General features: G+C 44.3%; 3 protein-coding genes and 3 long non-coding RNA genes across 25 annotated transcripts; 4 read left to right on the forward strand and 2 right to left on the reverse strand.

Annotated features, from left to right (window-relative positions):
* Positions 1-14,373: 14,373 nt before the first annotated feature.
* RIOK1 (RIO kinase 1) lies at positions 14,374-38,326 on the reverse strand. 4 transcript variants are annotated; one of them, XM_039549701.1, is made up of 18 exons: positions 38,147-38,287; positions 37,072-37,265; positions 35,813-35,903; positions 34,776-34,845; positions 34,061-34,103; positions 33,289-33,381; positions 32,456-32,568; positions 32,248-32,328; positions 31,656-31,742; positions 30,958-31,095; positions 29,944-30,047; positions 28,189-28,295; positions 27,518-27,583; positions 25,801-25,920; positions 25,463-25,516; positions 24,252-24,398; positions 15,856-16,014; positions 14,374-14,718 (listed from the first exon to the last, which is right to left on the reverse strand). In XM_039549701.1, exons 1-18 carry the CDS (start codon positions 38,163-38,165, stop codon positions 14,641-14,643), a joined length of 1,764 nt encoding a protein of 587 aa, XP_039405635.1. In that variant the 5' UTR covers positions 38,166-38,287; the 3' UTR covers positions 14,374-14,640. The 4 variants fall into 4 exon arrangements, with proteins under 4 accessions (XP_039405635.1, XP_039405633.1, XP_019143433.1 ...); XM_039549699.1 differs by having other exon boundaries at positions 14,377-14,718; positions 37,072-37,276; positions 38,147-38,326; XM_019287888.2 differs by having other exon boundaries at positions 14,665-14,718; positions 15,878-16,014; positions 37,072-37,276; positions 38,147-38,326.
* Positions 38,327-39,284: 958 nt separating this feature from the next.
* On the forward strand, positions 39,285-44,197 carry LOC109145072. 2 transcript variants are annotated; one of them, XR_002046267.3, is made up of 3 exons: positions 39,285-39,769; positions 40,198-40,308; positions 43,237-44,197. It is a non-coding gene; the product is annotated as an uncharacterized LOC109145072 (long non-coding RNA). The 2 variants fall into 2 exon arrangements; XR_005601438.1 differs by having other exon boundaries at positions 40,198-40,294.
* A 5,071-nt stretch (positions 44,198-49,268) lies between these two features.
* SSR1 (signal sequence receptor subunit 1) lies at positions 49,269-62,414 on the forward strand. 2 transcript variants are annotated; one of them, XM_039549053.1, is made up of 9 exons: positions 49,269-49,515; positions 51,531-51,649; positions 53,903-53,990; positions 54,169-54,431; positions 55,194-55,270; positions 56,977-57,055; positions 57,809-57,902; positions 58,461-58,475; positions 60,283-62,414. In XM_039549053.1, exons 1-9 carry the CDS (start codon positions 49,431-49,433, stop codon positions 60,348-60,350), a joined length of 888 nt encoding a protein of 295 aa, XP_039404987.1. In that variant the 5' UTR covers positions 49,269-49,430; the 3' UTR covers positions 60,351-62,414. The 2 variants fall into 2 exon arrangements, with proteins under 2 accessions (XP_039404987.1, XP_039404988.1); XM_039549054.1 differs by lacking the exon at positions 58,461-58,475 and having other exon boundaries at positions 49,270-49,515.
* Positions 62,415-73,281: 10,867 nt separating this feature from the next.
* RREB1 (ras responsive element binding protein 1) lies at positions 73,282-195,599 on the reverse strand. 5 transcript variants are annotated; one of them, XM_039549049.1, is made up of 13 exons: positions 195,456-195,595; positions 195,162-195,361; positions 149,959-150,328; positions 138,469-138,588; positions 136,915-137,117; positions 132,435-132,524; positions 130,911-131,074; positions 112,414-112,558; positions 111,124-111,263; positions 97,452-97,641; positions 93,136-95,875; positions 79,150-79,893; positions 73,282-77,026 (listed from the first exon to the last, which is right to left on the reverse strand). In XM_039549049.1, exons 3-13 carry the CDS (start codon positions 149,987-149,989, stop codon positions 76,521-76,523), a joined length of 5,073 nt encoding a protein of 1,690 aa, XP_039404983.1. In that variant the 5' UTR covers positions 149,990-150,328; positions 195,162-195,361; positions 195,456-195,595; the 3' UTR covers positions 73,282-76,520. The 5 variants fall into 5 exon arrangements, with proteins under 5 accessions (XP_039404983.1, XP_039404982.1, XP_039404985.1 ...); XM_039549048.1 differs by lacking the exon at positions 149,959-150,328; XM_039549051.1 differs by lacking the exons at positions 195,162-195,361; positions 195,456-195,595 and adding an exon at positions 195,085-195,103.
* Positions 195,600-195,821: 222 nt separating this feature from the next.
* On the forward strand, positions 195,822-216,001 carry LOC104691377. Of its 3 annotated transcripts, XR_005601619.1 has the most exons (5): positions 195,822-195,963; positions 205,572-205,653; positions 206,463-206,555; positions 208,403-208,692; positions 214,598-216,001. It is a non-coding gene; the product is annotated as an uncharacterized LOC104691377 (long non-coding RNA). The 3 variants fall into 3 exon arrangements; XR_002046261.3 differs by lacking the exon at positions 214,598-216,001 and having other exon boundaries at positions 195,822-196,947; positions 208,403-214,115; XR_752142.4 differs by lacking the exon at positions 214,598-216,001 and having other exon boundaries at positions 208,403-214,115.
* A 19,376-nt stretch (positions 216,002-235,377) lies between these two features.
* LOC104691376 lies at positions 235,378-276,616 on the forward strand. Of its 9 annotated transcripts, none has more exons than XR_005601495.1 (9): positions 235,378-235,467; positions 242,879-243,020; positions 256,791-256,912; positions 257,026-257,089; positions 259,953-260,150; positions 265,884-266,118; positions 268,116-270,324; positions 271,613-271,847; positions 276,142-276,616. It is a non-coding gene; the product is annotated as an uncharacterized LOC104691376 (long non-coding RNA). The 9 variants fall into 9 exon arrangements; XR_005601499.1 differs by having other exon boundaries at positions 268,116-269,792; positions 270,187-271,847; XR_002046255.3 differs by having other exon boundaries at positions 268,116-271,847.
* The last annotated feature ends 11,742 nt before the right edge of the window (positions 276,617-288,358 follow it).

Consider the following 288,358-nt stretch of genomic DNA (forward strand, 5'->3'; position numbering starts at 1 on the left):
AGATGGATGGAGAAACATTTCAGGTGCCGCCGTTTAAAGGGTTCATGCATATACAGAAGGTTTTGGAAAAAAGAGAGGAAGGTCATACGACTCAGTGTCAGGATGGAAGCCAGTTTTGTTAGAAGGCACCAAGCTGGGCTCTGTAAACACGTGTGGTCTAGTATGGTTTATGGTCAGGAGGGAATCTGGAGCAGCCTGAGAGCAAGATAAGGGAGGAATGTGTGAGCAGATATAGAGACAGGGGTCAGGAAGGGCATCACTTGTGAAAACAAGAGGCTCCAAACTCAGTGCAGAGAGACAGGAAAACCTGGAGAGAGGGGGTGTGAGGGGGCAGCATGGCAGGAAGGAAGGTTGACTTCAGCAATGGATGCACTTAGGATAATCCATGATGCGAAGCAAGGACTTACAAAAATACCATTTTGCTTTTTTCCTACAAGTTTTAAATACAGATGATTTCTGCTGAAAGAATACATTTTGTCATTTTTTTAAGGGATTCAAGAAAAAATTTCTGTGTATGAGTTACTGACCTTACCTCTCCAGACCTATTGACATTATCTTTCTCTTTAATACATGCAAGAAGAGGCCTGGTCACTTCTTCAAGAAAGGAGCAACACAACATATTTCTGCATACAATGTACCTGTTCTCTATGAATGTTATAAATTTTTTTTAGCAGAGGGCAGTTTGGCCCTATAGTAAGGATTTACTTCAGTAGAACTGTGGTACAGAGTGAGCCTTGGCAGCAGAGCCTTGTAAGGCAACGTGGAGATTGAGGAGCAGTGCAGGCAAGGATAGGGCTCAAAGTGGGCTTTACTGCTGCTTAAAACCCAGCAGGTTTACAGAGACCCAGGATCCCATGGCTCCCACAGCCTGCAAACACGTGGCTTGTGCCTCCAGCACAAGAGAGCAGGGAAATTCATGCAGCTGTGGACTGCCAGCCCTGCAACTGCAGGAATCTCAGTTTGCTTCAGGTAAAGGATATTTTTTCCACATCTTCCTCTCAACTGTGAAAGCCCTGAGACACTGTCAGGAGGTCAGCAAACCACTGCCTTGCAGGAAAACAGCAAACACAAAAAACAGATGGATGTGCCAGCACGAGATGGCTGAAAGAGACGTAACAGAGACCATTTTCTAAGTATGCTCTATCCTGCATACAGCCATAGCTTAAAACAGTGGGCTACTTTTCACAGAGATTAAATTTTAAAGCCAGAAGGAACTGGTTTGATAATACAATTGGTCCCTGTCACAGGGCAAAGTATGCAATCTTATCTTGTAAATCTAATCTTTTATCAAACCTACATTTTGTGGCTGAGTTAAAGCATAACTTTTGGAAAGATAGGCAATTCCACTTTTACTTTGGATGACTGTATGATGGGTGGTTAAGGGCTTCAAGAGTGAAAGATCATCTTCAAAGGATCATTTTGGACCACAGGTCTATGAAGCTGACAGTTTGACTTCCCCTTATTCCTGGATTAGCAAATAGTGCAAGAGCACTTCAGTCCTGCCCTGCTATGGGAGAACTGGCACCTTGCATGGGACCAGCTAGGAAAGCTTAGGTGAGAAAAAAAGAGACATGACAAAGGGATACTGAGGTGGAAAGCCTGTCTATCTCTCCAGCCACATTACTTGATCTGACAAAAGACTTTTAGTCAAAAAACCAAACCTTTCTTCTCTTTTACCCTTAAATCATCCCAGATACCACAGTTCTACTCCTGCATCTTGCATTTCACCTCAGAAAATAGCATACTCAAAAAAATGTCTTTCAACAAAAGAGAAAACCCCAGCAGAATAACAAAGCATATTACACCCCCATTATGTGGCTCACAGCCAGGTAGGATGGTCTCAAGATCTGTTATTAAGCAGAAAAAATAAACATTTGATCCTATAGATGCAAAATGATGGACTCAAACAAACAGCAAGCACTCATGTGCATGCTGTCCATCTCCTGACTCACACGTGCAACACCGGAATGTGTTACTTCCATAAAATATGCCTTTTATCTTCCTGCAGCTAAGAGCAGATCTGTGGTTAGGAATTTTTCAGGCATGCTTCGTTCAAGTGGTGCTGCCTCAACAGAGAGCTGCTGTGCCTTTCCCCTCCCCTCGCAACCCTGCCAGCCAGCATATCCTGAGGGAGGCCTGGCACACTGGGGAACTGGCTCTTGCCAAACTTACCTCCTAAAAAGAGAAGGGCTAACATGAGGCATGGCCAAAACCAAGAAATCCTCATGGTGGTCCTCCTGCAGCATGATCCCTTTGCCTCCAGGAGCTCTGACTGAAACAAGCAGGATTTTCCATTGCATTCATCATCCCATCATTGGGAAAGAAACTCCTATCTTTCCTGAGCTCCAAAATGAGCTAGAAATAGCTCATTGTGGATGCACAGTCAGCCTCTTGAGGGCCAAGGGTGATGTGAAGAATTAAGTGTTTGACCTGGTCTCCTTTGATTGGTACAAGAAAAGGAAATTAATTTCATCCCCTGAAAGAGCACGCTGTGCTTATGGTACCTTGGAGGACTTAGAAGATTAGCTGTTGTCTGGCACCAGCTAGGCATTCTTATATCTAAATCTCTTGACTTAGACTAACAAATGTAAGTGTCCATCCACATTACAGGCAGAATTTTTAGTTCTTCCACTTATGCACAGTAGAACCAAGGTCTCCTGAGGTGCAAAAGAACTGCAGACTAATTTTAGTGACTGGCGCATAAGCTCAGTATGTACAAACATGCTGCCTGGAGAAATATTTGATTTATGATGAAATAGGTTTATTTCTAACATAGAAGAATTCAGCACAGAAACTCCTTTCTGGATTATGGAGTTGCTGTATTTCTAAACTGCAGTCTCATCAAGACAATTACCTTCTTTTTACAGCATGTTCCATTCATGGTCCCTTCTGTTGTACCTGTTGTCCTCACACATGTCCTAAATAACTAGGAAATACAGGCAGGCCTCCACCCCCCGACATATGAAATGAAATTATCCCAGTCCTCAATAAGCTTGTTTGATTTCCACCTAATTAAAGGATATGAGAAGAGGGTAAGGATCTGGCCCTCTGCCCCCTCTTGCATCACCTGGGAGAGCTGAGGCCCCTGCCCTGTTCCCCAGGCTCCTGCAACTTGCTTGGAAGGTCCAAGGAGGACAGTGGTTCCTCTCTGCAACCTGTGATCATGGATGCTAATCTGAAAATCACCAGATTAGAGAAATGTTCAATTCCACCCACTGAGCCAAACACATCTTGCATTTAAATCTGTTGATATCAGTGGCTGTGCACAAGGGATGGATTTGCTGCACTGGATAGCAGAAATTGCTGTTTTCAAATATTGTGTGGGTTTATCTCCTTTATGTCTATATTGTCCTGGCTCTGCTGGCCTCGGCCCACCTCCCTTCATGTGATTGCTGGAGCAACACTATTGACCATCATTCCCATGTGGAATAGTGAGGCTAGGAAGGTACATCAGTGTGGAAAGTAGAAAGCTTAGGTGAGCACATGCAATGGGGAAAGGAGCACAGAGGCTTCACATTTTGCCCAGACTTTCTGTTCATCTGGAGAGCTCCAGCACTCTCCCTCCAGCAGTGGTCTTCAGAACAAACCATTGCTCATGAAGAGTAAGTTTGGATAATGCCCTGAGGAATATGATTGTAACAGTGCTAAGAATCATCTGTTTTTCAAGAGACAGAAGGAATAATTTTCCTTTTCTCCTCTATGTTAATGAGAAGTGATCTGAAACAGTCAATGGTCTAGAAATCCATCTTTTGAAAGGAATCTTCCAAATCCTCTGGTAGGTGGTATTTGAGAATCAACAGAGTAAGTTTGCAGAGAATAGAAAAGCAGGTTGCACATAGAAATTTTTGTGTATTCCAAGCCTTTGCCTTAAAGCACAGGCTGTCCACAGGTATTTCCATCACACGTTTAGTTGTGAAGGACTTTCACACTGACCAGCCAAGAGTTTTTTGTCTCAGAGTATAACCACCTTTATGAGAAACCACATCAATATGCCAGCCAAACTCCCCCAGTACAGGCTGTTTCCCACTGACTCTTTCCATAGCCACACTTTATCTGAGCTTTTCAAAGGCAAGGCCCTTGTCCCGGGCCAGGAGGGGAGAATTTGCCTCTCACAGGCATCCCTGATGCAGCTCCCATGGAGCTGCCCTAGCACGGAGCACTGGGTGTGGGAGGCAGGCCGCTTGCACCCTCCCATCCCCTCACTATCAATAAAGCATCCTTCACGCTGAGCTGCAGGCAGGAACATGCCCCCTGCATGGCTGCCCGCCTTGGTTCTGCCACCAGTGGCAGCAAGGAATTATGAGTCAGCCTGCAGAGAGCAGGAGGGGCTGTTTTTACAGGTCTAGCACGCTGCAATTATAGAAGGGACCACAATAAAGGTTGAAAATAAACCCACATGGCCAACCACCAGTGGAGAGGCAGTGCTTTGCAGCATGGATCCAGTCAGCTTTCCACTTTTCAAACTCAAGGAAATGCCCACTTCCCTTGGCAGCTACAGGTCCGTTCTGCCGCAGTGTTGCACCAGTGAGCCAGGAACATATGCCACTTCTATTTGCACACCCTCCAGCTCCTCCCTGACATTCACTTGCCTTCCAGACTGAAAATGACTGTCCAGACTGGCAATCACACTGCCAACAACAAAAAGAGAGAGAGAGAGGGGTGGAAAAACCAAAAAAGCCTGTGGTGGTATAAAACAGACCCTGCAGCAATGGGGCTGGATAGGAGCAATGCCTGCACTGCCAGACAGTGTGGTGCTAGGAGCGGGTGGGATTGCATGCATTCATCAGTGGGACGTAGGGAGATTGAGAAGATACAACTTTTATAGGGGATATAAAACCCCACATATGCTCTGGGCAATCAGGCAAGTAGAAACTGGAGCCTGTGTGCTGTGCACATGGCAGACATTAAGCTGGCTCCAGCAAACACAGAGCAGGCAGACAGGAAAGCATTTAGGCTTTTTTAGGTGGGAACTGGCAGCAGTGCCAGGGAGAAGAGGGTAAGCTCCAGACAAAGAGGTGAGAGAGGTCAGCCTGGGAAGACTCCTCTGCTGCATCTTGTCCATGTGCGAGCACTGGCAGGAGACCTGACAGGGAGAAAGTAAAGGAACTGAATCTAGAGGCTCTGAACATATCCCTGCCCACAGCAGAGGCTGAGCTCATCCAAACAAAAAGAAACTGGGACAATTCAGCACTTGGGGATCTAAGGCTGGCAGCATTGACAAGAAGAGTAGGACTTCAGGATAATTCAAGGGGTTGTGATCTTTTACTCCACTTTCCCTCATCCTTGTACTATTTTCATTCAGAAAAAATGAATAATCTGTCATTTTAGTTCTTCCACCTTGTTTCCAGGAAACTGTTCCTCTGTTTAAGAGGAAGCTTTCCAAAGATGCCTTAGTGATTCCCATTTGTTTTCTCTAGGTTTTATAGTTACTCAGGCAGCTACTTTAGAAAAGCTTTGCTTGGAAACCAGGGATATGGAACCAGATGAAAGTTAGGAGCACAAAAATCTTCAGTTACAGACATTTGCCAAAGCCCGGTAAAGTGCTGAACTTCCTTCCACTGGGATAAACTGTTCACCAAGGAAATCTTACCTCTCCCTTCTTTTCTTCATAAAGGAAAACAGGGGGAGAAATGTACAGTACCTGACACAAGTGTGTTTAAACACTTGAATTCTGCAAATTCAGCCCATGATTTCACCCAGTCCAAACCAAACTGATTGCTTCTCATTAAGCCCCTTGTCAGTATATGCAGTGTGATAAGGTATTAGCATTATCATAGAATGACAGACCTGTTTATATTGTAAAGGACCTCTTAGATCATGAAGTCCAACCATGAACCTAGCACTGCCAAATCCAGACCTTATTTCCTTTAAAGAAGCAGCCACTCTTAGCCAGTTGCCCAGGGATGCTCTTATTACATTACTACTATAAAAAATAATTTCACTTAATCTGAAATGACAAAAAGAGATTGTTCCTGCTATGAGGTTATGCTGTGTTTAATGCAATATAATTAAAAATCTTTCCAAATGTCCTGCATGCCTATTAAAGCACTCTAATTGTACCTGCTAGTAGAGCGCTTTTGCAGAGAACTCATTTGGTATCACCAAAGTTGTGGGAAATTGAGGCCCTTTTCTGGCCATTAGTGGGAGTAGCTGCAGTCCCAGTGATTAATGCAGCTATTAAGTTACAAAGAAAACTCTTCATCTGGCTGTCCTCTGACTCAGCCAAAACCAAACTTGCTTTATCTCTCCTTCTCCAGTCCAGGCCCCCTCCCTCCCTCCTTTTCCACATCAACAAAGGAAAATGTGGGACAAGATGAAAGAGCTGGGCCAGGGCTTTCATTAGCATACCAGGCCAAGGAAAAAAAGGTAAGAAGCTCAGGGAAGGACTCAGTGCCCAATTCATGTCTCGTAACCAATGCCAGGGAGTTCTGTGTGAAGCAACATGGTTGGTGTGTTGCGTTTAATGACATTAAATGTTGCTGCCTCCTGCCAGTTCCAAATGTCATCCTTCAACATGGTTCTCAGACAAGCTCTGCCTTTAATCCTGCCTTCCTTCTGACTCAAAAAGTGCATGCTGTAATCGGCACAGAAAGAGAGCTCGTAAACCCATCCTGCTGAATACGTCTGTCGAAAGCTTTTTATTTTAAGCCACTTTATCAAACTGCCTGTCACGTGATCTTAGCTTTATTAATGTCTCTTCCTAAACCTGCTTAAACATGTATTTTACTATGCCATGTAAAAAGGCAGCACTTTATCAGGAGGTTTACGGTGCATACAGAATAATTTACAGCAGCTGAGGAGTGGGCCAAAATACATTTATAGTTCCACTATGTGTGCTTTTTAATGCACTGTGTATTCAACCTCAAAAGACAATATAATCCAAGCAAACAATACTGATAATGAGCACTGACTAGCATCTTTTGTATCACAGAAGGATCTCAACCGCGCTAGACACGGTCCCTTGCCTGCAAAGATTACAAGTGACACAGCAGATAAAAGAGGGAAGGAGGGAAAATCCACACCATCGCTGCAACATCCAGTAAGATTTTCCTTGTTAAGCTGGACAGATAAGTGTCTGCTACAAGAATATTTTCACTAATATGTTACATTTTTGTATGGATGAACACATTCTTTTACAACCATTCCTGACCTGCTACACTCTTGGCTCGCCCAAATAAAAGCAGCAGTATCTTCCATTTCAGGAATGGATTGGGCATAGTAGTGTCTCCAGGTGATGGCAGGAGAGTCCAGTCCTTTTTGCTACAAGGCCCAAGACTGTGGCTCACCCTTCAGGATGTTGCTTCTATGAGCCCAGTCCTACTCTTACCTCTTGCCTCCTTTTTCCCGAATGGAACAAAAAGACAAGAGACAGTTTCCAGCATATGCTTGTGCCTGCTGGATTGGATGATTTATTTAATCCCTTCCCTTATCTGAAAACCTTCTTATCTGGCTGGGGAAGATGCTGAGCAATCCTTCTCTGTGTGCCCAACTCCCACTCATGCCCAGATGAACCACAGTGAGATCACACATAACAACATGGGATAGTGATAGTATTTCTTCCCCCCACCAAGTTTTGCTTATCACACACCTACTAAGCTTCTGTCCTCTTCTGGAAAGAGGTTCCTACAACACAAAGGGCACACCAAACTTGGTTAAGCCTTTCTACAATGCAAGAAATAGTACTATAAAATTTGTGAATGGGGGAGTAAGTCCTGCCATGTCTTGCTCTTCCTATCTGCTCTGCTCTTGCCATTGATATGGAGCAAAACGGGCTGCTGTGGCTACACAGGGCCTCATGAAAGAGCACAGGCAGGAATGAGCTACACTGCCCCCCACTCTCCTTACTGTCACAGGTGTTGGGGGAAGCCTCTAGCTTCTCTAGCCTCTAGACATCTATCTATCTGTTTATCTATCTATCCATCCATCCATCCATGTATCAGAATTGCCTGCGGATTTTCTCACCCCGCTGATGACATCCCTCCATGGCCATGCTTCTGCATTCACTTTGCCTTCCCCCAGGGATGACATCTCTCCTGGTAACTGGCAAAAGCTCCTTGCTTTTCTATAATTCTTTAATTATCATGGCAGTAGTCTTCAAGTAACTGACTTTGCTCCTGCAGTAATTACACCGTACGGGTATTTATGGGTGTATAGGACAACAGATCCACCGGAGTACCTATAAAAATTAGGATTTATACTCCACCCAAACGATGACTTCAGTAATCACATATGTACATCATCTCCCAGTTCAGAGAGGCTTTCCACAGATGTCCTCGTGTTGCTCCTGGAGGCTTCATTTTCCCAGCAGACCAGTGGTTGGAATGCCTGACACATTTGCTAGTGTTGCATTTGCTGCTGGTGAGCATTGGTTCCCTGTGACTGAAATGAAGTCCAGTCCAATCAATCATCATCATCATTATTAACTGATTTCCCTATCCCATCCCTTCCCCAGAGACTGAAAAACCAACCAGCCAAGCAGAGGGGTACCCGGCATCCTGCAGCACAGCCTCTTCCAGCAGAAACCTGACCTTTCTACGGGACGCAGAACTGCAGATGACATTCGCTTCCATGCTTGCTTGAGGAATGCTCATCTTCTCAGCAGCTGCACAATGTCCATGTGTGGAGCACAGGCTCTTCTGGCATCATCAGATTTAGCAAAGGTCAGATGCACATTCATACCCAAAAAAAATGCAGCAGACATGAACCTATTTCATGCATCCCCCTCCCCCCTACTTAGAGCTTGCAGACAGACATCTCCATGCTAAGTGCATGCCCACAAAGAGTCATAATCAGGTCAGAAATGTCATTGTGGGACAGCGCCTTGTGCACTAACTTAGAATGGAAATAATTAAGAAATGTCTGTTACTTTCTTTCCAAAATGTTAACACTCTCACGCTACGTGCTACACATTTGCGTGTGTTTTTCTCTTTCAGGATACTTCCATATTTGTACCAGCACTGCTGGATTTTGTAAATATGTTAACATTATTTGTATTATCTTCACTTCTCAGCCAGAAAAAATATCAAAAGGGATTTTTTCTTAATGGTCAAAATAGTCAAAGCTGGATATGTTCAACATAGTAGACTCACGAGGTTTACATTAATCAGTTGTGGTTGGAAGGAGGACATTTATGGCACATTTTTACACAGAACAATTTTCACTGAAAGAGATGAAAAATAGTTGTTGGGTTTTTTTTCTTGCAGAGTCTCAAAAGTTGGAAAAATACCATCTGTTTTCATTAAAATTAAGAAACATGCTATTTTCTGACCTCGTTCTGTATTGACTTTTTTCTGAGGAACCTCTTTGATCATAGTCATTTTATACTTAATTTCAAATCAGTACAGCCAAGGCCAGTACTTCTCTGCATAACAAAACTTGTATTAATCCCTGCATTGATACCCACACTCATACTTGACAGGCCATATTCTTTTTGTGCCACTAGTTGCGGACTGTATCTAGTACTACTATCCAAGTACTAGTTAAGCAACACGTCAGGGAATATTGGTAATACTCATGCCAAATGCTTTCCCATGTACCTACCTGACACACACTCTGCTGCCAACAAACATGGTAACACATTAAGCCCGTCTGAGAGGTAGTCAGATAACTATGAGAAAATAAGAGAAAAGGGAGATGGGATTCCTGCTGTATCTCAGCTTGTCCCTGTGGGGTTTCCCCATTTACAAGGCCTTGAAGGATTGCTGCCTTCAAATCATCAAGATCAAATGCATCCAAATGAATTTGCCCTGCTAATTCACGCCTGAGTACTCACAAAAATGTTTTGGCTTTTTTTAAAATTCCTATTTTGAAATCCCTTGCACAGGCTTCAGAAGAGGCAGCCCTCTGCACATCTTCCTGCCACCTCCCAATAACTCACTACCAAAAAGAAACCACCAGAAAAAAACTGGTGCTCAGATGTTTCAGAGAATTAGAATTTTCCATCTTTTATGAAAAGAATTAAAGGAAAAACCACTATCCAGAAGGACCATAAAAATAGTCCCTTTTTTCTTCAGCTGGCTTTAATCTCTCCCTCACTTTCAGCAAGGACAACTCCCAGTGGTGGTCCCAGATCAGATGCCGTACATGAAGCAGCTGCATTTCAGAGCACAGTAAATCACTTGCAGATATCCAAATTGGCCACAGATGCAGAGCCAACTCATCCAGCAATGTACAGGACAGTAATGCTCAGGAAGCAACTTTGGTTTCATCAACTAAGGTAGCTTGGGTGACGCCTTTGCCTGAAGCACTGCCCTGGCTTTCTGTTGCAGCCAAAGAAAAAAGCTGCTGAGTATGGACAAATCAAGGAACAGATTAAAAAGTAGCTGAGCTGACACATGTTCTTTGTATATCATCTTCTTTCAATGTACGATTCAATCCCAACTCCTCAGGCATCAAATGGTGGGCTGGGGATGTGACTTATTTTCTCCTCCATTATTAAAGAAAAATCCACAATGTGGTTTTTGAAAGGATCAGCTGGAAGTGATACATGCCCACGCAAAACACAGAAAGCACCTCACTCCAAATTGCATAAACATTCAAGAGAACATCTATTTTTTTACCTGTGCTTTTTGATATTGCTTCACAAATTACATATGCAGACAATGGCTCCATGTTCTCTTACAACAGACAACTAAATTTTTGCCAATACACCTGCACAGAGCTAATGGGAAAGGTGCTTGAATCTTCACAGTATCAAAGTATCCTATGTGCCACTACTCTTGCATTTCCCTGGACATGATAAGAGTACATGTGTAGCACCTCAGAAATTAAAAAGTTTCTTTAATACCAAAAGCAGGGAATGGAGGTATTACACATCTTTCAGAAGCTCCTGCTCTGGCTGATCACAGTCATGCTACAACCTCCAAACCATCAAGAAGACACACTAGTGATTTGCAAAGAGCTTGACATCCACAACTAGTTTTTAAAGTATGTAAATCGGGGGTGGGGGAGAAAGGAGTTGGACAGTTGTTTCAACTTTTGGTGTTTGATGAACATGATGAGCAATTGCAAATACCATTGTAGTTCAAGGGCAGGGGAGCTGCTGGAAAGACAACAGTACCTTTTTGAACAGTCTGAGGCATCTACCAGGGCACAGTATGGAGATTTATGTTAACAGGGGCTTTCACTATGCCATCCGCACATGGTTTGGTCTAACCCCTCCCTCGAACCTGCTGCAAGCTGCAGGAGAAGCCCCTTGACTCCCATACCCAGTGGGTCAGTACCACAGAAAAAACAAGTCAAAACAACTTTCAGAGAACAAAGGGAATGTAAAAGTCAAGAGATAGAGAGCTAGAGCAGGGGTTGGTGCATCCCACTTCTGGAGGAACAGCCACAGGTGGTACCAAATGACCAGAGCCGGCACTGGGTGAGGGATTTGAGATTCAAAGGGGTGATGGTGCCAGAGGCAGAAATGGAAGCCCAGCAAAGCCTCTGCTCTCCTGCCTTGAGCATGACAGCAGAGGAAGCAGTTAACACCACATAGGTTTCGCTTTACTAAAAAGATTTTTGTTTTGTTTTGGTTTTAAATCAACATGCCTGCACCTGTCAGGGAGAAACCATCAACTCAGTACAATCACAGAGATCTAGAGGGCAGATCCTCCAGGATCATCCATCACACCCTGCTCCGGAGGAGTTGAAAAAGTTGTAATAAACACAATGCAAGCAAGCAAAGGCTGGAAGAAGAGATCAAAGGGTTTACCCAGCATGCCTCGCTGTGGGAATGGGGAGTGCAGCTGTGTACATGAAAGGGTTACACCCAAAAAATGAAGATGATTGCCAAGCAGGGTGGAAAGAAAATCTGTTTACAATTGCAAAGCCTCATGCTTCCGTCATCAGGTGTTAAAGAGCAGGAATCATTCCCTGCTAAAATTTCCAATTAGCTTCCTTGACTTTTTTAAGCATGTAGTTTCCTTTCTTATTATTTGTTTGGAAAATTCTTTTCTAGAGTACTGTTCCCATGCAAACCAAGAATTAAAAAAACAAACCCCAAAAAACTCTGATGTCATTAGGATGAGCCGTTTGCCAGCTCAGACAGGATCATAATGGAAAAGAACCCAAAACTCTCAACCATTTTCTCTGATTCAGGTTCAACTGTTCAGCTTCGCCTGTAACAAAAATAGTGATAACTTCCTGTGTCCTTATAGAGGGTCCAATTCATGTAATAATTTGAAGTTTCATCACCCCCTCCCTCCAAAAAAAAGTAATTTAAAAAGTAAGGCAAGCTACTTGTTGTTTCCTCTCTTCCAGAGCAAGTGCAAGTTCTGAATATGCCTTTATGTTTTCAAAGAAGTGGTCAACTTGAAAATAAAATTTTAAAAATTGAAAGAAAGAGGAACATCGAAGTACTTTGAAAAACAAGAATTCAGACAGCCACTGACATAGTGATAGACAATATTTTGAGGTCTGAAAAGCTTAAGATTGGGTCTTCCAGAAGAAGGTGTTCAGTACTGCAAAGATGAGTTAAAAAGAAGAAAAAGAATAGAACTGACAGGGAGTCTTTGCAGGCCAGTACGTCACTGAAGATGAGGCAGGGCCTTTGCTGACCCTTCAGGCTGTTTGCTGGGAGGGAACTCAAACTCTTCCTGTTAAGAGATAAGGCTAAGAAAATCATCATCAAACAGCTGCATTGAAATGCTGCTAATAATACAGCATTCTGCTTTCCTGGGATGGTTTAAAAGCTTGCCATATTTTTATTGGACTTTCCAATGATGTCAGTTCAAGGCAGGGCTTAGACAAGTAATTGCTAAAGGGTGAGTCTAAAAAGGGTATAATTACTGAAGGGAGTGTCTGATGTGGGAAAGTGGCATTCCAGCTGGAAGGAGAGATGGGTTGGTCTCTCCTGGGTCCCAATGAACTCCCAGATAGCACATGCGTATTCCCAGCCCCATGCAGTCAGTTACATCCATGCAATGCTACTGACCTCAGTTATTCTTTAGCAATTACTTGGGCAGCAGCAATTGCGTGTCCAGTGCTATTCACTGTCACCATGCTGGGAATGCAAGCACATCTTGAACCCTTAAGATACGTAACCCTCAAGTTATTGCATCAGGCGAGGGTTGCAAAACAGACAATTGCTGACTTCAGTAAGGTTGTATGGGTGGAACTGAGAATAAAATTTGGCCCATAGCATTGGGAAGGGTTTCACTGTAAATTGCAAGAGGGATGGGGAGGAATCCTCCTTTTGAAATGGAAGCACTACATCCCCTGCTGTCCATCTCCTGCCCACAAAAGTTGCTCATCCTCTTCTTAAAAATGAGAGGAATTCCAGGTGTCACTCTATATATCCATCCTCCTTTAAACCACTCCTTCACACTCCCTCTCCCACAAATGCTGACAAGCTACTAAATTGGCCTGTAAATAGTCTGTACCAAAACTCCCTCATAGCCCTAAACCATGTAGCTGCTCCTACACCCAGGACCATCGAGCCATTTCCTTCATTCCACTTTTGGGTCTTGCCATTGACAAGGCCTGGAAGAGCTCTGCAGCTTTTTCTCTCAGACAAGGCATTGCAGTCAAACTGCCCCAAAATGTACAACCACAAGACACTGGGCATCACAGCCTCATCCAAGGCACGAGCAGTTCAATCTCCTTGTCTGGTACAGCCTGATGAACCCTGCCAGATCCAATAGCCTGGGAGCTACTCAATGATGCAAGGATACAGCTACCCTGGAAGTAAAACCACTCCCATCAAGCTACAGTTTTGACATGCCTGCTCTTAGCTGCCTTCCTACATGAATTTCTGTGTCTTTTGTCTGTACCACCCTCCAAATACAAAACAAACTCCCAGAAGGAATCACCCACTGGAGGCTTTTGCAAGAGCTGCTGTGTTGCTCTGGGAGCTTACATCCCTTCATGGCCCTGGCTAATGTAACTCTGAGGTAGAAAAACGCATCAGCAAAGAGCTGGCTCGAGTCTGACGGTGCTGTTGGGGTGCACTTGCACCCTAAAGGCAGGCATGGCTGAGAGCATGGCACACACTGATCAATGACCCTATGCAACCTCCACCTTCACATTGAAGGATTTCAGTTGTGTCATTTTTCTCCTTCACTTTTCTCCTTTCCTTTCAGTACAAAACCACAGGTTCTCCTGGCTGCCCTCCCCATTACAGCTACTTTCAGACTTAATCAAATGCACTTCACTTTCATTTAAGCCTTGCTACCAAACTGATTTAATTTCTCCTAGCTCCCGTCTCTAACACTTCACCATCCCAACCCGTACAAAGCAAGAGAATATCCCATCACCCAGCCTCACCAACTGTCAAAAAATTGTGCTCATTAAACATCTCCCAGAGCAATACACAGAGCAATGGAAACAGCACCAATATTGTTGAAATATTTCATTTATTTCCTGGTCACAGAATATTCTGACTTGGAAGGGACCCACAAGGATCATTGAGTCAAACTGTTTAGTGCATGGTCCTTACACGGATTGATTCCACAATTTTGGTGTTGTTAGCACCATGCTCTGACCAACTAAAATAATCTCAGGTTGTTAATCCTATACAAACTGTAATCCTTTAATTCTGCACAGCCCAACCCACAGGCAGCCACAGGACACTTAATGTAATTGGTGGGCTTCCTATAAAAGGGCCTGGCTGGTCACAGAAAGCCAACATCTCATTTCTATTTATTGAAGTTGAAATCACTTTGCAGTAGCATCTGTGGGCATTGCTACTGGTTTCCCTGCATGAAAAAAATGATGAGAGTGTTCCTGGTTCACCTGTGGGAGAGAAAATAAAATAAGTTTGACAAGGATTTTCCAGGGTCTTGGGAAAGTTTTATATTGAAATACTTGGAAAGCCAACGCTGAAGGCAAGTTCAGATTGGTTTTTGACTCCTTTACGCAATAACAAATTTTGTCTGTCTTTTCTTCACACTCAAATAAATAAATAGTTCCATTACAGGCTGGAGCCTGTTCAACTTTGAGGGAAGACCAGGACTGGCTTTTCTCTCCACCATGTGTATAATGTTGAATGACATCTTAATGCAATCACTTTGGATGGCTGAAAAGGGATCTTCACAAATAGAGTATTTTCTAACGTTTCATGGCTATAAGCAGTAATCCTTAGAAGCTCAGGGAAAGGAAAAAAAGCACACAATAGATTCTTCTGAACTCTTATTTTAAATGCTTTTAAAACAACTTTAAAATGCTTTTAAAACAACTTTTTCTTCTACTCCACCAACACTAATGTGCCAGAACACCAAAAATGTGACATGATCAATAAACCCCTTCTTCAGCTGAAAACTCTTCAGCCCCATTTTAAGCCAGGCTCAAAGCTCCATTTCTTTCAGTTGCACCAGGAGTTGAGCCTTCAGCAGGACTGAGCCCTTGGTCTGGTCCCTACCCATCCCCAGTAATGACTTGCACCCTGTGCTGCACCGATGCACCTGATGTCACGAAGGCAAGTCACTGCAAATCTGCCACCTCAGCTACATACCCCCACAGGGAGTGGCTTTTCAAACAAGTCAAAACTGCCCTGAGAAGAGCCTCCAACTCTCCCTGCTGTTCCTTTGTTCTTCCCAGTCTGTCACTGGTGTGTAGACTTCAGTGAAGGTGAGGAGACAAGGCAAGCTTGGATCAATAAGGCAGGGGGATGGGAAAGTACTCAGAGCATGGTGCACAGATTGGTCACAACATCCAGAACAAGCAGTGGTGCAAAAGAGGCTGAAGAACCACAAAGTGACAACCCCTTCTCCTCTTCAATTGCTCTTTCCCCTCTACTTTTGTCTCTCCAGACCACTGCTCCTTCACTTGAGCCACCACCAGAAGAACGAGCGTTTCCCATATTCACCACTGTTAGAGCGCAGCAAGCTGTATGAACAGTGTGTTTCACACAGTATGGTACCACTTCCTTACATTTCCTCGAGGGCTCAGATACCTGTCAGACCTCAGGTCTCCAGTGCACAGTCCACATAAGGGCCTGTTCATAGCCCAAAGAGACACAGTGTTCTCCAACACATGCCCGCTTAACACTCCACAAGCTTGTGCCGGACCAAGGACCACAGAATGAGAAACCTGACAAGGAGAGAGAACAGACAATTCCTTAAGTTCCTTTTCTAACCAGAAGCAAAAGCGTTAAAAGTAACATCTTATGTCAAGCACACAAATTAGACTTTCTTTTAAACAGCAGCAAGCAGCAAACCCTCTGCTCTCCATTTCTCGTCGCTGTCAGCCTTCACCTCATCCTGCCAACTCGCAGGCTCTCTCGGGTCTCTGTGCTTCCCAAATGCAAACCCTGGCATGCAGACCAAAGCTGGTCCTCTTACCACCTCAGAGCAAACCTTACCCCAAACAACTCTATGCACCAAACCTCACCTGAGCACTCAATCCTTACTAGATCTGGTGGGAAGCCTGCTTACCCAGCCCTCCCTGTCCAAACCTTGACTCCAACCTGCTTTGACTATTTATAGGTCCACAGCAACCTTACCAATATGACAACTTTAACTTAGATACCATACAAACCCCAGTCTGCGCAGTGAAGAATCCAGAAAGATATTACACCTTTTCAGACTTGCTGTCCACATCCCTAACCAAAGCACTGGTGGCAAACCTGCAATATCTCCCTGCTCAGAATTCAGCATCAAACATCCACTCAGACTTCAACAAGCTGCCCATCCTGAGTCTCATCCATCTTTCAGGTAACCCACAGCCAGGGCTAAAGACAGAGAGGAATGAACAGGTAATTTCATTTCTGGATCCTGGAAGTACCACAAAACGAGGCTGATTCTGGATAGTTCCAGCTTGGCAAGCTGCTGGCTCCATGTGATCATGGGTGTAGATTATGCAGTGAAGGGGCTGCAGAACCAGCTTTGTTTCTTGCTTGTTTAGGTGCCAGCTGGTGCTGATCATATATCCCAGAATGATGTCTGGGGAATACAGGACTTTCCTGTTTCAGAGTAAGGCTAGGTGCAGAACTGGGGTTAACACTCAGGGCTGGAGGCACTAAAAAGCCAGATCTGTCCCCAGACCATGATGGGTGGGGGACTGCAGTCAGCTACAGAGAATCAGCCCTGCCTGAGTCTGGGAGCAGGGTGACAGCACAGAGCACAGGGCTCATGTTTGGCTTCAAGGGTTGAGGCTCAGACTGGGCAAAGGGATGAAAAGAATGTTGAAGAGCAGGGATGCCAAGTAAATGCTCTGAATCTCTAGAAGGTACCTATGAATCAGGCTTTCTGTTCTCATGTCCCCATCACTGGCCTTCATGCCAGCCCTTAACCTAGTCCTAATGCCAGGAGAAGGGTCACTGTCCATCCTTCATCCTGTTCTGCAGCAGCCTGCTGCAACCACAGCCTTGCTGTCTTTGGGGAGGGGAAAAAAAGAAAGAGAAAAAAAGGAAACAAGAAGCACAGAAAACCCCCAAGCAATACCCGCCAGCTGCAAGTCCCAGCCTTGTGGCCTTTGCTGCAGACATGGATCTCTGGGCTAGATTAGAGAGATAGACTTAAACCCTTAAACCTACTGCTGCAGGCTAGGTCTAGCATTCACTGTTGCTTAGGAGAGGTTACAGTTCCAGGCAGGCTGCAGAGGTTGGAGGCAGGTTGTTGCATGTCAGGAAGAAGGGCCAGGCTTTTTCTTAATGTCAATCCTTCAAAAAGAAACAGCACTGGTGGGGAGGTGGGGGAGGGGAAGAAAAAAAAAAAGAGCAGCTGTCAACAACTCAAACTGTGTTTAGGGCTAGTGATTGTGGCAAAATGGTTGCTACCTATTGCATTATACAAAAGATAGATGTTTATGCCTGTGAATTTGGACAGCTGAAGAATGACATTCTTAATATTTTTTAGATTCTCACCATAAGCCTTCATCATATGTACAGGGGGAAAGAAGTCTCCTTGGTGTTGTCATGTGCCATCTAGAACCTCTTCCTAAACCCAGCCTTAACACCATTGTTGCAGGCCTGGCCTGGCCCAGAACAAATTATGCCCCTATGTCCTCAAGGTATTAAACTTTGTCCAAGAACTACAAATTCAGGGGAAAAAAAACCAAATTAAGTCTAGGTGCATGTGCAAATCCATCAAAATTTATAGAAAGTTATGTAGATAATTGAAACACAATTAGCACTTTTCATATATTAAGGGAGCCTTGGCACTTTCCAACATAGTCTGAGCATGAACTTACTTCTCCCTCTAGAGGATATGAAGATCAGCACAAGGAACATAAGGTTATGTCAGGACCAGAAAAGTAACGAGATGCTAAGGCAAAGGGTCAGCATTTTTGCTTTGAAAGTCCACTAGCAGTTTAGAAGGACGAAAATTACAACTGTAAAAACAATGAGTCATTAAGTTATGTGTTTATTTTTACAGTGATGCCCTAGAAAGTTCAAAATAAATTCTGAGTTAACTTTCTGCATTGAAACACTCTGTGAAGCTGTTTACCAGGGAAGGTAAAAGTTCATTGAGAGTGACAAAGCAGTTTCTTTAGGTCCTCCTTCACCCACTAAGTGTCCAAAAATCTTTTCCTTTCTTTAATGGGAAGAGGTGAGGACAGGCAGGTTCCCATAACCAGACAAGGGACCCCTAGCACACTTTCCCACCCCAGTGGTCCCCCATCATCCTGCAAGTGCACCCCAGGGAACAAGCCCAGGCTGAAGAGCACTCAGAGACAAAGCACCTGCCCTGTTCTGTGCCTCGGCATCATGTTTACAATATAAGCTGCCTGTACAGTTTTGCAGGGGAAAACTGAGTAAAGATTCAGCTGGACAACCCAGGTAAGCAACTTGGTATTCTGGAATCCAACTCTCACAGCTCTCCATCATCAGTTCCTCCACTACCCGTGACCAAACCTGCAGGATGCATTGGTCCTCAGAAAACGTCGGCCTTGCTTCTTTTGTATCTCAAAGGAGCACAGGTGTGACCCTTGCCTGAGCACACAGGCCAAAAGCAAGCACCCTGCCACAGCTGGCTGTGCACTGTTGCATTGTTTAATCAAAATATTTCAGCATGGAAATCAAATCCCTCTGAGCAGATGTATCCTTACAAAGCTGGTTTTACTGGCTTCGTCACGGGGAAACCGAATCCACAAAACTCCGCCTTCCAATGCTTCTGCTGTGACATATAATAAAATACATAGTGTGGGAAAAGCAACAAATTAATGCCAGCCTGGCACAGACCTCAGACCCGAGAGGAAGCCTAGTGCCCAGTGCTCAGAGTGCAAACCAGCCATATGGCACTGCAAAGGGTGTGGGGGGGCTGAACCCCCCCAAAAATTCCACCACCTCACCAATGAACTTTTTTGGAACTTAACATATATTGCCTAGCAGTATCTCCCTCCCAGTCCTCTCCCACTGAATCCCAGGGAATGACTGCAAAGAAGGGACTACTTGGAAAGGCCCTGGAAGATAAGATTAATTGCTTTTGTACATTTTTATCTTTGATAGCAGAGGTGTAAATATTCCCACTCCACATACTTAAGCTTCTTAATGTCACTAAATCTTCTGGCTGCAAATTCCCAGAAATGCATTTTTCCAAGCATTTGACCTGTGCCTGACAATTTGATGTCTTTCATATGTTCAGCCTGTTTTAAAAAATATATATATATGTATATATATAATGATTATGATAATAATAATAATAATAAAAATTAACACCATCTCAGATTAGACAGCTGGTTTCAAGCCCATTCTTAGCTGCACTGGTGCAAACACTACAGGCAGCATTCTGCCACAACCCACCCACAGTCTGCCCTCTGCATAAAGCACCTTCTCCTGCCTTTTTTAAGCCAATCCTCCTCCACTAGTTTAAGACAAAAAGGAGTATCAAAGCAGTTGAAAGTTCTGTTTTTGCAGCTGTAAAAATTCCTCCTGATTGCCTGACAGAACTGGACTCCAATCCATTTTCAGAGAAGACAGAAAACAAAACAGCTGTAGTTTGAAAAGCACACCAGACAATTATCAGAAGCCCTGCTTGCAAAAACATTCCCAAAGCCTCAGTGACAAAGTGAGCAAGTTTATGTCACGGCCTCAGTAAAGACATTCTCATTCAAAATGGGTGGGAAAATAGTGATCTGGGTGTTCCACCTTACCACTGGAACACCCAGTGAGCAGTGGAGCAGAGGAGGAACACTTCTGCAGTCAACAGAACGGAATTCTCAGTCTTAGGGGTAGGTATTCACACCTGCACAGCTCAGTCTCACTGCTGCTGTGACATCTCAGGGTCATCTCCTGGCTCCACAGCCCACCAGTACCCCACAGACCACTTCTCCAGGGTCTGTTTGCTTGTGCTGTGACATCAGGTGAGCTCCACGATGGAGATTCTTGCAATAGTCCACAAGAGACCCAAGAGCCCTACCAGCAAGTACAGTCTTGGGGAGTGGAAGAAGAGGGGGTGGGCAGGAAAAATATGGAAGTTAAAGGGGAAGCATTACCTTTGAGCTGGTTTTGTCCCATTGTTTTTATCCATAGAATTGGTATTCCTGCCCTGGTAATACTACTCTGTCTGCCCAGGTGCCAGCAGCAGGGCACAGCATAAACATGCTGCCATGGCAAACAGAGTGGGCCTTGTAGGGTCCTCAACTCTGGGGAAGAAATGAGCATAACTGAGTATCTGTGCTACTTTGAAGCTTTTTCTTTAGCACAGGATCCAAAGTCATGCCATTCCATCCTCATCCTCCCCAGACCCAATCAGACTGGTGCCTTTTGGTAGTTACGTGTAGCATTCTTCAACAGGTGTTCTTTTGCTTCAGGGATCACCAGGAGGATGCTTCATCTCATGGCTCTGGCCCAAAAAGCTCCCCATTCTGTGGACTGACTGTGTCAGTCCTGCAGTGGCCAGGACACACAAACTGCACTCACAGCCCACCTTGACAAGCACACACCCCACTGGAACAGCCATCTCCAGGCCATCTGCTCTTGCACATGGGCTTTTCTGGCTGTGCTTCACCTTAGGTCCCCTACACACACTCTGACTATGTACATCTGTCCTAGAGCAAACACTGGAGGCAGGTAGCTCCTGCTTTGAACAGCCTGCACAGTCCTGCTGCACATCACTGCAAGCAAGGTTCCAATCCGGAATGACAGATCCAGGACCACCTTCCTGCTACAGGACAGCCAGAGCTAGGCAAACTCGATCAGGCTGTGGTGCACGGCCTGGAGGGAAGATAAGGTTACGTGGGCTGGGACATTTCCTCTTCCCTCAAGCACAGATGATGGCAGCCTCCTTTCTCTGAAGTGTCTCCTCAGGTAAAGGAGATAAACACCACCCCGTGGGACACGCTCTGTCTCTGGGGCCTCCAAGCTCTTTGCCAAGAACTAGCACCTATCCCTGTCTTCAGAGCAGCCAGACCCATAGAGAAGGTGGTTGTCTCTTGTGTCTGACAGCCCCTGACTCCCACTGATCAGCCATGGACCAGTTTCCTGGTGGAGTCATCCGCTGCTGAGCTACACAAATAAAGCACACGCAGCTTCGCAGTCACTCGTGCTTACCCCACTTCACCAAAAGCACCACGGTCTGCCCAGTGCACAACTGGTTCCTGGGGAAAGGCAACAACTCGGACACAATTCCCCACTCCACCCACACCCCCTAGGCCCCACACAAAGTTCCTGGTGCACGTACCCTCATGACTCACGGCTGCTGCAGCAGACGCGCACACCACAGCCCTGTCAGCCAGCAGGGAGAATCCCCGATCCAATGGGACTTCAAGGACACAGTGCACAAAGCTGTTACTGGTTCAGTCACCTTCAGCACTGCACTGATGAACACAACCAGCCAGGCTCAGGGCAGCCATCAGCCAGGACACCTCTGCCTGGATATGTCTGTACACAAGCTCCCAGGACGGCAAGGAAAAGCAGGAAATAAAGTGTCCATGCTTCTGGCAGCATCTAAGCCCTTGGTGCTATGAGAAAGAGCCATCACCAGTACTCCCTCACCTCTGGATATAGGTCTTGCACATCCTCCTCCCTTCACTACCAAGTTAGAGGCTGGCCCCTCTCTTGCACCCCATGTAATGCCAATTTCCACAATGCACCTATTTCATCTCAGTGTCCCAACAAACATCCCCATTTGCTGAGAAAATACCAGTCTTCTTGCTCCAGTAATACTGTCTACACTTACATGCATACTGTACATGAAAGTGCTATCAATCCCTGTGAGGATAGAGAAAGGGAGCAGAGAGGGATCTGGAAGCACTGATTGGTTCCTCTCCTACGAGATCTCTAGCCAAAGGCACCAAAGAGGTTCTGAAGGTCAAACTGGGGATTGCAGCCACGTGTGCAATTGGCCATCAATGGTGATGCAAGCACAAGGAGGCAGCAAAGGCACGATGCCTGCAGGGTTATCTGACAGCTTGCAGAAGACAGCTAGCTCAATTTGCTTCCCTACTGTGAAGCAGGCATGGAGAGTAAGAACACAGGAACAAATCAGTGTGAGTTTAGCAAAAAGCCAAACCTGCACAGGTAAAGAAGTTCAGCAGCACAAGTGTTAAACTCATTCTTTCCCATCAAGAAACCCATGTCATACACTCTGATCAAACAATTACACCATGTTATTAACAAAACCACCCTCACAATTTATATTGTATGTATATAAATAAAGCATTTTTAATTTTTTAATAAAGAAAAAAAGATGGTAACTGACTAATCCACAACACATCAACCCTTTCTCTGAGCCAAAGCTGATTTTATTTGCCTTTCTTCATTTTTGCAGTCTTTTCTTTCCTCTTCTTCACATGTTTTGGGATTTTGGTTTTTCTCTTTTCTCTTTGGGCTTCTTTAACCATCTTTTTCCTTTCCTATAAAGAATCAAACACCATTCATTTAAAGCCAGAAGGGCATGAAGAATTTTGAGCAAGTCAGTCAATTGTTACATTAACAAGTTAATTAACACACGACATAAAAATAAGGTTATCAAGATAAAGAAATAAAAAAAATCAATAGGAATGGTGAGGGGAAAGGAAAAAGGAAATACAGGTTGGGAATAGAGCCCAGACCTGCACACTGGTAATGACAAGGCAAACTTCAAACTAGTTAAAACCTCAGTTTCATGCAACCTTTGAAGAAAGTGAACAAGAGGCACTCTTAAACCATGCTACTTACACCTAAGATTACAATAGGTTGTCTGGTCTAGGTTTTCTGCTACCCACAGGACTATTATAGCATGTTTTTTTATGTGTCATGCAAAAATATTGACCCAGTAAGTGCTGGTAACTCAGAGCAAGCTGATCATCACCAGGACTGGAAGGAAAGAATGCCATGCTACTGCAACACACTGTAAATTTGTGCAGACACAGAAGGGACGAGACTCAACTAGAAAACAAGTCAGCAAAATGGAAGGGGCAGGTAGAAGTAATTGCTACTAATCAGTTGTTGAACCTACAGCTAAATACACAGGTTACAAAAAACCCCTCATCCTAAACAAAAAGAAGTCCAAATGAAAACCTATCAGTTAGGATGAGAAGTGGCCAAGACTTTCCTGCTTCGTATCTGAAAGGCAGCAGGCTCTAGACTGGCAGTGTGTAGTAGAGTCCTGCATTTTTATTTGACAGATATGAAATATATTATCTTACCTTTTCTAGGAAGAGAAAACTAAAATGCAGTGCCCCAACTCTTGAACCCCTTAAGCCCAGCAAGTTTCACCCTCCTTTTTTTTTTTGCACAGCACCTTTTTAGGCTGCCAAAAGGCTCTCACCCATGAGCAATACTCAGCAGGAAAGCCTCAGCAAAACTGAGCATACTGTTCTGCAATTTAGAAAATGAAACCTAAACAAACAAACAAACAAAAAAGGCAAACAAACAAATGAACAAAAAAAAACCCCAGACCCTAACCATAATCCTTTTGCTGCATCTCTTGCCCACAGCAAAGCTAGCCAGTCTGTATTAATGGTACTGCAAAAGCCACTGTGGTACCAACACTGCCACCAATTCTCCAGTTCTACAGATCAAGTGGTCTCAGCTGTCTGGGCATAAGGAGGTTGGTCAGGGACTACAACCACAAACCTGAACACCAGAGCCTGGAAGAGTAGCCAGAGGGACTGAAAAGCTGCCCAGGCTTCCCTGAATTCTACTTTGCGTAGCCCTGTAATTCCCTGTAGAGATCTCCCTTCTAGCCTTGCCTAGGCTACAGAGAGCTGTGCTCCACACTGCTCTACATAAAACCACCATTAATAAAGCATCCCCAATGAAATTCACTGTCTCTACTCTTGTTCTCCAGAACAGAAGTCCACAGCTTGTTTCAGACAAGAAGAAGCAAGAGCCACTAAGTTTGGATTTTTTTGTGTCACAGAAGCAAAGCTGGGAAAAAATAAACAATACCTGACCATCTGACCTTTTTGTCCATGCTAATTTCAGCAGGTTTATCTTTGGGATGTACAGATTCTTTACAGCCCGAATCAGAGTCCTCTGAGCTGCCACCATCATCATCATCATCAGAGTCTGTTTCTGAATTATCTGCCTTTTCAAGAAGTGCAGGAATCTGCAAGACATCAAGAATTACATCAAATCAAAACCAAGAAACCTAATGACAATATACACACACACATATATGCACTATGTGTATATATATACTCATAAAAAACAAAACAGAATCTGCTGCAAAGAAACCCTCGAGCAATCTGATGCCATCTCCCTTAAGACAGCCCTCACTGAATCTCAAGATAAAGAATGAAAAGTAGGTTAAGCCAAACTAAGAACAAGGATTCCAGAATGTACAACACAGATTCTTTTAGGTCAGGGCTCAAAGCACAGCTGTTATTTGCACTCCCAAACTAATTTCCCTAAGTTAAACAGCAATTTGCTAGCATATGTGGAAGCCTATTTTTAATTATCCTTGGATCATACCCAAATCTACCTTGGGGGCACTGTATGTATTCTACATTTCAAACACAAATACCTGCACTGGAACACTCACTTATTCTTAAACAAGCCTGGAGACTATGCTACAGCCTGATCCCATCCATATTTATATTTCCATTTTGAATCAAGAGTCTACACCACTGCTAGAGAACATTCACAAAGTAAGGAGGGGGAATCCACACAGGGCTTCTGCCTTGAATGACATGGCTCCAACTGATCTGTATCCAACTTCTCATCCAATGTACTTTACAGAAGTGTCACTGTCAAGTACTTGAAATAAAATAAGACATAATATCTTATGCCTTATACTGGAGGACTGTTCTTTATGCAGTATTACAACAAAGATACCCTGAACATACCAAAACTTGCAGTCGTGCAACAATTTAAATCAATTACATTTTACATAACCAGAAAACACTTTCCCTCATCTCCAACTTAACTTTAGAGACCATGGCCACAGCAAGGACTGTAATTTCATTCTCAAGCAACCCAGCATCAGCCACAGTGCAGGAAAGCAATTTCTGTGTTGTGCAGACACACTGCCATGCCAGACCCATCCTGGACACAAATGGTCACTCTACAGACAAGAGGCTTCTTTCTGCCAGGACCAGGCATTCTCTGAACTACCTGTAAGCACTTTCATGAAAATGGCTAAAATGAAGGGTTTCAAAAGGACCCTCTCACCTTCTGAACACCAGACAAATCCTTCTTCAGTCCTGTCACAGTCTGGTAGAGAATCTGCTCCAAGGGAGAGAGGAAGAAATTACATTGTCAAATTATGTCTTAATTCTTTGTGCCCAGAGAAAATTACTATCTAAAAATAAATTCAAAGAAATAAAGACCAGGATAGAATCCACAATGTTAGTATTAGTACTAACCAGACAATTTTAAATTATAATATAGATTTAGTACTCCACACCTTGGTAGCAAAGCTTCTGGTTTTCTTTGTTGCTAACAGTTTCCAGTAAGAAAAATTCATATTCCCTCTCTTTTTTTTGCAGGGCCTCAGCATGCCTACTCACATTATCTTGCTGAACATTCAAGGCCATATCCTCTTCTTTCAATTTCATCATTATGTCCACATCCCTCTCATAGTTTTTAACTTCAGTCAGAGTTCGAGGTATGTAGGCCTTCTTAAATACCTAGCACAGTGAAAGGAAACACAGACTTACTAATTTACATATAGTGTCATGATGATTTTCTCTCCTAATTATGCATCCTTAGGAGAATAATCACAACCAGAGAAACAATAAATGAACATGGCAGTCATCCACTACCATTTGAACTGCAGACTTATTTTTTGTTTGTACTTTTTTTTTCTGTAGGAGCAGACTTAATGTGCAACCTACACATTATTGATGGATCTCAACTAATACGGCTCCTTCCTTTGTGAAGCCAGCCCTCTCACAAAATTCTCCAACCATCTCTCAGCCTACTTGACTCCTAAGGTTTTGTATCCTAAAAATTTTTCTAATGTTTTTATTGTAATGTTCACAGTGCCTTCAGCAGGCAACTCCATTGAAATGCACTGCTAGAACTTAATCTCTTTATGTAACAATACCTGCTTCAACCTACAGACCAACTCAAAAAAGGTTCTTGCAGCAATAGAGTAAAAAACTAACTGCAGTATCAACAACATACTTGGAATTTGTCACATTTGAAACGATCTTTCAGCAAGCTTACAACCCTACCAGATCAGAGAGAAGTGTTTTGCTTCTCTGTTTCATGGTATCAGTTCAATCCCAGAACATCATCTTCATGACCATCACTGCTCATCTAAGAGCTGTGCACAAAGCACGGGTCCCCACTTCCACAGAGCTGCCCTTACAGCTCTACTCTTTTGCGAGGGGAGCGACACAAATTAGCCATGGTCACGTGGAAAGTCTAAGAGAAATGAACTGAACTTAGATGCTATGAAACCACCTCTCTGACAGGTCAGTACCTCATGTAAGCAAAGGAGTAACTTGCTTGCAGAAGATGGGCTTGCTACCAAACACTAGCATCTGACTCTCTAGCGCAGTAGTTTTATGCTGAAGGTACACTGGGAAACAAAAACCATCTTTCCTTGGTCAAGTCTGAAGCAGTTAGTAAAACCTGCTGAGCTCCAAGACAAAAAAATCTTGGATAAATCAAGTAGTGTTGAGTGAGGTTTTTGTTGGTTGTTGGGTTTGGGTTTTTTTAAACTGTTCTGGAACAGATAGTTAAGACTAAGGTAGAAATGGTTGTATCTTTACATTAAGTATTTCCAGAACACTAACAGCTTTCTGTAATGGACTTGAGATGGCTTCACTTAATGTAAAAGCAGGGGAAGAACTGAATTAGACTGGGACTGGAGCTAGGTAGGCAATTTGGCCAACGCACATATCCAAATAGCCTGCTTCTGTATCACTGGTCCAAAACCACTCTGGTCCAAAACCACTGGCATAATCAGATCTCTCTCTGATTTTTTGTTAACTAAACCTGAACTGGAAGATACATCAAGGGATCTAGCTACGAGCAAACCAAATCTGGTTTAGGAAATGGAGTATTTGCCTTCTAACAGCTTATCACTGTCAACTTTTACACATGGTGCCCCTTAATACTTCACATCTCAACTAGGTCAAGACATCTCAGTATCACGAACAATGTTTTGTTTATCATCAGCTGTACATTTTTCCAAAGAAAAACAGAACATTTTTCAGTGTTTACAGACATAAGGTCTGTAAATACTAATTTCATAGCAGGAACAGAAATCCTCACTTCCTCATCCACTTTATCTTGACTGGATCTTTCCTCCTCTGTTCTTTTCGATGCTATTTCCATTGCCTAAAGAAATACAAAACAATACAAAAAAAGTTATCACTCTTTAGAATCGCACCACTAAGTCTTTAGAATCACATCCAACTATTCCCATCTGCGTTTCTCCCTGTGCTCCACTGTCACTCACACGCACTCCAGCTTTCCCTATGGGAATGCCGCCAGCGACACCTATTGGTAACCAGCACACTTAGAGCTGCAGATCAGGCCTGTAACAGAGGGATAACACACTTGCTGCTCCCCCACACCAAACTGTGGCAGGCCCAACATGGCTACAGCACATACAACACCACTCTCCAATAAGCATGGTTATATTTCCTCAGAGCTTCTCCTTGCCAGAAAGAAAGAGCTAACTTAAAGCATCCTGGTTCTTACAGCACCTCAAACAGACATTTAAGTCTTCATTAGACTTTCTGAGAAAACATGCAATCGAAGTAGTGTCACCCTACAATGGTATAAATGGAAAAGACCTATGTGCATTTTTGAAGCACTAGCACAACAATGTCATGTGCTGGCTTCCTTACAGTAGGAGGTAGAGTAAATGAGGTGAAGGAGCTTGAACTAGATCAGATTTTATTGTCTTCCTACTAACCAACAAGGCCATGAGGTCTTACCTTAGACAGGTAGTCATCAATGTTCTCACTTGTGATAGAAGGATCAGTAATAAATTCAAACAGCTCCCTCACAGTCATCACTGCAACATTGTGCTTCTGGAAAAAGTCTGCCAGGAAACAAGGGCAGAGAAAAAACCCATAAGTAATTCCATCTAACATATGCAGCTCTGATGTTAAAGTGACAATTCCAGCAAGCCAACAACTCTGATGACTCGGGAAAGTCTCAGCAGCACGTTCTACATCATACTGAGTTTAGTTACCAGATGCTTGGCTATCTGAAATGAAACTGTTCATCTTCCAGATGCAACAAATACTGAAAGGAGAAAAACTGCATAAATATAAAAGCCAAATCAATTTCAGCAGGATCCAGACTTAACGGAGTAGGGACTAAGTAAAGAATTTAAGACAGGTGTAGTATTTGCAATGACTAAAATGAAAAAAAAATATGTATTTCAAATAAGCAATGGAGACCTCAAACTTTTGCTAGAGAGAAACAAGTGTCCACTGAAATACAGTGCAGCCTAATTATGATCCACCCAAAAGGGAAGACACATTCATGTCCTGGAACATTCCTCACTACTACACTCAGGACTGGTTTCTTAAATCAATTATGACCAAACTTGTAGGCTCCATTTCTGCTCTGAAAAAGAGCAGCGAGTGACACTGAGGACTGTTTAACAAGTATTTCCTACTAAAATTCCCTGAAGATCTCTCACTCTGAGAAATTAATCATAGAAAGATTAGAAAAGGACTCAGTTTGGAGGCAGCTCTCTGTGCCCATGGAACCATGAGTCTCTGCAAAGATTGCACCTAGAGCAGAACCAGGTGTTTCTTAGAGTCTCTGGGGAAGGTTTAGACAGAGAAGGTTGCAGTGACAGAAGACAAGCAAAACAACACCAAAACCAATGCAACTCACTGAGACACTAGAATATCTAGAGAGAGTGAGTCAAAAGACATGAATAAAGAGCAAGGGTGCAACTAGCTGAGCCAGAAATGAGTTACTAGAAATTCATGAACTGACAAGGAATAAGGAAAAACCAGCATACTGGGTACCAAGACACATAGCATCAAAATGCACACAGTTCTTTGCACAGACTCTCAAGAGTCTCTGTAAAATAAGCAAAAAGTCAATGTGAAAAGAAAGGGGGGACAAAAGCAGCCTACAATGAGAGATTTTTTTTGTCCTCAGGGACACACCCTACCAGGAGGTGTGTACCTGTTACACAACACATACACCCACGCATGAAGATCAAATCCTCAAGAGAAAAACACCATTAAACTTATCAAACTACTATGACAAGTGATAATATATCTAATTAATTACTCTATGCCTTGATCCTCTCAGCTGCCCTGGACAAGTAAGTGCAGGGAACTTCGTAACACAGAACAACTTCTTGCCAGCTGAGGAATTCCATATGTGGATTCAGCTCACAGAGGGAAATACATCAGTATGTCTGCACAGTACTTTAAGTAAGGGAAGTTAAGATTGGGGTGAGCACTGCTGCACACTGGGACTGATCTTAGATCTATTCTGAGATCCAGCCACGTGACTCATTTCAGACAGGTGATTTCTGGCAAAATAGGCTGCACTACTCTGAACTCAGCACAGTACACTACTCCCTGAGGAAGTCACGAGAACATAGAAGTAGTGTAACTTCTACAGTCAGTTATACCTGAAAGAACATAAGGTGAACCGAGTTCATCCTGCTAAACAAACCAGCTGTCAGAAGAAGGGTTGAAGCACAGCTCCCTCACCGTTAACATTGGCACAATCCTTCCGCAGGAACTCCAGTGCATGAGGGTGGTCGTGCTCCACAGACTGAGATACATCAATGATGTACACGTCCCCACCATGGTACCTGCAAGGAAATCCCACACAGAGCTACACCAACCCCATCACATTACTGAGGGGCAGGGAACAAAGCATGCTTCAAACTTCAGAACCAGCAAAAAAAAATCTTAACTTCCTTCTCCAGCACACACCTTGTATGTTAGCACCAGGGTGGCTTTTTTCACTCAATCCCTACCCTCCCCTACACAAGTTGTATAACTGAACTTTTTAAAAAAATTGTCTCCTCATGAACAAAAAAAAAAGCAGAGAGGCACGTGAAAAAGAAAAATCAAGAAAAAAGTTATAAAAATGATACCTTACTAATTTTTGCCTGAGTTGACAGGTTTTTTTCTCTTTGTGAGGGGGTTTTGTGATGTGGGTTTGTTGTGTGTTTGGGTTTTTTTTGGTTGGTTGGTTGGTGTTGAGGTCCCTCCCCCTGCCATGTGGTCCTGGGAGAGGGGCCCTGGGGGACAGACAGGGGGTTTCCCTGCCCCTGGTCAGCCTCGTTCCCCATTGGTTGTTTTGTGCTCCCCTGCGTGGGCAAGGACCCTCGGGTCCTGTGATTGCTGCAGTTCCTGGGCAGATCCCGGCCATGTGGCTGGAGAAATAAACATCTCTGAAACATCTAGCAAGAATTGGTCCATAGATATTTCTTTCCCACGGGCCTCCTTGTCTGATACACATGTTGCAGTGCTCCCACTGTAACAGGTTGGGTTTTTTGTATTTGTGGCTGGTTTTTGTTTGTTTGCCTGTTGGGTTTATTTCACAGAGAAAGCTCAGATCTGGATTAAAAGCTACATAATTAATTAGGTAAGTTACGAAACCCAGTAATGACAAGGACCCCACCCTCCCTGAAAGGTACATCAGTACTCTCACACAGAGGTTGCCAGTGCATACATTTTAGATGTCACAACTCAGAGCAAGGATTGAAAACATACAGCATATTAAATTCACTGAGATCTGCGTGAACAAGTCTGGCATCTTGGTACATTCTTCTCATGTACTGGATGATCTGTAGGTAGAGCTCCCGGACTTTGGAGTCAGATAACTGAGCATTCTTCAGCAGAGGAGCAGGCCTTGAAATTACAGAAAAAGTAACAAAAAGTAAATACTTTTTCCTTCTTCATACCAGCCGCAAATGCTTTAATTGCTGCGCCAGATCCTTTCACTCCCTGAGTATGTCAGGCAAGTCAGCCTGAGCAACCAAATGCAAGGAGCCAGCAGGAAGGACAGCAAAACTTTGCTACACACTTGCCAAAGATTATGGAGCTCTATTCCCAAGCGGAGCTAATTTGGACCATGCTACATTAATATTGCTAACTACAAACCAATGACCTATCTTCATGTATGATTAGCAAGCCTTTCCAGCATTCACCTCTGGTTAAGCCACTTTATGAATTAATTTTGCACACAACTGAGGCTTCAAAATCACACAGATTGCCTGCGGTAGTAGCTGACAAATGTCTGGGACCATTCCACAGGTCACAGGCAGATGTTAACTTTACAGGCCTAAAGTAACTGTAGGTAAATTCAGAGGGTTGGTTTGTTTGGTTTTAATAAATCTTTGGGAAAAAGCTATTACTAAATTAAAAAAACCCCAACCAAACAAAAAAATTTATTTTCTAAGGATACTTACCTATCACCTTTACCAATAAAGCCCATGACAAGCACATGACTCCTTAGCATAATTGGCTCTGGGCAAGGTATCTGGGCCGTATTCAACCTGAAACACAGGAACAAAGCCACAAAAAAAATAAAACCAAACTCTGTTTGCTTTGCACTAGTGCATAGAGGAGCTCTGTAGCTTTGAACATAATACACAGTGAGAACTCAGGAAATGCACACAAAAAGCCACAACCATTCTGACCCTTTTCTAAGCATTCCTGTGTCAAAGAACCTTTACACAGTTCAGGTTAATCCTAGATTAACCTATATCACACAGCGCGCTGCTGCTCAGCAGCAGCTATTTCCAGTTTTTCCTTGCTGTTCAGTCATGTCAGACAGAGTTCAGACACTGAAGAGCTTAGAGCACTAGCAGCAAAACAAAAGAAGATCTTTATTCTTCCTTCCCCTTTTGTCCCTCTCCCATCATGAAGCTTAAGACACTTTTCTGAGCACTCCAGAGACCCTAAAGGGTAGTGATAGCCACAGTCTAGCAATGAGTACCTCCTATAAATGTGAAACTTTCGGTAACCTCTGTATGATGAAATAAAAACTGGAAAAATCACCTTATTAAATTCCTCATTTCTTTTTCGGCCCACGTCTTCACCATTTTTCTTGGGTTGCCTTTGCAGTATCCATGACGAAATCTTTAAGTAAAGAAACAAAAGATAACAGGGACTCCTAGCCTATCAATGCAGCATGAGCACCAGTGATTTTAACACCTTTCAAAACAATCCCTCTTCCCCAGTAAAATCAGGCAGAAGTCAAACTCACCTGAATTCACCACTCACATACTTATCCCGATCTTTAAACATCAGAATAGAGGTTTTGTAAATCTTTATTGCTCTGTTCTCTCCATTTGCAGTACTGGCATGATATACATTGGCCTATCAGATTAAAAAGGGAAGAAATAACATTAAGGACAAGCCCTTTAAAGTGACATAATCTTCTCTCTTCTTCTCATTCTGACACCTGGAAAAGATCTGATCTCACCCCAGCCTGTGCATGGCACCCAGCTGAAGGAGACTGCACACAAGGCAATCCTTTTTCCATGAAAGACAGCTTACAGGAAGTACGTAAGATGGGGCAGGGGTGCAACAATGGCCACAGAATAAAATCAACATTGCACAGGAAAATTCTGCCTCATCCACACTTGGGAGACTGAAACAAGCCCTTGTGTGAAGGGTTAACTTGAGCCTGTGCACTATTCAGGCCCTAAAGCATGGACCAAATGTCTCACATTTCTGCCTCTACACAGGGGGGAAGTCTGTCTTTAATCAGAATTCCCTGGGTTTGTATGTTTTTTCAGGCACTATTTAATACTGTGGCCATACATAACTTTGCCAAAACTTTTGGTTGAAAGTTGCAATTAACAACATCCACTAATTTAAGATAATATTAAAGCATTCTTAGAGATCTTCCATACTTGGGAAACTTGGTTTCCCTTAACGTAAATAAATTTTTTCTTAAGATAACTTCCTACCAATCAAGCAACACAAAAACGTAGAACTAAACCCTAGTATTACACTACATCTTCTGAGCACCATAAACTTCCACCCAGCCTGCTGAAAAAAAAATCCTACTACATTATTTGCAATAAAACTTACTTCTTTCCCCGTGCTGATGCAGCCATTGATTTCTGATATGATACCTCTAGAGAGCATCTTGAACAGAATGATTCGGGTCCTTGGATCCAACACCTCAAATTTAACACAGAAAACTCAGCAGAGGACAAAACCTAGTAATAGTGTCCAGTCTTGGTATCATATTAAAGAGTCCTTGGCATCAGACTATTCTCAAGGATCGAATAATAATCTGAACAGCAACTACTCAGAATTTTGCCATGAATCTAGAATGATACTTCACTCTTTCTTCCAAAATTACTAATTTTTTTTCTTTCTTTTAAACTGAGCATATGTTGTTGAGCTAACCCTAGAAGAGACAAAGAAAACATTTTCCACTCATAGTTGCATTTAATGTTTTAAAATAAGATTTTTCTTGGGATATGGACACCATAACTGAAATAGAACAGCCATGTGGGCTTGGACCAGTAATAGTTCAGTCTTGTTAAAAAAGAAAACAAAAGAAAATGGAAAACCCAGCATTTTTTCTTGTTCTTTGGAATAAAAGCTTAAGATGGAATTCTGCATTGCACACATGAACAAATCACAATGTTAAAGACAAAAATGAGCTCTAAAATGTTTATGGAACCAAAGCTAACCTTCAAATATGAAAGAAAGAAAGAAACAACAGGTCTCTTCAGGATAACGTGGGAATCAGAATCCCAAAACTCTGTTCCTGCTCTGTTTTATCATTGATTCCAAAATTCTACAGTATTTGCTCTGGTCAAAAGAAAACTTTGATGAACAAAGGACTTACCTGTTCTACTGTTGCTCTGTCTGACTTGTCTTTGACTCGGTACCTAGCAGAAGTGAAAATAAAATGTTACAATCCCACATATGAGCTCGGTACTTTGACAGCATTTGACAAACTGCGACATTCTGTGTCAGATGACAGCCTCAAGAAGTAAGGCTTTCAGTTCATACAGAAGCAAAGGTTTCTCCTGCAGCACAGGGATGGAAAGGAAAAAAACCAACAAACCACCACCATAAACATCAGAGCCCATCACTTTTGTAGATTATCTTCTTGCCTCTTCTGAATTATGCTCATTCAGGAGGAAACTGTATCTGTCTTTACAACTTAGGGCTATAAGCTGCAGGCCAAAAAAAAAATTCTTAAGAAGAAATACTTTTCCCTCACCAAATCATCAGGAGGACCCTTTAAAAGGCCTCCAATACCTTTTTAGCTCAGCTGCTTAAGGATTTCTGTTTAGAAAAAAAGAGTATCAAAGGGTCTGTTCTAGGGGAATGACACCATCACTTCTGTCTTACTATATTACACCAACACAATCAGATGTGCTACCAGTGACAGAAGAAGCAACTTTGGATGGTCTTTTGAAGACCAAAGGGCAAACTGCATGTAGACTGCTTCTAAACCTCATTTTTCTTAACAAACTTATTCAAACAAAGAAATAAGAACAACACTTCTGGGTTCAAAGTATTTCAGTGAAAATAGAACCAAAAGTAATACTTACATGTCTGCTTCCTTCTGTCTAGACTTTTCTGTGACTCTGTTTATAACGGAGTCATCAAAATTTAGCTTATCTGAAAAACACGTAAGAAGAAATGAAAAAAACCCCAAAACCCAAAGAAGTTTCCTACACACCAGGGTTAACCTAGCGCTTCACTCAGTTTACATTTCAAGGTAGGACTGTAAGGTAACAACACAGATGAGTGAGACAGTTCCAAGGACTTGGAAATGTGATGCCAGTAATGCCTTTTGGATAACATCTCTCCATTTAATTTGTCTGTTCTTCTCTTATAACAGTCAAATGCCACTTTTCTTAACACAATAAGCACAGCCTCCCAGATTCTCTCCAACAATGCATTTAAATGGTGTTTGATTAAAGGCTAAATTTATAAAAGCTGCTGTATTTGGCTACAAATACCAGCAACCTTCATTCTAGCACCACTTTGCTATAAAGAAAAACACAACCTCTGATTGCTACCTTGACAAAAGGTGCCAATCACAGCTACTCCTAGTCCTGACAGGCTTTGCTGAGCAGCCATTTCCATCTCAGGGTAAAAATCAAACCACACCAGCTGGGACAGCAGCCTCTTCACTTTGCACAGGAACTCTGCCCCTGGGAGAGAACTGCTGCATAATGTACCCCCAAATACTACAGGAGACTGCAGTCGTCTAGAAAATCGTAGCAGCTGTGGGAATGACCAACATCACAACAGAGAGTTGGTACCCTCCATCCAACCAAACATCTTGTTTCTACAGAGAATCTCGGGAACAAAGACTTCATGTTGTCTGGAGAAGTCAAGGGGAAAGAAAAATCCCCAACCAACCAGCCATGTGGTTCTGAAGGTGGAGAGAGAGGGGTATGACAGCCAGTTTGTGGAGACTAAAGGCAACTTCAAGTACACAAAAGCCATTTTTAACCTCTCTGGCAATGGTTAGCTCACCCATTCCAGTGAGTTCTGGCTTAACATAAATGCAATTAGTCTGAGAATGACACAGAGTAGTAACTGTTTCAGTAACAGATGACAATGCAATTATACTCACCTAAATTAATTTTGTGTTCAAATTTTCTTAAAACCTTGCCTGCAGGGGTTGACAGTTTTGCTGAAGAGCAATTAGGGGTCTGTCTATTTGCCTGAAACAAAGGATTTACTAACATAAGTCACCTTCTGTACACAGCCCTTTGAAATTCAGACCATAAAAGTGGAAAAGTCATCTCAAGTGCCTATGCCTAAAGCTATGAGAAGAAAACCACATGGGGTAAGGAAACAAGTATGGATTAACACCAGATTTTACTTAAATCAAGAAAAAAAAATACAGGTAACACATCAGTTAAAATTCTAAAAGTGCTCCAAAACAGGGTTACTTTTAGTCTAGAAACCTACAAGTCTCTCATACAGCACTTTTTTTGTCTGTAAAAGGAAGAGAACAGAAGACAGAAACAAAACAAGAGAAAAAAATGCAGAGCTAATGAACAGAGAAAACTTTCCAAGATTCTATCTTTTCCTACATGTAGTCCTCTCCAAACACAACTAACACCTGAACATGATTTCACCATCATTGAACAGCATAAACCTCTAAATAAAGGCAAGAATATACCACCCAGGATAAGCACTGCCAGACATGCTATGCTATGATCAGCACCACTCTGATTTATCTCAACTGTTCTGCTAAGCTGGTATCAATAAGAAAAATGAGGTTTTGAATCTCTAGTGTCCAAGCTGATGTGAGAACTAGCATCCTTCTTACCTTCACATGTGCTTTTCATTATGCACAATGCCAGAGTTTCTGTGCCAACACCATACACTCTAAATTAACTCACTTCTAGCACCTCCCTCCATTTCCTATGCTTGTTTTTTTTCTTTGCCTGCTTCACTATTAAGTCAAAAATAGAACCAGTTTCACCCTGGATATGACTAGCAGATAGTCTTAAAATTAAATAGAAAGCCTGGGGAAGATGGTCAGAAACACAGAGGACAAATACCAAAAAGAAAGGAACATCTGAAGAGATCAGGTTGAGCAAAGAAAGAAAAGCTGAGAAAGGTAAGGAACAGAAGGAAACTGCAGTGACAAAGAGAATCCAGCAACAGGGTTTGAGACGATAAAATCAAATGGACCTCTGGCTACAACATACATACACATATGGCATGTCAGAGGAACAGACTCAAAGGGAGAGGATTCTCTCAAGGAAAAAAGTCTGCTTGCATTTATCCTCAGTGTGACACTAAAATGAACAAAGCCTTCAGGTCAACCCCATTAGCTCTTGGGCACCCTCAAGGCTCACAGAATAGCCTTCAACATACCTGTGGATTGCACCCACCAGCAGCACTGTGGCGCTTCGTGAGTCTTCCCACTTCATCATCCCAGTCCCAGTCCTCATCTTCTTCTTCATCATCGTTGTCATTGTCACCATCTCCTTCCTCAGCGTTAACTTCTTCACATGTGCATAACCGGCAGCTCTCAGGGACCCCACCCTCTTTACATGTCTCTGTGTCTTCTGCAGATTCACTTAAAAGAAACACAGATGTCTCTGTAACTAAAAATGATTGTTACAGTCACCAAAAATACATTTAGCCTCACAAATGACTTCACATTTTCACTCGTGTTTTAATTCACTGCATCCAGTTCTAAGGCCCTCTATTCAGCGAGGACATTGAGAAGCTGGAGCAGGTCCAGAGCAGGGCAATGAAGCTGTTGAAGGGTCTGGAGCACAAGTCCTATGAGGAGCAGCTGAGGGAGCTGGGGTTGTTTAGCCTGGAGAAAAGGAGGCTCAGGGGAGACCTTATCACTCTCTACAACTCCCCGAAAAGAGGCTGTAGCCACGTGGGGGTCAGTCTCCTCTCCCAGCCAACAAGTGACAGGACAGGAGGACATGTCCTAAAGTTGCAAAGTTGCACCAGGGGAAGTTTAGGCTGGAATTTGGAAGAATTTCTTCACAGAAAAGGTGATTAGACATTGGAATGGGCTGCCCAGGGAGGTAGTGGAGTCACCGTCCCTGGAGGTTTCTAAGGAAAGACTGGACGTGGTACTTAGTGCCATGGTCTGGTTGGCACCGTGGTGTTGGGTCACAGCTCGGACTCGATGATCTCAGAGATCCTTTCCAACCTAGCTGGTGCTATAATTCTCTCATGTCAGTAGCGAGTCACGGTTTTCTGCCAGGACAATTATGTCCCAAAGCAGCACACCTAACGGAAAAGGGAAGCCGAGAAACACACGCAGCCTTTTCTCTCACCTTCTCCTGTAACCGGGCAGCACCACCCGCTCTCCCCTCCCGCTGCCGGGCGAGTCCCAGCGCTGCTCCCCGCCCCGCTCCGCGTGTTCGCCCGGCCGCGCCCGGGGCCCGGCCCCGCCACTCCGGGCCCCTCAGCGCACCCTCACCTGTCCGAGCAGTCCGCATCGTCGAACTGCCCGGGCACGACCTGGCTCATCACCAGCGCCCGGTAATCCATGGCGGCGGCGGGCAGGAGGCAGGAATCAGTAGCAGGAATCACTGGCAGGAATCAGGAGCCGGGATGCTCGCGGGACGCAGGCGCCGGCCCGGCCCGGCCGCTACGGCGCCGCCAGAGGGACCAAAAGCAGCGCGGGCGAGCGCGGCTGGGACGGACTCGGCCCAGCTCCGGTCCCCGCCCGCTTCCCTGGCTCCTGCACGGGGACAGCCTGACGCCGGCACACGGGAAAGCCGCGGAGGGACTTTTTCCAAGGACTTGTAGCGGGGGATGGCTTTACAGTGAAAGAGAATAGGGTTAGATTAGATATTAAGAAGAAGTTCTTTATTGTGAGGGTGGTGAGGCACTGGAACAGGTTTTCCAGAGAAGCTGTGGATGCCTCATCCCTGGAAGTGTTCAAGGCCAGGTTGGATGGGGCTTTGAGCGACCTGGTCTAGTGGAAGGTGTCCCTGCCTATGGCAGAGGGGATGGAACTGGATGATCTTTAATGTCCCTTGCAACCCAAAGCATTCTGTCATTCTATGAATTCCCAGCAGCTGCCGATACATCAATACTGTGGTATACTTGTATCATATTAAATAATATAGCCTTAAAAATACTGCCTCTTCAAGCCCTCTTCTCTTGACTGGGAATGACCATTCCTGCCACAGATTCATGGTTGTTTTCTCTAACACACTAGTGATGATCTGTGTCCTCGGTAGTAGATACTGAGAAGAATTTTATTTAGTACACTCTGAAATATTAAATTCCAACCTTTATTGAAATAAAGCTCTAATTGAAGCCAAAGGCATTCCAAAATATCAAGCCTGGCTAGAGCCATCTTAGCTCCTAACACCCCTTACATTGAAAAACATTATAATCTGTTTATATACCATGATAACGTAGGAGTAAGAAAATAAAAGCGAGGGCCGGGCTTTTGCTATCTGGTACATAATGGTAAAATTTTAAAATGAAGTCTCTTTTTTTTGTAGATGTTTTCCCATTATCCAAGTGGTATGTGTAAAAGCTATAAAAAACCTGGGTTTGTGCAGAAAACGTGGATGCTTGTACTGAGATACCTTTAAAAAATATTTAATACAATAGGTATAATTTGCATCTGCAACACTTCCATAAAGTCAGCTCATTGAGAGTCTCTGTGCTTATTTTCCCCAATACACAGCCACCAACAGAAATCGGATTAAGATCACCTGTTTACTGATCTTTTTCCTAGAAGCAGGTGTTGGAGGACTCTTAATCCATGTGGGTTAATCCATGTGGGTAGAGAAAGTGCCATTCTACAGGTTTATTTCACTCTCTAATAACTTATTCAGTGCTCTTAAGTAAACATACCCATTTGTTGTAATGACAGGGGACTGTTTGAAACATAATACTGCCAGACAATTTCCACATTCATATTGATTCCTTCTATGCTTCAGGCTTCCACATGATTTTTTCTACAACCTTGGAGTGCAGCACACCTTTTTTGTCCCAGGCTTCAAGAGCTCCTTTGGAAGCAAGCGCAAACTGTTCTACAAACAATTCATCTGTAACAGGATTAAGAGAAACAGTCCACTAGGTAATGGTGATACTTTCAGAAGGAGAATGGGAAAAAAGGTGTCAGAGATTTAGCAGTTATCAGCCCTAATCCATGGGAGGACAGACATCTATCAGACTATGTATCTAGCTTGGACCACTGTAGCTCCATGTTCCCTGCCACATGAGACGGTCCTCAGAAAACTACTACCTCCCTTACTCTACCTATGGCTGCATTATTATATTTCCTGAAGATTAAGAGTCAAAATGTTTGCTCACACTCGGAGATGCACTAATTCTGTACTTAACACGACATATTATGTAGGACAGGTATACATTCTGGTTCACACTGAAGCTGGGAAACTGGGTACAGAGACCATAGTCAGAATCCCTGGAAGAACTGCAGTATTGCTCCTTCCTGGAGGAAGTGACTTGAGAAGACCACTAACAGCTTCCTTTTTATATTTGCAGGACGAAATGTAGAACCCAATGGTGAGAAAAGACAGTGCCTGCCAGCTCTGTGAAGCAACCTGTGTTTCTGAGCCCATCTTGGAAAATCTGAGCTGCAGTATGTTCCTGTTGGTGAGGCTAAACATGAGAGTGATTTCAAGTGCCATGTGCTAGGATGAGCATGTTGTAATGACACTTATCTATCACACTTCCCTCCCCTGCCAAAGTGCCAGGCAGTGCTTTGTAGTTCACAGTGCTGTCTAACAGATCTTTAGCTGGTGCAAAATCAACAGACTTTGTTGGATTTTGAGGTCAGCTCTTACTGGCATGGCATGAGTGAAGCACATGAACAATAGGGATTGTACAGAGCATGGGGAGACATGAGAGGGGGGAACAAAGCATATGGTCAAGGGAGTTAGATGATTGACAGAAAAACCCATCTGAAAATGGAAAGCAGCATCTATATCCTGAGCAGTTGTTACAGCAACACAGCAAGTGACCAGGATCCTCTCTATCTCATGCACTGTGATTGATATTCCAATATTCTAGGCTATATTTCCACTTTATACAAGACATTGGTTTAAATGGAATAGGCACACATATTTATGAAAGAGAAATTAGCTAATAGGATACTTCAGTACTGCTGTGAACATTCAGGTAGTTCCATCATACTTTTGATAGAGGACTAGCGATGAAAAAGGATACGCACTGAGGAGGTCAAGCGATACACTCATTAAGTTCAAAACAAAACACCTATTTTCCTCAGCTGTATTATCTCCATGAATATTCTTTGAAACCACTCTAAAAAAACTTAATTCTTCTTTTGATTGCATATGAATTTCAGGATACCTCTCAGAAAACGAGAGTCCCTAAGCCATAGAAATACTTGCTGTAGAACCAACATACCTTTCTGCATAGTCGATTGGAAGGAGTCTTTGGGCGTGGATACATTTTTCCCAGAGTAGAAATCCCTAGGCAAGGAAGAACAACCACATCAAAGGAGAAGGTTGGGCTGGCAAAAAGAAAACGATACTAAAAAAGAATTGCAGGAGCCTGGGAGATGTTTCATTGCCAGAATAATTATCAGTTAAACCCGTTGTAGGTCCTCATGAAGAGCCACTTGCAGAAATGTGGAGTCACTGCTGGATTGTATTATTAAAGGATCCTCCATAACAGACATGTCTTATTTTCTCCCTCAACACTCTGTCTCTCTATTCAAGACACACTCAGGTTTGGATACTGAGAAGCAGTTTCCTGGAGAAGATAATTTGAACTTGGCTAGCAAAACTCCCTTTGCAGAAGGAGCCATGGTCTTTGAATGGAGGATTGAATGATGAAAATACCCTTCTCTGATAAAATTAGTAGCAGTGCTTTTTTGCACTTATATTGCAAAATTTTCTATGTGAGTGCTGGGCCTCACAGATGTGTAACATAAAAGAGAAGAGCTAAGAATACCAAATGCAGGTGCTGGAGTTGTGCCTTGAATTAACTGAGTAATGAATGTAGGGAGTAATGCATTTGCATTGCAGTTTCCATTCTGATTACAAATTATTTAAAATTTTAATTGATATTTAAATTAAATTATGTTTATTACAGTAATTACAAATTTAAATTAAAATTAAAAATTAAAGAAGTTACAAATTACATGCTTTTGGTAGGCAGCCACTGGACAACAAATAAAGCCTCCAAACAACTGGAGAGAGAATAACATGAATATATCATCTGATTCTTTCCATGAGAACTCAGTGCACATACCAGGCCTGATACAGCCAAAAAGAGAAGTGAAAATAGGTATAAAGAACAGTGTAATACAGTACAACAAAAGAGGAAGTACTCTGAGAGGGTTTCCACCAGAATCTGAGATGCTTTTTCTTTTTTATAATTTTCTTTTTTTTCAGTTACAGGTGGTGTAAGAAAAAAAGCAAACCAAAACATTTAAACATGGTGGATCAAACTCTACTCCTGTTTATTACTAAATTTATTAAAGTATCTAGGAAATTCCATTTAAAAATGTATAGCCTTCTTCCAACAGACATTTCAAACATGGTTTTTGCCTTCTTTTGTCTTCAGGGAGTAAAATCTCCCTTTTATCAGCCTTCTCAAAATTCAGTAAATAGAGCAATTCACAGAGCCTGAAAGACTTTTCTAGTTCTTACTTCTTTAATGTAAACATTTATTTTTCTTCATTTTCTACAATCAAATAGGTTAGCCAATAGTTGAATTTTGATTTCTTGGTGGTTTTTGTTTCCTTTTTAAAATTCTTGCTTTAAAATCAGAGATTACTGTAAATTAGGCCAACATCTGACAATTACACTCTTTAGACTTGTCACTGCACTGGAACTTGATGCAGGTGCAAGGACTGTAGGCAGTGTAGAAGGGTGAACTTCTTAATTTTCATCATTTTGTAATTTGGTCCACATTGACTTATCTTCACAGATGGAAAATTTCCACTGAAGTTGGTGAAAAAATAGCTTGCATAAACTGGACAGAGGGTGTCACCTCTTGTTTTGCAACAGTAGAATGACACTACTCCACCACTACAGTAACAGTACGGGTGAAGTTTACTCAAATTCATCCTCATTTGCTTTTCCATCTGCTCTGAACAGAATGCTGTCAAGCCATGTGACCTCGCCTTCTTCTAATTAATTGATGATAGAAAGTGTTGTTCGCCCCAGGAAATGCTGAAAGTTGGTAAGGACTCTTTACTCCAGCATTTTGGGACATCATTTGCTCCCAAGGAAGAATAAAAACAGGGAGATTAAATGAAGGGATAAAGAGGATCCCTGTAAAGGGATTCTCTCCACTCACAGAATGGGGAGCCCCTCACAGCTCCTTATACACAATCTTATCGTCCTTCCCCCTCTTTATATATAGCGTGATTTAGGTGGAGAGTGGAGTAAGAGTCATATACATAGCAGGATGTTCTTCACAAAGCTTGTTAGCACATGCAGGGATGTGTGTTTTAATCTTTAAACCACCCTCAATTCACCAAGAGTTAGTTACTTTTTGACCATTGTGTCCTTCAAAGTTTCAGTGACACAACTTTGTTTCTCTCCTCAGAGCCAGAACAGGACCATCCTATCTCCACAAGCCTCCTCCTTCATCCAGCTCAGCCTTTCTCACTGCCAGCTACACAGATATCCATCCTCAAAGATAACATGGAATGCACATAGTGTATCCACAGGTAGTAAACCTTAGCCCTTGCCTGACTCCTTGGTCATCATCCTACAGTGCTGAGGGAGGAAAAGGAGAACACACAGAGAAATGGCTCCTGTCCTTGCAAACAAAATTCCAGGGAGAAAGGGATGACAAGTTGGCAGAAAGTCAAGAGCCACTATCTAAATATAACAAGCTGGCTCCTTGGCTTAAAATCCTGCAAGCAGAATTTGAAAATGAGCAAGCTGAGATGAGGAAAACACAACAGATTTGTGAGATCGGAAGGGAGAACCAAAAGCTGCAGCAACAGAGGGTGAAAGACCAATGACAAAACCACATCCTGCAGCTTGAAACCAATGGAAAGAGATATGATATAGTCAGGGAACTAGAGACAGCTACAACATAATTCAGTCTGATACTGTAAGCACCAAAAGTATCTATAATGCACAATCCTAGCTGCCATGTGCAGCAGTTCCCAGTTGCCAGGTGCAGCAGTTCCCCTTCCCTTCTAGGGACAAACTCCCACAGATTCCAGCTGAGGGTTCTCTCCAAAAAGCTACTTTAAGAACTTTAAAGGTGAGATAGCACTCCTGAATCCTTTATTGGATTTGAGTCCTGTAGATGCTGAAAAGGTTAGCAGAAAAATTTTCCTGCTTTTTACAGCTGCTTGTGAGAGTCTCCTTTCTCACGCAGGCTAGCAGTAAACAGTGTAGAAGGTTTTGTAAACCAAGACTTTATCTCACAGGTGCAAACTTGTTATGCACAGTCTTCTTTTCCACACTGAAGAAAATATTTTGAAATAGGCATCGTAGCATTCAGCCAATCACTCTGGGAGGTGTATGGTCAAGCACCCAATGATGTCATTTCTCTATTGTAAACCAAGTTACATAAACGAACTGATAATTAATTAAATAATGCCACTTATCCTGGACTTGAATTCCATGTCATTCTTCGCGCCGTCCCTGTGGACAACAGTGACAGAGTCCAAGTGTGGAATTCTGTCTTACACAGATATTTATGCAATAATCTAATTTCAAGCACTGATGAAACACTTTGCAATTTATTATTTCAAGTAAATGAGGAAATAAAAAGTTAAGATAATGAACTTTTTTTTACTTCTTCAAGGGGAAAAGGAATGAAAGGATCAGAATGTAAATGTTGCATAGTTTGTTACCTTCTCTCTTTCTTCAGCTTGCAGCAGCTTACAGACAGTTTTGTCTGTATCTTGCATGGGTTAGGAAACATTCAAAACTGGACACAATATTCTAGATGCACTCCAATAAGAGACGTAAAAGTCACTCACAAAGAAAACAGATCTGCTTTGTTCATTTCCCATAGCATGAAGAGTAACATCTAGAAATTAATCTTCAATTTTCTTATTTTTTTCTTTAACATTGACAACTCTACCATAGCCATAGGTGCCTTTCTTATTCATTGATTACTCCATATGCACTTACATGTACACATTACTGGCTATGTTTTATTTCCCTATTGTACTTTAGGCTTAAAATAGAATTTTGCTTTCACCACATGTGACAATACTCACAATGATAAAACCAGGAGATTGGAGGTTGTTTGGATACACTCAATGCTGCTACCAGATACTGCTGTAGTATACAGAGTTCACTCCCTGGGTGAGAAAGACTGGATTTATGAAATAGCCAACCTATCACTGAATAAGTAGCAATAGTTAACTTGCAGTGTAGAATAAAAATAGCTTTTTATCTTTTCATGTCAACAACTTTGTTTCTGCTCTTCACGCAGAGGGAAGATAAAAAATCTGGTGGCTAAAAATACTCTGTATGCTTTAAGCTGCATATATTGCAAAACCATCACCCCAACCCAAGTGTTGCACAGTCTTAAGCTGGGCAGCCTTGGACAAGGCCAAAGGGAGCTCTGAATTTCCTTTCCTGTTGCCACCATATGGAGCATATGGAATCCATCAATCTGATTAAGCAGCCATGGTTAGCAATGACAAATTTATCTAGACTATTAGAGTTTTCATTTGATTTTTTCCATTTCTCAAAAAATACCATCTAATTATTTGGTCAAGTTTGTGGAACACAATTTTCCATATATTTCTGTGAGATAGATCTCCAGGCAAGTATCTCTCTCCTTTTTTTTTTCCTTAGATAAAATACAGAATTTGTGTGTGGTTGAGACAATTTTCTGCAATAGGGTAGCTAAAATTCCTTCCTGAAAAAAACCTTGGGAAAGCACTGACCTTCAAAGAACCACCACAATTCAGGCAAAAATTTAGCAGATCTCATTAAGAGCTCCTGTGAACACTGGTTTGTCTCCTGTACTACCATCCAGTCAGAAGCAGCTGACAGGACTTCCAGGGATGAGGTTGCTGTATGACCCCTTTCTGCCTGCATCAATTTCAAAAAGGTTGATTCCCCACAGTTATAATCAGTGGTGAGAAAGAATAATGTCAGTTTGACAGGTCTAAGTGGGAGATTCTCACTGGAATTATTAATAGCTACCACATACAGTAACTGTTTGTAATTTTGAAAAATACTATAGAAATTAAAATGAAAAAAAAAAGCCTCAGAATTCGATAAATATAGAATTATTTTTCTAAACTACAAAAAGTAATGAAGAGATAAATCTTGGTGACTTTTTTTTTTTTGAAAGTGTAATATTATCTCTCCTGATTTCAACAGGCACGACATAATATGGAAGGGTACAAAATCACCAACTATTAGAAGAAAATTTTAGAGCTTTTGACAGTTTCTGAAAGCAAAAAAATTGATCTTGTCTGTGAGCCCAAGAAAAGTTTTAGAAAAAATAGCAAGCAAAAATAACAAGCTACCTTTTTGGGGCGCATTGGATTAGGGGGGTTACTTATCAAAACTATTGCATTGACCTGAACCTGAAGAGAACCGAGAAGGATGCAGTTCTTGGCACGTGGTAGCAACTGCAAGGTATTAACACCTAGAGCAATGTCCACAGAAAAACAACTGAGAAAAAAACCCCCACCAAACACTTTGCTAATATGTAAAATTCCAGGGAAACTCAGGGAGCAAGTGAGAAAGTGATCCTCCTGATTGTACCAACAAAATTTCCTTCTACATTACAAGCAAGATGTCTGTCCTAGTCAGATTATATTGCAGATAGCTTTTTCCTGACATATCTTGGTATGCCATCCAAAAGTGAGAAACAGGATGCAGACAGCAGGTTAGGACTGTATGACACTGCTCCTAAAAGTGCTTTGCTGAATTCATCTCTCATAGAAGGCACTGAGTAAATTATGAAGAGGCAGTCCAACTGATTCTTGAACCCTTGGCCATGCCAAAAGCAAGTATTGATAGCAAAAATAATAAGTCTCTACATAAACAGTTATTTGTCTTTTGCTGGTATCTTCAAAGAGGGAACAACACATCTGGGAGATTCATTTAAGAAGTTTAAAATGGAAATGTAAGGTAAACATTACTTACAGATCACATACTAGGAATGCTCACCCTTTTTGTAAGACACATGATGAAACTGAAGGCATATTTCCTCGTAACACTTTTACATGTAATTTCTAACTGAAAACCTTCTTTTAAATGCAAGGATACAATGCCTGTACATGACTGCAATCACATTCCCAGGAGCAACATGAACTCTGAGTGAACACCAGTCTTCTCAGCATTAGCATCCAACATAACAGATGTCAAAGCTCAACATCACAATAGTGGCAAATATTGTCAACATTTTTTATTATGCCTGTGAATGAACACACAGAGCAGTCCTTGCAAAAAGAAAGGAAAAAAAAATCTCTGCAGCTTGTTTCAGGTTTTCATACAGACTTCTCTTTCAAATTATAACTTGTTTAATATGGGTAGAGTACTTAGCACAAAAGAAATGCAGCCTAATATGCTTTTAGGCACAGTTGTAATATTGGAGTCAGTCTTGGCTGGGTGTGTTGCCGAAGCTAGTCAAGGTACCGCAATTATTTTCAGATGCACTGTTAATTAACACCCTTCCATGCCCCAACAACATACAAACCCAGTGAGAGCACCATACAGGTTAATTAATTAGCAACGTCAAGAACAATTAACTCAGATGGAAAAGCAGCACTTAAAGTACATAGTCACTGTGTAGAAGACACAAAATGTTTCAGATCCTGCAGTGCTATATAGGAAACCTCCTACAGCATGCCAGTAATTTTTTACTTTCCTGAAGAAAAAATAATTAGCTGCTTTTCCCCCCCCAAAAAATTCCTGCAAAACAACCAAACCATGACTAGGATAAAGACATCACAACCTGGTGAAAGACCCTTACAGAAAAAGTAATATTATACCATTGGGTGCATATTATCTGACTAGAAATACTGTTATCAGTAGCAATGAATGTTTTCTGGTTTTCATAATCACGTCACTTTCAGTCAATACTTAACAGCATTTCAGTAACATTTTCAGCAGGTTAAAATAAGATTAATCTTAGCTAGAATGGTTACTTCTGATAATTTTTTAGTGTAATTTGCAGGTTCAAAAGCAAATGAGTGAAAATGAAAAATGAAAGCCTCAAGACTACATTTACCATTGCCATTACAGCAAGCTGCATATGCCCAAATGACAAATTAAAGTTAACTCAACATATAGAATGTATCTTAACACTACTCTTGTTTCATTTTACCCTGGATGCAAATTGTTGAATAAACTGTGGGAGAAAAGAGAAAGCATGGAGGCTGGTTTGGGCTTTGGCACTTTTATTTTCACTGAATGTTTTGATTGTAGGGCTTGGGAAAGCTTTGCATTTTAACATCCCTTACACTGCATTTAACAAAAGGTCTACTGAGATAAAGGCAATGTATCTATCATATTCATTCCCTATAATGCTTTGGGAAACTTTCAATTAAACCATCAAATATATGACTCAAATTCAGTTATTCTAAAGCAATGTGGAATTATGTGAGATTTCAATAGCACCTTTGTTTCAGCAAACAAATTGTTATGCTTTATCCTTGGTCTTTCTGGAGGTATGTTAGTCTACTTCCCACGGAATCACAGAATATTCTAGTTGGAAGGGACCCACTGTCGTCCAGAAAAAATTGGACTTATTACCTGGTATGCAATAAGCCAATAATTACACACTTGAGAGAGACATTGATCATTAATTTCAGAGTTGCACCAGCCTGGGTGCTCAGTGGTATTCCACAAATCAAGCATGCCAACTATCAAAACCTTCCACTATTTACACATTTTAACAAAGACATTAATGTTCACTATCTACAAGTTACATATTTCTCTTATTAATCAGTATTTTATCTTTTATAGGTTAATGAGTCTCTCGCTACTCATGCTAACTGATTGCCATGCTCAGTCTTTATTTTGGAGCCAGGGTGTCTCTGGGGTCGGTGGTCCGTGAGTCGGTGGCCGTGATCTCCACCTGCGGGAATTCTCTTTTATCCAGTCAGAGCTGATTTAGTACAGTTGCTGAGTTGGGTTTATTAGTTTCTTCCTTATCTTGGGAGTTCTGCCAAATGTCCTTGTGGCCCGTAAATTCTGCATTCTTTGTGTCCACTCTTAGTGCTACATCCTTCTTCCCAAGCTCTCCCTAGGTCTAAGATTATTGTAGCACGTCAAACCCTAAATCTCAGCAAGGCACTTCTACCGACAAGTAATTTGTCTTTCTAACACCAGGACATCACACAGACCTTGCTTGTTAGCTGCTGCTTCACAGATTACATCTTCAAATTCCACATTTTGCAACGCCACGAGGATCGTCGAAGTCCAACTCCTGGCGCTGCGCAGGACCAAGGATAATCTGAAGCGCTTGGGAGCGCTGTCCAAAAGCCCCTCGCGGGAGAGGCTCGGTGCTAGGAGCACTTCCCTCGCCCCGGGGCCGCGCTCCGGGATTGCAGGAAGCGCCCGCCCCTGCCGAGCGCTCACGTGGCCGCCGCGCCTCCTGCCCGGCGGAGCCACGTCCGCGGGGGCGGAGCGGGGCGGGCGCGGCCCCGGATGGAGCAGAGGGGGGAGGCGGCTCCAGCTGCCTCTCCAGCTCCAGCGCCCGCCGCCGCCGCCATTTAGCCATCCCGCCGCGGCAGCCAGCGCCGGGACAGGGTGCGCGGGAGGGGTTTGCTCGCCGCGGCCGCCGCCATCATCATCGCCATGAGCCGCCTGTCGCAGCTGCTGCTGCTCGCTCTGCTCGTCTTCCCCGCCGCGCTGCTGCTCGGGGGCGCCCGCGGCGGCCCAGGTGAGGGCGGGCGGCCGTCACTGCCCGGGCACGGGCAGCGGGGCTGGTGGGTGTGTGTGGGGTGATCCCCGTGGCGCACCGGGCAGGGGGAGCCGCCCCCGCCGGGCCTGCGGAAGCTCCGCCGAGAGGCGGCGGCGGGCGCCGCTCATTCATCGCCCCGGCCGCCCGCGCACGTGGCCGCCGGCGCTCCGCGGCCCGGCCCGGTACCTGCGGGGCCCCGGTGCGTGCGAGGCCGCGCTCCGGCCCCTCCCGGCGTAGCGACCCTCGGTGTCGGGCGGGGCCCTGCGGGCGCCGGCCTCGGGCCCGGCCGTGACAGCGGCCCGGGAGAGCCGGAGAGCCCCGCCTGGGCTGGTGGCAGCGGGTTTGTCCTTCTCCCCGCTCGCCGGCGGTGCTGGTTCCCAGATTCCCTAACAGATGCGCTGGCTGCCACTCTGCCTTCCCACCTCGTCTGCCGCCACCCCCCAGGTGCCCTTGGCGACACCGAGGAGTGCTAATCTCTGTTTACGCTGTGGCGTTATTTGATTCATGATCTGGAAATTGCCTCCCTACTACTAAGTTTGGGAGGGCAGGAGGGGTGGGGAAGGCTGCTCGCCCGGCTCTTGCGGTGGGCTGCAGCACACGCCGTGTGCGAGTCCCCTCCCAGAGCTCTCCGTTCCCGCTATTGCCACATCATCAGCCCCTCTGACATCCATCGGAAAGACCGTAAGGGGTCTGAGGGTGTGCTGGGCAGCTGATCGCGAAGGGTGCCTGTGGCTTAACTCTACCCTGTTAATTTTTAATTTTAAAAACCCCTACCTTTACGTGTAAAAATTTTTATAGAAATTACATTTTTTTATACACTTACAGGTTTAAAAGATCAGCAAATAAACATGGTAGTTAAGGCTTAGGTTAAGCATTGCACGTGGTTGAGTAAAAGTCTTTGAGTGTGCCTCCTAAAGACGCTTGAAAGGAGGGGTTGTGCTTGCTCTTTCTAGCACTGACTAACAGTTCTTAAGTCCTTGGATATACTTGTCCTGCTCAAGGATTAGTTTTTCTCATGACACTTTTTAAATATTTATTTTAAATTTTGTATTTATAGCAGCTAGGTCTTTTTTCAGAGCTATATAAATCAGTTACCCATTAATTTCTACTCTTTCATATTCAGAAAATGTTATGTTTATTAAAAAAAAACCCAAACCTGTAGTTTTGTGCACATGTTTTAGATCTCAGCCTTTCTTGCATGTGCTCTGAACTGCAAATGGACAGAACTTTGTCCCATGGCCAATATTTTTATTAATCATATTTGCCCAGTGTTTGAATGCATGAGGCTTGGCGCCACAAAAGCAAAGAGGCAGTGGGCTATCGGATTGCACTTGTCTTGGAGCCTTGTTCTAGTTCAGGTTTCCACTAGCGTTGTGGTTCTGTTGGATATATGGATATATATGATCTTGAGGACGTCATCCTAAAAAAGACATTCTTTGTTTCAAAACTTGAACGAAAATAAGTACAAAAAACCAGTAACTTTTTAGCTACCTTCCAAAGTGTTTTGTTATCAGCATGCTAATACCGTGTTAGACTTGCTAGTCATAGAAGAAACAGTACTTACTAAATTGATTCCCTGGCAATAGCAATGTCTTATTTTCTCTTTTGTAATTGCAAAATTTGAATGTTTTCATGCGTTAATGTGTTCAAAAATTGAACAATAGCTTTTAAGGTAAATTGGTTGCCTTCTGCAAATTTAGGCGTTGCTGTGTGAATGCTGAACTTTTTGTCATCCAGCTGTAAATTTTTTGGTTTTAAACTTAGTGGCAGATAAATAAGTGAAAAAGTTGTTAGAGAAAGAATAAGGCTGAAAGATCAACACAGACATCCTTTGAATTGGAGGTTTTTGTGACTGAGGCTTCAAAACACTGTATTGGACAGGTTTTTAAGAAGTTCCTCAAACATTAGTTTGAGAATTATACTTCAGCATCAGTTTTCTGTTTATTAACTAGGCATTTAAAAGACTTTCTTGTATTTGCATTTTGTTTTGGTAGGCTCAGGTTTATTAGTTGCAGCTCAGGATGCTACAGAAGATGAGGAAGCTGTGGAAGATACTGTAGTTGAAGATGAAGATGATGAAGCTGAAGTTGAAGAAGATGAACCAACAGACTTGGTAATTGTACATGAATGTTACTTCAAAAGTATGAATTAGACAAGAAGTGCTTGGAGCTGGATAACTCAAATAAGAGTTTACTAACATTGCTTTTTTCAGATAGCTATTTCCATGTATCTGGTTAAGCTTCTGTTCAGTTTGAAGTGTTGGAAGGATTTATCTTTTCTTTCTGAATTACCAGTTGAAAAACCGCATGAGGACAACCTGATTTCTGACTACCAAAACTGTAGGTCACAAAAAAACCACCAAGTAAGAGAACCAGATTCTCATAGGAGCCCTCTGTAGTCATTTTGCATCTTCAGCTGCACCTCAGTAAACTGAGAAGAGGATAGAACTACTTAATTCTACTGTCTTTGATATTTATTTCTTAGGGGCAAGAGAGTCTTGGTTCTTAGTTAAGCTCAGTATGAATTCTGAAACCCTTGTTTTGTAGCCCATTGTCACTTGCTACTCTCTTAACTCTTAGGCTTGTGGCCATGTTGCTGTTCAGAGTCACTTGCTTCAGCTTGACAAATGTTTAAAAAGTTTCTTTGTGCTAGGTTTCCCTCAGCAGAGTCTCAGATGTCCATTTCCAGGAAATAGCAATTTAATAATTGAGTGTTTCCACAGTAGGGACACTCAGGCGGCCCAGAATGAAATCCCTGGGCTGGTACACCCTTACAACCTGTGTACCCATTCTTCACGAGCCTGGCACACACGTCTTGTTTAATGGTAATTTTTGTTCTGGGATCTTCCTGTTCCTTGTTGAATTATTTCTGTAGTTGTATTTATCTGAATGGGGTGCATCTTCTGCTGACAGTTGTGGCTTCCTAATCTCTCAGTTTGCACTGATCTCAGAGCCTCCCTTCACATACCTAAGCAATGGTTCAAGATTAGTTCAGCCTTTCAAGGTGAAAGTCTGCAGCTTGCAGCCTAAGGCTTTAGCAACCTTAGTTACTCATACTAAGCAAAACTAATCAGGCAAGACAATTTAAAAGAATTCAGCTAACTAAATTTACAACACAATTTCAAAAAATTACAAACAAAAAAAAATTTCGAACGAAAAAGTGAAATGTTTGACACAGTTTTGTGATCTGCAGTTGAGTGTTGGGCTTGCTAGACACTTCCTGTACTTGGATTGGTGCAAAATTTTCTCAAATCTCTGATGTAAATTAAGGAAGTTTGGGACAATATTTAGGAGAAGACATGCATAATAAAAATGCAGATTTGGTAAAGTGTTACTTGATTCTATCAGATTTTCCTGATGTTGTTAAGTTGGTGAGCTTATGGTTGACCAGCTTTGGTAAGTGGTAGAAGGTGTACTGTGTCAGTACTGACAGAATATTATTAAATAACCTCTTGGTTGTAATGTGCTTTATATTAAATAGTAAGTAGTCTGTGTGTTGGGTACAAAACATGATGCTTTTTAGGCAGTTTCTTTTATTTGTCACTGAAATAAAAGATAGTTTTTCATAGCATCTTGGAGTCAAGATGCTGCATGCTCAGCTCTGGTTCCCCAGTTCATGGTATGTGTTTGACTGATCCAGTAGGATTTCCACTGCTTCAGGAGGTTGTTTAAGCACTGAAATCAAATGATCCAACTGACTTGTAAGCAATTAGCTGAGACTGTTCACTACTGCGTCAGCCTTGTTTTTGTTTGGTGGGGGCAGTGATGATCCCGTGATCCCCAAGTGGAAAATAAGCCCTTAATGCTTGCATTTGCTAAATTAAAAAGTGAATCATCTCAAGGTGAACTTGAACAAGTGAATCCATGGACTTATGTAGTACCAACAGCCTAACCATTTGCAGGCATACATACACTCAACTAATTAAAACTGAATAGAAAGCTGCCATAAACACTCCCTGTAGTGAAAGTAACTCATTTGTCTTATGCCTGTCTGTATTTTGGAAATGCTTGTTTTCTAAGTAGAGATAGCCTAGATGTGAACACTTAACATTTAGATTCTGTTCTTTTCCTTCCACCCCCAAACAGAAGCCTTACTGATGCTTTTTGATTATAAACCCTTCAATAGAGCTAAATGTAGTTCAGATTAGTCACTGTGTCAAATATAACAAGTAGAAAGATAAGTGCTGAAAAGGATGCTCATCACATCTAGAGGGACAATAGACTATGTGCTAATTCTGCAAGAACAGGATTTGGTATAAATACTTGCCCCTGTTTGCATGCTTTGACACATGGGATTCTCATGAACCAAGCATGGTTTTTGCTTCACTGTTTGTTATAGGATTTTTCAAAAAAGTCTCTTGTCTTAGACAGAAGAAAAGGAGGAAGAAGACTTGTCAGGAGAACCTAAAGCCTCACCTAGTGCTGATACAACCATCTTATTTGTGAAAGGTGAAGGTAAGAGTCCTCTGCTAATCTACCATCCTCTTTATTGTTGCTTAGACTACATCAATGTGTGCCTAAAACAGTGAAGCTTTAAACTACAGAGTCTGTTCTAGATGCTCTCTGTTTAGAATTGGCTGTGTGTGGTGCATGATGTTTCTAATGGTTGAATATTTTTTTGTGTGTGTTTCAGACTTTCCAGCGAACAACATTGTAAAATTTTTGGTGGGCTTCACCAATAAGGGTACAGAGGATTTCATTGTCGAGTCTCTGGACGCTTCTTTCCGGTACCCTCAAGACTACCAGTTTTACATCCAGAACTTCACAGCTCTCTCTCTGAACACAGTAGTTCCACCACAGAGACAAGCCACGTTTGAGTACTCCTTCATCCCTGCTGAGCCTATGGGTGGTCGTCCTTTCGGTCTGGTTATCAATCTCAACTACAGAGATGTAAATGTAAGCCTGATGCTCTAATTTGAATCTTTTTAGTTGATGTGGAGGTGTCAGGAAGGAACTACTTAGTCAAGTACCTCTCCAGAAAGTGAATGCCTCTGTAGTATTTAAGCAAAGCAGTAGATATATAAGCACAGTAAGTGACTGCCTACATGCACTTAAAGTTGTATCAGCAGTGGAAGCTGGAGTGCCTTAGAACTGTATTGTAGTGGGATACATTCGTAAAAAACCCACTCAGCCAACCAAAATATCAGCTTTCTTTAGGATAACTTAAATTTCACTGTGCTTTTTAGATTGGGCTTTGCTAACAAACCCAGCAATCAACATGAATGCCACCTGCAAACTTCACTTAAGGCAAATAAATGGCCAGTAGTTGCAGTCTGGGAAAAGGCTACACAAAAGCATAGATGGGGCTCAATTTTATTCTTTTCTCTTTAAGTGCAGGTTAAGGATTAACAGACTTCTGTACCTTTGTGTTTTGGTAGCCCTAATAAGAACCCTTTGTATGTAATACCTCTTGTTATAGGAGGTATCGTACTGAAGCCTGGATGTGACCATCTTGATATCATCAATACTGTTCTTTGTACTTGGAACAAAACATTTGTGCTTTGTGTTGAGTTAAACTAGCACAATTTATAAACTTGAGAAAGTCTCATGCAGGAGTTGCTCCTTTCTAGAAGTTCTCCAAGAACATGGAAAAAGGTAAACTTTTGTGTATGTGTTGAAGAAATTAATTTAAAATGTTATGTGCAAACTTTGTTCTAGGGCAATGTGTTTCAAGATGCTGTCTTCAATCAAACTGTTACAATTATTGAGAAAGAAGATGGGCTGGATGGAGAAACGTAAGGAGGCTGGAGATCCAGGTTTAGTTGGTGCACTGGTAGAACAGGTTATTGGTGGTGCCAATGAAAATAGTTTTTGTATTGTCATTTTATTGAATGTTAGGTCTGCTGTGTTTTGCTGATGGTGTAGCAGCATTTGACAGACTGAAAATATGAACTTTTCCCAAAATTAAGATCTCTGTTATTAGTGGGGATCTTCAGGATTGGTACTGTGTCAGTGAGAAGTTAACAGATGTGCTTTAGCTCAGAGGGCTTAAGCCTGGAATAGGACCTGGTGTTATACAGCTACATAGCAATTCAAAGCTGTTAAACTTTTGTTATGCTACTGTGCTTTTTCCTAAGAGTTAAAAGATGCGGGGAGTCCATAGTATCAGGCTGTGGGTCCTGCTGTCAGGACTGGAATAGCTTTCTTCTGGAACACTGCACTGTAATCTAAGATTACATAAACTAAAAGATGTATTTGGAGTATGAGATAGAGGAACTCGGTCTTTTTTTGTTGTACTAACTGCTGTCTGTAGTAGGTACCTTTCAGGAGTGATTTTTTTTTTTTAGAGACTTAAGTAGATCTGACATACCAAATATCTTTCAGGCGTATGCTGTGCTAAAATGCTTTTAAATTTTGTAACTCTGAAATGGAATTTTAAGTGAACCTGTGAGTTAAAATAGTTAGTCTTCAGAAATACTTGTAGAGAACGCTGAATATCTGGATTGTCCTGCTGCAGGTAGAAATTGCCTGTTGAGCAAGCTTCCTGTTAAGGTCAGCCAAAAGAAATAGCTGTTGCAGTAATTCGTATTTCTCGAATAGAATAGTATAAATGAAAGAACAATTGGTCACGTGGAAATGTGTGATATGCTGAAAAAAGGAGCTTTCAAAACAATTCAAATACTAGAATCAGTTTGTGTGAATATCCTGGGAACAGATAATTACCCTATAACAGGGATTTCAGTTAGGTATCTTCTTCAGTTTGACTCCATAATTTCCTTTATCGTAAATGAGAGTTCAGATGTTCAGCTTGGAATAAGTTCTTTACCTGCAAATTCCTTAATCCCCAAATAAATTTTTGCTATAACTTAGGTTTGCCTCTTGCTAAGTATCAACAGATACTTCCGGTAAAATTCTTCAAAACAAACCAGAATGCACAGACTAAAAAAAATTATTTAATAGGTAGAATTCTAACTATGGAACACAGAGCAAAGTAAGCTAGGTCTTTCAAATGTCAAGGTCTGTTGCAAATTAATAGTGTCCTAGCAGTACTTGCTTTGCAATAGCATGCTAAAAGTATATGAGAGATTTTTAAGGGTTTTGTAAGTGATTAAAGCTGTCACAAACACAAATATTGCCTGTGACCCAGTATCTTGAAACTTCATGGTAGTGCAAAAGAATTCTTGAAGTTACTAAATTTCAATATTTATTTATTTATTATAACGTTTTCCTGATTTATACAACATTTTTCAAGTGTTCTGCTGTTCAGAATTAAACTTAAGATTACAGTTTCTGAAAGCCAAGTCAGAATAATTACATAATAGTTGTTAGCACTTTAGTTTCAAATTCCTTGGGTATTTTCCCCATTTGCCCCCTACAAAAGTTCCTGGGAAAAATTAAGTGGACATAGGGCCAAAGCTAGGCTTAATTTCTATGCCCCTTCATAAACTGTCTTCAAAACTTGACATTTTTAGTTAATGGTTTCCTGAACTGTTTTTTAAAGGATCTTCATGTACATGTTCCTCGCTGGACTCGGTCTGCTGGTCATTGTTGGCCTACATCAGTTACTAGAGTCCAGGAAGGTGGGTAGTGTGTTTTTTCTGTGTACTTGTTGATACAAGGCCTTTCTGATGTGAAAGGAAAGCAATTCAGTGACTGCTTCTGGCATATGATGGTACAGGTAGAAGATTTATTTTTAGAACCAGTGAGTTCTTAAAAAATGTTCCTAATGGAAGCTACTCTGATTGCTGAGCTCATGCCCTTTGGGGCTGCTCTTTGGCTCCACACTGAAGTGGTTGAATTGAAGTACCTTCTAATCACTGCATGTATGTGTCTACTGATTCAATACTTACTGGGTAGATTTTCCCTATGCTCTCTGTTTCTGCCTATTAGTTTAATCCAGGTCAGAATTTGGGGGAAAACAGCTGTCAGTCTTTTATTTAGTTCCTAGCAAGTCTTTGCCATAGTGCTGATTATTTTGCAAGGTCAGGTTACATATGAAAATGTTGTGCTAATCTGAGAAAGCAAAATAAAACTGGTCATCACAAAGTTTGATTAATCATCAGCAAAAGGTATAATAAACTTGCCCAGGTGTGCATGAAATCTCGGTGCCTTTATGTGGAATAAGTGTTGTGAGGTGTTAGAAATAGTAATGTAAATCTTAGGGGAATAAATTGCTAATGGAAAAGATGTCTCTCTGCATTGACTAGCCTTAAGTTTTTGCCTTAGTGAAATAATTGTAATTGACTAAATGTAGCATTTTTAGTTATTTCTAATACTTGTGCTATCCAAGTCTTACTTAAAAGAAAAATCTTTCTTGTTTCTTGAATTTTCAGAGGAAAAGACCAGTACAGAAAGTAGAGATGGGAACATCAAACCAGAACGATGTTGATATGAGCTGGATTCCCCAAGAAACTTTAAATCAAATAAGTAAGTAGTCTGCCTTTCACAAACTAGACCATAACAAACTTACTTGATCAGTTAATTGTAACTGAGTAAGTAGCAGGTACGAATTTCTTAGAACAGCATATATCTTCTAGGGAATAGAAAATTGTCTCAAGCACTGTGCTTAAGGATTAGATTATTACTTTAGCAGTCTATTCCTTGTAGAACAAACTTCATTGGTTGATAAAATAATTACTCTTGGTGACTTTACAATTTGTTCTGTAGAATATTTTTCAACAGTATAAAATCTCTACCCAAAATCTGGATCACAAAGGAGGTTTAAATAGGAGAAAATAGCTGTCATCTCAAAGTTTCTGTAAGTTGTTTGGAAGTTTACCTATAGACCAAAGTCTTAAATAAGCATCAGAAGTGTGTTTTAACTAAAGCCACATTAATACTTGTTGTTAATGTCCTTCACAAATCCAAAAGTTCTGTTTGATACCTGAAATGCCAGTGGTAAAACCCTGTATCTGATTTCCTTAGACTGTGGATATTTCTAACTTCTCTTACTCTTTCTTCTCTTTTGCTTTCCCATGGCTTCAGTGCAGAGTAGAAGAGGTGAGGCAGACTCTCGTGAATTGAAGAGTGAAAAGTGCTTTATATGTTGTCCCTGTAATAATTAGGTGTGGCTAGAAGTACAGCTTCCTGCATGCTGTGACTGGTGATGTAGCATGAGCAGTAAAAGATTGCAGAACAGATGCACACAATGGTACACGTTTTATATACTTCTAAATTTATGTTTTCATCTATTTTATGCATATATTTCTGGTTATGTTGTAGAAACAGAGTTTCAGTAGAATATTGCTGAAGTATTGTTGTCTTTTCTCACAGTTCCCAGGAATCTTTTTCTAAAAGGCAGATGTTTATCTTGCCTTCCCCACTTACCTTGGTGTAGTATCAGGCTGATAAGCTCCTATCATCAGTAGCAGTGACTGGTATGAGGTGAGAAAGCCTCAATAAAAAGTGCATCCTATATGAGATGCAAAGAGAAGTGCTTTGAAAACCCTTTGTAGGAGCTACCTTTACTTCGCAAAGGCTGCTGTATTAATCAAATAAGTGAATTCTGAGCTTCATTTGGTGTAGAAGGGCTAGAGCACCTGCTCTAACATGAAGTTGTGCCAGGGGTTGATGACTTTGCTTTTTTAAATTCCTTCACCCTTTTTAAGTACACTTACACAGCACAGGTATGAAGGTTAGTGCTTTACTTGAGAAGATAAAAGCTTTCTTGTACATTTCCTTCTGTGAGACACAAGAATAGCATAAAACCCAGACACTGAAATTTGAAAAGCCTCAATCTAGCAAGAAAAACTGAAGGTCTAAATGTTACTTTTCTCTAAAGAGCAAGCTGTCTTTAAAAGGGTTCAAATCCTGGTAATGTTTGGGCCCTGCCACCATCCCTTTCTTAAGCCAAACAGGTATTCATATCTTAATACTTGAAATTTAGGAAAAACTAACGATTAAGTTGTTCTTAATTGTGGTTTTCTCAGCTCCAGGTTAGTTTCAATTAGAACTCTACACTAGAACTTTAAAATACATGACCTTCAAGATCTCAGATATTCCTGACTTTTTTGTTATTGACACTTCATACTGTACTGATTGGCCTGTAAGGGCATGATGGCTGCTCCTTGTGTCTGCAGATACTCTAAACAGGGAGGTTATTGGAGATTGTTCTGTTTAAGAAAGTTAGTCACCAGATGCACTTAGCAATCACTTTAGCTCTTCATGCAAAGTATTGAAGCTTCTCTGTAATAATCATAGAACCATAGAATGGTTTGGGTTGGAAGGGGCCTTGAAGATCATCCGGTCAAATGTGGATGCTTTCTGGAAAAGTGTGGTTTTTCACAACAGAGACACTTTTCTTCTGCTGTTAGTTGTATGAATGTGGAAATATTACATGTGAGACAAAGCTGTCTAAAGAAGAGTCAATCCTCTATTCTTCAGTCGGGTAAACTCAAGGCAGTAGTCATCAAAATAATTAATTTAACTTTCTAGAAGTGTAACTACTGAACATGAAAATTTTCTAAGCGGCAGAGCCTGCAGTACCACATAGGGATGGCATAGGGTCTTGGGTTTGGGTTTTTGTGCATTTTAGTAACTGGCAAACAGAACAAACCTTACCCTGGTGTTGCATGTTACAGAACAGAAACATATTTTTTGTTACCTTGTATTTAGGGTGCTAATAGTTAAAAAGCCTTAACAAGTTGTTTGAACTCGCTTCTCTGTGGTGATGCATTGCACTTGAAGGGCAGCTTGTCTTGTGTTTAGGAGGAGGAAAATACATGCTCGTGTAACAATTGCAATTGATGCAACTATCTCTTTTTTTCTTTTTTCTTTTTTTTTTTCCTTTTTTTTTCTTTTAATCTAGATAAAGCTTCACCGAGGAGGTTGCCCTACAAGAGGGCACAGAAGAGACCAGTGGGCTCTGATGAGTAATGTTAACTAGTGCAACAGTTGAACCTTTACTAATTCTGCCTGTTTGGTGTTTTTGGATTGGAGTAGTGCAGAGAACCCATATCACCATAAGGAAAATACTGCTAAACATTTGGACTGAACAGATTAACTGAATGGTGTTAATATTACTGAAAATGCACTTCTCTTTTAATTTTTTTTTTTAATTGTTGGGGGGAGGTAGCCATTAAGATTTGTGCCTGCGTGTGTAAGCGGTTGGTCTTCACAGAAACATGTTACCTGAAATGTGCCTTTAGAGTTCTTTGTAATGCTGGCTTGTCATTTGTACATGTCATTGAAGGATTTTTCTTCTCTCCCTAATCTGAATGTCTGGTGACTTCAATCTGTCTTGATTGTATCATATCTGTGTCAGAACCTGAATGCATTGTTCTTATTCAGTAAGTGACGTTACTCTTTACAAGGTGCACACACTGAAGTTTGTGTGTGTGGTCCTGTCTCAGTGGCCAGGCACTGATCATCTCAACTTCTGCATAGTTTTCATTCTAAAGGCACAATTGGGTATAGCTGCTTGTAGTGGTAGATATTTTGCTGCTGTTTTGATCTGGGCATGCAGTGACCTAAAAATCTGAACTTAGCTGCATAGATGTTAGGAGGGCTCTTGCACAGCAGCAGAACTTATGAAGCATGGAATTTGTGTGCTGAATTGGTATTACTACATAAATTTCTTTTTTATACCCAATTTGTTAAATGGTTAGTTATTGAGTCGTGCCAGCAGCTTAGGTATTCAGATTATAGTGGTAGTTCTGCAATGTTTACTCAAGAAACTGTTGAACAAGCCAGAGCAACTTTTCAGTGAGTTCTTGGTTCACTCTTCTAAGAACTGGAATGTCATATGTATCGAAACGTCAATTTATTTTTTTTTAAAGCTTTACAAGGATTTGCTGTACACACTTGAAGCCAACTGTTTTTCAAATTCAGTTTCAAGTAATTCTTTTTATTGGCAGACTATTTAATTCACCCTTTACAGTTTTTAAATCTGAGGCATCTTTACACTGGTCAGTAAATTGGTCTGAGGCTTTTTTTCCACTTTGTCTTTCTTAACTAGTAACACTGATGCATATTCATCACTAGTTGCATGTTGGTTCAGTACTCAAGCAGAAAAGCTGTATGAAAAATCAAAACAAGATTTCCTTTTGTGACTTACATGATTACCAGGTACTGAGGTATTGGTCCACATCCACTGTGCTCAGGAATTAACTGACAGGGAAAAGAGCCAATATGCAGAACATCAGTTTGCTTGGACAAGGCTTGAATTGTTTGCATCTCAGCTGCCTCTCTTGCAGTGTCTGAGTGTTATCTGAAAGCTTGTTGAGTTCAGGAAGAGGCATAGATTTGAGGCCTCTGTTGTCTTCTTTTCCTCCCTTTTCTGATCCCTGCCTGTGAAAATGCCCCTTCAGTTCTATACTTGCTCTGCAGGGACTGAACTTCTGAGCCAATGAATGCTGAGTGATCCTTCCAGATCCTTCCACAGTGTGTTTGAAGCATCCAGGCTCTGTGCTGGCACTATTTTGTTACACACTTTGCCAGAATGAATTGTGAAGATGTTCTTGACTCATACTGCTATGGAAGAGATGCGTTGTTCAACTTCCTGAAAATACAGCTAGTCCAGGCAGAATATTTTTCACAGTTAAGGTTGCATAATTGTCATTCAGATCATTTAGGAAACAGTTGAATGCTGCCCTCATAAGGGGTATCTGCACTCAAATTGTGTGGAACAGCTTTATTTGCCTTTAGTGATATAATCTGACTGGTTCTGTGGTAGATTTGCAGACTTGTATTCCACTTTGCATTGATTCAACAGTGTGTTTATGGATTAAATGCTTCCTATGCTAAACCCCCCTAGCAATTGCAGCACCTGATGCGCTGAACTTGGAAGTTCCCTCTCTTGGATTATGTGTCTAACCTGGCATCAGGAGAGGGTTTTTTCACCTTCTTGTAATAGGTCATCTTGAACTGTATACTCTTAATTCTTCCCAAGTTTTAAAGGTACTCTTTGAGGGGGTGCTGATGGTACAGTGATACACCAGGAAAAAAGACAAAGGATCACAACAGAGGATATTAATTTATAATACCCTAGTTTTATTTGTACTAATAAGAAGTAAGCATTTGAAGGCTGAGCTCTCTTCTCTCCACTCAGAGGTTGACTTCCAAATGCTTAAGTTCTAAGCATGAAAGAAGAGAGGAGGCAGCTTGCAGTGGGAAAGTCCAGTTGTACCTGAGGCTGTCTTTCTGATGGTACAACTTGGCATTCACTGTAGGTGGTTCATAGTGACTTTCTTAGCCAGAAGCAGTTCATAAGAACAGGGGCCAGTAGACCACTACTGCTCATGGTGAATGTCATAAAATTTTTTAATTACTTGTTTCTCATTAATTTGCTGTAGTGGAAATTCCAGTGTGCAGGGTAAGTGAACTTTGGCATCTCTGATATTATTTCTGGTGAGTAAGCCAGTCTACTACACTCAGTTTTCTTAAACTGGGGGAATGTAGTTGTTGCTTTATCCTATTGGTAAGAAACTTTTATTTTGGTACTTGAATTTTCTACTCAGTTTTTGAACAGGCATAGCTTAGTGTCACAGGTATGTTACTGGATATCATTATTATCAGCTAAGTAGGTTATAGTTTTGCTACTTAAAGATGAGACAGCAGCAATTCTTCCTATCTATGCCACCCCTTTCCATGTGGCAGCACAAGCCATTTGTATAATCCAGCATTTTTACCAGTTCTCAGCCAGCTTACTGCACTGCCACACAACTGCTCCTGGGAGCTTCTGACAAGAGTGAGAACTGTGAAAGGAGATGTGGGCTACGGTTTCTTCTTTATTAGTAAGAGATGTTAAAATGTTTTTAGAGAGCAAATGAGCTATGGGCTTAAAGTGAAGGACCTCTGTGAATTCCTTTCTCACTGCTCCTTAACTTACTCAAAAAATTGTGAAAACCTAAAAATTTGACTCTTGGGGTAGGAAAACCAGCTTTAGAGTTCACATCTACAGAGGCAGCAGAGCATTAGTTTAGGCTACCCTTGAACTGCATGTGATACCTGTAGCCCTTGGTATGCTGTCTGCTTTCTGGCAGCAGTTCATTTTTTTCCCCAGCATCAGAGAAAAAAGAGTGGCTGCTGTCAGACTAAAGGATTGAAGTTTATTCTCCATGTGCAAAAATATTAAGTTGTAGGCTGTGGAGCTGGATGGAACAGACCAGAGATGGCAGTGTTTCTGCTTGTTCTAAAACATTTATGCCAAACATGTTGCTTAGCTTGGAACAGGTCTAATCAAAAGTATCATTTACTGGTTATTCCTAGAATGCATGGTGTTAAACAAAATGTTGCAGGTTAAAGCTCTGAATCCAGGGAAGCCAAATACTAAAGTAGACTGGTTGTGCTGTTTTCAGTGTGCTTGATGTACTGAGCAGTAGAGAGTCTGTTCTCTTTTCTCCTCCAAAGGAAGGACAGTACCTACCTCATAGGAGTGACATAAGGGCTGTTTCAAGAGTGTTTTGAAGTTTTTTGAGACTTGCACAATACACTTCTGTGGAGATAGTAAGACACAGCACTAGTGTAAATGGTTGGCAGCTGTACACATAGATCCATGCTATAGTAATTTAATCCCCTCACTGACCAGTGTTTGCAGCTTTACATTCTGACATTTCTAAAACATGCAGAGCAGTTGCAGTGAACATACAGAGGAGAGCAAAGCCAGAAAGATCTCTTGATTTCTGCAAAAGTTTGTAGATGGGCTAAGTAATATTCTCCTGACATTTTCCCATTTATCTCTAAATTTTCCCAGGGACTTTTTCTAATCAGTTGATACAGATGATTGTTTGTGTAGCTACAATCAACAGTCAATTTAAGAATGACTGATTGTTTCGGATGATTAAGTTCAGATGATGTACTGCAACTGAAGTGTTAAATTATCATTTAATTTCTTACCTGCTGACTTGCATTTATAAGTGAGATCAGATCTCTTGAAAACAGCTGCAGGTTTTTTTGTAAAGTATACTTGATTTTTTTTTTTCCTTAGCATTGTGTAGCTTTTTTTTTTTTTTTTAAATAAAGCATGAGTATGGCACCGAGAAAAAAGGCCTTTTCCTTGATAAGCAACCCATAGAAACAAATATGCAAAGTGTGAAAACATGCCATTCTTAAAAATCTGCATTTCTACATGTGTAGTTGGAATGGAAATAATATTGAGCAAGTACTTTGTGATGCTTTGGACAGTGGACTAATAATTAAGATTAGAATTCTTTATAAGAATAAAGGAGGGCCCTGGGAAAATGTTCAGTAAATTCTTGAATCCTGATGGGTTAGAAGTGAGCCATAGTGCCCTACATTCCTAGAAAGAATAACCTCATTAGACCCATGGCAGTGTAAAAAGGATTTGTTAGGATGCTTAATGGTTGCTGAAGCACAAGGTTACAACAAGGCCAAGTCCTCGTAGCTTTTACGTGCATGCTCTTGTGTGACCAAGCACACACTCACATTCCATGCAGTAACTCTGAAAACAGCAGTTCCAGCAGGTGTTCTGCATCCAAACAGAAGGAGGTAAGACTTGTTGGGGTAAAAAAAAGCTGACAAAAAACAAAACAGAAAAGGCTTGAACATAGAGGATGCTGGGAGCCCTGTATTTGTGAACTGTATCTGTGGGTAAAAAAGGGAAAAATTAAAGGCAGATGTGTTGGTGTATTTTTAGGTCCCAGAACACATAAAAATAACTAAAATTTGAAGCCTGCCTCATCTTCCCCTGAAAAGGTCAAGTTAGATAGATTTCAATAGCTGGCTTAAAAAGAAGAGATACCAAGGCCAAGATGAGGTCTTAGATTTTTTATTTTTTTTTTTTTTTTTAAATCTGGCTGTTTTTTCTGTCCCCTCATCTAAGTAGTCTTGGCTATAAATTTCTATTAAGATACAGTAAAATTTCAGCATTACAACATTGCAGTCCCTTAGCTGGTAAGGAAAAGCTGAAATTTACCCTGCCTTTCTTCATCACTCTCCCTGTGTTCAGCCTACATGGAAATCACAACTTACCCTGCCTTGAGTTTTCGCTGTGCCACTTAAATTCACATCGTGAACCCATGACTTGAGAGCCTGTCCCTTTCACACAGCAAAGGGAATGCTTGGAGTTGGTGCACTTGGTCTCACAATGGTCTGAACAGATTTTTCAAGAGGACCCCACAGTCTATGTTCTAGTAAAGAGGGCTCAGTCCTGCCCTGCAGGGCCTGGATGGGGCTACACCGAGTGTTTTCCATAGAGATGAGGCTGCAGCGGCGGAGCATATGTGATTAGGGCATTTACCCCTAGGTTCACTAGATGGAAATTACTACAGCCAGCAATTCCCAGATCTGCCAGCTGAGGGATCTCCCAAGCCTGTGACAGCTGCTGCTTGTAACAGACAAGCACAAAGAGAGCTTTAGCCCCTTCTCACAGAGTGGCATCTAGAGGGAGGGCCAGAGCAACTGTGTCTGGCCTTTCTAAATCATTCTGTGCTGTGTCTTGGCCACTGAAGTAAGTCTGAGCACTGCACTTTTCTGTGCTGTTCAGAAAATAATTGACAGATGGGCAGCTCGAACTCAGGAAAGCTGTAAATGCTGGTGTCTGGTATTTGCTTCCAAAGAAATGCAGGGTTGTAGCCACCTGCAGGGTCAGCTGAAGGTACTCTGCCACCTGGTGTTTGGTCCCACAGACAGTTTTCCTTAGAAGTTAAATTAAATTTGATCTTTTAACCCTGTGTGCACTTTGAGCATATTCAGACACAGGTTCCCATTCAGCATTTCCATGCAAGCTGAATCAAAGAGCCTGGATTGTTCAGAACACAGAAGGAACTCCCTTGCCAGAGCCTGGATCCACAGCACTGCAGAAGCAAGAGAGGACCATGCCATGACAGTGGGCTTGATCCCAGTCTCAGCTGCCAAGTTTTCCACCCATAAGTTCCCAAGAGTGAAAGGACGAACAAACACCCTGTTTTCTTCAGCAGGAGGGAAGTTAAAAGTACCCTATTGCAGGTTTCCATTGGAAAGGAAAAGCTAGAATTTAAATAGCATCTGTTGACTGTTGAGCCCAGTATGGCAAACATTGCCACTGAAATAACAGGTTATATTTAGAAGCAAGCCAAATACCCTAAAACACTTGATTTGGAAGCATGTCATATTTTCCTTAGAGCCAGTATTTGAGGCTTGGTTGTTTGTAATAGTGGTTCATTCATAGAGAGTGGAGTTAACTTCTCACAGCTGGATGTGACATTTTTCCCAACTAATCCTAACTTTTTGCTGCTATAAAGCAAGCTGGAAACCAGGAAACACATCTTACTGTTACGCAGCACAGGAAAGAAAAAGGAGAGAAAAAAAAAAAACAGGATTTAGTTTGTATTTTAAAAACTACACTATGCAGGGACCATCTCCTTTCCAGCATCGTAGTAGCCTGGCAGATCACAGCTCCCCAGGATTCCATTAGCACCACCCCAGCTAAAGGTGCACTGAGGGTGACGCACGAGGCACCAGTTGCAGTCATGCAGCCAGAACAATCACTCAGGAGTTTTTCTTCGTGCTCATACAGGGCAAGACATTCCCTCAGGGTGTTCCTGAGGCTGAATTCCTGCTCCCATGCAAAGCATCTTGCTGGGTGTCATTTACTGCTCCTTTAGTGACTTGCAGCACTCCTCGTTACTCCTTTCTTTTCAGTGGCAATTCCCAAGGACCCGTCACCCCATCATTCCCATTTTGCTGAATTTATAGACTTGAATGGAGCCAGATGTCACTGATGCACTGCAGTAGGAATAAGTACAGGCCACCAAGGACCTGCTGACAAACTGCAAAACATCCCTTAGCTGCAGCTGAGTAAAACACTGCCTGAAGGAACTGGTGAAGAAGCTGCTATCACTTTTAATTATTGTTCAAATCAAGTACCTTCTTTTTTAGGCAGGTGTTTTGCAGTTGCTAAAGAGACTCTTATGGTTTAGAAAAAGTTAAAAACTGTCAAAGAGGTGCCTTCACCAAAAGTAATAACCAAATGCATTAAAGGCAGCATGTGGCTCTGCATCCTGTGCCAAAATGTGTTGCCATGGGGTGCGCAGGTTGCTCACTTCTCCAGATCCCTCCCTTTCCCTCACCTACAGCCCTAGTGAGTTCTGGGTCTTGGGTAGCTGTGCTAGGCAGCCTCTGTGGTTTCAACTCCAGGATACTGACAGAGAGTGATGTAGACACAAGATCAAAAATCAGCCTCGCTGTGTTGTGGTGCAGACTGTGGACTGCAGTGTGTACATAGGCGGGTTGATACTTTGATTTTCTCTGGCTGTGGAGTATCATGGGCCTGATGCATGTAACCTTGGAGCCTGTAAAGCATTGGTCATACAGGCATCTTGAAGGCAGCAGATTAAATGGTGTTAAATGTCCTGCTTGCCAGCAAAAAGGGACTTTTCAGGAAAAGCATGCAAATCTAGGAGTGCTGGATCCAATGCAGCAGCAGTGCATGCAGTAGGACATGGCAGGACATGTGCTGCCCACTCCCCAGCTGCTGCCCCCTCCCCAGCTGCTGCCCGGGAGCCCCGTGCATCAGGTAGGGCTGTGCTTTGGTAGAATTAGAGGAAAACAGCAATGACAGAGGTTACAGTCTCTGTTTACAGACAGGTTTTTCCCTTCACTTTCCCCTTCCCAAGCACAGGCTATGTGGTAAAGCTTGAATTGCAAACACTTGGGAGGAATAGTGGTCAAAGCAAGCCTGCATCTCACAACTAGCACTGCCATCACCCCAGAATAAAGTACAAATACTTCTTTTGGGTGCAGATTCATTGGAAGTCAGATGCTGCTCATTGAAAACAACAAACCTAGGCTGTAGGATCAGACTACAGGAGAGGGGAGGGAAGGCTAACACACCAATTGCTTTAGTTACCCAAATATGACTCCATGTCTGGGGGTGGGGACTGATAGTCCTGTGTGCACATGTTCACAGGAACATTTGTTTCTGCTGTTCCTCGTACCCCGGTGCTCGGGTCAGGCCCCGTCACAGAGCCACCGACCCCTCTGGCTGACATTCTGTCCCAACCTTGGCACATTTTTATGAGCAGCAGGGCCGTGCTCCACGTGTGGTTCCAGGCTAAAAATTACTGACAGAAAGTCAGCCCACAGCGGCACTGGCCTTCACCACATTAACCTCTGCCTCTGAGATTGTGAAAACAGATCAGGCCTTTCATGATGAAAAGCCTTTTCTCTGGCAGATTTCTCTTATTTACAGCCTCCCATTAACTGATGTTCGTAAACTGCTTCACAGCCCTCTGCTGAAAGGCTCTAGAGAAGTTCAAGTGCTTTCTCAACAGTGTATTCCAAACACCCATCGTCCAGAGTTTCCTCATACACTCCTGGCAGTTTTCCCTGCCAAACAAGAGACAGATCTGGCACAGGAGAAATAAACAAGCACAGCAAAGGAGAAAGCTATTTTCAGTTCCTACTAGTTGGAGGATTGCTACAACATTTTCTACTGCATTACGCAGTGAGGTTGGGTGAGTCAGAGAAGTCTTCCCACTTACTACTGTTTAATATATGAAAAACTCCTGCTTCATCTTTGTGGGAATTTTTTTTTTTATTCTGAGAGGGGTCTTGAGAAATTAAAGTAGGAGGCAATACTAGAATTTTTGAAAAGCCTCAACAATGCTTCTCAACTCCATTTAGTTTCACTTCTCCAGGGTGATTTCAGACACATCTTGAAATGAAGGCATCAAAGCGCCTTACCTGGAAATGCTCTGAAGGTTTACATCTCCCTAGAGAGTTCAGTCAAACTTGTCATCTGTCAGGCAGCCCATTAACAGTGGCACATGTGTGCAGGTAACATGTCACTTACCTGAGGTGGCACTTGCATACAACGACAGCAAGGTCGATGCTCCTGTGTCTTGGGCATCTCATTCTGTGCAGTGCCCTGCCAAGCAGTCTGTGTCTTCACTGCTGCCTCTGAGCAGCCCAACTGCCCTCTGTCTCGCCACCCTTTTCCCCCCAGGTACTAATTGGCTCCTTCTTTTGAAAAAGATACTCCTGGAAAAACAGCCTCATAAACATCGTTTTGCAATACAGACCTCAATGTTGCTCACAAACACTTTTCCTCTTGCCCACAACCCAACCTTCACCTCCCCTCCCCCCTCCCATTTTAAATAAACCTCCCTGTCCAGGTGGAGCCACTGATGAGGCCTGGCAGCTCACAGGGATAGTGCTCTTGCAGCTTCTGCACCTTTTGTAGTGATGCAGCTGCTGACAAATCCTAAAAACACCAAATAATTCTGTCCCAGAGCACTCCTCCCTGTGCTATTCTTCCCCTGCCCTTTCCCTTCCCCCCAGTCTTCTAACAGTTCCAAGAAATATATGCACACCACTGGAGAAATAAGTCCCTAACTTCTCATAGGGCCACGGGCAGACACCATCTGCATCTGACACCAGCTCATCATGTGGGAGAAACCTTGGGCTTACTTGGCATAAATCATCCCTTCAGGACTGGTGAGAAGAGATTAAATCACCTAAAAATGCATTCCCTGAAACTGCATTGCAAAAACAATCCTCAGCTGAGGGGACAAGGAAGGACAGCATGGAGGCGGCGTTGAGAGAGGTCAAGAGCTCTGAACTTGCTGAGAGCAAGACCTAAAGTGCAGGAGGCGCTTTAGGTTCTGGCAGAGGCTTCATGAACAAACCACTGTTCCTGTTAATGTTCTTACTTCAAAACCAGGGGAACACACTGCGACTGTACATACCCTCAGCAGAGCTGTTGGCTCAGGAGCCCTGGCTGTGCTGACCCTCATTTTAGGGTTGTTTCCATTTTTTCTAACCCTGTGATCCAGCATGGCACTAATTGCCCAAGACTAGGGAAATGCTCTGATCCGCCACAAATCTGCAGGTACCAGCAGTCACCAGTTTCCAGACAGGGCCCACAGAATGCTCCTGGATGTTTGTTTCCCCTGTTCCCTGAGTGTGCATGTGAGGACCTGGAGCAAGGAGGGCAGCTCCAGTGTGGGGCTGGTGGCCAAGCCCAGGAACTCCAGAGCACACCCAGGACTCAAAGTCCAAGGATCACTGTAGTGAAATGGTGCTTCCAGCCTGCAGAGCACACACAGCCAGGTGACCCAGCATGTCCCCAGCTCAGACACCACACAACCTGGGATGCAGATATGTATGCACATCATGCCATCCCACTAAGAGGTTAGACCTTTTCTCACACATGCTCTTCCCCCTTCCCAACCTCAGACCATTTTTTATGAAACATTCAGCTCCTCCCTGACATGAAGGAGATTTTAAAAATCTAAGTCAATTCCCTTATTCCCAAACAGATTGGAGCCCAAATCCCAGCATCTCCCTCACTGCCCCTTTGGCTGTTGCAGTGTTGGTGCAGCCTCTCCCCTGCACAGTAATTACTGCCAAGGTAGGGGATGAAAGGGGGAAGTTCTTTAACGCAGCTCCGCGGCTGGAGGGCTCAGCTGACTCACAACACATGAAGATGCTGGTGCGTTGTACAGGTTTTAGTCACTTCCCTCCCTGATGTTGGCTACTCCAGTACTCAGGTTCTGGGAAGTGCTGGTGTGGCCCCTTTTTCCACAGTCCAGCAGTTAAGAGATGTTCCAATTGAACAATCTAATGCATTTCTCCAATCTTTTCAATTTTTGCATTTTCAGAATGGGTGATGAAAAATGGTGCCTCTTTGACATACAGAAAGTGCTGGTTATTCTGTGCTGGGGTCTTGAGTCTCCCTTTTGCAGATAATCCTAGACTTCAGGGTTTCCAAAAGTGACATTTTCAATCCCATTATAATTACAGAAGTGCTGAAAGAAAATGGCATGTATGATTCCCCAAACTGGAGACTTGTGAAGAAAGAAAGGTTTCAAGTAAACTTTTGCCCCTGGCTGCCTTTGCTGGTTGAATTGTGACCAAGTTTGTTTGAGAAAGGCTTTTTTTCCACAGAACAAACCAAAACTGTTCTGTTAAGTGTCAACAGCAAATCATTTCTCATTGCACTCACTTTCTGAAGATCTCGGTGTAGGTGTACAGCCCTCCTATCCTGCAAATGCTGGCTAATTTGAGACAGATGCATGATGAAAAACAAATACCTTTCTTTCTTTCTCTTTACTTGTTTGCATTTTAGCAAACATGCAAAAGATGCTCCAACCAGGCTCCACAGTTTGCTTTGGGGAAGCCAGTTTTCACCCAGTCCTGCTATCTGCTGCCCATTCCCACAGCTTCATGTTCCACACTTGGGAAAAAAACACCTTCCTGGTGCTCCTTGCTGCCAAGGCATCCCTGTGGTGGCAGAGGACTTGGGTCTTCCCCAAACCTTTATGCTCTGGGCGAGCATGTGGCCTCCACACCTGAAACACTGCTGTGGATCTCTCATGTGTTCGTGTCAGGAATTAACCTCAGCTTCAGCCCTGCCAAGATGGGAAAAAAAGCTTTAGGGAATGAGGCGAGGAAGCAGCAAGTTGGAGGAGACACACGGAGACACCACCACCACCTCCCCACCTCTCTGTTAACCTGATGTTTCTGGGCAGCTCTAGCTATTGCTGCCATGGGTGTTAGTGCAGGGAGGAGTGGAGACAGGAAGAGGGAGAAGGAAATGCCAGCAAGGAGTGAAGTTCAGCTGGCCTGCAGGGTGTTACCCTATCCAAGGCAGGGAGAGCAGGGAAATTCCCAACTCGGCAATAGTCAGTCAAATTGAGGTAGGAGGAGAAAAGGGCTGGGCAAAGCAATTATACCCTTCCATGGCAAAGAACTAAGTGCTTTCTAAGTCATCCATTTCGTAAGTAATTAGTCACCATCACTTCCTAGCCACATAAACTCATCCCATTTGATTTTACACCTCCTGACAGGTCCCCAGGCCACTTGGACGAGAACTTCCCATCAGTCTCACGAGAGGAGAGGCGATTCAGGTCAGTGGGTGGGAGAGGGAAAATTATTTTCTCCAGGATTCCTCCCTCAGAAATGATGTTTCCAGCCCATGAGCCCACCCAGAGAGCCTTCAGAGCCCCATTTCACCAGATACCCTCAGTCTGGGGCAGAACTGGCTGCCTGACAGCTTCTGTTTTAACCTGTCCCTCTCTGGGGGTGAGGGACCAAGGTCCTCACCAGAGTAAGTGCTGTGAGGAATTTTGACCTCTATTGGGAAGGTGCAGGAGGCTTGAGGGAGTAAAGCGGCAGCAGTTCCCCCTCCTGAGTCTGTCTCTCATTCTGAACCTGGTTCACTTCCCTGCCAGAAAGCACCATCGCAGCAGGACTTAGCAAGATGTGGATGCTTCAGCTTCACTGCAATTCCCTGGCCTCCAGAGCTGGATACAACTCAGATGATTCTCTGGCTCACTGTCCTGTGAAATGCATTTTATTTATAGGAAGGCATACAAAATGCAGCTAAGGCAGCTCTGACAAGCTACAACAAAGGATTTGTCTCTTTTTTTGACACATGCACGTGGCTTTGAATACATCCTGAAGAGTCTGCGGCCATAAACATTTATGCAAGAAGAAAACTATGGTAGCAGAAACCTACTTAATTTTTTTAAAAAATTGACTGCTACACTGCATGCTGGGAGGATGCTCACCTATGTGACCATGGGGCTACAATTAATTTAAAAAGGAAAGAGAATCCTGACCCTGCCTGTGCAGGAAAATCAGCACTTTTCTGCAGCCTTCGGTTGCTGTGTTGAGAACCTGCACCGGGAGAAAAGCAGCGTCTCCAAGGGGCCTGGCTACCAGAAAATGGTGGTCAAAGTGAACACGAATTTTCAGAGCGCTGCAATCATCTCCAGCTCAAACTCAGATCAGCTGAAGGAAGAGAAAAAGTGATCCATTGGCAAAGATAAGCTCCAGCTTGCACGTCGTCCTTCAGCAGAGCTAAGGCTGAGAACAAGTCACCACAAACCCACAAGAAGAGCCACGTCCATTTCATAACCTGTAATTTTTAAATATAACATTTTATTGCTTAGATGGTTTGATACAGAACAAGTTTTACTTTTTATTTTGAATTTGGAAGTACTGTACAACTGAAAAAAAAGAGGAATAAAAGTACCAAAACAATGTGTGATTCTCTGTTCATGTGGCATAAACCAGTCTTGTACACAATTCGTAGCAGCAGTTTAAGTTCCCTTTAGAAAAATATGAATTCTACACATTTATTACTGTTTCCTGCATGGGATGAAATCACTAGGATTAAACTTCCTTCGTGGAGAGAGAAGAGAGAGAAAGGAGACACACAGAGAGGAGAGAGAAGATGAATCATTCTGAAAATGGAATCAGACTGTCACATAGCCCCCTAAAGTTATTTCACAACAGCCTCAAACAAGGTTCTCTCTTTTTTTTTTTCTTTTTTTTCCTTTATTTTTTTTTTGCGCTTTCACAGTCAAGTGCTTAATGTAGTGATTGAATTATCTCCATGTTAAGTCCATTGCAACTCAGGCAAAAGAATTTTAGAAGATTTTTTTTTGTTTTCTTTTTGTTTTGTTTTTGTTTTTTTTTTGTTTGTTTTTTGTAAAAGCCCTGAGAGAGGAAAAAAAAATAAAAAGATTCAAACGAAAATCGTATAGAGACAAATTAGCTGAACATGCAAACTAAAGCCTAAGATTCACCCATAGTTTAAACACATTATAAATTTCACAGTTTAATATTGGGGGAGGAGGGGAAACAAAAAAAACCCCAACAACAGCAACAGTTCTCAGTCAAACTCAACTAATAAAAATGTCAATAAAATGTGGCAAGACCTTATACTCTACTAGGATATAGATAAAGGCTAAATAAAGCTTTAAATCAATAGTGATTATTGCTAGCAGATGTCCCGGCAGGCTGCTGGGAATTAATTACTTGCTACATTGTTCTGCAGCATATAGTTTAGTAATGGCTTCTCCCCCACAGTATTGCGCAGTTTAGTGTGGAGAGTTGCAAAAAATAAAAACCAAAAACAACAAAACAACAATGCCAAAAATAAACAAACAAAAAATTACAAAAACCAAAAAATACCCCAAATAATAATAATAATTATTATTATAATTATAATAGTAATAACAATTTAAGGGATGCGTGAACTGGTTTTAATTAAGTAGAATGCACCTGGGTAGAGTTTCAAATGAATCATTGGTTGTGATTGATTTATCTATATCTGGCATTAGCTTCGTTTCTGAACTGGTTCAAACATCCCTATTTAAAATTCAAAAAAAAAAAACCCAAAACACAGAAAAATAGAAATCACATATACCTCAACCATTTTTTCTTATTCTATTTGCAAGAATATTACTCAAGAACGCTTCTCTTCCTTTGAATTCTGGACAGTGAGATTTCAGTCTCCAGAAATTTTTCCGAGAATTTTTAATATATAGCTATATATAGATATATATATTATATAATATAGACTGGGTCCGAGGCCCACTTCCTCCATGTCTGGTGAGAGCAGGAAAAGCGATTCTGCGGTGGGAAGGAGGGAGGGTCACAGTGCGGGCTGGGCTGGGGGCTGCAGTGGTGGAATAGCACAGTGAGGCTCCGGCAATGCTATTATGGCTCTGTCTGTCCCAGAGGTCATGACTGAAGGACAATTAACAAACAACAATAACGACAACAACAACAAGGACAACAAAAATGCTGGGCACTCCTAAAAATGCGCAGCTACAGTAGGATACATTTCGCTTAACCCCTTCAATATTGGTGGCTGGAGTGTCACCTGTTGCCGGCAACAGGAGCCAAAGGGAGAAATTCCAGCTGCCAGCATTAAAGGGGTTAAATTACTGATATGAAATTTAGACACACACCTCAAGTCTTCAAGCATCAACCCCAAAATCTCAGGAAGAATTTCTTTCTTCTTTTTTTTTTTTAAATTTATTTTATTTACTTTTAACATGTCGTATATCTGTAGTTTCATTACCAGTAGTATTTTCTTGCTCTAGAACACGACAGAAGCAAGACGAGGGCAAGGCTCGCATTTCTCTCTTGCTTTCGACTGGAAGACGGAATAACTTTGCTCTGTGAGTGACGCGGGCTGTCGCCAACGTGACGGCAGCGAGGTCACTGCGGCACTCGCGGTGCCTCTCTCACGCACCCGGGGCCCCGCGCGGCCCCGCTGTCGCACACTCGCACCCACACCCACACACACCCGCCAGGAGGGAGATGTGCCCCCGCACGGGGGACGATACCTCGCTGGCCTCCACGGGACGCTCCGGTCGGAGGAAGGGGTTCATGTAAAGTACAGTAGAAGAGCTGCAACAACAGGAGGAGGAGCTGGTGAAAGCGATGAGTCAAGAACACTCCGAGACGGGATCCAAGCTGTGCTACGCATCTCCGTGGGCAAATATTGCCCATTGGCTTCTGCTGACTGCAGAGACAAGTGAACTGATGGATTTATAAAATAATAATAAAATAATAATAATAATAATATACTGAAGCAAATCAAACATATGTAACAGCGGGTGCATAATTTCCATAGGTTACGTTGCTATGTAACTCTTCTCTGTATACACGCTCAGTCCGTGACGGCCAGAAAAAACCCCTAGGATTTAGAAGACCACTTCTAATGCTGAAAAGTGGAAACAAGCATGAGGTTGAAATTCATTTGTGTTTCCTGCTTTTGGCTTGAACCACTTTGAACACCTTCAACTGCCACGTTGTTCAGGCCTGGAACAGGCTTAATGCTCCACTATGTGGCAAATGCAAGAACATCTACTGAGAAAAAAAACCAATAAATCAACGTCTCCTCTGCATCTCCTCTGACTAGTTCGTATGAAATTCACATCATTTTTCTTCCAGTTATTGGCTATGGTATCCAAGGGCCTCCCACCCCACTGCCCCATTTCCAGCTCAGAGAACAAACACAGCGACTATCACAGATATACAAGAACAAGCTCACGCACACCAATACAAAAGGTAACATTAATGCTTAAATGAAAAAGGGTCCTCTCCAAATAATTCTTTAAAATATTAAAATCATTTTTGAAAAAATCTATAATACCAAAAGATCTAATAAAGTAGTAAGGCACTCAAATCAGTATATACTGTAGTCTCTTGCATTTTTATACTGAAAGGCATATGGCACCATGTCCAGTCTGCCATACTCTCCCCGTAGCTGTTAAGGTCGCTCTTCCAAAACCAGACTCCAGAAACCTTGCTCTGCTAGCTTCAGTTTGCCTGCTGAGACAGGTCCAACCTCCTAGCAAGTCATTCCACCCCCAAGAGCTGAGGTGCACTGTCTGCAGAGGCCAGGATGTGATTCATGGGAGACGGCGCGTTGTGCATCTCCAGCAAGTCTTGGATGAAACCTGAGGGCCTCTCATGCTCGGAGCCGCCCCGTGGTTCCTGGTCTTCTGCCATCTGTTTCTGCGCGCTCTTGGTGGGCTCGGCGAGGCAGGCGCTGCTCCTCTCCTCTTCACAGGGCGAGTCCATGACCGTGCCGGCCAGGGGCTCGTTCCGGCTCCCCACGAGGGACGAGTTGCTACCGATGCCCCCCGCGGAGTCGCACTCGCTTTCAGAGATGGGGTTGGCGCCGCTGTGGCTGGACTCATTCTCACTGTCTTCTCCGCACCTCGACTGCGTCTCCTCCTTGTCGCTCTCCTTACTGTGGTTTCGGGCATTTTTGACTTTCTGGTGGATGCGCTGGTGACGGACCAGGCTGTGCTTCAGAGTGAAGGTCCGTTCGCAGGTTTGACACTTGTAAGGTCTCTCACCTGGAAAAGAATTACAACAGAGAGTCAGCTGTGAGGTCACACAAGTGCCTCCCTCTTGTTTCAAGCAGTGTAGAACACTTTGCGCTTTGGAAATTCAGCACCTACATCAAATATCACATTTATGCAGATTTTTTGCCTCTGTACTAGCACACTAGCTGATGGAGTGCAAGCAGGAATACAGGTAAATGCCTATGGCACAAATGGAGTATCAAACCTAAGTGTCTTGAGATAGCTACAAGCTTGGCAAAGCCCTGCACTAAGCAGGGAGGAAGACCTTAAGCACCAGGTGCTCACTAGCATCCTGTCTAATTTAGTCAGCAACTTTTCCGGAAAAAGTTTACAGTGGATCTCTGGAACTCAAAAGCCTTTATGAAACCAGCCTACCATGTGGGCTCCCTGCTGCACGTCAGCCCCAGACACATGTGGAGAGAGATGTCTGTTTCCTAAGCAGAACTCACTGGAAAACAGTGACCACGGCCCCACAGACAAAATTCTCCCAAAATACTAACCACGCACAGTGCCCCAAGGTCCTGTCTGCCCTGAAGAACCAAAGGTCCCACACCCAACCTGTCCTCCCTTTCCAACTGTGCCTCTTAAAGATTCTTCAGTGCTGCAATTCCATCGAGACACCATCTTGTGCCAATGAGCATCAGAATGAGACGTGTGTCTCATTCAGTGTGTCCCAAATGTTCCTCTTCTGAGTAAATAAATCCCAAAACCTTACAGGTATCTTTTAAAAACCTCACACATTAATACTGAAGTATAAGCAATGTGCAAGAATTTCCCAATATAGTTGAACAAGTGGGAAGGACACAAGGAGAAGTCAACCCACAGCATTTGTACAAAATTCTTAGCTGAAAATACATTGATCTGACAGTGGGGGTAGGTCATTAGTTACATTAATTAAATTTGAAGAAAGTACTGTGCCAGGTTCCTATTCCACACCTATTCTATGTTAAAACATCCTTCAGTGTCAAGTAAGAAAGAGAAACAAACAGGAAAAAAACATACTGACAAAGCCCACATAACCCAGCATGCAATGAAAACAATTAAAACAGAGAGTATGGGTACATCCATGGGCACACACTGGCGGTAAAGCTCAGTACTTTAGGTATCAGCATTTTCCCAAAGCTTCTGCACTTGTATGAAAATAGGCACATGAATGAGACCCGTCCCCTGTTTCACTTGTGGAACTAGAGCCAGAAGAAAACAGGTCAGTTTTGCACTCAACAGGTGAGTATTTATGATTTAGAAGGGTTGAAGTCTAGTTCAGGCATTATTCTTACGTTAGTTTGCTAAACATTTCTGTCAATTACAGCACAAATATTTGGTTAATGGCAAAGATCTTGTCTTCAGTAGAGAGCACCTTCAAAAGACACAAAATATCAAAATGCACAGGTTTTCCCACATCAGAGCAGCTTGCAGGCAGGTGAAATATATAATTAGTAAGGATGAAGGATTAATTCACCTTTGAGCTGGTTCACGGCTTCATCTCATTTGCAAGGCACTGCTGCCATCTGCCTATCACACAAAGCAATCCCACTGCCCAGTCAAGTCACTGGGCAAGTGTTTCACTACCTGTGTTCCACCTTCCCTGCCCAAGTGCCCACTGTATCTCTGCCTTCCACCCAAGCAGAAGGTCCCACATATCACCAGCACGTTACCCATATCAGGCTCAGATCATCAGACAAAACCAGACTCTTTCTCTCTCTCTCTCTCTCTTTAAATGTTCACTTGGAGGTGAAGCCTCATCATACGCTAACAGGTTTCTCCACTGCTGGTCAAAATATTGGGAAGAGGTAAAGCCACACGCACAGTAAGAAGGGAATCAGAAGCTGCCCAAGGATCTCCACACTTGCCCTTGCTTCTGAACTCTGCAAGCAATCATGGGGAAAAACAGTTTGGGAGCTGAAAATAAGGCAGTAGTTGCAACTCCTGCTCCCTCCATAGGCTTTGTGTGCAGCATGGGGGACTGGGGCAGAGAAGACACCTTGCAGATACCTTTAGGACTAAAAGCAGTGTCTCCAACCTCAAGTGCCAGCAGCAATGGTGCACCTCCAGAGCACACACCTCAGTCTGGTGGGACACCTCATGGTCTGCTCTGCCCTCAAGCCTCCTCTTACCTGTATGAGACCGCATATGTCGCGTCAGATCTTGCAGAGACCAGAAACGCTTGTTGCACACAGTACAGACTTTCTTTCTTTTGTCTGCTTTTGCAGTACTCTTAGCCCCATCAGTCTTTGGTTTGTCATCACTGCTCTTCTCAGTGGACTTTCTCTCTGTGCCTTCCCCCTCAGAGACGCTTTCGCTCTCTTCATTCTCCTTTCCTGTTGCCTCAAAGTCCACAGGAGACTCCACTACCTTCAAGTCCAACGGAGACTCTTCCTGCTCAAGACCAGAGTCCTGCATCGAGGGAGCTCCTGCATCATCCTGAATGCTTTTGCTTTCATCCTCACTGCTCCTTTCATCCTTTCTGTCCTCACGAATGTGGGCCTTTTTGTGACGGCTAAGAGTGCCAGCAAACTTGAAGGTTTTGCCACAAATGTCACAGGCATGTTTCCTTTCAGTCTGAGAACTGCTGCCTGCGCTCTGGTCACTCTCTGCCAGCTTGAAGTCCATTAATTTGCTGGCAAAATTGAGGTCAAGACTTTTGTTACTTACAGAATCTTCCTCAGGGCCCTCTTCATATCCATCCACTTTTTCTTCAGCATCCTCTTCTGACAGAAGGGAGTCAGCCTTCTGCTCCTCCTTGGGGCCGCGCTCACTCTCTGGTAGCTCTGTCATTTCCTCTGACTGCTCCTTCTCTCCGTAGGTCAGGTTCAAGACTTGGTTTCCTGCAGCTAGTGTCTCTGCATCAGCCTGGCTCTCTGCAAGGAAGCACAGAGAAACTTTCAGTGGGATGCTCTCTGATAATTCCCAACTACCAGCAGCGAGCCTGCACACAGACCCAGGATGCTTCTGATCAAGCATCCCAACATCTGTTTCTCTTGCCTGTGACCTAGGCTAGTAACTTACAGCTGAAAAGAGATATCAAAACACCACAGAACCCAATTAACAAGATGATACAAAATCTTTCACAAAATGCTTTCTTTTCCAAAGGAGACTCACAATCTCAGCAGCTTCTTGAAATAATTTTTAATATAATCACATTTAGCTAGAGAACACAACATGCTGAGACACCAAAGAAGAGCTGAGGTCACTATCACAAATAGACCATTCCAGAGACACATGGATGTATTACTAATAAACTATGTCAGTGTATGTGTATATACTAAGTGTATGAAACATATGAACATAGATTGAAATAATATACACCCCACATATTTACCAAATGAACTTTTGTGTAGCAGGAAATGCTTTTCAAAGGAAATGTAAAGGCCTCATGCAACCAACTGGTACAATTAAATGTGAATGGTTAGTGCAGACATAAATACAGAAGTTGGCGTAAAAAGCTGGGTATACACCATAGAAGTGGAAGATGTGGATGTTCATCCACACCTGAGTCTCTGAAATGCCACTTGGAATCAAAACAGAAAGCCAAGAGGCAGTAACAGGCTTTGCTGTTTCACAGTTACCCCACACGAAGGCAAAAATGACCTAAGCTGTGGTACTTAATGGTGTCCTCTGCTTACTTACCTGTCTGCAGCATTAATGTTGCTGAAGATGTAACATATATCCAAAAAACTAAAACAGATAAGGTGCTTAAGGAGAACAGAAGGCTGGAGCTGTACCCCTTCCAAGCTCTACACAAATATTGTGTTTTAAATAGGAAATAAGCTGGACTGGCTCTGGAGGCCAAAGCTGCCGCTGATGCATGCATGTAACTGCATCCCCAGTGCCACTTCCCACAAATTGTTCCAGGACATGAACTTCACAGGCTGTGCTTTCTGAAAGCTGAAACTTTCCTTTAAGTCCTCTACCCCACCTCCTTCTTACTGACAGCAGGCAGCACAGGGAGCCCACAACCTACCCTGCATTTCAACACTCATCTGGCAAGCCCAATAGCTGCTGAGTAACTACAGGGATTTAGAAACTCTAGGAGAGCAGTGCAAGTTCTCTGACACAGTACAACATGTGCTTGTCTCCGAACTGCCTAGATTTCCTATTGCAGGCGTTTTTTCCTAAGCAAGGAGTAAAAACAGAAGATAAGAAGATGGTTCTCAGGCACTTACTAGTTTGAATGTACTCTTGCAACATGACTTACACTGACCCCATCTCCTCTCACTGGTGGTAATAAATGGCCATTAAACAAATGTCAAAGTGTAGCAGTGTTTCTGGTGATAGTGAACCATCACTTAATAGTGTGCAATTCTTAATATGCTTTTTCTTGGGGGAGTCAAACAGAGAAGTGACCTATCACAAAAAATAATCTCACCTTTTAATCAAAACAGATCTGTTTACATAGACAGTGGATTACACAAAGTTCACTGCTCATCTAATTATCTGCCTGTTAAAACACACGAGCAAGCCCTGATCTGTGTGTAAGGCTACAGAATGTGAGGATGGGGATCTCTGAAAGCAGATGTAGGCTGCCCTGTCTCATCCCCTGTGAGGTCAGGAAATGCTCCCCTGACAGGATGTGTGTTTGGCCAAAGAAAGGCTGCCAGCACAGCGCAGAGGGGGCTCATTAGGGAGAGGGGCAGGAAACCACATGAGCTCTGTTAGGATGGAGATGAGTGAAGAGCATGAGGAAACCAAGATGGGAGAAAGCTATTCTTAATAGTACCCAGAGAGATGTTCTGTAACTCTTTATTGACCAAACAGAAAACAGTGGATACAGAGGGAGTTTTTTTCCTGGTTTTTCAACGTGAAACATCAGAAGCAAAGTGAGTGAGGAGAATATCCGTAAGTGGCACTCAAGGTAAGAGCAAGCCAAAACCAGTATGTCTTAAAACTCTCAAAACAGAAGTCCCAACTTTGACATTCAACATCATGCATGATTTTCCCATTTTTCCTTAACTTTTTCTTCTTCTTCTGCTTCTAGTATTTTCAAAAATAGATTATTTTTCTTAGAGTATACTCATTCTTCAGTGAATTTTACTTGAACTCTATCTCCTTCTTTCCTCTCCTCTGTGTCCTGGGCCTCTTCCCAGCTGTTATTCTGTTCCTGCATGCCTGGCCTGCAACTACATTTTCCTGTGCACAAGAGACAACACTTCAAGGGATAGGTGGTCCACGGCTAAGTGATATATTGGCACAGGCAAACAGATGAGGTCGACATCAAGAAAAACAAACTCTTAAGTTTAAAAAGTGTGCCTTCACAAAGTGCAAAGCCCACTCCAGACCCTGGGAACACGAATGTACACAGGCCTTCTCTTCTGAAGCTTTTCTGGGCCTGGCCCCCCTGAAGGAACACATTCAAAACTCACATAGTGACGTGGCCAGTGACATGCTGACACGTGTATGTGCTTGGGGGAGTGCTCTTCCTCCTCACCTGCACAAACCAGACCTGCCCTCTTCCTGGTTGAGAAGGGAGTTTCACAGGCCCCTCAGGAAACTTCATGCATGTACTGCACATAAAACAGCAGTTCCTGACTAGCTGAGCTGCTCTGTGGTTATCCCTAAGCTGTGCACTTGGTTCTGCAGCTAGTGAAAAAGTGAGCTGCTTTGTCCAAATCCTGGTTATTTGGGGACGGGTGAGAATCAGCCCAGTTCTGCTTCTGATGAACTGAAATAGCAGTAGGGGAGCTGAGAAGGTGTGTGGTAAACAAAATAGTCATGAGGGACTTCTTCTGCAGTGCAAGGAATGGCTGCAAGGGTAGTCTTGCACTGGGCAGCTGCTTCATGCACGCCAGCAGAGGTTAGGCCTGGCCTGCACTACTGTTTTCTTCCTGCTTACATGGCCATTGCAGCAACAGAAACCCTGCTGGCCACACAGCTCCAGCAGGCTTGTATCTTAAACAAGGAGGAGGATTTTGAATGAGCCTTCAAATCTGGGCAAACATCCCTCCAACGAGACTGAGCTCCTCTCAGATGGGTAATTCCCATCTCCAGAATTTGGCTGATTTATGTTGCAGAGCAGTCACTTGATTCCAGGCAGTGAAAGAAACAGGATGCATGGGAAAGGCCTGCTGTTTCTTTTGCCCCTTTCCCATCTTTCACTTGCTAAGGCTGTAAAATGCTTTCCAGTCCATTTGTTATCCCACAGAATTTACACTTGGTGAATCAAGAGGACAAGAGTGGAGAAACCCACTTGTAAAGGCTCCCACCCACTGCCACTTCTTCAGCAACCATGGGAGCAGAATATGTTACCCTGTCATGTTCAACCAGAGTTTGTGTCACTCCCCCAAAATGAAGAGAAGATGAGGCTATTTCAAGATCTCAATTCTGACACCAGAGTCAAAAAAGATGTGCAGAATAAAGGAGAAAGAGGAGAAGAGCAGGGAGGTAAGAACACTGGGAAGAAGGCAACACAAAACAACCACTGGTAACTCAGCTGCTGCCTCATCAGCTCCTGGGAAAAAAAGAACTTCTCATGAGATGTATTCATAAGCTAAACCTCAAGGACTCCATCTGAGAATCCAAAAACTTTTCTGTTTGCATGAAAGAAACCACTATACAGATGTAGCTGAAATCATTTTTCCTTCGAACTGTGGAAAGAAAAGACTGTTTTGCTGAAACCTATCTACAAATCAAGTGGCAGTCTTTGGTCAGCCCTGTCAGAAGAATCCACTTCGTCTTTTATTGGGGTCAAGAAAGATGAGGGAACTGCTTTCCTACACGTGCAAACCAAATTACAAAAAGGGACACCAAATGTGAAAAATTTCAGATAAAAGAGCAGATACTGATCCAGGTGGGGAGCTTGCTGGCTTAATTCTTTTTTTCCAGTGGTTTTCTTTTTTCCTGGAACTATGGTGAAATACAGAGTAGAGCTTGAGATGTTATGAAGTTATTAGACAAAACAGGATGCAATGAAAAACATTTTGTTGGTAAAGCAAGTGTTTATTGACAAAGACTCCTCACATCCCAAGAGAAGTGTTAGAAAACCCATCACATATATAATCCTCGAAACTGGAGCAAAGAGAGCACTGGAAATGGTGTCGTACAAGCAGTTGGCATTATCAGTCAGATGAGCTGATGATTTACTATTTTCCCTACATTAACTGAAATAACCCTATCTTGTTTTATATTTTACAGTCAAGGCAGCCACCGCTAGGTGGCAGCAGTTGTAGTAAATTTGGGATTTTTTGGACCCACACACAGTGCTCCTTCTACTTCCATCCATGAACTGGAGAACATCTTTTAAACCTGCAGAGTCAACTTAAAAATTTTGGGTGTTATCTTCGTCCATTTTTATTGTAAATATTCTAAATACTAAAATTCAGCCACCTTCATTACATCAACTGCTAACACTCAAGTTAAATATTTAATCAGCCCACAGTTGAGAGAGCATTGGCTGTATCTCCATGCCTTGTGAAATGAAAATATTCAAGCTAGAAAAGGACTATTTACAGTAAATGGAACTGAATGTATCTGGGGAAAAAGAAAAAAACAATGCTGGGAAAAAAACACTTTTTGTCTTTAACACACAGTATGATTCCCCAGTATCTTCAACAGAGCAGCTAAAGTCACGAAGAAAAGTTTTCAGGACTAGATCTGACTGCACCTACCATGGGGGAACCTGCATTGAAGAGAGTGGGGGGGAAAACCCACACTTTGAGCTCATGGTGAAGCACAACAGAAATGCAGTGTGATGTAGAGCTGACAATACAACCAGCAGGCTATACAACATCTCTTCAGTATCTTCATACAACAGCTCTAGCACTCAGGCCATCCCCCAACAGCAAGTAACTCTTGCTTTACCCTGAGCTGTGGCTCTAGAGCAGCTGTTAAACTTTGCCTGACACTGAAAACACAATTTCAAGCCCTTTGTCCTCCAAGAAATACCCACAAATGTAGTTCAGAGGTACACAGAGATATAACAAGTTTGGAAAAAGTCCCCCACTATACCCAGGGCTCACATGACTTCTGGAGGGATCACAGTGTGGCAGATATCTAGAGCAAAGATGAATTCTGCTAAATGCTAATCAGAAAATTCACTGTTGAATATACTCACTTTGTAAATATTTTCCTAGGTAGCACAGAACAGTTGTGTTCAACCCTCTCACATCAGGGGCAAATCTCTTTATGAACGGGATCTTTCCTTAGTGAGTTCTTTATTATGTAAGAGATAATCCCTTACCCCATTCCTATCCCACATCTCTGTCAACTGTATTTTGTTGCTAGAAGGGAGCATTCAGACAGCCCTAAGGAGACAAAGGCAGGGCTGCTTTAACATGATGAAAGCGGGCAATTCATTAAGCTGCTCCACATTTTCCTCATACGCCTCTGCCGGGACAGCTCTCCCTCGGTCTGACTGCTGTGAGCTGGGTGAAATGCGCTCAGTTTGCTTCAGGCACTTTAGACCATTCCCTTCCTCTCCATGCAGCAAGGATATGAGCAAGCCCCATCACTTACACAGCCTCCTCATCTCTGAAGCCTATTCAAAACCACCATCCTGTTTTTGTTTTGGTTTAAAACAAGACCAAAAGAAACCCTCTGTAAACTTGTTCCCAGTGACACTTTATTGAACTGCACTTCCTGTCTTACACCTCATCCTAAAGCTTTGCTTCATTTATGGCTGACCAAACACCATCCAAGCATCTCCCTTCATTCCCTTTTCTTCTGGCATCCAGTGAAATCCAGATGAGTACTCAGTTCCAAGGATGGCCCTCAAAAGGACTCTGCATGTGAGCCCAAGCATGCTGCTTTATCCACCTTTTAAAGCCAGCACCCAAAAAACCCACCCCATTTTAAACTTAGCCACAGTTTCAAATCCTTAATTTACTTCCATGGATTTGGAAATCCCTTTTTCTTGGATAGTGGAGGGAGACCACAAGTCCAAAGCTGCTGAATGATTCTGAACCGTGATTAACCACTGCTTGGTGAAGCCAGTTATGAACGCTAAGCTGGGCTATGAAGTGCACATGGTAACTGTAACTGTGTGCACTATCGGATCTGGGCTCCCTCCTTCCTGCCTAAAGCTGCTATTTGAAGGCACGAAGCACTGACAGCAAATCCAATTTCAACAGCATCTATCCCACTGCCTCCCAGAAGATGCTGCCAGCTCCACACCTCAGCTGCACCAATGCGCTCCTTTAGGGTTGTACCGCCAGCCAGATCCGGGAACTGATCTCATGACTGCCAGTCCCTCCCCTTGCCCTTTTAATTTTTTTGGGCAGCTGGGTCAGCTACAGCTGCAGGGATGAACAGTTGGGAACAGGTCGAGCCAGTACTGCCAATAAGTGCTTTGTGTTATCCAACCATGGCCCAAGGCCCTGTCTGCCAGGGGCAGGTCGAACCACTCTGATCAGCCCGGCGCCAGCTGCTGAGAACAACATCTACCTTGCACCCAAGTCCTACCCACCCTACGTGCTGCACCAGCGCTTGTCTGAGTGCCTTTACAGATGTTTGCCTCCTCACCCCACCTGAGGTGAGCTGTTCTAGGACCCCTCTGACTACAAAAAAGTCTTCAATTGACTCAAGTAGGACATTTCAGTTTTATTCTGCCGTGTAAATGGTCAGAAGTGAGCACTTGCAGAGCCCCTTCTGCAGACTTTTGTTCTCAGAGGGGATCATGTCATAACACGAGTCTTCCTCTCTCACGCTGTAGCCATCTGTTGTCTGCATAGGCAGGATGGGCTCACGTGACACCGAGGATACCGAGCTACAGCCCTCTGAAGTTACAGACTGCTAACGTGGTAACGAGGCAACTTAGTCTCCTCATGATAGGCAAGATCAAACCATGTTGTAACAGGTCCCCAGCATGGCAGATTGCAATGCCAGACTAGTACTGAGACCTGTTCTACCACATCTGAATCACTGCAAGGCAACCTGCTGTATTAAAAGAAGCAGAAAGGATGAGAGAGGCTGGCAAGACAGCAGACTTTCCCAAACAAACTGGTGCAGGGAGATGTAAGAGGAAAATCCTGTGCACACTCTGTGCAATCTGATCAGCAGCTACCCTGAGGTTGAGAGTAATAACTCATTTGTAATTTTAACCACCCTGATGCACAGAGCCAACTTCTTGCTGCTTTTAGGTTTGTTACTTCAACAAACCTCCCATGGAACCAACTCAAAGTGACACAAAGTGACGCTGTCTGTACTGGAGGTGTGAATAACTTAACAGCAACAGCTCCCTTGTGCAAGCAGTTTTCAGGCAAGGGACATGTACCACCATCTGCTGAGCTTCCTTCTTGCACCCATCCCATTTGGTCAGCACAGTAAACCCTGAGTGACTGTGCTCACCCTTGGTTTTGTGTCAGCTCCTCCTTTCTGGCAAAATGCCACTCACTTGCCTACAACAAAGCCTTGCACGATCTGACAGCCAATCTCTTTTGCTATTGTCAAGACAGAGGGGGCAGTATGATGGCAGGTGGGCCTCAATGCAGATTAACGCACGGTAAAACAATCTAAACCGTGCCTATGTGATGCTGAGTATAGTACTGGCACGTACATTCAGGCAGGAGGACCCAAAGCCATCGCTGATGTCTCCCCAGGATCACTGCCCTGGCCTGCAGCAGCAGTCAAATTAAAACCAGACTGCATCAGCAGGTTCAGAGAACAACTGGAAGGACCTGCAGACAGCAGCTCCAGAAACAGGTTGTAGAGCGAGCAGGCAGGGATGTGCCCTCAAACCCACAACCCTAATGAAGCACTTGTGGATGCTGACAGAACTTTAAGAACAGGCCAGAGGAAGTGGCTGCGTCCACATGCTCACACTAAAGAGCACATCCTACTGCTACCACTGGAGACAGGAGTACCACTGCTCCAACGTGGGAGGGCACTTCTCACAGCCTTATGCTTTGCTTGTCTGCAGCGTTCAGCCCAACCAAATACAACTTGGCCTTGGTGCTCTGAACAGCTGTGAAAAACTGTGTGTGCCACTGTGAGATCCAACATCCTCTTCCTTAGGCAGAGGGATAAGCACACTTTTCCTCACTGGCAACTCCAGGTTTGTGCAAATTCTGCTAGATTTGGTAGAAATGACACCACGTTTTTGACAGGGCAAGGGCTTCTGGCCTGACACAGGATAAAATGTATGAATACCGTCTTTGTGTGTAATAAGAAACTTCCTTGGTTTTCTTCCTTTTCCTCTGTTACTGCTTGGTGACCAACCACAATATCCTGACAGCAAGCTCCTCAACAGCAGGCTCTCTCTGGTAATGCCTATCACCTATGTGAATTGGACACAATTCCCATCAAAGCCACAGGGCATCTCTCCACTGACTTCAGTGGAATCAAGGCCCATATGCTGAATAAGCAATAAATCATCTTCCCTTAGGAGAAAGCTTTTCATGTCTGTAATTCATTTAAATGACTAGAACAGGGAAGGGACGGAACACAAGAAAAGTTGAAAGAAAAGCCAGGATCATGCAGTGCAATGAGGAAAGCTATCCTGCAAGACATGTTTGTGATGAAGAAAGAGATTGAGAGGATAGTTACTTGTAAAAGGAGATCAGCTCCTGTCACACCTTCTACCTCACACCCAAAACCTCTGAAAACACACATACACACCACCCACCCTCTGCCACAGCCAGCAGCCTCTTTGATACAACACTGTGGGTATCTCTCTCACTTTCATCTTCTTAAAGTTGGTTCTGTTCTAGTTAACATCTCAACCCGTACCAGGGATTCCCCACATCTCACAGACATCTCAGGAGCTGCTTCTTTCTCTTAATTTTCTTCCAGTGTCAACACAACTTTTTAGATGCATCATGGTACTGCTTTTTTGTAGGCTTTCAAGTCACTCTTTCCTCTTAGATGCCTGCTAATTCAACCATAAATTTATGGCTACAAATATCACCATTTTTTGCACTTCTACCTGGCTTCATTCACAATGCAAATACAGAACTTCAAAGTCCAGCAGAAATCTTTTTGCTTCATGATAGCCCAATTCCTTTCCACATTTCTTTTCAAGCACGCAATGACAGGATTAGCTGAGCATTAATTACTTGAAACTCAACCTGCATCTCAGGTCACAATTTTCTCATATTTTCAGCATTTAAAATGTTTGTATCAATCAAGTATTTGTCATACAGACCAATACTTGCAACAGATAAAATATTCTTCCTTCCACACAGATGTCCCAGCTGGAGGTCTCAAAACCTAAAGAAAAATTCCACTTACTGTGCAAACTCCAATCCTCCCACCCCGAGTTGCAATGCTTTCCAAAAATGTCACCTTTAAAGGCACAAAACCAGAACATTCAAAAAAGCAGTTTCCTCTGCCTTCTGTATTTGTCCCTTAAAGGCAACTGCTCTTCGGATAAAATACACTTACTCACTGGAAGGTAACTTAAAAAGTCAATGTGATTTGATTTTTTCATTAAATTTTTCCATATGAATAGTCATGGCCTGTATTAAAATACATCTGTGCCTAAATATTGACTGTACATTTTGGTTAACAGCACAGCAGGACTAGCCTAGTCTGGACATTTCATAGTAGCCAGTCATTTGAAGGGTGTCTTTTTCAGTATAAAGAGTCATCTGAATAATCACAACATGTAAGATCAGTCCTTAAGGTATCTCCTGCCACTGCTGTCCTGCAGAAACACATTATTCACCCTGGTAACTACAAATGTTGCAAAGTAAAGACGTTGACAATATCACGTAAAAGGAAAGAATAAAAATGCCTCCAAGTTCTTTTTTTTATGAGACTTGTGACTTCCATCCAACAGAAGACATTCAGGTTCATGGGCTAGGTGTAACAGTATTCTATTTATTTATTCCTTTATTTTGTTTATAGATATTTCTTTGTATGGTTTGTTCCTGTTGTAGCAGCAAAACAAAACCAAACCAAACCAAAAAACCTCCCCTGCCATTAAATCTCAGTTTTCAGAAAATTTAATCTTGGGCTGAGTAAGACCTGCCAGTATCCCTCTGAAAATATTCAAGTGATTCTTTGCAAACAAACATATTAGGTTATCTGTAACAAACTAGTGGTTAAAAAAGATCATCATTGTAATTTTATATTGAACCTAGCCTGATCCGCATCCTATAAAGGAGCAAAATCAACTGCGTCACCTGCGGGGCACATCTTAGTCACTGTTCTGAGAAATTAAAAAGTCAAGAGCAGGAGGGAAGAGCAAAGAAAAAAGGCAAACTGAGTTGAACACAGAAAAGTAAATTATACAATAAAGACATCAAGAGAAAAAGTGTTAAAAGCCAGTGTTCGAGCATGTTCAAACAAAACACAGCTACTGTGTTAGGCACTGTATAAAACCAAGCTATGCCAAATTCCCAGTGTCCCCCCAGAGCTCACCATTAAAATAAAAACCACTGAGGAAGGTGTATGCTTCTTCAGGGAAATGCTTTTGAATAAAAAAACCAAACACACAGTGGTGCTGAGGCAAGGATAAGCAGGGTAAAAGGTCCCACAGGAGATACCTCTGGTTGCGTAAGGGATGTGGGTTACTGGTAGCATGTGCATTTTTGCACTTTCACAAAAGGGAAATATGATCTTGACACCACATGGAAGGCAGCCTCTGTGTTGAGATTTTATTGAACATGAAAGACACACTTGCAAAAATCTTTTTATGTCTGTATGAATACAGCAGTTCAAAACTCATAATATACAGATAACACCTAAATGCTCAAAATTATGTAACTTTTTCTCATCCTAACTTGGACCACTTACATGAATTATCTCAATAACAACTTCTCTACAAATGGACATAGAAGAGCTAGTTGCTGCTTTTTAGCTCAAACAACTGCTTTGGGGTTTTTCTGATAGCAGTGTTACATAGTCAGCTTGCCTGCTGTGATTGCCTATGGATCACATATCCAACCACTTGCAGTTTGGAAGCAGACCACCAGGACTCTCATCTATCCCATTCACGTCAGCCTGTTAGTCCTTTCTCTACCCAGGTCAGGGAGCAGCCATCAAGCACAAACAATAATAAAGTTCCCCTTTTCTCTTTACAATAAGATTAGTGAACAGATTTTTTTCTTAACTCCTTTTACAAAACAGAGCTAACAAGTCACTGCCTGTGCAATAGGTGGGGACAGGAACGCTGCGCTGCACTACAACACCGCCGATTTCTCCACAAGAAAACCAATGTGCAACGTGCCCATCCAGAAGAGAAAGCCAACAAACTGCTGCATCTACCACAGAGCTGCCACACTCCTTGCATGCCACCAGCACCTGACATCGACCACAAAAACACAGGGCTTGCTCCACCTGGATGCATCCTCAGGCCTGCTTTGGCACCCCCTCCCTTGGCCTAAATTTCCTCCACCTTCCCAGCTTACCTCTCCCGTCTCCCCTCCAGCAGGCCTCATCGATACTGCTGCCACAGGGGAGCCCCTGGAAAACTCCCAGTTTAGAATGAGAAGACTCTTGCTATCTGAAGGCAGATGCCCCAAGGCCAGCCAAAACTTGCTGTGGGGTGGTCTACCAGCAACAAGTCTCTCTCAACACTGAGACAATGACTAGAAAAGAGCTCAGTATTATCACTGCCAGAGCACACCAACTGGAATCTATTGCCAACTGATGCAGTATCACCAAAAATCCTGTATCTGTGGCAATTGCAGCACAGGCTTTCTAAAAGGACAGTGTCTCCTTCCAAGCCTGGTGGTCATAAGGGAGACAAGTTTTACCAGTATAATTCATGGCTGAGTGCATTTTCCTGTCTTCATTAAGGGTTTACACCAGTGCTGCTACCTTGGAAGCCTGCCATCAATAAGCAGGTCAAACCTCTTCGTCTGGGAAAAGCCTCTCCATTGTTTTCTGTCTCATGAACAGTTCTTCAGTAACTATATTTTTTGTTTGGAGACCAGGGTGTTGGAAAACAATTGAGATACGAGTAAAGAGCTCTCCTTCACCACAAAGTAAACTGTATGCTTAATAAGCTGAAATAATTTGGTCTCTGTGGACCATAAAACAATAGCCTCACTGTTGCACTCACACCTTGCAAGTTATGTCCTCGCATCACCCAAATTAAACTGTAATAGGGACTGCTCCACAGCTCAAATTCCCTTTAAACCTCTTAGCTAACCTCTTTTACCTCTTCAGGTTTCCCTCTTTAGCACAGACATGAATCAATTGTTTCAGGAAACCTCATTTTCTTGAAAAAAAAAACCCAAAAACCCCGAAACTTTTGTAAGGCTATACTCAAATCCCCTATGTTTCTTATAAAAAATCCCTAATTTTTATTCTTTATGTCAGGAGTTGAAATGCATAATGAAGTAAATAGTATCAACAACTGTGACTGACTTAAAAGGGTGCAACAGCAAGTAGAGCTTTGTCCTCTCCCTCTAGAGCAGGATGAGAATCTACTAATTACTTTATTACAGTGTGGGTGGAAGAATGAGTGAACTTCAAATCAGCACAGAATTCAATGCAGTATTTCCTTTATAGTGAAGAATGAAAAATAACCCCAGACCTAGAATAAATCTCCCTACCCAGTTTCTCCTTTTGTTTACACCAGGTCTGAGGTTAGTTATACAGCGGTACAAGGCTAGAGATTCCATACACATCTCCACATCTTAGGGCATGTGCCCACCTTTAGTTGTCTATCTGTGAGCAGAAACTTTCCCTAGAGGCAAGCTATTACATAATGCTCAGGATGAGCAGTTTCTCGCATCCTTCTTTGATCTGTCAAATAAAAGCCACCGCAAGAAAATAAAAATGCTAAGCACTATATTATTTTATTTTCCTGCCACAGTTCTACACTTACTGTCTCTCATTGTTAGAGATCTCTTTATCATTACCGATGCAGCCAAAAACAGCCATCAGAGGCAGACAAACAAACCATGTAAGGCATGATGAAATATTCAACACACATGTTCCCCTTCAAGACAAGACAGTAATAACAGAACAACTGAAACCTGAGTCTCTTTCCAGCAACACTAAGTTATGCCACTGAAGTCAAATGAGTATTAACAGTTTTATCTGCCCCCTCATACTCAAAGACACAGAGATTATTCCATTTCTGAAAAATCTACCACCACCACTATGCAGCAAAAGCTAAGCGATTAGCAAAATAATAATGAAGAATACAAATCAGACGTCAGAAAAAGGAAGATTCTCAGGGGCTACAACCTACTGTGAGCACAGAGCACTCTTACCTGTGTGAGTGAGCATGTGCCGCTGCAGGGCATGTGCCCATGGAAAGACTTGAGGACAGTAAGGACAGGTGATATTTTGCAGGCAGTCTGAGTACACATTCTTCTTCCCTCTCAGCAGCTTATCCTTGGCAGTTTCCTTCTCATCCTCACTTGTTCCATTTCTGCCACTTTCTTCCTTGAAATTGTCAGTGGACTGCAGAAATGGGCTAAATTTGTTAGTGTCTGTGGTAGCCAGCATCTTCTCTATGCTGGCAAATTCCCCACTTGACTCCAGATCCACACTACTGCTAAGTTTAGGCTTATTTTTCGTTCCTTTCTTTCTACCTCTTTTCTTAGTCAACCCAGCATCAGGAACGGGAGACTGCTCTGGATCACAAGCCTGAGACAGGTCACTGGGCAGGCTGGAGTCTCTCTGAACGGTGGCCACGATTGTCACTTTAGCTTTGGCATTCCCTGATTTATCACACCCAGTGGAGCTGCTCATTGCCTTGGGACTGGCATCTGCAGCCTCTGTTTTCAGCAAAGTGGGAGCAGAAGACACAGATGAAATGATCTGTGCGATGGAAGCCAATGGTGGCAGCTCTTTAGTTACTGAAGGCTTTGGCAAGAGAGGTGGTGGTGGTGGTTTAGGCCTCAGGGGTCTCAGCAAGGCAGAATTGCCAGGGAGAGCCGGGGAAATGATCGGGACAGTCAAATGCAACGAACCTTTCAGTGGCTGGGGATGTCTGACACCCCGATTTGTCTCTGAGTTCCCACTGGCACCAAAAACCAAAGGACACTGCAGACAGTTATAGGCCTTATCACTGTTCCCAGACGCAGCCAACTCTTGATTCCTGGCTTCACAGGGGGCATCATCTTTATCCTTCTTCAGGATTTTGGGGATGGACAGGTCGATAGGCTCCATGGAACAGTCGTAAAGGGACAGAGATGAGCCGAACAGGTTCTCCTGCTTCACTTGCACAGCACTCAGGCTTTTGCTCTTCTGAGAGAAATCCAATGGCTCATCAAAATCCATGGGGAAGTTGCCCACAGGTTCACGTTTGATGGAAATGTGAGATGATGTTCCCAGCAAGAAGCCGTTTTGTGGCTCCAGGAAAGGTGTCATGGGCTTGTGGTCCATGTAAGTGCTGTCCTCCAATAATGAAGGGTCTGTCTGGCTTTCCTGGGCATTGCAGTCCACCATTAAGATGTAATTCTCAATCTCCTTTTCTTGCACATGCAAGTGCTGCTTGAGGATGTGGTGAATGCAATTCCTCTTGGCTGAAAAGGCCGTGCCACACTCCTTGCACTCGAATGGCTTCTTCTTCTGGCAGCCGCTGTGTGTCCTCATGTGAATGCGGAGGGCTCGGTAGTGCTTCAGATCCTCTCCACACAGCTTGCACACCGTGTCTGGGGAGCAGAAGGCATCCACCATCTCTGCAGCATTGCTGGTGACATATTCAATGTTCTTCTCGATATCCTTCCTGGTCGTTTTGAGGTGCTTCTTTCGCAGGTGCCTCTCACAATTGGCTTTCACTGTGAATGGGTAGTGGCAGATTTTACAGATGTAAGGCCTCTCCCCGCTGTGCGTCCGCAGGTGCCGGATCAGCGCTGCCTTGTCAGCTGCGATGTAGTCACAGATGTTGCACTGATATGGGGAAATACCTAAGTGAGAACGGATGTGAGCTCTCAGGACACCAGAGAAGGCAAACACCTGGTCACAGAAACGGCAGGGGTACAAAACTTTCCTCATGGTTGGGGTCTTCTTGTTCGCTGCCCCTGCGATGATGGCTTTGAGGTCTCCCTCTGTGACTTCTTGCTTGATCTTCGCTTCCATACTCAGAGGCAGGAGAGCTTCAATGATGCTGTCCTGCTCCAGCTGGGTCTTCATCTCATGCTGAGTTAAAGGCTCTACTTTGGGTTGGAGGAGCAACTGCGAGGAAGGACTTGATTTGGCTCCTGGTTGGGGGAGATGAGAGTTGGAGGCAGACTCCACCGAGTTCTTGATCAGCCTCAGAGGGGGAGGTGGGAGACTTGGGCTGATGCAGCCGGGGGAGGCTTGCTGGGCACTGATAAGAGGAGGAGGTGTAGAGGTTGCGACAACTGTTCGGGGCGTTACCAAAGGCTTTGGCTTCAGTGGTGGCATATGCTTGAAAATTGACTGCACAGGAACAGAAGGTGCCTTAGAAAGTGGAGGAAGACTGATTTGAGGAGGAGCAGAAGAAGCCATCTTCAAGATCTGCTGAATGTCTGCTAGCTCAATGGCAGACTCATTGGAGATGGGTTTCACCACAATACTGCTGTCAGGCTGGATAATAAAACCCTTCTGGAAAGGCTGCAGCGAGAGAAGCTTTATGCTTTCTTTTGTAGGGGGAAGGACTGAAAATGACCCTCCCATGGAGGCAGCTTCCAGAGGAGAGAGGCTGAGCAGACTGGTGCTGCCGGGTTCCTGAGGTAGGTTACTCTTCAGTGCTCTGAGCCGCATTTCTTGGACCTCATCTTGTATATTGTCCTCCTGCTTGACAGGCTTGATGTCTTTGGTGTACTGTAGGCCCAAGGATGCCATGAAGGCTTTCTGGTCTGGGTTCTCACTGGGTGGGGTCATGGACTGTGGCTTGTGCTTGTCTTTTCCCTGATCTACCACATGAGTTTCTGTGTGCAGTTTGAGTGCCGAAAGCATGGGGAATGCCTTGTTACACATCTCGCAAATAAATCGATGGAAGTCACTGATGCACCTTCGCAAATTTGTTTCACACCAGACCTGCAAGACATGCAAAAATATTTAGAGTAGGAATCTCAAACTGGAAAGGCATCAAATGCTGCTGCAAAACAAAAACATTTCACTCTCTCTTCCACTAAGTTAAGGGGTTTAGAGCAGCCACCACCTACCTAGCATGGAGATATTCCTGCTCCATAGCCTTTGGTCTCCAAATGGGTATATCTGAATTAAGGGCTGATTCTCCAAAAGTTCCCCTCTATAAAGGTAAACTCCTTCAGAAGGCTGTTCAGACTCTCAAATTCTCTTCCATCCTAAACTTCCCTATCAGAAACTTCTCTTGTGTCACTGACAGGACAGGAACCTCAGTACACTACACAGCAAGGAAGCTGGGCAGTAGACTATCTCGTTTAGCTCTATTACAAAGAAGCCAGAAGGAGAGCAACAAAAGGGAAAAAAAAAAAAAAAAGCATCCAAGAAGGCAAAACAATATAAACCAACCAAAATAAAATCCTCCAAAAGCAGATCAGTGAAACTCAGAGACTAAAGCAGAGTGGTTTTGGTTAGGGAAGTCTGATTACATTTATTCTCCCAAGAAAAATACTAGTAGAGGGCTGGCAAGATCTTTATAGGCTCTAAATACTTCGTAAGTCTTCTCTCTCAGTGAAAGCAAAATTATTACAAAAGGAAAATACCAACATTCAAATCCCTTAATAACTTTAAATGTCTGTCATTAATTACAAAAGAAATAAACTTTATTTAAGAAGTGCTTTCTTTTGATTTTTTAAGTTTTATACCAAAACTTTTAACAGACTGACAGAATGACCTACATGCTCCCCTGGACCAGCAGCAAATATCAAATCTACCACCTTGCAGTCAGAAGAGTTGGAAATCAATGCTTTAATCCCAGAAGAGTAAGAAAAGTGCAGAAACCAAGCATGGTCCTGGTGGATTGTGCTGTTAATTTTTTTTTAATAGAAATGCAGCTTCATCCAGACCCAAACTAATTAAGGCAGGCAAGGTTTGACAGAGGGACAAATCATACCACCCAACAGAAAGCTTTACAGCTCTCAGAAAAATATTTACAGACTACCTCCCTGACTTTCCCCAGTCACTGTACCTCAAAGGTGCAAAACCCTCAAACCTTACATGAGGAACACTGTGGAGTGTTTTGTGAGGAAATCACTGAAGATGTCACTGTTTAGTTAGTAAGGCAACTGCTCAAAGTTTTTTGTAATAAAAACTTTCACACCCTAACTACATCCTTGTTAGAGTAAACTAAAATAAATAATGTCTTCCTAACCATGTGTACTCCCTATTGATTTCAGACGTAGGATTTTTTGGGTAGACTCAAAGGGGCAAGACCAAAGTCTTCCTTTAAAATCTTTTTATGCATCTTTATACTGATAGTTATCCACTGGAATGGTGAAAAAAAAACCCCAGTGCCAATATTCTTTAGATTTAAAAAGAAAAAGTAAAAGCATAAAGTGTTCGAAGCCTACACAAACAGTGGTGATGTGCTTTCCACAAAATATTCTACACGCAGGACAAATCTTTGGATGAGTTCATCAGATAAGCACTGTAGCACCTCATACCTTAGGCTATGAAGAACAGAGAGTACCTGAGAAATGCGGGGGAACTTCCTACAGGAGAAGTCTGTGAATCCCAAGTCATGGAAGCCTGCTGGAATCGAAGGGTTGTTCTGAATGAAAGGCTTCCCCATGGGATCTCTGGGAAGCTGCTTGTGGATAACTGCATTATGGCGCAGTAAGCCCCGATGAGTTCGAAAGGTAATACAACAGATGTCACACCTGGAAAGGAAAGGAAGAAAACAGAAATCACTTACTGACTGCTGCAAGCTTAAGAACTAGCATTCTGCTTGCACTGGGACATCCTCTTTCCTCTCATCCTATGATACCAAGAACCTGCTAAATGCAAAACAAAGCCACAGTGCATTAAAACCTATCACCACAAAAGGCCATTTCGGTCACAGTCACTTTCTACCAGTTTCTGGCTAGTAAGTCCACTGGAAGTTTAAAGAATATGAGAACTGACAATCTCACATGGGCAGATGGTAGAACGGCAGCTGAGACCACAGCCTTGCGAAAACCTTTTCAGTGTCCAACCAAAAATATTTCAATGGCATTACACCATTTCATTTTTACTGAAAAGTACTATTAAAATAAATAACATTTTCTAAAAAAACAGTGACATGGAGAGGCTAAATCTCACCTAAGCAGCAAACAAATGTAAAAATAGCACCTTTTATAACCACTGCTTAAAACATACTAGTGCACACCACTGAAATACCTGTGCGTGAATCTTCCTCACACTGCCTTTCCATAAACTGTCACTGATTTTTCAAAGCTGTTATGAGGGACAGACTGTTTTAAAAGGAAAACAAGTGCTCCTTAAAGGGGAGAAAGGTTCAGAGGAGGAAGACCTCAAACAGGTTCAACACTTACGACACTTTTACACCCCCTTCACAGTCAGGTAGCCCTGAAGGAAAATGCAGAAGCACCGTCTTTTCCTACCCACACTTTATTGCTGTGATTTCTTGTTCCTAAGTTCTCAAATCCCAAATCCAGCTAAACAAGGGCTTCTCACATAAAACATGGCATTAAACAATCAAAGCTATGCTGCAGGCAGTAAGGGCTATGCAGCAACATTTGGCCAATACGTCCACGAAGCCTATTGCCTTTTAAATATTTGGAATGTGAGCTCTGCAGCGTGACAGGTCACGTCCACTCTGCATTCAGTAAGTGACACACAGTTTCACCCAACCTCAATTTCCTTGTGGTCAAGGTCCAGCTCCCAACCAAATCGTGGGTTCCCCAGAAGCAAAAAACACCAGTGGATATGAGGCAGTCAGATTTTGTCAGCAAGAATATTATAAGCACTAGGAGTTTTTCACATCTGCCCCTGGCCTTAGTTCTCCCCATACTGTCTTTGCTCTCTACATCAAGGAGTAGTACATGTGCCTACTCATTAAAAAAACATCCTGCAATTAGAAATTACTTCTGACAAAATCCTGAAACCACCCCCTCCCTGTCCTGTCCCTAACAAACTCCCATTGTTGTTCATTTTATCACTACATAAACTCCCACAGCCATTTTTTTATTCCCTGAAAATGAAGAGATAACCAAATCAACCACAAAGCAACTGGACTCACAGTCCCTGAGTGGTGAAAGAAGTAAGTGTGAAGTGTATATAACACGGCCATTGTTATCGCAGTACCCAGAAAGCCTGCACATAAATATTATGCGCTGAAGGTTTAATCTGTTTTAACTCTCCTGTCAATTCACTTGCATCCTACCTTTATAATTATTGCTGACACAGTTCCTGCATTCCATTAAATACTGAACCAATGCCATTTACAAAGCTAATGTTTACTTAAAGAGGTATGCCAAATGTGACAACAGTCTTGGGGCGGGGGGTGGGTGGCCAACACATAGTACTTCTCCAGCATCAGGATCTACAGCTCTCCTCCAGCTCACCTGGCAGCACCTATTCTGTGATGCAAAGCTTTCATCTTCAGTGAAAACAAAAACACAACCACCAAAACCACTGGGGGACAGAGAGCATTAAAAAGTTATGAGACAAACTTGCAGGCTACTGAAATAAATTGTTTTTAGAGGTGATGAAAATGCCTTGCATGAAAACAAGCAGCGCTCCTGACATGTTCCTCCTGGTATGTCAATATACAAACAAGGAGGGCTCAGAAACAATTCTCCTGCACCACTGGAAGCATTGCAGGCTGTTCTGCAAAGGGACACAGACCGCCACCTCGGCGCATCCTGAAGCACCTCTGCGGTCCCAATGTGCCTTCCCTGGGGCCAGGAACCCAGCGCAGCAGCTGTATCCCCTTGTGTGTCAGAGGGCAGGCACAGCTACCAGTGATGGCACCACAGAGTAACTGGGAGCACTGGCTCCCGCCACTGTATCCCCAAGATCTGGGCTGAGCAGGAACCAGTGCTCCTTGTCAAGCAGCCAGATATCCCCCACAACAGGGAGGTGTGCCTTGTTCATCCTGCACTCCCCCTCACCTCCCTCTTGCAACATGCTGATTTTCAGCACTGCTTGATTTAGGGCTCCCACAAAAGCTGCACTTGAGAGTTAATCTTTCAGAGCAAACACCCACGTGAAAGTCCTTCACAGTACACCTGTATCAACTGCTAGCCTCAGGAGTAAAACTTTGCAATTCGAAAATGGTGCATTCCATGCAAAGGGAACTGCCTCCTCTCCCCCAAACAAAAAGTAACATATCTTATAAAAAGAATATAAGCTTTCTCTCTTTTATTAACCATATTTATTTTTCTCTTTCTTCCTTAGTCTTCTTGTATTCTCCTTGCTGCGAGCAAAGAAGCAGCAAACAAAAAGAGAAATTGGGAGAAAGATTAAGCTCTTTTTCCATTAGGTCAGAAAGAAGCACCTGGCTGAAAAAAGAAACATCCAGATAAATCATGCCTGTCATCTCAAGTTGCAGGCTCTTCAGGGCATATAAATGCACCGCACCCTGCCTCAGCACCTTGCCCTGGTGGCACAGCTTACAGAACCCCATGGGAGCTGGAGCATGGGAAGGAGCTGTGGATGCCCTGCCTTTCTCTGTGGTCCAGGCATGAACCCCTAGCACCTCCAAGAAAAGCTTACAGGTACTACGTGTCAAAACCTAACTAGTTAAGGCAAGCATCACGCTGCATTGACTAAGGCTTGTGTTAATTTAAAATGGAGTAAGCTGCCATGCCTAACAGTGCTTTAACTGGAAGCGTTAGGTTTTTTTAAGGAAGTCTAACTATTAATTTCTCTGTTTTGTCATCATTACTCTTTTCCATCTTTGGGTAGTGTCACTGCCTACAGTATTTTTAAATCTAGACCGCAGTCTAAGAAGAACAAGAGAAAGGAATCCTAGGTGATACGAACGTGTTTTCATCTTGTTTAAACTGCTTTAAAAAAAAAAAAATTAGTAACTGTGGAAAGTCTGAAAAGTCCAGCATATCAAATAAAGCATCTGAAACATATGGTAATAGTTTGCTCATGATGAACTTTAAAAACACAAAACAAAACACCAGAAAAGCCTGCCTCTCCTTAAAATTTCACAAGTCTGCTCATGTGCAGTTCCAAGTCAAACATGGATGACACAGCTGCAGAGAACACTGATGGAACAGCTTCTGAGGTTGTTAGCAGAACGGGCCGAGCAATGGCTCAACACCTGTGCAGAGATAAAAGCACTCCACTTGCAAGGTAATTTTCCAGATGTATCTAATAAAAGCTGCTGTGTTATCATGTGACTGCTGGTCTTGGCCACAGTCTTCCATTTTTTTATAAATATGATTCCAGAGTAGGGAGAAAAAAGCTGCTCAGTTCCAAGCACAGAGGTTCGGAAACAAAGTGTTTCCAGGAGCTAAGGCCTCTTTAAAATTACTTTAATTCTCAATTGCCTTTATGTTTTGGAGTTGCTCATATTTGTAACAATGCAAATGTAATACCAGGGCTCTGGCTTGCTGGCAGAGGTGTAAAAAACAAGCAAGTAAGGAAACAGAACTCCTAAAACACAAAAGCAGAACCAAAATGTAACAATGGAATCACCAGGCTGCCCTTGGTGCTCAGGCCATGTATCACACCAGGCAGGTCTGATAAATTATTACTACACCAGTGCAGCTTTTTCTTTTTTTTTTCTTTTTTAAATGCAGACAAGGTCTCTGTGTAAAAACACACCATTAAAAAGCTTTCTCCTAAAATAAGTTAGTATTCTTGAAATCGGTAATGCTAATTAGTATATAAAAGCATTTTAACAGGCTTTAAGAAATAGTCAGTGCTTTGCAAAGCTTGTTCAAAGGGGCAAGGCAGGATTTGCTACACTTTTGGTAAGTGGCACCTTCTGCAAGAAAAGTTTACATAAGCTGTGCCTGTTGCCTTGCACTACACTCTCCTCTGAGACAACTCCAATTTGTCAGCAGAGGAAATAGGTTTTCTTGTTAAGAAATGGAAAGACATTTTAGAAAGGAAATGCAGAGCTGAATTTTAAGCAAAATTAATCAGTCTTGATTTTGATTAAGAGTAGTGCAGACAAATATTCAATCCTTCTAGACTTTATATTTCAGTAGTCAAGATGCAAATGCCAAATATTTGTATATATCATTATGTTACCAAGAAATTAAACAAACACTATGCTCTGCATTACCTGAGACTGTTGGTGGGAAAGTGACATTTACCATTATTCTACTTGCACTTCTGAAACCACACGGACTAAAAATCTGTTTTCACCCATGCAGCTCAGTACTACAAAGTTGCCCATATTGTGGATGTTAACAAATAAAACCAGTGTTAATTTCTAGGCCTTATCTAAAATAAAAAAGCTTTGTACCACTTTGTTCCTTTCGTGTCTGTGTTCTTTAGCAACTTCCACAAACAGAAGCAAGGAAAACAAAAAAAGAATGAAACATATCCTGAGACAGAAGTCATTAATACACAATGAAGTTATGAAGTTGACTAATGCCTCCCACTGAAATCCCCAGCCGGTACCATGTGTTTTCTACCTCTGTTGTTATTCTCCTTTCTCTCTCACATTATTTGCAAAATTCATGTGGCTCTCATGAGCAAAGAAATTCCTATGCTGACCTAAAAATAATACAACTGAGTAGAAGAGAAAGATGGGTGATTCCCTGATGATGACTCATTGTCCACACCGGCAGTGGGAGCAGGCTTCCAGCCTCCACACTGGCAATGTCCAGCTGCAGGGGAACCTGACAAGGACGGAGAGATGGAGAAAGGAAAGTTTTAACACAAGGGCTGTCGCCACCTATGAAAGAAAAGCCATCAGGTTACATACATACTCCCCTTCAGGAAAGGATTCCTTTGCTTCTCTTTCACTTCTGGGGCAAGGCAAAGTGAGAGAGATGAGAAAGAGCCAACTGGTTTCTGCTCCTGTGCAACCCCACCCAGGTCCAAATACTCATCTCCTTTTGGATAAAAAAACCAAAAAACAACCCTTCCTGGCCTCCACACCCAGGGCCCTAGGAAATAACATCCAACAGTCACACTAATCTCTCCCATTTGCTGCAGATGAGTGATGGAAAAGCAGCAGTGCTGTGAACCCCGCTCCTGCCTCCCTCCCAGGAATCCCTGTAGGCCCTCCTGCTGCCCTGCAATGCCCATTCCTGCCTCCCTCCCTGGCAGCATCACAGCGTGTCTGACCCCGAAGGACCGGCTGCTCTCCCATCTCGACCTTGCCCACCGCTATGGGGCTGTGCTAGAACCGCAGGCAGCACCAGGAGCCAACTCCCTGCCAGCTGCAGAGGCTCCCCTTCCCTTCCCTTGTGCCTAAGGGGATGGACACAGCCCGCTAGATGTTCAGTAAATGCTGCTTCACAGCCTCAGCAAAGGAGGGACTTTTCTTCTAACTTTTCCCCTCTTCCACTGCCCCACTGGCGGTCTGATTTTGTTACCAATGTCTCCTGTCACTCTCTTTAATCCTCTCCCTCAAAGAAGGCACCCTTGGGTGCAGCCAAGGCTGAACCCCCTGTACCAACCTTTCTATTAATAGAGGGATGCACAGCGTTATGTGCATTCCTACAGCTGCGCTGTGGTCCAGGCGAGAAAAATATCCCGTAGGAGCCAGGACAGATCCAATATAAACCAGGGTGATGTTGTGCTTCAGAAATTTGTCAGCATGCTACAGAGCCAGTGTCCACACCAGTGACTCCCACCGTCAAAGTAACTCCAGTGAAATTAACTGCTGTAAAGTTTAATAAAAAGGCACAAGCCATGCTGTGTCATGTTTTAACTTCCTTTGTGTGTGAGCAAAGAAAAATGAGTAAGAACTTCTTCCTAACACTGTAATGAATTGCATTTACCAGCAACACTTCAACAGAGCCAGATTTAAACACCTCTGCCCTGGTGGAACAGTGGCTTACTCTACCATTTACTTCAACAAAATTAACATGCAACTAAGACAAAATAATGGGAAAATGGGAGATGGCCTGCAGACACTCACACGAACTAGTCATTTTCTCATAATGACTTTTTTACTTAATAAAGGTCAAAGTTTTAAAAACCAGAAGTGTCAACAAACTGGCTGGACAGAATCACAGAGAAACAGCTGAAGATCAACTTAAATAACAATGAAGGGTTTAATAGTTAGGGCAAACATACCTGGGGGAAAAAAAAACCTGACCAGTACAGTCCTCTGCACTACCAAAATTAGAAGCTGCACAACATCCAGAATAAAAGTTGTTATTTGTGCACACAAACTCAAGTGAACCTTCTGGTATTCATTCAAGGTAAGAAATGAAAAGCTCGTCTTATCTTCTAACACATCTTTCAAATATGGAAGCCAAGTACTTGTGTAATGTCAACATTAACAGCAAGTTAAAAAAGAAATCTATGTGTCTACCATGTTAAAAAAAAATATACCACCACTTTTCCTGAGTTACAGAAGGACAAATACATCTCCAGGGGTTTCTCTATCCTATAAGCATCCACTGATCACAACAGGGCTCACAAACTGGTGCAGCTGAATCTGGACTGCAGTCCCTTGCCCTTATCTACATTTGCAGGTTAAGATATGCTCAGCATGCAGACATGACTGCCAACACACTGAGCAGCAACCAGCACTTTGAGAGAGACTGCATATAAACAAATCCTGCTCCTTAGGATCAGGCAGGCGTGCTAATAACCTATTTTGGCTCAGCCCCTTCTCCCTCCTGCATGCCCTTTTACAAGCAGCTTTCTGCTACAGTCAGCTTTGCATTTCCCCACTTTCTATTCTGGCAGCCAAGCTAAGATACTCAACACCATGTGACACACCACAGTTTCACATGAGAGCATCACTCTCTGTGTCCATTCACCAGCCAGTATTTTTATCCGGCTGCTCTGGATTCCCAGTTTCCTCACACAATGAGCTCCCTGATGTGAGCTGACCACTTCTAGGCCAGTGTTTGACTCGCGCTGCTCTTCAGTTGTTTCCCAGCTCTCTTTTCTGAACAGAAACTTCAGAAAGCACGTAACATGCAGCTCTGTTCTGCTTTTGCAAGACAACCCACTGATTCTACTTCTCCATTTACTCAGTGAAAGGATGCATTCACCAGCTTGCTTGCACACCCTCTCCTCTGCCTTACCAAGAATTGCATTCTACGACAGCACATTTCTGGTCATAGCATTTACCAGAGCTGATTTCATCGTCATCAGCTGTCTCATGGAATTGCTCCTGCACTGAAAATGCCAGCAAGAGATTAGGATTTGGTTCCTAGTTTCTATCAGCAAGACACTGAACAACCAGCTTGAGAGCAGAGCAGAGCAGGAGAGTTGCTCAAATCAGCAATGTCACACAGCTGCCCCTTGTCACCTCCATCTTTGGCTACAACAAGTTTCGTAGCATTAACTGTGTTAGTACTCAGTAACTCCAGAGCAATTTCTACCTAAACTATCCTTGCTGGTACAATCTCAGTGACGAAAAAGGGAAGTATTGGGGCCAAAATACAGTATGCCAAAAGCAGAGGTCAAGGAAGTCCATGAACATGTCTATGTTGGAGTGCTCTCCATCCCTCTCAACAATTTGTGTAGGATACAACAACCTCAGAACTATCCATCTTCATTAAAAGAGCGCAGTGTTTTTTATTTTGAAGTGCTAACAAGGAATGAGGCTATGTGCACATCAACAGTTGTGACAGAGAGAAAAAGCAATATATAACTTCATAATGCTGAATGAAGATGACTCGTCATTCATGCTTCAAGTTGCTTCCAATAACAGCAGTGTCAACTACTAGAAAGAAGCTTCCTCTCCCCATCATGAACCCATAGTTTTGTCTCACAGTAAAATTAATTGCAAGCAACATCTAGTTTTCAAACACCTTCACTCTTGCAAGTTTGTAGCATCACTAACACTCTCTTCCCACAAAAGGCTGGTCACATGTAGACAGCAATGTGCTTCAGAAAAAGGAAGCCACAAGGATTATTCCCTACTATATAAGGAGAGAACAGATAGAAAGTGAATTCCTAAACTGCTTAGATAGGCATTCACAAAAACGGGAATAACACTCAAGGGTCTTTTTCTGGCTGTTTCCTTTTTTTCCTTTTGACATTCCGTACAATGTACTTTTACACTGTCACACTGCTGCTCGAAAACAACTTAACCTTGTACTAGTCTTTTCTCCTGGTGCTAATGACTGAAATCACCTCCATACACTTTAAATCTCCACTTCTTTTCGTGACTATTTTATCTCCCTAAAGCCAGTGTGCAGAACTGCCTTGAAGAACAGTAACTGGGCAATAAACATGCCCTATTGTAAGTAGCTGGTATCTTTTTCACCCAAAACCCACTTCCTTTTGTCTTGACTTAAATGGGGCTGCTCATGTGCATTGGCTAAAATGATTTAATATTGGGACACAGGTCCGGGTGCCTGGCAGCATCCCACCATACACTGAAGAATGTGGATGTGCTGGCAAAGCGGGAAACCTGGTGACCAGCTTGCCTGAATTGCAAGCTGCATGTAGCAGACATCTTCAATTTACCCACAGAGTCCAGAAGAACATTCCTATGGCATTTAAGTTGTCCACTCCATGTCAGTGAAGCCAGGTAACACCAAGAAATAATGATAGCAATTTCTATCTGCAAGTGTTTGCAAAACCATGACCTCACAGTGGTTACCCTGGCAAAACTAGAGGGAGACGACCACAGATACCGATGGTCAGAGTGTCCTGACACTTTTCCTTCCAGGGCCTGAGTTCTTCTGTTGCTGTGCCTGTTATTGATCTGTGAGCTGTTCAAAACAATAGCTTTCCATGGCAGCACTCAACCTCTACACAATTTCAGCAAAACTTGGGCAGGCTGCTCTGAAGAACAAGGTAGGCTGTGAACAGCTTTTGGTTTCCTTTGTTTGGAGGTTTTACAGAAGCACATAACCCTGGGGGAAGAGAACTGCTTTTGCTGTCCTTGTGAAAATATGCCCAGAATTTGCAAGTTACAAAGCTCAACATATTATATCACTGTTTGGACAGGCTCTATAGAAGGTCAAAAAACTTAATCTCCCCTGAATCCATTCATGGCAATAGGCATCTACTGGTTCTGCTCATCAGGTCAGCTCAGTGACATAGGCAGACAGTGGCTTTCACACTGCAATGTCTACTTGTTTCTTATATCTTACAAAGATATAGCAAAACCAAATCTTGTAACTCGAGGAAATGCCACACTGAACCAAATGTGATCAGAAAGCCTCATAATGTTTATTAAGAGGCAGCCTTCTACCACATTCAAACTGCACAACTACCCTGGCTGAGACTGATGCTGGAATGAGTCTAAGAAAGGAGGTAACTGCAACAGCATCACCAGCTCCCTCCTCCTCTCCTTAGGAAGATGCCCAGGCATGAGAGGAAGCATAAATGTCTCCTTGCTGCTGAGAGGCACGAAAAATTAAAAATACTTTAGCTCTACGGTACAGTGCACTGCACTAAACCTCCTGGAGGAGGAGGAGAGGAAATATAAACGGTATGCTCTGGCTACACTGAGAGAGAGAGCAATTTTACAGTGCATGTACTTTTTTTTAAAACCCACACGTTTTACTTTAAGCCTGTTCCATTATATTTGCCAAAGGAAAGAGGAGAAACTCAACACAGCATCTGGAGAGGTTTCTCCCCGGGAAATCCTCACATCTCCTCTGCTTACACTGCTGACGTTGCTCAGAGCTGTCAGGCAACCTTTACAAGCACAGTTTCACGTTTGACAGCAACCCTGCACCACAAAAGTTTCCAGAAGAACTACCCTGCTCCATAAGGTTTCTCATTTTCCCTATTGGCTGTGCAGCGTTTCAGCTCTCTGCTAATTATATCAACACTCACATACAAACTCACCAAAATAGACAGTGTCCTGAGGCCCCAGCTGCAGGGAAGCAGACTTCTTTAAATAATCCAGGTAGAAAGGCCAAGGGGGTCAGAAAGCACCCCTGGGCCACCTCCCACTGCTAATGGGCATTGCAGACAACCTCGCTGGGGCCAGCTCATGTCATTAATTAGGGTGCAGGACCCAGGGCTTCAAAGGGACAGCGACTGACCAGGGGGTGTGATGCCATGAAGGAGATGCAGCGCCACAGCCCATTGTCAATGGGACAAAGGGCCCTATTATTGCTCGCAAGAGCAGGGCAGTTCTTACCGTAATTAGGAGACAAAGATGCACGATTTAGGATTTTACATAATCAAGAGATACTCTCCCAATCGGGAGCCCCTTTCACACAATCAGTGGATTAAGTATTGTTTATTCTGCTGCAAGTAAACAATGAGGTGCTCCCTGCTCGGGGTTTTACATGAAAAAGCAGTTCTGGGCAAGACAATGGTGAATGTCTTTTCATCTGACTTTGAACAGCTAACCCTGTGATTTAAAGTTGTTCATTTGACAGTATCTGGAAGGGTGATGGCCCACCCTGTAAATTAGCTGCTCACATACTGATCCGAGGGCTGCCAGACAGCCTTACCTTTTCTGCTACTTAGCAGAGGGTGGCCGGGACAGACAGACTCAGACAGCTCTGGGGGCAAGAGGCTGTATTTACACAACACCACTAAAATGGCAGGATTAAAGGACCACAGGGAAGCCAGGCAGAAGCTCCTGCCCACCCTGGCACCTTGCCACAGCCGAGGATGCATCCCTGAAGGGAGGTTGGTGCCACCATCAAGGCAGTGCACACTGGTGCACTGCTTCAGAGCTGGTCTGCAATCCTTTTTATAGGAACTACTGGGGGAGCAAAAAGGAATTGCATGTTTGACCTGTGCCCTTACACCAAAAGGCCTGACTAGGCAGAGTGAGCATCACTTATTTTTGACCATGACAAAACAGTCTGTGCTGGGCTGCTGCCTACTGCAGTAGCTCCAAAAGAAAGACCAGACCCACAGTATCTGACCCTGGGATACACATCCAATACCGTCCTCACAGGTCCTGATCAAGTGACTCTGCTTTTACAATATGGGCAATAAAAGGAGACTGGGGGTGTTACGCTCTCTGCCCTTTGCTCACAACACAGTTACTGTGCTTTTTTGTTTGTTTGAACTTTAACAAGAGTTATTTCCCCTTGTTTTCTACAATAAGGCAACAACAGGATTTGATGAAAGCCTTCTAACATTCTGCAGTCTGCTCCCCTGCCACAGGTACACCTGTATACACAGGTCTCCTGCTCTACTACTCTAGCAAAATATTCTCTTTTCTTCATCTCTTTCACTCAAAAAAACCACCCTTAATCCTTACCAAAAGGACTTCAATCACTTGAACTCAGGACTGAGGATGGCATGCTACATTCTCTGTACCTTGTTGAATCCTACAAACAGTCTTGCATAACCCTGGGAACCAGGGGATTACAGTCCGTGCTGGCCAAGGATTTTAACCCATTTCATTTGGGATGAGTCACCTTAACAGCGGTCCAAACTGCTCTGCTTACTAGAAGACTTTTTGTTAGGTTGGGCCAGGCAGACAGTGTCATTTGACATGTCTAGACTAGGACAAAAGGCATGTTTTAAACCAGATGGGCAGGGTAAGTTGCACCTTAATATACCAGCTGTCCAGGGAGGACCACATCTTCCTTGTCCTGTCTTCACTGACACGTCTTAAATTGCTGAAGCAAATACCTGACAAAAAGCTCTTACTATCATCTAGACAATTCTATAAAGACAAGCATCCCAGCGTCACTCTTAAATCATACCCACGGAGCTTTGACAATTGTGACTTTGATTTAGGGACATGTTCTAGTCTTTGCTGCTCAACAAACGAAGGGTAGCAAAATCCATTTCAGAAGAATATTACCCATAAGCAAGTCTAATACCAGAGCAAAAGCTGCATAAAGAGGAACAGCGTGTTTGCACTGCCACTGTGTCTTGCTGCCTTGACACAGCAGACTTGGCAAAGCTGCCAAGCTAGAAGGATGTCTATTCCATTATCTTATATCCATCATGCAAAGCAAGAAAATCCACCTCTCCACTCAGGTCCATGGAATACAACTTTGCAAAGAGGTCCTATCTTCAGAGAAGCTTCAAAATGAGGGTAATGCCAGGATAAACCTAATATGTCAGCTGCTTTCTCTAAAGCATGAAGTGTAAGGCAAAATTGTCCCAGACTCCATTTTGTGGGGGTTGCAGAGCTCTTACTGGAGAACAACTGTTTCAGCTTCGATCAACAATGAAAATTTACCTCATTTACTTCAGAAACAGCAAAGTGTGTTTAATTAACTACTATTGACTGGTCCAAGCTTTCAACTTTTCCCATTAACTACAACATTAACAATGACCTTAAAAAGTATTTTACATGTATTTACCAAGGTTTTCTAAATAAAAATTTTTAAAAGGGAAAAATTAATAGCATTAATCCCATTTAACAGAATGGGATGCCTCTGCTCCATGCCATTCTTTTAAGAACCTGTATCCAGGAGTGAGTGTTGACACTTCAAGATTCTGAATTCTTCACCCTTTCAAAACAATCATTAGTCCAATGTCCCAAAATAAGTTTAAAACATTGACAAGCTTCTGTAAACGAACAATCTCCTTTCCTAAAGTAGCGGCTTTTCTACATGTTTCAACTAGATTTAAAATATTTCTTTTATATCTTCATGGATCTGGCTCTACATTTTTCTATGGTAAAAAACAGGAAATAAAAAAGTTTCAGAAGTCTCAGAGGCAATTACTTGAATCAAAACACAACATTCAAGCACCTTCCCAAACAATTAATAAATAATTTTTCCTTGTTAAGAAAAGCTCATGTAAGCCAACATTCACATCATTCCCTAACCTCAAAAGGCAGAAAAGCATAAAACATTTTATTGAAAGTCGAAACCAGAAACTCATCTACCTTCACTCACTCCAATGACTGAAAAACTCTATCCAGCTGCTTTCTTCTCCACAAACAGAATAATCTCATAGGATTACTATAATAATTATTACAGAATAATCTCACTGGAATACTTTTATCAAGTTTTTTTTATCAAGTTTTAAGCATCTTCAGTTTAACTTGTTAGAATTTTGCAATGTTGGCATTTTACAGTTTTATGTAACAGTGATGGGTTTCAAGGGGAGGAAGAGGGGCTTTAATTTTTTCTAAAAACATTTCCAGCTATTAACTGGCAAGATTTCCTGTATTTACAAAAAGTAATAGAATTAAGCCCTACAGCACCCTGGCGACACAAGATGAGGCAAAACATTTAAAAACCTGCTCAAAAACACCAAGGGGGGCAGTTAACAGTGCAGGGGGCTGAGGGGCTCCTGCCCCTCCCCAGCAGGCTTCTTCAGGCCATCTGGTGAGCAGAGACACTCTGGGTACTATCTCTTACCTCAATGAATTATCTGGATGTGTCTCCATGTGGGACTCCAGCCCATACTTGCAAAAAAAGTCTTTGAAACACACTGGACAATGATAAACTTCATCGTCAGCCTTCTTATCTCCTTCACCGGAGTGGCCATCCTCGACAACCTTCAGAAAAAAGGGAAAAAAACCTCACTAGTCCAACTTGTAAGCAACAAACCGAACTTGCAATCTATTTGAAGTTTTCCTCTTAAAAAAAAGTTGCAGGCTTCATCAGTAACCTTGCTGCAAGCCAACACAAATGACTCATTCCTCAGGACAGCGGGTAAGCGACACAGCCTCTGCACATGTGAAAGAACATGCATGACAGAAAAGGAGGCTCAGTAGGGGATAAAGTGTGCAGCTGAGTCACAGATATATCAGTTCTAATGAGGAACTGTGATTTGAACAACTTATAAACCCATGTGTTTATATACCACTGAACTAGCATTCCTCCCCCTTCAGAAAGCCAGGGGAGCTGTCAGCCTAAATTATTTATGCCACTGAGATACTGCCAACTGCTAAGTCAAGTGGTTCAGGGAGAAGCAATGAACTTCTGCATGTTTTCTGTACTTCTCTTCTGATTACAGGGAGAAAAGCATGCACAGAGCGAGGGATAGTACGCTAAATGGAACTGCTACTAGCTTGCCACTTAGTAAGTGGGAAGAGTCGAGTTAAGTTTAGCAGACAACATACATTTTGTGCAAATGACTGAGATGTGTTAAAATATTTCATAAACAAAGCCCTAATGGAAACATCTAGCCTTCAAATAAGTGTTTTCTGGTCGCTCATGCAACTCCAGTAATGGAGGATTTACGCTACTGTGAAAGGGAAATGTACTGTAGATTTTTTTTTTCCCTCCAGATCAAGACAAAAGCAGACTTCAGCTGCTGCTGCTTTTGAAGTAAACATTGTTTTTTTAAAAGTTTAAATCACCATCCTCCAAGAATACTACAAAATAAATGGGAGAAAATAAAAAAGCTAAGGGAAAAGCTGCAGCAGCAAAGGAATAGTTCATCCTCTTATCATCCAACAATAATTACTTATAAATCATAAGCAAATCCAAAAATTTAAACAATAAAGAATTTTAAGAATTGAATTATTTCAATCTCTGGTATTAGAAATTCATTTTCCATCTCAAGACAACCGTGTTGGCTACACAGGACAAGCGTGGCTCATATACAGAGCTGTAACAAGTCTGTGCTGACTGCACAAACTCAACAGCTGACAATTTAGGAGGCAACCAGGAACATCTTTTGCTTCATGCCCCATAAAGAACCTTTTTTGCAGGTGTCCTCTCCTCTCTGTCCAGCTCAGCATCGTGACTGAACTTGCGTTTCGAAGAGAATCGCCTGCGCTTCAGTGGCGAGGGGGGAGTGGTGCTCGCTGTGCTGTTCGGATCCTTCTCATGAATCTTCATGTGCCTGAGCAGGAGAGGGAAGAAGACACCGTCAGGAGGCAAATCCAGGGAGGGAAGTCCATATAAATTTTAATGCCAACACCACTTCTACGGTTTGCCTTTAAAGGATACCATCAGAGATCCCATAAACCGGCCTGAACCTCTGAAACACAGCTGGGGCGCAATCCGGCACTGGCCCTTTGCAGTGCCTGGCCTGTGAGGGGCCGCAGCGGGGAGCCCACAAGCTTTCCCCTGTGTCCCAACCCACACCACGACACTTGCCTTGCTACCATCTATTTCATGAGCACCATGCCCATCCCCCATGAGCCACAAGGACCTGGTTCTGCCTAAAGCTGCTCTCTGTGCAAAAAAAGTACCCCATCTTCAACTGGCTCTCTGTGTAGAGTTTGAGACTGTACCTCAAATAGATCTGTATATGCCAACATCAGAGCAACATTTCTTAAATATATTTGTTTCCTTCTCATCCTTAACACAATGGTGCACCCCAATATCGAATTTCAAGCGCAGCTTTGAAGTCAGGATTATCTGGTCACACTGCTACACTGCATTAGGTATGGCTTGCAAAACTCAGTACTGCCAAGGCACATTCACAAACCTGCTTTCCCAGGAAAACAACTGTTTCTTGTCACAAAGACACAGGAAAAGGGAGTGGGACAACTACTCAGGAAGCAGTCTCATGAATATCTGTATACTTGACCCACCTGCCTCTTGGTTCTCCATATTTGCAACCTGAGAAAGTCACAGTCACCTAGTTCCCTTCAGTTAGATGGAAGGTATTGCTGCAGTGCTTCTTCTTCTGGGAACTCAAAGCTCAAATTTAAATTTTCTTGGTTTTTTCTTTTTATGTAAATGTAGGGCCTTTAACCTCATTGAACCTTCAAATTTATAGTGCTATTGAAAAAAAAAAAAAATCAAACGTATGCTCCTAGATACAATGGAATTTTTTAGCTTCTAATAGGTAGAAATTTGAATGCAGGCAGCAGTCGCCATTTGTTCATATGACTGACTTCAAAGAAACACAATGGAGACAATGTTAATGGCACTTGGGCACATCTTTCAGAAGTCACATCCACAACCGCTCAGGACAGTGCCATCTAACATGACTGAACATGACTGAACATTTATCATGTTCTAACGTGAGTGAATGTTGTAACCCAGATGAGTCTTGCACATCCTCGTAACTGCTTGGATGTTATGACATAAAATCTGTTTTAGTTTTGGATGCCAAGGGCATGATGCTTTGAGATAACACACTGGACCAAACTGATCCACAGCAGACCCCACTGGTGCTGCCAGGAAGACTGTCTCATTACACAATGCTTTTTATTAATGTTTCTTTCACGATCTCAAGCTTTATAACAAAAAAAAAGGGCGGCATCTGAATCACTGTCTCAAACCACAGACTGAGGTGTTGTGCAGGAACAGCCTCAAGCCAGAAGCACCACAGGTACTAGAACCTGTGCAAGATTAAAATGGCTGTTCAGCTACTGCCTGCTTTCAGCATCCGTCAAGGCTGGGGCTGCTTGGAGGATCAGGTCCACATGAGGAAAAAACCTGCAGTTTCCCCAGATGCGCAGTAATTCTCACTTGTCGCACAAATGGTGGATGGACACTGGTGACACCTGTCAGTCACATCTATGTGCAGATGTGCCCAGCAGGTTGGACACAGAATCATGGAAATGTTGCTGAAATTGTCTGACCTCTTTCCCTGCTGATCACCGAGCTGGGAGGAAAAGGACTGCTGAAGCTCTGAGCGTTTGGCTCTCTCCAGGTTTGCCAGAACCCAGAGAAAAGCTGGGGTGCTGACACAGCATACAGAGTGCTGTGCACTCCCCTGCCTTGGCCCTCTGGTAGCTCTGGCACCACAGGCACCAAAGCAACTGATTTATCCACATGAATCCAGTGCTACTTGGTCTCACAAAACCTGCAGGAAGGTATCTATAGATACTCTACTGCCTCATTTTCTTTAATCTTGTTTTTTTTTTTCCCTGTGGCACTGATCTAACTTCTGGTGCTAGTTAGAGCTTCTTTCATGGGTGATAAAACAACAGCATGAGCTGCAGTTGCCTGTATTACACAAGAATAAGGGAGAAGAAACCAGTTATTTGTTCAACCGGTTTCTGTCCACAATGATAGAAGAGAAAATTCAGAAAGCACAGGGGAACAAAAGTCAAAATATTCAACTGCACAGGCAAAGCAAAACCTGGAAAGTGGATTGCTGGTCTGTGTTTTTATTTCTTTTTGGTAAAGACTGCCTTCCGGTTTCACTGATCTCTTGCAAGTAAAGACAGAGGGTTTTGCTGTGCCTGTCTGTCTCTGCACCCCAGGCACCCACACTAGGCCTGACTGCCTAACTCTCTGGAAGCTCAGCCGATGTACAGCTAACTCTGCTTGGACGGTTACTTTTCAGATAGCTAGAGAGCAAAATCAGTCAAGCTAAATCCCATTCATCCAGAAAACAAACAAACAACAAAAAAACTGCTATGCATTGGGCATGGGATTTTTTCTTCCCATTTTCTTTTAAGTCTCTTTTCAACCATTAACAAGTATGCACAACTCCTGTTTAGCAGCTACCTATGCAGAACGGCTTCCTTAGGGCTAAGGTCTCTCCTCCTGCTGTTTCTCCACCTGTTGAACTCTGCTTGTTTTGATGGAGCTGGCTCCTGCTTGAGAGGAGTGTGATGCCACATCCACAGCATACCAACAGGATAAACCCTTGGGACCTCCAGGTTAGTGCCAGCCCAACCTAGCACCTCTGCCTGGCATGACCTAATGCATGCAAACACACTGGCTCCTGCAAGTCCCAAAAGCAGTTCAGCAGTTCGTGTTTGCAATGTGAAGTATGCCAATAAGGCAGGGCTTGCTAACCTGGCAGCACCATAGTGGTGGGGGTTTTGCTATTTCTGGTGTCAGTCATTGGCTGCCCCAACTGCTTGCAGTTCTTCTTCCTGCAACGTTGTGTGCTTTTGCCATGCCCTAAAAGCCAGAGCAGAATCTGTACCACAGCAAGGAATGTGATGATTCCTTCATGTGTGAGTTTTTCATATTTGAAAGGAAGCAGCCTAAGCTATTGAGCTATAAACAGGAAGACACCCTGACTGCACCTTTGACTTTTGCTGTGTAGGTCAAACATCACAGTCACTGTGATAGCTCTATGCATGTGATCATTAAGGAAAAATAGGAATATTCCGAAACCAAAGCAGCAGGTTCCAGAGTTCTCAAGGAGAGTCTCAACCTGCCCACATTACAGCCAGCAGGTTGTTCCTTTGGCAGGTTAAGCAAGTCTCACTGCATCAAGTTAAGGGTGGAGAGGAAAAAGATTACTAGAGCTACAGCCCAAGATAAGCGGGAAGATAGGGCCAAGAAGTACAAAGGATAGACACAATTTTCATCTCTCTCTTTTACTTTGCAACATGGATGTCATTCTGCCTCGAGACAACATTTATCACCCAACACGGGTTGAACTTCAGCAAATGCCAAGTCACATCCACAACCTTTCTTTTAAACACTCCCTTCACTGAGGCTTCTTCTACTTAAAAAGTTCCTAACCATAATTAAGATGGGGGGGGGAGGGGGGGAAGTAGTTGTGTTGCCTTACTCCTTTAGAAGAGTTTGCCTTGATTAGATCTTGTATCTAACACTGAAAATGTTCAACCTCACTGTTTAGCCTGCCAAGATACAAGAAGAACAGGAACAAAGCTGTGTTTAGAAGTTATTTTCCCATTGTGACTACAACAACATATTTTGGCCTGACAACACTGGCATACTTAGAATGCAAAAGACAGGCTCATAAGTCAGGCTGGCTTTCACCATCTTACAGTGATAAAGAAAAATGATATGACATTCATCAGTTCCAAAAAATAAACAACAATTTAAGTGACAATGTAGTTCAAAAAAAAGAAGGGCAAAATAAGGGCATGCACAGAAATGCTCATATTCAACTGCAGATGCAAGTTACAGTAACGTGCCAGCAGCTCCAAAGCGACCACTACTGCAGCTCAGAAGACAGCCAAAATCACAGCAGATGAAACTTGGCTTTTTTTTCCTAAATTAAATCAATGAATAGCAGCTCTGAGCCATTCCACAGAGCAACCCAAGTATAGCAGACGACCTCAGGAAGGTACAGAGCAGCCCTGAAATCCACACCTCATATAGTAGTTATTAGTCTCCCCAGCATGCATGCAAGTACACATACACTTGGGACAGTACTGAGGGTGCAACACTAAAATCCAACCACGATACACAGGATGACAGGAAAGAGATAAAAGCTTGAGCCTAGTATTACGGAGGAATCCTGCGCACTAAGTGCTTAGCTAGCCTTGATTAACCTCTCAGAGAAAGTGGTGGAACTCTACTTACAAGTAGACCAGAGAAAGAACCAGAAAAATTTGCAAAAAATAAACCCAAAATGAAAAGAAGAAACAAAGTCTTTTCCAAACATGGTCTGATCCACCTCTGAACTAAACTCTTAATGTTTAAGGACTGCTATGCAAAAAAAAGGAAATACCATGTTATACACTACGTTTTTTGCAGCACAGCTGTATGAGGAAAAGCCCTCCTCATAATCTCTTCCCTCCCCCTCACACACAAAGAATTTCACAGGTGAGCCAAGAGGATCCAACTGTGCTAAGACTGTGTGCCAGTCAGCCCTCCCAACAACATCACATTTTTTCAAGTGCTTGACTGCCTTTCATTCCATCCTCCCCCTGAGAATCACCTTCCGCTTCCCCTCACAACTTTCCTCTCCCCTCTCAGGGTCACATGAACAGGATGACTAAGATGATACTGCACAACAATTCCCCTGCCTTCTTTCCTTTTTTTTTTTTCTTTTTTTAAGACAAATGGGTAGAAAAAGTTTCCAGCCCCACACTGTAATGCAGAGCATGATTTCAGAAGGGCGACTATTCCACCAGAACAGCAGCAAGTGAATATTTTGCTACCTTACATTGAAGAGACTTCTGTAGTAATAGGCAAAAATGCAGAACTCAAGTGCCTTTTTCCTTTTTCTCTTGTGGATGGTGTTGGAACAGTGTCTGTGGGAGGTGACTCATGGGGAGGGCGGGGGAGCATGTGTCCTGCTGAAGTGACACGCAGCTCCTGCTGGTCTTTACCACATCTCTAAAAAGGGCTGATGTATTTTCTTAATGCCAAAGGGATTTGCATGTTGATCATATAAGCTTTCTGGAGGTCTCGAAACAGGGCAGCCTACAGCTTCAATGCCAAAACCAGAATGTGGGCAGGTTTTGACTGGCTGGTTCAAGGCTAGAATGAGCAGGCAAAGCATCCTGAAGGAGGCAACTGCTCCTTGCTCCGGGTCCCACTGAATTATGAACAAAACCAGGAGCTTCTGCTTTGCATGCAGATAACCTGATCAGCACCACTCTGGCTCTTGGATAGAAATCATCCCTCAGCACGCATGGGAATCCCTCATCTCTTAATTCTGGGGAGAAAAAAGTACACTGTAGCTGCACCTTGAGTTTCCATGGCTCCTGATGTTCTTCAGGTCCCAAAGAAAAAAGGCCTGTCTGGCTTGGAGGCCCAGGCAAAAGGAAGGTATGGAACAATACGGTGCATTTGCAGCCCCTGAGCAGGGTTCAGGGTTAAGCCTCTCCCTTATAACTATGGCAGCACAAGCACTGCTGGCTTTCAGTCAAGAGAGGTTTGTGCCAGGTAGGTCTGATTAGAAGGAGCAGCATGTCCAGAGGGGGAGCAGCAAGCAATTTCACTGAGGCCTGGTTGGGAAAGTCCCAGCATCTAAATCAAGATTAATTCTTGAGCCCAGAATCCAGTGTATGTATAAACACCCTCCTCCTCTCTCACGTCTGTGAAAACGCAGTGGGGAGGCCAATGAATCCAGACATTATCAGTCCACAGAGATCATCTGACAGTATCGAGTTCAGGTTCTGGCTTCATATCCCACTTATTATTATAAGTTTCTCCACTTTACCACTAGATGTACTCTATACTGTATCACACATGATTATTCCTCATCTCCCTCGTGATTTCTAGGCAGTTTGGTATCAAATACAAGTGGAAAATCCTCATACATCTGATGCTTATCTGAAGACAAGGAAGCCACACATCCAATCATTCAAATCAAAGAATAAAAATTAGTGCTTTCCATCCTTCACCTTATTTACAAACACTTTGCTTTTCCCCTTACAACAAAGAGAATTACTCAATTTCCCAAGCTAGTCTGGGAAGGACTGAGCTGGTCAGTACGATTTAGCTGATTCAATTGCTTTATGTCTTTCATTGTTTTGTGTCTCAAGATCTTTCACTTGCATTGCTCTTCCCAAATAACAGTAAACAAACTCCAAAGAATCATAAAACCCTTTTTCAATAATTAAAAAAACCTGAAAGTATGTCCTTCAGATCATGACCAAACATCTCTGTTTAGAAAAAACCAGTCAGCTTTGTTAAAGCTTCAACTTAGTGTCATTGTATCAGAACAAACAGGAGTGCAGGATGCATCCGAGATAGGCTGAAATCTGGACCATGACGTTCTTCGGGCTGCATGAAATGAAAAATGTCTCATAAAGAAAGAGAAGACAGCCTTTAAAATTACACTGGTAACATCTCTTTTCAGGTATTTCTATGTCACATTATCTCTGTCACTGTTTTTGTTTGATTCTTCTTAAAAAATGGTACTTTAGCTCAAGGTATCTGGAAATGTAGGAAAACACAGGGAACTTCTCTTCAAAGCTCCTGCCATTTGATATGTACAGGAAGTAAATCCTAAACAAAGAGAAAGTGAAGCAGCAGTATTTTTAGGAACAATCATTTAATACCCTGCTGCTAACTCCCTCCTTAAAAGTCTTGTGAATATGACTGAAACTTAAGTCAAAAGTGCAGTAACATTATGCCCTTGGGTTAAAGAGTTTAGTCAGTTGTTTGTTTGTTAAAACATGTAGAGAATCTGTATTGACAATGTATTTACAGTGTTAATTACCTACATCGCCCACTTAAGAGAGCAATCCACTCAGCCCTTGCCAGTTGTAATCACAGGAACCAAAAAGATGCAGGTAAGTTTTGCAAATCAGACATGATCTGTAGTAGGACAAGTTTCTGTTTGTCTTCTCCTTTTGGCTTGTTTAATATTTGTATCCTCAAAAAACCCCAAAAATGGCTCAAAGAGCCCTCAGACAAACACACATACTTCACAGCAAGTCAAGAGAAAATCAAATGCCAAAATCCCAGTCATATGGGAGATTCCCTCCTACAACTGCGGAGCAATCTCAAATTCCAAGTACCCCCACATATTCCAGTGGTAACCAGTGTTGAACCCTAGCATGGGACAAACCAAATGAAGCTGAGCCACAGAAATCTCTATGGTAGGAAATTCATTGCAGTTCATGCAAGGAAAGGGTCGGGTGGAGCAAACAGGTCCCAGGAAGGATCAGATTGGGATGCCCTGACTCGTTTCAGCTGCATGTCTGCAAGCAGGCCCAGCAGGAGAGATCCCCCTGCTAGCGCTCCCCACGGCAGCCAGGCACTGCCATCCTGCTGGCATGGGGGCACACCTCATTATCCTCATGGAGTCTCTCCAGCGCTTGTTCGCACTGTCTACCAAGGCTAACGTGGCCCTGGGGAGCCTCCCCACACAGCAGCATGCGGCCGCACATGGGCGTAGCCGCCTCCCGGCACCCCCCAGGTGCCCAAGGTGCCACACACGCCCCCAGCATCCTCCCCAGCTCAGAGAGGCTGCGGCACTGCCTGGCTCCCGGCGCAGTGAAGTTCTCCTGGCAGACGGCATCATTAGGATGACAGAAGTGCCATTATTCAGATCCACCAAGACTGGCTGGGTGTGCTAAGGCTGAAGAAGCTACCAGTGACTAAATTCGAATGACAGATTTCGAATCTCTTTTCAGTGCTACCAGGGCAGTCTGTAAAGTTAGCCAGTGCCATGCAGCTGCCAATACATGATACCTAAGGACATATGATACACACATATGCACACAGAGCATTCTGTATTTTTATCCTAGAGAAAAATTTTGCTTTGCTGTGAATAAAGGCAAGTTGTAAGCATGAGTGAGAGGAGAGATAATGATCTACAAATCCAACGAGGGGGGGTACCACTTCTGAATAATTATGCTGTATTCACAGTTAAGTAACTACTTGCTGCACAGACTCAGCAAGTTCAAACAGGCTGAAATTGATACAACTGCATTCCCAGCTTGGCTCAAAGTTACTCCTATTCCCTAACAGCAACGTTGTCAGAATGCCTCAAGGGAAAAAAAGGGAGACGAATATTAGCCTGATGATGCTGTGACAGGGAAGTGATTCAAACCATGCCTCCAAAGCAAAGCTTCCCAAACGACAGCAGAAGAAAGCAGTTTGCATCAACCCTGGTGTAAGGGAGGGCAAAAGAGGAGGAAATGCAGTGTGAGCTTCCCAGTACCACTTCACCAAGCTGCACACACAGTTTGCAGTATGTTCAGAGCAGACCTAAATGAACAATGCCAAATACTACAAGGAGACTTCCAAGCTGTAAGAAACTTTTACGTGGGACAAGATCCTCCCTTATTAAACAAGATCCTTTTGAGGCAACTGTACTTCCTTAAGCTTGGAGAAAATGTATTAAAACAACAATAAAATTAAGCAGTAGTAGTATTTTTTTAAGTGTACCAAAAATCTAGCCTGGGACATTCTGAACTGTTTCCTTCAATCTTTTGGGAGATTTGTGGTTTTCAGGCATGTCCTTTAGTTACCACACTATATAACGTTATTCAGTTACTTCACTGCTGATTTTTCAGGAAATTTTATGTTTAAAGAAAACAAGTGTCATTAGATGGTAAGGACAATTAAAGCCATTTTTAAATTTTAGTAATGGGAAAAAGGAGAGAGAAGGAAAGAGAAAATTAGAGAAAGTATATCACAACAGGGAAAAGGTTTATCCTAAAGAGCAAACACAGTCAAAGAAGTTGTCCTGCCTCCCCTCCAGAACCACACCCTTTTCTTAACCAAGCAAACATAATCCCCAGCTACTTCCCAGAACCAGGCAAAGCCCTCTTTGCTGTTGGTTACCTCTCACACTCCACTGTTGAGCAATCCTGATGGCACAGCACAGAACAACTTGCTGCGTCACACAGCTCAAGAAGGAAAAAACAGACGGCCACAGCACTGCTGGGGACCCTGTGCAGATGGAGCCAAGTATCTCCCCCAACACAAACACACACACAAAAACACACACAGATGCATGCAAGGAAGCTGCACGAGATAAGGGAAGCACATCTTCCTTAAAAGCAGGGTCTCCACACTACCCCGGTATCAGCAGCCACCAAGTATCTCAAGGGGTAAGGAAGTAAAAGGTTATCACTGTGCACACACGAACTGCAAACTTTTCCCAGCGCCGAGGACGGCATCCTAGCAAAAGAGGTTTCACGTGCTCAGCCCATTTCCTCTCCTGTTCCTGAACATGTGGTCCTCCTTCCTCACAGCATTCCCTTGCTGAGCAGAGAAGCAATAGGAAAAGGTTTCACATCTTGTTACATGTCTGTTTAGTTGAGCTGGAAACAGAAGTCCCCACGTGACCTGTGCTACTTTACAGGAGTTTGGGAACTTCAGCCCTCAAGTGGAATTCATTCAGTCCATGAACAATTGTCGCCTTACTCTCTCTACCCTCTAATCTGAAACTGTCAAAAAAGCTACCACTAAAGTGTCTTGGCTTCAGTGGTATAACAAATGGCATAACAAATGAGCCACACAGAACTTGTACCTCTTCTCTGTTTCAGGATACCTTTCCACATGAGTCAGCACTGGAAAGCTGACTCTAAGGATTTATGAAAAAATCACTGAGAGTGTTTAGCAAACTTCAGCTAAGAGACCAGCCTGAAGAACTCAGCATATCTATAGATACCCTAAAGAAACAGAAAGCAGTATTTGCATATTGTGTACTATTTAACAGTTGTATAACGGCACTACTACTTTAAAGACTGTGTCTTTGCCTAAGCTGTGTACATCACACGTATGAGCACCATGGTTCAACAACACCAGTGAAAGGACCTGGCTAAGTCCAAATGACAAGATTCCCCTCATTTTCTTTTAGATTTTTTTTAAACAGCTACAGAAGCATCCCCAAATGCTACTACTACTGTTAAGGAATCTCCTATTTTTAAAAGAAGGGAGGAAAGAAAGAGGAAAAAACCTGCTGACCCTGAGAGGGGGTATGTTCTGCAGTTGCTGGTTCCAGCATGCTAAACGAGAACAGGTTGAGCAGGTTAGATACTGAGGGGAAAAAAGGCAAAGCTGGAAGACATACATTAAAGGTGGAATGACAGCAACCACAAATGCAGTTTGTGATAGACTTTTTCCTCATTCTCGTGGGTACTTGGCCCAGGAATCTTTTCAGAGGCTCAAAGGAACAGAGGGAATACACATTCATAGGAGAAGTGGTGTAAGTATGTCTGATGTGCATGCACAACAGGCTGAACAAAGATTACTTTAACATACAAACTCTCTCAGCAAACTTTCTCACCACCAGCATTTTCTACACAGAATCACCCAACCGAAGTACAAGCTATAAGACAAGCCACCAACCAAAAAGCGAACAAAACAACATGTTATCTGTTAACCTTGAGAGCTGACATGTCCACAAGAATCACATGTCAGGTTACAGCAGAAGACTAAAAGCACCTCAACTCCTCGCAAAGATCTCCTGGATTTTCTAGTGCTAGCTAAGTTACGGCGTGTTTTTATTTTGTAGCTCTTTAAGGTGAGAAGGGGAGGAAACATCCCTGAGAATACTAGACCTTCAGAGGTGATATTCCTGAAAGGGTACTTATGTGGAAAGATCAAGGTCTTGCACTGCTATGTGCTCTGTGACTAGAGTCTAATCTGTCAAGTGGCTTGTGCTTATTTGAACTGTGACATGGGTAACAAAGCAGCACTAAGCTATGCTCAATACGCTCTGTTATATGGGAGATTTATGTTACTGCCCGTGAGGAGGATGGTATTACCCTGCCACATCACACCACCTTCTCCTCGACACAAATCACACCAGAAACCCAAACTCATTAAGAGTGTTCCCCTTTGTTGCCTGCAAAAACCAAAACATAAGAATCCACAACCTTATAATGCACAAGATTAGACTTTGCTATTGCTTGAAGGCAACACACACACAAAATCTAGGACTGAAAAAGCACACTGAAGTCTTTCTTATGTTTAGGTACTGAGGAGCTCTGGAGATGCAAGTATAATGTTCCTCATTGTGTACGCTTAGGTTCTCAAGAACAATGGAGCTAATTAAGGTCCGCATATAAATCTTAACTCTGCACTTCCTTGCTTTGCTTGATTCTAATCAGATCTCAGCATTCATGTTTTTGTGTTAACTTCCTTTGCTGTTCTTTAATGATAACTGAAGGGGGATACTGTCCAAGCCTACAAGCAGCATGTAACCCATCTGAAATCCTGGCATCTCCTTTCAGCTCGGAGGGCTCACAGAGGTTCTGTGGCACAAGAGGTCATCCGGAGTCTTTTACTGCTGAAGATACTGGTGGAGGGGTTTTTTTGAGCACCCTACTTGTGAGTCATGTGAATTAAATAAAAGTTTATATGTAGTCGTTCCAGAAGTAATTCTACTCAGCAACAGTGAGACAGACAAAAGTTTCTTCCTGGGACAATTAAAAATACTGTAGTCTTCTAATTCGAATCAAAGATACAGAGAAACAGACTCTTCTCTTACTGCCATATTGTTGTTGAAAAGGCTTGCTTGCTTTCTTTCTTTCTCTCTTTCTTTCTAATTTAACCTTCTTCAAAACATAGGGGTCTCAGCAGAATACCAAACACATATTCTGGATATTATCTGCTGACAGGATAGAGACCACAAAGCTTCCCTCCACCTGTTTCCCCATCCTTATTTACAAAATGTACTAGCAAAAAATGTAACAAACATTTTTTAACTGCAAAGAAAACCGAAACAGCTATCATATCTCATCTGCATCCCACAACTACAGTCATTAATTACTAGAAGCAGAAATTAGTCCTTTGCGTTCATTATCCCTGCTGAAGAATTAAGGCATTTGCATTTGCTGAAGCTTATCTTTCACTAGCATGCTGACAGTGGTTAAATCATCCCTCCACATATAAGGAATGGATTTAAAAGCCTGTAGAATAGCCTGGTTCTTAATATTTAAGAGCACTGCTTACCAACTACTGCACTGAAATAAAAGCTCCTTAGGAGATGACCAAAGAGACATTTCTATTGTGCAAGACAATGAGAAGACAGCTTTTTCACATGTGTGAAGTGTCAATCATTTTCTGTGTGGCGATCTCCTCGGCTATTTGTTTTTAGCTTCAAGATCTTGTAAGTTCAGTTTTTCAAAGCTGCACCAAACTTCCACTTGCAAACCACCAGAAAACAAACCATGTTGTAATAGGACAGTTCCTCTCCTCTTCTGAGGAAAAAAAAAAAAGGTCGTCACGCATATGGCTATGCTCTGCCTCTAAAACTCCCATCTTAAGCAAATGCCAGCCTGCATGTGCTGGACTACTACAGAGATCCTATTTGTACTAAGAGACTGGGCATTGTAACTGTGCTGCACCCCACAAAGCACACACAACGTACTGGAAGCAGGCCAGTGCCATAAATAACATGGGAGCGACTCACAGGTGGAATGCAGGGAGAGGATGGATTCAGCCAGATCTTGAGGACACGCTGCCTATTGGATATTTGCAGAGTCACAGGTGGCCTGTGTGCATGCCTGCCCATGACACACAGACTCCTGTTAAAGAGAGCAGGGAACCACTGCCGTGTACACATCTCAACCCCTACGCCTTTATCAGGATCCCACACTCATTTTCTGAGCAGCGCGTTACAATCTTCCAGACGTGTATGCTCTTCATGTGCCAGCAAAGATGGCTGGTTAAAATGTCAAAATTCATGGATTACCCTCCAGCATATGCATTTTCTGTCTTTCTCAAGAAACTCACTCAGCAACACACAGGTGCACACATGAAGTGTTGCTGCAGAAAGACTTGAACATCAGAATAGTACCCTACCTTGATTAAAAAGACAGCTGCTTATCTCTCCACAGCATATTAAAATCAAAAGTTCGGGAAAACTATCTAGTACTGAAAGTAAGATTAAGAATGAAAGTGCCTTCTTAATTAAAAGAAGAAATACCTTCTTTGATAGGACCCTTTGTAAGAATGCTTCAAAGCATAGCTTCTGCGATCCAGATCTTCCAATCTGAGTTTCAAAGACTTCTGCATGTGGTTGTTGCATGTGGTGTTTTGCATGTGCCAAAAAAAAAAAAAATTCCCTAAACTTTGAGACCTGCTCCTGAGATGGTACATAAACAGACCACAAGTACCTAAGCAGGATGTAAATAAAAAGCCATTCTGAATAATTTTGTTACGTATAGGGCAAGGCATGGAAGAAGAGAAAGAAGGTAGACACTTGCTACATTTTGGTTTCATATGAAACTCTTCAGTTAGTTCACATTACTGGACTTACATGGACAGTCTGGAGAAAACCAGCCATGGACAATGCACCTTCATTTACCAAACTGGGGAAGCTGTGGCTGAAATACATGCATTATCCCTTCACTCTTTTCAGACTTGCCCCAGAGCCTTTAATAGCTTCCCACTGGAAACTGGCAGGAAGGTCATTTCTCACCTCCCTTTTGGCATTTATATCCCATTACCATCTTCTAGTTGCATGGAGAGCGTGTCTTTGGCAGGGAGGAAAATGTGACTTTAAAGTGATAGGCACGGACTATCCTTAGTCACAGAAATGGAAAAGGAACTGCTGGCAAAGTATTCCATCCCCAAAGGAAACACTTTTGGAGCAAGTGGAGGCATCGCCCTTCCCACTGAAGCCTGATGCATGTTCTACTCGAATGCAACGCAGTAAGTCAAGTAAAACTTTTTTTCTCTACCTCAAGGTCCCTTGCTAATGCTCACAAACCACAACTACAATCCACAGCAGCAGCCTAACTCCTCTGTCTGCATTTTGGGGAGAGGCAGTGGTAGAGATGGAGTAAGAGACTTGAAACCTCCTATTTGGTGTCAGAGTCTAGACCCATAAGGGCTCCTCAGAGTTGGGATTATTCAAAGATAAACTCCCTAGGGAGTTACTATGACAGTACAGTACTATGACAGATGGAAAGCCTTTGGAAAGTCTTTAGCAGTTGCAATCTTTTGACTGGAGACAGTACACTGGAAATCCCCAGCTCTTACAGAGCTACAGAAACCCTTTATACACCTCTTTTCCCTCTATATAGTTTATGCTCCTGATGGAGATATGAGTATTTAATTCACTCTGACTGAGAGAAAGCCACAGGGTCTGTCTCTCTAGTAAAGGGGGAGGATAAGGCATATCCTAAACTGCATATTTTCTTATGTACTGATCATTAAAGTGCCAGTTACAAGAATGCTGAACTCAAAACTACTGTGATGTAACTCCTTCCTCCAAATTCTTAAAAAGCCCCAAGAAAATAATGCCCCCAAATTCCTAATCAGCTCCTGATGCTAGGAGGTTTGCTATTTTCAAGAAGACTTGCTCTTTCAAGTACTGATCAAAAAGAAATCTCTAAAAAGCTCAGCATCATCTCCAGGTCTTCTTCTCCAGAGCAATTCCTGATGCTGATACCAGGCACTGACAGATCTTCCAGCTGCATCACATTGCACCAACCCTCCACAAACGGTAGGAGCAGCACTGATACAGCAGCAGGCAGTCTGAGAGCACATCAGGAAGAATGAGAAAATCAGCTTTTTGCTCTGGACATTGAGCACTCTCCAGAGACCTTTGCTCTCTCCAAGTGTGACTGTGAGCCACAGAAGGCTCAGGTCACTCCTGAACAGCCTGGCAGCCTGTAAGAGAGTTTTCTAAGATACCCCAGGCTCAAGGTTGAAAATCCTGGCCAAGATGTCAGGCTGGTCAGAAAAGGAAGCAGGTTTTAACCTCTTTTTCTTACTAGTGTTGCACAAGAGAACCTTCCCCCTCCACCCCAGTCTGCGTGACCATTCAACTTGACTTGTTGACAAGGAGCCAAGGAGCACAACAAAAAGAAATTTGACTTCATGTGAGAGGTCATGACTCATTTACAAATGAAGTGTTGCATGTATTGTGGGAGTCAGGAAGGCCAGCATCGATTTCACAAGTGAAGAGTACATGCAACACCCCAGCACAACAGCCACGCTAACTCAAAGGAGAGATGTGCAGGAAACAGTGTTCTCACTCCACAGAAAGTTTGGCTATTGCATAGAAGTTTTACTGTAATGCAGAAGAGCAGCAAGTAAGAGCTCTGGGGTATTTTTCTCCCTTGGTAAAGTGAGGGTGGAAAAAAATTACTCTTGATGGAGATGGTGGGCACTTCAGAGTGTAACAACATTGGTAATCATTTTCTAACCCAAAAAAGCCACCAAAATTTGTCTCCTTCCCTCTTCTACTCAGCTGAATGTCTAATGATGTGGATGCTTTGAGGTCAAAAAATGGATCAGAAACTTCATTCTGTGATGGAACAGTACTCCCATGGCACAGTATTTCCCTGGACAAAATCATTCCATTGAACTTTTTCCCCTAAAAGGTCTTTTAAAAGTCTGGATTTAAAAATAGTATAGACAGCTAAATGAGAGCCAGAACATGGCAAAGGGGGAGAAAGAGAAGAGGGGATGTACATGGCATAACCCTACACATTTTTCCCCCATTCGGATACCAGCAGACCAGCTTCTCTCTCACTGCTCTCCTGTGAACTAAGCATATGTGGTGGAAGTGCAATAATACCTGGGAGGCTCCTGCAGGACCTTTACAAGTTACACTGATTCTTTACCAGCACATCACAAGTTTCTGCTAAACCTGTAACTCCTCCCTCTGACCCCACGCTGTGCAATGGGGTCCAGGGATACCACCATGCTGGCTACCAGGCCCACAGGAGAAATTTTTTTTTTCTGGTTTGGACATACATCTGTCACTACTTGGATACCATGGCACAAAAATAGAGAACAATAAAAGAACTGCACACAAAAGTAGAGAAAGATGGATTTGTGCTGTCATCTAGCTGGTACAGAAGAACAGACATGGCACCACCACAGACATGGCCTGCAGGAGTTACACATGAGGCAGGACCTGGCAAACAGGTCCTTGCTCTGGAATCCTGAGGCAGGAACAGTTTTGAATGAGATGTGAGAGGTATTCAGCCACAGCACTGACAGTCCATTGGACATGATGCTACAGCTAAGTTTGAGATGCCTGAAAAAGAAATTTACTTCACACCATCATAGACTAGAAATACCTGTTTCAGAAGGAGGTACTGGTGGGCAAAAATCTTCCTTGTGAGTATGCCACAGCACAGCACCAGATAAAAAATTTGATTTCACTTTGCATTTATCCTCATTTGCCTACTTGCACATTCATGCTTTCCTACAGCAACAAGATCCAGTATTACAGTCGGTTACAGCAACACGAAAAGCTTATTCACCGAAAAAGACCAGAAGGCACAGTCTGCCAACCACAACTCTCCTTTAGCAGAACCAGAAAATTTCTTTGTGCTCAGGATTTTGCTTGTCATGAGTCTGGGGTCACTTGTTGCAGAGATACCAAGCTCAGGAACAGCTTTTGCTGCTGCAGGGCAGCCCTACACAAGATGGAGCTTAACAGAACAGACAGGCACCTATCAGATGGAAAAAACTTTTTATATCAAGATTTTCCTTGCATGAACTTAGGTCCTTCTTAGTGCAGTCGGTAAATACAGCACTCCATCCTGGTAACTTCAGGCATCATCTTTTTAAGAGAAAAAATTAAAACCAAACTACCTTCTCCTCAGAAGGTTCTGATCTGTACTTTTTTTGGGCAAGTCACTGAGCCTGGCAACTCCGGCTATAAATTTGCTACAAAAGCATGCTAAGAATTGCTATATGGGGAAACCTGCATAGGCAAAAGTGACTACATCAGTCTCTCATAGGCCTGGAGTCAAGTTTCAGGGGAAGCCTCCCTTTCCTGCTTCTAGGAGAGCATAGGAGATGCCCAGTGAGCAAAAACCCAAATAAACCACAGAAGCAGTCCTTCAGCAAGCTGCCCAAACACAAGTGACAGACCATCCTAGAGTTCCACCACTGGAAGTCACCCTTGGATACTGACAGTGGCATCAGTTGCAACTCAGCAGTGGCCCTGCCTTCCGCACGTCACACAGAATAATGACCCAACCTGGACAACGTGGCTCACAACACCTTTGGTCAGATGAGTCAGATGTGTGACTTATTCAGAGCCCAAGGCCAGTATCTCTTTGTGGTTTTCCCTTCTCATTTTTTATCTATCTTGCCAATTCTCCCCAGTTCCAATCAATTTTAAGTTAAATAAATACGGAATTACAAAACTGCATTCCCTCTCTTTTCACCTAAGTGTTTAACATGAACAAAATTATAAAGAAAAGGTAATTCTGCAAGCAGGTATTGCTCCCATTGTGCAGGACTATGTTATCTCTCCTACTGTCATCAAAATCACCCTTTCATTCCACCTACAGCACACTGCTTAGAAAATTACTGGTAGTAATCAGAGCAACAAGACCTCTTCCCTTCCACACAGAACCAGTCCGTAACCATCACTCCAGCCTTTCTGCTTGTGAGCAGTATTATTTTCCACCACTTGTCTTGCAGTTTCTTCGTAGGTTGTAAACTGTTTGATATGGGGGCTACGGCTTTGTGGGAATCCACAAAGTCTTAATCAACTCTGAGATGTTCTACCCATGCAAATAAGTGAATACTGAATCAAGGGATGTGAGAGGGGAAGGAAGATCCATGTGCTTTAACATTTTGTTTCCTCAGCTGACAACTGTACATACTGCTACATCCCTACAAAGGAAACTACGTGAAATACAATTTGGAAACTTGGACTACAGAGAATTTGCCAGATCTATAGTGCAGTAAGTTGTCTATAGTAAAAACAAATATTGATGTATGTATTTAAAAACAAGATAAATATACCAAAGGGCATCTTTGTGATGGCACTTGGATACCTAAGTACCTAACACCAACAAAACCAGAGATGTTCTAATACAACCACTTGAATCCATGATTCTGAAACTACGAAATTAGAAGCTCCTATATAGCTTGGCTATATATTTTTGTCCCCTAAGAAAAATCCATTTTTCTACTACTCCTATTACTAAAAAAAAAAGCTATGACAACTCTTGGTAATACTTAAAAAAAGCTAGACCTTTCTGAATTCTGATTTCCTCCCACTACTTAAGCATCCTAGTAGCTGTAGTGTGTGGGTGTTATGCCATATTTGTAGGTCACAGATACTCCACATTTCCTGCCCAAGTGTCTTTAGTCAGCTTGCTAGTCCCTCCAACAAAAAAAAACAGCTCCCCATGCTGTAAACCTTTCCAAACTCCTGGGACATGATCAGCACTCACCTGTGCATGTTTCCATTGGTGGTGAAGGACTGTCCACATACTGAACATTTATAAGGCCTTTCACCTGAGTGCACCAGCATGTGGCGATCAAGGGAGCTCGCTGAGCTCAGAGACTTTCCACAGATGCTGCAGGAATGGTCTGTCCCTCCAGTGTCAGTGTTATGCTGGAGAAAGCAATGATTTTTTTTTCATTGAATGCACTTTCTGAAGTGCCAGTAAAATATCAGCAAGAACTATAAACATCTTAAATTAAGCAGCTCTAAAGAGCCACTTGGCACAGTACCTTATATGAAGGTGTGCCCTGTATGTACCTCTCCTCCCAGACTTCCCCCCTCAACCCCAGTCCCCCTCCTCCCCCCTCATCTTTAACCCCTTAATGCACCAGCACAAGTAGCTGTTTCATACAGCCTGCAATGCAGCATTTCTCCTGGGTCTGCAGCAAATGAAGATACAGAGGGACTCAGCAACGACCCATCAGACATATGGTTCCTTGGGATACTTTAAGCTGTGCACTGGTTTGGGGTTGTGGGAGCGGTAAGGAAAGAGGATGGACTTACAAACTTCACAGCAGAAGACAGACACTCAAAACCAAATACTCTTTAAAGATAGATATTAATTTTAAACTCACTGCATAGTAAGGAAACAAAACTAAAGTGCTTCCTGAGTGCACATGCAGACTTCTATGGGCATAAGAATGCATTACAAGGTCAAATTATGGCCATTAGCTACTGAGCTATATGTACCACTCTTTCTTACTTGCATTCAGAGACTTGAAGATTTCTTCACATGCAAAAAAAAAACCCCAAAAAACCCCAGGAGAGTAAGAAAAAAACAATTAAGTAACAGTTACAGTACAGGAGGAAAAAGCTGAAGTAATAAGTATCTAGTGAAGCCAGTCATCAACCACACCTTAGCATCCAAAGCAGAACCTTCTGCTAGAGAAAAGGGCAAACCTCCTTATTAAGTATGCATATATTTCAGGAGGAGCAAGAACAGGCCTGTAGCTGACAAAAACGTGCATTATCCATTTAAAAAAAAAAATTAATTCTGCCTTCCAAAACTGCTGTATCCTGTAAAAGACTGAGAGGCTCTTCTACACTGAGTTGATTTAAAAATTGTATCTTCCTGCTTCTTAATTTGCATGGCCAGTAAAAAGATCTGTACTCAAACAGGATAATAAAACAGGACTTATGCCTCATGATGGAAGTGGTTTTCCGGATCCTTAGGATACCTTAAGCTATGCAGAACAGGACATACATCCTTGTTTGAGCCACTGGGTGGGGGGTGGAATGCTGGGCAAGGAAGGGAGGAAAATTACCCACCTTGGGGTTAGGTTTGCGGGGTGTGCTTTTTCAAGAAAATGCAAGGGAAGGCTAAAATAAAAGCAAAACAACTGAATAAAGTTGTAATGGAAGCATTTCATTGGTTTGCACATGGAATTGTTTTTCACCACTGCAAAATGCACCCTGGCAAACCAGACACTCTTAACATAAGTAAGAAATCAAGAGCTGGTACTCTGCATACCTGACGAATGTGCATAGTTAGCTGGTGCTGTGTAGTGCAAATCTTTTCACACAGAGGACAGGTATAGGAAGACTTCTCTTCTTTTGTTTCCTGTGGACAAAAGATAACAAAACAATCAGGAGTATCAATGTAAAAGGACTAGAAAGCTGTTAGTGATGAGGGTGGAAAAACAGAATCCCTCCCAAGTACAAAAGGCCACTGCTAACAGAATAACTTGCATTTATACGTTTATCATCTGATAGATCCCTCAAGAAAGTTTCAGAAACTTCTGAATTTATAAACAGGGGCCATTTCGGCTACCAGAGAAGTACAGCAGCTGTTTTAACAGCACACAGATACTCAGCAGTAACAGGAAGTGAGGGCAATTGCAAGGAGCTCAAACTGCCAGGAGGAGTTCAGCTGAGCAGAAAGTAATTCCTGGAACATCATCAGAATATATGGAAAAACATCATTATTCTTCCCAAAGATTTTTAATAGCACAAGTTGTTGGAACTCCTGATTTTCCACCCCATCTTGATGGCAAAGCACTATCTTGGTGCCCTTTTGTAGGGGCTGTATGTTCTGCTCCATGGCTGACTCAGACGGAAGAGTGGCATTTACTGAATCATCAGCACCATTTCCTTTAGCATCCTGTGTTTCTGCTGGAAGCATCCCATCCAGGCACACCAGCCAGGCCCCACCCTTCTGAAGCTGCAAGATCTGATGAGATCATAGCAAGAAAGAGGTGACAATGCAGGAGCGACGTGACTCCAAAAGAACACATTATGAACCCGTCATCCTCCGCCCAGGTGAGAAGCAGGAGTAACCATGCTCAAACCACGAGTACAAACAATGAAGCCAACCAGAGAGCTCAACCTGATTTAAGTATGCCCTTGAGACACTTAGCAAAGCCACCTCTCTTCTAGCCAAGGCTGAAATGGCACTCTTGCAGGAACCAAAGCTGTTTGCCTGAATTTGTCCACAAGGATTGCTACTGGATGATGCAAAGGGCATTTTCACAACCTCATCAGGAAGCCCAGGCATGGCTTCTGTACCAATGCCTGTATATTAAAAGGAAGGTGATTTGGCACTGAAAATTAAACCTCAGTTTTCCATGAGAATGATATACAGTTCTAGTGACAAGACAGTACAAAAACCATCTCTGCATGACCAATGGGAAAGCATAATATTTATGCCAAAATGACTTTTTTTATTGAAGTTCTTTGCTGGGTATCTTAAGTATCATCAGTAAAAGCTTGAAAACAAACAAAAAGCAGAACCCATTGTCAGCAGCTCTTTAGCTAGAAGTTGATGGGTGTATCTATGCATTTCCTGTCTCCACACAACTCTCTCCCCCGGTGACATCCCAAAAATCATCAACTCAAAAGCAACTATTTCCAGGTTGTCAGACACAAGCATTCACAAAGAACATTGAGAATGACTAACCCAAGTCTCTGTGACAAATTCTCTGGCAAGTTAGGACGGCAAGATGCTGACACAGTGTTAGAGAAAGTTCTTTTTTATGTCTCACTAAAGCAATATCCCCTCCTGCATGATTTGGGGAACCATTCTAGAGAGTCCCTATATTACGTTTTGTTTTCAAAACCAGGGCCATAATAATTTTGTATTGACTTCTGTGACCTGTGGACATGGACGAAGAGCTATTTTCCCATTCTGCCTGAAGTAAATACATCTTGAGACTTTGTTCTCAAATGAAAGTATTAGGTTCTCCCACTTCTTCCCACTCTTTTGCTTGGACATGTTTTTCCAACAACATTTCAGGCCTCTACATCCCAAAGGTAATCACTATAGGCCACCCATACAGGCCAAGGTCTAATCTACTAGCACTTGCAAAACATTAGAAAGAAGGCAAGAAAGGCTCCCCTTAGGAAGTCTGAACACTCGAAGAAAATTAAAATGCATTATCTCAGTGCCCCTCCTCCATTTTTATATACAAACGTGTAATTCACAAACATTCATTCCATCCTTCTTATAACTTTAATTTTACTGTATGCAAGCTGACCATGGAGTAATGTTCAGCTCCAATTATACTGCACCCTGTTAAAGTTGGCTAAAGACAGAGAACAAACACATTGTGCCGTGAGGAAAATCCCTGCATATGTGCTGACAGTTTAGATTATGTTTAATCCCCAGGCTATTTCTGCAAAATTATCAACCCACTACTGTTTTTTTGTCCCCCTCCTCTTTAAATGAGTGCTGCAGTTCTACATGATGCACTTGATTATTTCAAAACCTGCTTTCCAGACTGCCTTCTCTTCAAATCAGCAAATTAACAGAAGATAGAGTAATTACTGGTTCACCTTGAAGCAAAGATCAGAAACACAGTATAGCTCAGCCAGAGCTGATTAGTATTGAATCTGGGGTTTATTATTAACTAAAACCTAAACTTTCTCCAGTGGTTAGACAGGCTACATGCTGCATACCATAACACAGCTCAAGCAAATCAGTTGACTGACCCAATCAAGAGCAAAAAACATTAGCATCCCTACTGTAAGAGTACCCCCATTCAGCAATTTAAAACACAGCACTCAGCTACCCCACCAGAGCCAAGCTGGTGAAAACACAGTTCTTGACCTGAAAGATAAAATTAGCAGCTCATTTATCAGCTACTCTCCCTTTAGTAAGTCAATCTGGCACAACTGCTCTGCATTCAACTGATGGCAAATGCTTTTGGAGTTGTTGCATTAAGTCTGTTTTTCTCCAGCCCAAAAACACCTCTGTCACACTTTTTATTTTCTTCAAGAGCAAAGCAAATGAGAAGTTAAAATATATTGCAGGTTGATGTGAGAACATGCTTATTAGACTATGGGTAGATGGCAGCCAAGATAAAGTCAGCATTATAAAAAGAACCATAGACTTTGGGACAAAGGTTCAGGGCAAAATGTTTCGCTGCCAACTCATGGGAAACAGCAATCAGACCCAGAAAATCAGCTGTTATTATCCTTGAAATTATAATAAGGGGCATATTCTGACCAGAATCTGAGATCCCTGCACTGCTACACACTAAAACAATTCAGTGCTTTCATTCTTCTATGCTGAAAGTGGAAATTCGCTGTATTAGAGCCTGCTAACAAGATTGATACCCACTTAATAGTTCATATCTCACTTCTGTTTTCTCAGTAATGTAGCCATTTGCCCCTCTGGCCTTAACAAACTTTCAGCCTAAAGACAAATAGGCTATTTACTATGTTTTCAATATATTTGTTTATTTTTATGCCGTAAGAATCCCTCTTAATCCTGTCACATTTACTCTCAAGCTTCCTTTGATTCGATGCCCACAGAAATACCAGGTGGAATAAAGGTCACCAACACTAATAAACTTCCCTGAAGCCAGACCACATGGTGTACCGGTGGACAGCTGTGTAATAGCACTGCCCTGACACTGGTCTGGACTCCAGTGCCTCACTTCACATGATGAAATCAAGGAACCAGGGCAGCCCCTAAGTGAGAACACTGTAACTAAACCTTAGAGCCAGGTGCTAGACAATAGGATCCCAGAAACACAGCTCCTGTATACTGCCCATTCCTCATTTAAGGATGTTCATTTACAGCTAATGGCTTTTAACTCCTTTCATGCTAAAAAATCCAAGACAAGTCTGTCAACTGGGCAGCTACTCGGCAAGCTATTAATAAACTACTATAGGAACATCACATGAGTCATGCCTCTCAGCCTTTCTGGTCCCTGTTGCATCTTGATTCGTTTACAAAGTCTCCACGCTTCACCTCAAGTTCCAAAGTCAAATGACCACAGGGATTTGGGGGTTTTCTTGATATTCTGCAGCACCGTCTTTGGTGGAGTTTGACCCAGCAGGAGGAAAACACAGATATAAATAACCACAGCTTAACTGATACAACTCTCTCCTTTCACTTGTTTAGATCAATATTGCTATCAGCTGGTGCCATCAACTGGTAAATGGAAAAAACCTGATAAAAGCTGCATATATTTACTCTGCAAAATTCATACAAGGCATTCTGCAATAGCTCTTCAGGCTTTTATTAACAAGAAAGTTAAAGGCACCTTATGCTACATATATGAACTGAGCATCCTGATGAATGTTTTGTTCCAGAACCACCTTTAACCATAAATCACTTGCATCTTCGGCAGGGCAGCTGCACACCTCATCAGATTATGTGAATGCAAGAGCCTAGAGAAAGGATGCAGCAGGACAAAATGGCAATTCTTAGGTGACTTTGTTGCTGCTAGGGGCATCTGCTAGACCAGTTAACCACTGCATAATACTGGAGGAGCTAGTGCTCAAACATTTTACGTGTGAATCCAAGCAAACTCTGATTCCCAGTTTTCTAAGCTATGGTCTGGAGGGATACCAGAAAACATACACAAAGGAACAATGGCAGAGGCAAGAAAAGAACACTGAGGGGAAAAAAGGCAAAACAATCAAAGAAACATAAATTACATCTTACCACTTTCCATGCAGCTCCTTGTCCCCCCTTTGCCCTCCCTGCATTTGGGTTTATGTACCTGGTTCCTCCTGCCAATCCGATTTGGTGCAGGAGACTTTGAGGGGGATTTGACATTTTGAGAATTCCCGCCATTTTCAGCAATCTTCCCCACATTCATCACTGCTGACATCATGGCGTCAATGGAGGACAAGTCTGCTCTGTCCAAACTGTTTGGTGAACTTGGTGATACCTTATAGCTGTTTAAGCTTTCCAGCTGCTTCTCTGGAATTAAAAACAAAAACACACATAGGAGTTCCTAGGCCATCTTAAAAAAACCCAAAAAACCCACAGTATTTTCAGCTGCCTGTAACTCACATCACACTGGTGGATCATCATGGAGCACAGGCAACAGGCCATAATAACTGGAATTCTTACATTAGGACAAGCTACTCATATTGGAATGCATAGGACAAAGTGTACTTTTTTCCTCATAGGACATTCACATTTTCTTCATTTTCAACCTTAATTCAATCTGGAGCTTATAGAGTGATTTACTTTACACTCTCTTGCTCTGAAATGGTACTATTTGTGGTACCTTGTGATCACCGTGAACTAGTAGAGCAGTACTGATGAAGGCACACTCTGGCAAGCACAATCATTCAAGCAGGCATGTGTTTTAAACAGGACTGCACAATTAAGGCATTAATAACACAGTGTAAGGTACTGGGTTCTGTTTTAAGCATGGTTTAAGCCAGCTCTGTATATGGAATAAGCTAAAGTAGCAAAAATCCAACCAAAACAAAACCCTGTATCACCCCTATTGCCTCTTCACTGCCGCAGATGGCACATATGTGATTTTGGTCTACCAAGCCATACTAGTCCATGAAGCATATGGGTTACATACATGATTAATGTCACAGCTAAAGCTGTCGAGATTCAAACTTCTCCATCACGTGCTGTAAGTAGCAGGGATGCTCCTATCTCAGATACCAAACACAAAATATACCTGAAATCTCATCTCTGGTTTCTCAACATACAGACAAGTCAAACACACAGGTAACTCCTTCCATTTTCCTCTTTACGAGTTTGAAAAGGAAGATGCTTTTAAACTAAACACTCCTTTCCCCCACAAGAAGTCTCCCTAACAAACAGGAACACCCTGCAAGTCTACTGCTCTGTCACCTCTGGTGGAAAGCACAGAATCTTAACATGTGTTGTGAGAAAGTCACTGTAACAGAGAGTATGTGAGGGTGAACAAGGAGGAACACGTTTATCTGTGAACATTTGATCTCTGCATAATACTGTCTTTGGAACATAAGTTTGAGGATTATAAACAGGTGGTTTTTTGAGGCTAACTTATGTGGTGCCAAGTTACTGTGAGCCAAGAAAATCTTAGTTTGGAAGCCTGCAGTGGTAGTTCAGAATTTATGTGCCCATGCTTCTGCTCAGCCTATTTTATACTTTTCAGACAGATAGAAGGTAGGGATGGCAAAAGAAATGTACGCACCAGTGCTTCTGCTCAATGTATTTTATACTCTTCACACAGTAAGGTGTATGGATGGGTGAGAAATGTTTCTACATTCCTAATCAATGCCCTAATTTACAGAGTCACAGAGCTAGTTGAACCAGTTACCTTCATCCTTCTCCCCTGATTGACTGTGGCTCTCTTCTTGGTTGCTGGTCTCCTCACTTAGTGTAGTATGTGTAGTTGCGTCTGGCTCTTCAGCCTCTTCTTCAGCAGCACCCTCTAGCACTATGTGAGGGAGAAGGAAAAAACAGAAAGGGAGTAAGCTTTTCTGGAAGCCATTTTAGGAAAGTAAGACTACAGCCCTTTATTTTGAGGGCTCCCCTGACTACTACCAGATAGGTCTGATAACAGAAGCACACAAACGGTGCGAGTGCAGCCAAGCATCCACTCTCATGAGTGCCCAGGCACTGGGCTGGGAGATGCTGCTGCTTCTGCCAGTGGCAAAACCTGGGCAAACAAAGAAACCCTTACCAGCTTAGTCCACAGTATTAAGCCAGCAAAAAATGGAGGAACAGAGCACAAGCTAGCATATCACTGATAGTAGTCATATTTGATTAAGAAGTGGGAAGAATATTCTGCACCTAGAGAATTTAGGTGATTCAATTTCATACATGCACTGCTCCCCTCTTCTCTTCTTAGAAGATTAACATTGACTCCAATACATGAATTCATGGTGGCCACCTTCTTCCTTCTAGCAGTGCTGAAATTACTACAGAGGCTTCTGGGACCATTTGGCACATTCCTCACATCCACTGCCCAAGGTTCCCACATGAGTTGAAGAATAAGTAACCATTGTATGTACCAACAGAACTCCTCCACACCCTTTTCTGAAACCACAAACTTATCATGCTATCATTGGGGTTTAAGGAAGGGTGCCTGTTCTCTCTGGAGAATGACAGGGCAGTTAAACATCATTTTTAGAAGTGATGGAGAATGATCAACACATGAGAAAAGAGTTCTCTGCCCACAGCACTCATGGCTATAGCCTCTGGAAAAGGTTATTTGTAATATGGAAAACTACTGATATGTTTTTAACAGAGAAATATGCCTTTATAACCTTAAAAGCAAAATGTTTATTTCATTATGAAAACAAACACACTATGGACATTTCATCATCTCAGATTTACAAATCACATCCAGTAAGCTCAATGCAGGTTTTGCTTTTATCAAGAGAACAGAGACAACTGCCTTCAAACCACAGCTAAGAGGGTTTCTTCCTTTCAAAAAAAAGACATTCCCAAGGACAACATACAAATCAGTCATGCAACACATCTTCAAATGCTGTTTGAACAGCATTTGAAAACAATACATATCCACTTTATCCCAACTACCAACAATTCAGAGCACCCAAGAAAAGGCAGGCAAAAAGAAAGGGCCCACCTCATGTCAAGCAGTTCCTCATTTCACACTATGCCAGACAAAGCAGTGGATTCAACCTTCCTACATTTAGATGCCGACCTTCTAAGGAGCAGCACACAGATGATCTGACACAGTGAGCCACTGCAGTCTAGACACAAAACCTGGGACCTGACTAAGCTCAGGCAGTGGAAAGCTCAGGAAAAGATCAACCTCCTAACAAACACTGCTTTCTCTCTGCACCTTCAAAACCAGACAAACAGACTAACCTGAACAACTCAAAGTAACTTTTCCCTAATTACTTTTATAGTTTGCTGATAAGAAAATACTAGTGATCCCTGTGACACAGGGATTTCTTGCTCCAAGGTGAGGCCAAGCACCCATCCTTCAGTGTTTTCTCTACTAATTATGGGATCCTTTCATTTGTTTGTCTTTATTTTGTTTTTAACTGTTGTAATTTTACTGGTTTTTTTGTTTGTTTTTTAAAAAGGTCCATCTTATTCAAGAGCAACATAATTATTTCTTTCCCCCCTGCCACCATCTTATTTTAGTCACTTCTGTGGTAGCTGACTTACTTTTGAATAGAATAAACAACAGAATTATTTTCAAGACTGGCCTAAATCTAAAACCGCTTGCTCTATCTGCTTAGCACTATCAAAAACAAGGACCAGTTTAAACTATTTGGAGGTATTTCTGTTAAAAAAATAAGTGCTTTAGTCCTTAAAAAAAACCCTAAACAAACAAAATACACAATTCCTTCCAAAATACACATATTCATTCCTCTTTCAGTCAATACCTAGAACATTAATGTCACCACTGATACATCCTGGAAAAAATCTATTGTGTAACTGTGAAGACTCCTGTGTTTGCCAAGGTAACTTTAAGACAGCTCAGTAGCTTCCCAGAGAACTACAGTCAGAATTCCTAGTGTTACTGAAAACGGGAAATGCTCAGAAAGAGCCTGCAGAACAGGCGGGCATACATGCACATTAAAAAACCCTACCTACTGTTTCAGAAAAACCTGCCAACTAGCTCTCTTTTTTTTTTCAGGAGGAAAACAATGTATTATACTATTACAGCCTTCCATAATTTCTATGAGCCAAAGGTTATTTTTCCTTTCTGAATCTAAATATCCTCCTCCAAAGGCAAATGAATATATGCAGTCAGGGATCTTGCTCTTAAAACCATTTTCTGCACATTAAAAATTTCCAATTTTAAAAGCAGTCTAGAGATCGCAACTGAACTGTTGCTGCATGGTTTTATTTACCTATGTATCTTCCACTTTCTCGCATGGAACAAAAATGCACCACTGAAAAAAGACAACTGCATGAGCAGCACACACCAATTTCAGAAGCATAACTTTCTATTTGCAATAGGATATAGAAACAATAAGAATGCTGGGCCAAATCACTCCTTCCTGTGGGAAAACCCGTGGCAGAGTGCCTTTAGGCAGGAACATACTGAGAGATTTCTCTTGCAGCCTTCTGCTGCTGGCTTTTTTTGGTTTTTTTCGCTTTGGGTTGGTTGTTTGTTTTTTGGTTTTGTTTCCCTTTAAAAATTGCCTCACTGAGGATGGGAAAGTGTTGGGATTTTTTTCCACAGCACCTATGAAACTCAGGGAATCAGACACGCAGCAATCACCACAGGTGTCCTATGCCATACCGCCTTCAGGACTGTAAACCTTCCCAGCTCACACGAAATGCCTCTGCTTGGAGGTTGTGCTGATAGAGCCTCCTTCCTCCCTCTCCCCAAAAGAAAACAAAGACCTCCAGGAAAAAGGATAAACAGGAAATAAGCTGAGAAACAGTGCAGCCTCAGGTTGCATTCAGCATCGGACCAAAGCCTCTAGGAAACAGGGAAGTGGTCACAAGCATTCAACTCATCTTCTACTTTGAAGAAACCCCCCAGTGTCACATTCATCCTGTGTGAAAAGGAGGGAAAGCAGAGAGCAAGCGACTAAGCAAGAGTGCTGACAAATGGTAGGGGGGACAGGACCAAACCAGATAAATGCAGCCCTCTCTGCATGGCCACACCAAGAGACCTGTCTCTTCTGCAGGAACATATTCCTTCCACTTGATGAGGTGGCTGAAACCACGAAACTGGGGCAACTTCCATCCCACAGAGCGCCCTGAGGGGCCTTTAGCTCCTGCTTCTGACAGAGGTCCACCCCTGATGCCCCACATAACCAGCTAATGGGAGGGTCACTGCAAAAGCAGAGCTTACAAAAAAAAAAAAAAAAAAAAAAAGGAAAAAAAACCTTGTTGCTTCCCATTCAGTCTGTACAGGAAGACACTTGCTAGACCTATTTCCTCCTTTGGGATAAAGTGTGACTCCTGTGTATGTTAAAGCTGAGCCCATCAACAGTTACTCCCCCCGTTTTGCTTATGTGTATTTATTTGGGTTTTGTTTGTTTGTTTGTTTGTTTGAAGACCACTCTAAAACAGCTACAGCTGTTTCTCCTTCTGTGAAGAGCATCATGGATGAAGCAAAAAGGAGAACACAGGCCACAGAAGAAGGAAGAAGAAAGGAGAAAAAATGATGAGTCTTCAGAGTCACAGTCACTTGACTTGCGACTGAGAGGCAGCTACACAAGCACAGAGCAGCACGTCCCGGCCCCTGGGAGCTGGTACAAGTTTCTGTTCCAGACTGCTCCACTGTCTTTGCACATGAGCTCTCCCTTTGGAATAGATAGGAAGAAACGCACAATACAGGCAAGAAGGGGGAAAACCTGGTACACAGCACAAAGCTGCTCATTGTTCTGCCTTCCAAAAAAAATCCACATTAATGTTAAAAGTAGAAGCCATGCACTAATTGGCCTAGGGAAAGATTAACACTCTTGGCCAAATACTTTTATTGGTTTCATTAAACATACTGTAGTATTTAGTACAGAACACAGTGGGGGAGAAGAAACAGGGGAAAAAAATGACAGGTTTAGGAATGTGTACCACCACGATTTCCCCCCATTTCAAACCACTTTTTCCCATGAGGTCCAAACAGGAATCCTGAGCGTTCTTCATCATTTCCATCTTAGCAACACTATTAACTTAGTCAAGGCTTTCCCACTGTTTTTTTCCTAAGGGGCACGAAAAAACCCCAAGATCATTTAAATGAAGGCCAGACCTGCTAGTATACAAATTTAGACAAGAACAGAACTTCAAAGAGAGATATTGCATTTGAATAAACAAAGTTTACTGTTTACCCTTGAGATTATAATACCTAAGAATCGCTACACTGCACTCTGAACTGCTTCTATGCACTGGTCTCTTACTAAGCTTCTACACAGAGGAGCGATCTTACTCCCAGAGCACAAGGCAAAGCTCCCGAGCGCAAATGGTCACTCCCACCCCAAAAGAGATGCGCGCTATCACCCGCACTACCTTTTGAACATAATTTTCCATCAAAGCTGGCAGGAAGGAAAGAGGGTGAAAAGGCATCATGTGGGAAGAAAAAAGGGTTAACACGATTCAAAGCACTGCCTCAAGGCAAAGGAAAACCAAACGAACAATGTTTTCCCAACCGACCTTTTTTAATACCAACTCTGCCCTTGCTACTGAAGTGTTGGTGCTGACTCCGCACCCCAGCAGCAGAAAATTACACTGGGAGCGTCACCTCACCATCCCCACTGCTGGAGCACCAGTACAGAGCAGCCCATGGGGAAAGGAAGACAAGCATAGAAAGAAAGACAGTGGCATGGGAGTATCTGGGGGCCGCTCTTTCACTTAACAGTAAAAACTAAGAATGCTACCCCAAAGCTTCTGAACTTGCACCTGTAAAGTAACACTTTCTTCTACAAAAAAACCCAAAACCAAACACAAAAACAACAACCAAAAGGAGTAACATCTCTTGAAGGGTACTCTCTGAGCACCAAAGATGACAGATTCTTCTCTTTCTAGAAACTCTCTGAGCTATTAGTGATACGATCATTTTACCTGTGTTAGTGCAGGTCTAATACTTTGCCTCTTGAAATAATCCTGTGAGTCTACAACATCCATATGTCTAACTTGTACACTGACAGATACACCCAGTGATGGAATAAACATGTGAACCACAAGCTTATGGCCATGCCTTAAAACTGAGCTAAGGATGATCTTCTGGTGGGAGTGGGACAGGGGAAGAAGCTCTAAACAGGAACAAGATGATCCCTGTATTTCCAGACTATTTTGCATGCTGTTGCTCTAACATCTAACAGTTAGGCTAAATTTTAAATATTCAAACATATTTACTCCTCCTGTTTTATTTCCTTGCAAGCATGATGGGATACATGTGTGCATTTAGTTTTTATGTAGCTTTTGAAAACCCCTTTTTGGTAACTTATGGACCAGTAATGCTCTTCAGGACTTTGCCTCAGGTGACCAGAAGCTTCTCTCCATAAACCATACCAGAATTTGAACTTAGCTAATGCCTTTAGTGAACGACAACTCTGAATCACCACAATACTCTGGCATTACACTGGTGCAAGAAACCGAAAACAAGGAAGTTGTACTAGTATAACAAAGAGACACCATAGGGGCAAAGCAGGGGTTTCCTGGATGAAATCCACCTTTATGGTCCAACTGGCTTACAGCAATACACACGGCTACCAGGCAGCTTTAATACAAAATGAATTCATGCCCATCTTCTTGGCCCTGAGTTCCATTTGCTAACTTGAAGATGGAAGCCATGTTTGCACCTTTCGCAAGCGCTGTGTGCTGTGAGAACAGCCCTCATGCACGAACCTGAGGTCTTGCTAGGCTAGAAAAGAGAACTCAGGCAAAAGCTGCTCCGGCATCAAGAGTGAAAGCGAAACCTGATGGCCCCCTGGCTCCCAACAGAAAAGCCCAGCCCACTTTGTAATCACCTCACAGAGTTTGAGCTGAGCCTGCACTGAGTTCCTGACCAGCACTGCCTCGTTCAGGGATGGCAGTGCCACACAGAACACACAGCATTGCAAGAACTGCAATAACCTATGGCTGCATTTAGGATCAGCAGCTGCTGATGAATTATGAGACTTTTCTAATACCTTCGCACTCCTTCCCCCTGACCAAAGACATATCTATGAGCTGCTCCTCATCTCTGTTGTTTGTATCAGCTTGTTGGTGAGTACCTGGCCCTCTTGTAATATCAGCCTCCAACTGCAATATCCCAAGGGCCTACACAGCTTTTTCATGAGCAAGATAACTGGAAGCGCTCCTTCCTAGCTTGTATCTCCACGCCAGGAAGACTCTGCAGACCCACAAGCTAAATGTCACCAAACTGCAGTCAGCTTCAAGAGCTTGCTCAAGGAAAAAGGACACTGAGATTTGAAGGCAGCTTAAACCTGGGACCATGAACACTACATTTAGGCAACAAAATAAAGTCAGGGCAACAGGAGAAAACAAGTGGCTCTAAGCAGACATCCCTCCTTTCCTTCCCATGTTGACAACTGCGAACACCCTCCATCCTCATCCTTGCCTGGCTGCACAGCTGTTAGGAGGCCAGTGGGAAGGGAGCCTGGCTTCCCCTGGTCACTGGGAATCACAGCAACTCATGGGGAACACGGAACAAGACAGGCCTTGGGCTTTACCCAGCACATCCCCTCCCCTGCACCCTCCCCACTGGCTGAGGAGGGACACAAAAGCAATACTGTCTGTCCTTATAAGCTCTGCTTTGCATGTGTTCGGGGAGTGGGGACAGCTGTGCGGACGGCTCGCAGAGTTCCAGGAAGTCGATGTGTTTCTTGGCTTTAACTCCAGTTTATTTGCCTTAGATGAAGTGGCAACCCAAGAAAGTCCCTTCATGTCTCCCCTGGGCTGGCACTGGCTGCAGCAGGGCAAAACTCCTTGGGACACAGCTCGTGGTCTCTCCCCATGCTAATCAGTCTTCCCTAGTTCAGTTGCTGCATCTCTCCCTTGGGACAGGGCTGGCTCACATCCCACTGGGCAAGGGGACAGCTTTGGAACATGGTGTGGGAGAGGGTGGGAATCCAGAGCAGAGCCAGAGACTGAAGGGAGTGGGCCCTGAGGGTGGGATAGAAGTATCTTGCAAAGGCAGGACAGGTCAGGCAAGTGGTATCACCCTGCCTGCCAGAACTACTGCCCACAAGCGCCAAAAGAGCCCAGGACAAGGCAGGAGAGCAGAGGAGCAGGGGGAAGCTGAAGCAAGGACCACTGCACTGTGTGTGTCTCCATGCCCAACAGTCTGAGGAAGGGGAGATGCACCTGTCTGAGTCTGATCCCCCCAGCAATCCTGGGGAAGCACAGCCCTGGGAGACAAAACCTCATCTCCTGCTGCTGTTGCCATCTCAGACAAGCAAGAGGGGATGAAGGATTGCAAAATGAGGAAACAGCCAAAATGTAGCTTTGTGCATTTGTTGCTCAGTTTTGTTTTTTTTCATTTTCACTTCGCCCTGACAAACCCACCTGACTTAAAACCCTAGAGGGGACGTGGGGTAAGCTATAGGTAAATGTCCCATCATCTGTGTGCCTAAGCAAGTACTGTGCTGAGGGAACAAGATATTTGTCCTAGAGCCCAAGGGGTGAGCTAGATGCATTGCACTAGGGAGAGCCAGATGGAAAACATTTCTGAGTAACAGAGAAGAAAAGAGACCTCCCCTTCAAATACTCCGAGTTACAGCACCCCTCAGCTCTGACTGAGGAGAATCTGCAGGCACGAAGGGCAGGCGAAGCGGGACGCCGGGCTCAGCTGGGTAGCTGTGACGGAGATGCTGACATCCTCGACAATATATGGCCAGTCTAAACCACGGGATATCTTGTCCTTTTAAGGTGGGCCAAGAGCAAGCATCTGTGCAGCAGCAACAGCACAGCCCCAGCCTGCCATCAATAGACCCTGGTGTCACTGAAAAAACAGGGGCTCCTGTACCATACCAACTGGCTGTGCAGATGCCTGGGCACCCACCCCGAGAGGAGACAATCCATCTGGTTGTTCCTCTGCAGAGCATCACGAAAACAAGGAGGCACATTAGTAACAAGAGGAAGAAAGCCACGAAACCATGCGGCCAGGCTGCTCCCTGGCAATTGGTGCCTGCAGCTGTTGGGGAGGGAGGCGGGAGGGGGGGAGGGAGGGCCCGTCCCCAACCCCATCTCTGTCCCTCAACCCTGATGGCCAGCAGCTCAGCCAAGGGCAGCTTTGGAGCCAGTACTCGAGGTGAAGGTTTAAAGCAAATCTCTGGAGGGAGAAACAAGCAAACATTTCACCCCCTCTCACTTGCTCTTCACATGGTAGCCAGAGCTGCGCGTGTGTGTGCAGGATGGGTTCGGCAGGAATTAGAGAGGCAGGACGAATCACACTGAGGAAGATACAGAAAATCTTCCGTGCTAGTGCCCTGCCTCTTGTGCAGTGTTCTGGCTGCAATTCTCTTCCTCCAAGATGAGGATTTGAAGAGAGTTTCAAAGAGGAACTGAATGCACAGGGAATTTTACAAAAATCATTCTGAAAATAGGATAAGCTAGACCAGGAAAAACTCTTTCCTTTTGGAGTAGCTATGTCCCACATGGTGTTTCAGCACTCTAACTGCATCCATATGCTAGCAAACACAGGCAAGCCCAAGGGGGAGAGCATCAGTTTGCTTATTGCAGAGCTCCCAACTCATCCTTTGCAGCCCAACCACACTGTCTTTGCAGGAGATGCCAGCGCACTCTCTGCTTGGAGCACTGTACCAGGTAGCACGCCAAAACATTTTATGCTTCACAAGATAACACAGCAAAATGAGAAAAGAAAAAGTAGAAATGATAGGGATTTAAACCCATTTCCTGGTAGTAGTGTCAACCACCAAGATATTATCACAAGCATGTCAAGTCTGGTGGTGCTACGTTACTGCACAAAATCTCAAATTTTTTAAGTCAAAATTCTAGGGTTTTGGCTTTAAAAAAAGGGACAGAGACAGTATATGCTTGGCAAATTACAAAAAGCAACGTGAGGTTAAAAGATTAATTTTAAAGCCTCAAGCTTTTAAGGATAACCATGATCTCAAATGCTCAACCTGTAGTTTCTTAACACACAGGGAGATAGCAACACAGACTGTCCCTTCTCTACACAGTACATTTTGTACTCTGGAACATATACCTTCCAAAACTAAAATGGCTTTTTTAAAGAGAGAAAAGAATTGCAGTATTTCAGCACATTTCTAACATTTTATTTAAAAGCCAACACAGCTGCACTTTAATGTTATTTAAAGATGGAAGCCTCCATCAAATTACCAAACTTGTTTTAAGCAGAAAGAGATTCAACATGCAAATATTTTTCAGATAGACTGATTCAAGAGTTTGAAGCTCTTCTCACTGCTCTTTTCCAGGGAGCATGACTTGCTGACAGGATTAACTACTGCCAGGCTCACGAAGCTGGGAGACAGCTGCCACATGGCAGCCATTTATTACAAAGCTCCACTTCTCTAAAGTTAGGAAAGAGGCAGACTGTTTCATCTGTGTTATCAGCAGGGTTCCTCTGCCCCACAGGCTTTAGTGACTAGGCTTTTTCTAAACAAACACCTCCTTTTCTCCCCCACCTTGTTAACATCATTATCTTCCTGTCTTCTGTTTCTGGTCAGCATAGGAACTATTCCCCCTATCACATCCTCCAAACAACAAAAATCTATAACCAAGATAATTTAAAAAGTTCAGAAACACAAATCATATCCTTACCCCCTTCCCCCGAAATAGATTTTTAAATCAGGGAGTTTAAGCTTGACATTTTCAGAGGGGAAACCACATGCCACAGGGAGGAGAAAGAGATATGCTGGAGCAAAGGGACTCACAAGCATGCTGTACAGCCCTCACTCTCCCATCCACCCTAGGGGGCACTTGTAGTATCAGCCTCCAACTGCAATATCCCAAGGGCCTACACAGCTTTTTCATGAGCAAGATAACTGGAAGCGCTCCTTCCTAGCTTGTATCTCCACGCCAGGGAGACTCTCTGCAGACCCACAAGCCAAAGCCAACATCTGCTCTGTACCGTAAGAGGCACAAGCAGATCTCAAGTCGAGCAACTCCTACAGTCTGCTACGGACCAGGAACAGATACAAACCACCTACATAATCTCCATGTGATATTAAGCATAGACAACCATCACTGACATTCTCCTGGTGTTGTGAGCCAGAGTTAAAAGATACAAACTAGCTGTTTTCATTTCACCAGAGGTTATTCTAGATATATATTTACCACAGATGCTAGAGTACCAAAGATCACTCCAACTGAGGTTTATTGCTTCCTCCAGGTGAAAGAGAAACCCAGCCTTCAGAAAAATACCTCTCTCCCGCCACTGATGAACAAGGTGCCACACTTTTGTGAGCACACCCGCTGGCTTGTACCAGCTGGCCTTTGGGCTTGTTTGAAGAGCTCTAAGTTCTGAAATACAAAGTTTCTTTCTTGGTTTAGTTCGGTAAATTAACTACAGCAATAGATAGTGCTGGCAAGCTTCTCCAAGTTGAGATCTGCACAGGAAAGCCGCTTGGAAAATTTTAAACAGCAGCGTTACTTGCCAGTGGTACTCTTCAGTATGAGTTTTCTTTCTATTTTGAAGTACACGCAGTGCAAGTAACCTGTGGGAGGTGCTTCCAGCACACTGACAAAATGAAACAGCATCGGTTCATTTTCATAGATTGCAACAGGCATGCAAAGAAAAGGCATAGGGATCTTGTTCATCAGTTTCTTAGGGAAATCAGAAGTCCCTCAGCTTTATCAGAGAGTACAAGAAGCCTTCTTAGGAACAATATATCTCTATCTGACCTGAAAAAGTATGTATTTTTAAAACAAGAACTGCATACACACACACACACACACACACAAAAAAATCCTCCTTCATCCACAACCATATCCAGCTGCTGACCTTCCAAGTTCCTTGTAGTATAGTCTATGCTCTAGGACTTTAAAAGCCTAGCAGGCATTTCTAAAGGATTTTACAAAGTACACTGGCCTGGCCTTGTAAAAGCTCATGAAGAATCCACGGAGGTCATCGTGCAGCTTAGACAGTCTGCAAACAGCATAATCCACGTGCTGGTGAGGTAAGAAATGACCGAAGTCGGGCGGATAGGCCTGAAGACTTCTGCAGGGACTGTTTCCTCCAACAACGCTGTAAACCCTGGAGGAAATGCCTGCTGATCTTCAAAGCCCTTCAGTAGGAACAGCCTTAAGTTTCCTGAACATGAGCATTCTGGTTGCAAGGCCACAATCCTCTTAGGCATACACAGAAAAATATAAAAACAAAGGAAACAAAAAAAAAATTAACATCCACTAAGGTTAAGAACTGCAAATAACCAGCGAGACTGACCCTCTACTTTGCAACGAGCTGTCGGATCCATCCAGCAAAGTTTTGATGCTCCTCGGCACAACAGCCACACGGATCAAGCAGCAGCTTACAATCTCTGCAGCTTTCCTTTTTCTATTCCAGGCAGTCCTCCACACGTGTAGGCTCCTGGACCGCAATACTCAGTTGTTCGGACTACGAGGGGATGCTACAGCTGTGGCTGTACAAGGTGTCCACCATAACTATACCAAGGCCACTGCAGTGTGCTGCACTGCCAGCAGAATTTTAGGTACAGCCTTCAGTTGCCTGGCGGGTTTCACAGGCGACCATGAGTAAAGGGGAGTCTGGACACCTGCACACTGCAAAGAATTGCAGGAAGTTTATTTCAGGAACGCTGGGGAAAAAAAAAAAACAGACAAAATTGTGAACAGGTTTCTTCAGTAAGTGAAGTTTCAAGTTGCTATTCCTCCAGCCAAAAACGTCTGCTGCTAGTCCAAAACCACCCTCTCCTTCCAAAAAACCAATTCTACTGCTAGTGCTTCACACATTTCCATCAAACAGATGACACAGACAATTCTTGAAACAATTCACATATGAAAAGGGAAATTCATTTCCTTCTGCTGACTCCATTGATATGTACTTAACAAAAACATTAGCCTGAAACAAATTATTATGAACTGTGTATCAGTTCATCCCAATTATGGGTAAAGCAGTAGTTGCAAATAGAGAAAAATCAACAACAACAGCAAGTGATCACTTGGCCTGTGCACTCACCCCAATTTCTGCAGGACAGCAAGAGTTTGCCAGTGGAAACGCGACTAATCACTTTCATATATGCACACATAGCAAAGCAACATTGAAATATCATAATCAGACCTATGATACTGAAAGCCACACTTCTTTTGAGGAGCGATGCTTCCACATTTACATCTTCTCAGGCATATAAACATACATGCCCACACAGCCACCTTCTTTTAATTCTAAGCATGAAATCACCTTGCTTTAAAGTTTTAAACCAGTACACACTACAACAATATTTATATTTACATTGATCTTGCTAAGGTCACTCAGAATATACTCTACAACCAGAAGTGAAGGAAACCTTACGTATTTTCAAAGAATCACAAAAGAAAAACGAAATTTGGTATTATTCATCGATTAGGTTACAACTCTTTCAAGGAACTAACTGTTATTTCTACCCAACTGACAGATTAAATCCTCCAAATTTCACATAAAAATTATGTTCATTCAGAACAAAAGTAAAGGACAAAGCAACCTCAACACAAGAACTCATATTTTCACTCAGATGCTAAATAGCAGGAGCTGTTTTCCACTTCCAGTTCAAACATTATTGTTTTGTAGTAAGTTTTATATGCCTCATTGCACTCAACCATTCAATATAAAAAGATAACAAGAGAAGAATTCAGGGAATCAGTAGCCATCTCAACCTGTAGAGCAGACAAGTGTGTCTTATGAATGAGTTGAAACAAGGAACTGAAAGGTGAATGCAAGCAAAACCACTAGTTAAATGAATTATTTTTTACTGTAAGGTGAAAAACTTTTCTTAATCTACCCACTCATTTCACACACGGTAATGTGCAACTATCATTCTACCAAAAATTAGAAGAGAGTCACCACCAGATTTGTTTCACTCATTTCTTCATGTGAACTTCAAGTGGGGTTTCTGGAGCTAGAAGATTTTGTCATCCCTATCTACTAACAGCTGAAGACAGAAACTGGCCCTTTCCTTATCTGGTAGGGTCTGACATGCCATAAGGGCTATGAAGGTAGGCACTTTCATAAATAGAAACATGTTCAGCATTTCCACATCAAACCTGAAACAATATTCAATACAAATTTGACATAAAAAATATGAGAGCTTAAAGGTTCAAAAGATTCTCAGTAGCTACACCCCTTTAAGCTTCCTAAAATCTCCAAACATGGATAATTCTGAAGTAACGAGGTCTTTAAAATAGCAGTAAGCAAGCTCCCTGAAGGGCGGGGTAATTGGGAGGGTTATCACACCTCTGGGGGAAGTCACAGGCTCTATCTTGGCAGTGTTTCATCCCTTCATATACCCAGGGGACTGATTAGTTCATGATAAGCAATTAGGCACCCTAGGGAGGACGGTTAACCGTCTTACCAAAACAAAAAGGCTGCACAAATGTAAGTCTCATTAGATTAAAGAAACACTATCTGCAGAACAGCAAATTTGTGTTTATTCCCTTCTACTGGAACTTGCAAGTACTACATTTTGCCTACATATGGCACACACAGATCTCAGAAATCCCAAATTTGAGCACGTACTTGCTGCTAAATTGGTAACAAATGCTCTGAAGCGTTTTCTTTCCCAAGACACTAGTACTGTGATGCAGGAAAAAAGGAGGAGGGACAGAGGGGAGGAATACAGTAAATACTGATTAGAAGACTCGAACTAGCAATCTCATTCATTTAAATTCTCTTCCTCATTGTTGAAATAGTTCCTAACCAAGGATGAGCCGCAGAAAGTGAGACCTGGAAAGACTCTATATGGCTGAATGCTGGTTACAGTTCAGAATGAGACCCCCAGTCACCAGCACACCCACCATTACACGCCTTGCTCCTAAAAAAAAATGTTTGGGAAGCTCCTGCCTGCTGCTGTGGGGCTCGTGGTGAGGCATCTATGCCTATCGCAGTCCTACCCATGTTAAATCCTTATCTCTGTTGAAGCAGAGGGACGAATTCATCTTCTGTCTGCCAACTGATGTAAAAGCTCCAAAACACCCCAACAGCTGCCGATGGCGCTGTTCCTGCCTTACATCAGGCTCAATGTATTTCAAAGTACTTCGATGGCTTAAAATATGAAGGAATGCTTTTCAATAAGACGACCCCCTGTCCTTTTCTGTCCTTTTATCTTTTCTTAACAGTTTGCCATCCAGTGATAGGAGGGAACCCCAGCTGCATAGCCTGAGCTTTTATCTTCTGCTGACCATGCAACAACACAAAGCTCAGCGCTGGATTTCCTGCTGCTTGCCGAAAGGGGCTGTTCAGCTTGTTTAAATATTACTTGCCTTGGGAGCCTTGGAGTTGTGCCCAAGCACTGTACTGTATCTTCCCAGCATCCATTTCAGCATGTACTTTAAAGGTCTTTAGGTTCCATGTACTATGCTCCCTCTCTGCTACGGGAGGAGCCTGATGACTCCAGAAAAGAAACCCCATTCAACTCCTCCCTCTCTCCCCATTTTCCTCACTAATCCCTCAGCCTCATTCCATTACACAGGTAACAGAAGTCCCTGTTCATCCCAAAAGCATGCAAACACATTTAGTCCCATAAACTGAAGCAACTGCAACCAAGGTAAAAGACATTTTGGTACAAAAGGCTACAGCTAGGAAGAAATCAGATGCCATGTATCACATACAGCAAGCTACCAGTGTGCAGTGAGCAAGCAACCAAGAAAGTACAGGAGCGAAGGTGGATAGTAGTACAGCAGCCTCCTGCAATACTAGACTTATAAAGTCTCCACCTTGGATTTTAGAAGAAAAGAATCTTTAAACACAACCATCTCTGAATTTGCCAACTTAACATTAAGGCACTTTCCTTTCCCATTCAGAACGGTGATGAAAACAAAACATGGTTTTCACAACACCAGAAAGGATATTCCAGCCTTTAAGAATTCTTTCAGAAGCCCTCCTTTTCACAATTACCATGCCACCGGGAGGCTGAGTTCTGGCTACAAGGTCAGGAGGAGATAACCTTGGCCAATAGAAATGATCTGCATCAGCCCAAAAGCAGTGCCAGGCCACCCATTAAGCAGCCCAGAAGGCCTCACTGTTAACCTGTGTGCAGCCAAAAGCAGCTGATACGTATGGAGAACCAGGAGGTAAAAATCCAGATTCACAGTCTATCCGTGACAGGTGTGGACACAGCCCTTCAAATCAGGAAAAGTTCAGTGAATACCGACTGCGAGAACTGCCCTGTAATAAGATGTCTCTCATTTTCCATGGCAGCTAGGATGCAGAAATACATGCATCCCCACAAGCTGATGTAGGATTGCAGGAAACTCAAGGCTAGATGTGAAAACCTGTTTTTAATCCATTCTGCTTTGCCTCAGCCTGCAGCGTACAGACTGATTTAACCTGATGTAAGCCACGGCTGTCATTCAGAAGGACAGACTGCCAGTCCTCAGTTTACCCCGCAGCTCTGGCCACGTGTTTTCCCTCCGGCCTCATGCCAGTCCTAGAGTTTGAACAACGACATGGTGATCCAGGATCACGGAACAGATCTGATTTGAGATTTGCGTTTGTTTGGGTTTGTTTTTTGTTTGCACTTAAAAATGCACGTACATATAGTTTCATCAACAGCCTTCACACACGGGAGCTGAGACATAGTCAAATTACACCCTCTATTTGAGTGAGGGATGAGAGACCTGAGCAAGAATGTTGTCGGTAACTCTACTCCCGCGGTGCTGCAGTACCGGGGAAAGATGAAAAGATGTAGTGGAACAAACCCACAACCGGCTCCATCTACAGATTCCCTCCTCCTGCTCCCCCCCTTGCTCCCTTCTCTCCAAGTCAGAGCCCACTTGCAACATCTCTGCCATAAAAACATTTAAAAATCTACGTGAAGTTCAGCTTTCTGATTAAACCCAGTGAAATAAGTTCACAATAAAATAAACTACCATAATTACAATGTCTCTACTGCACCTCTCCCATGGCATCCCTGGATGAGGGGAGTAAGAGAGCAAGAGCAGTCTTAGGCTATGAGTTAGTACTTTTCTGCTTACCTATCTAATTTTTCCTACATCAAGAACTGGGTGTAACTTTTGCACAGGGCTAAGCACAAAACAAACACAACTCGAAAATATCCACCTCCCTTCCCACATATGGCTGAATTAAGCCTAATTTTCAACTCATTTGTTTATTTGTAAGCTTTTGTCAATGACCCTTTCCCCATGCACAAAGACAAAATTTACCCCCTCCAGTACCACTCATGCTTCATTAAGTCACATCACTAACAATGCTGAAACAGCCTGCCACCGTGTGCCACATGTACCAACCACAGCTCCAGAGCCACCAGCAAGTAGGGCAAGCAGCTCACCTCGAGTCCCCATGTACTTTAAAGACAATATTTACAAACCTTGGGCGCTTGGATTTAACACACAGCACAGTGGGAATGGCACATATGCTTCCACAGGGGCAACTGACCTCCTACAGAGAGCTGTATTTATTGTAAAATGCATCACCTTAAGGGGATGGGATGGGACAGAAGCAGAGAAAAGAAGCCAAAGCTGCAGAGGGACAGGACGTGTTGCCCGGCTGCATGTCCTCAGGCACTGCTAGCTCACATTGCTTGCACCATCTGATCACTCAAAGCTAAACATGGAATGTAGGTAGCAAGTCATAACGCTGTGCAGGCCTGGAGACGTGACCCATCAGCTGTTTCTGCATTATAATTATTGCACTGGGGCACAGCAGGACCAAAAGTTTGCCTGGGCAGATTTCTGCAAAGTTCTGGCTTGTTAGAAATGACAAGAAAGGTCACATGCTGCTTTCGGATTTGTGATTACAGTCACTTTTCTGCAGGCCTGGCATTCCCTGTTTAAAATCCTCAGTCTGCAAGAAAAGTGGAAGGCCCAGAACTGTTTCACGTTATTCAAAACTGCATGAAGAAGTGAGATTGCACAGAACTGTGATTGCTCTCACCCCCCTTCATAAGACAAGACAGGAGTTTCACACAAAGATGCAGTGAAGTAGCACTCCTGAATCACCATTCTCTGCATTTCTCAGCTGGTCTTGGTCGTTTCCCCTTCAGGCCACTTCTGGTCTCAGGCTTTCTTTCACTCACTTTTTATTTTTCAAGTTTCTGCTACTAATATAAAGCCTGAAAACCTTATTGTAATATAATAATTTCCTTGTATTATCATATTCTCTAGTGAACTGATTAATTCTCGGAGCGATCCTGACCCTCAGCTCCCACTGGGCCTCAAGTGATGCAAAAGGCTTCTTTCAGATCTTCCTCCATTTTATTTTTGTCCTAACATGCAGAGTACAAGTACACAGGACTCAGTTTTGGAACTCTGGACTTAAAATGCAAATATCTTCACTTTTAGGCCCTTTCTTCTATAACATGCTCAGAATTAAGCAAAGCTCAAAGAGTAGAAAAGTCAGTAAGGAAATTATTTCATCCAATATATATTCAACACATTGTACTGTCCAGGCTTTGCTCTGTAAGTAAACTTTAAATTACTAAGAGGCCAGTTCTGTCAGGAAGTGACACGAAGTTGAGTGCAACAAGTCAAAGGAGAAACCAACAACAAAATCTGTAGAAGGACAACAAAAACCTGCAGCAGTACACAACCACAGCATTTCTGTCACATAAAACACAGCAGGCACTTTGTATCTGGATAGCACAGCCCCTTTCCAAGTGACTGCCTTTAGAAGACTCGTGGACTGAAGGGATGCTTTCAGGAGGTCACTTTGAGGTACATCAAGCTTCCTGTTTGACACCACGTGGACTCACCCTGCCCTCCCACCCATCCCTCAACCAAAGAAAATAAAAATCTTAGCACTTTTAGCATCTTTCCTGACCAAGATGCATTCAAAGCAAATCACCGTGAGGGCCAAACACCACAGGGATGGATACTGCCCAAACTTCTAAGGTACCATTTTTTGCAAGAGCAGAGGGGTACTGGGATGCCAGGTGGTTAATGGGATGGACACCCCGTGTCCATCACGGGGAAGACATCAGGAAGACATCAGTAAGTGATGAATAAGTCTGTAGGCCGGAAGAGCACACTTGAGGCTGAGACCAAAACCTCTGTTAGTACAAGAAGAGCACCCATCTCTAAGACCACTTTCTATCTTGTTCTCCCCATCCCCTCCCTGATACCCTTCTCCCTGTTCAGAGGAGATTCAGAGGATTCAGAACAGCAAGGCAACTGATGTCTAACCATGTGTCAGAAGAATGGGCTAATGCAATGTCACCCAGCCCACTGCATGAACAAAAACCACCAACGAACCCTGCTAGTGGTTAACTGCAAATTTTTGCTTTACTGACTGTATTACACTGCTAAGGGTTCCCTTGTCTTTGCACACACACTGCCCTCTTAGAAACACCAAATCTGCTCAAGCCCAGATTTACAAATACATGCAAAGATATTCTACACATCTGCTTCCACCTGGTGGATTACCAGAGATGGAGACTGCAGTGTTTTTAAAACAAATGTGTAAACCCACCTCTAAAATTATTTGCATGGTAATTCTGTGGGCAAGTAGAGAGGGGAAGAGTGGTCAGGCTCAGGGGCAAGGAAGAAGTTTGCAAGCAATAGAATAAGAATCACTAAACTGTTTAAACCATTTTTAAATTCAGTTTTTTCCCTCTTGGAAAACAAACAAAAAAGGGATTTTTCTTTTATTTTGAGGAGGTCCTCAAAACAGAAGAGGACAGAGCTGTTCAATATTGCTCTGGGGTGCTTAACATGAATAAATAACTTCAATCAAATATCTTCTTAAAGAACTTAAAATTCTCTTTCCACAGTCCCCCCTTCCATAATCAAGCAAAAAAATAGATATTATATATATACACGGTATATAATCAAAACCAAACCATTAAGTAATTTATTGCTAGCCATAACTACAGACACCAGGGGTTCTTTTAACACTTCAGCAAAACAAATGAGAAATGACAGGGAGTATCCTGAGAAACTCTGCTGCAAATTCTTTCAGGTCTGGTTTCTAAAAATTTCCTTGCTATGATACCTGCAAATGCAGCTTTGCAGTAACTTCCAGTTCCATTTTCATATATGTATTTTTAAATATAGCAGCAGCCTTTGCCCTGTGTATTCAGCACTGGGGGGTATTTCATTCTCTGTGGCCAAGGTTTGCAGGAAAGCTGACTGGAGATTCCAGAGGTGTGGCACGTTTCTTTTTTGCTCTAAATACTTCTGACTGGAAGCGAAGGTAAATATTACTCCAGCCTCAATCTGTTTCCCTCTTGCACCCACAGCAGCTTAGTCAGATACAGTCAACAGGCTACTGCAAACTACACTTAAGGGCTCATTACAAATCAAGGCCTCAGTCATGCGAATGAACTGATACTAATAGGTTCATTCTATGGAAGAGAACCATTAGCTTCAGTAGTGGTCCTTGAATCAGGAAGTTTTTCTATATCACATGCACAGGTATTTACAAACTTCTAGGCCTTTGTTTTTATTTAGGAGACCAGTGGTGTTTGGCAAGGAGGGCAAGTCTTGTTGGATGACTTTAAAGCTACCCTTACTCCACATGGAGCAGAAGTGCCTACGAAGTAAAGCACATTCACAAGAACAGCGTTTTCATCTTACACCAAAAAAATCCCTCAACCAGAATTCTATACCTGTACCAGTACATCACAGTGCAAGAGGAACAATCACGCATTCCCCACGTGCGTTTTGCACCCGAAAGAGTGGACAAATAGAAAGATACATATACAAGATTACTGAACTGCTTACTCAAGATGTGAGACTAGGTTACCAAGTTCAGTCTTCACAGAGCTGGCATAACCTATTCTGCTCTGCAGTGAGACAGATGTGATGATGCTTGGCTTTCACTGGATCATGCACAGTCTTTTTTACCTCCAAATTACAACACACATTAGGACCAGACCTCACTGGAGAAATCACCATTGTCATTGTCAGCTGTGATAACAGATAACTAATTCAATCAATAGCTGTAATTCCAATCTCCTACTCACTTTGCCCTTCTCAAATCTCAATACCCCTGCATTACAGCTTTGAGAACTTTAAGAACAGGTCAGACTTTCTCCCCCTTGTTAGGGATTCAAAGTTTGCTGTAGGTTTTTTTCTACTTCCTATAAAAAAAGGGGACATCAAAGTAATTCAAAATCTGAAGTCACTTTTCCCTCAGCTTCATTTTCAGAAATGGCTGAATTTTTTTTTTTTTTACTACTTATTTTTCTTTCAAAACCAAATGTGGCCTGAAGCTAAACACCTGACATGCAGTGTTTCAGCACCAATGGTTAAAGCTCAGTAGAGCCACATGCAAGAGAAAACAGGGCCAGTAATAAAGCTGCCTGGTGATTTCCAATTGGAAATCCTCCTGGCATCCCAGCTTCTTTCATGCAGAGCAACTTACTGACATTCTCTCTCCATTCCTCTCCCTGATGACTCTCTCACTACACCTGGAAATTAGGAAGCTGACTAAGCTCCCTAAAAACTGGTCTGGTCAGTCCCAGTCACCCCCACTCCAAAACGGTGAAAGCAGACAGTGTGACATCTCAGCAGATGAGGTCTGAGACTAAACTGGTGGAATTGGCAGCAAACATTAAAAGTACCTTTTTTTTCCTTGAGTCCAGTTTCTGTCACAGACCCTCATTCCAAAAGTCAAGAGAGAATTTCAATGCATTTTTGGGGTTGCTGACTCTGAGCCCACAGGGTAAACTTCACTTGTGATTGTTCACAATTCAGAAAATGCTTGGAGAAAGGAAGCAGAAAAAAGCTGAAATTTCTCTCACAATCACACAAGCCCAAGAGCCACGGCCTTAACACCACCAGTTTCCCATCTCATTAAGTGTCTTGCAATACTTGTTTTTGTAATCATTTTCCGTGCTGTCTACACAAAAAAAGTACCTCGGAAGCCAGAATAACTACATTCCTTAAACATGGACCCTTTCCAAACTCACCCCAAACCTTTCTGTGCTTAAGGTCCTCCACACACATGAACACACAGATCATTTACGTGGCCAGCAGTTAATTCACCTTCAAGTCGCCCTAATTTTGAGGCTGAACACTTCCTAAACTTCTGCATCCCTAATGGCTGTCTGAGGGAAGGCGGGCTGCCTCCTGCTTCCTCTGCATTCCCGGCTGGCAGGACTGCAGGGCGGCCTACCCGTGCTGCTCTCTCCGAACCACGCCGGTGTGTCCCCGTGCACACAGGGTGCCATCGCAGCGACTGCTGTGTGTGCAGACTCCTTCTTCCCGAGAAAGTCACAGTGACAAACCCCCTGCTTCCCAGTTTATCCTTTTCAACTCTCTTTTTTGGAAGACACAGACACCTCCTCCCCCTCATTTCCTCATCACCTCCACTCAGAAAGCCTGAGGCTCGCTGATTTCGTGGTAGACAGCAAGGCCGTCTGTGTCTGCTGGCTGGTCTGGAACCAGCCTAGGTAACATTCAGACAGGACACACAACACACACTCTCTTCCAAAAACTTTAAAATCCAAAATGCAAATACTTTGCCCATCAATAAAAATGCTAATAAAAGAAGTCACAGCAGGAGAAGTCTCTGGCTACCTGCCTGGGGTCTGATGACTGCAGGTAAGTCCTTGAAAGGAAGGGATGTGATCTGACCACCGCTGGTGGTTGCTTCCCTCAGCCCCTCCGGCCGATCCTGCTCTACGGACCAGGCCCTGTGTTCAGCTTACCTGGGTTCCTGCATTTCTTGGGCATAACAAACAGTAATGGCAGAACACCTCTAAGAGACACCCCAACTCAACAGTGACTATTCTTATCACCCTCCTGCGATGCCACAGACATCCCAGGACTCAGCAGCACCAACGTGGAAGTACATCCTCTATGACTACATCAAAACAAAACCCCATTTTGGAAAGATTTTTAAGAACAAAAAGTCCCAGTCCTTCTAATTTCTGTACAAGGCACAAACCCTGCAATACCCGCCTTGTGCACTTCAGGCCCTGAAAGCTGCCAGAAACAGCTGAAGGATGGAGGGAGAAGGAAGATTTCTGTGATGAATCCTACTTTTCAGAAAGTTTTAGAAATAACTGTACAATCACACAGATGCAATGCATTGCTAAAATAAGTACATTAACTCAGAATGGGAACTATTTTAAAAATCACTATGGTTTTAGGTTTTTTATTTATTTACTGTTTTGACTGCAAAGGATAAATGGTCTCCTGCACTATAAAATTACTTTTCAACTTCAATATATAATTAACACAGGAATTGTGTTAATTTACATCTTTCCTATGCATTTGTATATAGACTCAATGGTACAAACACAAGGATGCCTACCTGTAAGGTTCATAACCACACCTCTGCATTAAAAAGATTACTGAGCAGTCTAACAAAAGGGTGTTTACTTCTAGTGCACCGTGATTCTGTATGGCTCAGCCCATTTGCAATCTGTAACACTGTTATCACTCACCTGATATTTACCGATATTTGGACACAAAGGGACCCATGTTTCTCCCTCAATCAGATTTAGTGAATCCACAAAAGTCAAAACAAAACAAGTCAAGAGACAGAAGAATCAGGCCTTTGGGATGCTATACTACTGTCTCCCGTGTGGTTAATTTCAATGAGCTTGTTGAAGCACAGCCTTTAGCCAAGTGCTTTTTCATACAAACATCCATAGCTCAGAGACGATTAATCATCATTTATTACTCACCTTCTGGCAACACCCACTCTAAGCTAGGCACCATCCAGACGCATCAAGACAGACAATCCCAGTTTGAAGGCTTTATGGTAACAGAAAGCCATTTTTGAGACCCAGTCCTGACGGAGAGATATCTACAGACCCCTGTGCTTACTCAGCATGGCTACTGGGATCTGCCAAAATACAGGTGCTCACGGGAATACTTAGTCACAAATACCACTTTCAAAAAGGGACAAGGTACGTATGAAATACATTGGCTATACCTACTTTTCAGTACCTGTCAACTGCTACTGGCGTTACGGTACAAGTAAGCCTCGTGAAAGGATTTTGCTGAAGAAATAAGGTGAATCTTCATAGACTTATCAATCAGAGCCCCTCACTTGGTTACTGGAAAGTGGTTATTCTGTTCTTCTGCAGCATTAGTAACTTCTCAAACAAAGAAGCCTGATTGAGGCAGACAGTGAGGGGCTTATCAGCTTAAGAAATGGGAAGGATGGTCCAATTAACTGCCAAGCAGTCAGACATAATTCACTCTGACTAGGCCAATGAGAGATGAGTCCCAGAAATGCATGTCCTGTCCATTTATATAACACCCAAACATTCCCCCCTGCAAAGTCTTCCCTTCTGGAAGTGTTGCCTAAGTAAGGAGCAAGTCACTATAGAAAAATCCACCTGTATGGACCTGCATCTGATTAAGCAACCACCTCAGTGGTACAGGAGGCATTGCCAGTCGCTGCACTGCTGAACTCAGGCACTAACAGCCATCACCAAGCACACAGCCAGAATGCTCTGTGCAAGGCTATCTGGGGTCCACACCACTGCGCTGTCTTCTCACACATCAACGAACAGGGCAAGATGTAGAAGGCACAAAAAGGAAAAACCCCACCCTGGTGTATGCAGGAAGGCTTCATCTCATTTTCCTGAGCCACTTCTGTCTAGCACAGAAACAGTCAGAATATTACTGAAGTAATTAATTTCACAATGTTAAAAACAAGCAAAAAAAGCTGAAGGCAAACCATATGTAAGAGCTGATTAGCTGTGAATCCAGCCACACTGCTGCTCTTCGTGTCCTCTGCAATGCTTAGTACCCTGCTAGCACAGGGTAAACAGAAAGATGGCCAAGAGAAAGAGTAAGGGGAGAAATTCTACAAAAGATGCTAGAATGAAAAGAGGAAGTTTTCAACCACAGCTTTAGCTTGGGATACATCACCTAGGATGAAGCAGGCATTTAAAGTGGAGAGAGAAGAAAAAAGAAAGACAAAAACACTTCCCCAAAACACTGATTCATAAACACAAACATCTGCTGTTTAGGGGAAGCGTGGAACCTTTACGCTGCAAAAAAAATGTGCGTGTGGGACCTGCTCCATCCTTTGATAAGGTACCTTGTTTTGTGTAATCCTCTTCATTTTTAAGTGCCAGACTTAAGACTGTCACAGTCAGAAACACATGCTATGAGCAGGAGCATAAAAAAACCCCACTTGTGTAGAATATTTATGTTACATATGGCAATATCCTATTTGTCAGGCAGTTACCAGGAGCTAAGGAATCTCTGTGGTACCAGCAAATTCATCTTGCAGCAGGGTGTTAGAGCAAGCACAAACCAGACTATATATGGTATGTTTACTGAATGATTAGGCATAAACATGGTACAGAAGAAATGATGTCTTGTATTAGATGCTGGGCTTCCTGCTGCAAGGCAAACCATCCTGCTCGGAAAGCAGTCTGTCACATATTCCTCATATGCTTCTGGCTGCGGGTGCCAGTGAAACCTCTAGAAAACAGGAACAGGTTATGTGGCAAGTAATGATTAACAATGTGGAGGATCAGCCTTCCAAGCTCCACCCGCCAGCATTCCCTGTCTCCTTGCTGCTCTTCCTCCCCCGCTACTTTTCGGTTGGGACTGTTTGCAGGGTGAGCTGGTGGAGGGGATGAAGGCACAGAGAGACACATGCCGCGCTGAGCACTGCCTCTGCCACGGGATGACGGGCACGGACAAGTGCACCCTCTCTTTCTTAAGAAACAGCTGGCAGCAGGCAAGCGAGAGCTGCAACCATCCGCCTGCCCCACATCCAAACCCAGCTGGCACAGGACTATTTCATAACGGGGAGGAGGGGGGAAATCCTGAAAGGGAGAGGGAGGAGGGTGTACTGAAGATGCCTTAAAGCACAGAAGAAGGTTCCTATCTGGCTTCTGCATCCTGCCTAACCTGTTTTGTGGCATGTTCTGGTTAACTCTCCTTTTGGTCGAGGTTGTTCATTGTTTTTCTTCTGGCATCCAAAGCCAAGTTGCAGCCCCTTCTCTCCTCTGACTCCTTTCACGCTCCATCACACTCCAGTACAAGCATGGGTAAACGGAAAGGAGACGCCAGAAAACAAAACTCTGAGTTCATCACAGACTGAAACTGGATGCAGAGTTTCTTTACTGGAGGGAACTGGATCTTCCTTATCAACTCACCAGGACCATCAGCCCTCAGGTGCCAGACTTCTCACCTTCATCACTGCTTTTCAACATTAGCAACTTGCCAAAAAATCTTAAAACTACACTAAGTGGTAAGAGGGTGGGAAAACGAAGCAAAAAAAAAAGCCCCAAACCTCAAAACACACACCCAGAAGACTGCACGCCACACAAATCTAACCAGAGCACAGTGCGGGAGCAGCAGCACTGATCACAGCACGAGGACATGCCATCATCACCACAGCACATTTATGTCTTCACTGTGTACTGTACTCACAGGGTTAATGAGTAGCCCAAAGATCAAAAATAAACCTGCTAAGCGACAGAAGCATCAACTCCAGGCTGTGCTGGGTGGCTTTTGACAGGGGTAAAGCAGTCAGTAACCAGTGACAAGAACTTGGTGGTTCAGTAGCCATTTTAAGCAGCAGATATATTAATCATGGGAGTGCAGTAACAAAAGAACCAGGAGCAAAAACATGCTACAGATATGAGGACCCCTAAAAGCTCAGCAGCACACTCTGTCGTGTGTAAAATAAACTTAGAGAAGCCAACAAAGAAGAAAGATTATTCCATGACCTCCAGAGCACAGCAAATCCCTCAGAGCAATGAGTGCTAGGCATCAGAAACTTCCTGGTTTCCAGGCCGTTGTTTCACATGTTTTCTGGGGAGTTTGCATGCTGTGGGAAAGATTCCCAAGTACACTGAAAGCAAGCCTGCAACATCCCCTTCCACTCCCACAGCAAGTATGCAGTCCATAAAAGATTAAAGTGTTGGAAGCATATGCTTGAGCAAAGACTCCTCTTTTTTTTTAAGAAACACATCAACAGTTTAGCAGTTGATGCATTTATCAAAATATTTTGCCATCCCTTTTTTAAGACAGCATGGTGGGGGGGGCAGGGGGATGGAGCAAGCAAGCAAGAGCATGTGAGACATGCAGTCTGTAACCTGAACACCGTTTTACAGATGTATTTACTATCCTGCTTTTCTTTGGGGGCTTTTCAGGCCAGAGAGGCCTTTGTCTCTGTGCCAGGTGCTAGCCAGATCATAACAAATGAGCAATCACAAAGTAAGCAGATCTGTCTCCTTCTCTGAATCTACTGGGATGCTGAGGCACGAAGATGTACCTGAAAAAACTTCTGTTCCATTATGGGCCCGATCAATCCCTTTGGTCATGTGAGCGCCTGAAGTCTGGTACAATTATTAACTGTGCTGCAGTCACATGAAAGAGAACAAGCTTCCCCCTCCCACCCTCATCCCGTGGGTAACATTATGTGGGCAGTAAATATATGAAGAAACATGGTGAGACAGGGGGGTGTGTGTAGAAACCTTCACAGAAAGGCTTCATAGCTGTACATTTTATTATTTCTTTTTGGTGGACAAATTATGGACATTTCAGGCAAGCCTGACTGATGCCCAGACATGTTCGGGTACCCAAAGGAGAGTGAAGTGGGGAATCCTCATTTCTACTCAGTGCTGCCTTCATTAAAGAGGGAAAATCAAAGGTGTTTCCAATTTTCCCCATTTAAACACGATGATGATGGAGCATGGAAAGTATTTTTACTAAAGCACAAGTGATTAATTTCTAAACTGGTGGGCTTTCTTTGGAGGTGTTCTTATTTGTTGGAGGGGATTCAACAGGTATGAGAGAAGAGAGATGGGAAAAAGAGACCACTGTGATTCTGAGGAGAAACTCTTGGCATTGAGACAAATGAGGTAGGCAGCATTGACTAAAACCCAAAGCTGTGATTCAGCTGTTGGGACCAGAATCTCATGGAGCCTCCTTGCTTTACAGCTTGCGCTCATGTAACTAAGAATGGAGATGGCACTTTCTAAAAGCTGCTTTCCAGGACTGAGAGGGAAATGACACAGAAACAGCATTCAACCAGCATGGTACCCAACTAACCCCCAACTCACGCACCTCCAGTCTGCCAGAGGGCTGCTGTTGCCCTATTTTAGCTGTGAACCAAGCACTGCAGGTGTGTGCGCTGTAGAAACCCGAGCTCAGAAACACGACTGCAATCCAGCTAGGATGGAAGCTGTGCCTGATGGATGTGCAGCCCCTCCGGCCTCCCCCGACACATCCTAGCCCAACACAGAAGCCCCTCCCGTGCAGTGTTTCAGCTGAAAACAGTGAATTGTGCTGACTTTAGAAGGGGGGTAAGCAGGTCAGGTGGTGAGAAGTGTAAGGTTTCACATCATATGACATTTCCTAGACATAATTAAAAATATAAAGCACAGCGCATCTTTAAGTGGTTACATCTATACAGTTGCCAGCCCTGTGACACTGAACAAGAAAAGGTGGTGCTGGGGGAGATAAACAGCAGACTGATGACAAACAATAAAACATAAATGAGCACACCCTCTTTCAAAGTGCTACATATATTTTCTGTTAAGTTATAATTGAGTATATCCCCAACAAAACAACTACATTTATAATATTATACCATGAATCCATTTTAGAAAATATTTTAGAATGTGCTTTTGCTTTGGCCTGCCTACACAAAATAATAAAGAAATATCACTCATCAGGAACTCCCTAAGAAAAATAAACCTTAAAATAGCATGGTACGCTCACTGAGTACCACGTATTTCTGCAAAACTGCCGTTCTTTATATATTTTGCATCTGAAAACTGCAAGTCTCACACGGCCACACACAAAAGACAGACAGACTGCTGCTGTGGACAAAATGGTGCCATTTAATACAAAAATCTGGTTTATGCATAGCCTGGCTCTAGTGCATGCTGGGCCCAAGCAGAGTGGGATGCAGCCAGTTATATCGAACAGTTGTGCCCTCAGCAACAAATGGTGCATTCATAAAACTGGAAAAGCCTCTGTCTAGGGGATCGCAGCTCTGCAAAGGAAACAATCGCTTGCTGACATTTTCTGAGGGAGGATATGGCCAAAAGAGGTTGAGGGGGAGAAGTATGATCTACAGGAAAGTTATGTTCAGAAGAAATACCAAAATATAAGGGAAGAAAACCCAAATCTGCCACTAAGCTCCCTTTGCACTCTCCCTCCATTAGGTAGTCTCTAACAAAAGACCAAGGCCACCTGAAAAGACACGTGGTTGGAAAACACTTGGCCAGTCAAGAGTATAGAAGAAAAAGAAGAAAAGAAAAACTTTCTTGTAGAACGCTGGCCCATGAAGAAGCAACAGCCCTCATGCAGGCTGCAGTACACAAAGCCTCATGTGACAGGCAGTTTCTCACAAGTTTCTTACCCTTGCCTTTATTAGCTATGCCACCTCCATGCTGGTAACTAAAAGCCAACATCTGGTGCTAGCTAAATGTCACCATAGAGAATCCCTTTAATAAAAATTTAAAGAGTCTGGGTCCCAAGGAAATCATCAGTGCTTTGAATGTAAGACCCTACATGAGAGCTTCAAGACTGAAAAAATCCTACCTTTTAAGCTATCCAGAGCAGTGACTAAGGTGCACTAAGCCCCTTCTCCGGACCCCATGCCACCTCACACTGGGGATGCTCAATTCACAGCCGCTGGCCCGTGTGTAGCCCATCTGGACAGTTCATCTGGTCAGCACCCTGTGCTGGGAAGCCCAAAAAGGTCTATGTTTGTCCAGGTCTTGCTGCAGGATGGGAGCATGCTGCCTAGTCTGCTCTTGGCCTAGGGAGCTCTGGCTCCTGAAGCTGAAGTGCCAGATACTGCAACCTGCCCCAAACATACCTGGCATCTGCCATCTCTGAAACCGAATCTGACCTGTCCCTAAGATGCACAAGGCACCCATACAAGTTGATGCAGAAGTGCTCCTTTTGGAGCTAGGCAGTTAAGCAGCATGGCTTATTAATGAATACCTGTCACCTGCTCTGTTCTACTGAGCTAAGTAATAAAGCAAAAAACCCCACATCATACACCATTACTGAAGTTCAGTGCGAGAGTCAGTGGCAGTTCCTGTAAGAGACCAAAAGAATTGAGGCCCACCTACACATTGATAGGAAATAAAAAACAGCTCTCCCCAGCCACTCCTGGCTGCCCTGAGGCTGTGGGGGGGCATGCACCCTATTTCCTCCTGGTGCTTGCGCAGCATTGAGGTCTCGTATCTCATTGTCCAATAAAAGTTTTCTCCTAAAAACTCATCTTGACAGTTTGGGAGAACTGAGACTGTCTTCCACAGCCAAGGTGAGCCCAGCTGAATGAGAGATGACAAAAATTTTGTGGCTGACAGAATGAGTCCCTCCATTATACTATCAAGAGAGTGTGTGTTTTAAGAGAGTCCTCTTGCACTGAAGCCTTTGCAAGGGTATCTAAAAAGGGGATGCATGTAATTCTGCCTAATTCCCCAGTGCACCTAATGGTCTTCTGAGAGCCTTTTATGAAACAATTTCAGAGGTGAACAGGACTGTGGTTCCACAGACTGACAGTAAAAGTATTTTTCCACAGAGGTTTAAAAAAACCCAATCAACCAACCAACCACCTAACCAACAAAAGGCAAAACAGGATGAGTGATTCTTCAAGAGAGAGAGAGCCATTCCTGCACCTCAGTGCCACAAGCAGCCAAAACCTGCAGGTTTGCAGGAGTCGAGGAATAAACACTGGCAGCATGCACGGCAAGCTACAGAGGCGAGAACTGAGCCATAGCTATTGAGGCACTGCAGAATGAATGGTAATGCTTTTGTTTACCAGCTGGGCACTGCAAATGATTGCTTTTGCAAGAAAGCTTGCACTGCAGTTGCATAAATATTTTCAATAAAACAGTATAAAAAGACACTTCATTGATGCTGGTTATCAGCTGGAGACCTACAGGAAATACAAAAAGCTTTTACAAAGGCATCAAAGTAATCTAAAAACTGTCTGACTTTACTCCTTGGTCAGTTTCCAGGCAAGGCAAAAGTCTACACACACATATAGTGTTTCCTATATGCTCCCATTAAACCTGCCCTCAGTACTAAGTGAATGCATTCTAGAATTCAAGGGGCACACATGATTTGGTTTCCCTCCATAGGCTTACAAAGGCTTCTAATTCAACACATGATCAACTTACTAGGAAATTGTTTGTTTGTTTGAAATTTGGAGAAGGCAGCAAAAACACCTGGGAAACTGTGGGAGAACATCAACAGAGCTGAAAAGAAAATTACCTCCCAGCCACCTGAAAAACTTTTATATAAAGCTCTTTGGGGAGTCTGTGAATAAGGGATGAACAAATAAGTACTCCATTTGAGAAATGTCCTTCCTCTGAACACTGAATCACAGAATACAAGTCTCCGCATCACCTTGCAAAAGAAAAAGAAATCCTGCCTGAAATGTGTCACTTCTGTGCTGCTGTTTGTTTGTAGTGGTTTGGTAAAATCCCACGGATATTTTAGACTGAAACCACAGTCCGTATTTTATATTCAGATGAACTACGGCATCTTTCAAGAAGCTGTAATTGCAAGCCTGCATCTAAAGTTCTCCCTCTGCCTGCCCTGGGACCATGCAGCCACTGCAGAAGGAAGAATGTGGGCCACCACTGCAGCCCTGGTGGTGACCCTCCTCCATGCAGTGGCCCAGCCACCCCACAGCTCAGTTCCAGCAGGATGCGAGAGTGAATTCTTGCACCTCCCATGATAAGGGATGCTTTTGAGTAGGATGGCTAATGTCCATAGGTAAAATTTAAAACCAACAAAAAAGTCTCTTCCTTTCTTTCTTTTACTTCCCATCTGATCCAGGTGGAACAAACAGGATGGGATTTTCCTCTTGTGCTGATGCCTCTAGTATCAGCCCTGATTTATATCAATATAAAATGCAGTAGGGAAAGGAGCCTGAAGGTTTCTAACCGGGTGTGTTGAACACCATGACCTCCTCACACCCCCGCCCCACAAATGCTTAACTGCTGAATGAAATTCCTCTCCTTTCCTGCACTGAATCATCTGTGTCACCACAAAGATGAGATTTTTAACTGAGCGCACACGTTTCTGATTTGAGGGGCATGCAGTGCAGGGTGTTTCTCAAACTACTGTCAGATCAGCCACACACGGTTTGGATTTCTTCTGTGTTTGATGTATCATTTAACTAAATCTCTGTTTTTCCAATGAGGTACAACCTTTTCAGTGATGCTGTTTTCTAGCAAATATGTAGGTGAATGCTGCTGCTTCTTTTCAAAGTAATATTTGAATGGAGCTAGGAGGGACAGGACATGCTGATTTGCACAATTAAAAATAACTTACAGTTTGAACTGTGGCATCAGATGCTTCAACAAATTTCATTAGGGCAGATTACATGCTCTTTTCAAAATGCCTTTTTTCCAGACCTCAACTTACAACAATTTCATTAATTTACCCACAAATTACCTCATTTTCATTGCTAAGCTGATCAACTATTTTTTAATCACTAAAGCAATTCATTCTGCAGAAAAATTAGCAGCACTGTACCCCTCAAACACAATAAAGAAACATCCAAGTCACCCAAGAGAAAGAAAGGTGAGGCAAAATGCTAAACCACACTTCCTTAACCACCCTTCCTAACCAGGGTGGCTTTGTATCATTGCAGGCACAGAAGGGACAAAATTGTGATCTCTGTCTGGCTGGGCACTGCTGAAGTCAGTGGGATCTTTGTGGATGCTGGGTAGGAACAGGCCCCTACAAATATGCAACAAGCAATAGCAAAGCTTATACTCTGCTCTGGATTGATCTGAGTCACGAGGAGCTCAAGCTGTCAGTCAGCAAGAGTGTGAGGAGGGCTGATTGTTCTGGTCATCTCACTGGAGGAGAAAAAAAAATTCAAGATGCACATCCTCCTTGCAGTACCCCCACATACTCTCACCCAGATGAAAGCTTAAGGACAATAATAATGTTTTTCACGCAGGCCTATTTTTTCCACAAAGTGTTGTCAACCTTCTCCACCCCGTATTTTAATAAAGGAAAACCTACCATCCTTTTGACCTTGGCCTTGTTCATTTTTTCTGTTTCTCTCAGTACATGCTCTTTGCTAACCATTCAGCATGCTGCGAGCCCTGATAAAAGTGGTTAATGTTTACTGAAACCTGTGTATGAACTGTACTAAACCTGATGCAGGGGGAGGCAAAGTTCTGCTAGCAGCATCCATGACCAATTAAAAAGAAGTGTTAGCTTGTTTTTCTTTTTAAACTCATATCCCCCCTGCTAAACAGCTGCATGAGTAGATGGGCGGGCAGCACAGGGAGAAGACTGAAAAAATTCTTCTAATCCATCCACCTAGACACTTCAAAATAAGTCCCTGTTCTGAGTACCACAGGCCTTTCACGAATACACAAAAGCAATGAAAAAACTACTGGGATTGTCCTTCTGGGGGATGCATACTTCATCCCCAAATAACTGTTTTCCAAAACAGTCTGAAAACCTACAGGTCTAGCAGAACTGTTGAGTGTCTACTTTTAGCTTTCCCGGTAGAAGTCCATACACCCTTGGCTTGAGCAGTCTTCAAAATGTCCTATCAATTAAGTGAAAAAGCAGAATATTACCACTGTAAACTCAAACTACAACTAAAAGTTGATCCATATGATTCAGAGACTTTAAATTTATCATAATTTCTTCCCAACAGAGACACAGACTTAGAAACAATCAGCAGTTTCAACAGCTGTATCCCTCTACTCTTTAGAAGAATGTTTTGTACATAGACTAAATGTATGCATCACCCCTTCTTAGCTTACTGGCATTTTCTTCATCTGTATTCTAATATCCAGCCCAGAGAGCTCTTACAGACAGCTCCTTCCTCCCTCCCACTGTCTCTGGTGACAGTGGGATGCTCTCAGGTGTTTAATGACAATTTTTTTTTTTTGTACTAGAGGGCAGCAACAGTGCCACAGTCACCTAGGAAACAACCATCACCCACTGTTTGCAGAACAAACAATGGTACCTTTTCAGCCAGCGCAAGGCAGGCAGGGCAAGGGGCAGCCAAGCAATTCTGGGACTTACAGGAGTGTTAACATATTGCATTCATTCAGTGCGTCAAAAAATAGTTCAGCACGAGGAGCAAGGCGCTCTCAAAGTGAGAGCCTTTGGCTGCACACCACAGACAAGTGCACAGGGCTCAGAAGGTCAAACAAGTCTCCCCAGTCAGCAAGGAGGTCTTTTCCTCTGATTTTTTTACTTGCCCTCCTGTTCCCCTCTCTCATACATACAGAAGGAAGAAAAACACACCTATTTAAACTGATCTTATCCACGAAAAGTCAAGTGTTCAGCTTCCAAGTAGCGCTCTCTGAAGTTTTCCCAGTGTGCCAAAATATTTTAAAGAACTGTTTACCCGCACTTGTAGTGCTTTGTACCCAATGCATCAAGAGCCGTTTCCAGAAGCGTTCCTTGTGAAGTTAGTGAGAATTGTGGTTATTCAGCATTTCAGACCATATGCCTAAGCACTCAAACAGTTATATACCCCTCTCCTCTCAAAATAATTCCATTTTCAGAGAGCCAATCTGCCTGCTTTAAAATACAGACGATGTGTATCTGGCTGAACAGTAACCTCTCAGTGTCTTCCTGTCTCCTGGAGACTTCTTTCTCTGCTCAAAGAAAACCCCCCAGCACCAAAGAAGCCTTTTTACCTACAATAACCAGGGGGAAAGTTAAATATTTAAGGATTCAAGTTTTATCAATTTAAACACGCTCACACACAGTGCTTTGCTCTTGCGGCCTGTCACAAGCAGAGTGTTTAAAGCAGAATGGAAACTGAGGCATCACTTGGGATACTTTAGTGCTTTACAACCTTCCCACACCGGCTCGCAGACACCTACATTGCTGAGAGCAAACTGACAGCAGTCCAGCTGCCCAGCTCATCCGTATGGCCACTTGGCAAAGGTCTGCAAGGCCCTAAAAACCACGCTGCTGCTTGACTCGTGCATAAAAGGGCATCCAGGTGTGCTGTGAAGGAGTGCCAGGCACAACACGCCCAGCTGAGAACTGCACCAAGGTGATGAGAGCTGTACAAAGGTACAACAAAGCAGCTCTTGGGCGAGATCTGTAGATTTCCACATCACAATATAAACACTCTTCTATAGCCTTCACTCATCTTTCACAGCATGCTCAGCTTTGGCAAAATAAAAAGAAAGAAAAAAAAGGTGAATCACCTTTAGACTGTCAGAAACACTGACTGGTGCTGTCCTGCAAACTAAAGCCTCCAGCAAGCTTGTCCGTGTGGGCCAGCCAGGTTCACTCATGACTACAACCATGGTAGCTCAGTTGAGTCAGACTAACATTACTAAAACCTACCTTAATGTTCATTAAGATGCAGGTTAACACATTAACTCGTCTTGCACAGCCACAAACATGGCTTTGGATACAGTAGGCTGTACCTTAAGGAGCATCAAGAGAGCTTTTTTTTTTTTTTTTTTTTTAATTGTGTTCGGCTAACTCAGTTGACCTCAAACAATTGAGACACACACCCTTTTTGCCTGTCAGGACAGGGTCCTTCTCTGTCTTGCACTGCTGGGACAGGAGAAGTGAAATATGTATGGAGGTGATTCACATACAACCCATCCTTCACTTACTCCTAATAGGGGGTGGAGGGGAGGGAAGCATATGGGTGAAAAGCCACAGCTGTTCCAAGGCTGTTCCAACCTTACAGCACATGATTTATGGAAAACAAAACAAGAGGAGCAGAAAAGTAGGATTTGAACATTACCAACCTAAAAGAATCATTGTAAATACCTCCTGCTCTGTGCAAGGGCTACCCTGGACTCCATCTGCCTTCAAGGCTGAGAAAGGAAACATTAAACTTGAACAGCAAGCCAGGATTCACTGTCTGCTTCCTAACATGCTTAGATGGGGCAGTTTCTACCTGTGGCAGAGCACAGGCAGGGCACTGCCCAAGCCGTGCTCCTGCTCTGCACTTGGCACTGTCACTGCGAGCGCCAGGCAGAGCCCGGCCAAGGAGCAGACACAGCTCTGCCCCGCAGGGCTGCCCTCTGCCCCAGCGTCCTCAACCAGCACCAAGTTCGGATGGGAGCGCACTCCTCGCGCCCCAGCAACCGGCTCTGGCAATTTTGGCAGAGGCACGTGCTCCAGAGGGCTCTGACGCAGCAGGTGAGGGAGGCACGGGTACCAGTCGGGACAGGAACACGCTCCTGCACAGGACAGGCGTACAGCGGGCTGGGGCTGCTACTCAAGGCACCGCACCACTGCTCAAACAAACACGGATGCAGGCGCATCCTCTTCGCTCGGGCATCACCGCCAAAACTCCCCGTGGCCGTGCCCAGGGGACCCAGGCCTCCCTGCCACGAGGGCGACGGAGCAGCAGTGGCTGCAGCAGGGCCAGCCCTTCCCTCCCTTCCCCCCGCGCAGCCGCCCCCACCCTCCAGGAGCTCTATCGCAAATCCCCAGGCTGCGCCGACTGCCAGCTGACAGAACTGTTTAGTCAGCAACCAGCGAGAGAGGAGCGGCCGCCCCCCTCCATCCTTCCCGGCTCCTTCCCGTGGTACCTTCCCCGCCGCCAGCAGCGCCAGGGAAAGAAACACTCTCTTGGCTTCCCAAGCCCTCCCCAAAACGGTGAATACCCGAAGTGTTCACATTTCCGAAAAGTTTGTCGAGCTTTGCACGCAGCTGAAGGATCCGGGTTGTTGTTTTGCCGGGTTTTTTTTGCCCACCCCCTCCCCTCGGCGCCTTGTATAACCCTCTTTCACCACCCTGCCCCATCCCCCAGGCGAGAGGAGATCCAGAAGCGCTGCTGCTGCTGGAGGAACTTCCTCCATTTGCTGTGAGAACATCACTCCGGCGGCCCCGCGCCCCGCGCCGCCCCGCAGAGGAAGTGCAACATAATAGCCAGGCCCCAGGTGCCAAGGTTAGCCTGTCCTTTTCCTCTCCCCGGGATGATTTCCACTCCTTTCAATACCAGCCACCCGAAGAGCAAGGCCTTTAAAGTTACGTGGAAAAGTTACGAACAACACCAGCAACAACAACAAAAAGAAAGCTGAAACCTGCTCGAGGCACCACCACACGGCCTTTGCACACCAGAACGTACGTGATTCAGAAAGGTTGAACCTTTTCTATGAAGCGAAAAGTCTGGTTTCATCCATGCACAAAAAAGCCGAACAACTTAAACTGTACTTTTCTAAGTCAGAGCAGCGGCCCAGCCCGCGCCAGCGAGGCAGCAGTACCACCAGCGTAAGGAACTGCCTGTGCTGGCATTCTCTGCCTGCCCAGGGCAGATGTAACAACAACCACAGCAATACAAGTATCTCAGCTGAAAGGAAAACCGCATCTCAGGCCAGGCTGGAATAATGAAAACCCTAAGCAAAAGGCATGGATTTAGTCTAGAAGGAAGATGGAGATCAGCACCCAAACCCTGTTTCTCAGAGCATCAAGTACACAGTTTCCATTCTCTGTTCTGACAACACCTGCATAACTGAAGGCACAAAGTAGTTTTAACAAAACAGGTTTTAATGGAAAGTCTCACAGTATCTTCTTTTCAGTTTGCTTGCTTGGTACAAAAGCATGCATCTGCTTCGTCCAAAATGCAAAAACTCAGTGTTGAGTTGTTGCAGGGAAGCTCCTACACTGGCTCACTTCACAAAATCCTCTGCCTTTCCAGCTGGAACAAGGGGAGATTAAAAGGTGTAACTATGCCCTAGGTGTTACGATGTTATCCATAATTTATGCAGAAACAAAATGTCCCATACTGACATCCCTATAACAAAGCATTTATTTGGCTTATACAAAAGTGTTTCATGGTGAAAAAGTGAAGTCTCTCCTTTCCTCCTCTCCTACCCATAACAAAATACATGCACACATTCTTTTTTGCCTTTCCTCCCAGCTGGGTATCCATGCAACTGGCTCCAATTCATTTGATTACTAAACTGGAGAACAACTGAGGAAAGTGAGGAGTTAGCAACCTATCTCAGAATATAAGGAGTCACTGAAAAAAACCCAGTCTCCAAATAACTAAGCAATGGTGAGGACTGAAGTTCTCTAGAAAAGAAGAATGTTTTAGGTTCAGAACCCCTTAATTCCCTCTTCCACGCTTCAGTGCTAAAACCTCACATTCTACACAGGCTGCCTGCTGCCAAGAGATAGACAGCTGCAATACATAGACACAAAAAGGAGGTGTCTTTTGGCTGGAGTTTTAGATTTCTACATGCTGCCCTGTTTTATATGCTACTCCCTCAAACAATTACAAAAAAATAACTGCAGATATCTAGAAACAAGTGGGACTATTGTAACCGATGATAACTACTGACAGAGCCTGTATTAAATGTGCAGATGCCATAAGGCCCTTTCACAGTCTATGTTCCTCTGCAACAAGACAATTTTCTAGGAAATGTGCTGTTGCAGTCTTTGTACTTACTTGGCTTTTAGCATATGTTTAGTTTCATATCTTATAATAGAAGCCTGGGCATTCCAACAAAACCTACATCAGTCTTCACTCTTATTTTCCTTAAGCTGGTATTTCTGGGCTGTGATTGATACTCTTCCCTGGCTACTCAAACCGACTTCTTCCACAAAAAACACACCAACACTGGCAAGGCTGCACCAGATTTGTACCAGTCCAGTCAGAACAAAACCTGGACCACAATCTTACATGATGAAACATGATCTCCTTACACAATATCAAGCATGATTTAGAAAGATACTCTCTCAAGATGGAAATTAATTTGGGAAGAAAAAGAACAGCTAAAGGAGACATCTGATTTCCAGAATTATTTACACAGCTAATGCAGTAATGAGATTTGCATCAAGAGAGCAACCAAAGAATGTGTGATAAGGTGGGAAGATGGGACTATCTTTGCAGCCAAAACTCTCAAGTCTCTTGAAAAAAACTGTGTGTAGTTTTGTGCTGCTCGCACTGAGGGTCAACATCTCTCCAGAAGCTCTTCCCTTCCTTCAGCTACTCATTCCCCGGCAAGAGAAAGACTGCGATTTGCCTTCCTTTTATTGACCAAAACAAAAGTTGGTGAGGTATGATTGTTCAAAGACACAAAATACTAAAGATGACTGGCTACTCAGAACATTTCAGAGGTAAGGCTTACAGAGAATCCCCACAAACCCCTTGTATCAGCATCTCAGAAGATTACAACAGCAAGAGTAAACTGCTAGAGGTGAGGGGGTAAACAAATTACGAAAACAAAACAACCCAAAAAACCAAACCCCTTCAAGCTGGTTTTGCTGCTTCTTCATCCTATGATGTCAAATGCCCATTTAGGTTGCCAAGGAAACCATTCTGAAGTCACTAATTCAATGTCATTATGAATTTTTTTAGTTACCACGGCAAAAGACACACCAGAAAAGGGAAAGCTGGGAGGAAATACCTAAATATCAAAAGACTCTTAAAAAAAAGCGCATCTTCAAAGAGATAAAAAACATCAAGAACAGATCTCCATTGAGATTTTTCCCTTTGCATTGTTTGCAGTCACATACCTGGAAGAATACTTGCCTTGAAGTGGTGGAGGGAAGATGCCTGAATACAAGTGGTGCTAAACACGACCTTTAAAGGCAAACACCACAATGTACCTGAAAGACAGGGCAAGTAGGAAAAGGAAAAGGGGAGGGAGTGGGGAAAGTGGCTCTATTAACATAAGGCTGCCACTCTTAAGAGTTACTGGAATCACAGTACAGAGATACCCATGAACTGATAGTAGCCATGGAGCAGATGCTCACTCTCACCTTCCAGTAGGCTGGAAGCCAGAGGGCAGGTAAGAAGCCACATGTTAAAAATGAAGCATCTTTAAAAAAATGCAAAATGGTTGTGCTGGTTTTTCAGCATCACAACTCCAAGCCAGCAAAGATCCTAAGCCCAACAAACACAGCAGATGCAATTCCTATATACAAGGATAGATACAACAGACATTGCTAATTACCCCCCAACCCATGAAGCAGAGCTTGGATTAAGCTCTGTCTAGAGGAATTCATTAACCCAGCAGCACTGATTCAAGTGCTGATGATTCAAGGATTCATCCTAGCAGGCAATGCATCTTGTTTCATCCAAGGTTGATTATCTTTGCAAGGACCTTGCAAAGATAATCTGGCAAAAAGGCATTCAACTTGATTCTTCCACTTTTCATCCTAGCCCTTGCTTCACTAGGAAAACATGAGATAGTTCTGATGGTTTTAGCAACAGTCTTTTTAATGATGGTTGCATGGGCTTTTAAAATCTGTTCTACCTGCATTGCAATCAGAAGTCCTGTCATCATCTGTTCTTCTCCCACCTCCTTCTGCCAGCACAACTAAATCAGCTGCACAGTAAGTCTGCTGAAAGAACTGATCCAGTCAAAACTGAACTTTCGAAAGACAGAGGGACAAATACAAAAAGTCCTTATCGGCTTTCTGGCCTAGCACTTTAAGGCATACCTTTAAGATATTTAAAATATTTATTATTTTGAATACATACCCTAAGAAAACAAGCAATCAAGAAAATACTTCTAATTAAAGCAACATAAACATGCCCTCCTGCTTACACATACACAATGACTTTATTTTATGTTTATTTTTAGGTTTTCCTGATCTAACACCCAAGAGCAGAGAGAGACCTGCAAAGCATATGCCATGCTAGGGCTCCATTCCTTGCCCTCACATGGCCTTTATGATATTAAATTCAAATTTAAGCTACTAAATGCGTAGAACAGCAGCAGAGCAACACAAGAGAAGCTCTGAATTCAACATTCAGACCTACAATCACAGCTTGATAGTTCGAAAAAACAGCCCCTGCCTCCTTTCTCCAAACACATATGCTTTCTACTTTCCAATACTGTATCATTCACAGAGCCCACAGTGGTCAGAATTAAGTACCGAACAGCTTATTAGAATGGTTTTACACACAGCAACCTTCAAAGATTATAATCATAAATCAGTACTACCTGATGAACTGGGCTTGTTTCTCCTAAGATCACTACATTTCATCAGTCCTGAGAGGCTTAATACAGGGAGTAAGTAACCTAGATAAAACTGAGTTCCACTGCGAAAGGCTTTCATTACCAGGTTGGAAAGCGCTATTGTCACCCTTGCAACTAAGCTCCCAGTTCAGGCAAGTTGGAATAAAGTTTTCAACAGCTGAACACAAATCAAGTAGTACATATCATTTGGTGGGCAGGTTAAGGTAGGGCTTTAAAAGCCAAGGTTCCTTTTTAGGCCATGTCAGCAGTGAAGAATGTGCAGCACACACAGGAAGAAAAGGGGTTAGCATGACCTGATCTAAACCTCTCCTTCCTCACCCTCCACAAGCGGCTGCATTTCGGCAGCCTTGTAGGCACTGATTTGTAAAGCAATCGAACTAAGTAAATACTAGCACTATGGTTAGTACTGAAGCAAAATTGTTTTGGTTGCAAAAAATAAAATCTCAAAGTCCACCAACATGGACCAGTCAGTCCTACAGGTGGACAAGTGGGTTCACAACTAGCAAATATAAAAAAAGGGATGGAAACACAGTAGAATTACAGAATATAATGATTTTACCTCAGTGAGCTCAAAACAATTCCTCTGATACCTGCCGAGGATAAACTGATGGATGAATCCTAGACATCATCCAAAATCAGGAGGCAAGAATGGAAAGTGGGCAAACTTTATTGTGGGTAATCTCTCTCAATTTAAGTGGAACCTTAAGAAACACCCCCAGAGCCAGCAAGGACAAATGTCCCTTGTCTCTGGTGAGTTGTATTCATCAAAGTTTTAGATAGACAGGGCATGCCTCAGGCTGCCATTTATAGGGAGGAAGCAGGGGGGCATATTAAGTGAGGGGATACAGGAACATTGGAAACCAGCAGTATATTTGGGAAGGAAAATACACCATTTAAATAAGCAGTTCTCAAGCAATCAGGATGGAAGCAACTGAGCCAGACCTACAAACAACCTCACCAATCAGCATCTTCTGACTGCAACTTGCCAATGTGGACAAGGTTTCACAAAAAAGCTGCTGGAGAATCATGGCAGTACTTGGAAATCTTTAAAGCCTGTCCAAGTATATGTCTTACAGCAATAAATATATAGGCAAATAAAGTATTTTTGGCATGTGCCTGTGATGGATGTTAACAAGGCAAACCAAAACATTAAAAAGCATTGATGAATGTCATAATCAAAAGTATGGAACTATTTCTGCATAATAATGGATACTCAGATTAGGACTCCCACCTGGGAGGAAGGCCACAGAGGTGACACAGCAAAGGTCCAGAAAAATCCTGAAAGGTGTGGAGAAGGTTGGTAGCAAATGAATACTTGCTATTTCCCTTAGTACAAGTCCTACATAATATTAAGTGAAAGCCTAAAATGCCAGGTCTAGAAAATCAGTTTTTCACCTCCTTTCCAACAAAGCATATGGATAAACTGCAAAACTCACCATCACAACATGCCAAGTGTCAGTATAGGTTCAAAAAGCCACTGGACAAGCTCACAAAAAAGGATTCTTGAACCTAATTACTGTAACTATATTAATATCCCTTGGCTCAAGGGATTCCAGAAGCTGCATGCTGCTACATTAGAAAAGCATCATTAATAGGTGCCCTCTTGCCATAGTCTCTCTTGATAATCCCCACTGACCAGCATCTTGGGCAGGATAAGCTTTGGGCCTGACTTGGCATTAAGACACAGCCAGGACTCCCTCTGGTTTTCAGTTCTGCAGGCAGAAAACGCAGCATGACTTACTCCACAGAGTTTAGCACAGAACTCAAGCACCTTCTGCCACCGATCCAGAGGCACTTCTGTCAGCTTGAGGAGGCATTCTCTGCTCTGAATCCAAGCTTCACTGGAGAAGCAGGTACCAGGAACTGCTCATTCCAGGACAGGGCAGTCCTGAGGAAACGTCGCCAGAGCCGCAGCTTCAACGTGATTCAGGTCAGGGTGATTTCAGAGGTTACTGTACCAGGACTGTCATCCCTGTCTGACAGCCAGTGGTTACTGTGCTTGCAGCAGAGACACGTCCAGCTCCAGAGATGCCCATAATTTAAGTTTTAACTACCACTCAATTCAATTCAAACACAGCAAACTCTGAAGCGCACCACTTGGGAGGAGACACATCCACCCTTCTGCCTCCTCTGCAACATAAACCAAGCCCTTCATCCAGGGTCAGAGCAGAGCAGCAGGACAAGAAACCTTTGGAAAAAAATCTAAGTGCTTTCTGCATCAAACATTTGCCTGAGGTTCTCACCCAGCCAGTAAGTACAGGCATGCTTAGTTCCAGGCCTTTGGATAGGGATAGTGGTTAGAGGCTCATCTGTGGACCACCTCCAGCAGAAGAGCCCAGCACAGAGCCAGGCCTCTTGTTGGTACTGCCACAGGCCATATTAACTTGTCGCCTTCAATATGCATCCAGCAGAGTTCAGGTCATGGATTAGTTGGAAGTTCATCACTTATTCAGGCTTTTGTGTGAGAGGTCATTGCTGTCAAACTGTCTGCTTTCACAAGCACAAAAGCTCATGTTAAAATGTAAATACTTACAGGTGTTCCACCAGGCACTCAAGATGAAAGTCAGAGCAAATATATTAGTCCTAGCCATATTTTACAATGCTGGTAGTACTCGAATGTCATCTGTTTGTGAACCGAGGTTTTTCATGTGGGTTCATCTGCCTAGACAGGAAGCATGATCTAATGGTGGAGACACAGGACTGGGCTCCTTTCACAGCATTTGGACTCTTTTTCTGCCTCTCTTTTTGTCTCCCTCTGTGACCCTCAGTAAAGAAATTCTTCATGCCACTGTCCCAACTGAAAAGAATGTGACTAGATGCTTACTCGGCCACATATGAGGGCCATGACCCTCTGTCATTTGTCCTAATTACTACAAGAATTCTGGAATGATACAGGAAAAATTAATCCAACTGGTAAAGTTAACCTGAGTTAGCAAAAAGCAAGAGCCTTATAAAAGAGCACAACACCCTCCTCCCCCAACGCCTGTGTCTCACTGTTTGTTTTTCAAGACGGAATCTCTGCAACTTATTATTACATCACCCTTGATGGAGACAGCATTTTGCAAATTCAGCTTTGCAAGAAGCCTGGGTAGACTGGCTCACCCCTGTCCCCTAGATTTGCGTGCTGCATACCACTTTGCAAGCAATTCAAGCACGACTCCTGTGTTGGGACAACACCACAAGACTAGCAGCAGGACTATGCTGGCACAGGCCTACTGGGAAAATCAACTCTCCAGCTGTGGGAAGAAGCAAAGCCAGCAGAGGCTGCAATCACCACGTCACCCTGGAATCCAGTTTCATGTCCAGTCCAACCTCGTCCTGTGATTGAGCTGCGCAGTTCTGGAAAAGCTGGTATCCTCTTCCCTCAGCACTTCCAGCTACACGCCAGATTGTCAGATTGTGACTTTTGGAAACTTCTATGCTAGCTATTAAACTGGAAAAAGCCATCTTTGGCCCAACAGGGACTCATGTTCATCCAGTTCAGTACCTCTAACAAGGGTAATTTTGTACTGTGCATCCCACATCATGGAAGTCATGAGACAGCCCCCCCGCCCTTAACCATGCAGAGGCATCTCCATCAGGGAACCTGGTTATCAACATACCAGGAAAGGCAGCTTCGGTAAACCTCATGCATGACGCGAAGTGCCGTCTCTCTGGAACAACCAAGGGGAGTGGAAGGAAGCTGCGAACAACTGTGTTCTTCTGATGTGCATTCCCTTCCTCTGCTCAAGCACGCACAGGAGGCCAAGTAAGCACACATAACATGCTCCCTGCAGGATGCCACATCCTGCCCTATTTCATACACCATCCCAAGGCAAGCCAGATACTTTTCAAACACAGTATGGATGTTTGACAGTATGATCTGTCACAGTGTGACAGGTTCTCAGAGACAACATAGAGGACAGAGGAGGGAACAGCACTGACAGATTTATCCAACAGTGCCAAACTGTTCCTAGCCACTCTTCTCTTAGAAGGAAAGAACCCAAGCAAACAGACATGCTGCAGCCACATGCAAATTTTACGATGCATATTCTTTCTGCTCTTTTGCTTTTGGTAGCTTGCATTAGTTTTATGAATTTCTCCTAACTCTCACTCACCCAAACCCTTCCCATTCCTATAGGAAGTAGAGATCTGCTTAGAAGAGGGAGGTGAAAAAAAGAACCGTGGAGGTGGTTTTATGTACCACTTAGCCCCCTCAAGCTGCTCCCAGCCTTGCTCCCTGTCACCCCCCACACACAGTACTGTGTTTTAAGGAGCGCTGGTTATGCTGACATCAGTGAGGCTCCGGGGGCCATCTAAGCAGCTGTTCCTGCTCCTGTGTGTGGCCACAAGCCAAATCACTCTGCCTTTTCGGTGATGTTCCCTCCTGCCAGCTACCCCCACTCCCGCCCACACGTCTGCAGGGTGGGGCAAGGTGGCCACTGGCAGCCTTTCCAAAGAAACCTAAGCGGAAAAAAAGACGGGCAGCTTTCATTTCTAGCCTATGGTCAGAAATGCACGGTGATTTCTGACAGCATGCTGTGGATTGAAAGAACTGCAGTTTCTCTTCCTGAAGAGCCAAAGACCAAGCTGCCCTTAGGACTTTGTCACCTAGAGGAGAAAAACACGTGCTCTGCCCTTCCTCTCCCTGCGTGCAGGGACAGCCCACCAGCATCAGAGACCGCTGGGTACAGCTGTTCCCGTTTTAAAGCAGACCCATCCGTGGGGGCAGCTATTCTCCAGCCAAATGATGACAGCAGAGGAGCAGAAAGCTCATCCAGATCGACCCAAGTGCACAAGACGGGTGCAAGAGATCTTCCAGGCGCAGGAAAGGGGGGCCACCGCAGCACATTTTCTTCCCTCTGTTGCTCCCTGCAAGGGCAGGAAGCAGTGTGAGGGCAGGAAAGGTGTGCCAGGGCACCTTCTTGGCCCAGCCAGTCCCACGGGGGCAGGTTTTAGACAGCTGGCTCTCTGCAGCCAGTAATCCCAGCGGCGGGGTGCGTCCCCGGGCTGAGCCACAGCCAGATCCGGGGAGTGAAAAGGTGACAGCCAAGCCAACTTCACATACACCCTCAGAGCCTGCAGCTCAGACCCCATGTCAAGATTAGGAAAGTATGCGCACACAGAGAGCACATGAGCTGCCGGAGTACTTTCATTTAACTCTTGCAGACACCGAGTATTGAAGAAGTTTGGGTTCACAGCCACGTTTCTGGCCACTTCCCTTCAAAAGCAACTCTTCTCAGGCTGCAAGAGCTACGACAATTCCCCGGGCTGAGCAATGACTCCTGAAATAGGTCAGAAGTTTGTGAGGTGAGTTTGGAGCTGTGGCTCACACGGGTTAAAGATTCTGGCTTGTGTCACAAATACTTTTTCTGAAAGTTAAAGGCAGGCCCCAATCCTGAAACACTTCCCTTAACTTTTGCCCATGCCAGTATTTTGACTTTAAAGGAACAACCTGCTTAAGTAGAATTATACCTGTGTTTAAAGTGTCTGCAGGATCAGTGCTTGGCTTGATCCAACCTTGCCACTGACATACACGCACACACACACAGACACACACACACACCAGCAAATTTAGAAAATACCTTGAGAGCTGTCAGGATAAGACAAAAAAAGAGGGAAAAGATGGTAACCCCCACCTATGCACACTTAAAATTTACATGTGTGTATGTTGGAAGATGATTCACCAGGGCAGGAAAAATAGAGATGCCTGAGGGCTATGACTGGAAGCACAAAAAAGGGCCCTGATACTCAAGTTTATCTGGACAAAGGAGAGTCCCAAAACCAAACAGGTCTGTACACTATCAGCACCAGAAACACTGATAATTCTGGGAGTCACACTTTTTAGTTTTACCTCTTCTAAGGAATAAGAGTTTAAGTACTGTAATGTTAGCAATCTTATACTACAAAGAAACACTCCTTCAACCACAAAACAAACTCAACTCCTTACTTCTCTGTACCGAGCACAAAAGCAGCACATAGAAACACGAGTTTCCCTGGAACAAACCAGTCAAATTCATTCAAATCTTCCTGAAGAACAACAGGGCAGAACCCATTCCTGTTCCCAGAGCTTATTACAGTAACATGACTAAACATGCTCAGCAGCCCAATGTGATAGGATGCATCCATTTGCTGATGCCAGAGGAAGATGCATGTCTCTTCTACATGGCACTGCTCTCACAGGCTGCTTTTCAAAAGATGTTTTGAGAAGCAACCTGCTGCGTACATTCTTAACAAGTCATAGTATCACCGGCTGTACAAGTGTTTGACCTCTACTTGCTATGCACAGTGGACAAAAATCTGACATCAGCTTATTCCAACCTTAGTAACACCAAACTGCTTCTGCAAAGCTGGCTGGAACAGACTACAGCAATGCACCGATAAACTCCCAGACGGACCCCTGGAGTGCTGAAAGTGCAACTAGTTTAGTACATGAGCCCACGTGTTTTAAATTTGGGTTGGTTTAATCCAAATAAGTAACCTGATTAAAATGGGATTCTTCTCTGGAGGTCTAATTTCTAGATGTTTCCATTACTCCATATGCTTTTATGCTGTGTAAACATAATGAATGATACATACATCACTTTTGGGATGATTTAAGAATTCAGTTTAAAACTACAACACAAGTCATTCAAGGCAACAGAATTGAATTACTTTGTGAATGGTAAGAGCCAGCAACTGAATTTCATTTCAGTCTTGGAAAGGTGACATACTGAGGGGGTGACATCTTTCTATTCCCAGTTTCTTCTTCTAATTTCCTAATTTCAGAACCCTGACATTTGTCACTTTTACATAAAGACCTAAAGCAAAATGAGAGAAGGATGTGATTTGACTGATGGTTTAAAACACATATTAAAGCTAGGAACATAATGCTTCTAAACCAAACAATCAGGCAGACCTCTAAGCATACGAATATACTTGCACTTATACTGTCTAGAAAAGAAATCAATAAATAATCTGTCAGTCACGTGCAAAGCAGGCATTTATGAGAGCTGCCCAAACTCTGCTTTGCAACCAAAGCTGTCTGTTTATAAGGAGACACCTCAGCAGGAACAGTGCAGGTTCCCAGCATGCCTCTACCTTGATATCTGTAAAGGCTCCACCATGGGGTAAGAAGATAGTTATAATTAAACATTTATACTAAGGTAGTGCTGTGCAGGTCGGTTCCACAGTGTGTTAGGTGGCTTTTCAAAACTCAGTAATTGAATGCTGATCCCTGCCCTGAAGAGTTTACAGACTAGGAAATCAAAGCATAACACTTGGTATCTGTACACTAGGAATTAAACAAAGACCACCACCAGTTCATTTCCTGGGTCTTTGGACTAGGCAGCTCACATAAACATCCATTACCAGAAATAGTGGAAATTTTTAAATCAGCAGTCTGAACTTTCCTAATCCACATCTGTCCAGCTCTGTTTGAATTAGTAGCTGGGACAGTAACTACAGCATGCAATTTGCACATGCTGCTGGCATCTTCTTGTCCAGTGTAGATTATTTTTGGCCCAAATACTTTTTAGCAATCATTTTGAAAAGACAGAGAGCACACAAACGGAAACATTTACTGCAAGTCAGTCAGTTCAGGCCGTGCAAGCATGAGAGAGGCTGCCAATGCATGAGGTCGAAAGTCAGGCAACAGCAGATCCTTCTGTCCTGAATCTCCAGGACAACCCCAGAGAAGCATCAGTACATCTACAATGCAATGCTAGCACACGTCGGCTCTTGGGCAGACCATGGCCACATACAAGCCTGTGGCCTATGTGGCGTTGCAAAGCCACTAACCCACATCTTTTTCTATGGAGATTAAGAGTTACGCAATGGTGCAAATAAAACCTCTGGCCCCAAACACACAGGGGCCATCTCTGTCCCAGATCCATCCTCAGGGAGAATTCTCTACATTCCCATTTTCCTGCAGGGAAGGACAGGCCTGGGAAGGACAAGTCCTCCTCCTACTCACCGGACTGAATACACTCAAGAAAGTAAAAGCACAGCCTCTAGGATTTAAAAAAGGATACAGCAGTGGCCACACTTTCAATGATGGCCAAAACCTGGATGGATTAGTAAAAATAGACTATTATATCACAAATTCAGTTTGCTGTTTATCAAACAAGCTCCTAAAACAGATGCACTGACTTTGTTACTACACCTGTAGGAATTTCAAGCACCAAAAAATACAAAGACACTATTAGTATTTCAGGTTTTTTTAAAGTTTCCTGGCGTCTTTCATGCTATGAATGCTCAAGAGCTTTCAGCTGTATATACTCCACATAAAATCTTAGTCCAGAGAAGCCTGAAAGAATTTTGCTGTTGATTCAAATGAACACACGTTTTCCACTTCTACCTGCTATGTGCGTATCTATTGATTTATTAAACATGGAACAGCAACTATAATGGGGCATGATCTGTGTTCATCTTGATCCACTTAATTGTTCTGTGAACACCTCAACTTCAATTTGTTGGCTTTTGAGCATTTAAAATGAGTAACCTTACTATTTATTTCTAACTTTTTTTCTTTCTCGAGGGAAAAGGGAACCATGGAAAATCCTCAGTCACTAGATTTAAAGAGCTTACAAGTTCCAAAAGCTTTGCAAGAGATTGGGAACTGCTTGAAACTGCAGTTACTGAGGCTGCAGAGTTTACAGAATCCACCAGATCCTTCCTGCAGAGTTTATAATCTGCATGGCTCCCTCCCAAGGTAACCAGCATCCACTCTGAGGTACAGATCATTTCCCTCACCCCTAGAAATTCACCCCTCGCTTTGGCGAGCCACTGCACGCTCAGCAAAAAGACTGCCATTTTGCAGAAAGGAAGAATGGAGACAGAGGATGGAGAATATTTCTCCCACAAAGTGTAGGTAACACTGATATGAAAATAAATTCTTCACTTTTTGAACAAAACCAGTTTCCAACAATAAAGCAAGTTCACACCAGGGAAACTGGGGCACTGTGATCCAGCTCTCTTTACCCTTTTGCAACAGGGACAGTCAGGCTCCTGACAGTTCGAGACTGACAGGAGATCTTACCAAGCAGAAAAGACACCTATCTGCTGTAAAGGCTGGGAAGTTGCTCCAAGACTTGTTCCAGAAGTTGCCAACGACCACAGTCTTGAACCTTACTTGGAAATATAGTAGGATGTACTTAGCAACACCTGGCTGGGCCATCTGATAAGGAAAGAAAAATAAGTTATACCTGCAGTGGTTAGAAAAACAGACCAAAAGAAATATACTCTCCAACTAAATACAAGACATAAGCTACATCTGTGTAGAGAAGCACTTGTCACTGCACTCATAGCTCTTCCCCTGGAAAATACAGTCAAACCTCACAAATGGAAGCCCTTAGTAATCCAGCCACAGCTCTTTTACAGCTGGCTTCTATGGCACATGTGCCCACTTCCTGAACCTTCAGTGTCTTGCTTAGAAAGCAAGCCTCCTTCTGCAGCCCTCCTCCTTCCTCCCACCCAAAGCATAAGGACGTACACACAGCTAAGTATGTGAGCTGTACTGTAAGCTATCCAGCTGAAGACCAATTCAGGATACCTTAATGCTTTTGGGGAGAAGGAGGGGATGAAGCAGGGGAGCACATGCATGAGAGGCCACAGACACCTCGTGTGTTTCCTCAATACACTGGCAACTGCATCAACATCAGAAAAAAATGCACACTTGAATGAGGAACAGCACACAGGTATTCATGACCTGGATGTTTTTCATGTTCTCAAAACACAAAGAGCAATGAGATGTGATGACCTTAATTTAATAAAGAAAATACAGTCTGTGTAACAAAAAGAGGAACTTAAACCAGGATCTTTCCCCTACCCAAAACTGTGAGTGGTTCAAATTAAGAAGGAAGTAGTGCTGCACATTGGAGCAAAATCCAAAGCAGTTCTCCCTTGTCCAAGCCCTAATGTTACCAGTGTGAAGGAGTCCAGCCTGAGCACAGCAGTGTTTATTGCTGTGATGCAAGAGTTCTGAGCAAAGCACTCCCAGGTACCGATACACCTGAACACTGACATCACCTGCTGTATGAAACAGGACTAACAAGGGCTCCAGTTAAAGCCAGCTAATCACACACAATAAAAGCAAAGGCCAGCTACACTTCAACGCGAACTTTTGTTTCTCTCATCCTCAGACAGGAAGCACATACCTAAATTAACTAAAAAAAGTTTGTCAGCGGCTGATCATCCTCCATTTTCAAAGGACAGATGATGCAAGCCCCCATTCTTAAAACACCTACGAGTACATTTGTGCTGTTTCAAGAAAGCACATCCTAACACCTGTTGAAGTATCTACCAGGAGATGCCAAGTGGAGAAGTTCTACATGTATGAGAGGCTGGCCATTCCACTATTAATCACAAAATACCTTTTTCTTTTAGAACCAAATTAACAAGTCACTTGGGCACATCACCACAGAAAATTTCCAAGATGCTTAACACATTTTTTACCCAGAGCTGACAGAAATTACACTGTGAAGTCACTTGGCCATTGTGTGCAAGCACCTTTCCCACACTTTTTCAGAGGCCTACAGAAATAACATCCCTTGTGCAAATGGATCTTCAAAGAAATTTCAGAGAGCAGGATGTGGGGATGTCTTCTTCAAAAGGAAAAGGATCTCTCAAAATCCTGAGATAATATAAGTAAATAAGATTAAATAAAAAACATTTTTACTCAGGAAGCTTAGATGCAGGAAAACTAATTTGAAAGTTGCATTCCACATGCTTCTACGGGAAGACCTGCAAAGGAGACAGAAGAGGTCATCAAGGCCTGAAAGGCCTCTCTCTCTAATGGTCCTTGGAATACCTGTTTTAGCTCAGAAGCCTAACAATGCCCTGGGGGATTTTGACAGTTTTTCTTTTCCCTTGCTGTAACACCTCTGTGGATGGCTGGGACTGCAGATGAATCCTGTTGTTGAAACAGCTGCCTCTCTCTACATCTTTGAAGAGGTATTCAGATTCCCTTAGCCTTACTTAGTTGAATCACTCTGAATAAACAGTCACCACCCATCAACTACGTATTCTTGTACAGTAGCTAGTCAAAGGCAACGACCTTTATTGATTGCTAGGCTGGCCAACCTGAAAGCTGAAATGTTATTATAAAAAAAAAAAAAAAAAAAGAAAAAGCAGGATACACTTGAAGGCCTGTGTTGTTTCTAAAGGCAGCACAGGTCCAGGCGTTGCTCAGTGACATCAGGACGATTCCTCTCTGACTGCAGGAGGCTGCTCTAACAGGTTTCATACCAGCACAGCCACAAGCCAAGTATCCCACTGACTCTTCTCCCATTTGTCCAGGCCCTTTTCCTTGTTCCAACCTTTTTCCGCCACAACACATACGAGCCACCCAACAGGAGCCCAGAGCATATGCCCCAGCTGGCAATTATTTCTACTCTCAATGTTTCTAATAAAGCATTAGCACAAGCTCTAAATAAGTTCTCTCACCCTGCTTCAAGTAAAATGCTGAAGGAAGGAGGGTGAGATGCTGTGGTACTGCTGTCTCAGAAGTTTGCACTCTTTTAAGTCACTGGCCCTCAAATGCTGCTATTCAAAACAGAGTGGTATAGGGTGAGGTGGAGGGAACACCTTCAGGTGGGAAAAACATCACTGGCAGACATCAAAGATAAGCCATCATCAGATTTCTTGCACCAAAGAAGAACAAAGAGTCAATGCTCCTGAAATTCCTGTTCAGAAGTACCCCAGAACAGAGCCAGCACTTCCCACCTCAGCCAACCTCACCTATGTTCATTTGTAATCAAACACTGATAACCAAACGTGGCTTGGCAAAGCTCTGCAAGTTTCAAGCCAGTCCTGGCTCCACACAAATACCTAACTTTTCAGTGTATCACCGAGAGTGACATTCCCAAAAATACCCAAGTCCTGCCTTTGAAATCACTGCCTGTAAAGATTCTTCTAAATATGTGGGGGGGGGGGGGGGGGGGGAGACGGGGGGAGCCACAGCTCCCATAGGTGCTGGTTTATGTAGGATATTAAAAAGAAAGCAACAACCAACCAAATAAAATAAAACAACGCACGCAGAGAAAGGATTCCTCATATGGCTCCCCAAAAGAAAATCTGTTTTAACTGCTGAACAATTAGTCCAGTCAAATCTCCCACCCCAAAGCAAGAAAAAAGCTGTTGCACAGTCTCAGAAGGCAATTCCTTCTCACCTTCAAAGTTTACATCTGCTCCTTAAGACACTTTCCAGCAAAGCTGCAGGGTACCTGAGCACCATCCATGATAAAGCTGTTCTCAAAAGAACATGAAGCAGTTCCTGGCCCTTTTCCAAGATGTAGAATACTGTTGAAAAGGCATATTTTAAAGCTGTAACCCTATGACTGTCCATCTTGCTTGAATTCAGAAAGGAGCTAAAAGACAGAGAGCAGCAAGTATTCTCACTACCATCGGGAGAACGAAAAGCAGCACTACCATCCTCCTCTACAGACAATTATCTCCCAAGAAAGAAGCTACCATATCAACAAGGCAGCCGTCGCAAACTGGTCTAGTAACACGGTCCAGTAATACACTCATTTCAAAACAACCTTTACCGTGCTGAAAGAGGAAGACATGATTTCACATGTTTTAAGAGTGTACACCTAAAACAGAGATTTCCAAACTTAGGCATCATTCATCAAAAAGTTAAAAGGGGCTTTTTCCACACATGCATAGATTTCAGACTAACAGGATTTACTTGTTTTCTGCCTGTTCCTGGGGAACCTCTGCAGTTTCTTTTTTCCCAAGACTGTCCCTACAGGCTGCTATCCAACATACATCAACTGGAGCAACAGATAACTCTGGAAGGACGTTTGCTAAGGGCACAAATTGAGGGCCCGATGTTAGTAAAATCTAGGCATACTGAGGGAGGGTAGAATTACTCCTGTATGTAGATAATTTGAACATTTGACACAGTCCCCTGGAAAGCTTTAGTTATGCATCTAAGTATTTTTTTTCAGATGTCTTACTAGCAAAAGGTGTATTTTAAGTCAATTAAAAAATTATTGCAACTTAAAAAGTGAATCCTTTTCAAAAACACTCAGGTTAATTTTAGCATCCTTCTGTTTAGCTGCTTAGCAACACTTATCCTATGACCTTCTAAGCACCACCTACTTTTACAAGGGATAATGAATATAACCAAAGGGATTCATCTATATACAATGTAAGTACCTCAACAGTTTTTATTTAAATGAGAAATCCAATCCAACTGAGAGCAATTCAAACTATTTCTGTTCAAGAAGAAAGTTTCACAGACTAAAGTCAAGCTACTGTTATGACTGTAGTGTTACTTCAACATAGGCAAAGTGATAATATCCTTAAGGAGTGAGGAAAGCAGTACAGAAGTCAATGTTTGCATGCTTTGGGAAACACTGCATTTGTCTGTGGGGATACCAAAGGAGATCACACATACTATGAACAGGTAATGAAGAGATTCTGTTTTCCCAGTTTTGAAACTTGAAGTTATCTCCCAATCTTCAATCAAAACAAAAAGCCATTTGGTCAGAGGGTCACTGAATATTGTAAAGAGTTAAGAATGGGCACACAACCTGGCGAGTGAAGTCAGAATAAGATGTTTCATTACACTGAAATCTGCAATTAAAGCTTCAAACACCCAGGTCCAGGTGGGGAAAAAAAAAGCAAATCGAAAACCCAGAAAGACAGTCAACAAACAGCCTGCTATATTATGTCTTAATACCAAGCCAAATATATATTTATATATTCTTTAGGATTGTTAGTTATCAAAAGAAGTGTGTAAGAGTGGCTACATAAATAGTCACTTCTGATGAGCAAACAACACTTTGACAATTAGAAGCTGTCTGTGAAATGAAAGCAGAATAAAAGTTTACTCGATTGCACTTAAAGGATGATTTTTTTCCAAGTCATGATAGGAATTCAGTTCCAAATACGAATGCCAGGAGGAGGAAGGTGAGGGAGCAAAAGAGGCCACACTCAGTTGAGAACAGCTGCCCTGAAGCATGAGAGGCTGGATGCATCTCTGCCGGCAGGTGAGGGAGAGCCCTGGTACTCTGATTGATTGGATGATGGATTCATGCTGTTTCTGGGTTTCTAACAAACAAAAGGGCCTATTCTTTCCTGGATGTACCCAACTCCCGTTAAGGCTAATCGGCATTATGCAGGCACACCAAGAAAAGACTATATACCCTTAAGTCTTCAAAGAGAAAATTAAAACCTAAAACAAATATGGCTGGCCTGACCCTGAGTCACTGCATCCCTTTCACACACGCTGACCCTGTGGAAAACAGGAACTGCGGTAACAAAACTCGGTGCTTGTGTCAAAACGACCGACCTCAACGAAAAAACTTCAGCCATCCTAACAGCTGTCTACTGTTTGCTATAGGGGTGACAACACGGTGTTATTTAGCAACTGCTCCTCTTGTTCATAAGCAATTTATTTTCAAAGGCATGGAGCTGGATGCTGGAATGGGAGGAAACACCCACTGCATTTGCTGTCTCTCCTAGACCACTGCCCCCAAATCACACTGAACTAGATGTTTACTTTCTCGAATAAGTAAATACACTTGATCTTATCTCCAAGAGAAGACAGGCGAAAGAGGGAGTTGGGATTAAAACTGAATGGTTGGTCTCCCCCCCCGCCTTCCCTCCAGCAATCAGCCCAGCGGCTCCCGGGCAGGATGCTGGCTCCTCGGCGAGCAGCACCAGAGCATCAGCTGCGGGCCGGACACCGCGGCGCGGCCGTGGGAGGGCGGCGGGGCACGGAGGCGCCCGGGCCTCCGCGGGGTGCGCAGCCGAGCAGAGCGGCCCGGGCAGGGAAATGTGCTGAGCCAGGAGAAGCGCTCTCCTCCTTCTGCGCAACCCCGCGAGGATGCCGAGCAGGCGAAGATATCGCAGCCGAGAGGTGAAACGGTGAAAATTATTTAAGAACGAAAAAAAAAAAAAAGAAAAAACCCAAGCGTGCGTGCAGAGGGAGGCGGGGGAGAAGTGCAGGGAGAAGAAGCCAAAGGAAACTTATCTGCGACATGACAAAGTTCAATCCACCGCCCTCCCTCCTCTGCTGAAAAAAAAAGTTGCAGCATCTCGGCGCGCCCCACTCCCCGCCCGGCCCGGCCCGGCCCGGCCCGCGACCCCCGCGCCCCCTCGCCCCGGGCGGATGGGGCGCGGGGGGATGCCGAGCCCGTGTGTTACGAACGGGGCAGGAGGAGCTGCCTCGCATCCTCAGCGCGGCCCCCGCGGCGCCGCCGGGGGTGTCCGGCCCGTAGCAACGGCGATGGGGAGGGAGCGCAGTCGCCCAGAGACGGGGCTCGGCCGGCTCCCATCCGCACCGGGCACCGCGCCGGGGGGGCGGCCGCCGCACCGCCCCAAACTTTGTTTTCACCTCAAACACCGCCACTGCAGGGGGAGGTCACCTCTGCCTCGCCGTTTCTCCCCCCCGCCAAGATGGGGCTGAGGGGGGCGAAGGCCCGGACACCCCTCCTCAGCTTCGGATGCTGCCCGGCTCCTTCCTGTAGTGGTGACGCCGCCCAGGCGTCCCTGCCCGCCGCTGGCCCCGCCGCGTAGGGATGTGTTCCTGGCACCGCACAAAGGCAGCGGGACGGGGGGGACCCACGGGGGGCAGCGCCCCCCGCCCTCCCCAGGCACGGCTCCCCCCCGCCCCCGCCGCGCAGGCCGGGAGGGGAAAGGACACGCACGTCCCTACCGGGACGGGGGGGAGGAAGGCGGGGGGGCGGGTGGAGAAAGTGGAGGAAAGGCGAAAAAAAATCAAATAAAGTAAGAAAGAAGGGTTAAAGAAGAGAGGGGAGAGGTACCAGGGGGGCGAGGAAAGGGAGGCGCGGCCGTCCGGCCCTGCCGGGGGAGCGGAAAGTCAGCGGAGAGATGCGCGGCGCAAGCCGGTTCTACCTGCGAAGAAGGGGCGCCTTCATCCCAACTTCCCAGCTCCGGCGCGGCCCTCCCAGCCGGGAACAGCGGGCAGGGGCCGCCGCGGGACCCGCCGCCACCGCCGGCAGGAAAATAAGCCCGAAGGAAAAGTTAAAAGGCAAGCTCGGGAGACGGGGGCGAGCCGGGCTAGAAGATGTTGCTTCCTCGCAGCCCCATCCAAATTGTGGCGGTGGCTGGTTAAAAATAAACTTTGCAGCAGGAGGGGGGGGATGATCTGGCCGGATTCCTGAGCTCAGACGGTTTAATATGGATGAGCATCAGGTCCTGAAGGCAAAACGCCGCGGCTGGTGCCGCTGGTTGGTAGAAAGTCTGCAACAGGGAAGGGGAAAAAAAAAAAAAAAAAAAAAAAAAAAAAAAAAAAAGCCAGGAGCCGCGGAGGGAGGAGAGGAGAGGGAGGAGCGGGGGAAGGGAAGAGGGAGGCTACACGAACTCATCATCATCTCCACCGCTGCCAGCCAAACTTTTTTCCTCCTTTTTTTTTTGAAGGAAACTTTTCCCCCCCCCTCTAACAAGCATTTCATTTTTTAAGTAAGTCGCACGACCAGCCGACACGATGCAACCTCCTCACCCCCGCGCCTGCCCCCTCCCAGAAGTTTATTTTTCCTCATCTTTCTTTCTGCCCCCCACCCCCCCCCCCCAAGAAAAAGAAAAGAAGAGAAAAAAAAAAAAACAACCTGATCCCTCCGGAGTTAAGGCACGCTCCTGCCCTTTGTGAGGGAGCGCGGCGGCCGGGCAGCCCCGCGGTACTTACGCCGGACTTTGCTGGGGCTGGGCTGCTTGCGCCGCGACATGCCGGGAGGATGGGCCGCCGGGGGGGCGCGGGGGCGCGCCGGGGGGAGCGCGCACGGGAGGGAGCCGCAAACTTGTTCCGGAAAAAGGAATCAAAATGGCGTTTCTGTGGATGTGCAAAGTTCATCAACTCCGCGCTAACTTCCCGTCCTCCGCGCCTCCCTGGAGGGGAGAGATGGGCACGGTTAGGGACCCCGCCGCGCCGCGCTCCGCGGGCGCCCCCGCCCCCTGCCCGCCCCCGCGCTGCCCCGCGCACCCTGATAAGGAGACACATCACGTGTCGCTCCGGCTCCTCTCCCGGGGACGCGCTACCGCGGCAGCAGCAGCCTGTTGCAAATAGCATCTCTAACTCGCCCTCGTCGCGGGGAGGGAGGGGCGCCTCCAAGGAGAGGAGTGAGCACAACTTTCCCCCCCACCCTTCCTCCGTCCCTCCCTTCTCCGCCCGGCAGCGCAGCAGCGGGATGCCCGGGGCAGGCGCGGGGGGAGCGGGGGGGCGGCCAGGTGCCACGCGGCGCCCCGCGCCCTCCCGCTGCTCCGGCGGCCGCGCCCGCGGGGCTCTCCCGGGCGGGCCTGGCCGGCCGCGCTCCCGGCCCGGCGTGCGTGTCCCCCGGCAGCCGGCCGCTCTCCCGGCTCGGGGCTGGAGCGCATCCGGAGCCGCCGGTGGCGGTGCCTCGCTGCCGGCTCTAAGGAATTCACCGGGGATCTCCGCTGCCGTGGAAATGTCTGTGCATCCTCCTCCGCCTCCCAGCCCGGTGCCTCACCAGGTACAGCGGCCGCGGGCAGCAGCCCGCTGCTCCGCGGGCAGGAGTCAGCTTCTGGTTATGTTTGTTTCCTCAGAAACTTTTCGTCCTTGCGCGATTTGGGTCCCCGCAGGGGTCAGTCATCCATCCAAACCTAAAGGACACGTTAAATTTAACAGGACCGTGAACATCACAGGAACAGGAGGTGCAAATGCTGTGTCTAGTCACAGGCGACATGCGGCTGCTCGCACGTACAGGTAGTTAACACTGTGCACGGCACTGCATGCACCATCCTTCCTGTCACTCTCCCTGCAGTGGAAGTTCAAAGGTGTAGGAGAGTCAACAAGTGATGGAGAGGTGTTCAGAGTCGTGAGGATTTCACTGTAAAGCCAGTACCAGTTTAGAGTTGTGTGACAAATAATAACAGTACATAAAAACAAAATACCTGGCAATACTCCATCCTGAAAGCTCGATAGGGAAAAAAAGAAAAGTAAACCAACACTGCTTCAGAGGACTGCCCTAATGAGTATAGGAGGAATCAGTTTACCTTTAAGGAAATGGTTATTTACACTATATCTAGAGCTACAAAAACTAGGCCTTTTAAAGATGTTATTGGTGAGGTGGAACCTGGACTCTCTGCCTGTTTTTTAAAGAAATGAAGTCATGGCCTCTAGGCAACAGGTTTGTGCCAGCTTACATGGTATCCTATCTCCTGATTGAAAAGGGCTTCCCATGGAAAAGGAGGCTAAATTCCAGGTATGTGGCAGTAAGCCCTCAACTGACTCTTTTCACAGTTTTGCCTGTAAGATGTCATGATTAACTTCATTTGCACCATTCTTTTCAAATACCGATAAAGGCATACAAGCCAGGAATACACAGGTCCTGTCTCAAAGACATGAGCTGTGATTCATATCAGCAATAATCCTCTCCCCTTCTGGACTCCCAAGTAAAGCACCTGCAGGTCCGGCGAACTGGAACTTGGAAATGCCACAACTGCAAAACCGAAAGGTACACACGTGTATTCAGAACATGAAACTGCAGCTTTAACCTGTGTGTGTTTGTTGTAGTGGTTTCTGCAGGCTGAATTTTTGTCACCTGTGTTCAATACTGAATTCTACCCAAGCACACTTGCTGACTGACAGCAGAGCAATGTCATAGTTTACCCCACAATATTAGTAACAAACATGAGAAAGCACATTCTCATTGTTCTAAGGTTCTTATTTTATGAAAAAACAATCACGGGAAGCTGTTAAAAATAAACTGATAGCAAAGTGTCTTTAACCTTTTCATCTCTGTCCCCACTGTACCTCCCAACCTGCAGTGTCAGAACTGCTGGTAAGTTCAGCAGCTTTATAGCCAGCTTGCATGTTCACTTTGGTATCTCTTGCAGTCAGGCATCCAATTAATCAAAAACCTGAGCAGTTTATCCATCTCAGGCTCAGCCCTTAAAACATTCAGTTCATATTGGAAGACTGCTGTGATTGAAGCCTGCCTAGCACACACATACAGACTCATGGAGACTGGGCCTGGTTTGCACAGCCATTTACACAAATGGCTGCAATTGAAACTGGTGACAATTCCTGAATGGGTAATCATATTTGGAGGTTAGCAATGCATGTCTCATTGACCTCTGCCTAATATTTCTAGAAATAGTCTTGGAGGCATTTTGGACTACCTCCACGTGAAGATTCCCACCCTCAATGTATTTTTTAACTTTGGAGGTTCTTAAGAGCCCTTCGATGTGAGAAGTTTAGCAAGCAGATAGGTGGAATAGAAGTACAAGTGTTTCTCAATTCAGCATCTGAAATCTGCTCCAGAAAGGTGGAAATGTAAAGGTCACATTGGAAAAAAATAATTATTTTAGTGCTTGGAGAAAATACGTAGATAATTTTTTATAGCATTTATGTTTCTAGCATCCCTGTTCCTTCAGAAAGATGGAATGAAGGATGAACCAGTACATAATGCGTTACATTAATACTAAAAATTAAACCCACCAACAAAAAACCCAGTGATGAAAAAGTTATGTAATAACTTAAAAACCCCATTAACTACCAGTGTTTATAAAATAATAAAAAGTTATATGTCTTTTAACAGTTTAGGAATTAATTATAATTCTGGGCTATGGCTGGGCAAGAGAAAGCAAAATAATTCAGTTTTCCAGCTTTCTGTCATTTGAACTTTTATAATGCATTAGAGAGGTAAAAACCCACTGTGGTCTAGTACTGAATGTGAACTTTTGAGCAAATGGTTCCTTTTTTATTACTTATTACAGTGAAAGAGAAGGTAGAGGTAATTCTTGTCTAATAAACCCCACTTCTGTGAATGACTCTCCCAAAATGTTACATGACTTATATGACAGAGCTATCCTCTTCACTCTGCACTTTTTACCATTTGCATTACTGGGGTTTATCCCATCTCCTCTGACCACTCCATGACAGGCTAAGGACTAAGGCATTTTTTCTCCTAGGACTATTCATAGTTTCTATACTTTCTGGATATTGAGACGTGAATACCCACAGTGATGGTAAACACACTAAGGGGCAAGAAGCCTTTCTCTAGCTTCTGTGTAACCCTCACACACCTCTCTGATCCTTCACAGTGATGTTAAATACAATGAACAATAGTAGAAATAAAAACAATAGTTTTGTGAAGGTGTTTAGTGTGTTACCAAATTCATTGACACCACTGGGTGACATAGCAATGTTGGTGACAAAAGCCACCTGCTGTGGTCCCAAGAAAAGGACAACTTGGCCCCCACCCACAGTTCAAATATCAGAGATGCTGATTAAAGGTATTCAAGGAGAGAAGAAAAACAGGATATGTAGCTTATATATGAAGGCCACAACTTGAGGATGTCTTAAAGCAGAGAGACTAAAGCTAACACTGGCATTAAGAGAGAAGTTAAAGGTTAGCTAGAAAACCTTTTTTCCCCCATCTTATGAGACACTATCAATGTTCTCTGGTTTAGATCATGGTATTTAGAAGTTACTGTAATTTCTTGCAAATTTACACATCCCTTTCAGCCAAAGCAGCTTGGAGTAAGGCAGTTCTATGACTAACCAGGAGTATTTTATATGGTAAGAGGCAGGACTTCACGACAGGGCCCTGACTTTACAACACCTCATGACTGCTGGGTGAGGGCAGCTGCCAAGCTCCAGCTCTCTCACCCTGATGTGTGGCTGTCCAGCCACAGAGGATGTCAGAAGCATTTGAGGCCCCATGCCCTGCCTGAGCTTGTGCCTGCAGAGCATCCGGAGTCCTCTTGCTGCCATCCTTTTCCTGATGTCCTCACTTGTGCCAAGAGGGAGAACTCGGCTGAAATACTAACACAGGGAAAAGGCTGCTTGGAGGATCAGAGAATACAGCCCTGAGGGCTTTGAGAAATAAGTCTTTATAAAACCTAAGACCAGAAGAAATTCTTGCACTTCCTTTATGTTTCAACCAGTTATTTCTTTAAATGAACAAACATGCCACTGCTGAGTCTCCTCACGGGTTGATTTTTTTTTGCTTAGAGGGTTTTTTTCCCTCCAACTGAGACACAGGTTTCTTGAGTCAAGAACCCCTTAAGAGCTAATGCAGAACTGACAAATGTGACCACCACAGAGGCAGGGTAATTATACAAAGTAAAATGGGGAAAGCTCAATTAAATATATTTCCTATAAATTGCTTGGAAAATTAAACCTGATGAATTTGTGCACTGGAAAACTACACAGAATAACATATCACATAAGCTGCAAACTCTCTCAGAGCATTTGTCTGAAGACAGAGCATCCTACAGCATTCCCATTTTCCCCATGCAGGGAAATGTGATACACCACCGTGCTCAGCTACCTTGGCCTCTGGAAATTGGGCAGCTGAGGAACAAGGGAGTGGTGGAACTTGCTCCTGCAACAACCCCACCCACTATATCCAAGGGCAGCTTTGGATGAGCAAGGCCAAAGCTTTAGTCCAAACTTATTTTAAGATTAGCCTTTACAGAGTGAAAAAGCTGATGTATCCCAGCATGCTTAAGCACTTTCCCTCACATCCCAACAGGCTGGTAGTAACAAGGCTGGAATTAAAATCCGTATTCCCCCAAAATCCTGGTGTAGTTCTCCAGGCAGAAAGCCATCCTGGTGACTGCTCCCAGCAGACAGTATGTTAGCGATAACAAACAGCAAAAAGAAAAGATCGAGTGTAAGTGTTCGCTCCCTGTTTGCTCTGAGACATTTCAACAGTGCAAAACAATCCTTGATCTGACTCACCTAGCCAGCCAAGACTACCTCTTGGCTAAGGATTCATATGGAAATATGAAGATAGTGTTTCTGAAACCCACACCACTTTTTCCCCCCATAGATCACAGCCTGTAGGGCATATTGCAGGACTGCTTGAAGTTTCTGGCTGCAATAATTGCTGGTCCCATCTCCTTCTCTCTTTTCACTGTGGGAGTCTCCAGCAGATGGACACAATGCAGAGCAGCCCTGCTGCTGGGACTGGACCAGCTTGATGAACTAGTCCCTTTCCTCAGCTCTAATTTTCAGGATGTAAAAAGTAGCATAAACTATTCCCCTAAACTACTGTAACAATAACCAGTGTTTCTAAATCCTTTCAGGGGAAGTTCACCAACCTAAACCTATTCTTTCAGGATACACTGTGAATGGCTAAAAGGATAGTCAACTGACGTATCCTTCAGCCTTATAACCAAAACAAACAACAGGGGCACAAGAGTGTTATTACAGTTTTAATAACAAAAGTTCTTTAAAGAGGAGTATATAAAAATAGTATGTTTTAAATGAATAAAATTAAGTAAGATTCCCTTCTGCAGATTTAATTACTTTGCAAATTTTGGAACGGCACAGCCTACTTATTCCTCAATAGACTGTTTAAAAACATAGCATGAAAAAACTAGCAGGCAGATGTTTGACATTTACATTCTCAAGCAGTTCTGTGATCACTAAGGTAGAGCCTCAGAAACAGGTTGTATAATCCATGTGCAAGCGTGTCTGTGTAGAGACGGAGCGGGTAAAAGAACAATAAGCAAAACCACCCACTGCAATACTTTCACTTGTTTTAAAACTTTGCATTGTTGCCCAGCAGCTTTTGTTGCCTGGCAATGCAAAAAAACACAGGTGTGCAAAAAGAAGTCAGTGTTTAATGCCCAGCTTGTGATTTGGTACTGACATGTTTCATTCTTATTGACCACCCAGCCTCTCACACCTAATTGATTGTTAGCTTAAATGTGATTATTTTCCCTCCTGAAGGCAAGTAGCAAGCCAGCTGTGTGTTTCCCCATGTCTCATTTGCTAGGGAGAGTGCATTCTGAAACCTCTCACAAACAAAATAAAGGCTCATGTTAACAGTGACTTCATGTTCAGTTGTTCAAAGGGCTGCAATAGCACCAGAGGATACAGCGGCAGCTAAAGGAAGGTGCAAATATCCAGCTGAAGCATCACTTATTATCTTTTGGTATCAAACTAGAGATGGAAAACCCCTGATATCCATTCTCTGAGGCTGACAAGTATTTTTCTAAGCAGTATATTTTTCAGTACTGTCTTGGTTTAGCTCTAAGTATCCTCAGTTATGGAGAATTCAACAGTTTCTGTTGGGAGCTTGGGCTGTACCTTGCTGATTTTGCTGTTACGACATTTCTCTTGATTTTTCTAGCCCACATTTTTATTTTCTTAACTTCATGCCACAGCTAATTATAGCTTACAGGGTGCAAGTAGAAAAGGGGATAGGGAAGAAGGAAACCAAGCAGCCCAGGGAGAAGATGGTAAGCAATGCTTTGAGATGCACCCACAAAGCAGCAGAGAGGGCCAGCAAGCAGCACAGAAGTGAAGAAATAGGAAGTGAGGCAGCAGTCATGAAGAAAGTATGCAAGGAAGCAGTTACCCTGCAGGGAAAGAAAAAGCAGGACAACCTTCAAGGGCAGAGATTAATGTAACTTGGGGGAGGCTGCAGTGATAGGATATGGGGAAGAGGAGAGAATTACCAGGAAAAAATGGCCAGTGGATGCAGTAGGCAAAGAATCAAGGAGGAGGCAGAAGAAAACAGTGGGGCTCAGGTAAATGAGCATGAAAAGAGTCTTTATGCTTTTGTACCTATTAAATTGTGCTTTGTGCCTCCTTAAACCAGAAGCAAAATTGCATTGGGTCAGGTCTATTCCATAAAGTTCTGTGGGCATATTTACACTGATCAGATGTGCAAAGGGATATAGTTTGCAACTGAGGCTGAAACAGAGCTGCGCTACCAAAAGCAGTGAATGTTCAGAGTTATGCAGTCAGAACCATACTTTCACCAGCACAGCTTGTGTCATTCAGACAATGATAAGATAAGCCATGCTGGCAAAAGCACAGTTTTGCTGTTGTAAATTGTACTGGGGGTAGATATACCTCTGCTGCAGCGTATAGGGGTGTAACTACACCAGGAGAGCTCTTTGCATGTCAAAACAGCCATGCTCTACTAACAGATTGTCCATAATGGAGACACGATTAAGAGAGGTAAAAAGGAATTCTTCTACTGACATGACTTCCACAACCACAGCAAAAACTGTCAGCACAAGGTTTTTCCTGGCAGAAGAAGATAGCTTTTTAGACCAGAGGGGTGTAAGATACAGACATATTTTAGATAACTTCTGAAGCTTTCATACAGGAAAGTATTTGCTTCTACAAAAAGAAAACTCAGTAATGGCAAAGTGTCTCAATATTAGGGCAATGTGGATAAGAGCATTTAAGTCCTTTTGCCTTTATTTATCATTCAACATTCACTTGTTTCTAAATAAAGAATTCCTGAGAAGAAAGTATTCTCAACAATTTTTTCTGCATTCCTGTCTTCAATTTGGATAACAGATAATATGCCCCATAATCTTCTTCCCTTCTGTGCAATACAAAGAAGGTGAAACTTCTCTTAATGAGCATATAGGGAGGAAAGATTTGGTAGATAGATAAACTTTTTTTTTTTCCCCAATTACTTTGGTGGTCAGAAGGGACTGTGCTCTAACTGAAATGAAACTTGAAAAGGAAAAAAACCCTAAACCGCTATTATCAAGATGAGCGCAAGAGTGCTGTTACCTGAAATGATTCACTGTATGGAAATCTCAACTCTTGAAACAAATGATTTCTAAGAACAGGGCACAGACATCAGCCTTTTCCTCAAAAGAACTCCAAGTAACTAGAAAGGGCAGAAGACATTTAAACTCCTAATTTTCATCTTGCAATCAGTGTTTACAGCAAGGATTAAATCTCTTGGGATTAATGTCTATGAAAATATCCTGAAGTCCTAACAGTCATGCAAAATTTTTCTTGAAATCTCTTGTGAAGAGGTAATAGACTGCTGTGGCGCTCTAAACTCAGCAGAGAAATAATCTTCTGAGCTATACATTTTGATTAAATGGCAACTTCAAATAAGATTTTCTCTAATAATTTCCTGAACAATCTTATGTACTCACTTCACCTTCTGAGCTTGTTTCGTTAGGCTGTTTTCCTCTATGTCCTTTCCCTTGCAGAAGTGGCTGAAGGTAATTCTTAGAGTGCAAATGAGCAGCCTGAATAGTTCAGCAAAATGATTTTTTAAATGGTTAAATGCAAAGAAACAACAACAACAAAAAAAATCCCAAGAGAATTCCTGAGGGTAGAGCCTAACGTCACTAGAATAAGAGTTACACAGCAGACAATCCAGGAGGAGGCTGAGGAGAACACTGCTAAGGTGTCCAGTGGCACAGTGGATTGGAGCACTGTATTCTTACCTCTTGAGGCTTGGATGTAAAGCCTGATTTAAAATACACATAAAAATGAATGTGGTCAATTCACCTTAGAGCCTTCAGAGCAGTGGTCCTCACGTAAAGATGAGGACCTTCTGCTGAAGGACACTAATGCCCTCCCACAATTGCTTATCCCCCTACATACACATACACACATGCTAAATAAGGCTAGAAAGCTGCATGAGAGCTCTGACTGAAAAGTAAGATTGCTTTTGTTTCCTGTTTATTTTTATCTGGTATTTATAGAGTTTTGCTATGGTTATATGCAATAAAGAACTGTGTAGTGAATATTCTCCTATGTGACTTGAGATTCAGAACTGTGGTTTCTGCTGTAAATGGGAGTGATTCACCTCAGAAGAACTGGTCTGTTGTTCTCTAGGCACAGACTTAATCAGTAAACTCCTGCCTGATGTTTTTCTGTTGATCCCTGGTCCACCAGCCAATGGACACAATTCACCACAGTCCATACAATTTTTGGGGGGTAATCTCAAAGACAGATCCACAGATGATGTTCCTGGTCTAGACTCCAGGTTACTGACACAGCAGAAGAGAGGAAATATTCCCTGTGCCAGCTTGAATGCGGTGATTCAGTAGAGCTGGTATCATTAGTCCTGTCCTATGATGAACACCACATTACCCAACCACACTGGAAAAGAATGAGCAGGCTCAGATTTCCTATCTGGAAACTGACAGCTGTTGCAAAACTTGGTACTTGGAAAATACTGCATGTAAATAGGAACTGCAGCAAAATCTTGTGGCAGTAAATTGAGGCTAAATTGGCATAAAAGTGGTGAGTTTTGGAGAGCTAGGACAACAGTGGACTGAAGAGAAAGTAAGATGGGAGTAGTGTATCATAGTTCAGTATCCAAAAGTTTGGTAGCATGGAAATTAATACAGACAGTTCCTGGCATGATTTTGGGCTAGTGCTGACTGCAGAGGACTGCTGTACAGCTGGGGTACTCGTGTGAAAATGTTAGCAGCATATGTAATAAAAACCACTGAACTGGAATTATACAGAAATAAGATATTATTGAAACACAGCTGTACTTCAAACAAAGCGTTGAGGAATTTATAAGACAATGATTTGCCAAAGGGAACAGCATCAACTTATCTCAGCCAGAGAGCCACAACCAGTTCCTGTGGCTGCTCCCCACCACCGAGCACAAACCCCACTTCCCTCCAGCAATGAAATGGGGACCAAAAGCTTTAATTGCGTGGTGTGCTCCACATCAATTCCTCTCCATTGATGTCCTTTCTTCATATGAACTAAAAACACATGTCAAGTGTCTTGCAACTTTTTCATCCTCTTTACCCTTGCTATCACTCTTATCATATGAAAGTTGATCACAAGTGAATTGTAATTATTCAGCTAGCAGCTAAGTGGTGAGAACATCAAAGCACAAGAATGTTTATAGGGTTAATGCATGATTATTTTAGCATCCCAAAGGCTTTGGAATGTCATACCATCCAATTATCCCAGGGCTATGTGAGAAGAGGGAACTTCATGTAATTAGGAGGGGCTAAACTAAGATTCCAGGATCAGTAAAATACATCATGTCACCATTCACACTGCCAGCTGTTTCTCCCCAAACTTTACAGAACATAAAACTACATTTTTTAGACTTTAAAAAGTGAAACAAACATGTAAAATCAGACTGTAGGATTAGTAATTAAATTTCAGTTTTTAAAGAGAAAAATCTTTTCATTTGCCAGACATCATAAATATACATATCAGATCTGCCACTTCTGAATGAGCATGAGATCCATTAAGTCATATGCTCTATTTCTGCTAGGAACCAATACTTCACCCATATTCAATAAATTTTAAAAAAAGGGTGGGTTTTTTTTCTAATTAGGATGCCTGTAGTCAGCTGTTTGATTCTGTATTTTCTAGGCACCTACACAGCCTGATTTCCAGAGATGTTGAGCACATTCATTGCTTCTGTGGCTGCTGAGCAACCCTGAAACTTAAGCATGTGAGTACGAATTAGATGCCAAACTAGTAATCCCATTTTAAGAATTAATAGCATGATGAATATAACCAGTTCTGCAATCTCTGACGAAAATAGGATGAAAATGAATGGAAATATTTTCCTGCATCTTGGGATTAGTTTAAAAGTGAAACTTGGTGAGAAATATTCATTTAGAAGCCTCTACAGTTTGAAAAATTTGCTGCAGCATGTTGAAGTACTTGGAAAACTAGCACTAAGAAAACAAGTTAGATTCTTCCCAATGACTTCTAAACAGTTGAGGAAAGTGCAGGAGGCCACTGTGATTAAAGGGAGATAGGAAGATTGCTGTGAACACAAAAGAAAAGGCTTTCAGGAATACAAGTAATATAATGAAGAAATAGGTTGAACTTTAAAGAAGATTGACATAAGTAAAGAGGTGTTTATGTAATGTTTAGGATAATTTGAAAAATTATTTTAGTAAGGTCTTCTTTGATTATCAAGCACCAATAATGATTTGCACACAGAATGAAAAAATAATCTTCTAAAGAGATATTCTGCTATAGCCTGTATGCATGAAAAATTAGAGGATGGAGTCAGCCATCTAAGAACAGAATACAGCTTCCTGGTACAGTGGGAAGGGGTTAGTGTGCAGATAACAGCAAAGAGAGCTGTTAATAATCCTGTGTAACAGACATCCCCTTGTAAATGTGACCTGCAAACACCTTTAAACAGTCCAGTAATAATAGATGTTTGCCAAATACTTCTGAATATCACAAGGCTCCATGAGTTATTAAATAAAGCAGTGAATAGCCGTGCGCTTCGTGTCTTTGCAGGATTCTGGCAAGCTGCTCTTGGTGACGATGCTGCATGCTCTCTGCTGGCTGTGCCTCATCCTCATCCTTCCTGCAGACCTCACAGCACCCACGGTTAGAAAGATAAATGTTGAATTATTACAATGCTCTCCATTCTTTGGGGCCTACTTTTCATTTCAGCCTTTTATTTATCACTTGGCATTCACATTAACTCTCCAAAGCAAAATTCCCGATCCCATTACACGGACACACTGGTCCATTGTAGGAATATACAGAATTATAGTATCATCCACCCAGTGCTTTCTGGGGCATTCTTTGGAAAACCTGTGTCTGACCCGGACAGGACCTGGAGGTAAAATGGTGTAAGGATGAAAAGGCTCAGCTTCAGATTAATAAAATGTACAACATGTACAACTGTTGTGCATCTTACACAGACTGCTGCTTTGGTTGAAAATCATATTTTAGGGGATGAGTTGGAGAAGAGTGAAGATGCAATATAATTACTTTCCTCCCCTACCCAGAACCCTATATCTGCATGTGCATTTCAGTTGCTTTAAAAACAAAACTGAAAATATTCATTAATAAATTCAGATATCAAATTAAGGAGCAGTGTCTCTGGTATCAAAGTTGTTTACATGATCCAGTACAATGAATTACTATTATTTTTTTAATTGGGAGGATTTGAGTTCCAAGTTACTTTGTGTTTCTCATAAAAAACCCCTCAGTGTCTTGCTGGGCATATTCAACAGCAAGAAAATAAAGCAGCGTACCTGACAGATCTAAGTGCTTATAAAACTGTTCCTCAATTATTCAACGTTTGTTACATCCTACAAGACCAGTTTCTGAGGCCTGCTCCAAGAAAAGATAAAGTTACAGAAATGCTGATATACCCAACTGTAAGGAATTCCAAAATTGTGTAATTCACCTACTATCAGTTTTCTGTACAATATTAAGAGATATACAGAAGCACTTAGTAATAAAATAGTAACACTTAAATTACTAGAAACCATCCTGATTTCAGAGAACAAAGGAAGAGATGCTGTTTGTACAACATTTAGTACCTCCTCGTAAGTATAGACTGTCTTGAGGTTTATAACTGGCTAAAAGAGAAATAGCTTTTTTTTCTTCCTTATTGCAAATATTTCTGCCGGGATCTTGACAAGATCTGAAGAAGACCACAGTAATGATATCACGCTGCACAAATATTTTCTTATCTAAGATGCTATTCTACCATAGCCAAGCTTAAGAGTAGAAGATGCTAACCTTGAATAAACTTCTGCTGCTTTGTGTGTACTAATAAGGTGCTGCAGAGCTCTCCATGCAGTGATACTCATATGTAACACTTTTGCAACAGCTCTGGCTGTCTAATTTCATGTCATGTTCTTCACCAAGAATCTTAACTCACTTTATAGTAAAACAGACAGTTTTGGGAGCACCATTGCACAGCTGAAGGAACTGGGGTGGTGAGAGGGCAGCTAACCAGCAAGATGTAGAAAGGCCAGGAAGAGGAGCCCCCTCTCCTAGCTCTGGGCCTGCTTATACCAAAAGTGTGCACTTAAGTGCATGAAACAGAGTAGGCTTCCATTAAAGAAGGAAGAGAAGTGTGAGCTGTATAACCATGTTTAAAGAAACATGTTTAGAAATTGCAGAAATCACATCACTGACTGGTACACTTCTACAGCTTCTGAATGCAAACCAGCCTGTAGCTGGACCTCTGCTCTACACACACTGATAATAAAAAAAGAATCTGCTGGTCCTTGACAACTCAGGAACAGACACAAAAATAAATATTGGGAATGATGGATTGGTGCTTCTTGGAAGGCAAGCTGTGGGTTGAATAATACAGAGGGAAAAAAAGAGAGAACACAGAGCAGGAGGTAAAAGAAGGAAAGGTTATGGGAAGGGATTTTGCCTTGTCCAGTGCTTTTTTTGTGAGGTTCACTCCTGACCTTAACTTCTAGGGTGAAAAGGCCTTGTGACACAGCAGAGCTGGTGTGCGTTTGTCACATGGAGAAATAATTTGAGGAGAGTGTACAGGTGTTTCCTGTGTTGCAGAAATCATCTCTACAGAGACTCTTGTTTGTGATTACCCAAGACTTCAAAGAAAATACCAAGATGGATGTGTAAAAGGTCCTGCCAATACCAGGATCCACCATCTATTTCCTAGTTACTAAACCAGACACAGACACAGCTCCCAGGAATGCCTAGGAGGAAGCTCCATCAACAGCAGCTCTTCAAAACAGCCCTACATGTAAGGATGATTCTTCCTTTACCATTCCCTGCTGGGTAGCATCCCTAGTGAACATTTCTAGAGTTGGGCCCTACATTTTTGTAATACATTTCTCTCAATAACCTGATTTTTCTTAAATTGTTCTGCTGCTGACCAGCTGTACTGGAAGGGTCTTACTCTCTAGCAGAATTTTAGTCTTAGCTGGTATGCTTCAAACCCAGTCCCCCTCACTCCAGCAGGATGCTACTATTTGTTTGCATCAGCTCCTGTGTCAGGAAGCATCTCCTGCAAAATAACATCTATGATTTCTTCTAAATTTTATTATTTTGGCTTTGCGGCACTCAGTTCTGATTTTTCAGAGCAAGCTGTACACAATGAGACCGTGCTTTTCAGAGGTGCTGAATAACCCATTCTGACCTGAAACTCTTTGCTACACATCAAAAAATGGGATGCTGAGAACTACTGAGAAATCTGTGGTTGGAAAACGGGGAATCAGATAGGAAGCTGGTGTGCTTTGCGAATTCCATATCCATGTCTTCCCTCCTCAGACCTTCAGTGCAGAACAGGCACTGCCAGGTGGCTGCAGAGGAGCTGATGTGTCAGGCAGGCGCTCTAACTGTGCCCTGGGCTTGGGTGGGAGGACCCGTGCACAGACCTGTGACCTAAAGCACAGCCCTTTTGCAGGAGAGAAAAGAGTACACCCTTGGGCAATGAAACCTAATTTCACTCCAAGGAGTGTTAGTTAATAGGAACTCAGAGAAAGCAGGATTATACCACAGTGACTGTTTCCAATGAAGTACGAAATGTCTGCATCTGTCATGGTCCAGTCACTGCAGAGCCTCTCCCGTGGGTGTTGGCTGACTTACAGTGAATTAAGATAAGGGGAGCTGGGTGGGTAATTAAGGCTTTTATATGCATGTTTTGAAACAGGATCCAGTAAATTCACAGCTAAAATTTTGAAAAAAACAGAGTAGCTTACGCATTTTAAGTCCATTGTGTTCTTACTTACAAGATGCAAATCTTCTGAGCTCTTGCTGTAGCATCTCGCTGGAAAAGGGGCTATACATCGTGAAATATCTTACTTTTGTTGTTTGTGACACTACAGAAACCAGGGAAATACGTTTAATGAACATTCTTCTTGTTCAAAACATTTCAGTAGCTCAGCTCTGATATTGTTTCAAAACTGTTTTCTCAAGGCCCTCCAGCACATGGCGTTACGAAAAAAAGTTGTCAGACTGGTTTTAACACATCTTTTCAATACTGATAAGCAAAAGTTCACTGAAATAATTCCCAATAAGATACATATGGGGATATACCTTTCTTAAGGTTTTCTTGTTGCATTCAAACTTTAGGGAGACCTGTTGCATTCCAAGCTTAAGTAGCCTCTTTCAAAGTTATTGAAAAAGTACAAGGATGTGTCAGATGCTGTGCTGAGGAGAGTCTATGTCACATCCTGTTAACCGTGTCTGCTTTTAAACCTGTTTCGTAACTGCAGTGAGTGGCTGACAGTCTTCAGCTGCAAACAGCTTTGAAACTACATGAGCGGAGTTCCAAAAGAAAACACTGCTGTATTTTGGTTGCTAGAGGTAAAACACTCGATAAATAGCTAGTTTTTCTTAATTAAGTAAACGATTTAATCTTGAGGCTGCTTTGCTTAACAATGCCATCATTAAAATGGTAATGGACTTTGAGGTCCTTATTCAGCTGGGTATGGCATCCTACCTTTGCTGCTATTGTTTCATCCTGTTTACACAGAAGTTTCTGCAATTCAGTCTGGTAAGACCAAGATACTAACCAAGGAACTAAAGCTCAAAAATAGCATGTGGCTAAATCTTCGAGTCTATCTTAACAGGGTCCAAACTATCCTCCTCTTGAAGACACACAGGCAGTTTAGTAGGATGCAAAATGTTTCCTCTGCTAGGTAGAAGCAAGATGAGCTAATATATTTTTTTTAAATTATACTATCTATTTTGGAAATAGATAATTTTAAAAAGCCAGGACATGCTAAAATTACTCAGAAAATAAGAATTTACTAAACCATGCACGTTAGCTTGCTAACATGATTTGGTAAAAATTATTACATCTTTTTTTCCCTTTCTAATAACCATGGGACTCAGCTGAAAAGCTAGAAAAAGCCCTATTCAAGTAGTGGGGTTTTTCCCCCTCCTGATTTTCCAGCGTACAAGTTAAAGCAAAAACAAAGCAAAAATACTTTGGCAGATGGGCTCAGCTATCAAACCTGGAACTTTCCCATGCTTCTTTTCCCACACTTGTGCGTTAACCACTAGCCTCTCACTGCAGACTAAGCTCATGCCCAAATCTTGGCAATAGAGCTCTAGTCTGAGATGCTGTTCAAAGCAGCCACAGGTCAAGGTCAAATTCTCTGTTATACCTAAGCTGTGCTTCATGCTTTGTCACATTATCTGGTCCTTCTGGGGACCTCTAAGACATCCCTGCAGATTCAGAGTGGCATCAAGGTCCCTGTCATTTACCCTTGAATAAAAAGCCCTTTGCCAGAGCCAAGAAAAACTAGAAAGCAGCAACTTTCTGGCCACACCTCCTTCCTCACATCATCCCTACAGAAAGGGGCGGGGGAAATAGATAGGAAACACCATGCTCCTGCACCGAGCACAGGAGAATTTTCACGTGACTGTTTCTGTAAGGCTGAGCGTGCCCTTTGCTTGCCCAGAGGGGCATAAACAGGGCCCCAGACTAACATCAAAACCAGACCCTCCCTGCCAGTAAGGGAAGGAATGGTTGGTAGCACATGTGCTTCTTCTGTAATGTTTAATTTTCCCAGCTCACTGGGTTGCCTCAACATACAGGGAAAATATGCTGGGTAATAGGTGGGACCATCAAAACTTTCTGTGGAAGGCCCCAAATAGGAAGTTTGTAACCTGGCATTTTCACGGACAATGATAGAGTCTTGTGACATCCCCCTGTCCCGATCTGCAAGACAGCACAATGGCAGAGGCCCTTGCAAGCAGATGGCAAGAAAGACTGTCCACTGACTGCTCTGCATGGCCAGGAAAGTCGACAAAACCAGGTAATATTGTTCCTCTTAAAAATAAGCATGACATACCTAAGCCATTATAGATCTTAAAACTGTGGATGAAGACTGTCTAAATAGTTTCCATTACTGGAAGCAGTAGGCTACATTCATCTGTAAGGTATCAGCCAGGCCTTCCACTGACTTCTGCTAAAGAAAAGCTTTGTGGTCCATAGCACTTAAACCATTATTGGTTTCTACTTAGTTTTTGTTTTTTAATAAAACAGGAGTAATGGTACAATATATTAGTTATATTTCACTAAGATTTGCTTATATCCACGTATCTTTCATTATTAAATTCATCTTTTAGTAGAAAATGATAGGGGGAATCAACTGGAAAAATTATCTCATGGAAGAAGTAGAAAGAGTAACATTCATTATGCATCCTTGAAGGTCCTTGAATTAAAGGGCACGGATGCTTTTAAACACTGAGTAGCTTTCAGAGGCAAAATAACCTAAAGGGATGTTTATCTACAGCAATACCTCCTTGACAAATAATTCAAAGGGGTAAAAGGAATAGCTGCACAGTTTGCTCTGGTGACTTTTGTTCCCTTAATGAAATGTACACAGATACCCCCATCCATCGACTGGATGCACCCCTATCTGCTGTGTGGCCTGCACTGACAGTCTGTGTGTCCCCTCACTCCTGATGCATCTGTAAGCTTGGCAGCTCAGTTCTCCTCTGTGAACCCTCAGGCTGGGAGCAGATTCAGTCTCATGTACAGCAACCCATTCTTTCTTTAGAGTACCAGTGTTTTAGAAATGACACAACTCTGGAAGAAAACTAAAGAAGAAATGGATATATCACAGTATCTGTATTCTGTGACTCCTGTCAGTTCTTCATTCCAACTCTGAGAAGTTATTTCCCACTCTTGTGAATGAAAGTGTTTCTCTATTAGAGGAAGATAGATGATAAGAACTGGAAGGAATAGGGAGAAATTATGCATAACGGGGCCTCAAGTTAAAGTTTTTTGCTTGTTATTTTAGTTTGCGTTCCACTTTGAAAATAGTTTGTGGATTTCCTCTAGGAGCAGGGTTGATGGGTTCTCTGTTAATCTAAGTAACAATATTGAAAATTGTTAGTCTAAAGTAACAATGCTAAGAAGATAGATGCAAACTTAAGGTGTTGAGTCAGCCTTCACCTTCTTTCACACGCCTTAACTTTCAAAAATTCAGGCCATCAAACAAAAATTTTTTTCCATTGAAAAGGGCTACTGCAGAGTTGTGGGTGAGCTCTGTACCTCATGCTACATCACTAAGGCAGTTTACTTCTATCTCTGTTTACTTAGCAGTTTACAATACATAGGTGATAAATTCTGAGAGTTTTATTGCATGAGAAAATGTAAAAGTCTTGTACTTAACTAACACAGTTTGTTGGGATATTTTTTAAACATTTCCTGACCCGACTGCAAGAGTTATCCAGCCTGCAGAGTTCCAGCTTCCTCCTCCTCCTCCATTTAGCAAGGCTCACCTATGCTATTTACTGCATCATTGCATCCACGCCAACTTGGTTACTGCGGCAACTAAGTTTTTCTTCTCAAAGGGTCACAGGGAAACACATCCTTCAGGATCCCCTAGTAACCGTCAGCCGGCAGGACTGGGGAACATCAACACTGAAATGCCTGCTTTCCATCGCTAAGGCAGCGCCGCCTGCGCCTGCAACAAGGGGGGCAGAGTCTAGTTACATTCCTGACCCACTTTCACATCCCTCCCTCCTCCTCCTCCCTCTCCTCCTCCCTCCCCGAGCGCAGCAGCAACCAGCAGGGCAGCAGAGCCTCCATTTAGCAAGCCTCGCACACCCGCAGCCCCCGAGCTGTCTCCTAGCAGGCAGAGAGGCGCAGGTTTCCCCAGCAGCATGCGGGGAACGGGAGGGGGGACCGCGGACCTCCGGGAAAGGAGGGCTTCCCTCTCGCCACCCTGGCAGTGCAGCGGTGGTGCTCCTGTCCTTTGTCCAGCCCTTTCGCGACCCGCATCGATGCCTGCACCGCATCAGCTGCAGCGTGAGGCTGTGCCCCTTTCCTGTGCTTCCCAGCCACACTTGGACGAGTATTCAGTTTCCTCTCGCAGCACCCCTTCGCCATCCCGTCGCCCCCGGATCAGCCTGGATGCGCACACCTGACTGTCCCGCTCCCCTTCTCGCCCACCTCCTTTATCTAACCCCGCCATTCCTCTCCCACTCTCAGACTCCTGGGGCTCGTCCCTTTCCCCAGAAAATTGCAACACCTCCCCCGCCTCCCATAGTGGCGGGCAGGTGAGTGAGAGGAGGGCGCTCCGTCTGTCCCTTGGGAGGGACACTCCCTTTCCCTGCGGGCAGCTGAGAGGGATTTCGCCCCACGCCGGGGCAGTCATTGCACCCCACCTCACCTCGCCAGCGGGGCTGCCTGCTTGTCCCCGGCCTTGTGCTATGGGCAGCCGAGGCCTCTCCAGGCCGGGGGAGGGCCCTGATGTTTGGGAAGGGAGTGTAGACAATCCGGGGGCAGGTGCCACCCCGAGGCTACCAGCGTTTGGAATGCGGCTGGGGCTCACCAGGCCCAGGACGGGGGCTGCCAGACGGCTCCCGGGCTCCGCCTTTCCTGGCTCCCTTCAGGGAACAGGGCCGTGCCTGAGGCAAGGACAGAGGAGGGTGGCCCCCAGCACCCCCGGGTCCCTGAGCAGGTGCGGGGTTTGGGAGCTCCCTACACACCGGGACCTGGAAGGGGCAACTCCCCGAGGATGCAGATGTCCGGGCCTGAGGGCATGGCGGTGGGAACACTCCCGGGGTCACAGAGGAGCCCAGCTGCTGGGACACGCACTGGCCCACCACGGTGGCCACGAGATGTGCTAATAGAAACCTTCTATATATATATATTTTTTTTTTTTTTAATGTTTATTTTTTAGTTCTGTTATTGCGAAATACCAGCTGTGACCAGCTCCTTGCTGTGGAGCCCAGCCTGCAGGAGTGCTCTGGTTGGTGCCAAGGAAGTGCTCCTGTCCCACACTATTAGACACCTGCTGGCCTGGAGACATGGGCTGATGCTGGACAGGCAGTTCTTGATGAATAAAAAAAAAAAAAAGAAGTTATTTGCCACCTCCTCCATGGTGAAAAGGAGCCTCAGTTTTAAAATTATGACTTAGATTTCACATATTTCTCTCTCAACCCCTTTCTTGGGGCTCTTTTTTTGGGTGGTGGAGAAGGGAATAAAAAGAGCCATTTAATTTCCAAACACAAGAAGCGTCTGCTTAAAAATTAGTTCACTCTTCTTTGTCCTTGTATAACTTAAACCCACCTGTTTTCAAGTTTGGGCTTGATACATATTTCTGCTCCACTCCTGTAAGCACTTCAGCACATGTTACACATATGCTTACATCTGCAGAGTCTGGGGCCTGAATCTTCAATGTCACGCTAAATGTTTAGTGCTGTACCACATTTACAAACCTGGCTGAGTAATAGATTAATAATGACTCAAAATAACATGACACATAAACAGTATATTATTTCCATCACAGTGGAAACAGTGCTTTTCCAGATATTCTCTCTCTCTATGTAAATGTGCATGTAGCAGGGTCTAGGTACTCAGTATGAAGTGCATTTGTGTTTTTAATTATTAAATTTGAACTAAATGTTCATACTTCTCAATGAACCTAACATTTTACACATAAAAGGGCCACAAAACATATTTATTATTTATCTAAACTTTAAAATAGCATGCACTGTTCTGTATGCTGCAAGTACTAACCTGGTAGTAGTACCTCAAGCATCTTTAAACTTTCCTCAGGTAAGCCATGCACTAGGGAACAGTTACATACCTGCAGGGAGGTTTGTAAGGACACAAGATTGCACACAGATTATTTCACTCCCTGAAAATGCTTTTTAGATTGAGTGATTACAGTGGGCTTCCCTGCATCTGTCAGTGACTGCACGCTGTGAAGTGTGTTTGTCAGTGGCAGATGTTTAAATGGAAATGAGAAAAGGAAAAATAGAAAAAAACCTGTCAGGAACCACTGAGAAAATAATAAATGCAGAATGACAACAGTGATAGATATAAAAACTACTAAACTAATTTTGAGTGCAGTATTTTTCACTGAGATAAACAAATCTTGTGGTTGAAATCATACACACTTCTGAATAAGCAGCAGTAGCTGTGCTGCAAATGCATTTTTCACCTTTTCAGAGCTTTTCAAGAAACTAAAATGCAGTGACTCTTCACAAAACAGTTTGATAGCTTATTATTAAAATAGTAGCAGCCTCATTCCTAATGTCAGAAGACACGATTGAATCAAACTGCTAGGCTGTTTAATGAATGATCGACAATGAGCAGTGTATGCCTTTTTCAATAAAAGATTTTTACTCTTACTAGACTTCCAGAATTCTATCTAAATCACAAACTGCAAGATATTTTCAAGATGACATGTAGAGAAGAATGTTTTGTCTGGATTTGTTGCATAAAATTTTTCTTTGTAGTATTTTTTAGTGAAGACTTATTAATTAAAGAGCTTGCTTGGGGAGCTTTTTTGATAATTCCTAGAGGTAGCAGAGAAAGGGAGGTGAAATTGTGTGATGCCAGTTGGTACAGCCCATAAGCCCAGCTGCACCTGCTCAAATTCACAGGTGCTTTGCAAGGGTATATTTTCTGTACTGCAAGGCAAGTTTTAAGGTTAAATCTTTGCCATACCTGCAGCGGCGAAGATGACAACCAAGTAGTCGTAATCCTGGTCAAGCACTCTCCTGTGGTGAGTCCAGGTTACAGATTGAGTGGTTTGCTACAGAACAGATACTGAAATCTTGTTAGCAAAGTGACAAAGCAGATGCACACGTAGGAGGCTTTGGAAGGCGCAGAAGAGTGTGGCTCTCCTGAGGTGCTGGGATGGCACAAGGGAACACGCAGCCCGAGACAGTTACTTAAGAAGGCATCCACTGCAGCCATAAAAATAGGTGTGCGAGGGAATATCCTGGGAGAGCCTTTCCCAATCAGCAAGGTGTGCCTCGAGGCGCACCATCATGAAGGGTGAGGTGCGGAGGGGCCCTGCTGTAGCGAGAGGCTTGTGGAGGATCCTGAGGACAGCACGGAGCAGGAGGAGCCAGGCTGCAATGGAATTGGCTCTCGTTGTCTCTCTCCACTTCCCTGCAGCTTCCATGCTTCCAGCCACAGGGCAAAGGCCTGAGGGTTGGGGTGAGGGAGCCTGAGAGATGTGGCAGTGTTGGGGGTGTGGAAGAGAGAGGGAGAACAAGGCATAAATAAGCCCAAACAACCCCTTTTTCATACTCATTTTTCAAAACAGACATTAGGGCTTGTCATTCCTGTGCTCAAGGATTTTTTCATGTTTTTTATTTTTAAATCCGGCTGTAACTGCTGCTGATGAAGGTGAGTCCAGCAGCAGCCCCCACTTGACATTACCTGGTTTGCCTTGCAGTGAGGCTGAAGTTGCCTGGCATCACTGCTTTTTTACCTTGGGACAGGTCAGAAACACTAGCTTGAGGTAAAAAAACTGCACCCCTTTGCAAGGCAAAGGCAAGGCCTCACTCTGCCTCAGCCATCTCTCTCAGTAATTGAATTTCAGCAAGTACCTGCCCCTAAGATGAATGTTGTGCAGCATTCCCAGGCACGCCCCACCTCGAATGCCAGCCCAGTCTTCCTCCGGGCCCCAACACAGCATGAACAGCCTTCTCCCTCCTGGAGCAATACATGAGCTACTGATTCATGCCCCTCTCCCATCAGCAAGCAGGGAGATGTCTGCGCCATCTCCAGCACCTGGGTTCGAGTAGTCACCCAGGCAAAGTTCTTGCTTGGAAAGAAGGTCTTTTTCTCTCTCTGCTGGCTCCATTTCCCAAGATTTACATGACCAATTTCTAAACTCTTCTTAATTGTAGAGATAAGGTATTTAAAACATATGTGCTTCCCATAACGCTGTGTGTGCTTCAAGTGCTGTCTGCCTCTTGCCCTGTCTGCGTTCACAGAAGGTACTCGTGCATATGGAAACAATCAGGCTACCCAAATGACAACACACTTGATACTGCTAATTACACGGAATAAACACCACTGGGACTATAACTGGTCTCTAGATCTGAGTCAGTGTTTTGCTGCTGAGCTAAAGAAGAAAGTCTATTATGTGCATTCATATTATAGCCAGTGACGTCCTTGCTGCACATATTGCTGATTTCTCTACATGCTACATGGCGCAGAGCCAAGGAATTGTAGTGCAAACAGGATTTTATAACCAGCGTTATTTAAGGATGGGCAAACTGTGAAGCTCCAAAAGTTAATGATTCTAGCGCACTTTCAATTAATTTTTATTGTCAAGCTGTATTTCAGGGTACTAAAGAGCTCTTGCGATGACAAGCAGGAGTGTGTGGGAACAGGCGGGAATACAGTATGCATTGTTGTTCTCTCTGATTTATAGATCAGTGAATAACCTATCCAGATGACAAGTTACCTTTTTCCTCTCATGTTAAATGAAATTCATCTTTGCGTTGAGCTCCCCTCAGAAAATGCATTTTAGCAATATAAATACAGCGTCAGTCATCATATTTCACAAATGGTACACGTGAGCCCCTGCACAGAAGTAAATATCACCTTTTTTCACTAAGGATATCTGTACTACTTGTGTTGTTAAGACAATTTATCTTACAATAGCTTGATGCAGAAGTCACTGAATGGATTTAAAAGTACTAACTACATTTTAATGACTCATAGAAGGAACTTCTGACAGGATACTTTATTTTGAAACACAAGTATACACTGAAGTCTACATGCCATAAGGTTCAAAGTCTGGATAAAGGCAGGCTGTGCATGTGCAATTACAGTGACAAAGCCTGGCCTTGTATGATGAGCATCAAATTCACCACTTCAGCTCCCTCCCTGTCCCGCTGAAGCCACAGGCCAGAGCTGTGTGTCAGCTACAGAGCAGCATTGGGTAGCAGCTGAGTTTTGCCTGCTTTTCCCCTTGCAGAGGACACAAATTTGGGCCTCTACCCAGGCACTGAGAGATTTAGAGCTTCATGCTATGTTTGAAACTCTCTCAGATTTGACTGAGAATGGGACAGCAGACTTTAAACAGATTATGGGAAAACTGACGGAAGAACAATTTCATAAGTCTTATTTCCTTAGGAAATGTAAGGAAAAAAAACCCACCAGAAAACCAGTCCAAACCAAAACACACACTTTGGAAAGTATAGGTAGAGCTGGGCCACAGTCAGGTGTCCAGCTTTAGCCTGCAGCTGAGGAAGGTGGGCTGCTCTTGTTGGCTCCTTCTCCCCTGCCCCAGGTTACTGCTTCAGCGGCTGTGCTGATACAGCTGTTTGTCTAGCTGCCCTTTAAGCCAGTCCTGTGAAATGATCCACTTAAAAGACATGCATTTCAGGGAGAATGCATGGTGGCGTTTTTTTAACCCAAAGGTCCTTAAAAAAAAAATCTTTGGAGCTTAGCTACACAAACACTTGACTTGGTGTCGTGGGACAGCAGGTGTAAGTCTCTCTGTGGGTTTGTGAGGAATGAGGGGAAGCTACACCAAAGGGCTCTGCTACAGTCCAAACAGTTGTATGTCTGTAACCTGAAGTGTCCCTCTTCTTCTCAAGTCCACCAAGACCATAAAGTGGCCTCAGGCTTGCCTGTGTGGTGCATGCCCACTGGGTGGTCACTCTGTGGCCGGCTGCCATCCTCACCACAGGGTACTGCAGCACTTCCTTTGCACCCCACCAGTTTTGGCAGACCTAGCCTACACTGATCTTTGTCAGTTAAGCTATATCATACCAATCTGAGAATTTAAAAAATGGCAGTGCTATGCCCACACCATTTTAAGTTTTAGCCAGGACTTAATGCATTAGCACTAGGCTCATGTCCATGTGAAAGCTGGCATGTGACAAGCCAGAGGATGAACTTCTGGACACTGTCACCCTGCACTTAGGCCACAGACATTCACGTAGGCTGTGGCAGAAGTTTCTGTCTCCAGCTCTTCCCTGGTGTCAGAGGTTCCTGCTGCTTCAGATCCAGGGAGTAAGCTGTGGGTTGACCACTTCCTGTCATTCAGTGGCAGCTTGTAATGTTGAAATACTAGGCCCCCTCTAACCTACCTCATTCAGCCTGAAAAATTGTGAGAAGCATTCAAGCACGGTTGAGCAGAGCAGACCTGAAGGGATGGTAGCCACAGGCTGGGGCAATGGACTTCTCCAGCAGCACCTCAGCTTGGGAGGATGCACACCTGTAGCCCAGTCCCCGGCGTAGACATTGTTAAGTTATCTTTAGAGGGTTTATTGCAGAGAGAAATGTTGCTTAGGACTAGCATGAAACCACACAGCTCCTCCTTTGGGCTGGCATTGTCCTCCAGCTAGTGTGGGCAGCTATTCAGATCCTCCGTGTCTTTGCTTAAAATGGGTTAACACAACCTTGAGTGTGCTGAGTGGGAGGTAGCTCACCCATCTTTGAAATGCAGGTAAGCTGCTTCAGTGCTGATTGCAAACCAAAACATTTTCATGGGGAAGCTTTCTGCTGAAACCAAAGTGAAACTTTACCCTTGGCTTTCTTATTGCTACCTCTGGAGTCACCACATCCTTCTCTTGCCACCAGCACCTCTCAGTTTAGAAAGTGGCAACAAGTGATGGTGCTAAGCTCCGAGAAGTGGGTCTCTCTGTGTTTTGTGGGGGAAGGGATGAATTTATGGAGGGGTTAAAATTTGCTCTTTGAAAGCAGTGAACACCCAAGGGTCCACCTGGGGAGAATGTTTCTGGCGTGCTGCAATTTTGTGTTGCTTCCCTACATTTCTTGTGGAGACAAGCCCTGAGGAATCTGAAGACTTGGCTTATTGTCCTGATCCTGCAACAGATTCCCTGTCTTGCCCAGCCAAGGGCAAGTCATTTAGGATCACATTTTCAAGCATGGGCTTTAATTTTAGCCCTGTAGCTTGAGATATCCAGAATCTGTCTTACATATGTATTAATCACTTACAGCTCTAGCCAAAATTGACAGAAGCTGCCTGTACACAGAAGTGCACTGAAAGTTAGATGTTACTTGAAAAAACAGGGCCAGGTCTGTCTTACTCAGCTTGCTCATATGTTCACTGGAGGTAGTAACACCTGTCCAGCTGGGGAGATATCAAGATAAATTAATTTTTATAAAGCATGTGCAATAAATAATTTTTCTTTTAGCATTATTTGCAAATGTAATGGAGAAAAGCTCTTGGAGCATTGCTTCTCGTTTGGATGTTTTTATTGGATTCAAACAGCGATAACCTTCTTCATCAGCAAGCTTGGTGCCCATAAAGAATTTGGTTTTGCTTTGAGGGATTAGGGCATGAGATTTTGGTTCCTCTCACTTGTTTATGGCATGAATTTGCTGCACATAAATCACTGCAGGTCAGAACATTGCTGTTCCCTTAGCACAAGGTAAGAGAGCACAGAATCACTCTTTAATGTTGTGCAATTGGACAGGATTTGGCTTGTCCTGATTTTGTGTTTGGAGAAGTCAGGCTGCCCTTTGTGCTTGATGTTTTACCTCTTTTTTGCTCTTGAAGGTCCAGTGGAGAAATCTGACTAGGTGCATTTGCATCACTCACTCACTGCCTGATCTTTGTTTTGCTGAAATTAAAGTACAGCTTCCTAATCTCTGGCTCGCTGTGGGATTTCCCAGTGTTTCACCAGGCTGCAGTCTGATGTACTCTTCAAGCTGGCACTGATGCTGAAAAAAGCAGTTATATTGTCTTTACACCTGGTCCAAAGTGCATGTGGCTGTAAGGTAGACCAGTTCAGTGGAGAAATCTGGCTCAGAAAATGACAGTTTCTGGTTTTTAGTCAGTTTAGTTTTGTGTGGTTTGATTTGATGGTAGAGCTGAGCAGCAAGGGCAGGAGCCGGAGATGCAGAGAGAGGGAGTCAAGGCCCAGTCCTTCGGGTGGCCTTTTCTGGTGGTGTTTGCAGAAACTTATGCAGTCTTACCACCCTCTGTCTCTTCATCTCTCCTGCCACTATCTCTTGGGGGGTGGGTGGGTGGGGTGGTGGTAAGTTAATGTTACTCAGTAGCCAGCAAGCAATGGGGATAAAGACCCATATTGTGCCTTTCTGATCCCAAGGCTATCCCCCTCCCCCCTTCCATTCTTTGGTTTACTCAGTAGAGCTACCCCGATTCACATAAGCTAACAATCTGTTTGAGAAGAAACAATTAGGCCCATAGAAGTTGTTGACATCTTATTTTCATTTTTTTCAATGGCATAATGGGTACTCCAGTCCAGCTTGTCCTTTTGTGTTCTCCATCCCAGGCATTCCTCCCAGATGCAAAGTCCCTGTGAGGTTGGGGACAGAACAGTGGCTCTCCCAAACATTTTGGACCAAGAGACTGCTAGTGACACTTAGCATTTCTCACAGAACATGATGTGGCTGCTGAGCAGGCTATTAATTGAAAACACTGCTCAAACCAGACAAGCTCCCCAGGCCAGCTCAGCTGTGGGCCAGTTCCCGTGCCTTCAGAGCCCGTAGTGCTGGCAATTGCTGGGACCAGCTGTAGGGGTCGGGGAGGATGGAGTGTGGTTGCAGGAGGCTACAAGAACAGCTCGGGTGTCTTTTCCCGGAAGTTGGCTGCACACTCTCTGCTTCTTCTTTCTCTGTGGTCTTTTGGAGTTCAGCTTAAATCAGATCCGGAAAACAGCATCCTGCTGCAGAAGAGCCAATGGTCCTAGAAACAGACTCCTACTATAAAAAATCCTACGGGAGCCAGATGCCCCCGACCCTGACAGAGATTGATCAAGCGGCTGGTGGTATCACCTTTCACTTTGCTTTGGCAAGGGGGGAAGCACGGAATGATGGAAAGTTTTCAGGTGATACCTTCAGAAAGTGTTTAAGGGTTTTTTTTTGTTTAAGTGCTGCAGACAGGAAAGAGTCATTCTACACCACACAGTGCAGGCACAGAGGCAGAAAGAGAGGAGGACGGTGGGTAGCAAGGAGCAGTCATTCCTGAGGAGCAGCCAGCCCTTCCTGACTGCAGCACGCTGCAGATGTGTGCTTTGTGAAAGGCTGGATAAGTTCATCGCCACGGCAAGGAAATCTATTCAGTGTGCCTCCTGGAGGTGTGGGAGGCTCTGCGACAAGCCTCCCGGGACAGGGGGAATCTTTGGCCAGAGAACCTCTTTGGAGAAAACAGAGAGAGATGCTCGGCTGTGCCACCACCAGCCTTTGCAGAAGCGGTGCGCCAAGCCCTGCTGCGGGGTCCTTCTGCAGCGGAGGACGTGTGCCGCTGGTCGGTGAGTGCCGGGCTGTCCCTGGAAGCGGGGCACGGGATGGTTTCCCACCGCCGGACCGGGCGAGGCGCTCGGGCCCGCCCGGCAGGTGCTGCCCCGCGCCGCCCCCGCGCGCCGCCAGAGGGCGCTGCGCCGTGCGCGCCGCCGCGCGGGCGGGACCGCGCCCGGGCCGCCCCCGCCCCGCGGACCCCGAGCGCCGGGAGGGGCCCAGGGAACGGCGGGGAGAGGGAGCATCGCCCTGGGCTCCGCATCCCGCTGCCCCCTCGGCTGCGCGCCCTGCGCGTGCCCGGCGTCCCGTCCTGCGCGGAGCGTCCCTTTTAAAGACATCGCCTGGCACAAAGGCGGTCCCCGAGAGCAGGATCCTCGGCTGGAACGAAACTTTCTTGGAATAAGTAAATAGCAAGGGTTTCTATCCTATTACGCCAGCAGAGCGTTTGCTCATCTTGCTGCAGTTTGCAGTGTGTGACTAGATACGGGTGGATACTTCTCGTCTTCCTTCCTCTTTAAATTTGCAGTCTGAGAAACAGCAAAAACTTAGTGAAAAGGGTAACAGCATCAGAGAGACAGAGAGAGAAAAAAAAGAAGGATGAGGTGGGCTGGACCAGCAGCCAGCCTCAGGAGATGGTAAAACAGAAGAGCTATTCATTCTGAGAGCCAGTTGCTCTTCGCCCTGCTAGATTATAAATTGGACACCTTATTAAGAGCTGATCCTCCAGCAGCCCCACCCAGGGCAGTGCTCATGCGCTTCACCAGTGGAACATAATCCCACTTCACTAGTGATGCCTGTTACTGGGTAAGCACATGTGCAAGCGTGGCAGAGGATACAAGGCAGAAAAAAGCAGCACTCTGGATGTTTTCTGAATTGTCAGTTTAAGAAAAGATAAGAGTTTTTGGAGAGAATGGGGAGAAAGCTGGTTTGCACTAAAATTGGGACACTTCCATGACGATGTTAGCTGCCTTACCAAATGATTTAACCAGCATAATTTTTGTTTTTATTTTTTTGCTTGTTTTCTCAGTTGTAGCTCAAAAATGCTACCTCTCTGGCACAGTGTGCCAGCCCAAATGTTGCTGCTGGAATCAAGCACTGGAAGAGCCTGACAAGATATAACCGGACCAAGGCAGAGGCTTGGCGTGGGCCTCTTTGGTGATTCCAAGTTTCAGTTCTGATGGTTTGCTTGGCCACTTATTTCTTGTCAGATTAGCCCAAAGGTCTGAAAAAATTTAGGCAGATTTCAAGTTGAATGGTTGTTGCAGTAAAAATTTCATGGAAACTTTTGTTGAACATTTCAACAAAATTTTATCAACTTAGGCAAAAGTTCCAAGCTTTTCAACCTTCACACACCCTTTAACCATTTGAAAAGTTGTCCAACTGGCATTTGAAATGCATGAAGTTACTGCCAGTTGTTGTCAGAAAAAAAAAAAAAAAGCCTGATTTGGGCTTATTTTTGTGCTGAAGAAAACAGGATGACTTGTCATGAACCTGTTTTAGTGTCTCTGAACAGTATCCCTGCTCATACATGCACATTTTTCCTCCCAGGCAAGACCAGCTGGAGGATTCATGGAATGCTAGATGCATCACAAAAATTCTGCACTGTCAGGGCATTTATTCTGAATAATGTATAGATATATGTGTGGTTGGTTGCCCTATTGGGGTTCCTCTGTTTTACTTTCCTTGGCAGGCAATTTAAACATAGTTAGATGCATTGCAACTGAGCAATGGTCAGGAAATGAAAAAGTAACATGGAAATGCAACCTTAAAACAATGTCCCCTCCCTGTGCAGCAGTGAGTTATGGACATGGATTCAGGTGTATTTCAGTGGTATCTCAACTTTTTGCCTTGTTTTGCATCTCATATAATTGAAAAGCAGTTTCTGGATTTGTTTTAGGAGGAAATAAATATCTGTCAGATCTAATTATCATTAGTGACTCATTTGTCATTTGGAGATGTTTGTGTGATTCTCTCCAGGTTCTGAGTCGCTGGCTATTGCTGGTGTGTTGGGAAGCAATGACTCCCCAGATGTTCCTGTATACCTTTACCTATCTGCCTCCAGTCACTTTATGAGCTCATGAGAATGAACACAGGACGTCTTTGACATTCCTCTCTCTCATTTCCTCTCCTATTTTTTACATAGGGTGCTTTTGCCAGTAACTCTTTCCTAGTAAAACAAAGCCTCTGAATTCATGCTGTGTGTGTAAGTCTCTCTGTATATGTGATTCTATGTGCCTTCCCTTCTCACCTCCCCAAATGTTTGAGGCCGTTGACAGAAGGATATAGATCTAAAATGAGGTTCCTGTGAGTGAGAAAGAGAGAGGCAGATGGGTACACGAAAGAGCCTGTGTGTGCTAGAACCATCAGCATGCTACCAGCTCAGCTCACCTTTTATCAGACACCAGGGAACTCCCAGTGGAGTCCTCTGGAAAGCAGACTTCCTCCGATCTCTCAGTCATGGACTACTTGTTCATGCTGGTGGTTTTGGTACAGTTGGAACAGAGACAGGAAGGCTGGGTTGAAAAACTGGAATTTCTCTCTTCTTCTGCACTTCTGAGATTTATGGGTGTCTCTTGCAGGTTGCATCCTAGTCAGCAGGGAATCTCTGTCCCTGGTGCACGCAACCTGCAAAGCGGGTATTTATTTTGTTACAGAGCAATATAACTGTCAGGTTTCAACAGTGTCATGTTTCAGAATTGTGGATGCCCTTAAATCAATTTTTGCCAAAGTCATGAAGGCTTTGAAAATAAGAGCAAAGCCTTGAATTTAAGCTGAGACTGAGTAGTCAGCAGAGCAAAGAACAGAGCTTAAGCTTGTTTGGTGGTCTTGTGCTGCTGAGTAAATGACTTGAAGCATTCTTGCATGGGTTATAATTTCTAAATCCATTAGGCTGTAGAAGTCAAGCATAAGAGCCAAGTCCAATCTTTTCAGTTATCTGATTGGAAATAGTGCTGAAGGATTGAGGCTTTTGCAGCAACTGTTATTGAGGTTTTCAGGATGATGGAATTCAGATGATCACTAAATCTTGCCAGCAGTGGACATTATCAAAGTGTAAAATACTTTCCTATACCATCGTCAGCCCAGGCTCTTGTGACAATTCACCTTCTGCCAACTTCATTCATTTGCTGATCTTAGTCAAGCCCTTGAAGAGTTGAGTAATGGTGTTATTTGCATGGGAGGTGAAGATAATGTAGAGATGGGTGTCATATGTGTACTGCTGACGAGTCAGTCTATGGTGCCACCGAATCTTCTCCAGAGGCTTTTTATAGATATTGAACAGGCTGGGTGAGAGGAAAGACTCTTGAGTTATTCAGCAGGTGGAAAAGGTTTTGGAGGTTAAGGAAAGAGCAAGTGTTTATCATAAATCTCTTGAGTGTACAAGAGATTTATGTAAGGGATGTCTGAAGATGTACCAGCTCAGTTCCATAAGGCTGTGGACAGACATTTATTTTCAAACAGCTGAGCTGGTTGGAAATTTTACAGCCATTCCAGATGCTTGCTACCAATCCTCTGCTGATGGCACCTATACCCCTTGCTCTGCTCTTAGAAAAGGTTGTCCAAGGTCTTCCTAATCTGTGAGGTGAAGCCTTTCAGATAGTTTTATGTGCAGGCAAAGGTGGTGCTTGTTAACCCAGCTGACATTCCTTACGTTTAAGAAAGTGCATTTACTAGCACTGCTTTACCCTGAGTTACAGAAAAGAGGGAGAGGAGAGAAGGTGGCTCAGTCCTTTCCCACAGAACATATCCACAGCCCCAAAAAGTTCCTGCATTGTGTCATACAGGTCTGAAGATGTGTGTGGGACTGGATGCATCTATTAGAATAGACTCTATTAGTCCTGTATCATGTGAATGTGCACTTCTACATTTGGTGACAAGCATGTGTGTACAATACGTGTGAGGTATTTATTTGTTACATGAGCAACTAAAATGGTGTGTCTGGAACTGTGTCAGTCTCCTGTGTAAACAAGGGCTCTAGGATGGGTACACAGTGGGGCAGAAGCCCACTAAGAGATCATTATTTTCCAGATTTACTAACAGAGCATTTACAAGAAATTTTTATTAATTATTATGATACTAGCACTGTGGTTAAAGATGAACCAGCAAGTTATAATAAAATCTTTAAGAATATCCAGTTGGGGCAATGAAGAAAGCTCCTGTGCTCAAGGGATCGTTCATAAATGGGAGGAAGGAGTAAGAAAATGGGCAGGTGGTTTTTAAGAGATCCTGTGGTTCCTACAGGGTGTCCAATTCCCAAAATACAGAAAATTGCCAAAGGATCTTTGATGCATGCCCAGACAAAACAGAGCAAGCTATAATATTGTGTGTGGCCTAATGGTAAATGTGTGTGTGTGCTGATAGTGCTTTAACACACAGATCTGTTAGTACTCACCTCTATGATTTTCAGCTAGTGAAACGTGCTCTCCGTTATCAAATGGTAACCTCTGAGGACTGATGAGACTCAGAAGTCTTCCCAGCATCCATGAAACAACCTGCAGCCTTTCTGAAATGTGGAAACAGGGACACGGTTTCTAATTCTCGAAATTCTCAAGAAAAACCCCTACTTTTAATGTAAAACTGCTCATTTGTTGTATGACACAAACCTGTAAAAATGGACCACCCCTAATATCTGAGCCTGACTCTAGAGGAGATCCCTAATTTACTGGTCATCCTGTTTTCTGAACTGGGCCAGAATGGAGCATCCTACCTTAACAGCAGTCTGAAACTCTAGCGGAATTTGGACTCTGATCCAAACTCAAGGCACAGGCTCTTCTCTGAATAAAAATAACTAGATCACAAGCTATTCTGGGGGTGTGACTTTTAGACAAGAAACGCAGGGCTTACATAGGTTTTTACTCCTGTCAAATACATCTGGATGCCGCCCTCCTTCCAGCCGATATTCCCAAAGTGCTTTCATTAGCTCAGAGCCCAATAACTCTAACTGGAAGTTGGAAACAGTAGAACAACTGACATTATTTGTGGTAAACACTGGTGGTTTTTTTGGTTGGGTTTTTTACTTGCAGAATATTCTGCTACTCTGGTTGCTGCTGATGCTGATATAATTTCTGTCATGGCCTGTGATGAATAGCATGTACAATGCTGGGTTGAGATAAGAGCCAACAGTGTGTTGGGAAGCCTTCTCTAAATATGAATCCTTATGGTTCTGACTTTCTCGATGGAGAGGTGGTTAACTTGCTGTGCTCGTTACCATTCACATGGCTGCCAAAGCTGCTGATCACCATTGCCTTCTCCCCTCCCATAGCACCTGCTGGCAAATCTTCTGGGTTTTTTCCTGTTTACTAGGCTATTTCTAGTATAATGATAGGAATAGTTTCCATTCATGAAGAATGTGGTGGGATAGAGGTGGCTATAAGGGATAGGAAGGGGTATGCTGGGGCTAAGTAGCAAGCACTAAGATATGTTTTACATCAGTGGGAGCTGGCTGTGTGTGGTACCCCACCAAGAGCATTCCCACTGTGCTCAGCAGATGGATGATAGGGTTTTGTTGCTGTGTTTTAAGGTAAGAGCACTTTTCTCCTTGGGAGCTGCAAGCAGTCTGTGCACTTCAGTTAGTGGAAAGCTCTGGACTGTGTAAATTATTATCCTGTTGGATCAAGGAGCAAACTAGTTTGCTTAAGATGTCACAGCAAGCTTTCAGCTTTGTCAAGAGTATAAGCTACATCTTCTGACTTGTAGATCTGGGCTATAATTGAAGGAGTTTTCTTCCTCTTAACATAGCTGGCCTACCTTGTCTTTGATATTATCCCAGCTTCCCCTAATCACTGGGTGACATCTGATCTCTGTGACTTTTGTACAGGATCCACGATCTATTGTACTTGGTCCAAGATCTCACCTTTCATTTCTGGCTTGTCTAATTTTGTTTCAGGCCCTGGCAAATCCAAGAGGCTCATTCCAAGTCCCGCTGCTGAGCCCTTGGAAAGCAGGGATGCATCTTGGCAGTGTATCTCACCACGGCATGGATATTTTCCTGGACCAGCCACAGGAATGGTCACAGTGTCCTCCACTAAACTCTAGTGTGGAGGATGGCTATTGCCACCCACACACTTCCTGCAATTTCTGCTTAAACACAGTGATCTTTACTTGCTGCCTGCGGTGGGTATGTAAAGCTGCTTTCTGTAGGTTCGAAGCTGCTGCCCCCTCCAAACTGGCTTTTATTTTAGTGTTCAGTTCAGTGATTTCAACAGAGGACTTACTAGCCAGTATCTAAGGTTTTATTTAGAGCCAGGCTAAAATATAGTGTTGCTTTTGTCAACATAATTATTTTTCTTTTGTCTCTAATCTCACTGATTGTTTTAGGGCTATTTTTTCTTTTTTTTTCCCAGCTCCTTTAAGGATTTGCAGTTGCTCTTTTGGGCTATGGATATTGTGGGCCAAATCCTGCCCTAATTTACATCTGTGAGACCAATGGGACTGTGTACATGCACATGAGAACACAGTTAACAGGATGCTGAAGTTGTTTGCCTGTTTTGAAAAGCTGTGTGGAGGATGAATGCTGAGAAATGTCACTTAGTATTATATAATTCCTAAACCTGTAAATACTGATGTATAGATACCGTCTCTCCTAGCTGCATACTTTTATTGGTGGTAGAATGTATGTATGTTTTCAAAAATTTAGATGTTGTATTTGCTGTAGAACCCCCTACTGGAGTTACAATACTTTTATAGCTGCTTTTTACACTGTACAGCAGTTTTATCATCCTACCTAATACTAAAGGCCTATCTACACCAGGGGATTTCACAGATTGAGAACTGTGCTTAAATAATGTTTAATATTTATACAGAGGGTGAAAATCGGTATTTAGGTTTGGTTTTATAGAGGATATTTACTGTTCAGAATTTGATTTGGCAAATTTTAAAATCTTTGGTTTTCTTACTTTCAACCCTTTTTTTTCTTTTGGAATAACTGGAAGCTTTGAGTTTGAGTTTTGCAGCTTACCTAATGCATTACAAGGCGACAAAATTAAAGTAGCTTTGAAATCGGAGTAAAAAAGCATCTATGCTGCATTTAAACATGCTGTAAATGTTTCAACGCACCCAATCAGGAACTCCTTGTTTTCCTGATTTTCTTCTTAAGGAAAATCCTGTTAAAGTCAGCTGGATTTTGTGATGTGTTTTGATTCCAGCAGAACAGTATTCCAGCAGAGATTTTTTTCCTGGTGGGTTGAGAAAAGCAGGACCAGCAGAGCTGCCCGTGCAGAGGGTGTTATTTCAGAAGAAGAGCACTCCCTTACTCAAAGAGGAGTGATCCAATATGCCTTCCGTCCGGGGGCAGGAGTGGGAAGGCGGAGGAGAGGGGGAAAAAGGATGCTTCCTTCCCAGTGCTCGGGGCTGCTGGCCAAGAATGTAAGTCTAAATTCAAGCCCAGTGAGTGCTGTGCCAGATCCAGAGAGTTTGGAGTCCCTTTGTCCAGAAGCTTGCAATACGTGAGGGAGTTGCCAAATGGGATGTGTGGCATCCCTGTAATATATCTGATGTATGAAAACTTCTGAGCTTACTGTATTGCCTGGGGCTAAAGTACTTCTGATTCCCTACATGATGCAGCGATCACCAGGCCACTGCTGTTCTCTGCAAGCCTGGCTCCGACGGCAGCTCAGGACAACTCCCGCCTCGGGTCAGGCTGAGGCAGGTGGCGTGCACAGGGAGAGGAAAGGTGGTGCTGCGTTTGACCCTGCTCTCCCTTTCTGGGAAGGAAGGACCTGGTGCCGTTTGCATTTCTCCCCAGGCTGAACCATTAAGTCTGATGACAGAAATGAACCTTTCCCCCTGGACTTGGGCCAAGAGGCTTTTTTTTCCTTTCCATTCCCCTCTAGTCTCTTTCATAACCGTCATTTTCCCGTATCTCTGGAACATATCACGTACTACTGTCATGTGCTGTAGGTGCGCTCCCCATTTTTTCTTCAGCTATGTCCTGCCTCCCATCTGTTTGATGAGAGCCTCTCCTTGTCTTGCTGATGCCTTTTTGCCACAGATGACAGGGTGGACCAAAGCCATTGCTGCTGCCCCAGGGGAGAGCCTCTGCATTGAGGAGAGAGGGAAATCTGCTCTGGAAACACCACCTACAAGCCTCCATGTCAATAGGGCCATAGCAATTCCTTTGGGATGAGAGTGCCTGTGTTCCTATGTCTCACTGGAAAGTTCAGCCAGTTGTGCTTGTGCAAACCTCTGGAGGGTTTCTGAGGTTGAGCAGGTGTCAGTGAGGATGAAGCCTGGGTTGCAGAACTGCTGCAGCAGGCTGTGCTGGACAGAGAGGGAACTCCATTAGTAACAGCTGTTTTTGTGTTTCATACAGTTGCCAGTGGAGGACAGTAGGCAGGGGAATCCTGTTTGGTGACACTTCTCAAGCCAGTAGTACCCAGTTTGGGTTCCCATTTTTATACTAATGGGTTCACATCAAATGCCGAGGTTGCTGAGGGTTGCCCATGGAGCAACTCTAGTAAAGGACATGCCATTGCAGAGCCCTGTGCAAGGGCGTTGGTTCAGCCGGTGCCCAGGCAGAGGTGCAGCAGAAGTCATGTGGTTTGATGCAGCATGGTTCTCTTAGGCTTGAATTCCCACTAATGCCGTTCTGAAAGGGCCCACCAGGATGTGTGGCAACACGTTTATAGCCCAAATCCATGCCTGGATCCAGGCCATTGCTAGAGAGACTAAAGGAGATGTGGTCCCTCCATCCCTCATCCTCCTAATGTCAGTCATGATCCTGGCATATGTTTCAAGAAGCTTTCTGGGGCTTCTTGTCAAAGCCATGCTCCTGCTCTGAGAGCAAGAGCTCTGGACCAGAAAACAAGAGCTAAAGCTTTTTCCTGGGGCTGCCCCTGAGCAGCTGTGCTGTCTCCTGGGCTGCAGCTCAGCTGCTCTGGCTTCACAGGCAGCAGCCCTGCTTGTCCCCAGCAGTGTGCGCCAGGAGGCGGGTTTCAGCTGTGAAACAGAGCATGGTCTATCCTGTCCTTTCTGGGTCGGGGTCCAGAGATCATGCCCTTTCCCTGCATCTCACCAGCACAGGATATAACCTTTCCCCCGCACCTCACCACTGCCTTCTTCATCTTCTCTGTTCACATCGAGGCTGCTTTATCCCTGAGTACAGGAAACAATCTCCTGCCTTTCTGTTCCATGCTGGCCTGGAGCAAAGCTTTCTGTGTGAGCCTCCCAGGCAGTGTGACTTGCTTCTAGCATGCTACAGTCAGGCCTCTATTCAGATGAATGTCCCTGTTAAATATGTATGAATCTGATTGACTTCGACTTCCTAGTTGTCCAGGTTTTATTCCTTTTTATTCATTTGTGAATGCCTCCTGCTAAATAGGGAGTTATAACCACGTCTCAGTGAGTTTTGACTCATTTGAGAGGCAGCCCTTAATCTGCCTGTCTTTAAGGCTTCCTCCCCGCCTCCTCCACTCGATCTCCCTCTGGCTCATTTTCCCCCCTCCTCTCTCTCTGCAGCTGCTGGACAGCTTTGTGACCACCAGTTCTGATGGCTGTTTGCCACTCTCCCATGATTGCTGCCATGTGCTGTTTCCCTTATGCCTGTTCTCCAGTCAAAGAGGAATTCTCCGCAGAGAGAGAAGCAGGCGCAGTTGTCTCTGGGCTGAAGTGGGAGCTCGTGCTTAGCTCTTACTCCATGAAAAGCCTGGCAATATTTTTTTTATGGCGACCACGCAGTCTTGGCAAGCAGCAGCAGCAGCAGCTTTCCCAGCCCAGCTGTTGGCCGCCTCTCTGCCGCAGGTTCCCAGCCGTCAGGCAAGCAAAACGTGCTCGCACCTCGGCTGTGGCCGCGTGGAGCCCGGCAGCTTCCCAAGAGGACCGATGCCTCCGATGCTGCGGGAGGATGGTCGGTGGAGCAGCGGGAGATGCTTTGGGCTGGGCAGGATTTTGTCCTGCTGGCTCCTGTCAGGAGATGGGATGAGTGGCAAGGGGCAGCCTTGCAGCTGCGGGGGCTTGTTGACGCTGCTACAAGTGGTGAAGCTGGAACAGGAAGCTGCTGCTTTATAAACAGACATTGTTGTGAGTGGGGCAAAAGTCCCAGAGACAGCGGTGCCTGTGTGTGGGCAGGTTTAACTTGTATAACCTGCCTTTGCTGGAACTTTGAATGGGATTTTCAGTGGCACCAAAGGAACTTCAGTGCCTGAATCCTGCTGTGATTTTGCCTTTTAAGCTTAATGTTGCTGTTTCCCTTCCTCCTCAGGCCTCAGTGAGCCCTCCCAGGCAGGCCGTGCTTGCAGTGATGTGAAAAAGGGGCAGGTTTTGGCAGAGTGCACATGCTGGCGCACAGGCTAGAGTGCCACCCGCTGAAGTGGTGGCTGGTCAGAAATAACCCCAAAGCTCAGATGAAATCAAAGACCTGTAGATTTCCCATCCTGCCCCTGCTGCAGGGGCATCCTACCAGTGTGTTTTGGGGAAGCTGGTGAGCCAGCCAATGCCTTGGACATTGTGGACATAGGAAAGAGAGCATCTCTTCTTATGTGCCTTCTTATGTTCCCTGAAGATTTTGTCCTGGGTGACACAGGCCACCTGGATGGGCAGGTGATGTCAAATGTCCTTGTCCTGCATAATCCAGGATGGCATGAACTGAAGAAGGAAGTGTTTTCCCCTCCTGTGTTTTCCTGGGAGCAGTAGTGGCACTAGCTCTGCCAGGAGGCTCACTGTCACCCCTGAGCTGCTCCAGCCTTTGACCGGGGTGTTGATTTCCTGTTGACTCTCAGCCAGAGCCACCTCTGAAATGGTGGCATGGGTCAGGCTGGGTCCCAGGAGATCAGGGAGAGTGGAGGCCCCTTTGTCACCCACCTGGTCGTGGGGCAGCCTCCTTGTCCACTGTGGGTAGAGGTCAGCTCCTTTACTGTCCAGAGGAGGCTCCTGCTGTGGGATCTGTCCACTCTGTGATGTTCTCACAGGGACAAAGCCCTGTGAGACCCACTCTTGGCCTTCCATGAGCTAGGAGAGGACTGTGCTGCTGAGGCAGGAGCCAGTGAGAATGTGGCTACGTCTCCTTCCCCTTTATTTTTTAGGTATTAATTTTTTTATTTCACTCTGTTTATTTTCACTTTGTTCTTTTATTTATTATCTCAGCTCCATCATTTTTACTTCTCTCCCCTGAGTGCTCTTCAGACTGACAGTCCCTTTCACCCTGCTCTCTACAGCTCCCTGCCTGCTTGGTGGGAAGGTTGTTCCTTGGGTGCTGGAGTTCATTCCTGCATGTAGAAAACTGTGCAGCAGAGGAAGCTGTGGGAGGGCCATCCTGCTGCCCCAGCTGGATGAGTGCCTGTGCCAGGCTGGTCTTACCATGTGTGACTCAGGTGTCCCTCACTCCTGCTCCCACACACTCTGACTTTTTCCTGCCAGTTCTGAGATGGGGCCACAGGCCGCCTCTCACACAGCCTGTCTCTCTTTAAAGATATGATAGAATCCTTTATCTCCCAATGCCACGCAAGCCTGGGATGCTCAGAGGTGCAGATAACATTGCTGCTGGGCATATCAGGGGCCAGGCAAGCGAGTGGGGAACCTCTCTTCTCCCTTAACACTCAGCAGGACAGCCTGGTCATCTCCCTGCCCTTGCTTTTATTTCTGGGGGATCCAGCTTCTCTTTCCAACCCAGTAGCAAATTGCACTGCAGCTTTTCCAGGTCCTGGTGACCGGGTGGCTGTGCAAAGTCCTTGAGGAAGGGGCAGCAGCAGAAACCAGTGGGCAGGGGTGCCCAGCTGCAGCTCCACCAGGAGCTGCAGGGCTCTGGAGGAGTGATGGCCTGGGAGGATGTGTGGGTTCAGGCTGTGGTGCAAAAGCCGGTGGAGAAGCCAGGAGGTGCACAAAAAAAGTAGTTCATGGCCTGGCAAAGGAGTTGAGAAACTTGAGCCCTGCCTAAACATTCAGGGTTTTTGCTCCTTCAGGTCTATTTGTCCAGGGGCATAGTGGAAATGTAATGTCCAGGTATTTATGTGCTCTGGCATAAATTCAAAACTACTTTTGGTACAATCATAGAAGAAAGAGAAAAATCATAGTCACCATTAGTACAGAATACCTGTGATGCTCCCATCCAATACCACAGCACATTTTCCTGTGATATTCTACAGTGAGAACATAAAGCCTGGCATCTTTCAATTTCATAATTGAAATATGTTAACAACAACAAAAAATATGTGGGAATTTAATATTGTCCATATCATTGGATAAAAAGCCTGCCTCTCAACTTATTTACTGCTCCACCTCTGGCTTTTGCTGCACCTGTCTTCACAAGCATCGGAGCATTCGTGTTTCGTCTGTCTTGTCGTGGCTGGATGAAGTCATCTTGGAGCATGGGTGCGGTGGTGAAAGACACACACAGTGAATTTACATCTCTTGGATAAAGGGAGAAGCTGAAGAAAGATTTCCCCTGTGAGCTGGCTTTTATCGCCAGTGCGAACATCTTAGTCAGCACAAGCTCAGACTTATAAAATTGTGCAGCCGTGTGCTGTGAGGGAGGGATACAGCTTCTGCAGCTTCCTGCTTCCCTGGATCAGCCAAGGATGAAGGCTACAGGATCTGGTGCTCCTCTGGCAGGAATTGCTGAGCCCAGGTCAGGTGAGTGGCAGGCTCTGAAACTTAGTGTGTGACCCTGCTCCTCTGGAATGTGGGAAAACACCCTCCCATTTAATTTTAACAAATCACCTCAAGCCAGATCCCATAGCATGTTGAGTATCAGTGGATACTGGCTAGAGAATAGAATTAGCTGGGAGAAACCTAAGGTTTTGTGGAATCATTTCCATGACACAGACATGATACTGGAGTGGGATGTTGCATGTTTAAGTACTCAAGTTTCCAGGAAGCAAGAATGTGCAGCTACTCTGACTCACTAGAAGAAGTATTACTTCTAGTGACTCAAACCCTTGGATGCTGTTGTTTCCTAATTAATCACTGTGCTCACCATGGGTCCAAAATCCTCCTTTCAGGGCCGGAGAAGGTTTGTGGCCCTCAGGATTCCTGCTCTGGTGCAGCTGTCTAGGTGGACAGATTAACTTCTTGCTGCCCATCAGTATGGTCTGCAGACCTAATTAATTTCTGGGCTGTTACCACAAATGACCTGGCAGGCTCTGAAAGCCCGATGATGGTAGTTTTGCCTGAAAGAGGGACTTAGCAGGGCACACTTTGTTGAGGGGATCATGTGACTTGAGGAATCCCCAGAAAGGTATACTGCAGGTTTGGCAGCAGTCTCACAGTCAAGGGGGTGCAGACTCAGTCTTATCTGGGAGGACACAGATCCAGTGATGTGTTAGAGCTGGGAAACCCTGGGGAATCCCACAACCCTGCCCTTCTTTTGCAAGAGAACAGCAAAGAGATGCCTCCTTTTGCCTTGACGTGCCTGGTTGGCTGGGAAGCTGTTCGCATTGGACAAAAGGTGAAATTTATGTCTTTCATAACTTTGTGTTTGGATTTTGTGTCCTGTGCTTATTTGCACAACGTGGTACAGAACATGAGTATTATGCATTGAGATAGCTCATCTCCTCTGCCCTGAGCCCAAAGTGCATATTGCTGTCACCACAGGAAAATAGTATGACCACAGATGGAAGCAAAGAATGTTCCTTTTCAAAGTTTGTGCTAATTTTGCACTTAATTGGTATGTTACAAAGCTAGCAAATCATAAATAAAACCTGAGTTTTCCTTTTTCTAAAACTAGGTCTTAAAATGCAACTTGCCTAAGATTGGAGTCGAAAAGGCAAGCTTTTGAAAAAGATGAAGCATGCCCTCATGTGGCAATATTTTTTCCTCATAATACCTGTTTGTTTTGGTTTTAATCCCCAAATAATCTATTACAACGAGCTGTGTCATGACATCAGAACTGGCATACAGAGTAGGTGTTGTGATACAAAGCTGGCATACACACAAAATGTTCAGAAATAGTTAAATGGGCTCTAACTCTCTTGTTACTTGAGTCCCTGCATGAGTGCTTTTATTCTAAAATAAGACTAGTTCCACACAGGAGTTCACAAATAAACAAAGGTGTGAATTAAAACTTGTCCTGTCCTCTGCTCTGTGGGAAAGTTGCTTTCCACAACTGAGAGCAAAGTTTAAAACTGTTACAAAGTGGACAGCTTGGTTTGAAACCAGAATAATTGATTTTGAAGTGAATTTTAAGCTAAACCAAAATAAACTGAAAATTAAATACACATTCACAGAGCTGGCCTGAATAACTCACTTCAAAAACCATGTTTTTTGTTGAGCTGGGAGAACTTCCTCATGTCTACACAAGGCTTGCAACTGTGTAGATAAACTTTTGGAAACCTGGCTCTGCTGTGAATTTTACTTTTTGACACATAAATGTTGGGTTATAAAACCCCAGCTGACATTTCCCAGCTTGATAAATAGGGAAGTTCTACTATTTCCTGACACAGCATTGTCTGCTTTTACTGTAGATCAATTTCCTGTTTTTTCTTCCCTGAACTTAAAATCAGTAAATGGAATTCATAGAAATTACTGGGTCCCAACAGCTTATTGGGACTTTTTATAGCATTCTTCTGTGATTTTGGATGGATTGGTATCTTTCATCCAGGGCACCATAGACAGTAAAGAAAAAATGCATGGTGATCGCGGGAGTCTAATTGGGAAGCGTGTGATGGATGCCATCAAGTTTTAAACTTCAAGGAAGCATTTGAAATCCCAGGGTTTCCAGTCTGCTGCCTGGTCACTGTTTCCATCAGTCGACCCTTCACCAGATTCCTGGGAAGATGTCACCTGGCAATCATGTGTGCCACGGGTTCCCCGAGGTTCATGCTCTTCCCTGCAGAGCCTTGCAGAGCTCGCAGGGTGGTCAGGTCGGCTGAAGAGCAGTAGCAGTTGCTTTCTCCTCGTCTTCCTCTCCAGGCTACATTCCCTGCTAATACAGGCAGCTCCCTCCTGTGCTGAGGGTAATTTCCATGGGGTCAGGAAATATGAGAAGTGGAGAAGTGGGAAACTCTGGATCCACTAGGCAAACCTCGACTCTCCTGGGGGGCCTGAATGTGTGTGAAAGCTGTGGGTGGTCTGAATTTTGGGTGCTTGAGCAGGAGGCTTTGGATATCGGTGTGGATATCCAAGTTGCTTTGAGAAGACTTCAGGCTGAATGAGAAGTGAATTCCCTAAATCTCTCCCCTAGGGTCTCATTGACTTTCAGCAAAATCCTCCCTCAGAGGCAACTTGGCAGTCTTCATTCATGGAGTTCTCAGCGATGCTCCGCTATCGAGTTCCCTTTGAAAGGGTTTTTGTGCTGTAATCTGCTGGCTGGTTACTTAACTGGTGCAGCTTACAGACCTCCGCTGGTTGTTGCACGTCTTGTAATTTTTCAGGGTTTATTTCAGCTCCTTTGTGAAGCGTAAGGAAATGGATGATTAGTGAAATTCTTCCCAGTATTTTAGAAGCATTAGTAAATGTTGAATAAAGGGCAATCACACTGTTGTTTTCGTGGGAACTGTGAAAGTAAGACTGCTAGATTAGGTGCAATCCTGATCTTAAAGTCACAATTCTTACACAATGTTTTTTGCACTCTGGTGCAAAAACTTGTATGTGAGAATGTGTGCTTGTAATGAGCCAAGTAATTCAGCACTGCAGGAATCCCACCAACTTCATCTCCACGCTGGTAATGAACACGGGCCTGGACACGTCCAACTGGTGTGTTTGCCTGCAGAAATTATCCATGTGCAGTCAATGACAGCAGTGTCCTTCAGATGTTGGGTTTGATGCAGTAAGCATACGTGACACTTCTGCTTTGCTTCCTCTTCTTGCTGTGCCCTGGACTGGTCATAGCTGTGCTCTGCTCTCTGTAATCTAGCCAGAGACACCCTGTGCCTGGAAAAAGGCACCCTGTGCCTGGAAAAAGGCGAGCTGGGCAGCTGTGTTGGAGAACTTGTGTCAGCCTCCAGCAGCTAGCTGATCCCCGTGCCTTGCTGCTCTTTTGCATGGCTTCAGTACCTGAGCCAGTGCATTTCCAGCTGGCAGAGGTGTGCCTGAGCAGCGCTGAACAGAACTGCTTGGAGGACCAGAGCAGTGTGGTTGGAGCAGAGGTGCTTGCTGACGTAGCTGACTAGATGAACTGGTTGACTGGTTAAATATTGGTGGCAAAAGAACTTGCAAAGCTGCTTTGCAGAAGTGGGTGGGTCTCAGCCACATCCTCACTGGCTTTGGTATTTGTCCTCAAGCCTGATTTCCATTTTCTGTACACCGTTTGCTTTCTGCTCTCCTTCTTTTTTGGCAGTAGGTTGTGGCAGCCTATCAGAAGTGAATGGAGATCTTTGTTGGATGAACAAAGCCTATCCATTCTCTGTCCAGCCTGAAAACACCATGGAAGGCATGGGGTGCCCAGTCACAGCCCTGTTGCTCATCTTTCAAACTGCAGGAGATGAGTGGCAAGGACACCCCAGGACACACCGCCCTAGAGGCATTGCCATGAGAGTCATGGCAACATCTCAGCAAGTGGTTTTCAGGTGAAGAGCACTTAAGGCCATGGATGTGAATGCTCTCTCTAAACCCCCTTTTCCCAGGCCCTTCAGTGATTTTTAATGCTTTCTGTTCAGGTACATCTGAAACAAGTATTCCAAGGTACACGGCTCCTGCTGCTCCCTCCTGTAAAGCTGAGGTGCAGGGCAGGTAGTCCCCTCCTCCATGAGGGGCTTCACCCATGTGTGCTTCCTGCATTGTGGAGCTCCAGGCTGTTTGCAGAGATGGCACATTGATCATTTTTGCTTTTTGCCATACACCAGTGACCCCTGGCTGCTTTCCCACTGATGTAGCTCACCATGCCAGCGGGATGTTGAGGTGGCAGGGGGACAGCAGCTGCTGGGGATGTGGGGGGAAACAGCTGGCTGCTGCCTCAGCCCTGCTGCCTGGGGGGGATGCTAGCTGGAGAAGTGGGGGGCAGGAGGGGAGAGGTGCCTCCAAGAAGGAGCTAGGCCACCACACTCACCTTCCTCCAAGCCCATCTGCCCCTGCTTGTCAAAGGCGATTGTCTGCATGGCTGCCCAAGGCTTTGACGCGCATGGACAGATGCCAGGGAAGTTTAATCCAGCTGGCTTGGGTGCTGATAGGCAGGGAATTGCCACTGCAACCTTTAAGCACCTGAGCAAGTACCAGGTGAGCCTGAAAAGCTCAGGCTGAAAATGATGGCATTTCAGAGAAAGGCAGAGGTTTTGTCCAGCATTCATCCTGGCTGGCAGCTCCCTTGTGAGGAATATGCTGTGCTGCAGGTTGTCCTTCAGTCTGCTCAGGCCACTTCTGAGGTGGCCTCAAGGTGCTGGTCTCGGAGGGGCTCCATCCCTGGCTTGCAGGAAGAGGAGCACTTGTTTGGGCCAGGGAAATCCTGAGGGCCCTGAAGCATGTGGCCAGGTCTGCTCCTCTTCCAGAAGGTCCTACAACAGCAGGAATATTGTGCGAGGGGTGACTTAGGCAGTACTGTGGGTTTTCACAGCACACGGCACACCCTCAACTGAAAATTTGCATAAATACCTTTCCAAGTAACGAGTATTTTCTAAATAGAACCAAAATCACATGAGAGGCAGGGAGGGGCATTTACGGGAAAGGCAGGTTTGCTACATTTGGATCTCATGCAAGAAATGGGATTATTACTGTCCACGGAAGTTAGAGCATGAATTTGTAAGGGTCTGGTTGAGGAAGTTCCTTAGCACAGATGGAATGACCATGATGCTTTTGACCTGACGAAGCCAGTTGATGTCAAGAAGCAGCTTTTGTGCCCATGGCAGGGAGAAGACACCATTAGTCCCCATGACACCTCTTCAGGACGCCTCCATGTGATCCCCATGGACCAGAGAGATCCCCACATGGTATAAAGATGAGTGCTGTTGAAGACTGCAACCCCAAAACCCAAGAGCCTTTTCTCTTTTTGAGAAAGAGTTTGAGAGGGGGAGAGGAGGCAGAGGAGAAGTGAGTTTATTTAGAGTTATCCACTTGAGGTCTTCTTCCCTAGTTGCTCTCAGAGCATTTTCCAGAGGACGCTGCTATTCTTACCCTGGCTTATCCCATGGGGAAAATGAGGCATACAGCAGTAAGGTGGTTGAGCCGTGGTCAGCGCAAAGCCTGGAGAAGGACCTCCCTCTCTGGGATTTCAGCTAGGTGGTTGCTACCAGTTAAGCTATAAGTGATATAAAAATATCTGTTCTGCACTCTTTATTTAGAAATCACCGTTTCTGGTGGGAAGCAGGTAGAGACAGAATCAGTAAGTCCTGCTGCTTCCACTGCTTTTCCTTACTAGTCTGCCTGTCGATTCCCTTTTACCATTTTACATGTGGTCACTTGATACCAGCAGCTGTTTTGGGACATCTCTTATCTGTCACATCCTTCTTTTTATTTCAGTGTCCAAAAGTTTGACTGGACCACAAAAAACAAAGCAAAACAAAATGAAACAAAACAAAAAGACCTCCACATTAACAAAATGTGAGTTCCCCCCAGGTTCAGTTCTAAACATGTCACTTTAATGATGTCTAAACTACACAGCACTTGATGAGCAAAACATTGCTATCTTCTAGCCACATTTGTTTTCCCTGTCTCCTAGAGCATTATAGTCACCCGGGGAGAACTGCGTGTTCTACTTCACTGCTGTAAAGCTATTATGGGTATGAAAAGTTCCCATTAATCTGCTCCACACATGGATGTTTCTGGATAAAGTTCAGTAGCCAGATCCCTCTTTCTTTGTGTGCATCAAACGAAGCAGAAAAATGCCTCCAATTTAAAGACACCAAATGAATAACCAAATAGATGAGATTAATTTTTGTTTAATCCACGTGGGCAGCGAAGCCAATGGACAGTGTTTGTGTGTGGACTTCTCCTGGGAGTTCATTACCAGCTGAGACTGTAATAAGTTAATGCAGAGATTCCATGGAAATAGGGGGTTAATTATATGCAGAGGATGTTGGCCAATGTACAGCTTTGAACAACAAAAATAGCCCAAGTCTTCTGTTTTGGATGTGGAATCAATTAACGAGGTCTGTGACATGTACCCGGATTTGTTAAGATAGTTGTAGTATAAGGATACTTTTTTTCTTTTTTTTTTCTTTCTTTTTTTTTAATATAAGAAGCTAAAGAAAATAAATGGGTAATGGAAGGCAGGGGACAGAAAGACATGAGACTGGTAATAAAACCCTGGACTTTGGCCTGGGGCCAAGGCAGGCTTTTCAATGAGTCTGAAGTTTAGACGGCAGCACAGTTTGAACCAGTTTTCACTAACTGTCCCAAAGGTTCTACCGTAATAGACAGCGAGAAGAGGTTGATATTAGTTTACCAACTCCCTTCTCTCTGCTGGCAGGAGTGTTCTGCTGCTGAGATGCCGTAGTCATTAGACTGACGGATATCAGCATGTGGTGCGGCGTGCTGCAGATTCAACTCTGAAGCTGAAACATAAAAAATTCTCCTTGATGCTGGTTGGCACAAACCTAATTTTTTCCCCCTTTCCACATCTGGTTTTAATATCAAATGTGTCTTTCTGCACTTCCTCCCCCCCCCCCCCCCCGCCCCTTGCTGCATCTTTAGAAAAGGCTTCTTAAAAAGAAAAAAAAAAGAGTGTCACTCCCCTTCCCCTGTTTCCCTAGGTTTTAGAATTAATTGTATGTATGTGTGGTAGTTCAGCAGTGCAGCTTGGGAGCTGAGTGGAGCACAGCATACACCTCTGTAAAGGGAAGTTGTTTCACAAAAAAAAAGCAGAGGACGACCAGATAACTTTTACTTCCCTTCGGAATTCAGAGCTGTGAAACGCACTTTTGGCTGTTACAAGTTTTCAAGGAGCCACTTAAACAGGTAGAATACAAATTTAAAAGAAAATATCTGACCCGTTTTCACCCCATTTCACTTTAGCACAAGCTCTGGGCATGTTCCAGGCATTTCTAAAGTCCCTCACTGTTTTTTGTTTTCACCCCCTTCTAAATGGTCCCTAAAACCATTAATTTGTTCCTAGAAATTATCTACTTATTTGTTGTGTTTTGGGTTTATTTATTTTTTTCGTTTGTTTTGCACACAGAAATCCTCAGACCAAAGCAAACAGTGCCACAGAAAAATGCTGTAAGACAACCCAGTTTTGAGGGAAGTGCCCCTGATAACTTCTCAGCTCCAGAGAGAAGCAGTGGAGGTTGGGGCCTCTGAGTCTCCATGGAAGTCAGAGGGTAAGGTTTGTTTAACTAATTAGTGGTAATCCTGAATAACTCAGTGGACTTTAATTTATGGGGTTTCCACCAGGTTCTATGTTCAGCTCCTCACGGAGCGCCTGGATCCCTGGGTTTTGTCACACATGGAGTCCTGGAGACTGCCATGGCCTGGAGATCTGAGGCGGCCATCTAGGGCACAGGGACATGGCTTTAGGTCAAGTGCCCTCCAGTCCTCTGTATCTGGTGGTGGGCAAGGATCATCCCTGGCTGTTGTCCCAAAGGTACTCTTGGGGATCCACAATGCAGACTAGGAGATGGGCAGGATGGACACCCTTGTCCATCCAGTCTGAGGAGGCTGACTGTATGTGGGACCTCGGTGTGCCACACCAGGGAAATGGACTCTGTCAGCAGGGGCGATGCAAGGGACCACCCTGACCTTTCACCTGCCTGGCTGGCTGCTTAGAGTTAAAGTGTTACCAGGAAAGGTGGCTGCAGCCTCCATACTGCAGATCTGGTATGACCATTGGCTCCAGGGGCACCTGGGGACAAGGTCGGAGCAGTGGGAAGGGGAAGTTGTTTCTGTGGCAGCTTGCCAGACAGACAGGAAAGCAGAGGCAGGGGAGGCCAGGCAGGAGGAGGATGTGACAGCAGGGCTGAGGTGACCAGCCTCGGGCCATCAGGGCAATGAGGAGACACAAAAGCTGTGGGACTTGTTAGTCAGGGCCCCACTTGCCAAGGAGCCCACAGTAAGGAGCAGGTTTCTTAGCCAGTGTGTGGGAATGGGCAGTGCCTTTGTTTTGCCTGTAATGCCAGGGGCAGCTCCAGGCACTGTTACAGGTGCACTAAGACTGAATGCCAGCATTCAGCTTCCCCATGGCCCCCAGAAACTGCCAGGTGTTAGAGCAGGAGCAGGCTACATCTGCTCTCTGGCTGGCCAAAATTCTAAATGGAAAAGGTATTTCCCAAGTACCAGAGCACCACTCCCTCATTTATGTCCTGGAACTGGTTCAATTAGGGTCATAACCAAGTGAAATGGGAACATCCAGCCCCATGCATGCTGTAATAAAACAACACCTTTCTTTTGTTTTCTGAGCTATCTGGGGAGTGCCGTAAGAGAGGGGGTCTCTACTGTCTCTGGATCTTTTTAGTTTTTAATTATTCCTTGTTTGGGAGTGCTTTAGGATGGGATGACCTGCTGCTGACACAGTTGAGCAGTGCCATGTCCCATGCCTTTAACTCAGCTGAAACTCTTCACAGAGCAAGGATGGGTGACGACTGCCTAATTCCTCTGTAACCAACCTGAGCAAGGAAGTATAATTATGATAGTTATCACTGGGGGATATTTCAAAGGGAAAGCATGCTAGATATTTTGACTAAGCACTTAATTTTTTTTCTATCAAATTACTTCCAGCCCAGCAGCTAGCTCTATGTACATAATAGCTCTGTTGGCTTCAATGAGGTCCTTCAGCTAAGGTCAGCTAAATACCTGCCCCATGAGAGCAGGCCACAGACCAGATGCGAGATGCCATGGTGTCACCTCATCCACTCCTTTCCTCTTCTACTGCAGACCCCCACCCCACTAGCTAATTGTCAGCATTTGGCCTTGTATAGTTTTAAATGAATCAAGCTCCATCTGACTTTACTCTTAAACCACTTGTTCATTTCCCTTTGAAAATCCAGATTTTTGTTCACACTCAAATAAGAATACATACCAATATTTTATCTTTTCTGCACTGTATCCCCAGGCAGAAATTATATCGTAATAATAAACTGGCTGGCTTGTTTTAACAGTTCCTGGCTTTTGGCTTTATGCAACACTGCAGGTGTGATTCTAGTAGCAATACTGTAGGTGTGAATTATTATGTTAGCGTAATAGGCTGTACTTTATTGTGCTTTATTGCTTAATTGGCTTCTTCCATAAGGATTCTGCAGTTGTTACTGCGAACTAATGCCAAGCTTTTTCATTAAAAGAGTGGTACTCTTTTTTTTGGTGTTTACTAAGGTCAGTAATTTCAGTGGGTGACTGGCTTTGGGAAATGAAGGAAAGATGTCACTAAATGAATTAAGAAAGTGCTTACTAAGTCCTTAATAAAAAGCAGAGCAGGCTAAAAGATGCTCCTTGTTATGTGTAGATACTTGTAACCCCAAAGAGCCCTTTGGGAAAACAGCTGGCTGAGCTTTCTGGCAAAGGAAGCCCTCTCCCATGTTCAGGGGATTCCCAGGTGATGGGCAATATTTCTGTGTGGTTATGTGCTCTGTGACCTCCTCTCCCCTCTCTATCCTTCCCACTTTACTTTTTTCAGAAGATGGAAGATCAAAGTTTTGTCTTCACAGCAACACACAGGCTGATCCCCTTTGCCAGTGTACCCCCACAGGAGTGCACCCCGGGCAGGGGGCTGCCTCCCCTGCCGCATGGATTGCCTGAAACAGCAGGGATGTGGGCAGCTCTCCAGAGCATGTGCAGATCCTGCCACTCCATCGGGAATCAAGGGGGCAGGGAGGAGTCCCAGGGGTACCCAGGTGCCCCAAGGATGCCTCTGCCACTTGAAACCTGAGACACCTTCAATATGTGCAGCCACACCCTGGTGTGGGGACCAAGGGTGTTTTTCAATGGTTTGAAATAATGAAAGCTGCTGCTCCTGTGAGTCACTCAAATTCCCACCATGTACTCTTGCTAAATGATTTCACCTCTACTCCTCTGTGCTCCCTAGCACCGTGCCTGCTTATGCTGCTGAAGTTCATTTTTGGCCTCACATCTTCATTTAAGTCTTTTTATGTTTGTCTTTCTGGAACTGCAGGTTTAGCAGAAGGATCTGTATTTACTTTCAGTTGGGTGAAATATTTATGCCTGGCATCTCGTTTGCAGGAGTAGTGAGGTAGGTGATTTCCCAAGTGGGATCTTCATCATGCAGAGCAGGAAACTTTTGATTTTCCCTTCTTCTTGTAATGGTGTTTTCCAAAACTGTTACTGCAAAGCAGGGCTGGGAGGTAGCTACAAAATATGGATGCAGATCTAGATTCTGAAGTCACAGGGTTTTGCCTGGTTCCCCCAAAGCACAGAGGCCTTATCTGTGGTGGATGCTACCTTGCCTTACCAGGGACCAAACTGAAAATATGCAGAGCTGAAAGCCTAGTGTATGGACCATTAATGGTTGAGTTAATAGGTGTTAACCACGCACAGATTGTCCTTTTCTGTGGCTGAGGCACCAAAAGTGTAGTGCTCATTTCTTCCTTTTTTCAGGCCTCACCAGGTCCAGCCCAAAGGAGATGAGCGTGTTTGAGCTGTGTTTGCACTGTCTGGCCAGGAAGAGAGGACTCCTCTCTGCCACAAAGGTCTCAGTGGGGTTTGTGCTGAAGTGGGATTCCACATCTGGGATCTACCCAAGAGCTACATCATACTCTCTTAGAGATAGGAAAGATTCATAAAGAGAAGACTTTGAATCAGGAGTCTGCTGTGCATTGCAACATTTATCATCGTGATTCACATACCTCCAGTGTTACTGCAAATCCGGGCAAAGTGTGAAATGATTCTCTCTTTTATCTTGGAGGAAATGCAACGAGCTCCAACCATGCTGACTCTGAAAGTCAGCTCTACCCTGCTTTGGGCCACAGAAATTGTCAGGATTTTTGAAAAAGCTCAACAAACCTCAAGACCACAATCTAGCCAATTAATTTTGAAGTACTTTGGGAACCATTCGGGTTTTTTTCTTTTCACCTTATGTAGCTCCATAGAAACCCTTGGAGTTCTGCAGGTATGTACCTAGTTATGAAGGAGCTGGAGGCACTAGGAGGGCTGGTACATGACTAATAACTGTCAAATTACAGGGAACACTTTAAAATCCCTTAAATCTCTCCCCTCCCCTACTTCATCCTGGTAACTGGGACAATGACCCTTTAGCTAGGCTGTCTTTCCCAGAGGCAGTCCCTTCACTTGAGGCAGGAGACAATCTGAAGCCACAGGCAAGGGGTTCAGAAACTTTATGACAAAATCATGACATGGGAAAAAAAAAGAGAGACTGGGTGAGCTGCAGCACAGAGGATCACAGGAGGGAGTAGCTGGCATGTGCATGCCAGTGCCAGAGTCATCAGACCTTCATCATGGGAACCTCAGCTTGACTGCCAGATAAACCACCTCCTTTTGTATTCACAGTTGCAAAATGTCTCTACAGCAGCTCTAGCAATTGTTCAGAGAGAAAAGAAATAGAAAAACTTCTCTTGCATCCTTAGCATAGCAGGTGTTTTTACAAATTAAAGAAAAAAGACATTAATTCTGCATTTTATTTTGGCCCTTTGCTATATCCCTGCTCTGCGTCTGAAATGTTTTCTTTGCCAAAGAGACAAGCAGAGGCAGTCAGCTCTTTACAGACAGTTCTTTCAGGTTTATCAATGTTAAGGTTGTTTTCTTGTTCACATTTCGGTACTGTTTTTTGGTTTAGACAGCATGGAGTAACTGTATTTACTTTGCTGCCCTGCTGTCTTTAGCAGAAAAACTTAAGAAGTTTGTTTCTCATTCCTGTTTGCCATGGAGGCCTCAATCTTGGGGAAAAATTGTAGAAGAAACTCAGTTAATTGAAGGTTAAACAAAATGAATGAAGTTTGTATGGTGCCCTGTGGGTTATTAGACTCAAGGTCTGAGCAGCAGCCAAGGGGAGTGAGTTCCAGGGCAGGAGCATTCATCTGAGAAATCCCAGTTGCTGGACATGGAGGGGTCGAACCTGGGAGCCCCAGGTGCCTCCCATCTGAGCTTGGCTGCCATGGCTGGATGTGGGGTGGGTCCCGTGTCCCTTCCCCCACTCCTGGTCCAGAGAACTCTGCAAATGGATGGGAGGGCATGTCTCACCCCACGGGAGAGCAATAGGGACTTGCTAATAGTTCCAGGTGCCTGGCTGCTTCCTTTACTAGCTGTGGAGCGAGCAGGGAGCTCTAAAATCACAAAGACAGGCAATTGCTGGGAGTTAGGGCTGATGAAAGGGCTCATGGACCTTGCTACAGTGAAAGTCTGGAAGTGGCACAGAGTCAAGGGGTGCAGCAGGCAATGCAAAGAGAGGTGGTCAGCGATGTGTCCTCTGAGTTGCTCTCCATCCACACGTCTTTGTCTCCCTATCAGAGTGATGCTCTGGACTGGTGCCTGGTTTATCTCCCACTTCAGTCCAGCTTGGAGGTGGAGTTGAAATCACAGGGTATGGATGCAGGATGGAAGCAGAGAGGCAAAGTGTTGTGATGTCCTTTCAATTTCCAAGTGTCTTCCAAGTGCCTCTTTCTATGATATAGAAGAACTTTGACGAAATAAAGCCATTAAGTGAAAACTGTAAGAGCAAAGATAAAGATGTATCTGGGTACGCCTGCATTGTTATTTGTGAATGTTAAGCAGCATGTTCTGCCTTCCTATAGATCAGTTTGTGTATCTGTGCAGCAGGCTTGATATTTTATTCCTCATTTGTGCCATAATTGCAGGAGTCCTTTATGCCAATGCAGACACTGATCTCACTGCATGTTGGAATTACAAAATATATGAGAGAGCTGGAATAACAAGAATGTGTGTTTTCTGAAAAAGTAGAAGGTTTCTGGAGGAGGAGTTTTCCCAAAGGGAGCTAAGTTTACAGATCTAACTAATTCAGGCGTTTTCCTTCTGAAGTTGACACACGCATGCACAAACACACAGGCTCTAGTATCTATTTCATGGACACATTCTTCCCATCTCAGTGTGTAAAGGTCTTGAAAGCAATAGCTACTGGCAATACCCCAATGCAACATATCTAATAGGTCCTTCCCAGTTTCAAAATCAATGAGGACACACATGGTGAAATGAAAGCAGAGCTTAAACTACCTTGCTGTCAGAAGCAATGAAACTAGCTGCCTGTCCTTGTGGACTTGATTTGTGGGTCCTTTGTTTTTGTAGTCTTGGTTTGCTGACTACATCTCAAGAACTGTGTTGCTAGAGCAACTTTGTTAATCTAACGACTGCAAGTAACTCCAACTCCAACTGTTGAATGCAGGACTTTTCAAAATCTAGTAATACACTGCAGTGGGTTTTCATTGTTTCCCAAATTTTACGGATTAATAGGCTCCAGGTGGAAGGAAAAAAAGAGCAAATTTGATTATTTGTAAACTACCTCTGACTCAGTGGATCTGCCTACATACTTAGAGAAGATATTTTGGATCAGCATCAAATGGCCTAGCTCTGCTGACTTAAACACAGCATTTCCAATTTACATCACCTCAGTGTCTGAACCTGATGTTACGTGTGCAGACATGTAACCAGAGAAGGGACACTGCCTCTTCTCAGCTCCACATTTGACCTTCTCTGTGTTGGCCTGTGATTGTGTCTACAGAGATATGGAAGCACATGTATGATCACAAAATATCTATGCTTTGCCATGCTTTCCTCTCTGCTTAGATGGGAAATCTTAGAAATCAGAAACTTTATCAGAGAAAACTTTTTGATGCAACCAACCACTGGAAGAAACAAATGCCCCCAAAGTGGACCTTGTGATTTGTACCTGGTCAGGACATCCTGAATCTGCAGGCCAACAGGAGCAGAGTTCCTTACTGGCTGACACGCATTTCCCAGGCCTAAATTTCTGTCAGGATTTTTTTGGGTTTTGTTGGTATTTTTGTTTTTTACCTTGCCGTTCCTCCTGTCATGCTGCTGTTCATACTTCCCAGCCCAGAGGAGCTCTGTCCAGGCTTTATCTTAGTGATTTGTATTCCTATGGTCACCACAACAGTTCAGGCTTACTCTTTTGAACAAAATTAATTATTGTTAGGTTATCTGGGAGTTGGACTCAGAGACTCTATTTCACTAATAAGTATAATTTTGAAGAGCCTTTGTTTAAAAAGATTTGTTATCTACTGCTTACTGGCAGGTTTTGAATCTTACATCCCTGTTGAGATTGATTTCCTGTACATGCCTAATTACTGATGACACAGTTAGATACAAGCTAAAGAGATATCTTGCAACTGGAAAAAAAAAGGAAAATAAAAACTTTAAGCCAAGTTCCCTTTGACTTAATCAGAAAGAGGCTAAATTTTATTTCATTTAGTAAAGTCACCGTGGAAGGATCCTCCTCCAAGAACTTGCAGCAATATGAGGAGTGTGTACAAAACATGTCCAGACATCAAACAGGGCAACTCCCAAAATGTCTCTGCATTTGTAAACATGCATCACATCTGCTCAGCTTGTCTGTAAGCATGAAACGTAAAACTTGGGATAGCTGTCTTATTTTTTTGAAAGGATGCTAATTCAGGCTGTGGCTTGAGGAGATGGAGGATGCAGCTGCAGCTGGCTTGAAAAAGTTTTTCAAGAAAAAAAAGATGCCCTGAAAAATTAAATATGTTTTTATTAAAGAAAAGGATCAGTTGCCTAACCTGATTTGTAGTGGATCCCTAGTTAAGCCATTTGGAGCAACTGCCTAAGCACTGCTGTCACTGTTAACCTTTTCCTGGGATCAAACAACAATCTTCGATCCAAAGGATGTTCACTAATGATGAGAACATGGAGAGAGGGAGAAAAGCTTCTGTGGCATTGAGATATGTGTCTTTTATTCCACACTATGTATGAAAATAGCTAGGGAGCCTTTGTTGGGATGTATATTGAAGCTTTATAACCACCACAACCACGGACTAGGCTGCTTCAGCAGGTGCACTTGTCCAAACACCTAGCAGAAAGTCTTGCAGTGAGAATGGGTAGGTAGTAGTTTCTAGGGATGTAGAGTGGCACAGCTTATCCCTAAGTTAGAAATATTTATGTAAATATAAATAAATAAATAGATAAATTTCCATAATAAAATATATTATAGAAATATATTTTACTTAGTCAATAAAGAGAAGTTTTATACCAACATAGGTGCCTGCACAGCAGGGATAGTACTCTTAGAGACTACATAAACTAAACCAATATATATTTGATGCATACTTATGTATGCATAACTATATTTGATACATAATTATAACGTGGAGAGTGTATGAAGATCAGGTCTGAGATGTGGTGTAAAGTGAATGGCCCAAGGTGACCTTCATTCAGGGCCAGGCACTAAATGAGGCTCCTGGTTTAAATGCTAATGTAATATTGTAGTCACTACACTCCTGGTTGATACACCTTTTGGACGCAGTTGCTGGAGGAATTTTTTGCCCATAGTTGCGTATCACTGTCCTTCCTTTGCAAGTTACATCTCTAAGATTTTACTGGCAGAGCTGCTGATCTGACTTGTCTCATGCAGTTCTGTCAAAATATCTACATGTACATCTGACTGTGAAGAAGCCTGGGGCTTTTGACTAGAGGCAAAACATGTCGAGCACAACAAGAATGAGGTGATCAAGACTGATCTGGACTTTCAAGAGTTTGGGGATCTGAAATTAAAAGAACAGGGTCTTAGAGTTTTACAAACTATTTGAATACATAAATACAAGCACAGTTATGATTCCCTCACTGGACTACTTTCACACACTGGTTAGTGTAAGTATTGTCCCTCTCCCCTCATGACAATATCTAGTCAGATGCGCCAGTGAGGCACACTCTTTCCTGTGGAAAATGGTCTTCTTTGGGGATAGAATTTACACAATTTTTGATAGAGAGGCAGCAAATCTGTCACTAGTTGAACATGGAAAGCACAGTTTTGGGAGTGCTGCAACCTCCTGGAAAATGTTGGGCTTCACAATGTAGATATTAAATACCATGTAGTGAGAACTCCATGTGGATTTTGGCGGGGCAGAAAGGGGAAAGTAAGGCCCCTTCTAACACAGAAAGTGAGGTCTGCTTCTTACGGGTGCAAAAATGCCTTGACCTTTTGCCTTTGGCAAAACCTCAATTTATACATGTTCTGTGGCTTGTGTCACTTGGCCACATCCCAAGCTCACCTCTAGTGTGGCTACATTTCAGCAGTGTGGTGTGTGCAAGTGTCATGGGTTATTATCTACATGACAGCAGTACCCAGAGGCTTAAGCCAGAGCTGTAGCCCATTGCGTTAGGCACAGAGCAAATACACTGGCAGTCTCGCTCTGAACATCTCCTGGACTAGAAAGACCAGCAAAAGAGGAGGAAAGGAAAGAGAAGCAGCAGAAAAAAATCATCCAGGGTTGCACAGCGTGCAAACAAGGCAGCAGAGGTTCCTGCTAATGGGTGGTGGCTGTTTTCTTGCCTTCCCAGCCACCAGTGTTGTCTCACTTAATGCTGCAGAAGGTAACTTTTGGGTCATGTCTAGGCACAGGGCTTTTGCAGGGCAGCTCTGGCTTTTCATGCTGTGACAACCTAAGAGCATTTCTCATCCTGTACGACTCCTGTGTCCTGCTGCCAGAGTGACTGTCCTAATGCCCGAGTGACAAACAGGTACATATGCCCATGTAGAGGTTTTTCTAGGGCAAAGTTCGGCCTTCGAGTTTCAAACTGCTTGTATGCAGCAGGTCATTGCTACTGCTGGAGCTGGGCCTCAAGCACCTGGACCTCTGGATGCCACAGCCTCCACCTTACACTTTGGGCTGAAAGGTGCTGTGCAATGGATACATCGTCTTGTTAACACAGCTGATTTCCCAAGGGAGCTGTGTGCAAGAGGTTGTTTTTGTTCTTTGATTTTTCCCTAATTCACAGAAATGTTCTCCAGAGTACAATAGACTTTATCCACGTTACTAATGATTATTTCTATTTGTCTCCTTAATAGGACTGAGGAAGTAGTGACTGGTCACCCCTCTGCAATGTCACTCATGATCCCTCCTGGACCTTTTGAGTGACTAGGCTGGTAGGAAATGACAACGAGTGCTGATGAGATTAGCACTTCTCACTCTTCATAGTGTAGAAAACCCCAGGACTAACTCATTCTTCAAGCTCCTCAGTGACTAATAGGTGTTTTATCATCCTTTCAATTAGAAAGCATTTATCAGCAATCTTTGCTAGCTCACTGCATGAATTGACCTGTCATTCACTGTCTCTGCCCTTGGAACTGGTAATTAAGTTTAGCAATCTGCCTCAGCAGCTCTGACTGAGATACGTGGTATGTTTCCATGTGAGTAGGCAGACACTTTGGGTTTTCCTTCCCAATAAAAAAGGGCTTTGAGAAAAGTGAATGAATGGTCCCAGCAGATGCCCTGTGTCAGGTACCTGCAACCCTGAAAGCCTCACAAGCAGCATGCAGTGAGTGGCACAGAGCAGCTGGGCTGCAGAGGGGTGTCAGTGGGGCTAGCCTGACTACCTGTGGCCCAGGGGCAGGAACATCTTTATTTGGAGTTGGCCAACATAAGCTGGGACCAGTACAGAGTGCTTCCTAGCTGAGCACCTGCTTCATGCCTAAACTTTCCAAACTGCATGCTTTTGGAACAGGAGAGGAGATTTTGCACTTCATTCTTGATGTTGAGGTATGTCAGCCTTGAAGTTTGGGCACAGATGCAAAGCTCTGAAGTCTGGGTACCTCTTTGTTGTTGAGCAAGGGGTAAAGGAAAGCAGTTGCAGTGAAGCATGTTATGTATGGTGAAATCTGGGGATCAAGTACACTGACACAGGTCCTACACCTTCTCCGGTACAATTCTCCTCAGTGCCAGCAGAGGACATGTCCTGTTGACAGTGTAAACAGCAACAACAAAAAAGGTAACCCAGCCTCCTGCTGAAGGAAGTTTTTTAAGGGGGTTGACCCTACAGAAAAGTGACTGAACTGCAATGGCACAGTGTGATTTGCCGTGCTGTCACAGGTATTGCTGACATTGAGGCCGCATGCCTGTTGTTATCTCCTGGCCTGTCCAGGTATTGCTTTCTTTTTAAGATGAGAGGAAATTCACAGATTGCTTACACTAAAGCCACACTGCTGGTAAAGGAGCTTTCCCCCCTCATCTAAATCTGTGTCTGACAATAGTTGATGGGGGCTGATTTTCAGTAGCTAGCCCACTGTTTTTTTAAGCAAACTTGACTCTGAAAAAACAGACATCTTAAAAATACCCACACAACCTCCTTCACAACTGCGAAGGGGTACAGAAATGCCAGGGTCCCCATTACTCACTCCAAAATCAGGTTCATGTTGCCTGGCTTGGGGTTTTGGAGGAAACGCACAATTTGCAGAGTTCACTGAACCTCACAGAAAATTTGGATTTGAATTTGTCTGGAGCTGTCCTGAAATATTTCTTAGTGTTTCTGAAAATATTCCTTACTCTGTTTTACCACAGGAAACGTCCTAAGGGGATTTTTCTGCTTCTTCTTTCCCCCCTCCTTCCACTACACCAGGTTCGTCTCCCTGCTGTCTTAAGGAGACCACCTACAACTAAAGGAAATAAAGACCTCTGTGAAACAATACAGGCAAACCCAGTATTTAAGGGTGAGCTCCCCACAATATTTATCTAGTTGTCTGAGCTGGTGTAACCACAAAATGGGGAAGAAAAAAAATTATTATCATGTGGTGGCTGGGAGGATAACCTCTGTTTAAAAACAACAATAAAAACAAAATGCAGCAGCATAAAAGTGATGAGAAAAGTGCCAAGTAGAGGAAAGGAAAAGGACCAATATTTATGGGCTAGAGTAGATAATAGCACTAGGAGGTATTGCCTGGTGAGGATAAAACAGCAGACATCTTTAGTTTTGGAGCAGAGAGACGGGGTCTTCTATAGTTTATTCAACAGGTTTCTCTGTATTTATAGGGGAAAAAAGTGGTCCTGGATATGAAAAAAAAAAAAGAAAAAGAAAAAAGATGGGCAAAAAAATACACTTTCTTCCCGGAAAACATCCAGAGGTTCCTTACAGCATTCTGCATCCTGAAGATCATGTGCCTTAACTTCAGACCTGAAAAGTAGAGAAGGAAAGAAACACTTACAATTTGGAGCAAAGGCCGCCTTTCCTCACCGAGGCACTAAGCAGGGACGTAAATTACAGGGTATCTGTTTCAGGCCCCTTTCAGTATACGGCTCCTATAAGAGCTCCAGAGTAAGATAATCCTCTGTAGATCAGAGGCAGCATGTTATTAGCAGGAGCTCATAGGTTACATTTAGTGGTGCCTGGGGTACCTTTACGCTGAAGTGTTAGTGTCAGCCCGAAAGCACATAATCTTTCTCTTGAGTCTAATTATACATTCACTGCACATGCAACAGAATATTCAAATGTGTTTAATTAGTCGAAAGATTGTGCTTTACACCCACAAAAGCAAGGCAGTAAGGACTAAGGATGAAAAGCCAAATAGCCTCTTTTATCTAATTGCATCTCTGACTGCCTGGGAGTCCCCAAGCACCAGTGTGAAAGATACTATAAAAATATTTAAATATAAAGCCGTAGCTGAATAAGCTACAGCCACAGCAAATGCCTGTGTTTCTGTTATGCTTAATGACTAGTCGAATTGTTCCTGATTTACACCAGTTCACACAGAAAGGGAAAAGTGTACGGTTTGTGTCCGTTCAGCCCCTCAGTTGGATCACCTCTAACATTTGTGGTGTGGGCAAAATACCTTCTGTTGTTTGTAAAAGAGGTTCGTTATCTGTTTTAAAAATGCCTTATTTACATTTTCCCATTAAAGAGTATTAAGTAAAGTTCTCAAGGATTTCCATTAAAGTTAGGTTAATAGCTCAAATAGAGGGTTATATTTAATTATAAAGGCTTCACCCTTGAAAACAACACCATCATTTTATCTTCTCATCTGAAGTACCTTGTTTTTTCTTGTTTTTTGGTGTGGTAAGTTAACTGGATTTTGCAGGTGCTTTCTGAAATCTAATGGTGACATAATTGTTACATAAATTTGCAGCAGGTAAGTTTTTGCCATAGAGACTGTGGCTAAAGAAGAGATCTGGCAAGAAGGAGAATGAAGGATTGTGCTTCTGCCAGTTCACTCGCCACGTAGCCCTGGGTGAGCACTTTTGGTTGAGATTTTCAGGAGTGGTCACTCTGTCCCCAAGCCCATTAATGTAACATTATTTTGTACTCATTGCTGAGTATCAACAGCCCCAAAGGAGACCATCTCTGGACGGGCACTGGCCCCCAGCCAGGCATCTCCAGGCTCCTCCCAGGGGAGCCGAGTGTCCTGGCCATGCTCTGGGTCAGCCCAGCTTCATGCAGCTTTGGCTCTGCTTCACCACTCCAGTAGTATAATGCCTTTATCTCAGAGGCATTTTGGGTGGAAGGGATACCTTCAAAGTAGGGTCATCTTCCATGTAAAATCAGCTTTTTTCTGGGCCAGGACAGGGGCCTGCAGATACGAGTTTTACCAAGGTATGGTCTGTGGTATGCAATTTAGTGCAAAGACAGTGCAAGAGTGAAAGAAAAAAAAGCAAACCATGAAGTGAGCTGAAAATCCAGCTCCTAGAATTAGAGGAGTTAAGGGCACTCAGTCCTGCCTTAACAGATTTCAGAAAATGAAAAGAAGCCACTGCTATTGAGGATTAATTAGCTCAGCCGGGATGGGTGATAACAAATGCCCTCCAGTAGGCTGTGACCATGAAGATGCTGCATCCACAGCTCATCTTTGGGAAGCTGCAGACTTTCCTCAGAGAATGGGTGTCAGAATAAATCTGCTCAGTATTCCCAAATATCAAGATTTCATCCTGGAAAGACAGGACCTTAGTGAAAGCAGAGTAGAAAATAGCTAATATTATACAATATAGTAATCATTTTATTTCCTTCTAGGCTGGGAGCATGGTGCCATATGCAGAGCATGAATCAGGATACAGTGAATTTATTCCTTTAGCACTTTTGAAAACCACCATGTCTGTGTATGCAGCTTGTGGAACTTGTCATGCAAAGACCTCTGTTGTTTTAGATACCCTTATAAAGGCTCTGAAAGGGATCTCAAAGAATACAAGATATTGAGGGACTGATTGACACTTTCTATGTAGACCACAGGACCATGAGACACAGCTCCTGAACTGTGGGCACTTGCTCTTGCTGCAAGCACTAACCCAGGGAAGCCTAGGTGTCTACCTCCCTGCTCTCCTCCAGCTCTGCAAATAAATTCTAGGTAAGTTTTGGCAGTCTTTGGCACTTTGGTGCAAGCAAATCTCCTCCTGTGCTGACTCTTTAATAGAGGAGATCTGTTTGAGCCAAATTTTCTTCCTTCTTTCCCCTCTGCAGCTTCTGTCATTTGGAGGTGTAGCTGGGGAGCAGAGTTCATGCCAGTGTGTCTTCTGAGGAACAGGTTGGCCTGTTTGGATTTTTTTTCCCTAAGGGTGCAATGACCAGCCCGTGGAAAAGGTGTTCAGAGGAGTGGCATGGCTGGTAGGAATATTGAGGAGGAGGTAGTGAGGCTGCAGTTGTAACTGTAAGCACAACCTCTGGCCATAAATTTGATATTTTCTCCTCCTAAAACACCATCTGCTCGCTACTGTTTATATTCCATGCCAACCCTCACACATTCAGGCAAGTCTGTGCTACAGGGACACCTGTGGTCACAGCTCCTCCCTGAAGTCATCTTTGCAGCTTGGGAGGAAGGTGACCTCCCCTTTCAGAGTACTTCAGCCTGAATTAACAGAAAACTGCCTGTGGTTGTGGGCACATTACTTTGAGTGTTTATGCCACTTATCTGTTACCTAAAGATGGAGGTTTTGAAGACACTTTAAAGTGTTTTTTTTTCCTTTCAGCTGCTAATCTTACAGTGTCAGGAGCCTGCACTCATGAGAAAGTTGCACCAATTTACTTCAAGGGGCTTTAAGTTTTAGTTAGAGTGACATGGGACATGCTATACATGTGGAGGGTAGGAAGGCTCTGCAGAAGGATCTGGACAATGCTAGAAGCAAAGTGTGACCTTGCAGCTTCCCATTGTGCTCTTTCACTTCACTTTTCTGGTCAGTCACGAGAGCTCAAGCAGAAGGCAGCCAACTCTCCCCATCTCCCATCACCCTTGCAGGGTGTGTACTGTGTATTCCACTGCAGGGCAGCCCTCCCTGGCACGTGGTTTGCTCCCCGACAGGCTCATGTGAGCACTGCTGGGACTCCAGGCTGTGGATCCCATACTGGTTGGGCTAGGTGAATGACTCACAAAAGCTGGGATTGTGCCCTGCCAGCAAGCAGCAAAGTGAGCAATGATGCTGCCAGTCCTCTGCAGGGTGAAGTGAGCCTCCCCAAGGCAGGCCTTTGTCCCTTGGAGGGAGGATGAGGAGGAGGTGTAAATTGCAGCCAGGTTTCCACACGGTAACCTGAAGGCCTTTACCTCTGCAATGTGTTTCACAACCAGCACGGTGGGCCAAGAGATGACTTTTGTGCTTTTCTGGTTTTCCCACCCAGTGTGGCTCGGTCCCTAATAAAAATCAGTGGGCAGTAGGTTTCTTGGGTAACCACTTCTCCATGAGACAAAATGAGAGAAAAAACAAATTGGGAATTATGGGCTGTTGGATTTTGCCTTGCTCATCCTTAAGGCCTGTGTGCAGATGTGTAGCGCCGAAGGTCAAAGGCCATTGACTTCAGCTTCTTCCCCTTAATTTTTATATCCACTCTTACTGGATAGGATGGGTTCAGCCTGTGGATGCCTGTATCCCACTGCTCTTTTCAGGATGCTTCCCAGTGTTTTTGTTGGGGTGAGGACAGGGGCTTCCTATGGGAAGTCAGCCCATGAGGCTCATTACCCCCTCTGGAACCATTACTGTGCTGAGGGATGAGTGAGGAGGCTCTTGCAAGGAGGAGTGCTCAAAGCTTGCAACTGCAAAAATCCGAAAGCAAGACAGTGGAAAGCTGGCTGGATAAATGTGGAAAGCTCTTGGAAATAAACAGCCCACAGAGGCACAGCCAATCTTTTTGAAACTGGTTTAAAGCAATCAGTTACTGAGTCCCACTCCATGTGGGTTGAGCCTGAGGGGAAGGCTGGCATTCCCTGCGAGGTGTGCAGGGGGCACAGCAGGTCCCTCTCCCAGCCAGGAGCCTCCTGGGGCTGTAATGTGGAGACGTGAAGCCAGCTGGCTGTGTTGGAGGCCAAAAGCCTCTCTTCCCAGGGGCTGGAGCAAAGTTGAGGGTGTTGAGCAAGATGCAGGGCTGAGTCTGGCATCCCCCAATGGTGGCAGGGGAGGGCGAGGGCATGGCAGGGTTGTGGGAGTTGTTGTCATCCTGCATCCATCTGCCCTGCAACATTTTTAAAGTGCTAACATATTTTATGACGCCGTGCAAGTGAAACGAAATAGTGGCTCCTGGCTCCTCATAACTTGTGTAAATTCCAGATGTGACAATCCTTTTACTGGCAAATGGAGATGTTTATCCCTGTGCTCTCCTCGAATTAGCTCCCACTAGGAAGAGCTCGCTGAAAATGTGCCTGTCTGGCTACTAAATGGCTGCCTAATTGTCCCTCTGCCCCTTCCCGGAGCTGCACATAAAAAGTGCAATCCAAATTCCTGGGCAAACCAGGCAGGGCTCTGGAGAGCACTTCCCGCCCCCCTTCAGGAATTGAACGTCACGCCTAAAGGATAATGCAGGATTAGGGCAAGGGGAAAACGAGTGGCTTAAACAGATCCCAACTGCAGTGAGGCTCAGCAAAATGTGTCCTTATTCCCAGCCATAGCCCTCCCTCTCTCTCTCTTTTTTTTTTTTTTTAAATAAAATTTGTTATTATTGCAAGGGGAAGGAGGAAAGGGGCCTCCAGATTGTGAAACAAGCGGAAGAGGAACAGTGTTAGTTCCCTGAAAGCCCCCAGCCCAGGCCACAAGGCTGCCTTGCCCTCTGCCACATGGTAGCGTACATGGGAAACCCTTCCCGGCCCTTCCCAGCCTGTCCTCCCCCACCTCCTCCTCCTCCTCTCCCGGAACACACAGGCACTAGTTATTAGGGATTAGGTGGAACAGATGCATGTAAGATGCTTACTGCCTTTTCCAGACGCAAGGCCACTTTCCAATCAGCTCAGAGGAAACAGGGTAATTAGATGGAGTCGCGGTCGGGGAGTGGGGGGGAATTAGCCTCTTACTCAACCAGAGCCTGCAAGGCCACCGCTTCCCCCCCACACTCCCTCCTTTCCCCTCCTCCCCATTCCTCTGCCTACTCTGTCTTTTCAAAGCTTTTTGTTTTTTCTTTCCCTTTTCCAGGAGGCAGCTGATGCCGGCCGGCTGGATGCCAAGCAGGTCAGGCCTCTGCAGCTGAAACTGCCCGAGATTCTTAAGCGGGATGATGAATCAGCTGTGTCCTTTAGGACACATCCTCTCTTGGACATGCTGCTGGGATGTCGTGTCTTTCTGCTGCTTCCCCGTGAGAGTGTGCTCAGAGCTGCTGGCTGATGACACTGGGTGGGTTGATGAGTTTGGTTTAACTCTTCCTCCTCCCCCTCATAAACCAGCTTTGTGCCCTGGTGAAATTATTGCCCCTTAAGCTGACGATAGCAGTTGTCGATGCAGTAGAGAAGGAGTGCTGGGCTTTGAAGGAAATGTTGCCTTGCTTGTCATTTGCCTGCTTTTAAAAGCATATTAAGACAGCTTTGGCTTGAGTGCCCTGCAGGCAGGAATTCTGAGTGAGGACAGGCTGGTTTTCACTGTGCCCATCCCTGCTCCCAAAAAAAGCCTTGACTGTTGGGGTTGCTGAGTGCAACTGCTGCAGACTCGAGGCTGCTGTACCCAGGCTGCCTCATGCCTGATGACTCTCACAGCACAAGAAATTTTTCTTTTCCATCTTCTTTAAAAGTCCTTGGGTGTGTTTACACTTAAGGGCTTGTTCATCCCTGAGGAGATTTTGCTGGGTAAAGTCCTCCAAATGTGGAGGGCTGTCCTGTCACTGTTATGCACAGGGCAGCTGAAACAAGGTAATGGTTATCAGGCACTGGGGATGATGATTAAGAAGCTGACTATTGTATTTATGACCATCTCCTCCCACAAGCTCCTGCCTTGCTTGTTTGCCTTCTGAGGCCTGACTGTACTGCTGTTTGTTGCGAGAGCACTGCTCTTTTCCAAGATGTTTGGTTTTAAAACCATCAGAATGTCCCCAGGGCATTAGAAAGGGGATGTACTGTGTCACAAAAGACAGTGTTCCCCGTGGAAGGATTTTTTTTCCAAGTGACAGGTCAGTTGGGCAGTAAACATGCAAAGGAAAATCACCATTACAAATGTATGTGACCAGAGAAGAGCTGACCCCAGCTCTGAGGCAAAGAAACCAGAGAGTGTCTGGACTTTCCCAAATGCAGGTGCTGCTCCACACTGGTAGTACGCTTTTGAACATCATGTAGATAATTTTCTGAGATTGACAATAACCTCTTTTCCTAAGCATACACAAGCACCAAATGTTGAAATCCACTTCAGGGCTGGATGGAAAATTTCTGACTATGGTTTGCTGTCAGGAAATGCTGGTTCAGCAAGAGGAAAAAGATGTCAACTTCAACAGTAAAAAAGGATCAGAAAGAAGCAGAAAAAATATGATACCATTGAAGATACTCTTCTGGGGGCTTTTTGAAGCAGTGAGGTTTATTTTTCAGTGCCCTGTTTTTATTGTTCATTGACATGTGGGATAAACACAGCCAGAACAGAGGCTGCACCATCTTTTTCCCTGTGGTTTTGCTTAGTATATGGTAGGTAACAGTTTCTACATACCCAAAACATCCTTCCCAGTGCCTACCTGCAATAACACAGGTGGTAACAGTGCAGGTAGAGGGGAAGGAACTCTTTATGAGTTTTTTATGACCTTTCTTTAGGGAGAGGAAAGTGCCTCTGTAAAGTACAAAACTCCCATGGAGGCATGCTGGGATCTGTCTTGGAGGTGGATTATCTCCTTCACTGACACCCTGCTCTCCTGGCCATGTGGGTTAACTGATGACCTAGTAAAACCATTGGCTCCTCTCAGGTCTTGACATACTCCTCATTTATGTAGCTGCAGCTACTTAGGTCTGGTAATTCTAAAAATGGCATTCTTCCTGAGCACCCAAGACCTCACAGGAGTACAAAATTAAATATGCAGGACAAAAACAAGACATGGAAGAATAACCCTGTGTTGCATGGGAAGTGTGTGTAATTTTGGTTACTGCTCTGCATTTTTTTATGTCTGCCAAATACATGAGATTGACAAGTAAATAGACAAAAATATATATGCTGAAGCGAAAAAAAGCTAAGAGAAACAGTATTCTAGTGCAGTTCTGAAAACAGCCAACCAAATAAATCTCCCCAATACACAGCTTTTCTACCCAGGGTGGCTGTTTGGTTGAGGACCTTCCCAATTAGCATTGTAAACATACCAAAGTGCTATGCGTGTTTTAGAGTAAATCAACTACATAGATTATTACTGTTGGATAGCAATTAAAATGACTGAGTAGTCTAATCTATGTCCTGGTGTAGTGCCAACTATCAGAGCTCTGATTTATGCATTTCTTCCTCCTCCCCATGCTGCTTCTGAAATGGGACAGCGTGGGAAGCCTGGCAGTGCATGGGACAGAACTTCTCTCGGCAGTATCAGGCCACTTGTTCCTTGAATTCCCCTTCGGGAAGTGGGATGGTGGGAGGAGAAGAGACTTGGCGCTTCCCATCCCTGCTGATGAATGGGGCCAGGCTTTCTTTGGACTGCAAGTGAATTCACCGGGCCAGATGCTCAGGCCAAGCCCCAGGATTGCTTGTTCCTAGGAAGGAAAGGTAGAAGATTCCTGAGGTCATTAAAAAAAAAAAAAATTATTTTGTGATATGGTGAAGTTCCTGTTTCAGAAGTGATGCTTGTGTTTTAGTCTCCTTTTTCAGTGCTGCCCCCTAAGGCAGAGGATACAAGAGGGGTGCATAATTTTTATGACAACAAGGATGCATCCCTCGCAATTGTGACTCCCTTTGGCTGGGATGTGGGATGCTGTGGCTGGCCTGCTGTGTTTTCTGTCTTTCTCTGGGACAGCTGAAGTGAGTACTGCAGCAACAGATACATTCGTGATGGATGGACTGGCAGAACCAACATATTTTACAGAGGTTAATAAGAGTTTTGTAGCTGTTATTTATTACCAGGACAGGGAACGCCTACATGTGTCCCTATCTCTTATTGCAGTAGTAACGCTTGTCTTGAAAACCAGCTCATCAGCTTTCCCCCAGGCTCTCGTCTGCTTTTCCCCTCCTTACAGTTTCTTCAGGCCATGCTGCCCGTTTAGCATTTCCCTGAACTACAAGGGACAGACTGAGTGTCTGGGAATGTATGCACAAATCAGATGACCCGAAACATCCTGCATTTTTCCCCCCTGTTACTGGATCACTCAGGTTCTTGCTTTGAATCTCCCTCTTTGTTACCTACCGGGGCATTTGTGGCTGGAAGGTTGTCGGGACAGGGGCAGTTTGACACAAGCATGCACAGCACAGAGGAGCAGTCTGACCTGCTCGCAGCTCCACACACTGCTGCTCGGATGACAGTGGTGATTTTTCACGCCTGTTACTGGAAGAAGGAAGTAACTGTTTGCAGTAAGCCACGTACTAACCAGGAGCTGGATTTCTGGGGACCTTTACCCGTTTGTTTTCCTCTCCGAGTGACTTGCCTCTGAGCGGGACACTTTGCAGCCCGAGCCTATGTCAGCCCTGCCGGGGTCTGGCATTTGTCAGTCACTCAGAAGATGGGAGCTCAAGTGAGAGGTTTTCCCAGTTGCCAAACATTGTTCCTACTATGGGAGGCTTTTGGTCCCAACTTTAGAGAAGCTGTCAGTGTTCTGGCTGCTGGGCAATGCTTCTGCCAGCCCGGGGGTGAAAAAGGAAAGGCAGGGTTGTCCAAGTCTCTGGCCAGATAGCGCCTGGATTTCAGCGCCACGTGATGCAGCTGTTTAGCAGCTTGTGCATGCAAAAGCTGTTGAAAACCAAAGGGGCATGGGAGAAAAGGAAGCAACATTTTTGTTTCTCACCTCCCCTTCTCTGCCTGTTTTTGTCATGCTGCTGTTCTCCTGCCCCGCTCCTCAGCTATTTGGCAGAATCTCTGCCATTGCAAATGTACGTGACTAATCTGTTACTTGGGGAAACGATTCACAGGCATGAATGACCCAGGCGGTCAGAGAGCTGATGGGATCCTGTGCTAGGAAGAGTGTTTTGGGGTTTTGGGGGGTTTGGAGTGCTTTTTTTTTTTTTTTTTTTCTTCCCTAGAGGGTTGCTCCCTTTGTTAACTGATGGGAGAGAGATACCCATCGGAGTACTAGATGGATAGGGTCTCTGTTAAAGAGGTGGCCACGCTCTTCCCAGCCCCAGGGGCAGATGCGCTGCACCAGGACTGCACGTCCCCCTTCCTCCCCAGCCACGTGGATGCCGTTCCCTCGCGGTGGCACGGTGCCATCAACCACAGCGTGCTCGCCGGAGTGCAGAGGCTCTGGAAGGTCTGGGTGTGAGATTAGGGCAGATCCCTACAAGTTCGTCTCCCAACCAGCTCAGGCAGACACCCGAGGCCGTGGGACCGGAATGCTCTGACCTGAATACAGCCAGGCACTGTCCCTTCAAGCCCGGTCCTCGCCTCCCTCCACCACTTTGCTTTGCTCCGTTTCAGCTGTGCATCCTTAAGTGATTCAGGGGCTCCGGGCCAAAGGGCTCTTTGCCCCGCTGGGCTGATCCTGAAGGGAAGGGGTGATGTGCCAGGAGGTCTGGGAGGCGAATGTCATTTCATCACAGTTCTCCCGGGAGAGGTAGAGGGATCCAGCATGGGAACAACGGGGGTGGGGGGGCAGGGGTTAATGACTAGAAATGGGATAAATTAAAGAAGGGAACACGTAGGCCAAGTATTTGAAGAAAACATATGTCTAAATGCGGTCAAGCCAAGAACTATTTTCTCAAAAAAATAAGTAAATTCCAGAGAATGACTAAATTACTGGACACAGCTCCTAACTAGGTACCTTGAAAATGTGTTGAATCAGGCTGTTGGTGTGAATTACTCGCCCAGCTCTGGAAAATATACCCTAGGGAGTACCAGCTTTCCTGGTTTTCCACTGATCTTAATGCCAAAGTGAAACCTCCTGAGGCAAAGGGACATTAACTAACTTACAGTGCCATCTAGCCCCATCTAAGACATAAGACGTCTGTGAGTGGTTGCTAATTTTGTTCCTGTAATGGGGAGGCTGAGTCACTTCAGCTCTAACCCACCTCGTAGGTCATGTGCTTGTGCATATAAGTGTATCTTGGAGTACATCTGTGCATGCACTGGGATATATTTTTGAAAAGCTGTCCATGAGCCATAAACATAAATGCCTGATTGGGAGCCATCCCAGCTGGACAAATCCTATATGTTTTCATGGCCACTCGAGGTGGGGAGGGCAGCTCAGTGTTGTTTAGGCCTGTCTTGCACTTCCCATTGATAAGACCTTACTTTGGATGCCTCAGGGATTTGCCAGCCTGCATGTGCTTGAGCTGGGAGTGTTGGGTGCTGGATGCTCGCTGCAGGCTGTTTGTGGGGACGTCTCCCCAGAGCAGCGTTTGTAACAGCTCCCAATGCTCAGAGCACGGGTTTGCACTTTCTGAGGGGAAAAAAAGGCAAATAAGAAAGCAGCAGTGCTGCTGCTACTGCTCATCTTGTGAAACATGTTGGGAGCAGAGGGTGGTGGCTCCGGCTCCTGCTGCCCACACTGTGGTGTGACTGCATCGCTGTGCCTTTCACTGCACTCACTACAGACAAATCATCCCCTGAAAGATGGGGACATGGGGTGAACTCTGGTGACCCATCAAAGGCCACAGAGCAGAAAAAGATGCCTTGGGCTCCCTGGTACAAGGGTTCAAGGCCCCTTGAAGTCTGTGAGTGTCCTAAAATTGCTGTGTTAGCTCTTTGGGCCTCTGCTTTTTGCCCTTGCGGGCTCCAGAGGGATTCAGGGGGTGCTGCTGGGGTCCATGGGTTTGGTGCAATAGCTTGGTTTTGAGTCTGCAAAGCTGGTGCCAGCCTTTCTTTTCTGTCTTGCAAAAGACTAATGCAGGGAAGCTGGCCAGACTGCCAAAGGTAGCAAAGTAGCCTTTTTCTGTGCAGGAAAACACCCATTATCCTAACTGGGCTTGGATTACCAGTGTTTTTTCGCACTTTCTCCTTTATGTTTCTTTTTTCTTTTCCTTGTGTGCTTGCAGTAATGTCCGTAGCCAGACATATGCTCATGGCCTGGAATGAAGTCGGCTGCAATTTCATCCTAAGGGAGTCGCTCAACAGGGGTTTTGTGGAGGCAGGACGCAGGCTCTGGTGGAATTGCACGTGTGCTGTTAGACCTCCAACTGCACTCCCCCTGCCTTCAGCTTTGTGGGAACGAGGAGCAGCAGGCTCAGAAATACAGCCAGTCTGGTGCACATCTGGAGGCAGTAATTGGAGGTAAAGTGTGCACCTTCTGTTCTCGATTGAATGAGGTGTTTTCTTGCGTTAGCGATTTCAGCGCATCAGCACCAAAATTCATCCTTTTAAACACACTTGCTCCCCATCCCCCATGCTCTGTGCTGGTCCGAACCTTCTCCAAGCATAAAGGTGTTGGGAGCTGGGTTGCAGGGTCAGGCCTCTCTCCTGTAAGGCTCCTTGTGCCTTACTTCCTTTATCTCCAAGAGCAGCCAGAAGCACATGCTGCGGCAACATAATCATTTAATCCAGGCTGGTGAAACCTGTTCTCCAGATGAACAACTGACAGATCGTTTGCTCTGTAGCTCTGCATATGAATGCAATGTTTGTTGGGGTGGCTGGATGCCGGTGCCAGTTTTCCACTCCAGTTTCCAGCAAAGCCAAGCAGCAGCCTGACCATGAATCTGCTTTCAGCTCCTTCCTCTGCTCCCTGCAACATCCTTGCTGCAGCCACATTAGTGCTGGGGCTCTCCCTCCCTGGCTGCTGGCCACTGGTGTGGATGCAGTAGGTGCACAGGTTCCTGGCAGGCGGATGCAGCCCTTGGAGGAGCGCAGCAGGCCTCTGGCACCCGGGATAGGAACGTGTTTGCCTGGGGAGGCAGGTGATACCTGAAAGGGTGCAGCCAAAACTAACAAAGGTGTGTTCAGAGATAGATACAGTTTGATCTTTAGCCCCTGATACAAACCTTGCCTTGGCTGGGGAAGCTGCTCTGCCAAGCCCTCTCGTAAGGGCGTAACAGCCTGGTGGATTGCTGGTGATTCCAGCAGTGGGTTGGAGCAGGGACATGTACTGCTGCCTCCCTTGCAACTGCTGTGAGTTAGCAGGGGCAAGTGAGAGGGGCACCCCCTGTTCTAGGCCTCTGAAGTCCTCGGGTCTGAATGTCAGACGTGAGGAGATGGTGCTCTCATAGTCTCATGTGCCATCACAGAATTACAGAACGGTTTGGATTGGAAGGGACCTTACAGATCATTGAGTTCCAAGCCCTCTGCCATGGGCAGGGACACCTTCCACTAGACCAGGTTACTCAAAGCCCTGTCCAACCTGGCCTTGAACACTTCCAGGAATGGGGCATCCACAACTTGTCTGAATAACCTGTTCCAGTGTCTCACCACACTCACAGTAAAGAATTTCTTCCGAGTATTTAATCTAAATCTACTTTCCGTTTAAAAGCATTACCTCTTGTCCCATCACTACATGCCCTTGTCAAAAGAGCAGAGCCAGTGGTTCATTGCACATCATGCAAATGCATGTGCTCATGTAGGTTTTCTGAGTGCCCAGAAAATCTGTCATCTCCTAAGTGCTGGAGGTACTTCTGGTGAGCAGCCCATCCTGCTCTGCTGTGGCCCTTGTTTGCTGCTTCTCTGGTTTCAGGTTCCATCCCTTCCAGATTTTGTAATGCAAGCAGCAGCTGACGCTCTCACGGCCCAGCTGATGGCTTGGTGGTTGCATGAAACCAGGGAGAGCACTGTGGTGTGCACTGGTGGCAGCCACTGCTCCAACAAACAGCATTACAAACTTACCGGGTGAATATGCAATGGTTTTGCAGACATATTCTTTATTTTTGGCTTAAGGAGCAAGCTGAGGGCTGAGACTTTACCAGGGCCAGCTTATGCCTCTTGAATTGCCTGATCTGCTTGCACTGCCTCTGACGATGGAGAGCTGAAAGAAGCTGCTTGCATTCAGATTGCAATCCAGATTCCTTTAAAACGCCTTTTCTGAGAAGAGCACGCCTTAAATATTTTTGGGCCAAACACTGTGAGAGGTTGGCTCAGCCTCCAGAAACAATTTCCAAAGCTTGTAGTCCAGAAAAACGTGCTCTAAAAATGCACTGCATCCCCCTGCATTAGCTGGTCCGACCTACTGTGGCCATATAACAGGATTTTTCTTTCAGCTCATATGAGATTTGTATTAAGATCTATATTTTTTACACAGTGCAACAGCTTCTTTTTCTTCCTTGTTCCATGTTATGCACATCCAGTGCCTGTCTCTGTGCTAGATGAGAGCCTGTGGGGCATTTAGGGAGTGCAGGTCTGGGCCGTGTATCACCCTGTCACCAGGACCAAGCTGGGAGAGGTCAGTACATGCGCACAGCTCGGAGCAATGCGTGCTGTGCTCGAGGGCGGGGGGATGGGAGGTTTGAAACCATCACTGGTATTTTATCTTCAGTTTGGCACGGCTCAGGTTTGTCAGCAAAACACCATGGTCCTGAAATTTCAAACCTGAGGCGGAGCTGGGAAGAACATCCTAGAGCTCCTGGGTTTCTGTCTAGGGCTTTGGACACAGCTTCAGTCAAAGATTCCCCCTTCCTGAAAGAAGAGAGATGTCAAAGTGTAATGTTTACATCAGTTGTGTGAAGTCCACTCAGACCTATTCAACCCCCTGCCTCTGTGTAATTTTTTTTTGGCAAGCTTTAACTAATAAGGAAGGGAGTAAATCTTGCTTGAAGTTATTTTTCTTCCTGCTTCTGTGTCCCACCCCCAGGCGCCCCATGGCAGGTGCTACAGAGGCGAAAACAGTGCTCCTGCAGAGACAGATTAGCAGCACACAAAATGATCTCTCTCCTCCTTGTGCACCCCAGAGCCCGGAAACTCCTCCATCTCTGCAGCCTTGCAGCCCAGCTGTCCCAAACCCCAGACAGCAGGGATGGATAACAGCAGGCTGCTCCCTGCACTGCAGCCCAGGCGATGGAGGAGATAATGGGAATGATTTCTTGGTACAAGTACAAGCATGAATCCTCTGAAGAAATACTGAGCCTAGTTGTGGTGGAAAAAAAAGGAAAATAAAGCAAATTCACACAGGTGCACACACACAACCTCGACCTCATGTAACGTTGGAGGGTTTGGTCGTGTCTGACTTTTTTTCTCAGCTGCTGGTCCTTGAATTCCTCCCAATGTGGCTCCACCACTGGAGCAACAGCTGGCATGCTGAGGTGCACTGCAGGGCTGCCAGCTCTGCTCACTGCAGATCAAACCCTGCACTCTGTTACTGGGGGATTTCCTTGAAGCCCTCGTGCCTTTTTGCCAGAGTGCTCAGATTGTGTGAGAATCGTGCCTTTTGATGGAAGAAAAAGGGCCGGTGGGGGGAAGCTAATTAGGAAAAAATGTTTCTAGCACTCGTGATTGTGTAGGAAAATGAACAAATAGGAAATGAGTGTGACCTACAATGAGTAAAATAATAATCTTTCTGCCCCGAGCAGGGCTGTATGGCTGTTTGGATGATGTGGTGGGCAGGGGGGGGTATGGAAGAAAATGGAGCCCTGCTTAGTGCTGCAGGCCTGCCACTGCAACTGAAAAGAGTTATTTTGCCACTCTGGATGCTAACTCATGACAGGCAATTGCTTTAGCTATGTCGAATGAAGCCCAAGGAAGGGTCCATCACAGATTAACTCCTAAGCCTCAGGGTGTTTTGCTAAGTGAGGTGCCAGACCAGTCTGTGGAAATCTTGTTCTTGATTTATTATTCATTTTAAATGTTAGATCCTGCCTGCAAAGATGAAGTGTTTCCTGGCCTCACTTTCCAGCATTGCTATTCTTTCCATCCTCTATTGCTTCCACACTCGGTACAGAGACTTGAACTTTCAATACCTGCAAATTTCCATCTGGTTTGTTAGCAGCACTCCTCAGGAAGGGGATTATGAAAAGTTGGAGATGCTACAGGTAAGCATCCAAACAGTAATCCTGGCTTCCACAATGAGACAGTGCGTTTTGTGTGGTTAGAGAAGCAGGAACAAGACTCATGAGTGACAGAGCAAAAAATCTGTGATTGCTGTTTGGCAGGAGATACTAAAACTTTGTCAAGATAGGCAAGTATCTCCATTGTGGTCTCTGACTCACAATTCAAATATGCTGGGAACATTTGAGGGGGCTGGGTCAGTTCTTTAAGCAGTGGGAAAACAAGGCTTTAATGCATCACGGCATAACTTTGGGTCTGTGCTCTACTGTTCTGCTTTTCTTTGAGGAAACTGGTGTGGCTGGCAGTGGGGAGAGGGAGGTGTTGTGAAACCACACACACACACACACACTCACATGTGATTTTAATCCCTCCTAACAGTGTTTCAGACTCATTTGACTGCGGTGGCTGAACTGAACCACTTCTGACTTGCCCTCCTGAAGGTGAACGGAGGACGAGGCTGTGCAGTGGGGCTGGTGACAACTCGGTTTCAATCTCTGCTGCAGCAGCCTGGCTGAGGTATGCAATGCAGAGGAGCTTGTGGAGGGGCTCACCAGCCCCTTCCAGCTATTCAGTACCACTCTGTGGGCACAAGAGTGTCACAAACTGGCTGGCTAAACCAGGCTTGCAGCTCTGGTGTATGGTCATTATGGTGGCAAAAAGCAGCTGGGCTGTTCTGGTGAATCAGGCTGTGCGCATAGGAAGGCTTGCCAGCAGCTCGGCTCTCCTGCTTCCTTCCACTGCTGCAGATAACGCCATGCAGCCTCCCAGGGAGGGAGGTGCATTTATGCCCTTACCAAAGGTGTTTTCTGTTGATATGGTGTGTTCCTGCACATGGAGGGGAAGGCAGATATGGCCAGACATCCTCTTCCAGATCCTGTTGCGTGGGTGAGAGCGGCTGCTGGCAGTGGGGTTGCTCCTTCGTGCTTCTCCGGCTGGAGGCAGGCACCCATTTGGGGATGCTTCCCGGAAAATACAATTGTACAGTGAGCAGATCCTTTCAGTCCATGGCTTTGCACCTTCTGCTCCTGGCGGGGCTGGAAGGAGAACCAGGAAATGGTGCTGGAAGAGTATGGCCAAAAATGGTCAAGACCAGGTAAGGAGCAGCCATATGGCAGACAAGCTGCTTGCTCCATAATTAAGCCAAGTCCTCGGGATGCAAGAGGTTTGGCTGTGCTCAGTTGAGAGCCTGGCTTCCTGTGTGTTCCTCCCTGCTATGATTCTGACCAGAAATTCCATTTTTGACCTGAAAAATCTTCCAGATGAAAATTTAATTATAAATGTGATGTATTCCCACAAGAAACTCCAGTGTCAGCAAATAAGCATTTTTTTCTGAAAAACTGTTTTATTCACACACACAAGAACCTGGCTCCCACTGATTCCATGCTAGAGCATTACCCCGGTAAAAACTCTGTTGATTTGTTTAATAAAAATGATTATGGTTTGCAGTTAGCATCCATTAGGCATACAAGTTGCAAAGAATTGACACCGGTCATGAAGCCCTCTCGCACAGGATAAATTTTCTTGGCAAGTTATTAAATCATGACCTATGCTATAGCTGTGATTTATAAAAGGTTTCTGGCAGTGGAGAAGTGGGATGAATCAATTTTGGGAGTGCTAACCCAGATTAAAACATTTTCTTTCCTTTGGTGCAACAAATTACTTGCTTTCTGCAGAGCAAAGGTGCAAGCATTTCCCTCCAGACAATGTGACTTGTAACACGGACTTTGTAAATATTTTCCTTATGTAAAGGTCTTTGCTCGTGGTTGTTATTGGTTCCATATTTACTTGGGATCTTTGCATGCAGAGGATGGCTTTTGGCTTGTGAAGAGGAACTTCTCGGAGGCTGGACCATTTCCCCTCACACTCCTGAGCGTCTCCAGGATTGTGTGTAATGCTCAGAAAGGCTGCTAGGGGCAAGGTGCTTTTCCACGTGTAACAGAAAACTCTGCAAGCTCATTAATAAAGGCCAAATAAAATAAAGCTTTGAAAGTCAACATATTCGAGAAGATACGCTGTTCTGGGAAACAAGCAGAGAGGAGGTGTGTATTTATGTGAACAAAAGAAGTCCAAACTGTAAACCATAATATATCTGTTAGTTCATTAATGCATCTGATGCTGACTGATTCCAGGGGTGTTCCTGCTGCCCAGCAGCAAAAGTGCAAATAAGTGGACAGCTGTGATTTAGTGCCAAATATTTGAACACATCGTGACAATTCGGGCCACCCACTCTCTTAAGTAAATACAGCTTCTGGAGAATAATTTCAAACTGGGCTGAAGTGCAGAGCAGCCACTTTCATGTGCATCTCAGCCAACTGGCCCTCAAGTATTTGGGGCCAAACTTTGCCTTCTGTTACACCCTGGGAGCCCTCATTCACTCCAGAGTTTGCACTACGTAGCTGAAGGGCAGAGCTGACTCCTGATGTTAATCTGACTTTTTCTAGCTCAGTAAGTACAATTTCACATGTAAATGTGAATGTGGAACAGATCTGGACTCGATTAGCTCCTGAATCCTTGACAAAAAACTATAATTGTTTATTCAGATGATGTTTCTTTCTCTCTCTCTCTCTCTCTCTCTTTATTTTCTCTACACTTTAAACCCAAGGTTTTAATGGGCTTGTAAAATAAATACATGAGTGTAGATTACAGTGGTATCAAAGGTGTGAGGAAAGCTCTTCCCTTCTCCTCAGCAGGGCTAAATGATCACTTGGTGCACACTTCAGTTGTGCTCTCCAGAGCCTTGGGCAGGGGTGGCTGCGGATCTGATGGTAGGAGGGAGGGTATTTCCAAGACAACACTTAGCCCGGGGCTCCCATTACAGATGTGAAGGACCTGTGATAGATATCTTTTTTTTTTTTCCTAGTAGGCAGTGAAATCTGTGCTAGTGGCAATATCTGGGGCACAGGGTTGTTGGGGGAGGAGAAAAGCAAGCGAATATGGAAAAAAATTGTATTTATCAGGGTAATCTAGTTCAGGAGCACAAGTACTAAAGCATTTTAATCACAGTCATACGGCTGTGTGTCACCGCAGGGCAAAATTAAGGCTATTTGTATGCCTTGGTAGCACACTGCCACACTTCAACAAGTTCGAATTTATTTTAAGCATAACTTTAACTCTGAATTCCCTGGGTTTGTAACGTCTGGTCTGGAAATAAATGCAACCTCTTTATATTGTACTTCACTCTTAAAATAGGCTTTCCACTTTAGCTCCGTTTCTGTTGGCTCGGCAAGAGCATGGGCTGTCATTTCCTGCCCTGCTGGGTTTGCTGTTTAAATGGAGAGGGCGGTGTATCCGAATAAAGGAACACAGCAGTAAAAGCTGGGATGGGAGAGGGATGGCACTCCCAGGGCAGCTGTGCCACAGCCCAGTTATTGCTTTAACTGCCCGTGCCTGACTATCTCCTGCACGAATGTGTGGCTACATTTGGCACAGAGATGCTTTCCTTGGGGGTAGAAGGAACTCACAAGGGATCAAAGTTTCAAATTCAGTTTCAGGCTGTGGAAGTGACATTGTGATGTCAGCTCCCAGTAAGGCCACTGGAATTGGTGGGATGATGCTCAGCTCACACCAGGCTGCCTGTGAGCTTGGCTCACAGCTCTGGAGCTGCATGCTGTAGCTCTTCGTGGGCCACAATGGAGAGGCTCCACCCAGCCAGGCTGGGCACAGCTGGCCGAGCAGTGTGCCCAGGGATGGTCCCCTGCAGGAGAAGTTACTCTGTTTGCCTCCCCACAGGGGAAATTGCCTCCTCCTCCTCCTGTGATGGGGAAGGCTGGTGGCTCAGGGAGCTCTGGGGATGGAGTCCGTGCCCTGACTGTTTTAAACACAAGTTTCTTCAGACAAGGCTTCTTCTTGATAGGAGAGAAACAGCATCATTCCTGGTGTTTCCTGCCTTGGCTTCTGCCTGCAGCCATTACCTCCTTCCCCCACTTCCAAGCCATCCTGCTGGGCTTCTTGCCTTGCTATACATCCAGAGACAGTGCATACATATGTCCCCCTTCTCTCCCTCGCTCTGCTGTGCAAGCTCCCTCACTCTCTCTCTCCTTTCCCTCCCAATACACCCATGCCCTACCCCCTGACTAAAGCAAAATTTCCCTCTTTTTTTGGCAGCTGGGCTTCCCAGGGGCCCAGACTAACAGAAGCCTGAGCCCTGACTGACTGTGCCTTGGCCAGAGCAGAGCAACTCTTTGCTGAGAGATAATGTTGCCTTAAAGGAGAAGGGATTTTTTTATTTCCCTATCTGTTTCCCTATCGTGCTCATCCATTTGTTTCTAGGCTCCCATGGGGAGAGCAATGCTTGTGCCTGGGACCCGCTGCCTCCCAGTCACCTACTGGGAGTTTCTCTCTTCCTGGACAATCTTCCTGGCTGTGGAGTTCATCTCTGAGCCAGGCCTCCTGTAATTAATGCAAGCCTTGCTCTTGACTTTCTGCAAGCTCTGGATTTCTGCAAGGCCTTTCCAGGACTTGCAGCTTTCCTCCAGCTCAGCCCTTGCAAGCCAAGTGATGAGGCTTCCAGGGCTTCTCCCGCGGGATGGCTCCAGTGCATGCATCTCACTGTCAGGAAGCTTTTCCTGACACTCAGCCTAAATTTTCCCCTTTTCAAATGTTATCCTGGCACTCCTACTTAGCATGCACTTTCTGTGCATCTCACTCCCTCTGAGCAGGCTGTGCTTTTCCCTCTCCACTGCCTGGGCTCTTTCTGGTGCTTGCTGGCTGTCACCCACTTTTCTTGCACCCGCCTCAGCTTGGCCAGTCCAAGCACATTATCTTACAGCTCATTTCCCATTATGAATCAAACCTCCCAGGCATTTCCCTCTTTCTTTTTTTTCTTTCTTTTTTTCTTGACTTTTTCTTCTTTTACCTTCTCCCCACCACATAGGAGGGATTTTTGGGTGTCTGCCTCATGGTTCAGAACATTTTTCTCTCCCCTTTCACTGGCAAGGTTTTTAGTGTAAAGTGCTGGCATTTCTTTGTTGCTGTGGGCAGCTCCCTCTCAGAGTATCGAGTGGCTGGGAATGGGTAAATGCACAACCAGAGGTCCTGGGAGCAGCCCAGGCAGGTGCCCCTCAACCCGTGCCATGCTCGTGCAGACTCCACAGTACAGACTGAGTTCCCACTGTTGCCTTCCTCTGTGTGAATCCATGATTGCTCTCCCCTGTTTGGACTCTTCCCATGGATTTTGTGGATCTGAGAGTACCACACCTCTGCTGAGTCCAGTCTGTGTGGGCAATGACCTTCAGTTCAGGGAGCACTGGAAATGAAGAGGGGCAGGCTCTGCCTCATGGTGTGCACACATGAAATGGCTCCATGTGCCTCATTTCTTTATCAAGCCAGCCTGAATGTGCTTCCTGGTGAGGAATAGAGCAGCACCAGAATGGAAAAGTGTAAGAGACAGGTTGCTTTTCCTTCTGTGTCCAACTTACTTTGCTACCACATGATATGGGCTTTGATCAGGACCAGGACCTGGGGTGAAGGGCTGAGCTGCTCTCCCACTTGCAACTTGCACTGCCACCGGTGTTGAGTTCTTGCTTTGCCGTAGCCAGAAAATGAAGATTTCTCCATGCAAAATGGCAAACACAACCGTGGAGGTTTCCATGACAGCTTTGAGGAGAAACTGGGTCATCCCTGCAGCCCGTGGAGGGGACCAGTCATGGCTGCCTGGTGGTCACCCTCAAGCCCACAAGGGCAAATGTGTTCCAGTACACATTATTGGGCTGACTGCTCTGGTTTTGTGTTTCCTGGGAGGAAACCAAAGAGTTTCAAACTTGGTTACCGTTTTAAAGTTAGTGTGGCTAAAATGGTTGGTTGGAACCCACACCACTGCCATGGCAACAGATACATGCACATTTTTTTTGGAACATGAAATGAGAACAACTTTGCTTGTGCATAAGTAACTCTTCAGAGGAGAAGATGCTGAGGAACTAGAAGTGGGAATGACATACTGAGGAGACTGGAGATATCAAGCCAGCAGAATTGAGTACAGGATCATTTCAAAATTAAAAAGAAAGTCAAGGATGAATGGTGAGGCTGAGAAAGTGCTTTGGCCAGTGGAATGCCTTAAATAATAGTGTCCTCCATGGACTTAAGACCAGTTATGAAACACATCATTGGTTTCACATCAAAATAGTTTTTTCAAAATATAAAAGTGCATGTTCATTGATTATTGATATCTTTGGAGAATGTGGTCACAAGTGTTTCAGGGGAGCATTGCTGAGAGCTGTGGAAGATCTATCCTTTTTTTCCAGCCATTTACCCTCCTCACTTTCTATATATCCCCCTCGGGCATACGATATTGATCTGCTAATTCTCCTTTTTTTCTTCCTACTTGCCACTTTCTAGACAGAAGACACCAGGGATCTGGGTACCCTCCTTGAAGAACAGAAGGGATGGGTAAGGAACATCCACCAGTTCCTGCAGTGGAAGCCAAAGTGACGATTGTTCCTTTCCTTTGTCATCACCATAATGCTGTGCAGGAGAAGGACAGACACTGATGGCCCATCTCCCATGGGTCATGTACTGTCAGCAGTTTCATAACAGACTAGTTTGAGGCTTAATGCCAGCTCTGCTTTTGTGTAGATACCACTGACAGGTAATGGTGTGACCTGTTTAACCGTGTGAGTATACAATCTGTGGTTATTTCCATGTAAAAGACAATACATACTTTTGTAGAGAGCAGGAGATTTTTTGGGAATTGCGTGTGTGAAATATAAATTAATGCACTGAACTGCCTTTTGTACACACACAGATGTGCACACACACAAAAGCATGGATCAAGTTGCAAGGTCTGCTCCATAAAAGTGGTGTTGATTTTGAAGGTTTTGCTGCGGCCTTTTTCCTGTCACAGAGGCAAGGAGCACCAGAGGGTTTGCCCCACGGGGTACCAACAGCTTGGCACTTTGCACTGTATGGTTGGAGGGTCAATGAGCCTGGTGTTACCTGGCCAGGAGCAGAGTTGTGGCAGTGTCTGGCCCTTAGGAAGAGGTGCTTCTGTTTCTGTGCAGGTAGCCAATACTGCACTGCTGGGATAGTGGTTTAGCCACGAGAGCAGAATGATGACCTGTGCTTGCTGAGCACTACCACTACACAAGCAGTATTTTTCTGAGATCAAACTGAGCCCTGGCTGAGTTGGCTGGCATTGAGCCTGAGTGAGCTGGGTGCACCAGCACTAGGGTCTTTCAGCATTGGGATGGAGCCCCTCTGAGGCATCAAAACATGCAAATCCTTCCTACTGGCCTCCTCCCTGCCTGGTTTTCCTGTCTTTGACCCTGGCTGGATGCCAGGTCCCCACCAAACCTGCTCTATCACTCACCTCAGCTGGATGGGACAGAGAAAAGGCTCCTTGATTGAGATAAGATCAGGTAGAGATCACTTACCAATTACAGTCATGGGCAAAACAGACTCGAGAGAATTAGTTTAATTTATTATCAATCAAATCAGAGTATGATTATGAGAAATAAAACCAAATCTTGAAAACTCCTTTCCCCCACTCCTCCATTCTTCCTGGACTTAACTTCATTCCCAAATTCTCTACCTCCTCCCCACAGGGCAGGGGGATGGGGAACTGGGGCTACAGTGCAGGGGTGACAGGGAGCTGGGGCTGCTGTCAGTTCATCACATGTTGTCTCTGCTGCTCCCTGCTCCTCGGGGAGGGGACTATTCACACTCTTTTCCTGCTCTAGCCAGGGGTCCCTCCCATGGAAGACAGTCCTCCATGGATTTCTGCAAGGTGAGTCCTTCCCACAGGCTGCAGTTCTTTATGAACTGCCCCACCGAGGGTCCCTTCCGTGGGGCGCAGTCCTTCAGGAGCAGCCTGCTCCAGCGTGGGTCTCCCGCAGGGTCACAGGTCCTGCCAGCAAACCTGCTCCAGGGTGGGCTCCTCTCTGCGTGGGGCTACAGGTCCTGCCAGGAGCCTGATCCAGTGTGTGCTTCCCATGGGCTCACGGCCTCCTTTGGGCATCCACCTGCTCTGGCGTGGGGCCCTCCACAGTGAATATCTGCTCCACTGTGGACCTCCATGGGCTGCTGAGGCACAGCCTGCCCTCACCACGGGCTGCACTCTGGGCTGCAGGGGAATCTCTGCTCTGGCACCTGGAGCCCCTCCTCCCCCTCCTTCACTGACCTTGGTGTCTGCAGGGCTGTTTCTCTCACATATTCTCACTCCTCTCTCCAGCTGCAATTGCTCTTCTGCTTAAACACACTATCTCAGAAGCACTACCACCCTCAGTGATGGGCTCAGCTTCGGCCAGCTTCAGGTCCATCTTAGGTCTGGCTGGCAATGGCTCCTTGGACATGGGGGAAGCTTCTGGCAGCTTCTCACAGAAGCCACCCTTGGAGCCACCCCACTACAAAAACCTTGCCATACAACCCAAATACACTTGGATATTATCTCCTCTCCAAATTAGTCTGAAAGCATTTCTTTCCAATGTTTCTAGAGTCCCAGAAGGGAGCTTAATCCCTTCAGCACTCTCCTCATGCAAAGTGTACCTGGGATACCGGATGGCTGAATAACCTCTCATGGATAAGAGCCATTAGCATTTGAATTAGTGACATGAGGATAGCAGGTGATTATCCCATTTAACAGCTGTTGAGTGCTGTTGAAGGGACACCCTCAAGAAGAATGAACAAAAATGCAGTGGATTTTTCTCTTTTAGTAAGGGTTTCCCTGCCTTGTATGAATATTGACATGCTCCCATGATTGAAAAGTGGTGCATTTTCCACCGGGACATCTTATGATCATTAAACCTCTTTCCTGTAGAGAGCTGGACACCTCAGTATACCTACAGCATGCCAGCAGATGAGAGTGAGAAAGTGGAACTGTCCCCAGACAGAAAGGGAAGTGGTCCTGCGTGTTTGGGAAACAGGCTAAGCCAAGCATAACGAGAACAGTCGAAAGAAAGCTGCAAAAAGAAGCAAAAGTTAAAACACAGCTGCTCTAGAGCACTTCAGCCATAAGAGATGTGCCTGGAATGGGCCTGGCTGCTATTCTCTTAAGTGGAAATGTGACTGCTTCAAGGGGCAGGAGGACCTAGACACCAGTTAGAGCCCCCAGTGTGATAAAAAAGATGAACAAAAAAATGCCCTCTCTGAAGATGCAGAGAAGTGCATTTTGAAAGTGTAGGATCTATCAGACATACTGCATAAGGAAACCTTTCTGTTTGGAGGGCATTTTTGCAAAAGAAGACAAGACAAAACTGAGCAGGAATTATTGCAGTTATTATTGTAGATAATTTTCTCTCCTGATATATGACTCCATTTCTCTTGACAGTGTGTTAAGCAAAAAGCAAAGTACCAGTCCTCATCAGCACAAAGAAGTGCTGTCTGGGTTCCTGCAACAAAGACATTAAAATGTGACTCTCCCCATCTCCCACTTGAGTCTCAAACATGACTCATTTTGAGGCTCTGCCTTTTAGAGTAAGCTGAACGAGCTGAGGATGCCACACTTTCATAAGGATTCACCTATGTCACTTCCCACTGGGATGCTGGTGACCTGCCTCCCAGCCTTTCAGAAGGTCAGGCTCCTCATTCAGGTGTGTTGTTGATGCCTGATCCCCTTTCTGAAAGCTGTCTTAGCCTTGAGATGTTTGTGGAAAGTTGGCTTCATTGTCCCCCCAGGATCAGCATCTCAGAGAAAACAGAAATGACCCCCCAGGCTTTTGTCTTCAGTGGAGAGTGAAGGGGGACAGCGATGTGGCAGGAGTGAAGTGGCTTTTTTGTCCCGCTGTGATTTGAAGCTGATGGCAAGAGGTGTACCTTGGGTCAGGTTAACTCTGCAGAGTTAGAAAATCAGTTTAAAATGGTGAGGTTGTCCCTGGGGCAGAAGTGATGAGAGTGGGCAAACAGAAAAATTTCTCCAGTCTTTTTTGTGGAACTGGAGGTTTTCGTTTCCTTTCAACTTGAGGGGGATAAACCTTTTCTAATAAGCCAGAAGATTTTATGGGGTACAAGGTTTTTCCACTTGGCTTTTCAATCTCCTTCAATACAATTTTTGTCTTTTCTCTCTCTAATTTTTTCTTTCTCTTTGAATAAACTCCCTTTGAGGTGGGTGCAGTGGCAATATCCAGGCACAGGTGAGGATATAGAAACATTTACAATGTTAAATAACATCCTTCCTATTATTTCCTCCCTAATTATTTTTACCCTCTGTGATGACCACTTACAGTCTAATGAATGTAAGCATTATTTCCATACAAAGTCGTGGTAGCAACAAAGGTGAAGACGCCTCTTTTTAACCTTACTTTCTAAGCAGGCCTTTTTCATACCATCCTTACCACTTATCTGACCAGTAAATCTGCAAATACATGCAAACGGTATTTACTGTGTTGTTACATGTACCTCAAAGCAGATGGTGAGCCAGTACCAAAGCTCACATTTTTACACCTTTATGCAGCATCTGGGGAGATGGATTAAATTCCTGCCCTGCTTGGGGCTTCCCACAGACCTCTGCCTCTATGGCAAGTGACTCACAACTACTGCCAATCCCAGCTGCATTGTTTCAGGGTATTTTTCTTCATACAGTATGAATAAAAGAATGCTGACAACACTTCCTCCACCTCCCTGTCCCCCCTGCCCACAAGTAATATTTCCAAAGAGCCCTGCCAAAGTTTTGAGCCATTATTGTGTGTACTGCTGGTGTCTCAGTCACCTGGGTACCCTCCTGCTTTTTCCATGCTCTGTGGCCCAGTTCAGCTGATATTGCAGCATCCCCAGGCACTGTGCGTGGGCTGTACAGTGAGGCAGATGCAGGGAGCTGGAGGTGCTGCAGGATGGAACCCAGGGCAGAAGTCTGAGCCCTCTTTGCTCACTGACATGGAAAAAGGAGTGGGAAGCACTGTTCTAGGACATGAGCTGAGCCTGTAGAAAGACTCCTGGTGACATTAAACCATCTGAAGGGCTGTTGTTAATTACTGTAAGGAGATCAGGCAGGTCTGTCCTGTAACCAGGGCTAGCAGCAGGGTGTGTGGGACTTGGGTGACCCTGAGACACCAGGAGTTGCTTTGACTCATCCACATGCAGGGCTGGAAGGGGAGGGCAATGGAGAGAGGGCTTCCCAAGCTAGGGCCTGAACCGCAGCCTGTTTGAAGGATGCCAAAGCCTGCTTGCTGTGGGCACACAGAGGCCTAATCCTGTGGGCATCCTTGCCGTGCCATAGCCACAGGGTAAGGGGCCATCCCAGTGCACAAGCTGTTCCACCGGCTCTTGCAGTTTGTCCTGCAGGCTGGCTCATTTCTCCTGGACATATTGTTGCTTGCTGGCCCTATGAGCATCCCCCGCTCAAAGCCTGTGGGGTTAAACGTGTGAGATGGGTGTTGCCAGCAAAAGTGAAACCCACCTGTGGAGTTTCCTTGGGAAAGTCCTCTCTGCTAAGGAGTTCAGCAGTGAAGCAGCGCTGAAACCTACTCATGTTTCCTTGGGTAACACCCAGCCCTGGGGAAAATCTCCCAGGAGATCACCCTCAAACAGACATACACATACAGCCTTCATCCCAAAGCTCTGCCCTTCCGCTTGCCACCCAAGAGCAGAGGATTATTAGGCATAAAGGGTTCTTTCACTGAAATCTGACTTGCTTGGGGTGGATGCCTTCTTCTGGCATCATTACTGTAGCTCCCCCTTTTCAGAGAGAAATAGATGTACGATGTATTTGACATCTGCTTTGGTATGAGTTGCATATTCATTACAACTGTTTCTCAAGCACATCTGACATCTTTGTATAGCCAGATGAATTTGTTCCCCTCACTCAGCCACCTTTCTCATCTATGTAGCCTTCATTGCCATTCTGCCCCTGCAGCACCCACACTTGTTTTCATCTTTCCTCTCTTTTTATCACTTTGGTTCTGAAGGCCTCATCTATGGATCATTCCTTCCCATCCATGTGGTCCTTCTTTCTCCTGTATAGTGCCTCATGGTGTAACTCTCTCATCTCCTTTGAACCTGTGTTTCTCCATGACACTGTGTCTTTCTGCATATTTTCTCTGGCATAAAGTATCACAATCCCCAATCTTCCTACACACAGACCTGTGCAGTCTCTCCTTCCCATATCCTCTCTTTATCCCCCTCTCTTCCCCTGGGCTGCCTCTTTGTTGAACTCCCTCCTTTGGGAAACACCTGTGTTAGCTCCCCCAAGCTCTGCCTGCACAGCAGGCTCCAGCATAGCCATTAACATTGGCATTACCTTGTTTATCTCCCAGCCAGCCAGCAGCCAAGTACTGGTGGACAGATCTTCATGGACGAGGAGAAAGAAGGAGCTTTAATTGGAATGATACTTCACTGATGTAAATTGTCATGTTAGAAGGGAAAACAGGCCTTGGAATGCTTGCTCTGACACTGCAGTCAGTTCACCTCCCTGGGATTCTCGAGGCTTCCTTCTATGTTCCACACTGCAGCCCAGATCAGGCACAGGAGTACCCACTGCATGTCCCCAGTTGTTGACCAAGCACAAGTCTACTCAGGGCCCTTTCTCCAGCAGCTGCTGAGTGCAGGGGTCCTTTTATAACCTTACATCCACCACAGAGGGGTAGTACACAGGGTGGGTAAACTGGAAACCCTGCTTTGAAACCCTGGAGTGTGATGCACAGTGGGGAGCTCAACTGGGAGCTCAGGAAGTTTGTGGCCTGTTCTCCCATCTAGTGTTGATCTTGTTCAGCTAGGGGTGGACCTTTCTTTAAAGCAGCCCTCTGCCCCCCATGCCGCAATGAGCTCCAGTGATGGGAACTGCTGGGAGAGAAAAGGACTCAGGCTGCAGGCTCTTTTCCCTTGTGTCTCAGAGGATGCTGTGTTTATTACCTCTTTCCCTGAGAAAACACAGTTCCCCAGGGTGACTGCACTCTGACACTGTCCCACTGTTTTAACAGTGGCTGACAGATGCTCTTTTAGCTCTTGGTCAGTATTCAGGCCATTTTGGTAATGAGGTACAACAGAGAAAGGAGCTGTACAGGTCAAGAAAAGCTTTCTGGGGTAGATGGTAGTGTTTGGAAAGAGGGTGTTTCCCTAGCCATCACCTCAGAGATGTCTGTCAGTTTTTTCAGATTTAATCACAGTACCACTGGCAGCACTCATGCAGACTAAGTCTCAGCACGATAAGTTCAAAGTCTGGATGCACAGACATTTGCTGGTTTACATCCAGGCCAGAAAGGACGGTGCCTGTTATTTCTTCCTGCCATGGGAAGAATGGGAGACATTGTGAAGGTCTGCAAGCAGCCTCTGCAGAGCCAGAGTGTGCAACAAGTACACTCGGGACATTGGTCCTGTGGCTCTTGGCTTGGGGCTGCCAGCACAGGAGTGTTTCTGAAAGTGGGGCACCACGCTGCACTCCCCCACAGCTGCCCTGCTCTCAAACACACACAGGCATTTGTGGGAGAGAGCTCAGGCATCAGCCGGATGGCAGCGTGCCTTTGACCAAGAGGAAAGGAATGCAGCATCTCCCTGTGACTGACAAAGCTCGGGTGGTTTTGCACATAGGAAGCTCCTTTAAATGTGTTTCCTCCCACTGCCTGGCCTTTTGTTTTTCAGCCATGCTTGATGCTGGTGTTGGAAAGCTGAACTCCCCAAAAGTGAACTTCCTCTCCTACTATAAACTGACCCTTGGGGTTGCTATAGCGACTGCAGAGCAGCCAGCGGGCTGTGTAAACACTCCCTCCCGCTTCCCATCACACTGGGCCTGAAAGGCTGAGCCACGGGATGTGCACAGCAACCTGGATTAGGCAGGCTGTTGTGAAATGCAAACCCGACAATTTCTCTGCTTCCTCCCTGCTTCCCCCGCGGGGAGGCAAACCCAGCAGGCTGGTAGCAGGCACAAACACGCCTGTCCTGACGAATTTGGGCACATGGTGTGGTACCACAGAAACCAAATTCAGACACTTACCTGGGGAGCTTGAGCAAGATGTGGAAATACATGGTGCAACTGGATCCTCTGCAACATCTGATTAGCTTGGCCTCACTAACTGTGGAGTTTCCAGCTGCGTGGGGGGAGCAGTTTGGTACACACTGTCACAGCTCCTTCTATGTAATTAATTGCAACAATCGACCGAGTGTGAAATCCATCAATTTCTGTGTCCTCTGTTGCTCACTTTGATGTCAGCTCTCCCTCTTTCATTTTCTTCTTTTTTTCTTTTCTCTTTTTTTTTTTTTTTTAACGCATTTCATTAAAGTCCCTGACTCTCTGAGTCACTCTCCAAACGTTAATGTTCATGTTTGTATCCATCCCTGTAAAACCAGGTCAGGTATTTCGGCAGCAGTAGCCTGGGCGACACACTGAAGCACGTGGGGAGGTGTTTCCCAAGCACAGTGGGGTATGCATCCCCTCCAGCCACTGCAGATATTCTTCCAAAATGGCAGGTACTGCGTAGCCAGGGATTTTGTGAGAGACAAGCTAAACCACCCTACCAGGAGGAGATAATCAGCACTGCTCCCATGGCACTGTGATACATCTTGCTGAGTTGTCTTCAAGAAATAAGGTTGCTGTCCCACCACAACAGACCTGTGACTGCTTGAAAAAGCACAAAGCACATCATCTAAAAGGTGTGTAAAATGAAGCCCCTACTCCAATGCCACCTGGAGGGGCCATTCAGCAGTGCCAGGCATCCTGCAAAGCACCCACCTCTGCCAACTGCCAATACACACTTTTGTTTCACTGTGAAGAGACTCCCTGGCACAAGGATGGATGGAGTTATGTGATCCCATCTTTACGTGTGCTGGGTATCACTGACCAAGCTGATCGATATGTACCTTTGATCAGACACGCAGCCATACAGTCACAAGCTGTCTGGAATTCCCTGAATTTCCATCCTTTCTGCCACATCAGAGAGCATACACAGCCTCTGTTAAACAAGGCACTGGCAAAGGTGCAAGAGAAGGAGATTTCTGGAAGAGTGCTTGTCTGTAATCCTAAGAAGTCCCTATAATCCCAGCCTGTGACTCAGAGCTGGGGGGATGCAGAGGGTCGGTGGGGCCTGCTCATCCACTGCAGTGAGCCATTACATCCCAAAGAGAAAAGGAGCCTTAAAACCTTGCTCTGATTGCTGTGAATGAGGGCAACACGACGTGTTGCACAAAGTATGCTAAATCAAGGGCAATTCTGATATGCATTTTGTTACAATACTCAGTCCCTATAGTGTCTCACTTAACAGATGGCAGGAGCTGAATCTGATTAAACAGGGTTTTCTGAATGACTTGCAGGGACAACTGAGAGGAAGGCAGAGGCATAAAGCAACAGACAGCTCTGAGAGCCTTCTAGATCTCAGTGGGTTTGCACTTCTCCATTCACTCCGTGCCTGCCTTATTACAGCATTTAAAAATAAATCAGCTTAATTAGTTGGTGTGAGTACATGGTCTTTCCTGCTCCTGTCAAAGGAGTGCCCCAGTGTCAAGCAGCGCTGCCAGGCTGCCTGTGCTCAATGCAGAAAATGTGGTGAGCTCGGTAATGTGATGACACTGATGCTCCCATTTTCCCTGAAACGAACGTCACAAAAATAAACAGCCTGCAAATCCCATATTCAGGTAGGGGCTTAGAAACTGTGAAGTGGGCCACATGCATCTGTGAAGTAGCTGGAGGGAAGGGAGGCAAGAGGAAGGAGGAAAGACAAAGCAGAACTGCTTTGGCAATTCTGGGAGCTCAAAGATCGCTGGCCAGGTGAGTTTATAGTTTTTCTTCAGAAAGAATCTTAAGCCAGATTGGCCCTGATGAGGGATGGGACAGCCTCAGATAATGCAGCATCTGAATTATGTCCATAGAAGCAGTTAAAAACCTGGCTGCTATAGGAGTTATCAAAACCTCTGCAAACCTAAAGAAACTGGGGGGTTTTTGTGCAATTTTTGATGATTCTTCTTGGGAGGGAGGCCAACTTTGTGGGCCCCACAGACCACTTAGTTCTCCAAGCCCAGCTGCCCAGTGCCAGGGCTGCATCTCAGCTGAATGCCTGGCATGGCAGGGAGCACAAGTAGGCAGCACTTGAAGTCACCTGCAGTCTTGGTGTTAGTGCAGCACTAAGAAAGTCTGAAGGAAGACAGTGCAAAGGACTTTTCAAATCTTTCCTGCATCTGGTTCCAATCCAGCTGCAAATGGCCCAGCAATGCCCTTTCCAGATGTGGACTGACACCATGGCTGTCCAGGGAAGCTAAAAATTGCTGGGGGAGGGACACAGAGAGGATTATTGACCTGGTTCTGCATAAAAATGAGGGGAGGTTTGTGAGGCTTCTGCAAAGTCTCCCTGCTGAAGGGAGCATGTTTTCAGAGGTGCCTCTGGCTGTGGATTGCGAGTGGCTGGCCGGCGCTGCGGTCGGCTGCTGTTGCCTCCCAAAGCCACAGCAGCATTGTCGAGCTGCAGACGTGCAGAACAGCTCATGCCAAGGCTGCGTGCTCACAGGTGATCTTTTGGTCTGTACATTTTCCAGCAGAGCTGGCAGCTGCTCCTGCAGTGTGCATGCTTCGTTGGCTGTCCAAAGAAGGAACTGGGCGGGCGTTGATCCAGTTGAGGCGGTTTTGAGGAGTGAAGGCAGGAAGGAAAATTACCAACTTTGACATATGTTGCTCCCTGCAGGTCTCTCTTATTGTAGCCTGGCGGGATGTCAAGGTGCACAGACACGACCCAGAGCTGTAGCACACGATGGCTGCTTCACCTCCTGTCCCACCCCTTTCACACAGGCAGGAGTGGCAAAACCATTTCTGGCATACCAGGAAATCCTGGTTCTCGCTATTATCAAGGAGGGAGCGCACAGTTATACAACCTTGAGCTGCCATCAGCAGGACCTGCGGGAGGGAGGGGGGGGAATAGTTCACTTGGAAAGGAATGCTGCAGTGTAGGGCAGTGGTTTTGACATGCTGGAGTGAAACTTGGCATAAGGGAAAAAAGGGAATTCGTTTGCCAGGTAGACGTGGCACTTGAGCAAGAGAATAAATGAAATGGCAGTGGAAATCTTGAAAGATCTTAAGAGGTGGCTGGTTAGCACAGGGCATGTATCTGCAACCCTTAGTGCAGGTTTCACTGTGCTGGGTGTCCATATCATTCTAACTAGTATTTACCTGACCCTCTGGCTCTTTCATCTCACCAGCACACAAGAGAACCCAGCTGTGTGCATAGTCCTACCTGTGGTAGGGCCCCCAGCTTGACAAGAAATGAAGACCTGGCGTGCAGTGGCCTGAAGTGTTTGTCAGCCCTTTCTGATGGCAGAAATCTACTTACTTTTCCAAGAATATTTGTCCACCCTAGTGTGCCAGGAAGAATGTAGTGTGACGTAGCAGCCATCCAGAACGATGGCAAATATTTGTTCCTGGAAAAAATTTGCTTGCCACATGTCTTCATTTGCAGCATATCTCATGTCTTGGAGCAGATGGGGGGTGGTCTGGGGTGTCCTTAAATGTCACTCTGAAAGGGCTGAGTCTTAAGGAGAGCACTTAGGTGGAAAGGCTGGGAGAAATACACATGTGCATCAAGAAGCACGAGGTGTGCATTGGATTAACACCTTTCATTGCCCCTCCTGACAAGCCCCTGCCAAGGGATGACATCTAAACAAACATGTTAAACCTTCCTCTTCACGGATTCTTTCTGCTGGGGCAAGTTCCCCATTGCTCGCTTTCATGCTGTGCTTTCAGCCGTTGTTTTTGTAGTCTGTCAGCACAACCTTGAGAGAAAGGACTTTGGCTGCGAGCTGAACACACAGTACCAGCTGTACTGATTTCCATCTCCTGGTATGTAGCTGTGGACTTTCACACTGTGCCTTCTTCGCCTCCCCCAGCTAGGCTGAAATTTCTCCCCACAGTTTCTGCTCTCCTTTGTGGAGGAACTGACTTGGCCATGAGAAGCAGAGGATTTAGCCCCCTGCAGCCCTGCTGTCAGGAGGGTAGCCCCTTGGCAGTGGGCAGCCAGCCATGTGGGATGAGGGGCCGAAGGCATCAGAGGACTGTTGATGTTCCAAAAACCTTTGGGATGAGTGAGGGAAGCTGGAATGCATGAGTGGATCAGAGCAGAGGAGGAAATGAGCGGAAAAGGGAGATACCATATGACAGATGGGAAGGAAAGCAGAAGGGCAGCATAAAATCACACAGGGGATGGGCAGGATTTGAGGAATAGGGGCAATAAAAGGTGAGGGAGTGTTATGAGTGCCTAACTCTCTGGGGAGCTTTCAAGAGATTGGATGTCCCTCCCACCCCCATCTCTGACTTGAACTGTATTTTGAAATGAAAAGAAACTCAAAAGATATTTTAGTGACTATTTTTTTTTTTTAAGTGAAACAGGTTGGTGCGCTGTGTTGTTTTTTTGGTTTTTTTTTTTTTTTGCATTCCTCTGGTTATGGGAGTGAAGCAGATTAAAAAAAAAAATCCCCAAAGTACCATATTTTGCACTTTGTCACATGCTTTTGTGCCCTGTCCTTTTCTCCTTTCTGTGACTCTGGCAAGGAGAGGTGCAAAGCACAGACTTCTCTTCCTTAACAGGGATTTTACCCTGACCTCATCATCCGTGTAATGCAATGTTGCTACCTGGCACTTATGGTGCTCTTAAACCTTAAACAAAGGTTCACATGAAACACAGGCCTTTTGTGTGAACAGAAGGAAAGAAGATGAATA

Source organism: Corvus cornix, chromosome 2, assembly GCF_000738735.6.
Source record: "Corvus cornix cornix isolate S_Up_H32 chromosome 2, ASM73873v5, whole genome shotgun sequence".
NCBI lineage: Eukaryota > Metazoa > Chordata > Aves > Passeriformes > Corvidae > Corvus > Corvus cornix.

What these genes read in the sequence shown, in the direction of transcription:
- SSR1 (XM_039549053.1), top strand. Translation starts at nt 49,431, where the DNA reads ATGAGCCGCCTGTCGCAGCTGCTGCTGCTCGCTCTGCTCGTCTTCCCC. An exon ending in GGGCGCCCGCGGCGGCCCAG is followed by an intron (nt 49,516 to 51,530) that starts GTGAGGGCGGGC and finishes TTGTTTTGGTAG; the next exon opens with GCTCAGGTTTATTAGTTGCA. An exon ending in CTTATTTGTGAAAGGTGAAG is followed by an intron (nt 53,991 to 54,168) that starts GTAAGAGTCCTC and finishes TGTGTGTTTCAG; the next exon opens with ACTTTCCAGCGAACAACATT.
- RREB1 (XM_039549048.1), bottom strand. Translation starts at nt 195,201, where the DNA reads ATGTCGCGGCGCAAGCAGCCCAGCCCCAGCAAAGTCCGGC. An exon ending in AGAGGACACCTGCAAAAAAG is followed by an intron (nt 111,264 to 112,413) that starts GTTCTTTATGGG and finishes TTTTTTCTGAAG; the next exon opens with GTTGTCGAGGATGGCCACTC. An exon ending in GCACATGCTCACTCACACAG is followed by an intron (nt 79,894 to 93,135) that starts GTAAGAGTGCTC and finishes GCTTCCTTGCAG; the next exon opens with AGAGCCAGGCTGATGCAGAG.
- RIOK1 (XM_039549699.1), bottom strand. Translation starts at nt 38,217, where the DNA reads ATGGATTACCGGGCGCTGGTGATGAGCCAGGTCGTGCCCGGGCAGTTC. An exon ending in GATGCGGACTGCTCGGACAG is followed by an intron (nt 37,277 to 38,146) that starts GTGAGGGTGCGC and finishes GTTTCTTTTAAG; the next exon opens with TGAATCTGCAGAAGACACAG. An exon ending in AAATTAGCATGGACAAAAAG is followed by an intron (nt 16,015 to 24,251) that starts GTCAGATGGTCA and finishes TCTCCTTGTCAG; the next exon opens with GTTTCTCATTCTGTGGTCCT.